At 38.5% G+C, this 288,358-nt stretch overlaps 3 protein-coding genes and 1 non-coding gene across 9 annotated transcripts; 2 read left to right on the top strand and 2 right to left on the bottom strand.

Moving 5' to 3' along the window:
* The first annotated feature begins 62,521 nt into the window (after nt 1-62,521).
* Nucleotides 62,522-109,753, top strand: SCCPDH (saccharopine dehydrogenase (putative)). The gene is made up of 12 exons (XM_057728979.1): nt 62,522-62,823; nt 64,491-64,603; nt 69,919-69,999; nt 72,100-72,229; nt 74,731-74,780; nt 87,335-87,465; nt 88,116-88,233; nt 89,044-89,163; nt 89,254-89,310; nt 106,598-106,709; nt 107,982-108,063; nt 109,118-109,753. The coding sequence occupies exons 1-12, from the start codon at nt 62,634-62,636 to the stop codon at nt 109,221-109,223; spliced, it is 1,290 nt and encodes a 429-aa protein (XP_057584962.1). The 5' UTR covers nt 62,522-62,633; the 3' UTR covers nt 109,224-109,753.
* A 2,517-nt stretch (nt 109,754-112,270) lies between these two features.
* On the bottom strand, nt 112,271-191,734 carry LOC130849799 (kinesin-like protein KIF28P). The gene is given in 23 exon segments (XM_057728978.1): nt 112,271-112,423; nt 126,979-127,166; nt 127,444-127,591; nt 127,893-127,999; nt 128,253-128,419; nt 129,152-129,286; nt 131,178-131,452; nt 140,017-140,124; nt 140,761-140,879; nt 146,118-146,262; nt 147,792-147,915; nt 150,599-150,640; nt 150,850-150,938; nt 152,112-152,121; nt 153,144-153,224; nt 157,414-157,481; nt 159,164-159,275; nt 163,191-163,345; nt 165,261-165,485; nt 168,853-168,888; nt 174,271-174,474; nt 184,134-184,328; nt 191,528-191,734. Coding segments are annotated over 23 exon segments (3,093 nt in total).
* On the top strand, nt 138,185-138,291 carry LOC130850555 (U6 spliceosomal RNA). Its single transcript, XR_009052927.1, has one exon. It is a non-coding gene; the product is annotated as a U6 spliceosomal RNA (small nuclear RNA).
* Nucleotides 191,152-268,895, bottom strand: AHCTF1 (AT-hook containing transcription factor 1). Of its 6 annotated transcripts, none has more exons than XM_057728973.1 (36): nt 268,879-268,895; nt 256,079-256,206; nt 254,011-254,264; nt 250,516-250,696; nt 246,682-246,889; nt 244,924-245,040; nt 243,508-243,592; nt 242,007-242,157; nt 240,493-240,625; nt 240,206-240,387; nt 239,753-239,814; nt 238,809-238,937; nt 231,123-231,213; nt 229,965-230,054; nt 227,990-228,130; nt 227,226-227,330; nt 226,245-226,338; nt 224,719-224,842; nt 224,507-224,563; nt 223,600-223,746; nt 222,848-223,035; nt 219,537-219,681; nt 219,325-219,456; nt 218,479-218,629; nt 217,886-218,036; nt 217,342-217,449; nt 213,811-214,003; nt 211,773-211,976; nt 210,679-211,093; nt 208,634-208,757; nt 206,239-206,336; nt 203,919-204,127; nt 200,532-202,359; nt 195,903-196,036; nt 194,726-194,808; nt 191,152-193,007 (listed from the first exon to the last, which is right to left on the bottom strand). In XM_057728973.1, the coding sequence occupies exons 2-36, from the start codon at nt 256,197-256,199 to the stop codon at nt 192,821-192,823; spliced, it is 6,822 nt and encodes a 2,273-aa protein (XP_057584956.1). In that variant the 5' UTR covers nt 256,200-256,206; nt 268,879-268,895; the 3' UTR covers nt 191,152-192,820. The 6 variants fall into 6 exon arrangements, with proteins under 6 accessions (XP_057584956.1, XP_057584959.1, XP_057584955.1 ...); XM_057728976.1 differs by lacking the exon at nt 268,879-268,895 and adding an exon at nt 268,436-268,831 and having other exon boundaries at nt 213,895-214,003; XM_057728972.1 differs by lacking the exon at nt 268,879-268,895 and adding an exon at nt 268,436-268,830.
* Nucleotides 268,896-288,358: the final 19,463 nt, after the last annotated feature.

Raw genomic sequence — 288,358 nt, 5'->3', positions numbered from 1 at the left:
TTTCCTCATTCTCGTAATTTTATTTATTATTTATTTATTTATTTATTTATTTTACTATGAAAATAGAAGCTGTCAGAAGAGAATTTATACCACCAGATCTTCCTGCCTGCCTACCTGCATTGTCCCCTGAGTGCGCCTTCCTTCTCACTACAAAGAAAAACTGCCCCTGCTTCTGTTGGGCACAGTGTTTGAAGATTTTATGTTTACATGTTTATCGTTACACAGTTTCTTGTTTATCATCAGGTTTTTCCCCTTTCCCCTTGACTGGATTATTTCATTCAACACACAAATATGGGATTATATCTCCCATCTTGAGAAAAACTTCCCTTCATTCTACATATTCCTCCAACTTCTCCCAGTTTTCTGTTCCCCTTTGTAGCAAAAGTCCTTGAAAGAGTTCTCTTTCCTTACTATCCCCACTTCCTCAGCACCTGTATCTAGTCTTGTTAGGCTTTCATCCTTACTCATTAAATGACACAAATCTGCCAATATCCCCGTCCTGTCAAATCCAGTTGTCAGTTCTCAGTCCTCATGTTAATAAGACCTCTCAACATTTGTTCCAATGGATGACTTCTTCCTTTCCTCACTTGGCTTCTGATTTCTTGCCCTCTCTTAGTTTTCTTTTTTATCCCCCAGCTTTGTCTCAGTCTCCGCTGTTGGATCTTCTTATCTTCCTCTGAATGATGGAGGCTCGGAGCTTAAGCCTTAGAAACTCTTCTCTGTTTATACTCCCTGGACCATTTTTTAATATTATTCTTGTGGTAAAATACAGATACGATAAAGCTTACCATTTTAACCATTTTTAAGTATACACTTCAGTTACATTAAGTACATTCACAATGTTGAGTAACTAACACCACCTTGTTTCCAGAATATTGTCATCATCCCAAACAGAAACCATATGTGAAGCAGTATTTTTTAAACAGTGTGAAATCAATTTAGTAGGTTGAGACTCAGCATTCAAAAGAAAAAAATCAGATACAGTGAAATAGAAAATAGGGTGAATTATGTAAAACAGAGGTAAGTACTGTTCATGAAGCTTTTGTGTCCGATATATTTGGGCATGGAACTGCTAGGTGGAATGAATTTCTTGGGGTGGGTTGTGGTCAGAAAGGCTTGCAATATGGCTTTCGGTATTATCTGTGTGGCAATGATGCCTACACTGATTACTTCCAGTGAGGGCTTCCCCTTCAACTCCAGACCAGTGCATCCAACTACCTTCTGGAGGTTTCCGTTTGGATTGCTCATGGGCATCTCTAGATTTTTTCCCTGAAAACCTGCTCCTCCCTAAGCTCTACTTGGATGGGCATTTTCCCTTTGTGATATGGATTATACTCCCGGGGTAGATACGTTAACTTTGCCAGTTTGGGGTCATAACTTCTTTCTTTGGAGATATTTTTTCTTTTTTACGCATTCATGTATTTTGTGATGGTTTGTTTGCTGAGAACCAAGTGATATTGGTAAAATTAGTGAAGCATATGTAAACAAGCATTGTGTCGAAATGTATGGCAAATGATGGAATAACTGCTTTAAGGATGATTCTTTACTGTCTCCTGTGCTAGGAAGTGGAGGAGGAGAAACTTGTTTTTAGAGGAAGATGATGAATTCAGTTTTGGACATGTTGAAACTGAGGTGTCTGCTGGATATTTTAAAATAAGACAGGAAATACATACAATAATGTGGAATTATTTTATACTTAAGTGAGGAAATAAGGGTGAAGAGGAAATAGAGGAGGGGAATAGAGGAGGGAAAGTGAAGCCAATGTGAAATTGCTCTGTGTCCTCTTGCTCTTCGGGTCCTGAATTTTATGACAAAAGCCACAGATCAGGCAACCTCATCCGTGAGCAGCTCTGGAGATAGGAGTTGCGAGTCATCAGCATACGTGTTGTAACTGAAATAAAGAAAGTAGGTGAGATTTTCCTGGGAGAATATCTAGGGAGGTGATTCCCCATCTGTAAGGTACGTAAGACTTCCCTGTGAGGCTTATTCATAATGCAGGTTACAGGGGTCTACCCCAGGAAATTGATCACTGGAGGGAGTTGGGGTGGGACTGAGAAATCAACAAGTTTAAGGAGTGACTCCAGTGATTCTGAGACAAGTGGACTACTGGGCAAATAAAATAACCCTGGGCGGGGGGGCAGGGGGCAGTGATAAAATAACCAAGAGAAAGGCCAAGGGAATCTCTAAGGATCTGTATAAAGATTGCCCAAGAGAATCCATTGTGTACAGAAAGAAAATAGAACTTTGACTTCAGTTTATTTTAGTCTCAACTTTAATTTCATCTCATATATGTTTAAAATGTTTATTGGTTCATGTGGGTGATTTGTAAATAAATTCATATAGCTAGTAGGTGATGGATTTAGTGTGTGAACTTGGGTGTTAGTGCCTTGAAAGCCCTTGTTTGCTCCACTGTACTAGATTGCCTCAGAAGTGAAGTGCTTCAGTAATTTTACATGATTGGTTAATGACAGAGGATGATTTGTAGATTTTCTGATGATACCCAGTCTAAGCGGTGTGAGGTGATACCTCACTGTAGTTTTGATTTGTCATTTCTCTAATAATTAGTGATATTGAACAGGTTTTCATGTGCCTTTTGGCCATCTGTATGTCTTCTTTGGAGAAATGTCTATTTAGGTCTTCTGCCCATTTTTTGACTGGGTTGTTTGTTTCTCTGATATTGAGCTGCATGAACTGTTTATATATTTTGGAGAATAATCCTTTGTTGATTCGTTTGCAAATATTTTCTCCCATTCTGAGGATTGTCTTGTTGTCTTGTTGCATGCCAGTTTCCTTTGGCATGCTTTTGTTTCGTTAGATCTCATTTATTTTTGTTTTTATTTCCATTACTCTAGGAGGTGGGTCAAAAAAGATCTTGCTGTGATTTATGCCAAAGAGTGTTCTTCCTATGTTTTCCTCTAAGAATTGTAGTGTCTGTCCTTACATTTAGGTCTTTAATCCATTTTGAGTTTGTGTGTGTGTGTGTGTGTGTGTGTGTGTGTGTGTATGGTGTTAGGGAGTGTTCTAATTTCATTCTTTTAAGTGTAGCTGTCAAGTTTTCCCAGCACCATTTATTGAAGAGGCTGTCTTTTCTCCATTGTATATCCTTACCTCCTTTGTCACAGATTAGTTGACCATAGTTTATATCTAGGTTTTCTATCCTGTTCCATTGATCTATATTTCTGTTTTTGTGCCAATACCATATTGTCTTGATTACTGTAGCTTTGTAGTATAGTCTGAATGCAGGGAGTCTGATTCCTCCAGCTCCATTTTTTCCCCTCAAGATTGCTTTGGCTATTTGGGGTCTTTTGTGTCTCCATACAAATTTTAGGATTTCTTGTTCTAGTTCTGTAAAAACTGCCATTGGTAATTTGATAGGGATTGCATTGAATCTGTAGATTGCTTTGGGTAGTGTAGTCATTTTCACAATATTCTTCCAATCCAGGAACATGGTATATCTCTCCATCTGTTTGTGTTGTCTTTGATTTCTTTCATCAGTGTCTTAAAGTTTTCTGAGTGCAAATATTTTACCTCCTTAGTTAGGTTTATTCCCAGGTATTTTATTCTTTTTGTTGCAGTGCTGAATGGGATTGTTTCCTTAATTTCTCTAATCTTGCATTGTTAGTGTATAGAAATGCAAGAGATTTCTGTGTGTTATTTTTTATCCTGCAACTTTACTGAATTCATTCATCAGCTCAAGTAGTTTTCTGGTGTCATCTTTAGGATTTTCTATGTATAATATCATGTCATCGGCAAACAGTGACAGTTTTACGTCTTCTTTTCCAATTTGGATTCCTTTTATTTCTTTTTCCTCTCTGATTGCTGTGGCAAGGACTTCCAAAACGATGTTGAATAGTAGTGGTGAGAGTGGACATCTTTGTCTTGTTCTGGATCTTAGAGGGAATGCTTTCAGTTTTTCACCATTGAGAATGAAGTTTGCTGTGAGTTTGTCGTGAATGGCCTTTATTATGTTGAGGTAGGTTCCCTCTGTGCCCACGTTCTGGAGAGTTTTTATCATAAATGGGTGTTGAATTTTGTCAAAAGCTTTTTCTGCATCTATTGAGATGATCATGTGGTTTGTATCCTTCAGTTTGTTAATATGGTATATCACATTGATTGATTTGCGTATATTGAAGAATTCTTGCATTTGAGGGATAAACCCCACTTGATCATGGTGTATGATCCTTTTAATGTGTTGTTGGATTATGTTGGCTAGTATTTTGTTGAGGATTTTTGCATCTAAATTAATCAGTGATATTGGTCTTGAATTTTCTTTTTTTGTAGTATCTTTGTCTGGTTTTGGTTTTGGGGTGCTGGTGGCCTTGTAGAATGAATTTCGGAGTGTTTCTTCCTCTGAAATTCTTTGAAAGAGTTTGGGAAGGATGGGTATTAGCTCTTCTCTAAGTGTTTGAGCGAATTCACCTGTGAAGCCATCTGGTCCTGGACTTTTGTTTGTTGGGAGCTTTTTAATCACAGTTTCAATTTCATTACTTGTGATTGATCTGCTCATATTTTCTATTTCTTGCTGATTCAGTCTTGGAAGGTTATACCTTTCTAAGAACTTGTCCATTTCTTCCAGGTTGTCCATTTTATTGGCATATAGTTGCTTGTAGTAGTCTCTTAGGATTCTTTTTATTTCTGTGGTGTCCATTGTAATGTCTCCTGTTTCATTTCTAATTTTATTGATTTGAGTCCTCTCCCTCTTGATGAGTCTTGCCAAAGGTTTATCAATTTTGTTTATCTTCTCAAAGAATCAGCTTTTAGTTTTATCGATTTTTGCTTTTGTTTTCTTCATTTCTATTTTGTTTATTTCTGCGCTCTTTATGATTTCTCTTTTGCTACTAACTTTGGATTTTGTTTGTTCTTCTTCCTCTAGTTTCTTTAGGTATGCTTAATCTTTTAGGTATATTTCACCCTTAGTATGCCTTCCCCTTCCTTAGTTTTTTCCTTCAGTTCTTACCTGCCGTGAGTTTGTTTTCCTTTAGCACAGGCAGAGTGATATATCTGTGCTATAAATCTTCCACCACTGTCCTGTTTCAAATCCTCCAGGAGAGCGCAGTGATGTAGAAAAGGTAAAGCTCAGTCTTGATAGCATGACACTCAGAGTTGTTCCTGATCTTGCTCAAGTGTTTCTTTCCAGACTCATGTCTTACCACTCCCTTCTCAACTATTTTGTGCCTCAGATATCCTAACCAGCCCCCTTTTTTATACTTTACATATGCTTCTTTCTTTATTTGGATTTTTCCTTTTTCTGGCAAATCCTTACTCTTCTATATAGTTCCACTCGCATGAATCATTTCTCCTACAAAACTTCCCATTTTTCTTCAGTTAAGCACACATTCAGTTTAATTCCATTATGCCTCTGTTTTCACTGTGTCAGTCAGTATTTTGCAGTTACATTATTTTCTCATTTTCTATTTAGGCTACTTTATTAATATCTGATTTCCTGATGACCAAGACTGTACTTCCAAAACTCAGTGGTATTCCTCCATTTAAGCTCGCTAAGTAAGAATAAACTGTTTGTTTTCTTTATTCTCCCAGTACTGATTTTCTGGAGAACCTGTAGTAAAAGCATGTGTTGAAAATGGAACTAGGTGTGTTGACATCTGTGGAGAACCTCAGGTATGTAAAATGGAAAAGAAAGAACAAAATTAACAATACAACTTTATGTCAAAGTGAAAAATATTTAGTGTAATTTTGCAGACATATTTTAGAAGGCGATGACTCGTCCGTAGCATTTAGAGGTGATATTTCATTGAACGCTTGCAGGAGGGCATGATGGTAAGGTTTAGGTTCAGTTTTCTTGAAATTTTGTATATAGGATGTGTTGATTTATGTAGCTACTTCATGCTCTAAATGTAATTAATTAAAACTTTCTGAGAGTCATGCAACTAGTAAGTAGAAAACCTAGGACTTGAATTGAGGTTTGCCTGACTGCAGGGAGTGGAGTGTTATAAGAACTAATCTACACGAGCTCTTTCATCACTGTAACCTCATATGTCCCTACAGTCTCTGCTGAGTTCCATCATGAGTGTGGCAATAGAGTACGTACTTAGAGCTTATCAGCTGGTGGTGAATATTGGAACGTGCTAGGAAAGTGTAAATTATCAAGATGCAATCAAGAAGAGGTAGGAAACATGAATGAAAGAAAAACTGATTCCTATCTTATTTAGAATATTTCAGAGCAAAGAAAATGGTGAGGTGCTTCTAAGTTATAAACTACCATAAGAGTGATATCAAAATCTAAAAGAGATCCAGAATATATGGAAATGAATAATACAAATTCATATAACCCAATTAAAAACTGGATGAAGTGATGAAAAGAGACAAATCTTCTGTGCACATAATTCATGTGGTTACTGTGTCTTCAAGGCGGGAGAGCTTAACCCCTTGCTCCTGTGTGGGCTGCACATTGTTACTTCCTTCTAGTGAGTATAGTATGGAAAGAGGGAGAAAGAAAAACTTTATAGTGGGGAAACCAGACAAACACTAGCTCAGCCAGGTATTCAGGGTCAACATCAACAGTGTAAGTCATGTTGATAGTATGTACTCTTGATATGACTTCATGAAATGGAGCTTTACCCCTGTGCTCTTCTTTCCATAAACCTCTAACCCTAGTTTAGTCATGAGAAAACCAACAGAGGGCCTTCTACAAAATACCTGACCTGTGCTGTCAAGGTCATCAAACCCCAGGAAAGTCTGAGAAACTGACACAGCCAAGAAGAGCGTAAGAGGAGACATGACAACTACATGTAGTGTGGTATCCTGCATGGGGTCCTGGAACAGAAAAAGGACATTAGGTTAAAGCTAAGGAAACCTGAACAAAGTATGGCCTTTAGTTAATGATAATGTATCGGTATTGATTCATTAATTGGGACAAATGTTAAGGTAAAAGAGGTAGTGATGGAGTAAAGTGGGTGCAAGCTACCTGAGAACTCTGTATACTAACTCAATTTTTCTGTAAATCTAATAGTGCTCTTAAAAAATAATTTTTAAAAACAGGCAACGGATTTGATCAGACATTATTCCCCTCTTACACCCCCTCCTTTCCTGCCACTCTGTCTTTCTATTTATGTATATGCAGAGATACATGTCTATAATGATGTTCATCTGGAAGATGTGATTTGAAGTAGCATTTTTTGTTTTCTTTCTATTTTTCTCTATTAGTTTTTCATAATAGGTATTACTTTTGCATTTAAAAGTCATTCTAAGTAATGAATTAAGTCATAAGTCAGATCAGCATATCTCCCACACCACCTGGTGTGAGGGAAGTGTTTTAATTTCATTGATTTACAGGTAGCTGTTGAGCTTTCCCAATCTCACTTACTGAAGAGACTGTCTTTTCTCCATTGTATATTCCTGCCTCCTTTGTTGTGGATTGATTGATCGGAGGTGTGTGTGTTTACTTCTGGGCTCTCTATTCTTTTACATAGATTTCCATGTCTGTTTGTATGCCATGTGTAATTTTGTTTTAATTACTATAGCGTTGTAGTATTGTCTGAAGTCTGGGAGGGTTATGCCTCCAGCTTTACCTCAGGGTTGCTTTGGCAACTCTGGGTCTTCTGTGATTGCATCTGAATTTTAGTATGATTTGTTCTAGTTCTTGGAAAATATCATGGCTATTCTGATAGGGATTACGTTAAATGTGTAGGTTGCTTTGGGTTGTATGGCTATTTTAACAATACTAATTCTTGCAGTCCATGGGGATGTGCTATCTTTCCATTTCTTTGAATCATCCTCAGTTTCCTCCATCAATGTTTTATAGTTTCCAGCATATAGGTTTCGCCTCCTTGGTTAAATTTATTCCTGGGTTTTTTTCTTTTTTTGAGGCAATTTTACACAGGAATTCTTTTAACTTTCTGATATTTGCTTCATAGTGTATAGATATGCAACCAATTTCTGTATACGAGTGTTGTATCCAGCTGAATTCATTTATTCGAATAGATTTTGTGTGGATTCTGTAGGATTCTTTATATAGAGTATCATGTCATCTACAAATAGTGACAGTTTTACCACTTTCCTTCCAAATTGGATACCTTTTATTTCTTTTTCTTTTTTCCTATTTCTTTTTCTGATTGCTAGGGCTGGATCTTCCAATACTATGTTGAATAGAAGTGGTGAGTGTGGACATCCTTGTCTTGTTCCTGAATTTTAGCAGAAGGCTTTCAGCTTTTCACCATTGAGTGTTATGTTGAGTATGGGTTTGTCATTAATGGCTTTTATTACATTGAGATATGTTCCTTCTGTACCCACTTTGCTGAGAACTTTTTATCATGAATGGATGTTGAATTTTTATCAGATGCTTTTCCTGCGTGCATGAGATGATCATATGGTTTTTGTCTTTTCTTTTGTTAATGTGGTGTATCACATTGATTGATTTGTGTTTCTTGAACCATCGTTGTGTCCCCGCATTGGATCCAACTTAATCATGCTTTGTCATCCTTTTTATGTATTGTTGGTGTTGGTATGCTATGTTTTGTTGAGATTTTTTGTGTCTATTTTCATCAAAGATATTGGCCTGTAATTTTCTTTTTTAGCAGTGTCTTTGTCTGGTTTTGGAATCAGGGTGATGGTGACATCATAGAATGACTTTGGGCCTGCTCCTTCCTCTTTAAACCTTTAGAATAGTTTTAGAAGGATTGAGATAATTTCTTCATTGTATGTTTGGTAGAATTCCCCAGTGAAGCCATCTGGTCCTGGACATTGGTTTGCAGGGAGGTCTGTTTTTTGTTTATTTAACAGATTCTGTTTCATTCTAGTGATCAGTCTGTTCAAATTATCTGTTTCTTCATGAATCAATTATTGTATGTTTCTAGAAACTTGTCCATTTCTCCTAGGTTGTCTAATTCTCTTATGTTTTTATGTATTTCTGCAGTGTCAGTTGTCATTTCTCCTCTTTCCTTTCTTATTTTGTTTATTTGGCACCCCTGTCTTTTATTCTTGCTCAGCCTGGCTAAAAGTTTGTCAATTTTGTTTTAAAAGAATCAGCTCTTGGTTTTTTTTATCTTTCCTACTTTTTTTTTTTAATCTCAATTTTTCTTGGTTTCTCTCTGATCTTTATAATTTTTTTAGTTCTGCTGACTTTGGGTTTTGTTTGTTCTTCTTTTTCTAGTTCTTACAGGAGATAGGTGAGGTTGTTTATTTGAGATTTCTCTTGTTTCTTGAGGTAGGCATGTATTGCTATGAACTTCCCATTTAGATCTGCTTTTGCAGATTTCTTGGCTGTAATGGGTCTTCATTGCTGCACACGGGCTTTCTCTGGTTTTGGCGAGTGGGGGCTACTCTTCCTTGCAGTGCACAGGCTTCTTGTTGTGGTGGCTTCTCTTGTTGTGGAGCACAGGCTCTAGGCACATAGGCTTCAGAAGTTGTGGCACATGGGCTCAATAGTTGTGGCTCACGGGCTGTAGAGCACAAGCTCAGTAGTTGTGGCTCACGGGCTTAGTTGCTCCGTGGCATGTGGGATCTTCCTGGAACAGGGATCAAACCCATGTCCCCTGCATTGGCAGGCGGATTCTTAACCGCTGCGCCACCAGGGAAGTCCCTGTAAGGTTGTGTATTTGTTGTTGTTTGTCTGGAGGAATTTTCTGATTTCCTTTTGATTTTGCTGTTGAGCCATTATTTTTTAGTTGCCTGTAGTTTAATCTCCATGTGATTTTTCCCCCCATTTTGCTTTCTGTGGTTGATATCTAGTTTCATGCCATTGTGGTCAGATGAGATTCTTGAAATGATTTCTATCTTCCTAAAATTTGTTGAGGCTTGTTTTCGGTCCTAGTATGTGGTCAATTCTAGGAAGTATTCCATCTCACTAGAAAAGAATGTGTGTTCTTTTTTTTTTCTCAATGTAGTGACCTGTAGATATCAATGGAGAGCAACTGTTTTATTGTGTCATTTAGGATCACTGTTGCCTGATTGATTTTCTGTTGGGAAGATCTGTCCGTTGAATCAGAGGGTATTGAAGTCTCTTGTCAATTACATCCCTTAGTGTCTGTTTGTATTTGTTTTATATATTTAGGTGCTCCTATATTGGGTGCATATATGTTAATGAATGTAATATCCTCTTCTTGAATGGATCACTTGATCATTATATATTGTCCTTCATATTCTTTTGTTATGCCCTTTGTTTTATAGTCTATTTTGTCTGATATGAGTATTGCTTTTGCTGCTTGCTTGTCATTTTCTTTTGCATGGAGTATTTTTTCCATCCATTCACTTTCAATCTTTGTGTTTCCTTCAGCCTAAAATCTCTCTGTCTCTCTAGGCAGCATATTGTAGGTCCTTGTTTTTTTTATCCAATCTGCCACTCTGTGTCTTTTGATTGAAGCATTTAGTTCATTGACGTTTAAAGTAATTAATGATAAGTATGTATTTATTGCCATTTTAAATATTTCTTCTTTTTGTTTTTCATTTTGTTTGGATGGTTCTCTTTTGTATTATATCTGAGTTCTTTCTTTTATGTTTTTGTGAATTTATTATATATTTTGATTTGTGAGCACCTGGTTTTCAAGTATGTTAAGTGATAACTATATCTACTTGCTTTGGAATGATAGACATATAACATGTATACAGTGTTATATTTAAAATACATAAGCAACAGTGACCTAAAATAGAGCACAGAGAACTGTGCTCAATACTCTGTAGTAACATAAATGGGAAAAGAATTTGAAAAAGAATAGATACAGGTATATGTAGAACTGAATCACTTTGCTGTACACCTAAACTAACACAACATTGTTAACCAACTGTACTCTAATATAACATAAAAATTTTAAAAAATAAAGTTCAGTTCCTCAAGTAGCTATATTTTAACATACTCAATAGCCTCATATTTATTAACTCAAAAATCTTAACAAAGTGTGTATTTAAATAATATTTCATAATGGTTTTTCCCAAAAAGGCAGTATCTTTCTGGAAAATAGTTGTGTTCCATATTAAAATTGTAAAAACATCAAGCTGTGTATCAAAGGCAAGGTTTTAGCTGTCAAATAGAATGTTGTGTACTATTTCCTAATGAAGTCATAGCAAGAGACTTGATTTATTTTCGGTAGTATCTTGCTTATTATTGCATTATTAATACTTAACAAAGTACCCGATGAAAACTGCACAATAAAGTTTTAGTGAATGCTAAATGGAAAAAGAAAATTCTACATTTTTTTAAGTACAATCCCTCACATTTTGTGGTTTTGATATCCTATTTTACATCTTCATGTTTATCTTCTTGTTATTAATTATAGTTAAAATCACTTTTACAAAATTTTTAAATTGTTTTTAATGTATGTACTGCCTTAAGTGCTCTTCCACCCTTTTATATATTTGCCTTTCCTATTGTGATTTTCCCTTTCCTATAGGTTCTTGCTTCTTTCCTATTTAGAGAAGACCTTTCAATATTTCTTTTTGGATAGGCTTAGTATTGCAGCATTCTTTGAGTTTTTACTTGTCTGGGCAATTCCTCATCTCTCCTTCTATTCTAAATGAAAACCTTGCTGGGTAGAGTATCCTAGGTTGCAGGTTTTTCCCTTTCAGGATTTTAAATGTATGATGCCACTGCTTTCGAGCCTATGAAGTTTCTACAGAGAAATCAGATAGCCTTATGAGGGAGTTGCCTTGTAACTGACTCTGTTTTTCTCCTGGTGCCTTTAGAAATCTCTCTTTATCTTTTATTTTTGCCATTTTAATGACATGTCTTGGTTTGGATCTGTTTGGGATCATTTTGTTGGGGCCCTCTATGCATTGTGTACCTGGATATCACTTCATTTTTCAGGTTTGGGAGGATTTCAGCCATAATTTCTTTAAATACATTTTCAAATCCATTCCCTTTTTTCTCCTTCTGTTGTAACTCCTATTATTGGTGCATTGGCACACTTCCTATTACTCCATAGATCTTGTATGTTGCTTTCATTTTCTTATATTTGTCTTTTTGTCTGCTGTTTTGATTGGATGACTTCCATTATTCTGTCTTCCATGTCACTTATTCACCTTTGCTGCATTATTTAGTCTGTTATTCATTGCTTTTAGATCAGTTTTTATCTAAGCTATTGGGTTGTTTAATCTTAACTGGTTCCTCTATATAGTTTCTAGATCTTTGTTACACTGATCTGCATTTCTAGCGATAGTCTTTAATTCCTTTAGCATTTTTGTCACCTCCTTTTTGAACTTGTGATCTAGCAGACTGGAGAGGTCTGTTTCGTTGTATGTTCTTTCAGGGGATCTCTCTTGTTCTTTTAACTGAGAGTAGTTCCTCTGCTTTTTCATTTTTCCTATATGTCTCTGTCTCTATGAATTTAGGAGAAACAGTTATCTACTGTGGTCTCAAAGGGGTGTTTTTATGTAGGAGAATCCCTGTGTAGACTGTGTGAGTCCAGTATTTTTGGTGCAAAGGCTGTTTTTGGAATGGTTGCCTGCTACATCATTCCTCAGAGTGCTGGCCATTATCTGTATGATAGAGGATGTATTTGGTTTTGTGGTGTGAGGAGCCTGTATTGGGTGTTGGGCTGTGCCTCCTTTTTGCTCGTAGCTGTCACAACCTGTCAGAGTACAGAGTCTGCTCCCCATCTGTTGGAATAGAAGCCTGAAAGTCAAGTTTGATCAGACTCCATTGGCCTAAAGTGTGTGCTCTGTCCCCAAGGAGGTGAATGCTGAAGCAAGTGAGGCAGACAATGACAGACCAGGAAGCAAACTCCTCTCCCCAGGTTTTAAAGGAAATGTCTCAATACTGTTGATTCCAGCCAGAAGGCCATGTCCTCTCTCATCCCCATGCAAGAAGGAGCCAAAATGGTATCCTCCTTGGGGGCCCAGCTGGGCTCTACGGGTGCACCCCTATTCCTGATCTTGAAACCAAACCACCACCTGATCACTAGAGGGCATAAGTGGCCTTCCTTTGTCTTCCTTCTGCTTCTCTAAAGTGTTTCGTCTTCAAGTCCAGCCCAAGGCTCCAGATGCTGTTCTCACACCTGAGTTTCCTGTGCAGTGTCTCTGAGTTCTTATTTACAGTATCCAAGATATGGAAGTAACCCAAGTGTGCAGCAGTAGATGAATGGATAAATAAAATGTGGTGTATGTGTGTATACACACACACACACACACACACACACACACACACACACTGGAATATTACTTAACCATGAAAAAGAATGAAGTTTTCCATTTGCAGCAATATGAGTGGATGTAGAGAGCGTTAGGCTTAGCGAAATAAGACAGAGAAATACCACTTGTAGTGGGATCTAAAAAATAAAACAGATGAACAAATAGAGCAAAACAGTAACAAACTCACAGATACAGAGAACAAACAATTGGCTGCCCGAGGGAAGTGTGTTGGGGTCAGGTGATGAGAGAATAGGTGAGAGAGATTACCAAACACATGGATCAAGGAGAGGAAGTATACAACATGGTGAATATAGTCAATGATATTGTGGAAATTTTGGGTGGTGACAGACATAACTTATTGTGGTGATCGTTGTGTATACTATAGCAATATCAAATCGTTATGTTGTGCAACTGCAATTATCAGTACATAGGTTAATTATACTTCATTTTGAAATAAAGGAGTTGGAATAAGCAAGCCCTACACAATTGCTTAGCAATCCTCCTTGGGTATGACCATTCTCTTTTCATGCGTGATGCTGTATTTAATAATAAAGACTGAAAGCACATCGTAGATCTGAATTAAGAAAACTCTGGGGCTTCCCTGATGGTGCGGTGGTTAAGAATCCACCTGCCAACGCAGCAGCACGGATTTGAGCCCTGGTCCAGGAAGGTCCCACATGCCAAGGAGCAACTGAGCCAGTGTGCAACAACTACTAAGCCAGCACTCTAGAGCCTGTGAGCCACAACTACTGGGCCCATGTGTTGCAGCTGCTAAAGCCCACATGCCTAGAGCCTGTGCTTCGCAACAAGAGAAGCCACCACAATGAGAAACCTGCACACCACAACCAAGAGTAGCCTCCACTCTCCAGAACTAGAGAAAGCCAGCACAGCAGCAATGAAGACCCAACACAGCCAATTAATTAATTAATTAATTAATTAATTTTAAAAAGAGAAAGAAAACTGAAATGAAGGCATGGAACTGAAAAAAGAATAAGAAAGTGTTGAAAAAGCACATTGTAAATGAAATTTAAACTAAGAAACATGGTGTCAAATAATGCCTTATAAGAAATGGTACAGTAAGGAGAGAATGTTAAAAACTGTTAAAAACACTCCTGGAAAAGAAATTAAGCAAGAAATTGTAAAATATTTGATGAATGTGTCAAAAGAGGAAGATAATCATAAGAGATCTGATATCTGAAAGACTGAGGGGCCTAAAAGAGAAATTTTAAAGCAATGATATAAAGCAAATAATAAACATTACTGTGCAGTTTTTTCCCTGAATGTGAAAAAATGTTTGAAATTGTTTATTAAAGAGACAATGAGCATTCACTTTCAAAGACTAAGAGCAAATGTTATTCTAATGAAATTCCTGGGCTTTCAAGAGAAGCAAAAATCCCTTGGGCATCTATAATAAAAGAAAAGTGACATATAAGGGAATGAAAATTCGAATATGATCAATCTGTAAGAAGAGAATACTCCGTGCCAGAAGAGAATAGAGCAACATATTTGAGCTACTCAAGGAGAGAAGTGATGAGTCATGAATTTTCTTTGATACCCAAGTGACTGGGTATCAAAGGCCTGACATCCAAGTGATCATGAAAGATCTAGGGTAATATTTTTCCCATGATCAATGGAGTCATCAGACTTCAGACAACAGAATCCTTAGAAAGACATTAACATACGGACAGATGTTAAGCACTAAATTGACAGTCACCTGATTGAATGAAGCCTGAATGAGGGTGATGTGAGAGAGAGGGTAGTCTTGGTGGTGGATACTAGAGTGACTGCCTGACAGCAATTTATTAAGTTCTACCTGTGTTCAGGGTGCTTTTCTGTATATGTGTTTTGTTTTATAGAAAAACATTTTAAAAGCAACTAGATACATAAATATTATTTAATAGAAACACTTTACATATTAAATATAGAACATATACCTGAAAGCAACATTAATCTGTGCAATAATAATAATAATAATAAAAACCTAACCTTGTACTAAATTAGGTTCCTTAGGAGATGAGCAGTGAAGCTGTGACTGTTCCTTGTCCGGATGGAAACCTCCTGATATTGTACCTGTTCCATCCCCTCTGAGGCCCAGGCTGAGGCATCCAGGTCACGGCCTTCATAGGAGTCAGACCAGAAGCTACAACACAAATACAGGTGATGGAATCACTGAGGAGGCAGAGACAGACGGAAGGAGGGCTCCATCCTCCTTGGTGTGCAGGTCCAGCAGAGGGAGATGGTGAACTACTCCAGTGGTGCTCTTCACAAAGAACACAATTTGAACAGCATCTTCTCAAGTCACTTACATAATGGCCCCCAGAGGCCCCAGCCCTCCCCTCCAACATAAGAGCTGCTGAAGGATGCATCCTAGCAACCTCAGGGGCTTCTATGGAAGGGAGCCGTTCCCTGCTCACAGTCTCCTCCCCTTGTTCCCCCAGGTTTTTACCATCCTTTTTTCTCCATGTTTGTGGTCACACTCGGTAGTAGCCGCCCCACTGTTTATGCTGGTTTTCCTGAAGTGCCATTAAGTAAGTTAGGGATTTGATGGAGAACACATGCAATTGTGTGGCTTACCTTTCATCCCCAGCCCTTCACATTTGCATCTCTTCCTCCTTGTCATCTTGTCCACTAACTGCAGACCCTAGAGCTTTTCTTTAGAAGGGTAGGAAAGACTATCTTGACATCTGGAGGGAAGAGAACAGGGGCACATGTCCAGAGCTACTTAGGGCAGGAAAATCCTCATGTGTTGGGTTCAGGGCAGAGCCAGATTTCACGGGATCTGTCCAAGAGGATGGGCCCAGCCCTTCTGACCCCCAGCCAGCCTCGTGTCTGGAGCACTGTGGGTGGCTCAAGCAGATTCAGTGGGGCAGAAAGAGGTCAGGAGCCAGGTTGATGGTAAGATATGGGAGGAGGAGGGCTGCAGATCCTTCAGGATGAGAACCATCAAAAGAGGGAAAGAGGAAATGGGGAAGAGCTTCTAAGAAGAGCTGATAAATTAGAAAATGAGAGAAAATGAAAAAGAGATGAAAGAAGTTACACTCAGATCATTGCTCTGCTGATATGAGTCCTCGTTATCTGCCAAGTAGTATTCTAGTGTCCAAGGGCAGAAGTGACATCTGCCTGGCCATGGGAAAGGAACGTGGAGTTAGTTGAGTTGAAAACTCGAGGCCTTAATGATCCTGGGGTTGTGCAGCGTAACCTCAGGAGCCATTCTGTCCTCATCTCCACAGTTTTCCCAGGGCCTGAGTTGTTTCACCCCTGCAAAGACTAAGTCCATCTCTGAGCTCAAATATACTTTTCCAACCCTCAGATTCCCCTCATGTGACCAGGAGTGAAGGCCTGTGTCATGCTGTTCCTCCTACAGGCAAGTGGTGTCTCTATGAATTTCTGTGCATGAAGTTGCCTCCCTCCCTCTCTGTCCTTTTTCACCAATCGTATAGTTCTCTAATATGGGCACATTGGAAAAAGGACCATGGGTATACTGCCACCCTCTTGAGTCAGTCAAGTGATTGATTAGTCAATCCATCCTACCCAGGGAGGACCAGGTACGGGCCTAATACTGTCTCACTTCCTGCAGTAGGAAAGGGCAACCAACTCCACATAAGAAGGGAGTTGTCCTGTGTTTCAGGTGACCTTTGGAATCTGGGAGCTCCTTAATCCTCACAGCACCATCATAAGTCCTCCAGTCCCTTAAGAGAGAATGAGAGTAAAATCAGAGGCAAATTAATTAGTCCAAATTCCCTTAGTCTGAAAATGGTGTAATGAAGTCCTATGTAAATTCTCTGTACCTGCCAGGGTTTGCCATGATACTTGGAAGGATGGGGAGGGAGGAGGCCTGGGCAGGCCAGAGGAAAGGTCACAGTGTGGACATGACTGGGTGTGGGGGATCAGAGGGAGGCATGTCTGGATAGAGCGGGAGGATCTAACAGGAGCACTGAGTTCCTGTCCTGGCTGTTTAGAGGCTCTGTCCTGGACCTGCTCAATTCCAGGCAAGCAGGTCAGCAGGGCTGTGAGAGAAAATGTGTGAAGCAAGCCCAGAAGCCCCATCACACAGTCCTCTTGAATTCCTGTTGGGCGGGAAGTATCTGTAGGACAAGCTGGATTTAGACCTCCCTCAATTGGAAGCACATTCAGGACATCAGCCTTGGGTGATAATGTGGAGGTTGAGATGAGATCAAGGATAGTGGAGCATATGCAGTAACCCCAGAGAATGTATTCTTTAACTCATCCAACTCTGGGAGTGCCCATTACGTGAAGAACGAACAGGACAATACATGGGTGATCTAGAAATCCTGAAAGTGCAGGGGGAGAGAGTTTACTTTTCATTACCACCTGATACTAGAAAAAACTTGGTATCCAGGTACAAGTGCCTATGAGAGTTTTGTATCCCAATACATTGTGTCCATCATATGTCAATAAAGACAACAAAACCAAAATCTCTTGTGTGTAATACCCTCGGGGTTCTAATCAGAAAGCAAGCTTTCAAATGGGGCAGTGGTACAATCAGGAAAGAGCAGGTCTTGTAGAAAAGCTGGTTTTTTGCATAGCAAAAATAGAAAGGATGGTTACAAACACAGCACAACCAAAGGACATGGACACAATGCCTTCTACTATTAAATATTTAAAATATGAAAAAAAAATCAGATATCTACTCACATTTCAATTTTCCCCCCTGATTTCATATCCACCTTCTTTAGTCTCCAAAGCAGCAGATGTAACCCGAGTACTCTCAGGGTCCTGAGTGTTTTTCCCTATGTATAGCATCTTCGTTCTCACTGCTATATATGTTCTCCACATCCTTTCTGTAGAAACACAAACATGAGGAATAAAGTAGTTAGAATGTGTGACCAACCCCTTTCTCCTACTTCACTTGAGGTTATCATAGGTCACAGAGCATACCCTGATTTTTCCTCTGGGTTCTCAGACCTTCCTTGTGCTCCATGGAATTAGACCCTTCAGCAAGTCACAAGACATGGTTACAAGCCTTCAAATGAGAGAAGGAGGCTGAAGGAATCACCTTTCAACTTCTCACTTCTACAGGCCCATTATGGCTATCATCTCCAATTTCACAAACCTGAAGCTCCATCTGTGTGGACACTCTTGAAGTGTGGCTGTTGGGACTGAGCAATTGGATGAGTTTTGTGTTTTATATTAGTAGATTGAGTTAATTATTGTTTGAATTAAATAAACTATCAATACAAACAGGTATAGCTGTCAAGTGGCTACCGTACTGTATGGCACAGATCTAGAGGTTCAAAGATGGGGAAGATGTTACCGCCCCTCCCTGGTTGTTGCATACTGCAGAATAGTGTGCTGCTCTGATCTGATCATTCATTTGTAAGTATCTCCTATGCTCATGAACACATGCCAGGAATTATGTAAGGCTTTGGGGACAAAGAGTAATGTCAACACCCCGGTCCTAGAGGAATTCTTAGCAGGAAGACCGCATGTAAGCATAGGTGCCAGCTATGACCCTGTGCACCTGTACTAGATATAATCTGAGAGCAGTTGCAAAGAGGAGTGGGGAACACTTCTCTATTTTCATGAGCCCATTCTTATCACTGTCAGTCTGGAAGAGATGGAAGGCATGGGCAAGGGCCCTAAGAAGGTGAACAACTTGTACACTGAAAACTGCACAATCTTGCTGAAAGAGTTAAGTCACAAATGATTAGAATGACACCGTGTTCATAGACTGAAAGATTGAATACTCTTGACATTTTCCTGTAAACAGATGTCTAGAACAGATGGTTTCACTAGGGAATTCCACCAAACTTACAAAGAAGAGCTTACACTAATCATTTTGAAACTCTCCCAAAAGATTGAAAAGGAGGGAACACTCCCAGATTTATACTACGATGCCACTGTCACCATGATACCAAAACCATAGAGACACTCAAAGAAAAAAAGAAAGAAAAAGAGAAAGAAAATGTTAGGCCAGTAACTTTGATGAACATAATGCAAAAATCTGCAACAAATATCAGCAAGCTGAGTCTAACAGTATGGGAAAATGTATACTACACTATAATCAATTTGGATTTATTCCAGGGACACAAGGATGGTTCAACATTTACAAATCAGTGTGATACACTGCATTAACAAAAGGAAAGATAACAACAAATGGTTATCTCAAGAGATGCAGAAAAAGCAGTTGACAAATTTCAACAACCATTTATGATAAAAATTCTCATTAATGTGGGTATCTAGGGAATACATCTCAACCTAATAAGTATCATGTATCACAAACCCACAGATAACACCATGCTTAATAGTGAAAGACTGAAAGACTTTCCTCAATTCAGGTATGAGAGAAGGATACCACTTGTATTTAATATAGAATTGGCAGTCCTAACCACAGCAATAAGACAAGAAAAAGAAACAAAAAGCATTCAAATTGGAAGGGAAGAAGTCAACCTGTCAGTATTGGTACCAATAGATGACATGAGCTTTATATAGAAAAGCCTAAAGTTTCCCTAAAACTATTAGAACTAATTGATGAATTCAGCAAAATTGCAGCATAAAACATTAATGTACAGAAATCCCTTGCTTTTCTCCATGTGAAAAATGAATTATCAGAAAGAGAAAAACCAATCCCATTAAAAATCATTTCAAAAATATAAAATACTTAGGAATAAACTTAAGCAAGAGGGTGAGATACCTGTAATCTGAAAACTATAAAACATTGATGAAGGAAATTAAAGATGATACAAAGATATGGAAAGATATCCCAATACTCTTGGATTGGAAGAATTAATATTGTTAAAATGGCCATAGTATCCAAAGCAACCTACAGAATTAATGCAATCCCTGTCAAAACAACCATGATATGTTTTCAAAGACCTGGAATAAATAATCCTAAAATTCATATGGAACCAAAAAGACCCCACATTGCCAAAGAAATCTTGAGGAAGAAGAACAAAGCTGGCAATATCACTTTCTCAGATTTCAGGATTACTGCAAAGCTACAGTAGTGAAAACAACATAGTACTGGCAGAAAATAGACATGGACATCAATGCAACAGAATAGAGAGCCCAGAAATAAACCCATGCACCTATGGTCAATCTATGAGGAGGTAGACTGGAATACACAAAGTTGAAAAGACTATCTTCAAGAAATGGAGCTGGGATTACTCGACAGCTAAATGTAAAACAGGATAAAACATTACCTCACACTACGTACAAAAATAAACTCAAAATGGCTTAAAGACCTAAATGTAAGACCTGAAGCCATAAAACTCCTGTACTGAAAGAGGACAGAGGTAGAACACATTGTGACATAAATCATAATGCTTTTGGGATCTGTATCCTAAGGCAAAAGAAATGAAAGCAAAAATAAATAAATGGAACCCAACTCAACTTAAATGCTTTTACACAGCAAAGAAAGCCATCAAGAAAATGAAAAGACATATTACGGAAAGGGGCAAAAATTTGCAAATGATATTGGTTAACATCCAAAATAAACAGCTCATACAACTCAGTATCAAAAACAAAACCAAAAAACAGACAACCCCATCAAAGAATGGGAAGCAGAGCCTATTAGACATTTGTCCAAAGACAAACAGATGGCTAATAGGCACATGAAAAGATGCTGAATATTGTTAATTATTACAGAAATAGAGATCAAAACAGTAATATCACCTAATACCTGTCAGAATGGCTGTCATAAATGTCTACAAATAACAAATGTTGGAGAGGGTGTGGAGAAAGACAACACATGTGTACTATTGTTGGGAATGTAAATACTGTGAAAGGGTAAAAGGATTATATGTATATATATGTGTATATATAAATATACATACACACACACGACTGGCCACATATAGGTGATATCTTCTTTATATTGTTCCTTTTATATATTTTTATGCCTATCACAATATTTAAGCATTCATTTTTGTATATAAATGAAAAATGAAAGTAAAGGTATATGAAATTTCGTGTTCTCATCTCATCAAGATGAGCTCTTTGCATAAATGCACCTTCGTTTTCTACAAGATCAAGGGGAAGACAACTCAATACACATAGAGCTCTTTGTAAAAAATTAAAATTGGTTGTCGTTTCTTGAGAGGCTTATGAAAGCCTCTTCAGAATATGTGCGTAGATTGTATAGCAGAGAAAGAAGGTTAAAATAGAAATTCTCTGGGTTAAGTAATTTTTACCAATGATCCAACCACTGTACTGAAAAAATTAAATGTAAATACATTAGAGAATTAAAATATGAATTATACTGTGTGTGTACAGTGGTAATTATCAAGTATGAATGCTGGATACAGGTATTCTTATAAAGTAAACATACTAGCATTACCTTTGACAAGTTGGCAATTGTTAAAAATGGATAAAACAAAAGAAAATTTAAAACAAAGATTCAGAAATACCTTAGAATGATTATATGTTCATAAATAATGAATTAGGTTTAAAATATCATGCCCTTAATATATGGTTAATTTAAATATATAGTTTAATTGAAATATATAGTTAATTTAATTCTAAAACAGGTATCAGTGAGTGCTATTTGGGTATATATTTTTATGTGCAAAATACGTTTGCCAGGCTGATATGTGTGTCTCTAATAAATAACCAAAGAAAAAGTAAGGATTGTTATTTATTTCCTGTAAAACAAGTAATATATTTGCTTACCATAGACATTTTCCCCAGCTTACAAAATTCTTCCCCAAATTGAATGCTTATAACAAAACTGTCTCTAGTTGTTCTTTCAAATATACATATGAATATTGGCATTTGGATTAACTAAGTGACTTGCCCAGTTGTTCACAACTAACCATTACTACAGAGCTGGTATTCAAATTTGTACCAATTCACCATAAAATGTACGATTTTCCATTTTGTTTTCAACCCCAGTTCCTATTAGAGAGGCTGGATCAAATTGGTGGTCCGTAAAGATGTTGGGTTGAAGTGGATTTCTCAGGTTGATTAAGTATTTAGAGAATAAATACTGACCAGGCTAATTACGAACTGAAAAAAAGCAGACAAAAAGAGTGTAAAATCTCATTCTTTGAATTTTATTCCTGTAGTTTTCATTTTTTAATTCCAACTTTATTAAAGCATAATTGACATAAAATTGTAGAATATTTAAATTCTATGTCATAGTGGTTTGATATACAATACATATAGTAAAAGGATTCTCTCCATCTAATTAATGAATACATACAGGACTTCAACTGTTATGTTTTTTTGTTCTTTTGTTTTGTTTTGGTGAGAACACATAATTTCTACTCTCTTAAAAATTTTCAACTATGCAGTATAAGTGTTACCAACTATAGTCACCATATTTTACATTAGATCCTCAAACCTTATATTTCTTATGCCTGAAACTTCTTATCCTTTTACCAACCTCTCATTTTACCACACTCCAGCCATTGGCAAATATTGCTTACTCTCTGTTTCTTTTTGTTGTTGTTTTTAATTTTTATTGGAGTATAGTTGATTTACAATGTTGTGTTAGTTTCTGCTGCACAGCAATCAGTTATAGATATATCCACTCTTTTTTAGATTCTTTTCCCATATAGGTCATTACAGAGAATTGAGTAGAGTTGCCTATGCTGCACTGTAGGTCCTTATTAGTTACCTATTTTGTATATAGTATTGTGTATATGTCAACTCCAATCTCCCAGTTTATTCGTCTCCCCCCTTACCCTCCGTAACCATAAGTTTGTTTTCTACATCTGTGACTGTACTTCTGTTTTGTAGTTCATTTGTACCCTTTTTTAGATTCCACATATAAGCGATATCATATGATATTTGTATTTCTCTGTCTGGCTTACTTCACTTATTATGACAATCTCTAGGTCTATCCATGTTGTTGCAGATGGCATTATTTTGTTCCTTTTTATGGCTAATATTCCATTGTATACACGTACCACATCTTCTTTATCCATTCCTCTATTGATGGACTTTCCATATCCTGGCTATTGTAAATAATGTTGCAGTGAACACTGGGGTACATGTATCATTTCGAATTATGGTTTACTCTCTGCATATGCCTAGGAGTGGGGTTGCTAGGCGATATGGTAGTTCTATATTTAGTTTTTTAAGGAGCCTCCATACTGTTATCCATAGGGGCTGTACCAATTTACATTCCCACCAACAGTGCAGGAGGGTTGCGTTTTCTGCACACCCTGTCCATCATTTATTGTTGGTACATTTTTTGATGATGGCCATTCTGACCAGTGTGATGTGATACCTCATTATAGTTTTGATTTGCATTTCTCTAAGAATTAGTGATGTTGAGCATCTTTTCATGCGTTTTTTGGCCATCTATGTGTCTTCTATGGAGAAATGTCTATTTAGACTTTCACCCATGTTTTGATTGGTTTGTTTTGATTGTTTATGATGTTGGGCTGCATAAGCTGTTTGTATACTTTAGATATTAATCCCTTGTTGGTTGCTTTGTTTGCCAATATTTTCTTCCATTCAGAAGGTTGTCTTTTTGTTTTGTTAGTGGTTTCCTTTGCAGTGCCAAAGCTTTTAAGTTTAATTAGATCCCATCTGTTCTGTCTTTGAATTTTCTTTTTTTTTTTTTCCTTTCTTTTTTTTAGACTGCACATATATGTGATACCATACAGCCTGGCTTTTTATTTTGCATAATGCCCTGAAATTCCATCCATGTTTTTTTGCAAAATGGGAAGATTTCCTTCTTTCTCATGACTGATGACTATTCCTTGAGTGTGTATGTGGCTTCTCTATCTATTCATCCTTTGATGATCATTTAGGTTGTTTCCATAGCTTGGCTATTGAGAATAATGCTGCGGTGAACATGAGAGTGCAGATCTCTTTGATGGCCTATTTTCATTTCCTTCTGGATGTATACCCAGAAATGGAATTGCTGGATCATTTAGTAGTCCTATTTTTTATTTTTTGAGGAGACTCCGCACTGTTTATCATAGTGGCTGTACAAACTTACAACCCCACCAATAGTGTCCAAGGGTTCCCTTATCTCCACATCCTCTCCAACACTTGTTGTGTCTTGTCTTTTTGATGACAGCCATTCTAAGATGCAAGGTGATAGCTCATTGTAGATTTGATTGTATTTCCCTGATTATTAGGGATGTTGAGCTCCTTTTCGTGTCCCTATTGGTCATTTGTATATTTTGGGAAAATATCTATTCAGTTCCTCTGCTCATTGATTAATCCCATTGTTTCTTTTTTTGAATTGAGTTCTATGAGTTCATGCAAATACTTTTGATATTAACACTAATCAGATGTACAGTTTGCAAATATTTTCTCTCATTTCACAGGTTTCCTTTTCATTTATTTATTGTTTGTTTGCTGTGCAGAAGCTTTTTAGTTTGAGGTAGTTCCACTTGTTTACTTTTGCTTTTGTTGTCTTTGCTTTTGGTATGAAATCCAAAGAATCACTGCCAAGATCAGTGTCAAAGAATTTACCCCTGAAATTTTCTCCTAGAAGTTTTATGGGTTCAATATTATGTTCACACCTTTCACCCATTTTGAGTTGATTTTTGTGTATGGTGTAATATAGGGGTCTGGTTTCCTTTTTCGCATAAGGCATTTTCCCCAACACCATTTACTGAAGAGACCATCTTTTCCCTATTATATTCTTGACTCCTTTGTCTTGAATTAATTGATGATTGATGTGTGGGTTTATTTTGGGTGTTATCTATTCTGTTCCATTGGTCTATGTGTCTGTTTTTATGTCAATACTATTTGCTTTGGTTACTATAGATACATAACAATTTTAAGTCCCACCACGTGATTCCTCCTACTTTGTTCATCTTTTCAAAATTGTTTTGGCTATTTGAGTCTTTTGGGGTTTCATACACATTTTAGGATTGTTTGTTCTGTTTCTGTGGAAAATACCACTGGAATTTTGTTAGGGATTGCATTGAATCTACAGATTACTTTGGGTAACATGAACATTTTAACAATATGAATTCTCCTATTCCATGAACACAGACTATCTTTTCATTTACTGTTGTCTTTCTCCGTTTTTTTCATCAATATCTTATAGTTTACATGAAAAGTTCTCTCACCTCCTTCGTGAAGGTGATTCCAGGTATTTCATTTTTAATGCAATTGCACTTTAAAGTTGAAAGCTCAAGCGACATTTTCTGTTCATCTTACCTATTTTTTGTTGGATAGGCCTTCTAGCTGTTAAACAGAGTATCATTTATGAAGGGGAGTTGCTCAGGTACTGATCATGAAGTCTCAAAATAGTCTCAGGCTATTTTGTTCCATATAAATGCTTTAGCAAATGACCTTTTAAATTAAGATATAGCTTTAAATTTCTATGTATTATATACATATACTAAATACATATTTATAGAGAGCAGACTTGTGGTTGCCAAGGGGGTGGGGGGTGGGGGATGGACGAATTTGGAGTTTGGGTTTAGCAGATGCACACTATTATATATAGGATGGAGAAACAACATGGTCCTACTGTACAGCACAGGGAACTATATTTAATGTCCTGTGATAAACCGTAACAGAAAAGATAAATATGACTGAGTCACTTTGGTGTACAGCCGAAATTTACACAACCTTGTAAATTAACTATACTTCAATACACTTTTTTAAAACATTAAAAATGTTAATAAACATATATTTAATAATTTACTTAGGTAATTTCAAGCACTATCCTTTCAGTGTATAATCCAAACACTTGGTTGGCTAGTCATTCTTACTCTACATTGAGTTTCTTCGTTCTGGTAAAGATAAATAAAATATTTTTATAAATTCCAATAAGTTATTTGGTGACTCTCTACTTAGAAACGTTCTGTTTCTACTTGGGAAAGTCCTCAATAAAGCTTTTTAATGCCCTGGGTTTTTCTTTGTGCGTTCTAATCCATTCTACCGTATTGCATACTTCTAAAATTACTCCAGTCCACCATACCCCCAAAAGAGAATAAAGTATTATCCAAGAGTGAATTATTTTATATAGATGATCAGCTTCCCATAAAAATTCTCTATCAGATAAGAATACATCTTATCAAAAGGGTAGAGAATAAATACACGGGCTGCCTGAGAAAGAGCATAGAGTTTGCTCGTCAAGAATGGAAGTAAAAGTTCTTATTCAATTACTCAAGATTAGCTATGGACTGTACAGATATCATTAAAACTTTGTAGACTGCAACCAAACACATTACATTTGAAGGTAACATTTGAAAGAAAACAATCAAAGAATTACCACAATATCAAGTGCAAGAGATATTGTTGAGGTATTGTTGAGTACTGTTACTGCCACTGTTGCTACCATTGTCACTGTTATTACAACAACAATTAGATAGCTGTGATTTACTGAGCCAGTAATATGCACTGGAACTGGAATTAAAGTATACAACATCTCGTAATACTCAGAACATTTATGAAAGTAGGTGACATGGTTAATTCAATTTCACATATAAAATACTCAGGCAAAGAAGCATGAAATATAGTAACTTATACAGTGTCACACAGTAACTAGTACATTTTAGATTTAAAACTGAGACCAAGACATTTTTGATGACACTCTAATAGCTAGCAAATTGTATGAAAAAGGAAGTTTTTTCATAGAAAAATAAGTGATGTAATCAGTAATGAATTTGGTTACCATCCTTATGTCCTATGGCTTACACCATTATATATATATACATATATATTTTTTTAAATTTATTTATTTTAGTTTTGGCTGCTGGGGTCTTCACTGATGCGTGCGGGCTTTCTCTAGTTGCTGTGAGTGGGGGCTGGTCTTTGCCGCGGTGCACAGGCTTCTCATCATGGTGGCTTCTCTTGTTCCAGAGGACGAGCTCTGGGCGTGTGGGCTTCAGTTGCTGTGGCACACAGGCTCAGTAGTTGTGGCTCGTGGGCACTGGAGTGCATGCTCAGTACTTGAGGCACATGGGCTTCGTTGCTCGATGGCATGTGGGATCTTCCTGGCTCAGGGATTGAACTCATGTCCCCTACACTGGCAGGCGATTCTTAACCGCTGCGCCACGATCAAATTCATTCATTAGCTCAAGTAGTTTTCTGGTGGCATCTTTAGGATTTTGTATGTATAGTATCATGTCATCGGCAAACAGTGACAGTTTTACTTCTTCTTTTCCAATTTGGATTCCTTTTATTTCTTTTTATTCTCTGATTGCTGTGGCAAGGATTTCCAAAACGATGTTGAATAGTAGTGGCGAGAGTGGACATTCTTGTCTTGTTTCTGATCTTAGAGGGAATGCTTCCAGTTTTTCACCATTGAGAATGAAGTTTGCTGTGAGTTTGTCATGAATGGCCTCTATTATGTTGAGGTAGGTTCCCTCTATGCCCACCTTCTGGAGAGTTTTTATCATAAATCGGTGTTGAATTTTGTCAAAAGCTTTTTCTGCATCTATTGAGATGATCATGTGGTTTTTATCCTTCAGTTTGTTAATATGGTGTATCACATTGATTGATTTGTGTATATTGAAGAATCCTTGCATTCGAGGGATAAACCCCACTTGATCATGGTGTATGATCCTTTTAATGTGTTGTTGGATTCTGTTGGCTAGTATTTTGTTGAGGATTTTTGCATCTAAATTCATCAGTGATATTGGTCTTGAATTTTCTTTTTTTGTAGTATCTTTGTCTGGTTTTGGTCTCAGGGTGATGGTGGCCTCATAAAATGAATTTTGGAGTGTTCCTTCCTCTGCAGTTTTTTGGAAGAGTTTGAGAAGGATGGGTGTTAGCTCTTCTCTAAATGTTTGAAAAAATTCACCTGTGAAGCGATCTGGTCCTGGACTTTTGTTTGTTGGGAGCTTTTTAATCACAGTTTCAATTTCATTACTTGTGATTGGTCTGTTCATATTTTCTATTTCTTGCTGATTCAGTCTTGGAAGGTTATACCTTTCTAAGAATCTGTCCATCTCTTCCAGTTTGTCCATTTTATTGGCATATAGTTGCTTGTAGTAGTCTCTTAGGATGCTTTTTATTTCTGTGGTGTCCGTTGTAACGTCTCCTGTTTCATTTCTAATTTTATTGATTTGAGTCCTCTCCTTCTTTTTCTTGATGAGTCTTGCCAGAGGTTTACCAATTTTATTTATCTTCTCAAAGGACCAGCTTTTAGTTTTATTGCTTTTTGCTATTGTTTTCTTTGTTTCTGTTTCATTTATTTCTGCTCTGATCTTATGATTTCTCTCTGTCTGCTAACTTTGGGTTTTGTTTGCTCTTCTTTCTCTAGTTTCTTTAGGTGTAAGTTTAGATTGTTTATTTGGGATTTTTCTTATTTCTTGAGGTAGGATTGTATTGCTATAAACTTCCCTCTTAGAACTGCCTTTGCTGCATGCCATAGGTTTTGGATTGTTGTGTTTTCATTGTCATTTGTCTCTAGGTATTTTTTGATTTCCTCTTTGATTTCTTCAGTGATCTCTTGGTTATTTAGTAGCATATTGTTTAGCCTCCATGTGTTTGTGTTTTACAGTTATTTTCCTTTAATTGATTTCTAATCTCATAGCATTGTGGTCAGAAAAGATGCTTGATATGATTTCAATTTTCTTGAATATACTGAGGCTTGATTTATGACCCAAAATGTGATCTATCCTGGAGAATGTTCCATGTGCACTTGAGAAGAGTGTAATCTGCTGTTTTTGGATGTAATGTCCTATAGATATCTATTTTTTTTTCAATTTTTAAGTATTTTTTTGGGTGGGTACACCAGGTTCAATCATCCGTTTTTATACACATATCCCCGTATTCCCTCCCTTCCTTGACTCCCCCCACCTTGAGTCCCCCCCACCCTCCCCGCCCCAGTCCTCTAAGGCATCTTCCATCCTCGAGTTGGACTCCCTTTGTTACACAACAACTTCCAACTGACTATTTTACAGTTGGTAGTATATATATGTCTGTGCTACTCTCTCGCTTTGTCTCAGTTTCCCCTTCACCTCCCCACCCCCTCCCAAACCTCGAGTTCTCCAGTCCATTCTCTGTATCTGCATCCAGACACTATAAAACTCCTAGAGGAAAACACAAGCAGAACACTCTATGACATCCATCAAAGCAAGATCCTTTTTGACCCACCTCCTAGAATCATGGAAATAAAATCAAGAATAAACAAATGGGACCTCATGAAACTTAAAAGCTTTTGCACAGTGAAAGAAACCATAAACAAGCCTAAAAGGCAACCCTCAGAGTGGGAAAAAATAATTGCCTATGAAACAACGGACAAAGGATTAACCTCCAAAATATACAAGCAGCTCATGAAGCTTAATACCAAAAAAGCAAATAACCCAATCCACAAATGGGCAGAAGACCTAAATAGACATTTCTCCAAAGAAGACATACAGATGGCCAACACACACATGAAAAGATGCTCAACATCACTCATCAATAGAGAAATGCAAGTCAAAGCCACAATGAGGTATCACCTCACACCCATCAGAATGGCCATCATCACAAAATCTGGAAACAACAAATGTTGGAGAGGGTGTGGAGAAAAGGGAACTCTCCTGCACTGCTGGTGGGACTGTAAGTTGGTACAGCCACTATGGAAAACAATTTGGAGGTTCCTTAAAAAACTAGAAATAGAACTACCATATGATCCAGTAATCCCACTACTGGGCATATACCCAAAGAAAGCCATAATCCCAAAAGAAACTTGTACCATAATGTTTATTGCAGCACTATTTACAATAGCCAGGACATGGAAGCAACCGAAATGCCCATCAACAAATGAATGGGTACAGAAGATGTGGCATATATATACAATGGAATATTACTCAGCTATAAAAAGGGATGAGATGGAGCTATATGTAATGAGGTGGATAGAACTACAATCTGTCATACAGAGTGAAGTAAGTCAGAAAGAGAAAGACAAATACTGTATGCTAACTCACATATACGGAACCTATAGATATCTATTAAATCCAGCTGATTTATTGTATTGTTTAAAGTTTGTGTTTCCTTATTAATTTTCTGTCTGGATGATCTGTCCATTGGTGTAAGTGGGGTGTTAAAGTCCCCCACTATGATTGTGTTACTGTCAATTTCCTCTTTCATAGTTGTTAGCATTTGCCTTATGTATTGATGTGCTCCTATATTGGGTGCATATATATTTATAATTGTTGTCTCCTCTTCTTGGGTGGATCCCTTTATCATTATGTAGTGTCCTTTCTTGTCTCTTGTAACATTTTTTATTATAAAGTCTATTTTATCTGAGAGGAGTATCACTACTCCAGCTTTCTTTTGATTTCCATTTGCATGGAATATCTTTTTGCATCCCCTCACTTTCAGTCTGTGTGTGTCCCTAGGGCTGAAGTGGGTCTCTTGGAGACAGCATATATATGGGTCTTCTTTTTGTATCCATTTAGCCAGTCTGTGTCTTTTGGTTGGTGCATTTAGTTCATTTACATTCAAGGTCATTATCGATATGTATGTTCCTATTACCATGTTCTTAATTGTTTTGTTTGTTTTTGTAGGTCCTTTTCTTCTCTCATGCTTTTTCACTTAGAGAAGTTCCTTTATCATTTGTTGTAGGGCTGGTTTGGTGGTGCTGAATTATCTTAGCTGTTGTTTGTCTGTAAAGCTTTTGATTTCTCCATCGAATCTAAAGGGAATCCTTGCTGGGTAGAGTATTCTTGGTTGTAGTTTCTTCCCTTTCATCACTTTAAATATATCACACCACTCCCTTCTGGCTTGCAGAGTTTCTGCTGAGAAATCAGCTGTTAACTTTATGGGAGTTCCCTTGTATGCTATTTGTCATTTTTCCCTTGTTGCTTTTAATAACTTTCCTCTGTCTTTAACTTTTGTCATTTTGACTGCTATATGTCTTGGCTTGTTTCTCCTTGGGTTTATCCTGCCTGGGACTCTCTGTGCTTCCTGGGCTTGGGTGGCTATTTCCTTTCCCATGTTAGGGAAGTTTTCAGCTATAACCTCTTCCAATATTTTCTCGGGTCCTTTCTCTCCCTCTTCTCCTTCTGGGACCCCTATAATGTGAATGTTGGTGCGTTTAACATTGTCCCAGAGGTCTCTTAGGCTGTCTTCAGTTCTTTTCATTCTTTTTTCTTTATTCTTTTCTGCATCAGTGATTATCACCATTCAGTCTTCCAGGTCACTTATTCACCCTTCTGCCTCAGTTAATCTGCTATTGGTTCCTTCTAGTGTATTTTTCATTTCAGTTATTGTGTTGCATATCTCTGTTTGTTTTTTCTGTAATTCTTCTAGGTCTTTGGTATACTTTTCTTGCAACTTTTTGATCTTTGCCCCCAGCCTTTTTTCAAAGTCCTGGATCATCTTCAACATCATTATTCTGGATTCTTTTTCTGGAAGGGTGCCTATCTCCTTTTCATTTAGTTGTTCTTCTGGCATTCTATCTTGTCCTTTCATCTGGTACAAAGTCTTTTGCCTTTTCATTTTCTCTGTCTTTCTGTGGCTGTGGTTTTCAGTTCCACAAGATGAAATACTGCTGTTACTGCTTGATTCTGCTGTCTGCCCTCTTGTGGAGGAAGCTATCTAGGAGGCTGGTGGGTGCTTCCTGATGGGAGTGACAGATGGTGGGTTGGGCTGGGTGGGCAGAGCTCAGTAAAACTTTAATTTGACTTGGTGGATGGAGCTCAGTGACACTTTAATCTGCTTGTCTGCCAATGGGTGGGTCTGTGTTCCCACCTTGTTTGATGTTTGGCCTGAGGCTACCCTGCACTGGAGCTTACAGGTTCTTTGGTGGGGCTAATGGTGGACTCTGGGAGGTGATCACTTCCCAGAACCCCTGCCACCAGTGCCCCCATCTCCTCAGTGAGCCACAGCTTCCCCGTGCCTCTGCAGGCAGCCGTCCAACACCAGCAGGTAGGTCTGGTTCAGTCTCCTGTGGGGTCACTGCTCCTTCCCCCTGGGTCCTGGTGAGCACTTTTTTGTGTGCCCTCCAAGAGTGGAGTCTCCATTTCCCCCAGTCCTGTGGAGGTCCTGCAATCAAATCCCAGTGGCTTTCAAAGTCTGATTTTCTGGGGATTCCTCCTCCCGTTGTTGGACCCCCAGGTTGGGAAGCCTGACGTGTGGCTCAGAACCCTCACTTTAGTGGGTGGACTTCTGCAGTATAACTGTTCTCCAGCTTGTGAGTCACCCACCCAGCATTTATGGGATTTGATTTTAATGCGGTTGCACCCCTCCTACTGTCTCATTGAGGCTTCTCCTTTGTCTCTGGATGTGGGGATTTTTTTGTTTTTGTTTTTGTTTTTGTTTTTTGGTGAGTTCCAGTGTCTCTGTCAATGATTTTTCAGCAGTTAGTTGTAATTCCGGTGCTCTTGCAAGAGGGAGTGAGCGCATGTCCTCCTACTCTGCCATCTTGATTCCTCTCCCCAAGCTCTGGACCTTCTAAAGGGAGAAGCCAAAATGTGAACCAAGGCAACGGTCCCAAGGTAGATGCACTGGGCCACTGACCTGTACTTATCACTCAGCCACAAAAGCATCCATCCTGGGTCATGGAGATCCCTGCTCTGTGTACATGCCTGGAAGCACTAGAGTCTCCAGAGGTCTCAGACATCACCCATAACTGTGAGGTGGTTCAGTGGTCATAGAACCCAGGGCAGCTCTAGGTGCTTTTAAGAGCCAACTTGGGCAGAGTCATGAGTGTGAAACACACCCAGGAAGCCAGCATTGCGGTCAGCTGACAGAGTCTGGGAGGTCTGAGGACAGTGCAGGTCAACACTTGTCAGTGCTGGGGTCATTGCTTAACATATGGCCAAACACAGAATCAGGAAGATATTTTATTGTATTGGATAATATTACTATAAGCCTTAGAAATGCTAGAATCCTGTAAGCACACACTGAAGGCACAGTGGCAAATAAGAATTCTAAATGAAGCTTGGTTGTTAGCCTGGTGCCTATCATCCCTGTTGCAAACCTCCTGCACAGCTGGTTAGAGACATCAGCGCTCACTCCAGTCTTCCTTTCCATAATAAACTATCCCTCTGCTTGCATGGCTCAAGGGAGGGTAGACAGCCGCTGACTCAGTGGAAGTGTGCATGTTGTATGCAAGAGAAAGTCTGGGAGGAAAATAGCACATGATTGATAGTGGCTAGTTTTAAGTGGTAAGATCTTAGTATTTTCAAATCTTGTGTATTTGATTTACTTTATGACCTATGATTAGTGAATATATAACATTCCTTGTTTAAGATTAATTTCAGTCACTCCATAAAGTGCATTTTTCACAGTACAAAATCTTCTAGAAGGGGTGATAAACGCAGTTAGCAGCAACTGTGAACCCAGGGGGAGGAAGTGATCTTGGAAGACGTCTAGAAGGCAGGAGCAATTAAACCCAACTTCAAATCAGGCGGAGGAGTCATGGGACTCTGTCTGCGAAGCAGAGCATGCATTTTAATGTTTACTCCTTTACAGACTTTCACAATGATTAGGTTCCCCAAAGATGGAAAGCCAACAGTCTATTTTCATGTCCCTACTCTTTTGTTTTCAACATCCACCAAAGAAATTCCCCAAAGGCTGCCTAATGCATACTTACACACCCACGTCCGTACACTCGCAGCCCACGTCCCCATCAAGCCAGACTACTTGAGTAGCTCCTGATGAGCTCAACCAACATGCTGACAATTACTCTGTGTCCTCCTAGCTCCCCCCGAGGACCTGTTGAAGGACCTTCCCAGTGACAGGGCAGAGGAAGAGGCCCCATCTACCTCCAAGGTAAGCTCGCCTTTCTTTCTCAGAGGTAGAAAGGTTGCTTTCTATCTCTTTCCATAGAATTAAGACATAAAAACTCAGCATGTGCATTCCCAGATGTGTACATAGAATTTCCTTGGTTGGGAGAATGTTGAGTGAGAGCCTGTTACTCACTAATGGTACCAGATTCACAAGGGTATTAAAAAATCAACAACATCAGTTACACACTGTACAAGAGGAAGTTCTTTTTCGTGCAGCAATTTTTCCTCTTAGGAAGAGAATTCTGTCTTTGCCAAGAAAAATGGACTTGGGAGATACGTCCTCCAGGAAGAGTTCATGCCTTTTGGCCTGAGTAGGTTTGCTCGGTTCTTGCTGGATTCTTTTGGCTTTAACAGTCTTTGCCATCTGGTTTTCCACTGTCCCCAAGTGAACAAAACCCTGTGCAAAGGGCCACAGCGTGATCTGATGCTCATAGTGTTTTCTGTAATTACAGGTGTTCTCAGTAGAAAGTGAAAATCGTATGTGTCCTCAAATCACTCACTGGGAGAGAAAAATAGAATAGATGTGAAAGATGGGACTTTCTTGCTGATTGTAGTGTGGAGAGCCACCTGATTCCTGCTGGGAAAGAGAATAGAGGAGCTGGGGAGAAAAAGTGATTTTCCATGTAAGAAACAGATGCCATATACAGAGTCCCAAAAGGCAGCTGTAATACCTTTAGATGGTATCAGTTTGTGTTCGTGGGAGTGGGACTGTCTAGATATGACTTTGTGTACTGTGAATCTGAGTGTGTGTGGTTGTTTGAGTTTTTTGTGTTGTGTGTCTCTTGACTTATTTTATCCCAAAAGATCACAGTTACTGGTGTCAAGTTGCTTGTTAGAACTTCCCTTCACCATTGTATTGTGAATGGATATGTAGGTAAAAATTAATCAAGTTGTACAATTTGAATATGAGGTTTCTTTGTATGCCAAGTGTACCTCATTTAAGCTGGAAAACAAATCCCATCAGCACCCAGGAAAATGGGTTCCAAATGCACAAAACTGTGTTTCATCATCGCTGTTACTGGGTGAATAACAACTTCATTTACTAATAAATCTCACCTCTTAGAAGGTCTCATATTTTGAATGGTCATGATACGTCACTCTTGCCACTTGCCTCATTCACAACTCTGTCCGATTAAAGCTGCACAATGAGTCCTCCCCCATTATCTGAAGCACTGGGTGCTGGAGCCAGGCCCCTTCCTTTTTCGGGGAGTCCTTGATGCAGCCACAAACCATACCGAGTCCTGGAGGAATCTGAGCAAGGAGGAGCCTCCAGGATTAGGTTGGGGAAACTCACTCCAACTTGCTCCTTTGAGGCTAATGTTCATCTTCAGATCCTGTGCTAAGAGTACAAAGTGTCCTTCTGCTGTGGAAAGTCGGTCTCCCATCACTTACGCCAGCCCTGTCTTCTGTGTGCTGGACCAGAAACAGTGTATACAACGAAGACAGAACCAAGAGATCTTCACCAGGGACTGAGCTCAGGGCGGGCCCTGGCTCCCTTTCTAGAAGGATAGTGCGGAGGTTGTGCAGTGCAAGGTGGGGACAGAGGCTGGAAAAGTATGTTGGAGATCAGAGAACCACTCCATTGCAGGGGTGAAGCAGTTGATGGGAGGACCACAGAGATGAGGACCTAAGGGGTCATGAGTTCGGACTACATTATCCCAGGAAGATGAGGGCCCTGAGTTCTCAACTTGACTCTAATTCTCCACTTTCCTTTCCCATGGCCACCTCGACATCGTTGCTGCCCTTGGACACTAGAAAGCTACTTCGCAGATAATGAGGATTCAGATCAGCCGAGCAACGTTCTGAAAGTAATTTATTTCTTTCATCTCTTTTCCATTTTCTCTTTTTCTAATTCATAAGCTCCTGTATGTAGCTCTTCCCCATTTCCTCTTTTGATGATCCTCATCCTGAGGGATGTGGTCTCATGTAGGTGCTTGTGTCCTGGGATCTTTTATAAAATCTCTCTGCAGCCCTCCTCCCCCACTCTCTTAGCATCACCCTGGCTCCTGACCCCAGTTCTGCACCACTGAATCTGGTTGAGCCACACTGAATGCTCCAGGCAGGAAGCTGCTTGGGAGTCATAAGGGTTGGGCCCATCCTGCCTGAGGGACTCCCGTGAAGTCTGGCTCTGCCCTGGTGCGCCCACATGGGAGTTTTGCTGCCTTGGGCAGCTCTGCACATGTGCAACTGTTCTCTTCCCTCCAGATGTCAAGATATTCTCTCCTTCTCTTCTTACGAGAAGCTCTAAGGTCCACAGTTAGTGGCAAAGATGACAAGGAGGAAGAGATGTAAATGTGGAGGGCTGGGGATGAAAGGTAAGGCACACAAGTGCTCATGTTCTCCACCAAGTCCCTGACTTACTTGATGGCACTTCAGGAAAACCAGCATAAACACTAGGGCGGCTGCTATTGAGTGTGACCATGAATGTGGAGAAAAAAGGATGGTAATAGTCTGTGGAGACAAGGGGAGGAGGCTGTGAGGACATCTCCCCAGGGAACAGGCACCCTTCCATAGAAGCCCTTAGGTTGCGAGGTTGCATCCTTCAGCAGCTCTTACATTGGAGAGGAGGGCTGGAGGCTTCTGTGGGGCCATCATGTGTGTGACTCCAGGAGATGCTGATCAAACTGTGTTCTTTGTGAAGAGCACCACTGGAGTGGTTGATCACCTCCCTCTGCAGGACCCAGCCCTGCTCCCCCCACCCCCACCCCCGGGTCAGCCCAAGCATCCCCGCTTAATCACTAGGTGTGATGAAACTTTGGGGATGGTCTTGGAGGTCAAGGAGGAGGCCTGAGGAGGTGCCGAGACCAGCTCGGAAACTCGGGGCGCATGACGGGTGCCGCAAGCTTAAAGAAACACAGACACAGATTTAAGAGAAAGATGGGACCGGGGGACTCAAGACCTCTAGGATCAAGAGCCCCGCTGATTCATCGCATGTTGCTTTGATTGAGCTCTCGGCATTCAGGAAGCAAGATAGCATAAGGTTCTCACACTCCCAGTTCCGTCCCACAATCAAGGTTTTCTTTGAAGTAACCAAATTTCTTTTTTGTATATCTTTTTGCACAAAGGGCCTCACATGATTGGGGGCAGTGGTCTTTTGCAAGAACAGCAGAAGAACTATTAGTGAGTGCGCATGCGGTTTTCTGACGTGCGCTGACCCGGCTTTCCTAAGTCTGCACCCTTAGCTCCTCTGCTGCTCAAGCAGGACATCCTGCACCCGGTTGCTTGGCCCACATACTTTAATTACTTTTAGCCATATTTTCTGTAACATTTTCAAGGCTTCAGAAAGACTTCTGTATGTTTTCCCACAGGGAGGCTCAATTTCAGGGCTCCAGAAAGATGTGTGAAGAAGACACAGGCGCCCCAGTGCTCATGGAAGCAGCGCAGCTCACCTGCCCAGCCCTGCATCCCTGTGGATGCTTATGGCCCTGGCATCAATTGCAGGATCCCAACCTGAGTGGGAGATGTCCAAGCCTCTGGGGGGCCCTGTGGAGGCCTTCAGTCCCCTCAGGGCACCGTTTCTCAAACTAAGATTTGACGTTCTGTAAATTTGTTTGTATATGTCAAATTCTAGCCAAACAAACACCTGAGGGCAATTCAATTCAATGTTCACTTTGGATGAATTAAAGGGAAGGATTCAAGTTACTTATGTTCCTTTTATTTACTTTTATTTAGTCAATAAATAGCGTGACTACAACCTGTTTTATTACACCTTAAAAAGCATTGTCCTTTGTAAACGTTTCACGTTCCATTATATGAGTCCTAAGGAGATAAATTCATATTTTATTACCACAGCTTAATGATTTCTTAAATTAAAAGCACAGGCCAGTTTGGCTGGGGGGGTTAAAAAGAAATATCAGGATAAAGAAGCTCTCCAGGTCTCTGTCCATTTCCCCCGTGCAGGTCTCTTGGTTGGTGGTACTGAGTGTGGGCTGGAGGGGCAGGGTCACCCCTCTCACCTGTGTCATTAGACCTCCTGCTCCTCACAGGGCCCAGGTGGGAGGCACTTAGACTTTTGTCCTGGGGCCCCCAGACCTGCCCCTTTCCTCTGCACCAGTTTCACTGTCCAGGGACTTGAGGGCTGCCCAGCCAAATGCCCAGGTTCAACTGCTCCTGTAGGACAGTTATATTCCCTTTCTGCTAACAGACAACACCCTCAGCAAAGAGCAGCAAAGAGAGCCCTGCGCCCTGGGGAACCAACCTCTGGGGATAGGATGTCAGGGCCCAAGGCTGCTTCCAGGGCCTGAGGAGGCTTCTGGGTCCCACACCCACCCTGGGGAGCCTTCTTCCATCTGTCTCTGTGTCTCCTCAGTATTTCCATCACTTGTGTCTATGTTGCAGTTTCTGGTCTGACAGCTGTGAAGGCCCTGACCTGGATGCCTCAGCCTGGGCCTCAGAGGGGATGAAATGGGTACAGAATCAGGAGGTTTCCATCAGGACAAGGAACAGGGTCGGCCTCACTACTCAACTCCTAAGGAACCTCATTTAGTACAAGCTTAGTTTTTTTATCGTATAGGCTTAGTATTACTTTCAGATATATCTTCTATGTTTATTATGGAAGTTTTTATATTAAATAGTATTTATCTATCTAGTTGCTTTTAAGATATTTTTCTATAAAGTAAAGCACATACGTAGAAAAGCACCCTAAACAGAGGTAGAATTTAATGTGTTTTTGTCAGGCAGTCACCCTCGTGTGCACCACCAAGGTTACCCCCTCTGTCACATCATCCATCCTCATTCAGTCTTCATTAAATCAGGTGAGTGTGAATTTAGTACTTTCCATCTGTCCTTGTGTCAGTGTCTGTCTAAGGATTCTGTTGTCTAAAGTCTGATGACTCCATTGATCAATGGAACAATATTACCTGAGATCTTTCATGATGACTTCAATGTCAGGCCTTTGATACCCAGTCACTTGACTGCTAGAAAATTCATGACTCATCACGTCTCTCCTTGAGTAGCTCAAATATGTGACTCTATTTTCTTCTGGCACAGAGTATTTCTCTCCAGAAAGTTTGATCAAATTCTAGTTTTTGTTCCCTTATATGTCCCTTGCTGTTTATTTTAAATGCCCCAAAGCTTTTTGTTTTTCCTTAAAGCCCAGTAATTCTACTAGAAAATCATATGCTCTTAGTCATTGCAAGTGAATTCTCCTTGTTCTCTTTAATAAACAATTTAAATGTTTCTTTAATTATCAGAAAAATTGCATAAGAATATTATTTGCTTTGTAGCTTTGCTTTGCTTTTTCCCTTTCAGGTCCCTGAATCCTTCAAATATCAGATCTCTTAGGATTATCTTCTCCTTTTGACACACTCACTAAATATTTTACAATTCATTGCTTAATTTCTTTTCTAGGAGTGTTTTTAACTAGCATTAAGCTTTCCCTCAGTGTTCCATTTCTTACAAAGCATTATTTGACACCGTGTTTCCCTTACTTTAAATTTCATTTCCGTGTGCTTTTTCAATATTTTCGTATTCTTTTTGCTGTTCCATGCCTACATTTCTGAGTTTTCTTACTTCTGGTCTATGCTGCACGTTCAGTATTTATTATTAATTCACAGCATCATGCAAGAAAACAGAATCGTCACATCCATAGGGAATTGCTAAGCATTTGTGTAGGGCTTGCTTATTCCAAGTCCTTTTTTTGTTTGTTAACTGAAGTTTAGTTGACCTACATACTGATAGCTCCAGGTGCACGACACAGTGCCTCCACATTGCTGTCCAGCATGAAATGGTCACCACAGTAAGACTAGTTACCACGTGTCACGATACCAGTATCACTGACTATGTTCCCCACGTTGTATATTTTATCCCCCGACTCATTTCTTTGGTAACTGGAAGTTTGTAACTCTTAATCTCCCTCACCTATTTCATCACCACTGAACCCCACTCCCCTGTGGCAACCAATTGTTTGTTCTCTGTATCTGTGAGTCTGTTACTGTTTTGTTGTGTTTGTTCGTTCGTTTTGTTTTTTAGGTTCCACATATAAGTGACATCACATGGAATTTGTCTTTACCCATCTGACATTTCACTTTGCATAATACTTTCTAGGTCCATCCATGTTGTAGCAAATGGCAAGATTTCGTCCTCTTTTATGGCTGAATAGCATTCCGTTGCTTGAATATACCACATCCTCTTTATCCATTTGTCTTTCAATGGACACAGGTTGCTTCCCTGTCTTGGCCAGTAAAATAACGCTGCAATGAACACCGAGCTTCATATGTCTTTCCAAACTAGTGTTGTTGTTTTCTTCAGAATATCAGGAATGGAATTGGTGGATTGGATTGTAGTTCTCTTTTTAATTTTTTTGAGGAAAGTTTATACTTGATATATTACTTAAGCTATTGCCTAAAATACATCTTACTAAATTTCACTTTATGCTGTAGCTATTAATGAATATTCCTTGTTTTTTTCTTTACTAATAGATGCTTTCAAAGTAGTAAAATTGGCTCTAGTCGGCGGGAGGGATGCGTCCAATGCATTTGCGAGATCCAGCTGCTGGTCCCTGGAATCTGCTCGCGTGAGGCAGCGGCGGCACCTACGCCCAAGGTTCCCAGTCAGTGGGTTGCAGAGCATCATGCGGGGAATGGAGGGAGAGTGAGTGAGTGCTCCTGCTGCCCAAGACAGCAACCAGTTTCATCTTCTATAAAAATGGGGAGAGATAAAAAGATGGCAGAGAAGTAGAAGGATGTGGAATGTATCCCTCTCCACAAATGCATCAGGAATACATCAGAAGGTGCAATAATTCCCACAGAAAATCGGCTGAACACCAGCAGAGGACCTTGGACACCAGGAAGGACTGCAAAGGTCCCACCATAACTGGGTAGGACAGAGGGAAGAAAAAAGGAGAAGAAGAAAGGAAATGGATGGGTCCTACACCCTGGGTTGGGGGGAGCTGAAACAGAGGAGAGATTGCCAAATTTGAGGAAACCTCCCTTATCTGACGGGGAAACCCCCTCTCCAACAGGGAATTAGATTGGGTCAGAAGGGAGGCATGTGGGACTGTCCAAAGAGGGTGAAGCGGCCGGTCTGTGGCAGATGGGAAAGAGTGAGAAACACACAGAGGGTCCGCACCACAGCTCTGCATGTCCCAGACTGAGACGTGGGTTCAGAGCTGTACAGGGGGTCTGGGAGCTGGAACGTGGGAACCGAAGAACTGGTTCAGGGTGAGAAACGTTGGCTCTGGGGAGCTGGACTGAGGGGACAGGAGGGAGAAATCCACAGTGGATAATGCCTACTGAGGAAAGCTTGATGGCCATGGTGGTGGGGCGTTACTGCTGACTCACAGTGGGGGGAGGAGCCACGGGTGTGGCCTCTCTCTAGGTGCCTGCAATGAACAAAGGGACGCCCGCTCTGGGCCTGGCTATTGTAGTCGACAGGGGATAGAAAAAGTCCCCTGACCAGGCTGGCCTGGTGTGCCTGCGGCCAAGAGCCAGAAGAAGTCCACACAGTGGCCCAGCTCTGGAGACATTCTGCTTACACCCGAGCCCGCTGGCTTCCCTCTGAAATAGGCACCGCCACCGCTGCCAGGGCTCCTGTGAGCCAAGCAGGGCGCTACTGCAGAGTCACACACAGCAGGGAGGAGCCTGTTGTAGCCTCTCTTTTGGTGCCTGCAATCAACAAAGGAGGCCCCCTCTGGGCCTGGCTGTTGTAGTCAACAAGGGATAGAAAGAGCCTCCTGGCAGGGCTGGCCTAGCGTGCCTGTGGCCAAGAGCCAGAAGAAGTCTGCAGAGCAGCCCAGCTCTGGAGACATCCTGCTTACACCTGAGCCCTCCAGCATCCCTCTGCAATAGGCACTGCCACTGCTGCCAGGGCTCCCGCGATCCAGGCAGGGCGCTACTGCTCACTCACACCCAGGGGAAGGAGCCACTATTGTACCCTCTCTCTCCCCACACACCGGTGCCTACAGATGAACAATAAAGGAAGCTCTACTGGTTGCAGAGTAATACAAAAAGCCACTGAGGGCTGCCCATCAGGTGCCTTGCACCAGGCACCAGTAAAGAACCACACTAAAGCCCGAGTTCCTATACCCATGCCTCCAGCATCCCTGTGCATTTGGTGTCACCCCCGGGGCTCTTGCAATCCAAGCAGGATGCTACTGTTGGGTCACACACAGGGAGAGGAGCCACTATCAAAGCCTCTCTCTCCCCACACACCTCCGTCTGTAGGTGAACAATAAAGGAAACCCTCACTGAGGCAGACCCAAAGAGCTCCAGGGCAGCCTCAGGACCAGTCTCTGGCAGTTAGATCACACGCAGAAGCAGGGACAAAACCAAAGCTGAACACCAGGGACAAGGGGATTAAGGAAGAGGTTCTAAAATCTTTCCATCAGATATACATGCTGCAGACTAAATCCCCATGATCAGCTAGGTAGACCCTATGTCTTTGGGATATTTGAGTAAACAATGAATGTTCCCACAAATGAAAAAGGTCTGGCAGCTGTGGACTGTGGGAGCAAGCACACACAGGAATTGGGCCAGATCAGAGCCTTAATGGACCCCACAGAACCCACAGCAGGTCCAGAGTCCAACCCAGAGGCAGAAAAGAGCCTCCTGGGGAAGTGAAGGTGGCCTGAGGCCTGAGGCGGGTACAAGGACACTTATAGCTGAGACCCCAAGGAAACAGAATTATTATTATTAATTCTATTGATCAGATCCATTCTGTGGTCACTTCTAGCTTTTTTTTTTTTGGTTGTTGTTATGATCTTCATCCTAAGGGATCTTCATGTTTTATAACATATTTTATTCTATGTTTTACTTCTATTTTTATCTTTAGCCTTTTTATATATTTCTAGCTAGCTTTTTTGTAGTGCTGAGTTTATCTCCCCTATCTTCTTTTCTTCTTTATATTTTATACATTTCTATTTTTTTCTTTTTCTTTTCATATTTCCAGTCATACTATGCTCTTCTATTGTGCTGTGTTCTATCCCTTTTTAGTTTATTTGATCTTATGTTACTTTTAATCAATATTATTGGTCTGCTCTGTTTCCTTGCTTTATTCTTAAGATGAAACACTGCTTTGATTTTTGTTATTAGGTTTTGTCTTTACCTTAGTTCAAATTATAACTGTTTGATTTTGGTTTGGGGATCTTTGGTCTGTCTGGTTGTTCTCTTGCTCTTTATTATATTTGATCCTCGTTTTCACAATTTCCCTGGTTTTGTGCTCCTGTGGGTTTTTTTTGTTTGTTTGTTTGTTTTGTTTTTGTTTTGAATTTTTGTTGGTTTTCTCTATGATTGTCTGATTGCATTCTGGGGTTCTTCTGTCAGGTTGTTCTAGTGCTTTATATTCTACTGGGTTCAGTTTTTGTGTTTCTTGTGTGTGTATGTTTACTTGATTTAGTATTTGTTTGACTTAACCTTTTGCCATTAGTCTGGGGCTTGGATAGTCTTTTTTAATTCCCTTTATTGCTGGGAAAAGTGACCTCTGGAGTATGGATTCCTCGACCAGAAGTCAAGTTGGAGGCTCTGGGGAGGCAGCACTGAGTTCAGGACACTAGACTACTAGGGAGTCCTCAGGCACAGGGAAGATTAACTGCAGAGAATTCTTATGGAGGCCTCTATCACAGTCTAAGACCCAGCTTTGTCTGTCTGCAAATGCCACTCCTGGATAGCTCACACCAAACTACAAACAAGACAGGAACACAAACCCACCCATCAGCACACAGACTACCTAAAGCCATATTAAGCTCACAGATACCCTAAAACACACCATCTGACATGGCCCTGCTCATCAGAGGGAAAAGACTCAGATCCACACACCAGAAAGCAGGCACCAGATCCTCCTACCAGGAAGCCTTCTCAAGACACTGGACCAACCCCACCACAGGGGGCAGAGAGCAGAAAGAAGAGGAATTACTACTAGGCAGCATAGGGAAAGGAGACAGCAAATACTACAAATTAGACAAAATAACAAAACAAAGAAACACCTGCAGGCAAAGGAGCAAGATAAAAACACTTAAGACCAAATAACTGAAGAGGAAATAGGAAAATTGCCTGAAAAAGAATTCAGAGTAGCAATAGTAAAGATGATCCAAAATCTCAAAAATAAAATAGAGAAAATAAAAGAAACATTTAATAAAGAACTAGAAGAACTAAAGAGCAAACAAACAGTAATGAACAACACAATAACTGAAATTAAAAATACTCTAGATGGTATAAACAGCAGAATAACTGAGGCAGAAGAATGAATAAGTGAGTTGGAAGATAGAATGGTGGAAATAACTGCCACAGAGCAGGAAAAGGGAAAAAGAATAAAAAGAATGGAAGACAGTCTCAGAGACCTTGGTGACAACATTAAGCGCACCAACATTCAAATTGTAGGTGTCCCAGAAGAACAAGAAAAAAAGAAAGCGTCTGAGAAAATATTTGAGGAGGTTATAGAGGAAAACTTCCCAACATGGGAAAGGAAATAATCAAGTCCAAGAAGTGCAGAGAGTCTCATACAGAATAAACCCAAGGAGAACCACACCAAGACACATGTTAATCAAACTAACAAAAGTTAAACACAAAGAAAAAATATTAAAAGCAGCAAGAGAAAAGCAGTAAATAACATACAAGGGAACCCCCATAAGGTTAGCAGCTGATCTTTCTGCAGAAACTCTACAGGCCAGAAGGGAGTGGCAGGATATATTTAAAGTCTTGACAGAGAAAAATCTACAGCCAAGAATGCTCTACCCAGCAAGAATTTCATTCAGATTTGTTGGAGAAATCAAAAGCTTTACAAATAAGCAAAATTTAAGAGAATTCAGCACCACCAAACCACCTTTACAACAATTGCTAAAGGCAGTTCTCTAGGCAGGAAACAGAAGAGAAGGAAAAGATCTACAAAAACAAACCCAATCAATTAAGAAAATGGTAATAGGAACATACATGTCAATAATTACCTTAAATGTAAATGGATTAAATGCTCCAACCAAAAGACACAGACTGGCTGAATGGATACAAAAACAAGACCCATATATATGCTGTCTACAAGAGACTCACTTCAGACTAGGGATACACACAGAGTGAAAGTGAGGGGATGGAAAAAGATATTCTATGCAAATGGAAGTCAAAGAAAGCTGGAGTAGCAATACTCATATCAGACAAATTAGACTTTAAAATAAAGACTATAACAAGAGACAAGGAAGGACACTCTATAATGATCAAGGGATCAATCCAAGAAGAAGATCTAACAATTGTAAATATTTATGACACCCAACATAGGGCACCTCAATACATAAGGCAGGGGGTGGAGTCAAGATGGTGGTGTGGGAAGATCCAGAGTTCGCATCTCCCCATAACTAGATCAGTTGCCAGAGGCTGGTGGACCTGAGGCTCAAGGAGACCAGAGGAACCCCTGAGCAACTGGGTAGGACATGGGGGAAGTGAGGGTGGTGGAGAAGTGGAAGCCGGACAGGACCAGCACCCCTGGGGGGTAGCTGGGTGAGAGGGGAGTTTCCTGCTTGGAGAGACCCTTGGGTCTAGGAGGATCAGGGGACTGCATCTAGGTTTCTTCTGCCCAGTTGGCCAGGAAGCCTGCTGGTCTTCCAGGCCTGGGAAACTGCTGGGCTCCCCAGCGGGGTCCTCCACCCTCCAAGGCCCTCTCTGGGCCACCCGGGTCCTAAGGGTGTAGGAGGGAGGAAGAAGGGGTGAAGAGGTGGAGAGGCAGACTGGTGGGGGGGCCTTTGAGATCACAGAACTGGGGAGGCGAGTGGGCATTTCCCCTGTTCACTCAGCCCAGAAAGACAGCTGGGCTCCCAGGCCTGGTCCTTCACTCTCCAGGGCCCCTTCCAGCTGCTTGGGACCTAGGTGAGTAGGGGGTGGGGAGGGAAGAGGAAGAGAGGCAAACAGTAGGGGCAGGAAGGGGCTTCTCAAGACTGGAAGAACAGGGGAGGCGCCTCTGGGTATTCTTCCTGGGCAGGTCCTCCACCTTCCAAGCACCCCTCTGGGCCTGTTGGTAGTAGGGGTATAGAAGGGAAGCAGTGGGGGGAGAAGAAGAGAGGCAGAAGGGGGGAGGGACCCTCTGGGATCAGAGGACTGGGGGGAGGAGCAGAAGGCATTTCAGCTGCCCACTGGCCAGGACTCCTGGGCCTGTTCTCCAACTCTCAAGGGCCTCATCTGAGATGTGTTGGTCCTGGGGGCATAGGAGGGTGGCAGGAGAAGAGGAGGAGAGGCAGACCAGTGGTGGTATGTTCTGGGATCGGAGGACCAGGAGAGGTGCAGAGGGGCTTTCCCCTGCTCACTTGGGTCCAGGGGGCCTGCTGGGCTCCTGAGTGTGGTCCCTCATTCTCTGGAGCTCTCTGTGGCTGCATGGGTCCTACAGGCATGGGAGGGAGAGAGGAGAGGGGAAGAGGAAGAGAGGCAAACAGTGGTGGGGGGGACCTTACAGGACTGGAGGATCAGGGGAGACACTGCAGGAAATCTCCCTACCCACTTGGCACTGGGAAGCCTGTTGGGCTCCCAGGCCTGGGCTTCAGTCCTCCAAGGGCCCCTCTAGGCCACACTGGTCCTAGGGGTGTAGGAGGAAAGCAGGGGAGAAGAGGAGAGGTGAGGGGGGAGGGGGCCCTCTGGGATTGGAGGATTGAGGAAGGCAGGGAAGGTATTTCCCCTGCCCACTAGCCCTGGGAAGCCTGCTGGGCTCACAGACATGGCCCTTCACACTCCAGGGCCCCCTTCAGCTGCTTGGGACCTAGGTGAGTAGTGGGGGGTAAGAGGAAGAGAGGCAGACAGGGACCCTCTGAGACTGGGAGATCTGGGGAAGTGCCGCAGGCATTTCCCTAGCCCAGTTGGCCCTGTGAATTCTGTTGGGCATCAAAGGCTGGTCTCCTGACTTCCAATGCCCCCTCCAGCCATGAGGGTTCTAGGGGAATAGGAGGGAGGGAGTGGGGAAGAAGAGAGGCCAAACACCCAACGAGACAGGAACACCATCCCCCCCATACAAAGGAGGGGGAAAAATGAGACGACAAAAAAATATGTCACAGATGAAGGAAAAAGGTAAAAACATACAACAGCAGATAAATGAAGGGGAAGTAGGCAACCTAGCTGAAAAAGAATTCAGTCATAATAGTAAAGGTGATCCAGAATCTAGGAAATAGAATCTAGAAAATACAAGAAATGTTTAACAAAGATCTAGAAGAACTAAACAATAAACAGAAATAAACAATATAATAACTGAAATGAAAAATACACTGGAAAGTATCAATAACAGAATAACTGAAGCAGAAGAATGAATAAGTGAGATGGAGGATAGAATGGTGAAAATAAATGCCAAGGAAGAAAATAAAGAAAAAAGAATGAAAAGAATTGAGGACAGTCTTAGAGACCTCTGGAACAACACTAAATACACTAATATTCGAATTATAGGGGTCCCAGAAGAAGAAGAGAAAAAGAAAGGGTCTGAGAAAATATTCGAAGAGATTATAGTAGAGAACTTCCCTAACATGGGAAAAGAAATAGTCTCCCAAGTCCAGGAAGCACAGAGAGTCCAATACAGGATTAACCCTAGAAGAAACACACCAAGACACATATTAGTCAAATTAACAAAAATTAAATTCAAAGAAAAAATATTAAAAGCAGCAAGGGAAAAGCAAAAAATAACATACAAAGGAAACTGTATAAGGTTATCAGCTGATTTTTCTGCAGAAACTCTACAGGCCAGAAGGGAGTGGCAGGATATATTTAAAGTGATGAAAGAGAAAAACCTACAACCAAGATTACTCTACCCAGCAAGGATCTCATTCAGAATCAACAGAGAAATCAAAAGCTTTACAAACAAGCAAAAGTTAAGAGAATTCAGCACCACCAAACCACCTTTACAACAATTGCTAAACGAAATTCTCTAGGAGGGAAACACAAGAAAAGAAAAAGACCTACAAAAACAAACCCAACACAATTAAGAAAATGGTAATAGGAGCATACATATCAATAATTACCTTAAATGTAAATGGATTAAATGCTCCAACCAAAAGACACAGACTGGCTGAATGGATACAAAAACAAGACCCATATATATGCTGTCTACAAGAGACTCACTTCAGACTAGGGATACACACAGAGTGAAAGTGAGGGGATGGAAAAAGATATTCTATGCAAATGGAAGTCAAAGAAAGCTGGAGTAGCAATACTCATATCAGACAAATTAGACTTTAAAATAAAGACAATTACAAGAGACAAGGAAGGACACTCTATAATGATCAAGGGATCAATCCAAGAAGAAGATCTAACAATTGTAAATATTTATGACACCCAACATAGGAGCACCTCAATACATAAGGCAAATGCTAACAGCCATAAGAGCAGAAATCGACAGTAACACAATAATAGTAGGAGAAGTTAACACCTCACTTACACCAAAGGACAGATCATCCAAACAGAAAATAAACAAGGAAACACAAGCTTTAAATGACAAAATAGACTAGATAGACTTAATTCATATTTATATGACATTCTACCCAAAAGGGGCAGAATACACTTTCTTCTCAAGTGCACATGGAACATTCTCCAGGATAGATCACATCTTGGGTCACAAATCAAGTCTCAGAAAATTTAAGAGAATTGAAATCATAGCAAGCATCTTTTCTGACCAAAATGCTATGAGATTAGAAATCAACTACAGGAAAAAAAAACTGTAAAAACCACAAATACATGGAGGCTAAACAATGCACTACTAAATAGCCAAGCGATCACTGAAGAAATCAAAGAGGAAATTTTAAAATACATAGAAATAAATGACAATGAAAACATGATGACCTAAAACCTATGGAATGCAGCAAAAGCAGTTCTAAGAGGGAAGTTTATAGCAATTTAATCTCACCTCAAGAAACAAAAATCTCACATAAACAATCTAGCCATACACCTGAAACAACTAGAGAAAGAAGAACAAAGAAAACCCAAAATCACTGGAAGGAAAGAAATCATAAAGATCAGAGCAGAAATACATGAAATAGAAATGAAGAAGACAATAGCAAAGATGAATAAAACTAAAAGTTGGTTCTTCGAGAAGATAAACAAAATTGATAAACCTTTAGCCACACTCATCAAGAAATAAAAATAAACAAATGGGACCTAATGAAACTTAAAAGCTTTTGCACAGCAAAAGAAACCATAAACAAGAAGACAAGCCTCAGGATGGGAGAAAATACTTGTCAATGAAGCAACTGACAAGGGATTAATCTCCACAATATGCAAGAAGCTTATGCAGCTCAATATCAAAAAAGCAAGCAACCCAATCCACAAATGTGCGGAAGACCTAAATAGACATTTCTCCAAAGAAGACATACAGATGACCAACAAACACATGAAAAGATGCTCAACATCACTAATCATTAGAGAAATGCAAGTCAAAGCCACAATGAGGTATCACCTTACACCAGTCAGAATGGCCATCATCATAAAATCTAGAAATAATAAATGGTGCAGAGGGTGTGGTGAAAAGGGAACTCTCATGCACTGTTGGTGGGAATGTAAATTGATACAGCCATTATGGAAAACAGTATGGAGGTTTCTTAAAAAACTAAAAATAGAACTACCATATGACCCTGCAAACCCACTCCTGGGCATATACCCAGAGAAAACCATCATGCAAAAAGAAACATGTACCACAATGTTCATTGCAGCACTATTTACATTAGCCAGGACATGGAAGCACCTAAATGTTCATCGACAGATGAATGAATAAAGAAGATGTGGCACATATGTACAATAGAATATTACTCAGCCATAAAAAGGAACAAAACTGAGTTATTTGTAGTGAGGTGGATAGACCTGGAGTCTGTCATACAGAGTGAAGTAAGCCAGAAAGAGAAAAACAAATACTGTATGCTAATGCATATACATGGAATCTAAAAAAATGGTGCTGATGAACCCAGTGGCAGGGCAAGAATAAAGATGCAGTTGTAGAGAATGGACTTGAGGACACGGGAGTGGGGAGGGGAAGCTGGGGCAAAGTGAGAGAGTAGCATTAACATTTTACACTACCAAATGTAAATTAGCTAGCTGGTGGGAAGCTGCTGCATAGCATAGGAAGATCAACTTGATGATTGGTAATGACCTAGAGGGGTAGGATAGGGACGGTGGGACGGAGTCATGGGAGGCAGAAGATATGGGGATATATGTATAAATATAACTGATTCACTTTGTTGTACAGCAGAAAGTGGCATAACAGTATAAAGCAATTATACTTCAATAAAGATCTGGAAAAAAAATATGTAGAGTGTAGAGTACCTCTTCTGCTCAAAAGTGACTCCCGTCTCAGAGTAAAAGTCAGAACCTTACTTTGCCTTGAAAGCCCCTATGTGATGTGCCCTCTTATTGTCTCTCTGACCTCAGATCCTCCTCCTGTCCTCTCCTGAAGTTGCTCAAGCTACCCAGTCTTCTCACTGTTCCTCTAATGCACCAGGCAGGTTCCCACCTTACAGCCTTGTTGCATTCCTTTGTCTGGAATGTTCTCCCAGATACTGCATAGCCAGCTCCCTCTTTTCCCTCAAAGTATCCTTTTGAGCAAGGCCTTCCCTGATCACTCCATCTAAAACTTCACAAACACCACCACCCTCACTATTCACATCTCTCTTTCCTGCTTTATTTTCCTCCTTGGTATTCATCACCAACTAATTAACTTTCTGTATATTTTATTTATTATCTTATTATATGTCTTCCTTAGTATAATATGAGTTTCATAAGGGCAGAGAATTTCATCTGGTTTGTTTTTTCATACTGCTATATCCCTTGTGCCTAGAGCAGTGTCTGACACATAGTAGGCTCTCAGTGAATAAATGTAAAATAAATGAAGGCAGGCAGACAGGAAGAAGAACATCTGAGGTAGGGTCAAACTGGTAGTGCTTGGTGACATCAGATGAGTTTTGGATGCTGCATCAGTAACAATGCTGTGGTAAACCATATTGGAGTCTGAAGCCAAAGCAAAAGTCAGAAACACTGGTCCTGTCTTTATTTTAAATTTTCATATTTTGTTCATCATGGATATTTTTGCATTAATTTTTATTTTAAAAAATAGAAATAAAAAATTGGAATAAAGGCCTAAATGTAAGAGCTGATACTCTAAAACTCCTAGGGAAAACATAGGCAGAACATTATTTGACATAAATTGCAGCAACATTTTTTTGGATCTGTTTTCTAGAGTAATGAAAAGAAGAGCAAAAATAAACAAATGGGACCTAATTAAACTTAAAAGGTTTTGCACAACAAAGGAAACCATCAACAAAACAAAAAGACAACCTACAGGATGGGAGAAAATATTTGAAATGATCCAACTGACAAGGGATTAATTTCCAAAATATGCAAACAGCTCATACAACTCAACAACAAAAAAACAAACAATCCTATCCAAAAAATGGGCAGAAGACCTAAACAGACATTTCTCCAAAGAAGACATACAGATGACCAATAGGCACATGGAAAAGATACTCAACATCACTAATTATTAGAGAAATGCAAATTAAAACTACAAAGAGGTATCATTGTCCCTCCTTTCTTGTTTGTAGAAAGAAGGCTATAGTCTCCTAGGCCTTCCCTGAGTTCCAGAGAGCAGTTATTATTTAGGGAAGTGAGGGAGCAGAGAAAAAAAGGAAAAGCAGTCCAGTAAGAAAAGTAATGATAGCTTAAACAATTCTTCAGGGATAAAACAAGAGTCCTAGTTCTTCCTCAAGGATGCATATATAACAATCTGATGCATATTTTGAGTTAGTCTGCAGAAATTAATGCCCTCACCCAGGTGGAGGATGGTGACTACATGCTGACCAAAAGTATGCGGATGCCAGACTAGTTGGAACCAGAAAGCTAATGATTAGGATTGCCAAAACATCACCCTGTTACCTCAACACCAACCAATCAGAATAAAGTCCATGACTTGCAACTCTCACCCCAAATGTTGCCTTTCAAAACTCTGCCCTGAAAGCCATCAGGGAGTTTGGGTCTTCTGAGCATTAGCTACCCATTCTTGCTTGGCAATAAACACTGTACTTTCCTTCACTAGTAATACCATGTCAGTAGATTGACTTTGCTGCACATGGGCGAACAGACCCAAGTTCAGTTTGGTAATAATATGAGAGTTAAATGTGTGACTTTGCAGAGCAGTAAATATTTGTAAAGTGTCTGGCATATAATTGGTGCATAATAGGCTGCTATTATTACTATGAGTCCACTGGAAATGCAGAATCAATATTTTGTCTAACTGCCCATCCTACCAGGAAACTGGCAGTGTGGTGTGTAGGGTTTCCTAATAGGCCAGTGTTTCAAATTCTGATCTTTGTACTACAAGGCTCAAAGGTTGCTTGGAGAGCTTGTGTTCACAACAGCTTAATAAAGTACGTCTCTACCTCCTGGCAGCAATAGCAGTGTCTAAAATGGACTTGCATGGTTCCTAACATGTAGTGGGCAGTTTCACACAAGGTTAATCTTGGGAAGTGTGTTTTTTTAAAGTATCACATGCAGTAAATATTACAGATAGCAGTACAAAAATATCAATACAGTACTCTTTATAGATGGTGTGCTGGTCTCCCGTAGGCCTCAGCAGGAATGTCACATTGTTTGCTGAAATGAGAAGAGTCTGTGAGACTTCTCTGCTGGTATCTGATCTCTCTGAAGGCTCAGTGTTTTCAGTGTTGAAGGGTGGAGAACTGTTTGAATTTTGTCAATTGGCAGGTAGATGTGAATAAAATGTTTCTGAAGGATTGTTAAGTTTTCATGCAGAGCCGGGCATTAAGATGTGTATTGCTTCATGGGATGTTGTCTTTACAATCTTTGGTTTTTAATTTAGAAAGACTATCCATGATTCCTCCGGTCATTATTTGAGGATGGCATTGCCTAACCAAATTATACCACTTATAAGATGATGTACATTCATTTCATGAGTGAAAATTATCACTGCTTAAATACATATGTGCTTTGTTACATTTTTATTAAATAAGGGCTTGTCATCAGGGCCTATTATCTTTTTAGCTGAAAGGAAACCCAGAAACCAGGGGGTAAATAATTTGCCTATAACAAAGTGAATCACTGACAGAGTCATGAAAATTAGGTTCCTCTCTCTATTAAACAGATTTTTAATTTTATCAAAGAGCTTTTTCCAGATTTCTCTTGCTTTCTACAATATTCTTGGTTCTTTCTCTTTTTTTACAATGCCTCTAGTGGTATGCTGGTAAGTATTACAATCTCTAGGGGAAAAGTACTAATTTCTAGTGTTTCCCAATTTCCATGATGTGAATATTCCCACCATGGCTGATTTCAAATTACCAATATAACTTCAATGGGCCCACAAAATTTCTGAAAATTTAACTGGCCTCATTGCACCACTGGCTACTTCGTTTGTTAAAAATAATAAAGCACAGACTTCTGAGGATTTGCGCAAAGAACTTTTCATTAACAAACATATTTTTAGATTAAATGTAGAAAAAGATGAGGAAATTATACATAAAAGTAAGGGGAAAAAAAAGAGAAACAGCCACTTTGGCAAAAAAAAAAAAAAGGTTTTTTTTGGTTTCCTATAAGATCAATCCAAACTAATTCCTTTCCAGAATCATTCCAGCAGGATGGGCAGAGGTTGGTAGAAAGACTGGGTATCAGAAGATGGGCCTGTGTTATAGCATTTTGGAGCTTTCAATATGCTTAGACCACAATGTGTTCTAAATGTGGTAGCCCGTGAGGGAATTTCTGACTTGTATTAAATGCTTTCCTTGCCTTCTGCTTATGTTTAGAGACATGATGTTATCCACTAGAGATCAGCAAGTAATTCTGGCAATCAAAAAAGTTCGAAGCGACCTCCCCATCCTTCTCCCCCTTCACATTTAGCCATAACTGCCACACCATGTCCTCAGGTGGGTCATGCCCACATCTGCTCTCTGCCTGCTGGGCCCCACCCAGAGTGCTGCAGCCCGACCTGCACAATGCAAGTTGGTTTTCCTCTTTTTTCAGCTGCAAATGGACCCTTAGAACTACCTAAATGTTCCTTATTTGTCTCTTTCTGGTTTACTACATCAAAGAGGAACAAAGCCAGATATGAGTTAATATTTACGGACAGATTTCAATCAGTAATATATTGCTGCAATAGGGAAAAGAGTCCAGTGTGAACTGAACTCAACAGAGGTGTCTGGACATTTTAAAGGGAGCAGGAGGGAATGGTGGGGAGGTGAGCAGGGGCTCAATAGAGTCAGGGAAGTGAAAAATTACAAAAAGTGGTAAGCTGGTCCATGTGTAACCGACCTGCCTTGCTAATTCATGCTTTCTAAGGTTAGGCTCCTATCCTCCCACAGAGGCTGGGACACAGAGGCCCTATCTTCAGGTGTTGGCTGGAACAAACGGTAAATTATTTTGGCAGCCTTGAGTTTTCTCTGGCAGGCACGTTAAGGGAATGTAGCATAATCCACAGTAGGTCCCTTTTCTAAGCAAGCAACTGTCAGTGAGTTAGAGGGGCGTTGAGCCAACGGTTGGCAGAGTGGTGGTTGTCAGGTGGAGACAGAAGGAAGAGGCAGATCCTGGCCTTCTCCTCCAGGGCCCTCCAGCTCACCCGGCCTCAGCCTTGGGCTGGCTGGGGAGCTGGGGAGCCCAGGGAACAGGCTGGGGGTATGTCCTGCAGGGCTCCAGAGCCCTTGCCTAGACCACCCGCTGGCCAGGCCCAGGCCCTGAGGTGGTGGTGCACCACATCCCCCATCCCTACCTCTGTGACCTAATGGCAGTGGCAGTTTGCACCAGACACAGTCTGGGGGACCTGGCCCTCACTATTTGGGTGGCCTGAGGGCCAGTTGGATCCTGGGTGTCTGACTCCCTCACCAATGACAGCTGGGCAGTGTCTGGGGACCTGGCCCTAACGGAGCCACCAACTGAGACCTGCCTCTTCATCCAGGCCTGGGCACTGGCGAGAGGATCCACACTGCATGCTGGATGAATGGTCTGGGGCAGAGTAACTGCTCCCGCTCCCTGTAGGGACCCCTTTCTCTTAGCCAGGTCTGGACCTCAGAGGGTGAGAGTTGTGCCTTGGGACCTTGCCCTTTCTTGTCAGAACAGAGAGTAACATTTGTTCGGTGGAGATTTATAGGAACATCATTACCTGACCATGACCTGACCTCAAGAACAAAGGATTTGACGCTGAGAAGTTTGCAACAACTAACCATGTCCCTCCCTCACCTTTCCTATAAGAGGGCGTTGCTGAAAGCTTTCGGGTTTGGGGGGTTTTCAGGCATAAGCCACCCATCTCCTTGCATGGCCCTGTAATAAACCTTTCTCTGTTCCAGACTCCAACGTTTTGGTATTGTTTCGCCTCACTGTGCGTGGGGCACACGGGACTTGTGTTTCAGTAACAATATCACTTAGGCATGGGGTGTAAAATATGACACAAATGAACTTACATATGAACAGACTTGTGGTTGCCGGGGAAGGAGGGGTAAGGAAGGGATGGACTGGGAGTTTCGGATTAGTAGATGCAAACTATTATATATAGAATGGATAAACAACAAGCATAATATAGCACAGGGAACTATATTCGATATCCTGTAATAAGCCATAATGGAAAAGAATACTTATATACATATAACTTGCTTATACATATTACCTTACTGTACAGCAGAAAATAACACAACATTGTAAATCAACTATAGTCCAATAAGTTAATTAAAAAAAAAAAAGATCCTGACATTCTGGGACTGCTCAACACGAGAGCAAATCCTTCCAAGGCTCCTGTCCCCATAGATTGGTTTTTCCTGGTTTTGAAATTTAAATAAATGGAATCGTACAGATGTACTCTTTCCTTGCCTGACTGTCTTTGCTCAAATGAGTGTTTGTGATACTCATTCACATTATTGTGTGTTACAGCGGACCACAAAACCTGCCCTGGTGGCAACAGGAACCTGGCCTCCGTGGCAGGACTGCAAATGATCGGGGTGATTCCCACAGCTGCTCCTCAGCCCCTTCTGCAAAGCCAGCTCCTGCTCCTTTTTAAAAATTATGATTGTAAAAGTAATATATACTTGCTGTTAAAAAATGAAAGTTTATACAGTATAAAAAGGTTAAAAGGTGAGAAGTACAAGTCCTTTTCCTCTTCTGTAATTCATACAAACCCACTTCTCAGTAATTATCACTATTAACAATAGCTAACATTTATTGACTATTTAATATGTGTAAGGTATGTTTTAAGCATTTTACAGCTCTTTTTTAAAATTAAGATTTGTCATGTACTATTCCAACATTTTGCACGCATAAAAATTGTCACTCAACATCTGGTTCTATAAGAAGGAAGTCACTAGCCGCTGTAGGCTCTGGCCTTCAACACGCTCTGAATTTCAGGGCAGAGATCAGGAATGAGACACTCTGTGCTCTGGGAAAACCTGGCAGAACAGGCCTTCAGACAGATATTTTGAGGAGAAGATTTTATGAGCCCACTTTCTTGTGTCTTATCCTACCTAGAAAAGAACTAAAATCATTAATAGAGACATCTGTTCCTTGTGACTAACAGCAACCTTCTGCCAAAACGTGTGCTTGACGAATCCCCCCTTCACTAAAATCACATATATACAGGCCTCTCTCCTTTCTCTTGGGAACAGTTCCTCAGAGCCATCTGAGAAGCTGTGTCCCAGACTATAATCCTTATTAGGCCCCAAATAAAACTTAACTCACAACTCTCAAGTTGTGCATTTTTTTTCCAGGTCAACAATACATACATATCCTTTTCATCTTTAGCAAAGGATTTATGCTCTCAGACTGTTAGGAAACTTGTTCTTTTCACTTACAATATATCTTGAACAATTTTCCATATCACTATACATGGCATTCATTCTATATGCATAGTTTCTATTAAGTTCACAAGATATATTTAACACACCCTCTAATGAAGAACACTGCAATTGTTTCAGTTTCTTCTTATTACAAACAATGCTGCAATGAGCATTCCTGGACAAATATTTTTGCAAACGTGCATATGTGTAAGATTATTTTTTATTGATAGTCTACTGCACTAAAATGTAAATTTCATGAGGGCAGGGCCTTTGGTTTGTTTACTGCAATATCCTCAGTATTTTATTCCTAGTGTCTAGCATGTAACAGGTGCTCAATAAATTCTTTAACCCGTACCATTTTATAACCACCAGAGGGACAAAAGTTCAAAGTCTGACAATTCCAAGTTTTGGCATAGATGAAACAACAGAGAATTCTCATATCCTACTGAGTGTAAATTATGATATTTGCTTTGGAGAGCGATTTGATAGCATCTCAAATGTGCATATTCTAGGACTACTTGTTTTCATTCCTAGAGATATATTAAGATAGTCTCTTGCACATGTTCTCCAGGAGACATGTACAAAAATGATAAAACCAAATTGAGGCAAGAATCCACCTAGGGGATAGGGAAGGAAATGTGTTCAGGGATGGGTACCCAGAAGCCTCACTCTATGGAATATTTTCCTTAAGCTGTGTGGTGGGTACATATTTGTTACTGGCTTTACCATTTTGTATGACTAATATATTTCATAATTTAAAAAAGCATCCAGCTATTCATGTTTTAATGAGAGTTATTAATATCACTTTACTTCAAAATCTGGCCCTGGTTTCTGGATCCAGTAAAAATGACACACACACAATGTTTATTGGATGAATAAACAAACACCTGCCCCTCTCTCAATCCTTCTATACCTAAGCCCTAATAATTGAAATAAAAGTCAAGTTCCCTTGGGAGACCCCCTCCTCAGTGAACTGTACCCATGACTGCACATGCAGGGTCCATGGCATAGTTGGGCATCACCAAGAGCCTGTAACCTAGCACACGCTTCTCTTGTTTCTTCTGCCCTAGAGATAGTTCCTCTCCTTATTTGCCTGCAATTAAACTATTTATCCCCCAATTAGGGAATCATTGCATTTCCAGATTTATTTCAGGGTTTGACGCATGTAAGCACTCTGGAAATGCTTGATGAATAGCATTAAATGAGATGACATATTTACATGCATCTGATACAAATGCACATTATTCTTTTTAAATTACATGTTAAATTTTACAATCAGTTTAGTTTTACAGAAATGTTAAAGTTAGTAAAGAGCATTCTCTATACCCCTCACCAATCTTCCCTACTGTTACCATTTAACTCTAATTAAATGTTGGTACCTTTGTCACAAGTAAGAAACCAATATTGGTGCCCTGTGATTAACTAAACACACTTTAATTTGGATTCCACTAGCTTTTCTTTGATGTCCTTTTTCTGTTCCAGGGTCCCATCCAGGATACCACATTGCATTTAGTCATCATGTCCCTTTAGGCTCCTTTAGTTTCTGACAGTTTCTCCTACCACCCTTGTTTTTCATGACTTTGACACATTGGGGAGTATTGGGCAGGTATTTTCTAGAATATTCAACATGGTTAGAATGAGGTTTTGGGTTTGGGGGAGGAACCCCAAAGAGATGAAGTATCTATCATTCTTATCACATCATACTGAGGATGTGTACTATCAACATGATGCATTGATGATGTTAACCTTGATCATTTGGCCAAGGTAGGTTTTACCTGGTTTCTCTTTCCCACCCCTCCTCCCCCTCTCCACATTCTTCTCTTTAAAAGTATGTCACTAAGCAAAGCCCATATTCAAAGGGGACGTAGTTAAACTCTTTTCCTGGAGGAGGTCATGATGACAAAAATTATTTGGAATGCCTCTGTACTGGGAGATGTATCTCTTCTCCCCCATCTATTTCTATGTATTTACTTATTCAATCATTTATTTATATTAAAACATTTTTGACTATATGAATAACGGTTGCTCAAGAAACTTTTCATTTCTTCTGCATTTCAAGGACGTCCTGACCACCATTCACCTTACCTCACAGCTCAAGGGCAGGACAGCTCTGGGAGTTTCTTCCTGGAGAAGCTTCACCATTAACTAGGTGCCCGCAGGTAACAGGCACCCAGGCTATAGCGGCAGGGCCTGCGACGAGGATGCTGCAGAGTGAGGCCCTTGGGAGGGCAGACCCCAGACTCCATGTCCACCCTCCCTCCACCCGGCTCCACAGACAACCCTTGGACAACGTGCTTCAAAAACTTTTAAAAAGGGGTTTCACTCCCAACAAACAAAATCCCAGGACCAGATGGCTTCACAGGCAAATTGTATCAAACATTTAGAGAAGAGCTAACACCTATTCTTCTCAAACTCTTCCAAAACATAGCAGAAGGAGGAACACACCCAAACTTATCCTACGAGGCCACCATCACCCTGATACCAAAACCAGGCAAAGATGTCTCAAAAAAAGAAAATTACAGGCCAATATCACTGATGAATATAGATGCAAAAATTCTCAACAAAATACTAGTTAACAGAATTCAACAGGAGGTCAAAAAGATCAAACACCATGATCAAGTGGGGTTTATCTCTGGAATGCAAGGATTCTTCAATATACACAAATCAATCAATGTGATGCATCATATTAACAAATTGAAGGATAAAAATCATATGATCATCTCAATAGATGCAGAAAAAGCTTTTGACAAAATTCAACATCCATTTATGATAAAAGCTCTCCAGAAAGTGGGCATAGAAGGAAGTTACCTCAACATAATGAAAGCCATATATGACAAACCAACAGCCAACATCATTCTCAATGGTGAAAAATTGAAAGAATTCCCTCTAAGGACAGGAACAAGACAAGGGTGTCCACTCTCAGCATTATTATTCAACATAGTTTTGGAAGTTTTAGCCACAGCAATCAGAGAAGAAAATGAAATAAAAGGAATCCAAATTGGAAAAGAAGTAAAGTTGTCACTCTTTGCAAATGACATGATATTATACACAGAAAACCTTAAAGATTCTACCAGAAAACTGCTAGCACTAATTGATGAATTTAGTAGAGTAACAGGATACAAAATTAATGCACAGAAATCTCTTGCATTCCTATACACTAACAACGAAAAAGCAGAAAGAGAATTAAGGAAACTCGCATTTACCACTGCAACAAAAAGAATAAAATACCTAGGAATAAACCTGCCTAAGGAGGCAAAAGACCTGTATGCAGAAAACTATAAGACACTGATGAAAGAAATCAAAGATGATACAAACAGATGGAGGGACATACCATGTTCTTGGATTGGAAGAATCAATATTGTGAAAATGACTATCCTACCCAAAGCAATTTACAGATTCAATGCAATCCCTATCAAATTACCAACAGCATTTTTCACAGAACTAGAACTGTTGCAGAAAACCGATCCCACGAGAAACCAAGCATCACACTCAGAGAGTTGGAGAACTCAGGTTTATTACGCCGGCGGACCCAGACGAGCTAACGCTCCAAAATTCTGGGCCCCGTTTCAGGGGAGTCTTCTCCTTATATAGGGTAAAACATACAACTGTAGTTGGTACAAACTGATTGGCTACAAATTACTATAGGTCATGGGCAGTTACAGAGTGCAGGAGTTGCCATGGGTTACATACATGGTAGGGGGGTCCTAACAGGAACTTGTAGGAGCAGGACATTCCATTCTTATCAGGACTAAGGTCACAATTGGCATTCTCATATTGGTTGCAGGTTGAAGTTAATGATCACATAACAAGTCTATGTGCAAAGGGTCTCAAACAAAGGCTTAGGGTGGGTGCCTGAGAGCAAGACATTCTTCCCTTATCTGGTCACTCTAGTAACTCATTTTACTGTTTAACTGGGAGTGGCGAGCAGGCTTTTGCAAGATAAAGGAGAGTAAGCAATCACAAGTATTGAAGTTCCAATTTTCCACAACAGTTACAGTTGATAACTAGGTCATCTTGTTCTTATCGCGGCACAGCAAGCAGTTTTTACAGAAACAGAGCTAGCATAAAGTTATAAACTTCAAATTTTCCCCCATCAGAACAAGAAATCTTACAATTTGTATGGAAATGCAAAAGACCCTGAATAGCCAAAGCAATCTTGAAAGGAAAAATGGAGTTGGTGGAATTAGCCTTCCTGACTTCAAACTATACTACAAGGCTACAGTATGGTACTGGCACAAAAATGGAAAGAAAGATCAATGGAACAGAATAGGGAACCCAGAGGTAAACCCAAGCACATGTGGGCACCTTATCTTTAACAAAGGAGGCAAGAATATACAATGGAAAAAAGACAGCCTCTTCAATAAGTGATGCTGGGAAAATTGCAGAGCTACATGTAAAAATGAAATGAGAACACTCCCTAACACCATACACAAAAATCAACTCAAAATGGATTAAAGACCTACATGTAAGGCCAGACACTATAAAACTCCTAGAGGAAAACATAGGCAGAACACTCTATGACATACATCAAAGCAAGATCCTTTTGGACCCACCTCCTAGAATCATGGAAATAAAATCAAGAATAAACAAATGGGACCTCATGAAACTTAAAAGCTTTTGCACAGCGAAAGAAACCATAAAGACAAGAAGACAACCCTCAGAATGGGAGAAAATACTTGCCAACGACGCAACAGACAAAGGTTTAATCTCCAAAATATATAAGCAGCTCATGCAGCTTAATACCATAAAAGCAAATAACCCAATCCACAAATGGGCAGAAGACCTAAATAGACATTTCTCCAAAGAAGACATACAGATGGCCAACACACACATGAAAAGATGCTCAACATCACTAATCATCAGAGAAATGCAAGTCAAAGCCACAATGAGGTATCACCTGAACATGAGTCAGAATGGCCATCATCAAAAAATCTAGAAACAGTAAATGTTGGAGAGGGTGTGGAGAAAAGGGTACTCCCCTGCACTGTTGGTGGGAATGTAAGTTGGTACAGCCACTATGGAAAACAGTTTGGAGGTTCCTTAAAAAACTAAAAGTGGAACCGCCACATGACCCAGTAATCCCACTACTGGGCATATACCCAGAGAAAACCATAATCCAAAAAGAAACATGTACCATAATGTTATTGCAGCACTATTTACAATAGCCAGGAAATGGAAGCAACCTAAATGTCCATTGACAGATGAATGGATAAAGAAGATGTGGCCCATGTATACAATGGAATATTACTCAGCCATAAAAAGGAATGAAATTGAGCTATATGTAATGATGTGGATAGACTTTGAGACTGTCATACAGAGTGAAGTAAGCCAGAAAGAGAAAAACAAATACCATATGCTAACTCATATATAGGGAATCTAAAAAAATGGTACTGATGAACCCAGTGACAGGGCAAGAGTGGAGATGCAGATGTAGAAAATGGACTTAAGGACACGGGGTTGGGGGGGTGCGAATGGGAAGCTGGGATGAAGTGAGAGAGTAGCGTAGACATATATACACTACCAACTGTAAAATAGATAGCTAGTGAGAAGTTGCTGCATAACAAAGGGAGAGCAACTTGATGATGGGTGATGCCTTAGAGGGCCAGGAGGTAGAGGGTGGGAGGTAGTCGCGGGAGGGAGGGGATATGGGGATATGCGTATAAATACAGCTGATTCACTTTGGTGTACCTCAAAAGCTGGTACAAGAGTGTAAAGCAATTATATTCCAATAAAGAGCTAAAAAAAAAAAGTTAAAGAATTTAAAAAGGGGTTTCAGCGTGGAATATGCTCTCAGCCATCAGAAGGTTTTCGGGAACCCTCTTTGTGCAGCCCCCTCTTGTAACAGGAATAACTGGCTGCAGCTGCCGCCCCCTACAACCCTCGGGAGAGCGAAAAGATGCAATCAGAGCTGTGCAGGACCAACGACAGGGCAGAGGATGGACAGCCGCCTGCTGCCGCCAGCCCCGCTAACACACAGGCCTCGCGAGCCAGTGCCCCGGGCAGTAGCACGACAAACACTCCGGAGCAGCAGGTTTGGCGGCGCCGCGGTTACAAGGCGGCGTGGGCGAGGCCGTGGGCGGGGGCCCTGGCTCCGCGGCGGCGCGCGCGGTATTTCGGGAGCGCGCCGCGCGGGCGGCGGCGACCGCAGCGGCCACGGCGGAGGCGGTTGCTGCGCCCGGTAGTGGGGTGGCTGTCTGAGGCGCAGGCGCCGTGGACTTGGCCCGCCCTGGGCCTTGCGTCGCTGTGGGCTCGTCATGGCGACCCAGCAGAGGCCTTTCCACCTGGTGGTGTTCGGCGCCTCTGGCTTTACCGGCCAGTTCGTGACCGAGGAGGTGGCCCGGGAGCAGGTGTCCCCGGAGCGGAGCTCCCGCCTGCCGTGGGCTGTGGCGGGCCGTTCCCGGGAGAAGCTGCAGCGAGTCCTGGAGAGGGCTGCCATGAAGCTGGGTAAAGGGGGTGACTGGGACGGGGCCTCGGGAGCCCGGTCTCGGCCCCGCCGCCGCGGCTCTCACCCCCGATCCCCCTTCTCCCGGCTGAAGGGTTCCAGCCGCCTGAAATGAGCGGTTCTCTCCCTGGGTGCCCCGCGAGCTCCCCAGCCCTACTAGAGGCCAGGAGGAGGAGAGTGGGGCTTCAGATAGTGTCAAAGCTTCGTTCCATTCCCTAAGCTGGGGGGGTGGGGGGGAGAGAAATCCCCCCTTGAATTTCACCCTTCGTTAGGGACTCCCCGCTGGCGAAATAGTCAGGAACTTTAGTTTCTCCATTCTCTGCTCCGTCCCCTTCTACAGCAAGGGTACCCGGTGGAGCTGGAAGTCTCTTGATATTTGACGGGGTACAAAAGTAGACCACTGGTTTCAGGATTGTCTGTGTTCTCCCTTTGCCTTGTGTTTTGAAGATGGGAGAGAAAGCTTAGGAGTTTTACTGGTAACGTTGCTGTGGCTTAAATTTTTAGTTTAGTTTTTGTTTGTAAGAATTCTCCACTCTATATCCAAAAAAAATTTTTTTGTGTGTTTTTGTTTTGGGCATTTACTTACTCTTTTGGTATTCATTCAGCATGCTTTTGTTGAGTAGTCTTTTTAACGTCAGGTCCTATTCTAAATGCTGGGGATACAGATGTGGGGGAGAGAGACACACACAGAGACCCTAACCTGATGGTTGTGGGGAACACCTACGTCAGGAGTCAGTTGCCTTTAACTTTGGCTGTTAATTTCCCATCCTGCTGTCCTGTCATAGAGACAAACAGCACCTACTAGAGCTCTGGGTATACTTCATTCTTCTGTTTAACCTACATCTCACTTCCTTATAATTCCACACAGAGCCCTATTTATTTGGAAATTTGGAACCTATTTTGTTTGTGATTTGTACAGAAGATACCGTGTAGCTGAACTCTCCTGCTGCCACTATCAAGTACATAATCTTGAGCAAAGAGTTTTTTTGCTCCTTCTTTGTTTTTCCAAGAGAAATACTTTCACTATTAAAATATATTCTTCCATTTCTTTTTTTCTGTTCAAGAAGACTGTACAAGTACAGCCTAGTTTCCTACCATTTGTAGTGCCCAGGTCAAGTTATTGCAAGGAATACACCTTAAACCATGAAACCTGCATTACGCTATCAATTCAGTTTATACCAATTATTTCCTTATTATGAACATGAGTGTTCTTCCCTAGACTTTTTTTCACCTCAGTCTTTTGTTTCTTTATATTGTTAACTCCCGTCCTCATAATTTTATCATAAGTAGTTGTTTAATAGTTGATGAGAAACTACTTTTATAATATAATTCTTCCTGAAGAGGAAGTCAGGAAAATCATCTCAGTATCTGAAAACTTGTAAAATTGGCATTTTGCATAGAGTTGTCATTTACACATTTCTTATGTTAGATTTTCTTTTAAAGGTTAGTAATGTATTTTATTAACCTCTAGTTTTAACTCCATTTTCCTCATAGTCTTTTCCCTTTTTTTAATTACCTGGTCAAAAACAGTTTTATCTTTTGTTTGAGAGGGAGAATTAGCTTTTAGTATGTTTAGTAAATTTGCCATCACTGGTTATTATGAAAAGAAGATCTGGGAGATCTAATACTGTATCAGGATTTTCTTAAAACAATTTATTTCTTATTTTAGGAAGACCAACATTGCCATCTGAAGTTGGAATAATAATTTGTGATATCACTAATCCAGCCTCACTTGATGAAATGGCTAAACAGGCAGCAGTTGTCCTCAATTGTGTAGGACCAGTAAGTAATCTGCCCTTCTTTGTATCAGAACAAACAATCTATTCATTTCTAGCAGAATCTGGTATTTTATATTCCAGAAAAACATAAGGGCAGGGGACGGAAGAATTGATTCAGGGCCTTAACCCCATATGGGGAGTTTTTACTTCTCATGAGAAGCAAATGGATAAGACCAAAGTCTCTTGAGAGAGAGAGAGAGACAGTAGACTCCAGGAATGTATGCTTGTTTATTTAGTGGTTACAGCTATAAATGCCAAACTTTTTTTTGTGCTGCATGCCCTTTAACTAAAAAAGTTTAAGCATGTACCCATAATTTACTTTTTATTTATTTTTAAATTACATTACATATTACTATACCAGTATATATATTAGTGCATGTACAAAGAAAGATATTAAAAAAGGATTCATTCATTTATTCAACAAATATTTATTGAATGTTTATTATATGTACACTGCACTAGGCTAGGGACATAATGGTGAATAAAACAGAAAACCCCTTATGGAGCTTACAGTCCAGTGGGGAGACAGAAAAAATAATATTATAATAGTAGGTAAGTGACAAGTGCTTTGAAGAAAAATAAAACAGGGAAGGGAGATAAAAAGATTGACACAGCAGTCTCTCTTAGATGGATGGTCAGAAAAGGTCTCTGTGAGGAACTGAAATTTGCATAGGGACCTGAATGCAGTAAGGGAGTAAACCCTATGAGTATTTGAGGAGAAGGGGGTTCCAGGGAAGAGCAGATACAAAGGTCCTGAGATGAGCATGTGCTTGACAAGACCGAGGAATATGAGAGAGGCCAGCATGGTTGGGCGTGAGCAGGGCAGAAAGGTGGGAAGTTAGATTGGAGAGGTACCTAGGAGCTAGGTGGTTAGGTCTGCAAGGTCAAGATTAGGGTTTGGATTTTCTTCTAAATATGAAAGAGTCATTGAATGGTTAAAAGCAAGGGCATGATTTGATTTACAGATTTGAAGTTCTTTGGCTTCTGAAAGGAAAAATAGATGATAGGGAACCAACACTGGAATGGTCCAGGCAAGCCAAGCACAGGGTAGGAGTGTTAGAGGTGGTAAGAAGTGGCTGAGATTGGATATTATGAGAGGAGAACCTCTAGCTGCAGCTATTGGCCTGGACGTGAAAGAGATACTTGTGGTCTGTGTTACAGGGTGAATGTTGGTGACATTTATGGATCTGAGGAAGCTATTTCAATTGTCAAAACATTTGAAAACTAAGCATCTACAGAACTGTTCATAATTTCATTAAATGAAACCAGAAAGATTTTTGATTGTCAAGTAAAATGAATTTCTATTGTTTATTTCAGTTTATTTCATTAACTAGTTTAGAACGTGGTCTGTGGTTCATTGCTTGAATCACTGTCTTATTTTACATACATCCTCAGCCAACTTGTCCCTCCCCCACAAGTACTCTCAAAAAACCCCAGCCCTGGTCACTCCAGCTCGCTGCTTACTCTACCTGAACATGTGTAACCGTCTGGCTGGAGAACAATGCATCCTGGTGCTTACTTGTCCCACTTTAAATATGTGGTTACAGACCTCACGTGCAGCCTCAGTACCTCCAGCAATTCCAATCTATAACTATAAATCTATAATGTATAACTTTTTTCTCATACTTTTAGTATCCCACTCCTTTTTTTGCTTTTTCCTCACTCTTACCTGGTGATTTTCTTTTCTTTTTTCTCTTCTCTTCTCTTCTTTTCTCATCCCTTTTTTCTTTTTTCTATGAACATAGAAGTTATCAGAAGAGAATTTATACCACCAGATCTTCCTACCTGCCTATTTGCATTGTACCCTGACTCCGCCTTACCTCCTTTTAGAAAGAAAAACTACCCCTGCTTCTAATGGGCATGGTATTCAAAGACTTTGTATTTACAGGTTTACAAGTACACATTTTTTTGCTATCATCAAATTTTCCCTCATGATTGGATTATTTCTCTCAACATACAAATATGGGATTATTTCTCCCATTTTAAGAATAACTTCCCTTAATTCTACATACTCCCATTCTTCTGTGCCCCCTTTTAGCACAACTCCTTGAAAGAGTTCACCTTACTTACTGTCTCCACTCCCTCACCTCCGCTTCTATCTAGTCTTTTCAGGCTTTTATCCACACTCCTTAAATGAAACTACTCTGCCAACATCCCCGTCCTGTCAAATCCAGTCATCAGTTCTCAGTCCTCATCTTAATCAAACCTCTCAGCATTTGTTCCAATTGATCACTTTTTTCTTTCTTTATTTGGCTTCTGATTTCTTGCACTCTCCTACTTTTTGTTTTTTTATCCCCCAGCTTTGTCTCGGTCTCTCCTATGTTAGATCTTTGTATCCTGTGAATGCCAGAGGCCTCAGAGCTTAAGCCTTAGAAACTCTATTCTGTTTATATTTCCTGGACCACTTTTTAATATTATTGTGGTAAAATATACATAACATAAAATTTAGCATTTTAACTATTTTTAAGTATACACTTCAGTGACATTAAGTACATTCACAGTCTTATATGACTATCACCACTTTATTTCCAGAACTTTTTCACCATCCCAGAGACTGTAACTAGGCCAGTTATTCTGTAAACCTTGTGAAATCAACTCAGTAGGTTAAGACTAGGCATTAAGAAGAGAAAATCAGATAGACTGAAATAGAAAATAGGGTGAATTACACATAATACAGCTAAGTACTAGTTCATGAAGGTTTTGTGTCAGATATATTTGTGCATGGAGCTGCTATGTGAAATGAATTTCTTTGGATGGGTTGTGGTCTGAAAGACTTGAAAGCCATGGCTTTCAATACCATCTGTATGCTGACAATGCCTACATTAATTTATTTCCACTGAGGACCTACCCCTTAAGCTCCAGACTGGTGGATCTAATTACCTTCTAGATGTTTCCAGCTGGATGGTTTATAGGCATCTCTAGCTTTTTGCCCCCAAAACACATTCCTCCCTAAACTCTACTTGGAAGGTCTTTTTCACTTTGTAACATGGGTTATACTCCAAGGGGTAGACACCAGTTTGCCAATTTTGGTGTCATAATTTGTTTCTTTGAAGGTTTTTTTTTTTTTTTTTTTGTTACCCATTTCTCTTATTTTGTGAGGATCTCTTTAGTGAGAACTAAATGATACCTGTAAAACTAGTCAGGCATATGTAAACAAGCATTATGTCAAAATATACAGAAAATGACTGAATGAGTACTTTTAAGTATTATTCTTTATTATCTCCTGTGCTAGGAAGTGGAGGGGGAAAAACTGCTTTTGAGAGAAAGGTGATGAATCCGATTTTGGAAGTGTTGAAACTGAGGTGTATGCTAGATATTTTTGAATTAAGACAGGAAATGCATGCACTATAGTGGAATTATATTTTTAAGTAAGTGAGGAAGTTAGGGTGAAGAGGGAATAGAGGAAGGAAAATGAAGCCAAAGTGAAATTAATTTTGCCCCATGTCCTGTGCTTTTGTGGGTCCTGAAGTTTATGACAGAAACCACAGATCAGGCAGCCTCATCAGTGAGCAGCTCTGGAGATAGGAGCTGGACGTCATCAGCATACATATTGTAATTGAAATCCAGAAAGAAGGTGAGATTTTCCTGGGAGAATGTCTAAGGAGGTGATTCTCTACCTCTAATGTACATAAGAGTCACCTGTGAGGCTCATTTAAAATGCAGGTTACTGGAGTCTACCCCAGGAAGCTTATTACTGGAGGGAGTGGGGTGGGACTGAGCAACCAGCATGTTTAATGAACGACCCAGGTGTTTCTGACACAGGTGGACTACTGGGCAACTTGAGATGTTTGGGGGTAAAACAACGAGAAGGTGAAGGAAGTCGCTAGATGAGCTTCAATTGGATATGTGTAAATATTACCCAAGACGATCTATTGGGTACAGAAAGAAAATAGAGCTTTGACTTGTATTTATTTTAATTTCAACTTTATGTCCATTTTATATATGTTCAAAATGTATATTACATTAGTATAGTAGTCCATGTACATGATTGGTAAATGAATTCATACAATTTAGTAGATGATGGATTTAGAATGTGAACTTGGGTGTTGGTGCCTTGAAAGCCTTGTTTGTTCCACTGTACTGTGTTGCCTCAGAAGTTCAGTGCTTCAGTTATTTTACATGGTTGGTTAATGGCAGAGGATCAGCTAGAACTTAAACACACTTTCCTGGTCCTGTAATTTCAGTGTCATTTGCTGGTGTTAAGAAGGGGGAGGAGGCTGTGGAGATGAGGCTGTGAAGTCAGATAGAGAGGAGCCTATGTGACCTACGTGAAAAGATCAATCCCTGCAATGCCCTGACTTTTCAAGTGTCCTTTTACCTGTTTCTTGAAGGCTAGAAGAAGCAGACCATCTCCTTTCTCCATCTTTTGCTGCGAGGAATGAGGGGAGCAGAGGAGTTTGTGCTTCCCCTTACCCTTCCCTCACAAAGGGAAAATTCATCATACTTCCTTTAAAATGGGACTGACTCTGATGTATTAACTATTATATAAGATTTTTAAAATTTTGATTCCTTGAGTTTGAGCATCAGATAGTTTGGGAGATCCAAAATCATACAGGCTCAGAATAGCTACTTTGTATAATATTAAATGTATCCCCTCCAAACCTTTTCGTCCTGTCTGTCTTTATTTTGGCTAATACAGCCATTAGTTGTTGGTCCCCACATCCAGCTAATCAGGAGGTCCACTCATTTCTGTCTTTTAAGTATATCTTACCTTTAGTATATCCTTCCCCTTGCGTAGTTTTTGTCCTTCATTTCTTACTTGTCATGAGTTTTGTTTTCCAATACCACAGGCAGAGTGGTATGTCTGTGTTATAAATCTTCCACCACTGTCCTATTTAAAATCCTCTAGGAGGGCTCAGTAATGCAGACAAGATAAAATTCAATCTTGATAGCATGGCACTTAGGGTTGTTCCTGATCTGGCCCAAGTATTTTTCTCTAGACTCATCTCTTACCACTGCCGTCTCCACTACTCTGTGCTTCAGATATGCTGAGCATCACCCTTTTTCACACTTTTACATATAATTTTTCCTTTATTTGGATTTTCTTTTTCCTGGCAAATCCTTACTGTTCTTCAGAATTCAACTCAAATGAGTCACTACTTTTATAAAACTTCCGATTTTGTCTTCAGTTAGAAGTAATTCCATCATGCTTTTATTTACACTGTGAGAGTAGGTAAATTGCAGTTACATTATTTTCTCATTAGGCTGCTTTATTAATATATGATTTCTTAATATTCAAGACTATACTTCCAATACTCAATGGTATTCCTTCATTTAAGCTAAGTAAGAGTAAACTGTTTGTTTTCTTTATTCTCCCAGTATCGATTTTATGGAGAACCTGTGGTAAAAGCATGTGTTGAAAATGGAACTAGCTGTGTTGACATCTCTGGAGAACCTCAGGTATGTAAAGTGGAAGAGAAAGAACAAAATTAACAATACAACTTTCTGTTAAAGTGAAAAATATTTAGTGTAATTTTGCAGACATATTTTAGAAGGTGATGACTCCAAGGAGTTTAGAGGCGGTATTTCATTGAACACTTGAAGGAGAACATGATGGTAAGGTCTTAGCTTCAGTTTTCTTGAATTTTTCTTCCCTACAACCTGATTTCTTTCAGAGCCTTTGTGTATAAGATATGTTGATTTTTACCGCTACTGAATGCTGTAAACAGAATTAATTAAAATAAAACTTGCTCAGAGTCATGCAACCATTAAGTAGAAAAACTAGTAGTTGCATTGAGGTTTGCCTGAATTAGCACTGCAGGAAGTGAAGTGTTAATAAGCACTGAGCTTCTTTATAACTGTGACCTCATATGTCCCTATAGTCTCTGCTGGGTACCAGCTTATCAGTTGGTGATGTATATTGGAAAGTGCTAAGAAAGTATAAGTTACCAAGACTGATATGAGAAGAGGTGGGAAACATGAATGTAAGAAAAACTGATTCCTATCTTATTTAAAATGTTCTAGAGCAAAGAAAATGGTGAAAAGCTTCTAAGTTATAAAGTACTATGAACATGGCATCACAACCTAATAATGATCTAGAATATGTATAAATCAAAAATACAAATTTAAATAACCCAACTTAAAAATGGACAAAGGGGAGAAAAGAGGCAAATCTCCTGTGCAAAGTTGCACGTAACTCACGTAGATACTGTGCCCTTGAGGAGGGTGAGCATGACTCCTTACTCCTTATGTATGGGCTGCACATAGTCACTTCCTTCCAGCGAATACAGTAGAGAAAGGGGAGGGCGGAGAAAAACTTTACAGTGGAGACATGAAACACTAGCTCAGGGTCAACATCACCAGTGATAAATTATGTTGATATTATGTCCTCTTTTTTTTAAACTGAAGTATAGGTGATTTATAATATTGTGTTAGATTCAGAAATACAGCAAAGTGCTTCAGCTATATATATTTTTCAGATCCTTTTCTATTATAGGGTATTACAAGGTATTGAATATAGTTTCCTGTGCTATACAGTAAGCCCTTGTTGTTTATCTATTTTAAATATAGTAGTGGTGTGTATCTTTTAATCCCATACTCCTAATTTATCCCTCCCTCCCACTTTGGTAACCATAAGTTTGCTTTCTATATCTGTGAGATGGTATATACTCTTGTGAAATATGATATCATGAAATGGCACTTTACCCCTGTGGTCTTCCTTCCCAAAACCTATAACTCTAGTATAGTCATGAGAAAATCATGAGATAAATTCCAATAGAGGAGCATTCTACAAAGTAGTTGACCAGTACTGTAAAGGTCATCAAAAACTAGGAAATTCTGAGAAACCGTCACAGCCAGAGGAGCCTAAGGGGACATGACAACTAAATGTAGTATGGTATTCTGCATGGGGTCCTGAACAGAAGAAGGACATTAGGTAAAAGATGAGGAAACCTGAACAAAATAGGGACTTTAGTTAGTAATAATGTATCAGTATTGGTTCATTATAATAAATGTTAATATAAAAGATGTAATGATAGAGTTAACTGAGTACAGAGTACCTAGGAATTCTCTACTACTCAGTTTTTTTTTTCCGTAAATCTGAAACTGTTTTTCATAACAAACAGGCAAAGAGTTTGAACAGACATTATTCCCTTCTTGCATCCCCTCTTTTCCTACCACTCTATCTGTCTATTTATATGTATGTGCACAGATACATGTCTGTAATGATGTTCACCTGGAAGATGTGATTTGAGGTAACTTGTTTTTTTGCTTTCTTTGTATTTTTCTATGTTAATTTTTATAGGGTATTACTTTTGCTTTTAAAAGTCATTCTAAAAAATGAAATAAGTCAGATCAGTGTATCTCTCACGCCACCTGGAACATAGTAGGTACATTTGCTAAGCAAGTGCCAACTATTTTGACAGTTAATATTTTGCTGCAGAACCATCTTGGTTAGCCTTTTCACAGTTTAATTGCTTTGTTTTTAAAGGTAAATCATTTAATATTGGTCTAGATGTTTCTGTGTAGCTCTGATTCAGATCTTTTGTCTTGAATCTTTAGTTTCTGGAACTAATGTATTGGAAGTATCATGAGAAAGCTGCAGAAAAAGGGGTTTATATCATTGGAAGCAGTGGCTTTGACTCCATTCCAGCAGATCTGGGAGTGATATACACCAGAAATAAAATGCATGGTAATTACTGATCAATAAGCAATAATGGAATTTAAAATAGAGGTGTTTGATGTTTGTAATTGTGGTGAACTAAAATCTGCTTGGGAAAAGAAACAGAACTATTAATGGGTAGTATTAAAACACGTACTTTGTTTTTAATATAGCTGTACTTGTTAGAAAGTGCTATTGACACTATTATTTTTTGAGGTATGGCTAGTACTATAAGTGTTCTAAAGGAAGGAATTCTCCATTGTTTGAATTTAGTTGTGGTTATAGCTGTAGAAATTCTGGAAAAAAATTTTGGGCAGGCATTATAAATTTAAACTTGCTTTGTATAGGAATTAATACATCTTAAAGTATAATTTTTACTCATGCTATAATTGGAAAGTTTTAATTTTTTTAACGAACACAGCTAGAAAGTATTGAACAAGATTTTTGATATATTTTTTAGCTCGTTTTTAAATGGAGACAATAATTTAGGAATGGAAAAAAATCACTATTATAGTAAAACAATGGAATGTCATACATATATAAAAAGTGTCCCTTTAGAAAATGACCTGAAGCAAGTAAGTCCAGTTCTGTATAAACCATCCTATAGCTTAAAAAGATGGAAAGTGTTCCAGTTTATATTAGATAGGTAACTCTGAAACCAAAGCTAAACAAAGGTAGTGCACATGCAAGCCATTTATTGATTTTAGATTTTTAGAAATTGAGGAATAGAATAGTTTCTTAACACAATAAATGTCAGAAAGCAGTAGCCAACATCAGACTTAATGATGAAACACTGAAACGATTCCCAATAAAGACAAGGCCATGAACTGAACATCTTTAAAATGTTTATTTAGTCTTCCAACCCATGGATCTAGTATATGTCTATTTATTAAAAAACTTATTATAAATCTCCATTTACTAAAAACATTTAGACTATTTTTCATGATGGTCCTGTATGTTTCTTATTGAGGTTATTCTTAAATGTTTAGTAGTTGTTATTTTGAATAGGTCCTTTTTTATTTTTAAGGGAGAAATGTTACTTTAAGATTTGTTTTGGGCTTCCCTGGTGGCACAGTGGTTAAGAATGCGCCTGCCAGTGCAGGGGACATGGGTTCAATCCCTTGGCCTGGAAGATCCCACATGCTGCGGAGCAACTAAGCCCATGCACCACAACTACTGAGCCTGTGCTCTAGAGCCCTTGAGCCACAACTGCTGAGCCCACGCACCACAACTACTGAAGCCTGCGTGCCTAGAGCCAGTGCTATACAACAAGAGAAGCCACCACAATGAGAAACCCACACACCACAACAGAGAATTGCCCCCGCTTGCCACAACTAGAGAAAGCCTGTGTGTAGCAACAAAGACCCAATGCAGCCAAAAATTAAATAAATAAATAATAAAATCAATCTTTAAAAAAATCAGATTTATTTTAAAACTTTTTTTTTAGACACTAAAACCTAGGAGTCAGCATTTTAACAAATACCCCCGCTAATTGTTGATTCAGGTGGCTCACATTCTTTTATATACTGCCTTAGGTGGTGCATGTGCTTTCTCTGCACAGGGCTGGATCACAGAGCCATATATCCAGGTCACATTCTCTTAACTCTCAGAATGCTCTCCAGTGAGTTAGATTCTAATGATCTATTCTTGGTTTTTGTCAGTGTCAAAGAATTGATATTTATGTGGCTTTAGTTCTTTTCTGCTGTCACATCATTGTGGATGGCGTGGTTATTCATTACCTTGCTCAGTGTCAACTTTCTAGGCCCCATGCTTTAATTTTCTCTGGAAATTAAAACTAGGAATACTGTCTCTTAAGAAATTGGTGTATTTTATCAGATTTTGAAAATCAGCCAGCCCATTATGTTTTTCTTTTGTCTTACTGTTCTCGATAAGCTCAAAGATTAATTAAATACTTAACCACTATACATATGTATTAGTCCTCATGGTTAATATAATTGATTTCTCCCCTTTTTTTTGGACCTTGGTTTCTTACTCATTATATTTTTATTTCATTTAAACAGCCTTATTTTAAGTATTTAATAAGCCACCCCAAAGGCCCATTTTGGTAGGGTTTCTATACATTCATTGTAAGTCACTACTAATGAGTCTTCTTGAAAGCTCTCAATACTGGAAAATAGAATAATTTCCATAGATGTAGTTTTGAGAACTGATGGCCTTCCAGAATGATTGAGCTAAATTGTTACCTTATTGGAAGAGATTTTTTGCAGTGCCAGTTTGAATACTAGAAAAGATTTTGTGAGTTTTATGCATTTTAGTTTATGCTAAACTACTTTTAGCATTTTAGTTTATGCTAAACTACTTTTTTTCTGATAATTTATCTGGCTTTAGCTGCTCCTTAAATCTGTTTACAATAACCTAATAATACAGTTATAGCACAGACTTTCCTGATTATATCAGCTGTGGGCTTAATAAAAATATTCCCTAAATGAATAAGAGTAGCTTATTATTGTTTGTCCTGGATTAATGGGTTTTTATTTGATTTTACTTCTACCATTTTCCTCCTCTTTTAGGTACATTGACTGCTGTGGAAAGTTTCCTGACTATACATTCAGGACCTGAGGTTAGTTTTTGCTTGTCACGTGTTTTCCATGTTAATATTAAAAGCATTTTGGAAATGATACTTGTCTGTTACAAAGTTTTAGATTTACTAAATTGTGTATACAGTTGTAATTTTTAGTGTATGAAAGTCACTGTTTAATTTTAAAAAGTAGATTGCTGAGAATTATTTTGACTTAAAATAGAATTTGTTTAAAACAATTGCACAGTTCATTATTAGAATGAGTTACCATCATCCTAACACTAAAGATCTATCGTTGTTATGTGATGAATGTTGTCAGCCTAGAAAATTACCACCTTAATGCAAATCAGTGCTTTTTTATTATGTGCCTAACTTGGAGTTAGGTGCTCTTGTGGCCTTATAAGAAATGTATGATGCAAATGTAATCTTATTGAATTTATGACCTAAATCTATTTGGGAACATAAGCTAGTTGCATTTCTGGGACAGGATCATGTCCTGTGGTAGTACTTTTACTGCCAGTAGTGTCTAACCCAATTCTGTGTCTATACTTGAGGCTTCATAAGTATTCTCTTTAAAAAATACTCAGTATTTCAAATACTGTGTAATGTAAGTATTTATAGTAGTGCAAAATAGTGTGACACATAAATGAACAACATACAAACCCTTAAAAAGGTAATAATTTAGACTCAGGAGACAAAAATTGTTATTAAAGAGGTCAGATGAAGTACTGTAGGATTCTGAGAATGGGGAGTTACATCTAGCTGGGAGGCCAGAGATCAAGGACTTTTCAGAGAAGCTGGGATATGGACTGAGTTTTAAAGAGTGGTGCTGAGGAAATGTGGATAAGGGAGAGGAAATAGTTTAATAAAGATGTAACTGTGGGATGGAGTGGAGCATGTTTAAGTAATGGTTCTGTTTGCCTGGACTGAAGGTTCAGATGAATAAACGTGAGGAACTAGATAAAACTTGCTAAAATTTGTGATTACAGACGTGATCCACTAGAGTATCAGAATAAAGGGAAGTGATGGTGGGCCTGAGTAATCTGGGAATGCCTCATAGAGGCCTTATTAAGTTGAACCTTGAAAAGTGAATAGCATTTGGAAGATCAGAGGTAGCAACCTAAACTGAGGCTCAGAAATGAGAATGAAGGACATGCTTGGAACTCTGGGGAATGTGAGTTAGAAAGCCAACTCAACCTGATTTAAACCAACAGAACAGAATGGAATTTATTGATTCATGTAAGCAAACATCTACAAGTAAACAGTATGGCTGGATCTGGGTGTTCAAATGGTATTATCAGAACTCATTTTTTTTCTTTTCCTCTTTTTGTCTCTTTGTTACTTCTGCATTCTTCAGTGTAGGCCCTCACAATGGTGGGGAAGGTGCTGGCCGTCCCAGATATACATTGTCCTTAAGGTTCTTGATTTCCCAGGAGCAGCTAGCAGAGTTTGAATATTCAAAGACAGGGAAGATTAGTCAAGTATTGGATCATTTCATCATTCTTGAGCCAGACAGTGTGACCTGGGGTAATGGAGTAAACAGATTGCCCAGGCCTGGGTCATGGGCCTATGGAGGAGGGATCATAGGGCCAAGCCCTTCTGAACCATGGAACAAATTCCAAATAGGAAAGAGAGTTTTATAAGCAGAAGTTGGGGTAGGGGTTGCAGGGAATTAGTGCAGGACTGACAAAAAACAGATGTCCACTACAGGTAGATAGTGAGAAAATAGGTAGAGCTAGAAGAGAAGCTTCTTTTGAAAGAGCAGCAGGAGACAATCTGTAACACGAGATGAGAATATTTTCTCTTTCATATGGTTGCAATGAGGATTTAGTCAATGAATATAAATCAGAACAGAGGTTAGCACTTAGTAATCACTCAATAAATGTTATTAAGTCCTATTATTATAAGGACTCAAAGTTGGGGCTTAATCAGGACCAGAGATTTTAAAACATCGAAATCAATGCAGCTCCTCATTCCCCTTAAAGCAAAATAGAGAGCCTTAACTTCACAAGGATGGACAGAGATAACTGCCTTGATTCTGTGCATCCCTTGGCACAGGATTGTTCTCCTCCTACATCTATCCAACTTTTTCCCTTAAGTTTTGTTATTTTACATTAAAAAAAAAATGAGTCATAGACTATGTGTTAGGCCATAAAGCAAGACCCAGAGAATTTCAGAGAATTGGAATCATATACTCAAGAACAGTGCAGTCCAGTACATCTTGCCACAATGATGGTGTTCCATGTATGCTATGTAATGGCTTCCATACTGGGTAGTGCAGCTCCAGAGGAGGGTCAGCCCATGGCCTGCTTTTATATGGCTGCAAGCTTAGAGTAATTTTAATATATTTAAAGAGCTATAATAAAAAACAAAAAATATGCAGCAGAGACCACATGTGGCCTGCACAGCCTAAAATACTTAGTTTGACTTTTTACAGAAATAGTTTGCCAGCCCCTGTTCTAGAGTATGTTTTAGACTATAATGCAATTATAGTAGAAATCAGTGAAGAGATAACAAAAATTCAATCTCTTCATTTCCTATAGGTTATTAGATTTTCTATATACTCTTTTTTTTAAAAAAACAGCTCTTTATTGGAATATAATTGCTTTACTCTGTTGTGCCAGTTTTTGAGGTACACCAAAGTGAATCAGCTGTATTTATACATATATCCCCATATCCCTTCCCTCCTGAGACTCCCTCCCACCCTCCTTGTCCTGGCCCTCTAAGTCATCACCCATCATCAAGTTGATCTCCCTATGTTATGCAGCAACTTCCCACTAGCTATCTGTTTTACATTTGGTAGTGTATATATGTCAACACTACTCTCTCACTTTGTCCCAGCTTCCCCTTTGCCCCTCCCACCCCATGTCCTCAGGTCCATTCTCTACATCTGCATCTTTATTCTTGCCCTGTCGCTGGGTTCATCAGTACCATTTTTTTTAGATTCCATATATATGAGTTAGCATACGGTATTTGTTTTTCTCTTTCTGCCTTACTTTGCTCTGTATGACAGACTCTAGGTCCATCCACCTCACTACACATAACTCAATTTCATTCTTTTTTATGGCTGAGTAATATTCCATTGTGTATATGTGCCACATCTTCTTTATCCATTCATCTGTTGATGGACATTTAGGTTGCTTCCATGTCCTGGCTATTGTAAATAGTGCTGCAATAACATTATGGTACATGTTTCTTTTTGGATTATGGTTTTCTCTGGGTATATGCCCAGTAGTTCCATTTTTAGTTTTTTAAGGAACCTCCAAATAGTGGCTGTACCAACTTACATTCCCACCAACAGTGCAGGAGGGTTCCCTTATCTCCACACCCTCTCCAACATATATTGTTTCTAGATGTTTTGATGATGGCCATTCTGACCGGTGTGAGGTGATAACCTCATTGTGGCTTTGACTTGCATTTCTCTAATGATTAGTGATGTTGAGCATCTTTTCATGTGTTTGCTGGCCATCTGTATGTCTTCTTTGGAGAAATGTCTGTTTAGGTCTTCTGCCCATTTGTGGATTGGGTTATTTGCTTTTTGATATTAAGCTGCATGAGCTGCTTATATATTTTGGAGATTAATCCTTTGTCCATTGCTTCATTGGCAAATATTTTCTCCCATTCTAAGGGTTGTCTTCATGTCTTTATGGTTTCTTTTGCTGTACAAAAGCTTTTAAGTTTCATGAGGTCCCATTTGTTTATTCTTGGTTTGATTTCCATGATTCTAGGAGGTGGGTCCAAAAGGATCTTGCTTTGATGTATGTCATAGAGTGTTCTGCCTATGTTTTCCTCTAGGAGTTTTATAGTGTCTGGCCTTCCATTTAGGTCTTTAATCCATTTTGAGTTCATTTTTGTGTATGGTGTTAGGAAGTGTTCTAATCTCATTTTTACATGTAGCTCTGTAATTTTCCCAGCACCACTTATTGAAGAGGCTGTCTTTTTTCCATTGTATATTCTTGATTCCTTTGTCAAAGATAAGGTGCCCATATGTGCTTGGGTTTACCTCTGGGTTCTCTATTCTGTTCCATTGACCTTCCTTTCCATTTTTGTGCCAGTACCATACTGTCTTGATCACTGTGGCCTTGTAGTATAGTTTGAAGTCAGGAAGCTTAATTCCACCAACTCCGTTTTTCCTTCTCAAGATTGCTTTGGCTATTCAGAGTCTTTTGCGTTTCCATACAAATTGTAAGATTTCTTGTTCTAGTTCTGTGAAAAATGCCATTGGTAATTTGATAGGGATTGAGTTGAATCTGTACATTACTTTAGGTAGTACAGTCATTTTTATAATGTTGATTCTTCCAATCCAAGAACATGGTATGTCCCTCCATCTATTTGTATCGTCTTTGATTTCTTTCATCAGTGTCTTATAGTTTTCTGCATACAGGTGTTTTGCCTCCTTAGGCAGGTTATTCCTAGGTATTTTATTCTTTTTTGTTGCAGTGGTAAATGGGAGAGTTTCCTTAATTTCTCTTTCTGCCGTTTCGTTGTTAGTGTATAGGAATGCAAGAGATTTCTTTGCATTAATTTTATATCCTGCTACTTTACTAAATTCATCGATTAGTGCTAGCAGTTTTCTGGTAGAATCTTTAGAGTTTTCTATGTATAATATGTCATCTGCAAAGAGTGACAATTTTACTTCTTCTTTTCCAATTTGGATTCCTTTTATTTCATTTTCTTCTCTGATTGCTGTGGCTAAAACTTCCAAAACTATGTTGAATAATAGTGGTGAGAGTGAGCACCCTTGTCTTGTTCCTGTCCTTAGAGGGAATACTTTCAGTTTTTCACCATTGAGAATGATGTTGGCTGTTGGTTTGTCATATATGGCTTTCATTATGTTGAGGTAACTTCCTTCTATGCCCACTTTCTGGAGAGTTTTTATCATAAATGGATGTTGAATTTTGTCAAAAGCTTTTTCTGCATCTATTGAGATGATCATATGATTTTTATCCTTCAATTTGTTAATATGATGTATCACATTGATTGATTTGTGTATATTGAAGAATCCTTGCATTCCAGAGATAAACCCCACTTGAACATGGTGTTTGATCTTTTTAATGTGCTGTTGGGTTCTGTTAACTAGTATTTTGTTGAGGATTTTTGCATCTATATTCATCAGTGATATTGGCCTGTAATTTTCTTTTTTTGAGACATCTTTGCCTGGTTTTGGTATCAGGGTGATGGTGGCCTCATAGAATGAGTTTGGGAGTGTTCCTCCTTCTGCTATATTTTGGAAGAGTTTGAGAAGAATAGGTGTTAGCTCTTCTTTAAATGTTTGATAGAATTCACCTGTGAAGCCATCTGGCCCAGGGCTTTTGTTTGTTGGGAGATTTTTAATCACACTCTCAATTTCTGTACTTGTGATTGGTCTGTTCATATTTTCTATTTCTTCCTGGTTCAGTCTTGGAAGATTGTACTTTTCTAAGAATTTATCCATTTCTTTCAGATAATCCAATTTTTTGGCTTGTAGTAGTCTCTCATGATCTTTTGTATTTTTGTGGTGTCAGTTGTTACTTCTCTTTTTTTCATTTCTAATTCTGTTGATTTGTGTCTTCTCCCTTTTTTCCCTGATGACTCTGGCTAATCAGACTCAATTTTATTTATCTTCTGAAAGAACCAGCTTTTAGTTTTATTGATCTTTGCTATTGTTTCTTTCATTTCTTTTTCATTTATTTCTAATCTGATCTTTATGATTTCTTTCCTTCTGCTCACTTTGGGATTTTTTTGTTCTTCTTTCTCTAATTGTTTTAGGTGTAAGATTAGGTTGTTTATTTGAAATTTTTCTTGTTTCTTGAGGTAGCATTGTATTGCTATAAACTTCCCTCTTAGAACTGCTTTTGCTGCATCCCATAGGTTTTGGGTTGTCGTGTTTTCATTGTCATTTGTTTCTTGGTATTTTTTGATTTCCTCTTTGATTTCAGCAGTGACTTCTTGGTTGTTTGATAGCATATTGTTTAGCTTCCACGTGTTTATATTTTTTACATTTTTTTCCAGGTAATTGATACCTAGTCTCATGGCGTTGTGGTCAGAGAAGTTGCTTGATACGATTTCAATTTTCTTGAATTTACTGAGGCTAGATTTATGCCTCAAGATGTGATCTATCCTGGAGAATGTTCCATGTGCACTTGAGAAGAAAGTGTATTCTGCCACTTTTGGATGGAATGTCCTATAAATATATCAGTTAAGTCAAGATGATCTAATGTCTCATTTAAAGCTTGTGTTTCCTTATTTATTTTCTGTTTGGATGATCTGTCCATTGAAATAAGTGGGGTGTTAAAGTCTCAGACTATTATTGTGTTACTGTTGATGTCCCCTTTCATGGCTGTTAGCATTTGCCTTATGTATTGAGGTGCTCCTGTGTTGGGTGCATAGATACTTACAATTGTTATATCTTCTTCTTGGATGGATCCCTTGATCATTATGTATTGTCTTTCCTTGTCTCTTGTAATAGTTTTTACTTTAAGGTCTAATTTGTCTGATATGAGTATTGCTACTCCAGGTTTCTTTTGACTTCCATTTGCATGGAATATGCTTTTCCATCCCCTTACTTTCAGTCTGTATATGTCCCTAGGTCGGAAGTGGGTTTCTTGTAGACAGCATATATAAGGGTCTTGTTTTTGTATCCATTCAGCCAGTCTGTGTCTTTTGGTGGGAGCATTTAATCCATTTACATTTAAGGTAATTATTGACATGTATGTTCCTGTTACCATATTCTTAATTGTTGTGGCTGTGTTTTTGTAGGTCTTTTCCTTCTCTTGTGTTTACTGCCTAGAGGAATTCCTTTAGTAGTTGTTGTAAGACTGGTTTGGTGGTGCTGAATTCTCTTAACTTTTGCTTGTCTGTAAAGCTTTTGATTTCTCTGTTGATTCTGAATGAGATTCTTGCTGCGTAGAGTATTCTTGGGTGTAGGTTTTTCTCTTTCAAGACCTTAATTATCTCCTGCCACTCCCTTCTGGCCTGTAAAGTTTCTGTAGAGAGATCAGCTGTTATCTTTGTGGGTTTTCCCTTACATGCTATTTGTTGCTTTTCTCTTGCTGCTTTTAATATTTTTTCTTTGTGTTTAATTTTTGTTAGTTTGATAATATGTGCCTCAGTGTGTTTCTCCTTGGGTTTATTCTGTATGGGATTCTCTGCACTTCTTGGACTTGGTTTACTGTTTCCTTTCCCATGTTGGGGAAGTTTTCCCCCATAATCTCCTCAAATATTTTCTCAGACCCTTTCTTTTTTTCTTCTTATTCTTGGACACCTATGATTCAAATGTCGGTACGCTTAATGTTATCCCCGAGGTCTCTGAGACTGTCTTCCATTCTTTTTATTCTCTTTTCCTTGGCTTGCTCTGTGGCAGTTATTTCCCCCATTCTATCTTCCGACTCACTTACTCATTCTTCTGCCTCCATTTTTCTGTTGTTTATATCATCTAGAGTATTTTTAATTTCAGTTATTGTGTTGTTCGTTACTGTTTGTTTGCTCTTTAGTTCTTCTAGGTCCTTATTAACTGTTTCTTGTATTTTCTGTATTTTGTTATCAAGATTTTGAATCATCTTTACTATCATTACTCTGAATTCTTTTTCAGGCAATTTGCTAATTTATTCTTCATTTATTTGGTCTTTTGGGTTTTTATCTTGCTCCTTTACATGCAAGGTGTTTCTTTTTTTCTCATTTTGTCTGATTTATAGTATTTGCTGTCTCCTTTCTCTATGCTGCCTAGTAATAATTCCTCTTATCTCTGTTCTTTTTGGCTTGAGGTCTCAAGCACTGGAGCTTGCTGGCCTTTGGTTGGATTTGGAGCTTGGTGTTGAGAATGAGAACTCTGGGGGAGCACTTGGTGATTAATATTCCATAGGTCAGGAGTTCTCTGGTGGTCCAATGTCCTGGACTCCACTCTGCCGTCTCAGAGTTCCAGGTTTGACCCCTGGTTGGGGCACCAAGACCCTGGAAGCTGCATGGCACAGAGAAAAAGGGGGTAGAAGGAGAGCAAAGAAAAAAAGGAAGAAAAAGGGGAAGAAGGGGAAAGGACAGACAGATCCCCAAGACTAGTGGTAAAAGCAACTCTAATCAGTCAAAATCACCCAAGGAGATGTGCACACTTGCACTTGCAAAAAGAGAAGAGGAAAAGAAACCAAAGAGAAGAGAAAGAGAGAGAGCAAAGAAAATAAGGAAGAGAGTACTCATACCAATTACAAGCAAATCCACATACAGATATATACAGTAAAGATTTAATTAACAAATACCTAAAATCAGAAACAAGCCAAACATACCAAGAAGTCCTCCTATACTTCTAGGTAGGGCTTTGCACCTGCTGTGGAGAGGACTGTGGTGAGTTAGACTGTGATCTGGTATTAGTCCTGTGTGTATTTGTCCCCATAGTTCCTAGTTGCCCCCGATCTCTACAGTCTCTATTATAGAAACACTTGTCTATTCAGGTGATCCACTGATGCAGGGTCTATCAAGCCTATTGTGGGCATTAAATCTGCTCCTCCTGTGGCTGTTTCTCTTTCTCTTCTTTGGTCCTGCAGTCCTCGGGGATCAGTTTTGGTTTTGGTCCCTTCTTTGCATGTGGGTTGCTCTCAGGAGTTGGTTCCCCTCCCAGGCAGGAGGGGGTGAAAGAGGGTGATTGGGGCTCACATGCAACTTCAGGTCATGGGGTAGGGAGGGATATGGCAGTCTAACTGAAATCTGCAGGAGTGCTTGTAGCAGCAGAGGTCAGCGTGAGCCTGAGGTGTGCTGTGCATTCTCCCAGGGAAGTTGGTCCTGATCGCGGGACCCTTGGTGCTGGTGGGCTTCACCTACTGCCGGGAGGGTGTGGCCAGTGTCTTGACTTACACACAGGGCCCTTGGTGGCTGTGGGTGGGTGGGCCACAGGGCCTGGTGGTGGGGTGGGGGAGCAGGGCGGAGGGCAGGTGGGTGGGCGTTTGGTGGGACCCAGCAGCATGCGGGGAGGGCAGGGGTGTGGGGTGGCAGATGGGCTTTTTGATCCAGCAGCCGCGGCATGGTGGTGTGGGGTGGCAGGCAGGCTTTTCGGTCCAGCAGCTGCGGGTTGCACCGCTTCGCAGCCTGTGAGTTCTCGGAGAGGGAAGCTCCTCCCAAGCACTCTGAAACAAAGATCCTCTGCCTCTCCATCTGGCCCAGGATTTTCCCCAAACTCCCTCCTAGCTTGCTGGCGCACCTGTCCCCCAGGCTGTTATCATGCAGCCAACCCCAGCTCTCTCCCTGGTGTCCCTTCTCTGAAGCCCAAGCCTTGGCGCCCAGACCCCACTGCCACAGCAGGTGAGCAGATTAGCTTCTCTGTCTGGGGATTGCTGCCTAAATCCTCCAAGGGGGGATTTCTCCACTCTGCCCTGCACACACCTGCTGTTGCTCTCTGTTCTGGGGCCTCCAAGGCTCCCCCTGTCCTTCCCCACCAGTGAGGGGGTTCCCCAGTGTGTGGGAGCCTTCCCCCGCCTCACAGCTCCCTTCCAGAGGGGCTGGTCTCCTCTGGATTCCTTTGTCTCTTTTTTTCCCTTCTTTCCTTTGCACTACCCAATTACATGGAAGTTCTTCTACCTTTTTGGAGGTCTGAGGTCTCCTGCCAGCGTTCTGAAGGTGTTCTGCAGGAGCCACTCCACAAGTAGATGTATTTTTGATGTATTTGTGGGGAGGAAGGTGATCTTCAAGTCCTACTCCTCCACCATCTTTTTTTTCTCTATATACTCTTAAGTCAGTTTTGGTAGTTTGTATCTGCATTAGTTTCCTAGGACTCCCATAATAAAGTACCACAAACTAGGTTGCTTAAACATGGGAAACGTTCTCACAGTTCTGGAGGCTAAGAAGTCCATGATTAAGTTGTTGGCAGGGTTGGTTTCTTCTGAGGGCCTTGAGGGAGAATCTGTTCCATGTTTCTCTCCTAGCTTCTGGTGGTTTGCTGGCAATCTTTGCTGTTCCTTTGTTGTAGTTGCATCACTCAGACCTCTCTTTCATCTTCACATGATGTGTGTGTGTGTGTAATTTCTCCTTTTTATAAGGACACCAGTGGTTTGGGGTTGGGGGCCCACCTCCCCCAATATGAATGACTTCAACTTAACTAGTTACATCTACAACAACCCTATTTCCAAATAAGGTTACATTCTGAGGCACTGGGGGTGGTACAAAATTTAATCCATAACAGTGTCTTTCTAGGAATTTGTCCATTTCATCTAGGTTATCTAATTTGTTGGCATACAGTTGTTCATAATATTCCCTCATACTCCTTTTTATTTCTGTAAGGTTGGTAATGCCCCTTCTTTCATTCCTTACTGTAGTAATTTGAGTTCTCTCTCTCTCTCTCTCTCTCTCTCTCTCTCTCTCTCTGTCGGTCTAGCTAAAGGTTTTTCAATTTGGTTGATTTCTTTAAAGAACCAGTTTTTGGTTTCATTGACTTTCTCTATTGTTTTTCTATTCTCTGTTTTGTTTATTTCCACTCTAGTCTTTATTGTTGCTGGATACAACAGTAATATAAAAATCGTTGCATTTCTGTATACCAGCCACAGTTAGCAAATGAATTTTTTAAGAGACCATTTATAGTAGCATTAAAAAATCAAGTACTTAAGAATAAGTGATATACAATGTACAAGATTTCTATGAAGAAAACTATAAAATGTTATTAAGTTACCTTAAAGAATACAAATAAATGAAAGAATCCACCATATTCATGGTTTGGAAGACTCGATTTTGTTAAAATGTCGGTTTTCCTTAAATTCACTTATAACCCCATATAATTCCCATCAAAATCACAAACAGGTGTTTTTTGTTTTTTGGGGTTTTTTTTGCTTGCTTATTTTGTTTTAGTGCGCAACTTGACAAATTAATTCTAAGATGTATATGGAAATGCTGAGGGCCAAGAATAGCCAATACTTTCTTAAAGGAGAATAAAGTAGAAAGATGCTCTTGAATATCAAGACATTATTAAGTCAGAGTGTTACACTGGCAGGGAGATATTGATAGGCCAGTAGATCAGGATGAAGAACTCAGAGTAGTTTGTGCATTTATGGTAAAGGGTCTTCTCAAGAGATGATGGGTATGGAGAAACAATGAAATTGGACTCATACTTTGCACTATGTACAAAAATCAAGTTTAGGTGGGTTATAGACCTAAATGCATAAGGCAAAACAGTAAGCTTTTAGAAGAGGACATATTTCATGACCTCAAGGTCAGGAATGGTTTCCCTTTTTTCCAGAAATATGTATTTTTTTTGAGGTATAATTGACATATAACATTATACTATTCAGGTGTACAACAATTCAATAATTTTTTCCCCTCCAAATGATCACAACTAGTTACCATCCATTACCATACTTAGTTATATCTTTTTTTCTTGTGATACGAACTTTTAAAATCATCTCTCTTAGCAGATTTCTAATATGCTATATAGTATTAACTATAGTCACCATGTTCTACTGGGAATGACAGGTTAAAGAAGACATAAGATATTAAATATAAAGGAAAAGTGATACATTCGTATACATTTAAAACTTTAAATTGAGTATGTCTTTTTATCAAAAGACACCATTAAGAAAATGGAAAGATCAACAGCAGAGTAGGAGGTATTTCTAACACATGATGAGTCCTAACATCACAATTTTGAGCAAAAGAAGCCAAACTCAAGGAATATATACTGTATGGTTCCATTTCTGTAAAATTTAAAAACAGGCAAAAGTCACTGCACTGTTTAGAAATGATTTCTTAGATGGCAAAACTCTTGAAAAAGCAAGGATTTTTCTTGATTACCACAAAAGCAGGACAGACGGAGGGCCTTCTGGGTTTACATAGATGTTAGCTTCATAATTACATTAAATTATACTTTTATGTCTTGTGAACTTTTCTTCCTATTTTTTAATGAAATAAAATAAAAAGTTTTTAAAATGGAATGTAATTTTTGTCTTTTTGATGGTTTATTTGTGTAAGAAGATACTCTTTAAGTTTTTAAAAAAACTGTTTTCTCCTGATTTTTGGAAATCTTTGCAAATAGGTCAAATTGGCTAGGTAAAGATTGATTTGTGAGATTCACAAATCAAACTCTTAAGACTTTTAGCCCTGTTTTAGTTTTAACAAAACAGAAGAAATTAATCTGTACCAAAATGGAAATTAGGTTGGTGTCTCTCTACCTTTCAGTTTCATCAAAGCTATTACATGAAAACCTGAATCTTCTGATGGTTTTATTATTTCTTTTTTTCTGCTTAAAGCAATCAGTGATAATTAGTTGAGTGGAAATGATGAACTGAAACTCACTGGCTTATTAAAAAGTATAAATAATGCTAGGAGGAAAGAAGAAAGGGCATATGTTGTAAATACGTAATATGTAAATAGGGTGTAAATAGTGAATATGATCAAACTAAGGAGTGTTACTGCTGCCTAGCCAGTCATAAAAATTCATCTCAAGATTATTAAATAAGGGATTATGTCTTGCTCAAATAGAGGTGAAATGTTCTTTGTATCAATTATAAATTACTTGGTTTTACATCTTAGTAATTACCTCTTAAGACATGTTTCTTTTTTTAATGTTTTAATTTTGTTGGAGCATAGTTGATTTACAGTGTTATGTCAATTTAAGACACATTGTTTTAACTCTTAAATTATTTTGTTAGGGGTTGTGCATTCATGATGGTACCTGGAAGTCAGCAGTTTATGGTTTTGGAGATCACAGTAATTTGAAAAAACTGCGAAATGAGTCAAATCTGAAGCCTGTCCCAATTGTTGGTCCAAAATTGAAGAGAAGGTATATTATCTCAAAATCTGCTCTTCAGTTTATCTAACCATATTGTTGTTTATCTGACTGTTAATAACATATGCTACTAAGAAAAGCCTGGACTTTTATAGTGAGTTCAGGATTGTTTTCAAAGATAAACAAAATATAATTAATATGTTACCCTAAGCATAAGTACTTTATATATAATAATACTTAAGGATTCTGGGAAAAATTAGTTTTGTGACCCTTCACTATCAATATTAAAATTAAACATCAATTAAATTTTACGTAGTAAAAATGTGATGATATTATGTATATTAATCAATCTATTAATAGTATTTATATGTGAGAATGCTAAGCTCAGAGTTTGGTGGTTGAAATGAGTGTTCTTTTTATCATTATCTAGGGAAATTGATGGGGTATAAAACATGGTTAAAGTAGATGTGTTAAGTGCCTATGGTGTGAAGAAATACTACATTGTTCCAACTTGTCACTTGTTTGGGTGTAGGTATAGAGAACAAGGGACAAATATTGAAGTAAATTTTAATTAAGAGCAGATCTGCCATCTTTATTGTTATTATTAATTGCCTCAAGAAGAGTTAGGTTTTTATTCAGAAATTTACCAGGTAAAGTTGTGGTCACTGTAAATGGAGAAGATGCAACATGGGTCTGTCTTGCAGGTGGCCAGTTTCTTACTGCAGAGAACTCAACAGTTATTCCATTCCTTTCTTGGGAGCAGATGTGTCTGTTGTGAAGCGGACTCAGCGTTACTTGCATGAAAATTTAGAGCAGTCACCTGTAAGTGTATATGATTTATTTTTTAATAAAGAGTAGTCTATGTTTTTTTTCAGTTCCCCTATCAGTTTAATGTAAGATTTTTATCTTTATAAAGCAAAAAAAGAGCTAAATAGTGCATGTTTCAGTTTCTGGAAGCATAAAGAATTAGTAGTTAGGGCATTTTGCATTTTATGGGGGTGGTAACAGCCTTCTCCCATAATTCAGATCTGACTTTCTGAATACCTTTTTAATGTAACACAACAGCAGCAAGTTCAATACAGGAAATCCTGGTGTTATAAACATCCAACAGTCCTGTTGAGAGTTTCAGCTGCTAGAATACTCTCTGTTGCTTATGGAGATGTCTAGATTCTTCTCTCTCCTTGCTGCCTCTGGAGAACCATCCTACTCCATTTGGTGAGGGAAGTAATTATTCCCACTGCTGAGACTTGAAGAGGAAACTATCTCAAGTTAAAAAAAAAAAAGAGAGAGAGAGAGTATTTTCTTATAGAAGAGGTTGTAAGTGGAGTCTACATTCTACAATACATAATTGTTGAACTCAGGTATGTTATTATGGACTTTCTATGTACAGATTATGTGGACTTTTGTTTTCAAGTAGGGGAGCTAGTTTCATTTGCAGCAATTTCTCTTTAAAAATTTCCTCCCAATGTCTGGTTTCTGAACAAGGTTTTAGAACATAATACATTCATAAAGTGGAAACTACTTTTGCTTGATATTTATGACTATAGAGTAAGTTATTAGTATCTACCATTCTTGTATCACTTGGTCTAAGAAAGTAGGGAGTAGCATCCTGACTTTATATTCTTCATCTAGGTTCAATATGCTGCTTATGTAACTGTAGGAGGCATCACCTCTATTATTAAGCTGATGTTTGCTGGACTTTTCTTCTTATTCTTTGTGAGGTTTGGCATTGGAAGGCAACTTCTTATAAAAGTAAGTAATGTTTTTATGAAATGAGACCTTTAGAAGTATTTTCCATGAATTTTTTAAAATATCACTAAAGGTTTTTTTTTTTCCCTTTAGTTCCCATGGCTCTTCTCCTTTGGCTATTTCTCAAAACAAGGTCCAACACAAAAACAGGTAACCCTTTCCTCTGTATCCAGGTCTCTAAAATAATATTTTTCTTTATTTTGTTTTTACTTTTCCTCAGTGCTGTGAAAATAATAGCTAAGACCTCATGAAGCACTTACTGTGTTTCAGAGACTCTTTTATGTTCTTTACATAAATTAGATTACTCAGTCTTTTCTCCTTGAAGTAGGTGTTATCTCCATTTTACAAATGAGGAAAATGAGTCACAGAGAGGCTAAGAAATCTGCCAAAGTCCTATAGTGAATAAATGGCCAAGTTAGGATGACAACCCAGCTGTCTGGCTCCAGAAATCGTGTACTCTTTACTTCATTGAGATTTCAAATATTTTACTCTTCCATTCTTCTCCATCATTATCTCCTCCTTTTTTACCTCCTCTCTTCCCCTCTCCCAAGCTTCTCTTCCCTTTACTCTTTCACACACCCTGGATCCCCATGGTAGATAAATTGAATTACTGTCTGTCTGGTATCCGCAATATGACTGCTTCAGACACTTCAGATTTAACGTGTAAAATCTGAACTTTCCACCAAACCCTCTTCTTCCTTCTTTATTTCTGACCATAGTTGGTGGCACTATCATCTTTTCAGTCATGAACTTAGGCTTAGATTTTTCTCCAAATCCATCAGAACTACCTTAGTTCAGGCTTTTATCCCTCTCCTCTCTCTCTCTCTGTCTCTCTTTCGCTTCTAATTGTGGTAAAGTATACATGACATAACATTTTCCATCTTAACCATTTTTAAGTGTTCAGTGCTATCCAATACATTCATATTATTATACAACCATCACCACCATCCATTTCCAGAATTCTTTTCATCTTGCAAAACTGAAACTCTATACCCATTAAAAAAATAACTGACAAACACCATTCTACTTTGTATTTATGAGTTTGACCACAATAGGAAGCTCATAAGTGGAATCATGCAGAATTTGTCCTTCTGTTATCAGCTTATCTTACATAGCATAATGACCTCAAAGTTCATCCATGTTGTAGCATGTGTCAGAATTTCCTTTCTTTTGAGGCCAAATAATATTCCATTGTGTATAGGGTTGTCTCTCAGTATCTTCAGGGTATTCGTTCCAGGATGCCTCACAGATACCAAAATCCATGATGCTCAAGTCCCTTATATAAAATAGCATAGTATTTGCATATAATCTATACATATTGTCCTATATACTTTAAATCATCTCTATATTACTTTATAATACCTATCTAAATACTATGTAAATAATTGTAAATGCTGTGTAAATAGTTGGTGGCATGAGGCAAATTTAAGTTTTGCTCTTTGGAAATTTCTGAAAGTTTTTTCCAAATAATTTTGATTTGCAATTGAATGAGTCTGTGGATGCAGATATCATGGATACAGAGGGCTGATTGTATGTACCATATTTTGCTTATCCATTCATCTGTCCATAGACACTTGGGTTACTTCCATCTTTTGTCTATTTTGAATAATACCTTTATGAAATTGGGTGTGTAGATATCTCTTTGAGACCCTTCTTTCAATTCTTTTGGGTATATTCCCAGAAATGCAATAGCTGGATCCTGTGGTAAATCTATTTTAAAATTTTTGAAGAGCCAACAAACTATTTTCCACTGTAGCTGCACCATTTTACATTCCCACCTACTGTGCACAAAGGTTCTAGTTTTTCCACATCCTTACCAACACTTGTTTACTTTTTTTTTTATAGTAGCCTTCCTAATAGGTGTGAGGTGATATCTCATTATGGTTTTGATCTTTTTTCTTCAAAATTAATTTATTAATATGAAATGCATTACAAATTACAAACAATATTTTGTGTCAGAATTTTATAAATACATAATAAAAATTACACTTTATCATGCAGTATGTTTATTGATTATAAGATTTGAGGGGGTCACTTTTCTCCATATTTATTTGCATCAAAAATAATACTTTTAGAAAGCTTATTTGCTATCAATGCAATTACTTACTTGCGATAGTGCTAAGTTGCCATTAATTTTTTTTAAGAACTTTTATTGAGATACAGTTAACAGACAATAAACTGAATATATTTAGAGTGTACAGTTTGGTATTTTTTTTTCTCATTAGTAATGTATATATGGCAATCCCAATCTCCCAATTCATCCCACCCCTCTTCTCCAACCCCTCTCCCCCGCTTTCCCCACTTGGTGTCCATATGTTTCTTATCTACATCTGTGTCTCTATTTCTGCCTTGCAAACAGGTTGGTCTGTACCATTTTTCTATATTCTGCATATATGCTCTAGTATACAATATTTGTTTTTCTTTCTGACTTACTTCACTCTGTATGACAGTCTCTAGGTTCATCCATGTCTCTACAAATGTCCCAATTTCATTCCTTTTTATGGCTGAGTAATATTCCATTGTATATATGTACCACATCTTCTTTATCCATTCATCTGTTGATGGACATTTAGGTTGCTTCCATGACCTGGCTATTGTAAATAGTGCTACAGTGAACATTGGGGTGCATGTGTTTTTTGAATTATGGTTTTCTCTGGGTATACGCCCAGTAGTGGGATTGCTGGGTCACATGGTAATTCTATTTTTAGTTTTTCAAGGAACCTCCATACTGTTCTCCATAGTGGCTGTATCAGTTTACATTCCCACCAACAGTACAAGAGGGTTCCCTTTTCTCCACACCCTCTCCAGCATTTACTGTTTGTAGATTTTCTGATGATGCCCATTCTAACTGGTGTGAAGTGATATCTCATTGTAGTTTTAATTTGCATTTCTCTAATAATTAGTGATGCTGATCATCTTTTCATGTGCCTTTTGGCCATCTGTATGTCTTCTTTGGAGAAATGCCTATGTAGGTCTTCTGCCCATTTTTTTATTGGGTTGCTTGTTTTCTGATATTGAGCTGCATGAACTGTTTATATATTTTGGAGATTAATCCTTTGTCTGTTGATTCGTTTGCAAATGTTTTCTCCCATTCTGAGGGTTGTCTTTTCATCTTGCTTATACTTTCCTTTGCTGTGCAAAAGCTTTTAAGTTTTGTTAGGTCCCACTTATTTGTTTTTGTTTTTCTTTCCATTACTCTAGGAAGTAGGTCACAGAAAATCTTGCTGTGATTTATGTCAAAGAGTGTTCTTCCTATGTTTTCCTCTAAGAGTTTTATAGTGTCTATCCTTACATTTAGGTCTTTAATCCATTTTGAGTTTATTTTTTTGTATGGTGTTAGGAAGTCTTCTAATTTCATTCTTTTACATGTAGGTGTCCAGTTTTCCCAGCACTGTTGTTCAAGAGGCTGTCTTTTCTCCATTGTATATCCTTGCCTCCTTTGTCATAGATTAGTTGACCAAAGTTTATCTCTGTGCTTTCTATCCTGTTCCATTGACCTATATTTCTGTTTTTGTGCCAGTACCATATTGACTTGATTACTGTGGCTTTGTAGTATAGCTGAAGTCAGGGAGTCTGATTCCTCTAGCTCCATTTTTTTCCCTCAGGATTGCTTTGGCTATTTGGGGTCTTTTGTGTTTTCTTACAAATTTTAGGATTTTTTGTTCTAGTTCTGTGAAAAATGCCATTGGTAATTTGATAGGGATTGCATTGAATCTGTAGATTGCTTTGGGTAGTGTAGTCATTTTCACAGTGTTGATTCTTCCAATCCAAGAACATGGTAAAGCTCTCCATCTGTTTGTGTTGTCTTTGATTTCTTTCGTTAGTGTCTTATAGTTTTCTGAGTACAGGTCCTTTACCACCTTAGGCAGGTTTATTCCTAGGTATTTTATTTTTTTTGTTGCAGTGGTAAATGGGAGTGTTTTCCTTAATTTCTCTTTCTGATTTTTCACTATTAGTGTATAGGAATGCAAGAGATTTCTGTGTGTTAATTTTGTATCCTGCTACTTTACTAAATTCATCAATTAGCACTAGTAGTTTTCTGGTAGCATCTTTAGAGTTTTCTATGTATAATATCATGTCATCTGCAAAGAATGACAATTTTACTTCTTCTTTTCCAATTTGGATTCCTTTTATTTCTTTTTCCTCTCTGATTGCTGTGGCAAGGACTTCCAAAACTATCTTGAATAGTAGTGGTGAGAGTGGACATCCTTGTCTTGTTCTGGATCTTAGAGGGAATGCTTTCAGATTTTCACCATTGAGAATGAAGCTTGCTGTGGGTTTGTCATATATGGCCTTTATTATGTTGAGGTAGGTTCCCTCTGTGCCCAACTTCTGGAGAGTTTTTAATCATAAATGAGTGTTGAATTTTGTCAAAAGCTTTTTATGCATCTATTAAGATGATCATATGGTTTTTATCCTTCAGTTTGTTAATATGGTGTATCACATCGATTGATTTGTGTATATTGAAGAATCCTTGCATTCGAGGGATAAACCCCACTTGATCATGGTGTATGATCCTTTTAATGTGTTGTTGGATTCTGTTGGCTAGTATTTTGTTAAGGAGTTTTGCATCTAAGTTCATCAGTGATATTGGTCTGGAATTTTCTTTTTTCTGTAGTATCTTTATCTGGTTTTGGTATCAGGGTGATGTTGGACTTGTAGAATGAGTTTGAGAGTGTCCCTTCCTCTAATTGTTTGGAAGAGTTTGAGAAGGATGGGTATTAGCACTTCTCTAAATGTTTGATATAATTCACCCATGAAGCCATCTGGTCCTGGAGTTTTGCTTGTTGGAAGGTTTTTAATCACAGTTTCAATTTCATTACTTGTGATCGGTCTGTTCATATTTTCTATTTCTTCCTGATTCAGTCTTGGAAGGTTATACCTTTCTAAGAATCTGTCCATTTCTTCCAGGTTGTCCATTTTATTGGCATACAGTTGCTTGTAGTAGTCTCTTATGATGCTTTTTATTTCTGTGGTGTCTGTTGTAACTTCTCCTGTTTCATTTCTAATTTTATTGATTTGAGTCCTTTCCCTCTTTTTCTTGATGAGTCTTGCTAAAAGTTTATCAATTTTATCTTCTCAAAGAACCAGCTTTTAGTTTTATTGATTTTTGCGCTTGTTTTCTTTGTTTCTATTTATTTCTGCTCTGATCTTTATGATTTCCTTGCTTCTGCTAACTTTGGGTTTTGTTTGCTCTTCTTTCTCCAGTTTCTTTAGGTGTAAGTTTAGATTATTTGGGATTTTTCTTGTTTCTTGAGGTAGGATTGTATCGCTATAAACTTCCCTTTTAGAACTGCTTTTTCTGCATCCCATAGGTTTTGGATTGTTGTGTTTTCATTGTCATTTGTCTCTAGGTATTCTTTTACTTCCTCTTTGATTTCTTCAGTGATCTCTTGGTTATTTAGTAGCATATTGTTTAGCCTCCATGTGTTTGTGTTTTTTACAGTTATTTTCCTGTAATTGATTTCTAATTTCATAGCACTGTGGTCGGAAAAGATGCTTGATATGATTTCAATTTTCTTAAATTTACCAAGGCTTGATTTGTGACCCAAAATGTGATCTATCCTGGAGTATGTTCCATGTGCACTTGAGAAGAGTGTAATCTGCTGTTTTTGGATGGAATGTCCTATAAATATCAATGAAGTCCGTCTGATGTAGTGTGTTATTTAAAGCTTGTATTTCCTTACCTACTTTCTGTTTGAATGATCTGTCCATTGGTGTAACTGGGGTGTTAAAGTCCCCCACTTAAAAAAAAAAGTCCCCCACTATTATTGTGTTACTGTTGATTGCTTCTTTTATAGTTGTTAGCATTTGCCTTACATATTGAGGTGTTCCTATATTGGGTGCATGTATATTTATAGTTGTTATATCCTCTTCTTGGCTTGATCCCTTTATCATTAGGTGGTGTCCCTTCTTGTCTCTTGCAACATTTTTTATTTTAAAGTCTACTTTATCTGATATAAGTATTGCTATTCCAGCTTTTCTTTGATTTCCATTTGCATGGAATATCTTTTTGCATCCCCTCACTTTCTGTCTGTATGTGTCCCTAGGTCTGAAGTGGGTCTCTTGTAGATAGCGTATATATGGGTCTTGTTTTTGTATCCATTCAGCCGGTCTGTGTCTTTTGGTTGGAGCATTTAGTCCATTTACATTCAAGGTAATTATCTATATGTATGTTCCTGTTACCATTTTCTTAATTGCTTTGGGTTTGTTTTTGTAGGTGTTTTCCTTCTCTTGTGTTTCCCGCTTAGAGAAGTTCCTTTATCATTTGTTGTAGGGCTGGTTTGGTGGTGCTGAATTCTCTTAGCTTTTGCTTGTCTGTGAATCTTTTGATTTCTCTATCAAATCTGAATGAGATCCTTGCTGGGTAGAGTATTCTTGGCTGTAGGTTCTTCCCATTCATCACTTGAAATATATCATGCCACTCCCTTCTGGCTTGCAGAGTTTCTGCTGAGAAATCAGCTGTTAATCTTATGGGAGTTCCCTTGTATGTTGTCATTTTTCCCTTGTTGCTTTTAATAATTTTTCTTTGTCTTTAATTTTTGTCACTTTAACTACTATGTGTCTTAGCATGTTTCTCCTTGGGTTTATCCTGCCTGGGACTCTCTGCTTTTCCTGGACTTGGGTGGCTATTTCCTTTCCCATGTTAGGGAAGTTTTCGACTATAATCTCTTCCAGTATTTTCTCGGGTCCTTTCTCTCTCTCTTCTCCTTCTGGGACCCCTATAATGTGAATGTTGGTGCATTTAACGTTGTCCCAAAGGTCTCTTAGGCTGTCTTAATTCCTTTTCACTCTTTTCTGTTTATTCTTTTCCGCATCAGTGATTTTCACCATTCTGTCTTCCAGGTCACTTATTCATTCTTCTGCATCAGTTATTCTGCTATTGGTTGCTTCTAGTGTATTTTTCATTTCAGTTATTGTATTGCTTATCTCTGTGTGTTTGTTCTTTAACTCTTCTAGGTCTTTGTTAAACTTTTCTTGCATCTTTTTGATCTTTGCATCCAGTTTTTTTTTCAAAGTCCTGGATCATCTTCACTATCATTATTCTGAACTCGTTATCTGGAAGGTTGCCTATCTCCACTTCATTTCATTGTTTTTCTGGGGTTTTATCTTGTTCCTTCATCTGGTGCAAAGTCCTCTGCCTTTTCGTATTCTCTATCTTTCTGTGGCTGTAGTTTTCAATTCCACAGATGAAATACTGCTGATACTGCTTGATACTGCTGTCTGCCTTTTTGTGGAGGAGGCTATCTAAGAGGCTGTGCATGCTTCCTGTTGGGAGGGACTGGTGGTAGGTAGGGCTAGGTGTTGCTTTGGTGGGCGGAGCTCAGTAAAACTTTAATCTGCTTGTCTGCCAATGGGTGGGGCTGTATTCCCACCCTGTTGGTTGTTTGGTCTGAAGTGACCCAGCACTGGTGCTTACAGGCTCTTTGGCAGGGCTAATGGAGAACTCTAGGAGGGATCACACCAGTGAGCACTTCCCAGAACCCCTGCTGCCAGTGTCCCCATCCCCACAGTGAGCCACAGCCGCCCCTACCTCTACAGGTGACCCTCCAAGACCAGCAGGTAGGTCTGGTTCAGTCTTCTGTGAGGTCACTGCTCCTTCTCCCTGGGTCCTGGTGAGCACAACTACTTTTTGTGTGCCCTCTGAGAATGGAGTCTGTTTCCCCAGTCCTGTGGAAGTCCTGAAGTCAAATCCCATTGGCCTTCAAAGTCTGATTCTCTGGGGGTTTCTCCTCCCGTTGTTGGACCCCCAGGTTGGGAAGCCTGATGTGGGGCTCAGAACCCTGATTCCAGTGGGTGGACTTCTGTGGTGTAACTGTTCTCCAGTTTATGAGTCGCCCACCCAGCAGTTATGGGATTTGATTTTATCGCATTTACGCCCCTCCTACCATCTCACTGTGGCTTCTCCTTTGTCTGTGGATGTGGGGTATCTTTTTTGGTGAGTTCCAGTGTCTTCTTGTTGATGATTGTTCAGCAGTTAGTTGTGATTCCTGTGCTCTTGCAAGAGGAAGTGAGCACACGTCCTTCTACTCCACCATCTTGAACCGTCTCTAGCATATTTCAAAATGTATACATGGATCAGTACACACTGCATTTTCTTTATCCATCAGTGGACATTTAGGTTGTTTCCATGTCTCGGCTATTGTAAATAATGCTGCATTGAACATGCAGGTGCATATATTTTTTTCAAAGTAGTGTTTTTTGTTTTCTTCAAATAAATATCTAGAAGTGGACTTGCTGGGTCATACACTAGTTCTGTTTTTAATTTTTTGAGGAACCTCCATACTGTCTTCCAGAGTGATTGTATCAATTTATATACCCACCAGCAATTCACAAGAGTTCCTTTTTCTCCATGTCATCAACAGCACATATTTGGGGGTTTTTTTGTTTGTTTTTTTGTTTTTGTTTTGATAATAGCTATTCTGACAGGTGTGATGTGATATCTCATTTTAGTTTTTATTTGCATTTCCCTGTTGATTAGTGATATTGAGCATATTTTCATGTGTTTGTTGGCCATCTGTATGTATTTTTTGGAAAAATGTCTATTCTGGTCCACTGCCCATTTTTAATTAGGTTGTTTGGGGTTTTGTTGATGTTGGGTTGTATGCATTCTTTGTATATTTAATCATTAACCCCTTCTTAGAGACATTGTTTGCAAATATCTTCTTCCATTCACTAGGCAGTCTTTTTGTTTTGTTGATAGTTTCCTTTACTATGCAAAATTCAGTTTAATGTAGTCCCACTTGTTTATTTTTGCTTTTGTTTCCCTTGACTGAGGATACATATCCAATAAAATATTGCTAAGACCAATATCAAACCTATGTTTTCTTCTAGGGAGTTTTGTGGTTTCAAGTCTTACATTTAATTTTTTAATTTACTTTATCTTTCTATATGGTGTGAAACAGTAGTCCAGTTTGATTTCTTGCAGGTAGCTGTCCAGTTTTCCCAACACAGTTTATTAAAGGGGCTGTCTTTCCTATTGTATATTCTTGCCTCCTTTGTTGTAGATTAATTGAACATGTAAGTGTGGGATTATCTCTAAGCTCTCTGTTCTGTTCCAATAATCTATGTGTCTTTTTGTGCCAGTACCATACTACTTTTTTTTTTTTCAGCCATGTCTTGTGGCATGCAGGATCTTACTGACCAGGGATTGAATCTGTGCCCCTGCAGTGGAAGCATGGGGTCCTAACCACTGGACCACCAGGGAATTCCCAGTATCATACTGTTTTGATTACTGTACCTTTGTAGTGTAGTTTGAAATTAGGGAGGATGATCCTTCTAGCTTTATTGTTCTTTCTCAGGATTCTTTTGACTGTTTGAGGTCTTTTGACTTCAAATTTAAGAATTATTTGGTCTCATTCTGTGAAAAATGCCTTTGGTACTTTGATAGATATTGTATTGACTCTGTAGATCTCCTTGGGTTGTATTGTCATTTTAACAATATTAATTCTTACAATCCAAGAGCATGGTAAATCTTTCTATGTGTCATTTTTCAATTTCTTTCATCAGCATCTTATAATTTTTCAAGTACAAATATTTTACCTTGTTGGTTAGATTTATTCCTAGATATTATTCCTTTTGATATGATTGTAAATGAGATTTTCTTAATCTCTCTTTCTGATTGTTGGTAGTGTATAGAAATACAACAGATTTCTGTATATTAACTTTGTGTTGTATCCTGCAACTTTACTGAATTCATTTATTAGTTTTAATAGTTTTTTGGTGGCATCCTTAGGATCTTCTGTATGTAGTATTGTGACCTATGCAAACAATTTTACTTCTTTCTTTCCAATTTAGATTCCTTGTATTTCTTTTTCTTGCCTGATTGTTGTGGCTAGGACTTCCAATACTATGTTGAATAAAAGTGGCAAGAGTAGGCATTCTTCTCTTGTTCCTGATCTTAGAGGAAATTGAGCTTTTCACCATTGAGGATGATGTTAACCATCGGTTTGTCATATATGGCCTTTATTATGCTGAAGTATGTTCCCTGTGTACCCAGTTTGTTGAGAGTGTCATAAATGGATGTTGAGTTTTGTCAAAAGCTCTTTCTGCATCCATTGAGCTAATTATACAGTATGATTTTTAAACTTCAGTTTGTTAGTGTGGTGTATCACAATGATTGATTTGCAATTATTGAATTATCCTTACATCCCTGGACAAATCCCAAATGATCATGGTATATGATTCTTTTAATGTATTGTTGAATTCAGTTTGCTAACATTTTGTTGAGGATTTTTACATCTGTGTTTATAAATGGTATTAATCTGTAATTTTCTTTTTTTTATGCTATCTTTTTCTGATTTTGGTATCAGGGTGATGCAAGTTCATAGAATGACTTTGGAAGCATTTCTTCCTCTGCAACTTTTTGGGGTAGTTTGAGAAGGCTAGGCATTAACTCTTTAAATGTTTGGTAGAATTCACCTGTGAAGCCTTCTGGTACTGGACTTTTGTTTATTGGGAGTTGAGGGTTTTTTAAATTACTGATTCATTTTCATTTCTGGTAACCAGTGTGTTTATATTTTCTATTTTTTCTTGATTCCATCTTGGGAGATTGTACATTTCTAGGAATTCATCCATTTCTTCTGTATTGTCCATTTTATTCACTTACAGTTGTTTGTAGTAATCTTTCATGATCCCTTATATTTCTGTGATGTCAATTGTAACATTCTTTTTCAGTTCTGATTTTATTTGAGCTTTCTTTCTTTCTTGATAAGTCAGGCTAAAAGTTTATCAATGTTGTTTATCTATCCAAAGAACCAGCTGCTAGTTTCATTGATCTTTTCTGTTGTTGTTGTAGTCTCTATTTTGTTTATTTCTGCTGTGATGTTTATGATTTCTTTCCTTCTACTGAGTTTTGTTTGTTCTTATTTTTCTAGTTCCTTTAGGTGTAAAGTTATGTTGTTTATTTAAATTTTTTGTTTGATTCCTGAAGTTGGCTTGTATCACTGTAAGCTTCCCCTTTAGAACTGCTTTTCCTGTGTCCTGTAGATTTTGAATTGTTGTGTTTCCATTTTCATGTGTCTCCAGGTATTTTTTTGATATCATCTTTCTTGATTGACCCATTTGTTGTTTAGTAGCATGTTGTTTATCCGCCACATGTTTGATTTTTGCACTTTTTCCCTTATAGTTGCTTTCTGGTTTCATAGTGTTGTGGTTGGAAGAGATGCTTGATGATTTCAATTTTCTTAAATTTACCAAGGCTTGTTTTGTGGCCTAGTATGTGATCTATACTGGAGAATGTCCATATGCACTTGAAAAGAATGTGTATTCTGCTGCTTTTGGATGGATTGCTTTGTGTATATCTATTCAGCTCATTTAGTGTAATATGTCATTTAAGGCTAGCATTTCCTTATTGGTTTTCTTTTTTTCTTTTTTCATTTTTCCTGCTTTGGGTCTTCATTGCTGTGTGCAGGCTTCTTTAGTTGTGGCGAGCAGGGGCTACTCTTCATTGCAGTGCGTGGGCTTCTCATTGCAGTGGCTTCTCTTGTTGCAGAGCACAGGCTCTAGGCATGTGGGCCTCAGTAATTGCAACACATGGGCTCAGTAGTTGCAGCATGAGGGCCCTAGAATGTGTGGGCTCAGTAGTTGTGGCATGTGGGCTCTAGAGTGCAGGCTCAGTAGATGTAGTGCACAGGCTTAGTTGCTAGTCTGTGGTATGTGGGATCTTCCCAGACCAGAAATCGAACCCGTATCCCCTGCGTTGGCAGGCAGATTCTCAACCATGGTGCCACCAGGGAAGTCCCCCGTGTTGATTTTCCGTTTGTGTGATCTGTTCATTGATGTAAGTGAGGTGTTATAGTCCCCTACTATCATTGTGTTACTGTCAGTTTCTCCTTGTATGTTTGTTAAGATTTGCTTTATGTATTTAGGTACTCCTATGTTGGGTTGTTGTTATATCTTCCTATTGGATTGGTCTCTTTCTAATTAGTAATATTGATCTTTATCTCTCGTTATAGTCTTGGTTTTAGTCTATTTTCTCTGATATAAGTGTTGCTGCTCTGTCTTTCTTTTCATTTCCTTTCACATGGAGTACAGTTTTCCATTCCCTCACTTTCAGTCTGTGTGTGTCTTTATATCTGAAGTGAGTCTCTAGTAGGCAGCATATATATGGGTCTTGTTTATGTATCCATTCAGTCACTCTGCAGCTTTTAACTAGAGAATTTAGTCCATTTACATTTAAAGTAATTATTGATAGGTATGTACTCCCTACCATTTTGTTAATTGTGTTCTGGTTGATTTTGTAGTTTTTTGTTTGTTTCGTCTTTTTCTCTCTTCCAGTGTGATTTGATGACGATCTTTAGTGTTATGTTTGGATCTCTTTCTCTTTTTTGTGTATGTGTGTATTATAGATTTTTGGTTTGGGGTTACCATGAGGTTTATATATAGCAACCTGTATATATTTGTGATTATTATAAGTTACTGATCTCTTTAAGTTTGAATACATTCTGACAACCCTGCATTTTTACTCCTCCCTAGCCTACGTTAATGTTTTTGAAATCATATTGTAGATCTTTTTATTTTGTGTATCCCTTAATTACTTTGGAAATAGGTGATTTTACTCCTTTTGTCCTTTAACTTTTCTACTAGCTTTTACAAGTAGTTCATCTACTACCTTTAGTATATATTTGCGTTTACCAATGAGACTTTTCCTTTCATAATTTTTATATTTCTAGTTGTAGTCTTTTCTTTTCCACTTAGAAATGTCCGTTTAATATTTCTTCTAAAGTCTGTTTAGTGGTGATGAACTCTTAGCTTTTGCTTGTCTGTAAAACTCCTCTTCAAATCTGAATGATAAGCTTGCTGTGTAGAATATTCTTGGTTGTAGGTTTTTTCCTTTCATTACTTTAAAATATGTCATGCCACTCCCTTCTTTTTGGCAAAGTTTCTACTGAAAAGTCAGCTGATAGCCTTATGGGAGTTCCCTTATATGTAACTAGTTGCTTTTCTTTTTCTGCTTTTGAGTCTCTCTTCATCTTTCATTTTTACCATTTTAATCACAGTATGTCTTGGTGTATGTCTTTGAGTTCATCTTGTTTGGAACTCTCTGTGTTTTCTGGGCATGGATGTCTCTTTCTTTTCCTAGGTTAGGGAGGTTTCCAGCTATTTTTCCTTCAAATAAGTTCTTCCCCTTTCTCTTTCTTCTCCTTCTGTTACCCCTGTAATGCTCATATTAGTACATTAGTACCTAGAGGTCTCTTTAATTGTCCTCATTTTTAAACATTGTCTTTTCTGTTCAGCTTGGATGATTCCCACTACCCTCTCTTTCAGTTTACTGATCCGTTCTATATCTTTAATCTACTGTTGATTTCTTCTCATGTATTTTTTTTATTTCAGTTATTATATTCTTCAGTTCTGTTTGGTTCTTCTTTATATTTTCTAACTCTTTGTTAGACTTTTACTGTGTTCATCTATTCTTCTCCCAAGCATCTTTGAGTACCTTTCTGATCATTATCTTGAACTCTTTAGCAGGTAGATTGCTTATCTCCACTTATCTTAGTTCTTCTGGTATTTTGTCTTGTTCTTTTTTGGAACACATTCCTCTGTTGCCTCCTTTTGCCTAAGTCTCTGTTTTTATTTCTATGTATGATATTAGGTAAGTTAGTTATATTTTGCAATCCTGGAGAATGGCCTCCAGTAGGAGACTTTCAGTGGGGCCTAGCAGCACACTCCCCCCTGGTCACTGAAGCTATATGCTCTAGGGGTGCCCTTTATGTAGGCTGCATGGGCCCATCTGTAGTGGTGGGGCTGACTACTTTGGGCACACTAGTAGGCAGAGCTGGCCCCCAGTTGCCTGCCAGGCCCTGCCTCATGCCAAGGCTACTGCCCCTCTGGTAGGCATGGCCTTATCCTGGAGAGGCTGGCTGCAGGTCCCTGGGGGTCCTGAACTGGTGCCAGCCTGCTAGTGGGTGGGGTCAAGTCATGGCACGCTCTGCCAAGGATCCAGGGGGTGCAGGCTGGTGCCACCCCTCTGGGGTGAGCAGTGCCAGTTCCCAACATAGCTGGCTGCAGGACCAAGGGAGTCTCAGGGCTGGTACTGGTCTGCTACTGGGCAGAGAAGCATCTGGTGCTAATGAGATAGAGGGAAGACCCCAAAATGGTGCTTGCCAGCACCAGTGTTCTCATGGCAGAGCAAGTGCCCCCAAATGGCTCCTATCAGTGTCTCTGTCCCCAGAGGGAGTCCCAGTTCCCTTCTGCCTCTCCGGAAGGCTCTGCAAGATCAGCAAGTGAGTTGACCTGGGCTCCTTTCATATTACTACCTCTGCACTGGATTTCAGAGCATGTGAGATTTTGTGTGAGTCATTTAAGAGTGTAGTCTGTTTCCTATGGCCCTCCAGCTCTCTGTATGCAAGCCCTACTAGCCTTCAAAGCCAGATGTTCTGGGGGCTTGTCTTCCTGGTACAGGACCCCCAGGCTGGGGAGCCCAGTGTGAAGCTCAGACCCCTCATTTCCTGGGGAGAATGCCTGTAATTGTGATTATCCTCCCATTTGTGGGTTTCCTACCTGGGAATTTGGATCGTAACTGTACTGCATCTCTGCTTCTCCTAGCCATCTTGTTGTGGTTTCTTCTTTATATCTTTAATTGTTGAAAATCTTTTCTACTAGTCTTCAGATTGTTCTCATTGATAGTTGCTCTGTACATAGTTGTAATTTTGGTATGCCCAGAGTCTTCCTAAACTCCACCATCTTGGTCATTCCTCTATTTCTAGTGTTTTTGATGATAGCCATTCTGACAGGTGTGAGGTGATATCCCATTGTGGTTTGACTTATGATTAATGACATAGAGCATCTTTTCATGCACCTGTCGGCCATCTATATATCTTCTTTGGAAAAAATGTCTTCAGGTCTTCTGCCCATTTTTCAGTTCCAGTGTTTGGTTTTTGCTAGTGAGTTCTTTATATTTTGGGGGTAATAGCCACTTATCAGATATGTAATATTTTCTCCCATTTAGTAGATTGCCTTTTCATTTTGTTCATGGTTGCTTTTGCTGCACAGAAGCATTTTACTTCAATGTACTCTTCTTTATTTTTGCTTTTGTTTCTGTTTCTGGTGTCAGGTTCAGAAAAATCATCTTTAAGACCTATGTCAAAGACCTTACTACCTATGTTTTCTCCTAAGGAGTTTATGGTTTGGGTCTTACATTCAAGTCTCTAATCCATTTTAAGTTAATTTTTGTGTATGGTGTAAGAAGCAGTCCAGTTTCATTCTTTTACATGTGGCTCCAATTTTTTTCATCACTATTTATTGAAGAGACTGTCCTTTCCCCATTGGATATTCTTGGCTCCATTGTCATAAGTTAATTGACCGTATATGTGTGGATTTATGTCTGGGCTCTCTGTGCTGTTCTGTTGATCTGTGTGTTTGTTTTTATGCCAATACCATACTGTTTTAACTACTATAGCATTGTAATATTGTTTGAAATGATGGAGCATGGTACCTCCAGCTTTGTTCTTCTTTCAAAGATTTCTTTGGCTATTTGGAGTCTTTTCTGGTTTTATATAAATTTTAGGATTTATTGTCTAGTTCTGTGAAATATGCTGTTGGTATTTTGATAAGTATTGCATTGAATCAGTAGATTGTGTTGGGTAGCATGCACATTTTAATGATATTCTTCCAATCCGTGAGCATGGACTGTCTTTCCATTTACTTGTGTCTTCTTCAATTTCTTTTGTTAATGTCTTGTAGTTTGTAGCATCTAGGTCTTTCACCTCCTTGGTTATAGTTATTCCTAGATGTTTTATTCTTTTTGATGTAAATGGGATTGCTTTCTTAATATTTCTTTCTGGTAGTTCATTAGTGTATAGAAATGAAACAAATTTTTCTGTGTTGATTTTGTATCCCATGACTTTACTGAATTCATTTTAGTTCCAGTTTTTTGATGGAGTCTTTTGGGTTTTCTATACATAACATCATGTCATCTGCAAATAGTGACGATTTTACTTCTTCCTTTCCAATTTGGATATCTTTTGTTTCATTTTTTTGCCTAACTGTTCTGGATTGAAATTCCAATACTATGTTGAATACTATTCACAAGAGTGGGCACTCTTGTTTTGCTCCTGATCATAGCAGAAAAGCTTTAAGCTTTTCACCATTGAGTATGATGTTAGCTATGGGTTTGTCATATATGGTCTTTATTATGTTGAAGTATGTCCCCCTCTATATACCCACTTTGGTGCAATTTTTTATCATAAATGGCTGTTGAATTTTGTCAAGTGTTTTTTCTGCATTTGAGATGATCATATGATTTTTATCCTTTATTTTGTTTATATAGTGTATCACATTGACTAATTTGTGGATGTTGAACCATCCTTGCATCCCTAAACTAAATTCCACTTGATCCTTTTAGTTCAGCTTGCTAATATTTTGTTGCGGATTTCTGCACTTATGTTTATCAGGGATATTGGCTGTGATTTTCTTTTCTTGTGGCATCCTTGTCTGGTTTTGCCTTTAAATATTGGTTTCTCCTTTCTGGCACCCACCTTACTTTTCTAGGTAATAAACTTCTCTGTTAGAATGTGTGTGTGTGTATGTGTGTGTGCGTGTGCACACGCACATGCATGTGTGAGCGCACGCACATGCATGTGTGAGCGAATACACACAATTCAAAACCCCGGACTCCTCAATAAATTTAATAATGCTCTCCTCTAAACTAGTCCTGTACTTCTAATTCATGTTTCACATTGTTATTAGATCTCTTATATGTATATGTATATGTGTGTGTATGTGTGTATACATATATATATATACATATACATATATATAGATCTCCCCCCACACACACCCTAAACTGTAAGCTCCAGAAATGCCTTTTTATTTTATTTTTATTTTTATTTTATTTTATTAATACTTTATTTATGTCTCAGGGCCTAGCATAGTGTCTGACCCTTGGTTAATACTTAATAAAAATTTCTTCACCATGGCTTTTTTATTTTATTTCTAAATTTAGTGATTGTGACAGATGCTTGGATAAATCTTCTGTAATTTAATTTTTGAATCAAATTTTTACACTGCTAATTGGAGCAATTATATCTATACCCTAGGCCCATATTGCCATTACTTGTTGACTATTTTTGTCTTGTCACCTCAAACATATTTAAAGCCAGAGTACCATATTCTATCCTAAAATAAAAACTACCTCCAACTTTTCCTCTGAAACTGCCTATTGGTGCTAAGACTCATCTTTATATCAGCTTTATTGCTCACCACCTCCCTCCCCCCAACATCACTCCAGTCAGCAAAACTTGTAGTTCTTCAAAGAATTATTTTTTCTCCATGCTTAAACAAAGGATGACAAGATATTCTGACAGATAGAATATTGATTTTTTTATCTATTGAAAATATCTTATATGAAGTATAATAGTAGGTTTTATTGTGTTCAAGGAGAAAATGATTTAAGGAGAATATTTATTTAATAAACCCTTTGCTTTCTTTTCCTCAGATTGATGCCTCATCATTTACGTTGACATTTTTCGGTCAAGGATACAGCCAAGGCTTTGTTCCTGATAAGAATAAACCAAATATAAGAATTTGTACTCAGGTGAAAGGACCAGGTATTTCACATGTGACTTGAGAATGCTTGGGAGTTTTACATTGTCTTAAGCTATAAAGTGGTGTGCTATTACAGTCATTTCTTTTTAAAGTTTACTTTTTAGAATTAAATTTACACAAATTATTTAAGTAATAATGATAAATAATTCTGTCAAAAGAAGGATTGGAATTATTGGTATCATTCAATTTTATTGTTGTATCCCTCTCTCTGGTTTTTTTTTCTTTCAGTATGATTCAATAATTCTGAATCGAATTTTTAATATTAAGAAAAGGGGCTGATTGATATTTATCTGTTCTATTCTCATATTCAAGGGTAACTTTAAAGCAGTGTAGTTATAGCATAATCAAAGCTGTGATCCAAGCTTTCTTTGGGGTCTGTGATCACCCTGACATTGTTTGTGAAGTATGGGCACATGTGCATTTTTCTGGGGAAGGTAAAAGTTTTGATAGGCTGTTAAAAAGAACTGTCACTCCAAAACATTCAATAACTTACACTGTAAATTTTAGAGAACTATACCGAGACAGTCCCACTTGTGAATTACAGTATAATTATAGGTTTAGTTACCATCATTCCTAGTAGATCACAGGGAGTCTATTGTGCAGTTTTAATCAAGTGCAATAGCAAAGATATCTTTGTATCTTGCCTTTTTTTCAAATTTCCACCTGGGTTTTTAAGATAAGCTATGTTCTTATTTAACATGAATATAAACACTAATGTTCTCTTTGTTTATAGATTTCTTTTAAGGTTACATATTAAAGTTAGACTCCTTTGAGAGTCACTCAGTTGTTCTTCTTTAAGAAACTGAGTCTTTTTTAAAAAGTGAAATTTGGTGTATTTGTTTGATAGAGAGGAGTTTAGTGTATGAATAGAGAAACAAGAAACCCGGGCTCATTGGTAAGAGTGGAGACTTGTGCTAGCTGCTGGCATGTGATCCTGGTTCAACCACTACCTAACTCTGTGAATTTGGATGAGTTGCTTAACCTGTCTATGCCTCAGTTTCCTCATCTGTAAAATGGGTATAAAATAGTACTAACCTACTATAATTGTTAGGAGAATTAAATGAGTTTAATAGATTTAAAGCACTTAATACAGTGCCTAACAATAAGTACTATATAAATGTTAATTGTTATTTTTGTTATTATATGAACAGTGTTTATTGAGGAAATTCTGTACATCTATACTTAGATATAAAATCTACCATTTGATCTTTGGGTGTTATTGAATGCATATTTTATGAATACTTTCTTTTTCTTTGATCAACTGTTTTCTGCAGAAGCTGGTTATGTGGCTACCCCCATAGCCATGGTCCAGGCAGCCATGACGCTTCTAAATGATGCCTCTGATCTTCCTAAGGCGTAAGTCTGGTTTTCTTCAAATTTGAAGATATCTTTTTCATTTATGTTATATTTTAGCTTATCTTGGTTGAGTTTTCAAGCATTGGGTTTTTACATAAGCATTTACAGTACCTTTGATCCAAAGACAGAGGTAAACTTAATATTCTGAGAAGGACAGTTCCTTATTGGCCTCTAGGAACAGTGCAGAAGTAAATGAGAGGAGACAGAAAAGTTTGAGAGCCATATAAGTTGGCTTCAGTTCCTCCTAAAAATAACTCAGCTACTCAGAAGAAGGCCCTGTAGTTAAATGTTATTGGCAGGAGCCCCTAATCCATGCTGAATGATACCCAGCTGGCAATGGGAGCCTTGACCCCAAGCATGAATTGATTCATGGCATCCTGGCTAGATAATTATCAGGTATACTATCTTACTGGAGCATTTAGCTGTTACCCTAAAAGTAGGCCAACTTTACAAATGAGCATAGGCCTGCAGGCTTAGAAACAAATAAATTTAGGTATGACCTGAAACAATAGTAAGTGATAAACATAAAAATTATATAAAGTGAAACCTAATTAAATTTTCTTCAAATGTTTATATACCCTTTGAAAATATTTAGCATTTTCTAAATGTTAGCCATTACATTTAAAGAAACTTGTTTTTCATCCAATTTGTCTTGTTTATGCTTTATTAATAATTGATTACCTAAATTTATTTTGCCCGTGCGCATATTTAATCCTCCTGAGTCTGAGGGCTGACTTTATAAACAGCAGCTGTTACTTGGGTTGATAACCCCAGTGTACCCCTTTCCAACACACACATCACTATCACGGAAACAGTCTCATTAGTCACTGAACCAATCTAGATGGCTTTGCTGGGTACTAGTTTACTCTTGAGTAACAGCTACTTGCTCATTTGGCTGATGTTAGGAATGGAACCAAAACCCGTCCATGATGGAATCAAGAATCAGGTTTTCATAAGCTCTGCATTGATTTGATTCCTCCAGCAAATTACGCTAGCAGAGGAAAGGGCTGGAGCTGGGCTTTGTGCACTGTTTCATCTTGTTATTGTCTTACAGGGGCGGGGTCTTCACTCCTGGAGCAGCTTTCTCCAGAACAAAGTTGATTGACAGACTCAACCAACGTGGCATTGAATTTAGTGTCATTAGCAGCTCTGAAGTCTAAACATTTGAATAATTAACTGGTCATAAAATGCATGAATTAACAGCTTTTTATTTGATATTTGAAATTCTTCTATAAGCCTGTCTGACTATATGTGGAAAAGATTGTCAAATCGAAAATATGTATACATTAAAAGCAGGACATCGTACTAGCTTACCCTAAATTTCAAATTTTAGCTGATTTTTGTGATTTTATTGCTTGTGAGAAAAAACTAATACCTGACTGACTTTTCCATTGGAGAATTCATGGTCAGTTTTTATAAGTGAGCTGAAAGAACAGAGGGTGGAATGGGTGGCTCTATCTGTGTTGCTGACACGCCCAGGCTGGTGGTCATGTAAGACAGTAACTGCTGTTTTCCTTGCCATGACATTGAATGGGATCTTACTTTCCCATGAGTATCTCTGCATAGTGTAGGCCTTTGCCAAATGAAACTGCAGTTTTTGCTGTTTTATCTTACTTATTCACCCATCTACACTGACTGATTTTGGACTCTTACCTAAGTTTAACAATAAAGGATTGTCAATTGAACAGTGGTTTTGTGTTTCGATGTGCCTGTGTATTTGAGTAGTAGTAGAAATGTGCTAAATGTGCTTCCTAAGTGGTCTGTGTACTGCTAATAATTGGGCTTATCATTCATTTTCCCTGGTTCTGTACCTGTGTATGATAGTTTTAAGGATATAGCTGAGAAGTTTGTATTGATTTTCACTGCCTAAGCAAAATTTTTCTCTAATCTACTTTTTATATTTTAACCAGGTTTTCCGCTGAAACCCAAAAATAAGGCAAAGGACTTTTCCTTTTGTAATAAGCATATAATAAACACATATAAGTGTTCTGTTACATTCATTATAAAGAGGAGAGCCATTGCCTTTATGGAATTTCTACTCTACAGTGAGAGATGTGACGTTGGTAGGAATCTTATACATGTTGGGAGGCCCTCTGTACTGCCTGTACAGAAGAAAGAGGGTCTGTTTAACTTGAAGAGGGAGATCCTTGGTGGTAGTACTGTTCATCCTAACTTTGCTTCGTCTGCCCAGGGTTGGTCAGAATCTGGTCTTAGCTGTGCACTAATTGGTGGGACCTCAGAAGAGCTTTTATCATCTCTAAAATTAGGAAGATGGACAAGAGCACCAGATCTCATGACTAAGATGCATATCAGAACCACAAACAATATAGGTTCCCCAGCGGACCCCAGCAGTTTGCATTCAGGAGACGTGGAGGTTGGGCCCTAGGAATCTGTGGTTTGGATCTGCATTTGGGAGCTACTGGGTGAGACTCCATGTGCATCTTTCCACTTTTGCAACGTGTGCTGTGTTGTGCTCTGGTGTTAATACTGATACATGACCACCTGTGTGACCCTGTCCTCCAGCTTGAGATACAAGTGTGTCTCATCCTGATTTTCTTTTTAACCCTCCAAGGCTCCACCTGCTAATTTGCACAAAGTGTATTTACTTGCCTCAGCAATACACTTTCTGCAAATTGTCCAAGAACTTTGTCTCAGTCCAAGAGATTGAAGTCGTTCCTGCTTCTTGTGGCCTCACTGCTATCCTGCCTCATCGACAAAGGCTTTCTTGGGTTCCGTGATGTTTTGCTGACCCTTGTTGCTGCCACCACCAATATGGAGCTCCACACTTGGGCTCCAAGGTTACAGGTTATTTTTTAGTTCGCCTGCATACACTCAGTCAAGACCTGAGCTATAGGCAAAACCCAAGCCCTTCCCGTAAGCCCCTGGGCCCTGGTAGTAAGCTGAAGTCACCAGCCCATGTTCCTCTGCCTTCCCATGGAGACTCCTTTTGGAGCACTTGATAGCCTCTCGTGCCAGTAAATTTTCAGTGTCATCGCATTTGATTTCCCTAACTTTATATTTTAGGGAGCAAGTATTGGGGTTGTCACCTCTATTTCCTCCTTCCTGGTTTCTTATGCAAACCAGTCAAACTGCTCCTTGGGACAGTTCTGCATTTTAAGGCCCAGGCCTTTGGTTAGGAATGCAGTTCCAGAGTGAGCCCAGTGCTTGCAGTGGCCTGGACAAACCTCTTTTATTTAACCTTTAAAGCCTCAAAATGGGGAATGTAATAGGGCCAAATTCATAGAAATATGGTGAAAATTAAATGAACTAACAAATATTTAGCACTTATATTAGTGCCTGGCACACAGTAAGCACTGGATAAGTCTCTGTTATTGCTGCTATTGTTGTTATTAGTCTCTCTAAAGCCACAAAAGTTTTCTTTACAAACCTTTTCCCAGAGCACTCAGTGCCTGTGGGTCCTTAACTAAGACTCATCAGTCAGTCCTTTGTGGAATCCAGATCACTTCGAGACTAATTCCCAGGAGATCTTATTGTAAATCTTAATCTGCCACCCCAGGCCCTTACACTGAACCGGTCCCACAGTCCAGGCGCTAACGATGCTAAATGAATTGAACCTATTTCAAATAAACATATGAAGACAGAAAATAAGTGAAGGAAGAATGTCAGATTTGTTTAGAACAAGGATACAAAATGGGGGGCATGAAATACCCATTCTCTAGGTCTGACAGCAAGAAATTTATCAAAAGCTTTTATCTGAAGTTTCAAACTGTTGGTCTTGAAAATATTAACAGTAAATGCTTAGCAATTGCTTCTGTGCGCCAGGCACATTTTAAGAGCTTTATATTCTTTTATATTCGTTACAATCTGCAGTAATTAATGTTACCATTCCCCTCTAACAGACAAGAAAAGAGAGAGGGGAAGTCCTTTGCCCCAAACCACACAATTGATTAGTGATGGATTCAATCCCAGGCAGTCAATCGCAGAGCTCAGAGTGCTAACAATTCACCTGTCACATTTCCCACCTCACCTTCATCTAGGATATAGATTCACCTTTACATGATTTTTCAATCAAATTGAAGAAGAGGAGTTTTGCTTAAAAGTGGTATAATAGGTTGAGTGAGTGGGAAATGGGTGGACTAAGTTGAGTCCACAATTCAGCTCTGGTAGCCAAGTTAATTAAGCTCATTAGCTGCACAAATAAACTTCACAATTCAAAGTGCAAATGTTTTCAGTTGGTGTATCCTCACTATTCCATATGCAATAAACATTCTCTCTTCTTTTTCACTATAAGAGCAACATCATTTTTCAGTTTCCACAAGCTGGATTCAAGTAGGTCCCCAAAGTCCTTTAACATTTGTGACTGTTGGTGTACAAATGGTTGAAGCATTTGCTCATCTTCCTAAAAATAAATGAAAGAAAAAAATGTACTGTTGTCAAACCCAAGTTCACGTGCCCAACATGCAGTGAGGCCAAAAAAACCTAAACGACAGAGTTTGAGGCAGAGAAGCTTGTGTTAGTCAAGGAGGCGCCAACCCCAGAGATGGGAGAACTAGACTCATCACAAATCCATCTTGCAGGCTGGCCAGGGGGCAAGGTTTTTAAAAGCAAAAGTAAAGGGGGGCGTGGGAAGATGTGGAGATCGCGTCGCCCCACTAGATCAGTTGCCGGAGGCTGATGGGGGAACTGAGGCCCAAGGAGACCAGAGGAACCCCAGAGCAACCAGGCAGGACCTGGGGGAAGACGGGTGGAGGAGTGGAAACCAGACAAGACCAGCGCCCCTGGGGTGTGGCTGGGTAAGGGGGAGGTTCCCGCCTGGAGAGACCCTTAGGATCTATGGGCATCGGGAGACCACATCTGGGCTTCTCCCGTCCAAGTGGCTAGGAGGCCTGCTGAGCTCCCAGGCCTGCTGAGCTCCTGGTCCTCCACCTTCCAAGGCCCCCTCCTGGCTGCCTGGGTCCTAGGAGGGAGGGAAGAGGCACGAAAAGGTGGAGAGATGGACTGGTGGGGGCAGGGGGTAGCTTTGCGATCAGGGGATGGGGAGGTGAGAGGGTGATTCACGTGCCCTCTTGGCCATGGAAGCCAACTGGGCTCCTGGGACTGGTCCTTCACTCTCCGGGTCCCCCTCCAGTGCGTGGGTCCTAGGGGCGTGGGGGGAGGGGGATGGGGAAAGAGGAAGAGAGGCAAACAGTGGGGCTGGGAAGGGATTTCTCAAGATCGGAAGAATAGGGGAGGCACTGCTGGGTATTTCTTCCAGGCGGATCCTCCACCTTCCAAAGGCCCCTCCGGGCCATTGGTCCTAGCGGTATAGGAGGGAAGTGGTGGGGGGAGAAGAAGAGAGGCAGGAGGGGGGAGGGACCCTCTGGGATCAGAGGATTGGAGGAGGAGCAGAAGGCATTTCGGCTGCCCACTGGCCTGGGAAGGCTGCTGGGCTCCCAGGCCTGGTCTCCAACTCTCCAGGGTCCCATCCCAGATGTGTTGGTCCCGGGGACATAGGAGCATGGCAGGGGAAGAGGAAGAGAGGCAGACCGGTGGTGGGACATTCCAGGAGCAGAGGACCAGGGGAGGTGCAGAGGGCCTTTCCCCTGCCCACTTGGGCCTGGCGGGCCTACTGGGCTCCTGAGTCTGGTCCCTCTGTCTCTGGGGCCCTCTCTGGCTGCATGGGTCCTACAGGCATGGGAGGGAGGGAGGAGAGGGGAAGAGGAAAAGAGGCAGACAGTGGGGACGGTGGGGGGGAACCTTGCAGGACCAGAGGATGAGGGGAGATGCTACAGGTAATCTCCCTACCCACTTGGCACTGGGAGGCCTGTTGTGCCCCCAGGCCTGGTCTTCGGTCCTCCAGGGGCCCCTCTAGGTCTCACTGGTCCTAGGGGTGTAGGAGGAAAGCAGGGGAGAAGAAGAGAGGTGGGCAGGGGAGGGGGCCTTCTGGGATTGGAGGATCAAGGGAGGTGGGGAAGGTATTTCCCCTGCCCACTAGCCTTGGGAAGCCTGCTAGGCTCATGGACCTGGTCTTTCACACTCCAAGGCTCCCTCCAGCCGCTTGGGACATAGGAAAGTGGGGGGTGGGGGGAGGGAAGAGAGGTGGACAGGGACCCTATGAGACTGGGAGATCTGGGGAAGTGCTGCAGGCATTTCCCTAGCCCAGTTGGCCGTGGAAAGCCTGTTGGGCGTCAGAGACTGGTCTCCTGCCTTCCAGTGCCCCCTCCAGCTGTGAGGGTCCTAGGGGAATAGGAGGGAGGCAGTGGGGAAAATGAGAACCCAAGGGGGGAGGACCCTCTGAGATTAGAGGACTGGGGGGAGGTGCCTAGCATTTATCCCACCAGCTGGGGCCCAGGGAGTCTGCTGGGTACCTGGACCTGGTCCTTTGCCCTCAGGACCAGAGGCAGTCCTGGGCCCCTCTGCCTCATTGGGCCTAAGCCCTATTCCCCACCACCCCCAGGGCCTTTTCTGACCATAGGCCATGCCCACTGCCTAAGCCCCCCCCCACCCCCCCGCCCTTGTATAAGCCCTGCCCCCACAGCCAAGGCCTTTGCTGGCTTTTTTTTTTCCTTTTTTCCTTTTTTCTTTTTTCCCACCACCTCACTTTAGCTACTGCAGTTGTTTTACATTCCAGTTGTTACTCCAACTATGTTCTTAAAATTTTTTCTAACATATCTGTTAGTTTCCTATTCTTATCGTATTTTTTATCTTCCTATTGTTCTGCTGTTCACCTACTTTTTCTTTCTTTCCTGCTCCACACAGCTTGTGGGATCTTGATTCACAAGTCTGGGGTCAGGCCTGAGCTCCTGAGGTGGGAGCTCTGAGTCCAAAACATTGGACTAACAGGGAACGCCAGTCCCCAGGCAATATTCATCAGATTAAGGTCTCTCGGAGGTTCTCACCTCAACACCAAGGCCCAGCTATACTCAACAGCCTACAAACTCCGGTGCTTTAAACCTCAGGCCAAACACCCAGTGGGACAGGAACACAATCCCACCCATCCAAGGAGGGGGTGTGGAATGAGATGACAAAAAAATATGTCACAGATGAAGGAACATGGTAAAAACACACAAGACCAATTAAATGAAGCGGAAATAGGCAACCTAGCTGAAAAAGAATTCAGAGTAATGATAGTAAAGATGATTCAAATTCTTGATAACAAAATACAGAAAATACAAGAAACAGTTAATAAGCACTTAGAAGAACTAAAGAGCAAACAGACAGTAATGAACAACAAAATAACAAATTAAAAATACTCCAGATGGTATAAACAGCAGAATAACTGAGGCAGAAGGATGAATAAGTGAGTTGGAAGATAGAATGGGGGAAAATAACTGCCACAGAGCAGGAAAAGAAAAGAGAATAAAAAGAATGGAAGACGGTCTCAGAGACCTTTGTGATAACATTAAGCGTACCAACATTCGAATCATAGGCATCCCAGAAGAAGAAGAAAAAAGAAAGGGTCTGAGAAAATATTTGAAGAGGTTATAGTGGAAAACATCCCCAACATGGGAAAGCAAATAATCAAGTCCAAGAAGCGCAGAGAATCCCATACAGAATAAACCCAAGGAGAAATACACCAAGGCACATATTAATCAAACTAATGAAAATTAAACACAAAGAAAAAATATTAAAAGCAGCAAGGGAAAAGCAACAAATAACATATAAGGGAAAACCCATAAGGTTAGCAGCTGATCTTTCTGCAGAAACTTTGCAGGCCAAAAGGGAGTGGCAGGATATACTGAAAGAGAAAAACCTACAGCTAAGAATACGCTACCCAGCAAGAATCTCATCCAGATTCAATGGAGAAATCAAAAGCTTTACAGACAAGCAAAAGTTAAGAGAATTCAGCACCACCCAACCAGTCTTACAACAATTGCTAAAGGAACTTTTCTAAGTAAGAAACACAAGAGAAAGAAAAGACCTACGAAAACAAACCCAAGACAATTAAGAAAATGGTAATAGGAACATACATGTCAATAATTACCTTAAATGTAAATGGATTAAATGCTCCAACCAAAAGACACAGACTGACTGAATGGATACAAAAACAAGACCCTTACATATGCTGTCTACAAGAAACCCACTTCAGACCAAGGGACACATATGGACTGAAAGTAAGGGGATGGAAACAGATATTCCATGCAAATGGAAGTCAAAAGAAAGCTGGAGTAGCAATATTCATATCAGACAAATTAGACTTTAAAATAAAGACTATTACCAGAGACAAGGAAGGACACTCCATAATGATCAAGGGATCAATCCAAGAAGAGGATATAACAATTGTAAATATCTATGCACCCAACATAGGAGCACCTCAATACATAAGGCAAATGCTAACAGCCATAAAAGGGGACATCAACAGTAACACAATAAGAGTAGGAGACTTTAACACCCCACTTACTTCAATGGACAGATCATCCAAACAGAAAATAAATAAGGAAACACAGTTTTAAATGACACATTAGATCATCTTGACTTAATTGATATTTATAGGACATTTCATCCAAAAACTACAGAATACACTTTCTTCTAAAGTGCACACAGAACATTCTCCAGGATAGATCACATCTTGGGTCACAAATCAAGCCTCAGTAAATTCAAGAAAATTGAAATTATATCAAGCGTCTTCTCTGACCACAACACCATGAGACTAGATATCAATTACAGGAAAAAAACTGTAAAAAATACAAACATGTGGAGGCTAAACAATACACTATTAAACAACCAAGAAATCACTGAAGAAATCAAAGAGGAAATAAAAAAATATCTAGAAACAAATGACAATGAAAACACAACAACCCAAAACCTATGGGATGTAGCAAAAGCAGTTCTAACAGGGAAGTTTACAGCAATACAATTCTACCTCAAGAAACAAGAAAAATTTCAAATACACAACCTAATCTTACACCTAAAACAATTAGAGAAAGAAGAACAACAACAACAAAAAAAACCTAAAGTGAACAGAAGGAAAGAAATTGTAAAGATCAGATCAGAAATGAATGAAAAAGAAATGAAAGAAACAATAGCAAAGATCAATAAAACTACTAGCTGGTTCTTTCAGAAGATAAATAAAATTGAGTCTGATTAGCCAGACTCATCAGGAGAAAAAGGGAGGAGATGCAAATCAACAGTATTAGAAATGAAAAAGAAGTAACAACGGACACTGCAGAAATACAAAAGATCATGAGAGACTACTACAAACAACTATATGCCAATAAATTGGATAACCTGGAAGAAATGGATAAATTCTTAGAAAAGTACAATCTTCCAAGACTGAACCAGGAAGAAATAGAAAATATGAACAGACCAATCACAAGTACAGAAATTGAGAGTGTGATTAAAAATCTCCCAACAAACAAAAGCCCAGGACCAGATGGCTTCACAGGAGAATTCTATCAAACATTTAGAGAAGAGCTAACACCTATCCTTCTCAAACTCTTCCAAAACATAGCAGAAGGAGGAACACTCCCAAACTCATTCTATGAGGCTACCATCATCCTGATACCAAAACCAGACAATGATGTCACAAAAAAAGAAAATTACAGGCCAATATCGCTGATGAATATAGATGCAAAAATCCTCAACAAAATACTAGCTAACAGAATCCAACGGCACATTAAAAAGATCATACACCATGATCAACTGGGGTTTATCCCTGGAATGCAAGGATTCTTCAATATATGCAAATCAATCAATGTGACACATCATATTAACAAATTGAAGGATAAAAATCATATGATCATCTCAATAGATGCAGAAAAAGCTTTTGACAACATCCATTTATGATAAAAACTCTCCAGAAAATGGGCATAGAAGGAAATTACCTCAACATAATAAAAGCCATATATGACAAACCAACAGCCAACATCGTCCTAAATGGGGAAAAACTGAAAGCATTCCTTTTAAGGACAGGAACAAGACAGGGGTGTCCACTCTCACCATTATTATTCAACACAGTTTTGGAAGTGTTAGCCACAGCAATCAGAGAAGAAAATGAAATAAAAGGAATCCAAATTGGAAAAGAAGAAGTAAAATGTCACTCTTTGCAGATGACATGATATTATACATAGAAAACCCTAAAGACTCTACCAGAAAACTGCTAGCACTAATCGATGAATTTAGTAAAGTAGCAGGATAAAAATTAATGTGCAGAAATCTCTTGCATTCTTATACACTAACAAAGAAACAGCAGAAAGAGAAATTAAGGAAACTCTTCCATTTACCATTGCAACAAAAAGAATAAAATACCTGGGAATAAATCTGCCTAAGGAGGCAAAAGACCTGTATGCAGAAACCTATAAGACACTGATGAAAGAAATCAAAGATGATACAAACAGATGGAGAGACATACCATGTTCTTGGATTGGAAGAATCAATATTGTGAAAATGAATATCTTACCCAAAGCAATTTACAGATTCAATGCAATCCCGATCAAATTACCAATGGCATTTTTCACAGAACTAGAGCAAGAAATCTTACGATTTGTATGGAAACGCAAAAGACCCCGAATAGCCAAAGCAATCCTGAGAAGGAAAGACAGAGTTGGTGGAATTAGGCTTCCTGACTCAAACTATACTACAAGGCCACAGTGATCAAGACAGTCTGGTACTGGCACAAAAATAGAAAGGATGATCAATGGAATAGAATAGAGAACTCAGAAGTAAGCGCAAACACATATGGGCACCTTATCTTTGACAAAGGAGGCAAGAGTATACAATGGAAAAAAGACAGCCTCTTCAATAAGTGGTGCTGGGAAAACTGGACAGCAACATGTCAAAGAATGAAATTAGAACACTTCCTAACACCATAGACAAAAATAAACTCCAAATGGATTAAAGACCTAAATGGAAGGCCAGACACTATAAAACTCCTAGAGGAAAACATAGGCAGAACACTCTAGGACATTCATCAAAGCAACATCCTTTTGGACCCACCTCCTAGAATCATGGAAATCAAATCAAGAATAAATGAATGGGACCTCATGAAACTTAAAAGCTTTTGCACAGCAAAAGAAACCATAAACAAGACTAAAAGGCAACCCTCAGAATGGGAAAAAATAATTGCCTATGAAACAACGGACAAAGGATTAACCTCCAAAATATACAAGCAGCTAATGAAGCTTAATACCAAAAAAGCAAATAACCCAATCCACAAATGGGCAGAAGACCTAAATAGACATTTCTCCAAAGAAGACATACAGATGGCCAACACACACATGAAAAGATGCTCAACATCACTAATCATCAGAGAAATGCAAGTCAAAGCCACAATGAGGTATCACCTCACACCAATCAGAATGGCCATCATCACAAAGTCTGGAAACCACAAATGTTGGAGAGGGTGTGGAGAAAAGGGAACTCTCCTGCACTGTTGGTGGGACTGTAAGTTGGTATAGCCACTATGGAAAACAATTTGGAGGTTCCTTAAAAAACTACAAATAGAACTACCATATGATCCAGTAATCCCACTCCTGGGCATATACCCAAAGAAAACCATAATCCCAAAAGAAACTTGTACCATAATGTTTATTGCAGCACTATTTACAATAGCCAGGACATGGAAGCAACCGAAATGCCCATCAACAAATGAATGGATACAGAAGATGTGGCATATATATACAATGGAATACTACTCAGCTATAAAAGGGGATGAGATGGAGCTATATGTCATGAGGTGGATAGAACTACAATCTGTCATACAGAGTGAAGTAAGTCAGAAAGAGAAGGACAAATATTGTATGCTAACTCACATATACGGAATCTAAAAATGGTACTGATGAACTCAGTGACAAGAACAAGGATGCAGATACAGAGAATGGACTGGAGAACTCGAGGTATGGGAGGGGGCGGGGGGTGAAGGGGAAACTGAGACGAAGCGAGAGAGTAGCACAGACATATATATACTACCAAGTGTAAAATAGTCAGTGGGAAGTTGTTGTATAACAAAGGGAGTCCAACTCGAGGATGGAAGATGCCTTAGAGGACTGGGGCAGGGAGGGTGGGGGGGACTTGAGGGGGGGGAGTCAAGGAAGGGAGGGAATATGGGGATATGTGTATAAAAACAGATGATTGAACCTGGTGTACCCCCAAAAAAATAAAAACTAAAAAAAATAAAAAATAAAGACCCTCTTTCCAAATATAGTCACACTTTGGGGTACTTGGAATTAGGGCTTCAACATATGAGTTTCGTGGGGACACATAACAAACAGTGCAGCCCATAGCAGGTGGGATTCAACGGATAACTAGGATTGCCACGTGGGGAGGAGGTGGAGGAAGAGGGTCCCTTTCTCAGAGTAAATGAAATCTTAAAAGGCCCTACGGCCTCTGGCTAGCTCCACTCTGATCTGAATTATTTTTTAACTCCTGTAATCTTGATGACAATCCTGAGGTGGGGACCATTATTGCCCTTGTCTTACTGATGAGAGAAGTGAGGAGGTTGGGTAACTTGCTCAAGATCATGCAACTATCTGTTGGGAAGTTTGGCCTCAGAGTTCACATTTCTAACCATCACACTGGAATACATGTCTCCAAGCCAGAGCTCCAGTTCAGCAGGATATGAGAGAGAAGGTGTGTGCTGGAAGATGAAGCTGGCGAGGGAAACAGATGCAAACAACTCGGTGCCTTGGAAGCTTCCAGAAGGAAACAGGACTCCCTCCTGAGATGGGTGGGGAGACTCTCAGGGATCTAAGAGTAGGAGTGACAGGATTAGAAGATTCTTCATGCTGCCATTTGGGAAGTGAATTAGTTGAGGATGATAATACAAAGAGGGAAACCAAGGACGAGACTTTCCCAGTTGCCTAGTAAGAGAGGACATTGGCTTGGACATGTATGACAATAGAGGTGGGGAGTTCCATAAATAAAATGTGTTTTTATTTATGGGAATTTTGGTGGTAGAAGAAATAGAATTTGGTAATTGAGTAGACATTGGGAGGTGAGCCTTTAAAAATTATGATTGTATGTAAATCAAACCATCATGATGTATACCATAAACTTTTACAGTGATGTATGTCAATTATTTCTCAATAAAACCGAAAAAATAGCAAAAACAAAAACAAAAACAAAAGACAGTATGGTACTGGCACAAAAATAGAAAGGTAGGTCGATGGAACAGAATAGAGAACTCAGAGATAAACCCAAACACATATGGGCAGCTTATCTTTAACAAAGGAGGTAAGAAAATACACTGGAAAAAAGACAGCCTCTTCAATAAGTGATGCTGGGAAAATTGGACAGCTACATGTAAAAGAATAAAATTAGAACACTTCCTAATACCATACACAAAAATCAACTCAAAATGGATTAAAGACCTAAATGGAAGGCCAGACACTATCAAACTCCTAGAGGAAAACATAGGCAGAACACTCTATGACATACATCAAAGCAAGATCCTTTTGGACCCACCTCCTAGAATAATGGGAATAAAATCAAGAATAAACAAATGGGACCTCATGAAACTTAAAAGCTTTTGCATGGCGAAAGAATCCATAAACAAGACAAGAAGACAACCCTCAGAATGGGAGAAAATACTTGCCAACGAAGAAACGGACAAAGGATTAATCTCCAAAATATACAAGCAGCTCATGCAGCTTAATACCATAAAAGCAAATAACCCAATCCACAAATGGGCAGAAAACACAAATAGACATTTCTCCAAAGAAGACATGCAGATGGCCAACAAACACATGAAAAGATGCTCAACATCACTAATCATCAGAGAAATGCAAGTCAAAGCCACAATGAGGTATCACTTCACACTGGTCAGAATGGCCATCATCAAAAAATCTAGAAACAATAAATGTTGGAGAGGGTGTGGAGAAAAGGGTACTCTCCTGCACTGTTGCTGGGAATGTAAGTTGGTACAGCCACTATGGGAAACAATTTGGAGGTTCCTTAAAAAACTAAAAATAGAACTACCATATGACCCAGTAATCCCACTCCTGGGCATATACCCAGAGAAAACCATAATCCAAAAAGAAACATGTAGCATAATGTTCATTGCAGCACTATTTACAATAGCCAGGACATGGAAACAACATAAATGCTCATCAACAGATGAATGGATAAGGAAGATGCGGCACATATATACAATGGAATATTACTCAGCCATAAAAAGGAATGAAATTGAACTATATGTCATGAAGTGGATAGACCTAGAGTCTGTCATACAGAGTGAAGTAAGCCAGAAAGAGAAAAACAAATACTGTATGCTAACACATACATATGGAATCTGAAGAAATGGTACTGATGAACCCAGTGACAGGCAAGAGTGGAGATGCAGAAGTAGAGAATGGACTTGAGGACATGGGGCTGGGGTGAGGGGCGAAGGGGAAGCTGGGAGGAAGTGAGAGAGTAGCATAGACATATTTACACTACCAACTGTAAAACAGATAGCTAGTGGGAAGTTGCTGTATAACAAAAGGAGATCAACTTGATGATGGGAGATGCCTTAGAAGGTCAGGACAGGGAGGGGGGAGGGAGTCACAGGAGGGAGGGGATATGGGGATATATGTATAAATACAGCTGATTCACTTTGGTGTACCTCAGAAACTGGTACAAGAGTGTAAAGCAAATATATTCCAATAAAGAGTTTAAAAGAAAAAAAAAAAGAAAAAAAGAAAAGAATGGCCATCATCAAAAAATCTACAAACAATAAATGTTGGAGAGGGTGCAGAGATAAGGGAACCCTCTCGCACTGTTGGTGGGAATGTAAATTGATACAGCCACTATGGAGAACAGTATGGAGGTTCCTTAAAAAACTAAAAATAGAACTACCATGTGACCCAGCAATCCCACTACTGGGCATATACCCTAAGAAAACCATAATTCTGAAATATACATGTACCACAATGTTCATTGCAGCACTATTTACAATAGCCAGGACATGGAAGCAACCTAAATGTCTATCAAGAGATGAATGGATAAAGAAGATGTGGTACATATATACAATGGAATATTACTCAGCCATAAAAAGGGACGAAATTGCGTCATTTGTAGAGACACGGATGGACCTAGCATCTGCCATACAGAGCAAAGTAAGTCAGAAAGAGAAAAACAAATACCATATATTAATGCATATGCATGGAATCTAGAAAAATGGTACTGATGAACCTCGTGGCAGGGCAAGAATAGAGACAGATTTAGAGGATGAACTTGTGGACATGGCTGAGGGGGTAGGGGGCAGTGGATCCTGGGACGAATTGAGAGAGTAGCATTGGCAGATATACACTACCATGTGTAAAATAGCTAGTGGGAAGCTGCTATATAGCACAGGGAGATCAGTTCAGTGCTTTGTGATGACCTAAAGGGGTGGGATGCAGGGGGGGGGGACTAAAGAGGGAGGGGATGTATGTATACATATAGATGATTTACTTTGTTGTACAGCAGAAATTGACACAACATTGTACAGCAATTATAATCCACTAAAAATGTTTAAAAACAAAATACAGCCAGTGCATGTAAGCATGGGTTTCTACAGAATTTTTCAGCTGCTCCATCATCTTAACCACAGAACAGAAAATGACTTGAGTAACTATTTTCCCAGTCCTCTCTCAAGAATGGTGTATAACTAGTACTATTCAAGATAGGTAGGAGAGAAATTAATTAATTACATACATGGGATGTCTACAAACTTGAATTTAAGGCAGAATCATCCGAAGGGCTTGTTAAAGCACAGATTACTGGGCCTCACACCCAGAGATTCCGATTCAGCAGGTCTTGGAGGGGACCCTGGAATTTGCATTTCTAACAAGATCCCAGATGATGCTGAAGCTGCTGGTGGGGGGACCACACTTTGAGTACCTCTGCCTCAGGGCATCAGGGTGCAGTTCTCTGCAGAGCCACTTTACTCCGTGGAGAAGAGGAGTTGAATTGCAGGCTTATAGGGTAGATGCATCTTTGCCTTTTATCAGATAAATGGCAAACAATTTTTTAAGTGGTTGTACTGATTTATACTCCTTCCAGCATGGCATGAAAGTTTCTGTTGCTTCATACTGAGAAATGGAATGTTTCCTGCCATATCAATAAACAAAATATGTCACAGTCATCTAAGATTGTAGCCCTCCAACTCAGGGCTGAAAAGAACGCCTGCCATCTAGCAGCCATCAGACTGCAAGCCGCTCCCTGCGGTGAGCCCTGAGGAAACTCAGAATGTGTCAGGATGCTGGCCCAGATAGCTGAGGTGCATGTCAAAGGAACGATTTCAGTGAGGCCAGACTTTTACATCTTCCCATACATAGAAAAGCACTAAATTCCTTAACTTGAGATATCTGCTTTCCCTTAATTAACAATAATCTCTTAAAGTTCCCCGATTACCTGTCCTTTGTTGCAAAACTCCTATACATCCTGGCTCCTCCCCTCGCCTCCTCAGAGCAGTTTCTCAGAGCTAATTGAAATGCTGTCTTCCTGGCTGCAGTCCTCATTTTGCCCCAAATAAAACTTAACTCTCAACTCTCAGGTTGTGCATATATTTTTTTTAAGTCAACACAATTTTAATGTAGGTGAGTCTACCAATCTTCTTCTTTAAATCTAGGTATTTTTCATGTCATGTTTAAATCCTTTTCCACTGTGAGGTCATGAATGTGGACCCCTATACCAAAGTCACAATCCGAGTTAATCTGACCCCCCACACTTGACCCCCATAGCAACCTTAGATTCATGACTTAGGCTAGCTGATAACATGACCCTATATTAGGGAAGATACTCAGAAGATACCCTATAGGACCCTAGCCTAACACCTAAAGACCCCTTTCGCCTTATGGGACACTGACCAATCAATTAATGCCATTCTCTTAGCAGGAATTTTGTCTTGAGGTTATAAAAACTGGCTGCGAGCCCATGAAATTATTGGCTCTTCCTGGCTACCAGGAAGTCATCCCACTGGCTTTACAGCATCCCTTCTCTCTAATAAACTCTATCTTCCTTACATTCTGCCTTGTGTCTGGAAATTCTTTTCCAGCCCGTGCTCAGACCATGACCATGAAGACGTCGCCTAAAATATCTTCTATAAGCATTAGGGGTTTACCTTTCACATACAGGTCTTTAATTCTCACTACAATTGACTTCTGGGTATAGTTTTAGATAAGACTCCAATTTCATTTATCTGCATATGTATTCTTAGTTCTCCTAGCACTCGCTGTTGATTGAAAAATTCATCCTTGCCACACTCATCGTTGGTCCCACCTCGGTCACATATCACATCTCTAGCTCTGAGTGATTCTGTTTTGGGGCCTTCTGTTCTTTTCCTTTAGTCATCTTACCTACATTTGGGCCAATACCTTATTGTCTATTACAATAGCATTAAAATAAGCCTTGGACTTCCTAGGTGGCGCAGTGGTAAAGAATCTGCCTGCCAATGCAGGGCACAAGGGTTTGAGCCCTGCCCTGGGAAGATTCCATATGCCACGGAGCAACTAAGCCCATGCGCCACAACTATAGAGCCTGTGCTCTAGAGCCTGTGAGCCACAACTACTGAGCCCATGTGCCGCAACTATTGAAGCCCACGCGCCTAGGGCCCGTGCTCCACAACAAAAGAAGCCACTACAATGAGGAGACTGCGCACCACAATGAAGAGTAGCCCCCGCTCGCAGCAACTAGAGAAAGCCCGTGTGCAGCAACGAAGACCCAACACAGCCAATAAATAAATAAAATAAATAAATTTTTTAAAAAATTAGCCTTAATATCAGGTAGGGCAAGTCCTCTATCTTGTTTTGGGGCCTTGGATTGTCTCAGCTAATCTTTGCTTTTGCAATTCCATATAAACTATAGGATCATCTTGTCAGATTCCATTACATTTTATTGCGATTATACTGAATCTTGGGAGACTTGACAGGTTTACAGTAGCAAATCTTCCAAACCATGGAGCCATGGCGTGTCTCTACATTTATTTAGATCACGTTTAACATCTCTCAAACAAGTTTTAAAGTTTTCTCCATAGAAGTCTATAAGTTTTAGGTTACCTATAGGCCTAAGCACTTTTATCTGATGCAATTATAAATGCTATCTTTTATTTAAAATTTTTTCTGTCTTGTTACTGTTATATTCAAATACAATTAATTTTTATAATATTGATTTTTGTATCCAGCAACCTTGTAATTTATTTACAAATTCTTTTGGATTTTCTATTTACATAAACATGTCATCTACAAATAATATTAGAGGCATCAAGGTGTAGTGGGAAAAAGTATTGACTGCCGAGCAGCCCTGGGTTTGGAGCTTGGCTCTAACACTTACTAGCTGTGTGTCCTTATGTACGTTACTTAACTTCTCTTATGCCTTAGATCCATCAACTGTAAAATAAGGCTAGAAATGATACCTGCCCACCGAATTGTGAGAGTTGAGTCAGTAAATGTAAAAGCACTTAGTAAGTATTATATAAATGTATGCTATTATTACTATTACTTTCTTTTCCTTTCCAATCTTTATTTCTGGCCTTGCTGCACTGGCTAGGACCTAAAGTACGATGTCAACAGAAGTGAAAAATAGCTGGCATCAGTGATTTACCATTAAGATTATGCTTGCTGTGTGTTCTCTTAAGATTGCCTTTATCAGATTAAGGAATGCCCATTTTATTCCTAGTTTGCTAAGAGTTTTTATCGTGGTAGGAAGCTGAAGTTTATCACATTTTTTTGGTATCTATTAAAGTAATCATGATTTTTCTCCTATATCTTCATGTGATGAATTATGTTTATTTGGTTTTATAACAATAAAGCAAACTTGCATTTCTGGGATATTCTGTACATCATAAAGTGAAGGAATATGGCCACCGCTGCCTTAAACCAACCAGATGTACACTAATGTGAAAAATGGGAGCAAAGATGGCGGGACGCCCGAAAGCAACAGACTCACAGCATTCCAGGCCTTGGGCTGCTCTTCTGCTCAAACACAGGCACATCCCCATGCTCCGAAAATGCAGTTACATCAAATAGCTGTATTTAATGGAAAGAAATTCCTTTTGCTCCCAGAATTCGGGTTACTTACAGGAGGCTTATAATGTCTCAGTTTGAGAAACTGTCCTCTTGCCACATTCATGCTTTGGTAGAACACCTTAAGAGCTTTGGCAAATTCTCTGTCGTAGCTGGCTTGCTGCATGCACATCTGATTATCTCTGGCTGCTGGCAACTGTGCTGTCACTGCAGTTATCTTCAGGGTATTGAAAGGCTTATGTGCTGAGGTTGAAAGATAAGGTAACATTTATTTATTCGTCTATTTATTACCTAGGTATTTATGTATTTAATTATCTTGGTGGCATTTTACTACATCCGCATTTATCAGGCATGAATTTGGACCCATCCAAAGAAATCTTACAAGGAAAAAGGAAAAATAGTTCTGCTTTTTTTTATTTTAACTGAAACAAGATACAGATCAACTTATTTAAAAGTTCATTTCTTAGAAATGTAGGAGTTTAGAGCAAAGCTAAACACCGAGACTTGAGCAGCCTCTCACCTTGTTGATGAGAACCAATTTTTTCAATAGATTCTTTAAGAAACACATTTTCCTCTCTGAGGACTCTGTTAATGTTTCTTAGCAATTCTGTCTCCTGTTCTAACTTGAGCAGCTTCAGGTAAAGCTCTGGTATCTGGTTTGATGTCGTCTACAAAAAACAGGTCAGTTTAGCTTTTGGCTGGATTATTTGCATATTCTTTGAGACTAGCCATTGTTCCCACCACGTGAAAACTAGGTTGGGTTGGGTGGGGGGCAGGTGTTGTGACCAGGGGTTTAAGTCCCTCAGGGTACACAGGAGTAAATAGAGAAAAAGGTTTTTTATTGGGAAGGAACATTGGTGATCCCCAAGCAACTGTCATCTGAGATTTTTTTAGTCATCTGTGACACCTATTTTTTTTTCTTTTTCTTTTTTGTGACACCTATTTTTAATGTCACTTAAATATACACACCTGGCCTGTATCCGTCACAGTGGAAATTTTCTTGGTGTCCACCATGACATGGCCTTCACTTGTGACCATGAGGTCCAGTTGAGAGCAGCTCAGTTCAGCACAGCCTTCTGTAGTGTGGGGGAGACACCATCAAGGAAAGAAGTGTCTCAGTTCTCCAGCCCCAGTGTTGTGTGAGTAGATTTAAGCCATGTAATCACCTGTGGACTAAAACCCAGAGGCCCAGGGGAAGATAACTCTTGGTCACTGCTGTCAAGACCCTGACCACCTCCCTCCATCACCTCCTCTGCAGCCCTAGATATACAGACATGATACCTGACTGAATACACCATGCAAAAGAGAAAGTAAACATGGTATCAATACCTTGAAGACCCCATAAATCAACAATGAGAGCATCTGTCTGTAGATAATTCAGAAACTCCTGAGATGCATTTAAGGCTGTGAATTGGACAGTCTCTTCAATGTGGGGATTCACAATTTTCCATACAGCCTTGGTATATAAAGCGTTTGGAAGATCATAAATCCTGTACCTGAGAAAAGAACAGAAAACATAACTTAAAACCATAAGGGATACATTTGTAAAGAAAAGTATCAGATGCGCTAAAGGATTATAGCCTGCTTCAGTTAGCTGATAAAAGATGACCTATAATTAATTCCTGTGACTGCCACCTCCAATGTCTCAGCTATTCAACGTGGGTAACATTACATGGGTAATATTAAATGTCTAACAACAAAAAAAGAGGATTTTGATAAATACTTTCTACTTAGATCATCTAAAATTGTTAATTTTCTACATGTAGTAGTAGTTCGCTTTTGTCCTTCAAAGTCTCCCCCTTTTTATTGCTTTATCTTTTACTATCCTTTTAGCTTAATTAATTTAAGCATATCTGGTGCCTCTGCCATATTGTAATATAGTCCTTTTGTTTCCAACTAAAAAATAAAATAAAATAAACCCAATCATCCTACTTAGATAACACAGTTTTACTGGATATTCTTCTGATAATTAAAATTTCTGACCCTTTGCTTTAATTACTTAGAAGGATCAGTATACGTTGATCACAGTCCAATGACCTGGAGGGGCATGTGGCTTATCTCTCTGCTAAATAGATGGAGGAAATAGTCATTTTGGGGTTGAACAAGCAGAAAGACCTAAGAAAATATCATGATCAACTCATTCTTAAAACTTGAGGACAGACTCCCTCCCACCAAGGTCCACAAGGTGGGCAGTTCATGCTCAGTAGCTCTGCGGGGCAGGCTGGTACCCCATCTGAATGCCCCGCTCTGCATCTTCCTTTAGCCACTTGGTGCCAAGGCACTGCACAATGTGAATTTGGAAATCCATCCTCTTGCCCAGCAGCTCCAAAGGATCGATAACCACATCTTCCTCACCATGTGCTCTGCAAACAGAAGAGGTAAATATTGATCATAGGTTACCCCAGGTCCTGTTAGGACTGTGATTGTTACCAAGTCCAAGCTCACTCTACTCACCACATGACAGGTCAATGAATCAGAGACAAAGTGTTAAGGCAAAGAGTATGACTTTATTAGGAAAGCCAGCAGACCAAGAAGATGGCAGACTAGTGTTTCCAAAAAACCATCTTATCAGGGTCTGGATGCCAGATTCTTTTATAGAATCAGAGAGGGGGAGGTGGGGAAATAACATAAAAAGGATTATCAGTCTTGCAAAACATCTTCTGGAATGACTAGCCTCAGGGAAGGAATGTGTTAATTTCACAGGTGGGTAGGGTTCCCTGAGGCAGGCCATTGTGTATGATTAAAGCAATGAAAAGCAAAGGTTAAAGTCAAAGAAACAGATCCAACATGGAGTCCAATTTAGTTCTTCCCTGTTACATGATGTCAATGGGAATTATATAGACTACTTAAGAGATGGCCAAATTCACTGAAGGAAGAATGGGTAATATTACCAGCTATAGAATTTATTCATTCAAGAGACATATAACAAGAGCCCACTCTATGCTCTTGTATGGACTTTCTTAAGGAGGAGACAGGAATATAGCAGCTTCTTGCAGTAAATGCACCCAGATGTGGGTATCAAATTAGCATTGAAGATTTAGGTAGGTTCCCAGTGGGATAGAGGTGCTGCTACCCAGAGAAAACCAGCTGGCTGCCCAGATGCAGCCTCTCCAGGTGTCCTTTTCTTGATGAACTCTTCATAGTCCAGAGTCAACCCCAGGCCCACAGGCTCAGTGATCAGTTTGGACAGCTTTCCAACAGGGGACCTCTCTTACATCAACTGAACTCACAAAGATTGAAACCTGTAAGCTAGAATGTCACTTTATTAATTCAGAGTGGGAAATATAACCATCAGGAAGCCTTTAGAAGCCCAAGGTAGCAAAATGACCAGGAAGTTGCTTAGAGTCCCAGTAAAGAGAGTGAGTCAGTGATTATCTTGGTCTTTTAGTCACAGGACTTTGCAGTTTTCTTGCTCCCTTCTTGAGCCTGTTTCTTTTGCAGAAAGACAAAAAGATCACATTGGGTACCCATGAGAACCCTGGCACCCAGGCGAGACCTCCTGCCAGCCTCTTTGCTTAGAATTGCTAAGAGATTTTAGCTTCTGTAAAAACTCCCTAAACTGCCTTTGGCCCAAAGAGAGAAAACATGTGAGACAACCTGAGAGGATAGTAAAGGTAATGAAATGGAATTAGAACAAAGGTCAGATAACAGCTCAGAAAGAGGCCACATAAGGAAACAAAGACACCACAGTTCTTTCCTTGAGAAAAGGAACAAAGAAATGACCAGAGCCTATACAGAGAGATAGGGTGAGCTGCAAAATCAGCTTTCTGCTTCTGGCTCTTGGGTTTCAACAGCGGGGATAAGGCCCAGCACTGGAAAGAGCAAGTGTGTGTGTGGTTGGTGCCAGACCTCACAGGCGCCAGGGGAGGGCTGTGGGCCAAAGGTCCTATAGCACCCTTGGCTTGTCTATCAACCCAGGTCTTTTGGTTCGTGTCCAAGTTTCCTCCTACTACAATCCTGCCTCTTCGCAGGATGTCTTTCTCATTCCTTTGGTCCTCTAGGGCAGCGCTGAGCTGCTTGCAGGCCACTGGACATGGGATTTTAAATATTCCAGGTTAGCTGATTTGGCTGCCATGACAAAATCAGATTTGATAAGGCCAAATTATGAATGAATGAATGAGCTCATTCATTCGTCCCACAAGTGACCTCTTCAGGGTACCAAGCTGACCACCCACTCCAGGAGAACTCAGGCTTGCTATGAGTTTTCTGTGTGACAGACCCAGAACTAGACAAGGGGGTGGAGGAGATACTCACTGTCCTGTCGGGGAGCAGGGGGCTATGTGGATATGCAACACTGCCTCTTCTAGCCCGTCACAGTCTAGAAACTCCACTTGCTCCTCAAACTTCATGCAGTAGGCAAGTGACTGGAGCCAGATGTGAGCTGAGCCCAAGTGGACGACCTCGACAGGATCCCAGAAAGGGTCATCTTCCTGAGCTACGTGGCTGTCTTCTCCATCTAGAAAACGCTGGTAAAGTTCCTCCATTAGGAATTTCCTATTGATAAACTTGGCTTTTGACCAAATCCACACCTGGAAACAGTATGTCATCAATATTTGATTCCATCTGCTTCTCTAACAATTCATTTCTTTGATTGTTTCCAGCATGCTCTCCCTGATGGGCTGGGTTTGGGGTACCCAAGACCAAAAACCTTCTCACCAAACTTAACTTTGGTGAGGTTCTTCAAGAGCATTACATTGATTCCTGACCTATTTACTTCAGCATTGCTGGATCCCAGGAAATGACAGAGGAAATGATGGAGTTAGAAAACAGACTCTCCCAGGGAAAATGAAGGTTTGGGCTTGTGGTACACAGAAGAATGACCCTCAAAGGTGTCCATGTCCCAGTTTCTGGAACATGTGAATATGTTACCTTACATGGCAAAGAAGAATTAAGTTTGCTTACAGCTGACCTTAAAATAGGGAGATTATCTTGTGTTATCCAGATGGGCCCAATGTAATCACATGGGCCTTAAATGTGGAAGAGGGATGCAGAAGAGGGGGTCAGAGAAAGAAGATGGTAATGGAAGAAGGATCACAGGGAAGCTAAGCGGATGACTTTGAAGATGGCCTTGAGCAAAGGAATGCTGGTGGCTCTAAAAGCTTGAAAAAGCAAGGAAACATATTCTCCCCTCAAGCTTCCAGAAAGCAAAACGTCCCTCCTGACACCTTGCTTTTAGTCCAGCAAGATCTGTGTTGGACTTTTAACCTACTGAACTATAAGATAATAAATCTGTGTGCTCACACCCAGAAAGCAGAAAATCCAGGAAAAGAGCCTGGCACTGTCTATCCCTTCAGTAGGTGAGGGACAGGGCCTCTGTATCAACACTGATTACTAAGAAAGTAGACAAAAGCATAAGCCAGAATATGAGGGATTACAGTTAGATAGAAAATTTCTTGATAAATGTCATATCAGAAGTGGTTACCAGGAGGAGTGGCCAACATGGAGGAGTAGGAAGTTCCTGAGCTCACCTCCTCCCATAAGCATACCAAAATTAGAACTATTATATTTACAGAGTAGCTATTGATGAGGAAGACCTGAGGACAAGCATAAAAGATCTTCTACAACTAAAGATATAAAGAGGGAACCACAACAAGATGGATAGGAGCGGTGGAGACCAGTATGATCAAGACCCATACCCCCAGGTGAGCAATTCACAAAGAGGAAGATAACTACAATTGCAGAGGTTCTTGCTAACAGGCAAGGGGTCTGCAATGGGAAGACAAACCCCTAGAACTTTCAGCTTTGAAGGCCAGCTGGGCTTACTTTCAGGAGAGCTAGAGGGCTGTGGGAAATGTAGACTTCACTCTTGATGCATACAAAATCTTACACATTTTGAGACCCAGGGCAGAAACACTAACCTGAAAGAAGCCTGGATCAGACTCAGCTGCTGAGCTTGGAAAACCTCCTGGAGAAGCAAGAGGCAACTGGAGCTCAGCTGGGGGACATACATGCTGGTGGCAGCCATTGGGGGGGGGGGGGGGGGGGCTTTTTCTATCAAGAAGACACTAGTGCTAACAAGCATATTTTGGAGTCCTCCCTCTTGTTTATCAGCACTGGGACCTGGCCCTGCCCACCAGCCAGTCGGCACCAGTCCTCAGGCCAGACAGTTAGTGGCAGGGGTACAGCCCCAACCACAGCAGGCTGCTTCCTAAGGAGCTGCTGGGGAACCCAGCCCTACCCACTAGTGGGTTGACAGCAACTTCAGAAACCACTAGGCCCCCAGCCTGCCTACCAGTGGGCCAAAACCAGCTCCAGGACTCCCAGAATCATGCAATCATAGACCACAGGACATGGCCTCACCCACCTGCAGGTCAGCAGCAATGCTGGGACCTGTAGAACTCTGCAGCCAGAGACCCCAGGACCTGGCCTCACCAGCAGGCCAGCACTAGCCCTGGGACCCCACAAGCCCCAATCCTGCCCACCAGCAAGCCAATAGCAGCTCTGAGAAACTTGGGCATCTCAGGAGCTGCCTCAGAATCCAGCCCCACACACCAGTGGGCCGACACCAGAGTTGGGACACCCTGGGTAACACAAACAGCCATTTCAGGAACTGGCCCCACCCACTAGCAGGCAACAGTAGATCTGAGACCCCTGGCCTTGCAAACAGCCACCCCAGGACCCAGCTCCAGACAGTGGGCCAGAACTAGATTCAGGACCCCTGGGGCTCCACAGCTAGCTGCCTCATAACCCAGCCCCAACCACAAGTGGCTGGCAACCTCTGCAAAAGGCATGACCTGGCAACCAACTAAACCAGGGGCCAGCCACACCTATCAGGCCACCCACAGTAGTCATCCCATTACAAGAGAAGGGTCCACACAGCCCACATAGAAGGCACTCCTATAGCATATAACTATGGAGACCAGAGAGGAGGGCAGTGCTGGGACACACAGGATGTCTCCTAGAAAAAGCCACTTCTCCAAGATTGGGAGATGTAACCAACCTACCAGATTAGTCAAGAAAAGGCAAAAAAGAAATATGTTCCAAATGAGGGAAGATAAAAAACAAGAACAAAGTGAAATGGAGATAAGCAACCTATCCAATAAAGCATTCTACGTAATGATCATAAAGATACTCAGAGAACTCAGGAGAAGAATGGAGGAACACAAATGAGAAGTTTAACAAATATTTAGGAAATATAAAAAAGAACCAAACAAAGCTGAAGAATGCAACAACTGAAATGAAAAAATACACTAGAAGGAATCAACAGTTGATTAGATGATATAGAGGAACAGATCAGCAAACTGGAAGAGAGAGTAGTGGAAATCACCGAAGCTGCACATAAAAAAAAAAGAATTTTTTAAAGAAGGACAGGTTAAGACACCTCTGGGACAACATCAACCATATTAACATTTGCAATATAGGGGTCCCAGGAGGAGGAAAAGAGAGAGAGAAAAGGGCAGAAAACTTATTTGAAGAAATAACAGCTCAAAAATTCTCTAACTTGGGAAAGGAGACAGACATTCAAGTACAGGAAGCACAGAGAGTCCCAAATAAGATGATCTCAAAAACATCTACACCAGGACACATAATGAAAATGACAAAAATTAAAGATAAAGAGAGACTCTTAAAAGCAGAAAAAGAGGGATTTCCCTGGTGGTCTAGTGGTTGAGAATCCATCTTGCAATGCAGGGGACACTAGTTCGATCCCTGGTCAGGGAACTAAGATCCCACATGCCACAGGTCAACTAAGCCTGTGCACCACAACAACTGAGCCTGTGTGCTTCAGAGCCCACATTCCACAACTACAGCCTGTGCACTCTGGAGCCCATGCACCACACCTAGAGAGAAGTCTGCATACCACATTGAAGAGCCCATGCACTGCAACAAAAGATCCTGTGTGCTGCAACTAAGACCACATGCATCCAAAAAATAAATATTTTTTTAAATGCAGAAAGAGAAGAGCAACAAGTTACATACAAGAGAACTCCCATTAGGCTATTAGCTAACTTTTCAGCAGAAACTTTGCTGGCCAGAAGGGATTGGCATGATATATTTTAAATGATGAAAGGAAAAAACCCTACAACCAAGAATACTGTACCCAGCAAGGCTATAATTCAGATTTAAAGGAGACATAAAGTTTTACAGACAAGCAAAATGTAAAAGAGTTCAGCACCACTAAACAAGCTTTACATTCATGATAAAAACTCATCAAAGTGAGTATAGAGGGAACATATCTCAACATAATAAATGCCATTTATGACAAAGCTGCAGCTAACACCATACTCAATGGTGAAAAGCTGAAAGACTTTCCTCTGAAATCAGGAACAAGACAAAGCTGCCCAGTTACCACCTCTAATTAACATAGTATTAGAAGTCCTAGACACAGCAATCAGACAAGAAAAAGAATAAAAGGCACCCAAATTGAAAGGGAAGATGTAAAACTGTCACTATTTGCAGATGACATAATTTGATATATAGAAAACCATAAACTCAACACCAAAAGACTATTAGAGCTATTAAATGAATTCAATAAAGTTGCAGGATACAAGATTAAAATACAGAAATCTGTTGTCTTTCTATACACTAATTATGAGCTATCAGGAAGAGAATTCAAGAAAACACTCCCATCTACAATTGCAAAAAAAAAGAATAAAATACCTAGGAAGAAACTTAACTAAGCAGGTGAAAGATCTGTACTCTGAAAACTGTAAAACATTGATGAAGGAAGTTGAAGATGATTCAAAGAAATGGAAAGATATCCCATGTTCATGGACTGGAAAACTTAATACTGTTAAAAAGTCCATACCTACCCAAAGCAATCTACAGATTTAATGCAAGCCCTATCAAAATTCCCATGACATTTTTCAGAACTAGAAAAACAATTCTAAAATTTATATGAAACCACAAAAGACTCCAAATTGCCAAAGCTATCTTGAGAAGAAAGAACAAAGAGGGAAGTATCATGCTCCCTGAGTTCAGACTAAACTACAAAGTTACAATAATCAAAATAACATGATACAGCACAAAACAGACATATAGATCAAGGAAACAGCATACAGAGCCCAGAAATAAACATGCACCTATGTTCAATTAATCTGTGACAAAGGAGGCAAGAATATACAATGGAGAAAAGACAGTTTCTTCAATAAGTGGTGCTAGGAAAACTGGATAGCTACATATAAAATAATGGAATTAGAACATTTTCTCACACCATATACAAAAGTAAACTCAAAACGGGTTAAACACCTAAATGTAAGGCCAGACACTATAAAATTCTTAGAGGAAGACATAGGCAGAACACTCTTTGACATAAATCATAGCAAGATTTTTTTACCCACCTCCTAGAGTAATGAAAATAAAAACAAAAATAAACAAATGGAACCTAATGAAACTTCAAACCTTTTGCACAGCAAAGGAAATCATAAACAAGACAAAAAGACAACCCTCAGAATGGGAGAAAATATTTGCAAATGAAGCAACAAAGGATTAATCTCCAAAATATACAAGCAACTCATGCAGTTCAATATCAAAAAAACAACCCAATCAAAAAATGGGTGAAAGACCTAAATAGACACTTCTCCAAAGAAGACATACAGATGGCCAAGAGGCATATAAAAGGATACTCAACATCACTAATTATTAGAGAAATGCAAATCAAAACTACAATGAGATATCACCTCACACCAGTCACAATGGCCACCATGAAAAAAATCTACACACAATAAATGCTGGAGAGGGTATGAAGGAAAGGGAATCCTTCTGCACTCTTGGTGGAAATGTAAACTGATACAGCCACTATGGAGAACAGTATGGAGGTTCCTTAAAAAAACAAAAATACAACTACCATGTGAACCAGCAATCCCACTACTGGGCATATACCCAGAGAAAAACATAATTCAAAAAGACACATGCACCCCAATGTTCATTGCAGCACTATTTACAATAGCCAGGACATGGAAGCAACTTAAATGTCCATCAGTGGAGGAATGGATAAAGATGTGGTGCATATATGCAATGGAAAATTACTCATCCATAAAAGGAATGAAATTGGGTCATTTGTAGAGATGTGGATAGCCTTAGAGACTGTCATACAGAGTGAGTTACATCAGAAAGAGAAAAACAAATATCGTATATTAATGCATATATGTGGAATCTAGAAAAACAGTATACATGATCTTATTTGCAAAGCAGAAATAGAGACACAGACATAGAGATCAAATGTATAGATACCAAGGAGGAAAGGGGGGTGGGAGGAATTGGGAGATTGCGATTGACCTATATACACTATTGATACTATGTACAAAATACATAACTAATGAGAACCTACTGTATAGCACAGGGAACACTCAATGCTCTGTGGTGGCCTAAATGGAAAGGATATCCAAAAAAGAGGGGATACATGTATATGTATAGCTGACTCACTTTGCTCTACAGTAACACAACCTTGTAAAGCAACTATACCCCAAGAAAAACTGATTTTTTAAAAAAAGCAAACAAACAAGAACATAAAATGTACAAATTAATGCAAATCAATGAGACTGGTCTAAGTTAAGCATTAAAAATCACTTTCATCACAATGTAAAATGATAGTTTATGGGAAAAAGAAAGAAAAAAATAATTCATTTTGAGAGGAATTGCTCCTCTCCTTAGAGAAATCATTGACTCTACGGGGAAATGCAATCTCACACTTGACTTTGTCTAGACAGTGGAACAAAGTTCTATACATCCGAGTTGAGTATCCCAAGGACTTTGTAAACTTGAGGTTGGTTTTTAAACTGTTTTCCTCAAACCTCCCCCTGCACCAATCAATGAGCTTGCTTTGTATTTGTTTTATGTATTATAGTCACCCATAAGACTTTATTTGGGAACAAAATAAAGGTTCTACTTCGTTAGAACAACAACAAAAACAAACAAAACCACACAAAAAATAATAATAAAAAACATTGTCAGAATTTAAATAAATAAATAAATAAAGTAAACCAATGGGGCACTGCCCTGATGGTGCAGTGGTTAAGACTTTGCGCTTCCACTGCAGGGGTCACAGGTTTGATCCCTGGTCAGGGAACTAAGATCCTGCATGCCAAGTGGCATGGCCAGAAACAAACAAACAAACAAAAGAAAACAATGGGACCTAATTCAACTTAGAAGCTTTTGCACAGCAAAGGAAACCATCAACAAAATGAAAACACAACATACTGAATGGGAGAAAATATTTGCAAATGATATGACTGATAAGGGGTTAATATCCAAAATGTATTAACAGCTCATACAACTCAATAAAAAAAAAAAAAAAAAAACCTCATTAAAAAATGGACTGAAGAGTGCTCACTTTGGCAGCATGTATCCTAAAACTGGAATGATACAGAGAAGATTAGCATGGTCTCTGCACAAGGATGACATGCAAATTCATGATGCGTTTCATATTTTAGAGTAAAAAAAAAATGGGCAGAAGACCTGAATAGATATTTTTTCAGAGAAGATATACAGATGGCCAAGAGGAACGTGAAAAGATGCTCAACGTCACTAATCATCAGAGAACTGCAAATCAAAACCACAATGAGAGATCATCTCCCACCTGTCAGAATGGCCATCATTAAAAAATCTACAAATAACAAATGTTGGCCAGGATGTGGAGGACAGGGAGCCCTAGCCCACTGTTGGTGGGAATGTTAATTCACCCAGCCACTATGGAAAACAGTATGGAGATTTAAAAAACTAAAAATAGAGCTACCATATGATCCAGCAATCCCACTCCTGGGCATATATCTGGAAAAGAAAACTCTAATTCAAAAAGATACATGCACCCCAATGTTCATAGCAGCACTATTTACAAGACATGGAAACAACCCAAGTGCCCGTGCACAGATGATTGGTTTAAGAAGATGTGTGTGTGTGTGTGTGTGTGTGTGTGTGTGTACACACAATGGAATATTACTCAGCCATAAAAAAGAATGAAATTCTGCCATTTCAAACCCAGGGAAGCACCAGTTAGTTGTTCGGTAGAGTAGATCATCCAGTGATGGAAAAGTCCCCAGCCACATCCAGCCCCTCCTCCAGCAGCATGTTTGCTACAAGACTTACTGCTAAGGAGGCATGTGTGCACCAAGGATTGGGAGGGAGCAGCTCACCCAAAGGTCACCTGAGAATTAGGGGCACATCCTCTGAAGATGCACTAAGGAGTAGTGAACATTTTGCTGGAGGGCTGCTCTGAAGGCATGAAGGACACCAGCTACAGGCCCACTCTTTTTTGTTAGGCAGAGGGCGAGGAAAGGGGTCTTGAGTGCCTAAGAAGGGCCTTCCTGACAGTGAGCAATGTCACACACGGGAATAAACCAGCCAGTGGAGTTTATGAAACAGCCTCTTCTGGAGTTTTTTTGTTTTTTTTTTAATAAATTTATTTATTTGGGTCTTCGTTGCTGCACACGAGTTTTCTCAAGTTACAATGAGCAGGGGCTACTCTTCATTGTGGTGCACAGGCTCCTCATTGTGGAGAACAGCCTCCAGGCGCACAGGCTTCAGCAGTTGCGGCCCATGGGCTCAATAGTTGTGGCTCATGGGCTCTAGAGCACAGGCTCAATAGTTGTGGCTCATGGGCTCTAGAGCACAGGCTCAATAGTTGTGGCCCATGGGCTTAGCTGCTCTGAGGCATGTGGTATCTTCCTGGAGCAGGGATCAAACCCATGTCCTCTGCAATGGCAGGCGGATTCCCAATCACTGCGCCACCTGGAAGTCCTGGAGTCTTAACGAAAGTGTGGATTTTCTCATTGCTCAGGATGGCAGCACGCTCTTTCTCTCTCTCTCTCTCTGCCGCTCACACAGACACCATTATCAGTTGGATACACTTTCAGGCTCCCTTCTGGTACTAAAGATTTGGAGTCTTGATAAAAATAAACAGAAAGCGCTCACTGTCCATTGGTTGGAAAGATCCCAGGTCTTGGTGCTGTGGGGGAGAGAGGCCCAGGAGGGGACAAGCGGAGGAGGGTCCCCCTCTCCCCAGAGTCTGTCCCCCAGAATCCCACTCACACTTGGAATCTATCTTGTCCCTCTGCTTGGTCTCCACAGGCTCTAGTAGGTAAAACTAACCTGTGTCCCTAGGAAAGCTCCTCAGAAACACTTTGTGGAGTCTCACACCTGCCCCCAGAGGCAGCCTCACCTGATGAGTCCTTTGGTCGGTGACCTTGACCATGACCTCTTTCCGTAGCTCACCGCCCCTGGAGTCTGACGATGCTAAATTCTTCACTTTAAGCTCCATTTTAAGTCCCTGATAAGAAAAACACTTCTTACTAAAGAATCCTACATTTACCAGCCTATACCATCTTTGCCATTTATTTTTCATTCTCTCCACACTCAGGCTTTCCGAAAAAAGATGGTCCACCCTGGATTTCCCACAAGAGAAATGACAAAGCACCCGAATTTCTCAACGGCATCCTGGAACTAACACACCTGCAGACCTCACCAAAGTGACTGATTCTCATACAAGTATCCTGATGACTGGGATCCTGTGTCACCAGGGAGCAAACCCCAATCCAGGCCTTCTCTGTAGCAGAGAAGCCACCAGGGTGCCTGCACCCAGAGATGGCCTCGAGGGGACAATCTGGGAGGTGGGGTGGCCATGGCAAGCAAGCGTTGGTCTGGGGTCCTGGTGGTGCCGCAGCCGTGGGGGCCAGAGGTGGAAAGAATGGACTCGAGGCTGGGACTGAAGAGGCCTGGGTGTTGGCTGAGGCCCTGTCGCTAGCTCCCTGTGGGGTCTTGGGCAAAACGCCTACCCTTTCCAGGCTCACGTGTCTGGCATATCTATACCATGAAGCCAGTTCAGGGCAGTGAGAGTGACGGGCGCATTGAATCCATTCTCTGAGATCCTTTCTGGAGCTGAGATTTTACTATTATCTAGCCTTACCTTCTTCAGCTCTTCACTCATCTGATTTGCTTCTGCAACCAGTGGCATCAGTTTGATGTACTCCTGGAACACAGCCAGGACACTGGGGTCTGCCTTCCCATCTCCACTGTTCACAGCACCTAGGAAAGATAAGAGAGAAAGGGAGTCGCTCATTGGTTCTGGGATACTTTTCAGCCAGGAATAAATTTACATGCTTGTTGGTTCCTTCACTTGTTCATTCAATTGTTCATCAAATATTTACATTTTAAAATCATAAGCATGTAATTAAAAAACAAAAAGCAAACAAAGAAAGGAGAAAGAAAACTAAGTGAGGAGGAAAAGACACTGCCTGGCTTTACTTAAGCAGTTGCTCAACTTAACCCATGAATCTCAGCAGCACCGTGGCAGGAGTCTCTCTGGTTCCCTGGTTCTCTTGGTCTGGGTTCCTTGACCCACGATGCCTCCAGACTGTCCAGGGAGGAGGCTGGGGCAGGAAGAATACAGTTGGCCAAAGGAAGGTCTGGGGATTTCTCCTGAAGCCACAGCTGGCACAGAAGCAACCTGTTCTTACTTCTATTTGGAGTGGCCTAGAGGAGGGAATCACCGCGATGATGGGTGAGCCAATGCCCCTGCCAGACCCCAGCTGGTGCTGCCTTGTGCCAGGAACTCTCAACTATTTAGGCATTCCCTGACCTGACGTCTGACTCCCTAGAACTGCCCACCGGCCGCTCTGAGGACCCACAGACCTTGCTGGTATTGAGCGCCTTTAACCCAGCACCTGAGGCTTGTTCAACCTCGTTGTGCCGCCAGCCCTGGGCTGCGAAGGCAGGTGTGCCGTCAACCCTGTGAATAAATAAATGAAGAGATGGGGTTTCCAGCCTTGCTATGAGAGAGTCTTGTTTGCTTGCTTTTGGTTAGGAACTTGCAGAAAATGAACAAGGAGGTGAATATCAAATCAATTTATTTTGCTAAAATTTTGAAGAAAAATCTTTGGTGTAGGAAGAAGGGAGGAACTATTTTGCACGTAGATAGGCGCACCCCACAGCTCTCCGCGCATGGGTTTATAAGGCAAGTTCAGGCAGGGTGCGTGGGCCGGAGAGAAGCGCAGGAACTGGCGTGCGTGAGATGCTCCTTCTTTGGGAAGCCCGGCACAGTCAGAGACCTCAGTGGAGCCCAAGCTCATCTGGCTTCCAGGGGCCCTGGTACACGGCCTCCCCTGAGGGGAGTGAGCCGGCGCTTGGGGAGAGGAGGGGAAGCAAGGTGATCAAGAGCCTCCACCTGAGGGAAGGGAAGAGACGGACAAAGGGAGATGTCAGAATGCGTCGTCCTGAATGCTCCTGCCCACGGGAAATCCCAGGCTTTTGCTAGAGAATGGAGGCTGGGCTGAGAAGATAAGGGGAACTTTTGACCCAGAAACCTAAGGCTGTAATTTATTCTAGGCCAGGATCTGGATTTTGTTCATCACTGTCTCTCCAGGCTCCCAGTCAGCATCTTTAGCTGTTGGGCCACAGCTTCTATAGGCCCAGAAGGCCCCTGGGTGAGGCTGGGAGGGGAGCGGGCAGCACAGCCCGGCTTGCCCAGCCCTGGGAGGAACACGGTATCCAGGACATGGGGCTCCTGGGGCAGGGTGCTCTCAGACAGAACAGAGCAGGATGTGCCCACGTTTGGGCCCTCGGCCTCGCAGATGTGCGTGACTAAGCTTCTGTGCGAGGGCTGATCTGGTTAATCTCACTCATCATTCATTCAGGAAACAGGTACTGAAGGCCCATTGCTAGGGGATTGGAAGTGAATGCGCTCTCTTCAGCTCTGTAAGGACAGGACACTGCGAACTGCTGGACCCCCAGGGCTTAGAACCACATCTGGCACAAGTAGGAGCTCAGTAAATACTTGTTGGGTGAAGAAATATATAAATGAATGGATAAAAAAAAAAATCCTAGCAAGAGTTTATATTCTCAGGTGGGCAAATGAATAATAATCAAATAAACTAATACATAAAATAATTTTTAAATGTGATAAATGCTGGGAAAGAAATAGAGTTATATAAGAAAGACTAAACAAATGAAGTCAAGAAAGGGGAAGATCTGTCTGAGGAGGTAATATTTGAGCTAAGAGATGAAAGACGAGAATGAGCCAAAGATGCAAAGAGAAAGAAGCAGTAAGTGCAAAGGCCCTGAGGCAGAAAGGGCTTGATGTGTTTGAGGGGCAGAAAGGAGACCATAAGGTTCAAAGTGGGGTGAGGAGAGAGTGGTATGAGATGAGGTTGAAAAGAAAGCATGTGGTAGATCATACAGGGCCTTCAAGAACATGGTAAGGATTTTGGTCTTTATGCTAAGAACACTGAGAGTTTGGTGAATATTTTGCTTCCCAAGCATATCATGAACTGATAAGTTCAGAAATGACCACACTGTTCAGACAAGAGAAGACAATGCACTAAAATGGTAGCACAGGAGGATGGAGAAAAGGCGGAATGAATGAAGAAGTGAGGGAAGGGGGGAAGCCTAGATTTTTGGCTTGAGCAGTTTGCCAAGATGGTAACTTCTGGGAATGAGAACAGGCTTGGAGTGAGTGGGGAATCCAGGCTCTGTTTTGGACACTTTCATGTTGAGATGCCTGTGAGTCTTGCAAGCAGAGATATCAAGAAGGCGGCTGGGTCAGGATTTCAAGAGATATCAAGTGGACAGCAAGAAGACAGAGGAGCTGAAGATTGTTAGCATAGATGGATGGCACAGAGCCACTGAGAATGATGAGGGCAAAGTGGGGAAAGCATCCATCTGGAAAAGAGCCCCAAGGTCCAAGCTCTGGGGCACTCGGAATTTCAAGATGGGTTAGATGGAGGAGGAGCCAGGAAAGGGAATATGGAAGAAGTGGCCTAGAAAAAAACCAGGAGGACATATGGTGCCAAGAGTAGAATATTTCAGAAAGGAGGGAGGGCTCAACCATGTACGATGTTGCCAAGTAAGATGTGTGCAGACAAGTACCTGCTCGATCTGGAATGCGGAGGGATCAGGGTCAAGGCACGGGTGGGAGGGAAGCCAGACTGGAGATGAGAAAATGGAAACAGCTTACTGGTTTTCTATAAAAGGGAACAGAAAGAAATACGGCAGTAGCTCGAGGGAGATGTGGGTCTAGGTAGAGCTTTGTTTGCTTTTACGGCGGAAGATAGTGCAGCGTGTCTGCATGTGATAGAATGACCCATGGAGGGCATTTAGTGATGCAGGAGGGCAGGGGCAGGGGGCTCTTCAGAGACAAATGCTTGAGAAGATGAGAGGGGATGGAATCCAGAGGACACGTGGAGAAAATGGACAAACATATGTTTGCCCACCAAGGGAAAGATAAACCCTGCAGTAGTGAACTGGAATTGGAGGTATTAGTATGAACTTATGGTTTTACAGAATAGGTGAAGCTATAATATGTGTGTGGGAACCATGCATCTGTATAGCAGTTTGCACACATAGCCCCAGGTCTTGGTTTATAAATGTCATTCTCCCCCAAAAGGAATCAGGATCCTTGGAGAAATGACTGACACCAGAGCTGGGACTGAGAGCCCACAAGACGAACCTGGAACATTTTTTGATGGCAGAAAGTAGGCTAGTGTTTAAAGAATGAGGAGAAATGTCAGGAAGACACCGAATCCAGTTTGAAGGAGCTCCCGCTGGCCAAATCCAGGACAGTTTGCACATCAAAACAAATTATGAAAGCAACAGATTGTAAGTTACTGAGTAAAACAGGACTCTGAGTTCACACTGACATAAACAAATGAATAAACAAATAGGAGAGAAATGGTGGAGCTAGAAATTCACCATTTGACAAAAATCATTCTATAATCATCCAGTGATCAAAGAATGATAAAATTAGTGGATGAAAGCGTGATGAGGTATAGGATATCAAAGTCTCTGCCCAGAAAATATTTATCAGTTAAAAAGATGGGTTTAGTCATTTTACAGTGGAGAAAGCTGGCAGACACCGCCTTAACCGAGTGATCACAAAAAATGGACAACCTGACACAAAAAAATGGACAACCTGATACCACGTGACTTCTGATGTGAGGCACAGAGGCTACAGCATCACTTTGCTGGCATTTCTGCCAAAAACATATCACCTCAATCCAATCACAAGGAAACATCATACAAACCCAAATAAAGGAACATTGTACAAAATGACTGGTCTTTACTCTTCAAAACTATCAAGGTCATGAAAGACAAAAACATCTGGTGACTTGTTCCAGATTTAAAAGACCAAAGAGACATGACAACTAAATGTGGTCCTGGATTGGACCCTGGAACCAAAATGTTTTTTATAAAGGAAATTACTGAAACAGTTAAATATGAGCAAAATTCATAGATTAAATAATAGTACTGTATCACTGTTAATTTTCTGATATTGATAATTATGCTGTAGTTTTGTAAGAGGGCGTTCTTTTCCTTATGAAGTACACAATGAAGTATTTAAGGGTAAAGGAGCATCATGTCTGCAACTACTTTCAAATGGTTCAGGAAAAAACTGTATATATATGTGTGTGTGCATATATACACACACACATACATATATAATGAAGCAAATGTAGTAAAATATTTAGACGTGAAATCTGAGCAGACTGTGTTTCAGAGTTCAGTGCAGTGCTCTTGAAACTTTTCTGTACCTTTCAAGAAACGTCACAGTTAAGAATAACCTACAAAATGCTTTTCCGCAGTGGCAAGGGGCTCCAGGGAACCCGGGCAAAAGGTGACTGAGCTCAGAGGACAGGCTAGCTGACAACTACTGATCTCCTGGCCCAGATGCTTTGGCAAGTGTGCCCATGGGAGAGCCACATGGTGACCACAGAAGAAGAGGTTTCAGGGGTGAAAGGAGAGCTGTCAAGAAGTCATCCAAAGCATGGAAATAGGGCCTGAGGATCTGTCCTTTCACGTCCTAGCAGAGTCTGTGTAAGCAGCCTCTCGTCCCCTATGCAGATGTACACTCACTACTGACTACTGATTAGGGCCGGACTCTGAGCCATTAGATGTTAATTTACAGAAGACTGGCACATTGAAATGAATTTTTGTCCAGGAGAAGATTATTGCCCTGAAAGCTTGAATTAGTTCTGCTGGACCCAGCAATCCCATTTCAGCATCCTCCTCTCCCAGTGCTATATCCACCACCCTCTTCTTTACTCCTTTGAATGTCTTTACCCTCATTCACCAGGGAAACAGCTTTATGAATTAAACAAATCTTCGACGTGTGTTCACTCTGTATGAAAATCATACCTTAACTTTCTAAGCATTGTATTTTGACAGAATAAAAGATTATTTTCTGAAGGAAAGCAGGAGAGCACACAGTGGAAACATCTGCTTTCACACCCACCCATGGAAAATGCCAGAAGTTGGGCCCAGGCTGCTCACCAAGCTTGTCCACACTCACTCCCTCCGCGGCTGCTCTCTCCAGCTGGAAAAAGTCATAATCAAATCTGCTCAGGTCCTCACTGCCTCGCTCTGAAGGAAACCCGATGTAGAGGTAGGCGCTGTTGGATCCCAAAATAATTCAGTCCTAGGGAGGAGACAGTGGGCTCAGAGGGAAGAGGCCAGAGGGGGTGAGGTCAGCCTGCTCCTCTGTGTAAATCATGAGACCTTGTGAGTCCCCCAAACAGGGAAGAGACCCAAAAACGAGGAGGGAAGTTGGGGCCTCTTGCTTTTCTGTGCTTTTGTTGACTTCTTCCTTTATTCCACACTCTCCGTCAGGCAGTGGGAGTCCATGGGGACCAGACAGACCCATCCCTCCCTTCCAGGACTTGAAAAACTAACGATGGAATCACAGCCTGTGAGGGACACTGGGAGGAAAATGGCAGGGCTTCTGCAGAGTGTAGGGGGCCTAATTTACACTGGGGATTAGAACTTCTTGGAAGGTGCACTATTTTTCTTTAAACTCTTTATTGGAGTATAATTGCTTTACACTGTTGTGCTAGTTTCTGCTGTACAACAAAGTGAATCAGCTGTATTTATACATATATTCCCATATCTCCTCCCTCCCCATCCCAGCCCTCTAAGTCATCACCCATCATCAAGTTGATCTCCCTGTGTTGTGCAGCAGCTTCCCACTGGTCATCTATTTTACATTTGGTGGTGTATATATGTCAATGCTCCTCTGTCACTTCGTCCCAGCTTCCCCTTCGCCCCCCCCAGCCCCGTGTCCTCCAGTCCATTCTCTGTATCTGCATCTTTATTCTTGCCCTCGTACTGGGTTCATCAGTACCATTTTTTTAGATTCCATATATATGCGTTAGCATATGGTATTTGTTTTTCTCTTTCTGGCTTACTTCACTCTGTATGACAGACTCTAGGATAAAGAAGATGTGGCACATATATACAATGAAATATTACTCAGCCATAAAAAGGAATGAAATTGAGTTATTTGTAGTGAGGTGGACAGACCTGAAGGTGCACTGTTTAAGGAGACACTTCTAGTGTGCTAAGTTTCCGTGAGGCAGAGAAGGCTGCTGCCAACCAGAGCCTGGGACATTCATTGTGAGCATCCAAAGGGTCGTGTGAGCGAAGGAAGCTCAGGCAGAGCCGTGAGGCCAGAGAGGCAGGAGATGGGCTGGTTCGCTCGGGTGTCCTAAAGGGGAGGTCGCCGGAGGAAAGGGATGGTCTGCTCCAGTGTGCTGGTCTAAAAGGCCCTCTGTGGCTACAGGGTGGAGAAGGAGCTGGAGAGGCGTCTGGAGCCCCTGTGCTGCAGGGTGGTGGCAGGAGATGGGGAGAGCCCAGTGTTGGCACGGTGCTGGCCGTCCCTCTCCATGACAGGTTTTAAAAATCTAAAATGTCACATGGTTAGAGATGGCAGGTCTTGGTGATCACCTGGTTCCCCCCTCTCTGCTTTACAGGCAAGGTCCAGGGAGGTGAGATGACGTCCCCAGCACACACGGCGAGTTAATCTCAGGTCTCCCGGCTGCACAGCTGCGACCTTGTCGTCACTGTGATACGGCAGCTGGGGGGCACGAGGGTTAGCACCCAGCCGTGCCCGCCCCCTCCAGCTCTCTCGGTCGGACTTAGGAAACCCCGCGGCTCCGCAGGAGAGGTTACCAGATGCCGCCGCTGCGTCCCGGTCGTGATGGGTACCCCGTTGACAACGATCTTGCGTTTGCCTTGTGGCGTCACTGTCACCTGACCGTCTGAACTCATGAAGGAAGCGTGTTTATCTGAAAGTCTAAAAGGATAAGAATGCCTAAGTGACCACATACATTACGATTTTAGTGAATAGGTTGTTCTTTCTCATTTGCACAATTAGGTGAGGCCTTCAGCTGCCAAGGAAGACCTGAGGGGCTCCTGTTGGCTGGGCTCAGTGGGTGGAGAGGGAGAGGCAGGTGTGAGGGACCCTGCCCTCCAGCGCGGAGACAACAAAGCAGTCGTCCCTTAGTAGAACCACCACCTCACCCTCCACCCCAAAACCCCGGCGCCAGAGCTCGGAGAGCTGTGAGGAGCCAGGAGACCTCGAGTCAAGCTAGAGCCCTCACAGAGGGTCTCAGTCCCACTCACGCAGCCCAGTGGGGTTGAGTGGAGGGGAAATGGAACGAAAGGTGTTTCAGAAGAGACACTTAGGAAGGTGACTTAATAATGAGCCCACACATTGCCGAGACGTTTAGGTCTGATTCTCGGTCTTCATCTATAGAAACAGATAACGTTTTAAGTCTTTATCTATAGACTTGAGATGTTACAGGATCTGGGGCCATTATCAGAGGTGTCAGGTTGGCTGCCCAACAGACGTCATCTGTGTGCCCTGAATGACCGGTTTCATAACTGTTCTAGAATGTTCCTGGATTCCTTGGCTGTGTGCCATGTTCGGGATGTTGACACACACATGAACCACCCACAGCCCTTGTTTGCCTGGTGCTCAGGGGTCCTGTGGGAAGGTTTGAACCTCAGCTCATCTGGAGCCCAGCTGTTTCCAGACCTGTGTGTTAGACAAGGGTCCCCGAAGGAAGGGGTTGGACGGAGAAATGAGAGGGTCCCCAGGAGGCATCAGGGGAAAGGGCCTGGAGGCCAGCGATCAGGTTGAGTTAGGGCCCACCAGTCCTCCCCAACACACACACACACACAGGCCCCGGGCGGACTCAGGAGGGCTGAGGTGTGTGGGGGGGGATGGTCAGTAAGGCCCCTCTTTGTAGGGGCTGATCGAGTCTGTTGGCTGGAAGTCTGTGAACAGTCAGGACACAGGGGTCCTGGAAGACGGGAAGAAACCCTGGAGCAGCAGCCTCCCCAGGAGAGAGGCCATGGGGCGGGGGGGGGGGGGGGGCCTGCTCTGAGTTTACGAACCCGCCTTGTGGTTCCACAGGGGCTCCTGCAGTGGGTCCTCAGGGGCCCTCAGGGAGGGGTCAGCTCAAAGTCTGGGCTTTGCATTAGTCTGGTTGGGGAGGGCTCCCAGCACAGTGACCCGAGGCTGCTTTTGCTCTTGGTGTTGGGACCACGAAAGGCATGGGCCGCCTGCAGTGGGCCTGTCCTCCTACCTCTCTTCATTTCCTGCCCCATCTACTCATGTCCATTTGTGGAGAATGATCCCCTTTCTCCCAAGATCAGAGCCAAGGAAACAACGTGAGCACAGCACGAGGGGTTTCGGTGAGAAAAGAAAGCCCTCTGAAGGCGATCTTCATAGGCATGAGAGTGGGTCCCAAGGAAAGGCTGGTCATTTCTTGTCCTTGGTTGTCTGGCAGGGTTTGTGGCCTGACCTGATGACAGCTAGATGAATTCTGAGAGTCTCCTTTGGATGCAGTGGTCACAGTTGTCTAATGCTGGACAGAGGTGTTGGGTCACGTCAACTTACCCCAAACCTTGAAGAGTGATGGCATTTGAAGCTGCCCGACCAGCATCACACAAACCTGAAAAGAATTAAGATAAGTTATTCTCAAAATTTTTCAGGGTTTGACCTTAGTAAGTTAACATATCTGATGTCTGGGCAGTGCCATTTCCTCTCCAATCGGATCATGTAAAGGGATTTTCTCACTGCGATTTTCAGTCATGAGGGTACATGGACATCACCTCGCCTTGGGGATAATTGTTTCACTTTCTGCCTTTTTAGTGATATTCCTTTGTTTGTTTGTTTGTTTAGGAAAATACTTTTTATTTAAGAATGTGTCATTTATGTTAACGCTTAAAGATTTATTTTTGTTACTTTAAATGAATTTTTAATTAATTTTATTGGAGTATAGTTGATTTACCATGTTGTGTTAGTTTCAGGTTCAGCTATACATATGCATGTATCCATTCTTTTTTAAATTCTTTTCCCATATAGGTCATTACAGAGTATTGAGTAGGGTTCCCTGTAGGTTCTTATTAGTACAGTAATGTATTTTATATATAGTAGTCAATCCCAATCTCCCAATTTGCTAACTTTTCTTTAAAGTTCCACCTTCTCCTTGGGAATTCTGAGGAAAAAACTGTTGAGCCTGGGCCTTCGGAGACACACTGAAGCCTAGCCACAGGGAAGGACCTGGTCCGTGAAGCTCTGTTTCTGTCCAGTGACTGAGCCCAAGGACAGTGCTGGGAGCATCACCCCAGCCTCCCGGGGCTGCCCCCTCCTCCAGCCCCCACTGCCTCTCCTGTCCTGAGTGTGCACAGGGCTAGGGTGGGAAAGCAGATGTGACTAAACACTGGTGCCATTTTCCAGTGGATGAACGGATCAACAGAATGTGGTACACACGTGCAATAGAATATCGTTCAGCCTTAAAATGGGAGGAAATCCTGACCCACGCTTCAAGAGGGATGAGCCGGAAGACATCATGCTGAGTGAAGTAAGCCAGACACAAAAGGACAAACACTGTCTGACCGCACGTATGCAGAGTATCTGGAATCGTCACATTCATGGGGACAGGAAGTAGGGTCGTGGTTGCAGGGGCTGGGGGAGGGGCTGATGGGGAGTTATTGCCTAACGGGGACAGAGTTTCAGTTTGGGAAAACAGAAATGATCTGGAGATGGGTGGGGTGATGTTTGCACAACAATGCGGAGGCACTTGATGCTGCTGAACTATAGACTTAAAGATGACTCACATGGTGAATTTTCTGTTACATATATTTTACCAAAGGAAAGATCAAAAAGGAAAAGAAACATGCCCTGGGGGCAAGAGGCATGAGCAGGGTCAGGGCGAGTCTAGAGGGGTGAGTACCAGCCTGAATGAAGTACTTGAGAACCCCCGTGAGCTGCGGGTCTTCGTTGACATTGAGAAGGTACGGAAAGGTCTTCATCATCTGCTGCTCCTGGAGGAGAAACAGAGAGGTTTTCCTCACCAGACAGGGCAGCACAGCACAGACGGCAATGTTCCTTCTTATCCAGTGTTCCTCGGAGCCATTTGTCTGTGCATCCTGTCAACTCAGCCGGCAAAGCAAACCCAGAGGAGGAAAGTGTGATCAGTGGCTTCACTGAGGGAGTGCAGTCCCGGCAGGACACCGGTCAGGGGCCTACGTTCATCCCATCAGGACTGTTGCAAAGCACAGCCAGTTTCCGACTCTGTTCATCCTTCCCAGCTGCTCTCGCATGGTCCCCTCCACTTTAGTTTCTACCCCTGCCATTTCTTCAGGCCCCCAGCATCCCTACCTGTAGGGATGCCCCATTCTGGTGCCTTACCTGGGTAATCCTTCCCCGGCTCCACTAAACCAGCTGCCCTACATCTCATTCCCCCAAGTCCTCTGGCAAGCTCATCACCCATCAGATGTTGATGGCAAAATGGGGCCTTGTTGCATTGCCCTCTCTTGGTTACTGAAATGCATTCATTCTTTAATACGGTTAAATGCATTCATTCTTTAATTGCAGTTACAAAGAACTGATAGTCAAACAACTGGAATAAACTATGCAGACACAAGGAAAGCTTTGAAATCCTGGAGTTCTGATAAAGAGTAAAGAGGATGAACATTCTTCTGATTCTAACTGTCCATGCAGAGCAGAGTCCTGTGTTCTTCACTCTGGATCCTACTTGACACTTGCAGCCAAGTCACAAACCCAGGTACCCCTTACACAGGATGTTACTTTCCTGGCACTTGGCTGCTGGGTTGCAGCCACCTCTAGAGACCTTGGACCCTAACTTAACCTGACCGCTGCTGCCACAGACCTCCACCCGACTCCACTCCCACTGCCTGAGGCTCACTTCTATTCTGGCTTCATGAGCCTTTCAGAATCTGGACTGGACCCCTCCCACCACTCCTAAAGTCCTCCAGGTCTGGCCCATGGCTTTGGAGTTGGTCCAGAGCCTCATGGCTTTGGGGAGTAAGGTCATGGGAGGCTCGGTGTTCACAGGAGGCAGAGAGGGCATCTCCTTGGCCCAGGTACGAAGTTCACATCCCAGCCCATTTATGATCTGGAATTGGTGGTGAGTGCCAGGTACGTGGTTCAGGATGACAACACAGACCCCAGAAGACAATCATATTCCTCAGATTCTCCCCAGATTCTAATTATCACAGCCTTGAATTCTATCCTCAGCCTCCTTCATCAGATGCACCATGGCCTGTCTGCTTTCTTCCCTTTCATGCCCTGTCATTCTCTTCCCAACTCGGCCAATAATTTAATTTTGTCATACGTCACATAACACGTCACATTCACATATTATACATGATACGCCTCTCCCCGATTATCTACCTGGCAGCAGCCCAGGCATGGGTACGTGTCTGGGTAAAGTGCAAGGCCACCCCTTCCCCCTCCCCATCCCCCCAGGTTGTCCGCCTTGGCAGGTGGAGGCGGTGAGCTCACCGGGGCAATGGCCACGTAGTGCTCCTGTCATTCCCTCCGGGCCTGCTCCAGCTGGTGCACCCATCTCCTCTGATCAGTGGAAGGCCTGAGCAGACAGGCTGACACCTCTGGAAGGAGAGAGATACTTAAGCAACGTAAGACCAATTTAAGGGACTCTCAGCAGCAGTGGGAAATGGAACTGCTGCCCCCGGGATGGATTAATTGGTCCAGGTGGCACCCAGTCACCAGGCGACTCTAACGTGCAGCCAGGGCTGAGCGGTCTTAGAGAAGGTGCTGGGGCTAACCCTTCTTGAGCTCCAAATATCACTTAGCCACCTGAGGCCATCAGCCGAACAAACGCCATATGGCCACCGTCCAACTCTGGTAAGGAAAAAGTAGTCCCAATGAAAAGAATAGCCTTAAAGTAAAAATGGCAATTAAAAAATGAGACTAAAATAACCATTTCAAAAGGCCAGGGCCATTATTTCTTACAACCGCATGTAAATCACATTCAGGCCAAAATGTCCTGGACGAAGGCCCAGGGGTGCCCAGCCTGCCCTAGGGCTCCCCTAAGACTACACGGAAGGGTTGGCCCCCAGGCCTGGGCCTGGCCACACTGCCTCCCCCACTCCCTCTCTCCTGCTCCCAGCCTCCTGGTGCTGGCTTGGACCCCCGCTGACTCCTGTCTCGGTTTACCTGACATTCTGGAGTTTCCACATCCAAGCAGCAGTTTGTTGTTCTCTGCCCTGGACTCTCTCATCAGGGTCGAGGTGTTGACCACAGCTTTGTTCCGGATCTTCCTAGCCCTGTGCACAGGTGGACACACAGTGAGGTCCTAGCCCTTTTGCAGTTGGAGCAGTACCTCCAGAGCACTGGTTGGAAACTGGGCTCTGTTCTCAAAAGTTCAAAGTGGGAGCCTTTCACGCCCAAGTGATTCGAGATTCCACCGTGTAAGTTTCCAGTAAACCATTAAGACCAGAAGGGACTCAGAGACACCCACAGTTCAAATAAACATGAGCAGCTCAGAGGAGGCCTGGAGCCCTCCCCTCACGTATTCTAGGCCCTGAACACACTCTCTAAGTTGGGCTGACTTGATTAAAGGAAAAAATCTGTTCAATCACTGCTACTGCAAGAACATAAACCCTGGAGGCTGCCAGTGACCGTTCTGCCATGTGCTCCAGGCCAGGAGTGGGCTTAGAGGTTATTTAGTTCACTCCCAGCTAGTGCCACATGGGATACACTTATGCTAAAACATGACTTGTTCTTTACCTGAAATTCAAGTTTAACTGGGCATCCTGTATTTTTTTTTTTATTTTATTTATTTATTTATTATTTTTTGGGGGGTACACCAAGTTCAATCAGCTGTTTTTATACACATATCCCCGTATTCCCTCCCTTCCTTGACTCCCCCTGCATCCTCCCTCGAGTCCCCCCCACCCTGCCCATCCCAGTCCTCTAAGGCATCTTCCATCCTCGAGTTGAACTCCCTTTGTTATACAACAACTTCCCACTGGCTATCTATTTTACAGCTGGTACTATATATATGTCTGTGCTACTCTCTCCCTTCGTCTCAGCTTCCCCTTCACCCCCCGCCCCCCCCAAACCTCGAGTTCTCCAGTCCATTCTCTGCATCTACGTCCTTGTTCTTGTCACTGAGTTCATCAGTACCATTTTTAGATTCCGTATATGTGAGTTAGCATACAATATTTGTCTTTCTCTTTCTGACTTACTTCACTCTGTATGACAGACTCTAGGTCTAGCCACCTCATTACATATAGCTCCATCTCATCCCTTTTTAGAGCTGAGTAATATTCCATTGTATATATATGCCACATCTTCTTTATCTATTCATTTGTTGATGGGCATTTCGGTTGCTTCCATGTCCTGGCTATTGTAAATAGTGCTGCAATAAACATTATGGTACAAGTTTCTTTTGGGATTATGGTTTTCTTTGGGTATATGCCCAGGAGTGGGATTACTGGGTCATTACATGGTCTATTTGTAGTTTTTTAAGGAACCTCCAAATTGTTTTCCATAGTGGCTATACCAACTTACATTCCCACCAACAGTGCAGGAGAGTTCCCTTTTCTCCACATCCTCTCCAACATTTGTTGTTTCCAGATTTTGTGATGATGGCCATTCTGATCGGTGTGAGGTGATACCTCATTGTGGCTTTGACTTGCATTTCTCTGATGATTAGTGATGTTGAGCATCTTTTCACGTGTTTGTTGGCCATCTGTACGTCTTCTTTGGAGAAATGTCTATTTAGGTCTTCCGCCCATTTGTGGATTGGGTTATTTGCTTTTATGGTATTAAGCTGCATGAGCTGCTTGTATATTTTGGAGTTAATCCTTTGTCCATTGTTTCATAGGCAACTATTTTTTCCCATTCTGAGGGTTGTCTTCTAGTCTTGTTTATGGTTTCTTTTGCTGTGCAAAAGCTTTTAAGTTTCATGAGGTCCCATTTGTTTATTCTTGATTTTATTTCCATGATTCTAGGAGGTGGGTCAAAAAGGATGTTGCTTTGATGTATGTCATAGAGTGTTCTGCCTATGTTTTCCTCTAGGAGTTTTATAGTGTCTGGCCTTACATGTAGGTCTTTAATCCATTTGGAGTTGATTTTTGTGTATGGTGTTAGGAAGTGTTCTAATTTCATTCTTTTACATGTTGCTGTCCAATTGTCCCAGCACCACTTATTGAAGAGGCTGTCTTTTTTCCATTGTATACTCGTGCCTCCTTTGTCAAAGATAAGGTGCCCATGTGTGTTTGGGCTTACTTCTGAGTTCTCTATTCTATTCCATTGATCTTCCTTTCTATTTTTGTGGCAGTACCATACTGTCTTGATCACTATGGCCTTGTAGTATAGTTTGAAGTCAGGAAGTCTGATTCCACCAACTCCATTTTTCCTTCTCAAGATTGCTTTGGCTATTCGGGGTCTTTTGCATTTCCATACAAATCGTAAGATTTCTTGTTCTAGTTCTGTGAAAAATGCCATTGGTAATTTGATCGGGATTGCATTGAATCTGTAAATTGCTTTGGGTAGTACGATCATTTTCACTATGTAGATTCTTCCAATCCAGGAACATGGTATGTCCCTCCATCTGTTTGTGTCATCTTTGATTTCTTTCATCAATGTCTTAAAGTTTTCTGCATACAGATCTTTTGCCTCCTTAGGCAGGTTTATTCCTAGGTATTTTATTCTTTTGGTTGCAATGGTGAATGGGAGAGTTTCCTTAATTTCTCTTTCTGCTCTTCTGTTGTTAGTGTATAGGAATGCAAGAGATTTCTGTGCATTAATTTTGTATCCTGCTACTTTACTAAACTCATCAATGAGTGCTAGCAGTTTTCTGGTAGAGTCTTTAGGGTTTTCTATATATAATATCATGTCATCTGCAAAGAGTGACAATTTTACTTCTTCTTTTCTAATTTGTATTCCTTTTATTTCTTTTTCTTCTCTGATTGCTTTGGCTAAAACTTCCAAAACTATGTTGAATAATAATGGTGAGAGTGGACACCTTGTCTTGTTCCTGGGGGCATCCTGTATTTTTATTTGCTAAATCTGGCAACCTTACTCCTTTCACTGAGGAATAAGGTTTCCAAGGCTTTCCCACAGTCACACAGTCCACGGCAGATAGGGGCCTGGAGCCTAGGGCCCCTGGGGACCATTTTCTCCTTCTTCTGCATCACACAGTCTCTCACTGAAAAGCTGCTAGCAACAGATTTAGATCTGATAAGCAGAGAGAAAACGAACATTCTAAATATTACTAAAACCAAAATTCAACCTTAAGATCTGAGTGGTACAAATGCTGGAAGAAAATGTTTAATGGAGTAATGATATTGAGGCCACACAGTGAAGGATGAGAATGCAGGTGTTTGTGACTAAAATGCAAGGGCCCCTCCCTGAGAAGAGGCCAAGGAAAGACGGGAAGGACAGGTGATGACTTGGGGACATTATAACAACTACCACTGCTGAGCTTCAGCCTCATGAACTTAGCCAGGAACAGTTCATGAATGATCTCAGGTGGTCTTCACCCCAGCTGAGGTATCACCTCCTTCCCCATGTGTGGTCACCGAGGGCCAGGGAGGTTCAGGTCCCATAGCATGTAGGGCCAGATTCTGACACACAGGCCCATACCTGACAAGTGACATATTGGAATAGGAACCAAATTCATTTCACGTGCCAGCTCCAGCTGCCTGGAACACCGGCCGAGAATTCCAAGCTCCTGCGTGGAGCCAATGGGAACGCTGCAGAGGTGGATTCTCAGTATCTGCCATGTGAACAGGATGGAGGGGTGGTGGTGGCACGTGGTTTCTACCCCTAGTTAGAGGCTCCCTTTCCCCAGACCCTCACCTTCCTAAAAGGGTCAGGGGGAGCATGCTCCTGCTTGCCTTGAAAAGCAGGAACTCAGCTTGGCTACAGCCTCCTACAGGGGCCAATCGAGTGGGCTTGTTTCCCGAGCCAGTCGGAAGGGAAGCAACCTGCAGTGATAGCCCCTCCCTGGAAGGAGATGCCTATGACCTGTTTGTCTGGGGCCTGGAGAAATGAGAACCAACTCAGGGAAAGCAGCAGAGCCCAGGGCTGGTTCCCAGCTTTGGGAGTGCCTCTGACATGCTCATCTTTATCATTAGCACAAAAATTCCCTGTGTCCCATATGACAAAAAGGGCATCTGTGAACGGCCATGCTGTTTGGCAGGAAAACGTAGGGAGACAGATAACTAACCACATCAGGATTGGGGTGGACGCTTCCTCCCATGGGTTTGAGCCCGTGGCTCCTCCCCCACCCAGGGCTGGAGTGAGGAATGACAGGCTCAGGAGGGCCCTGAGCCCCCAATTCTACCTTCTCTTATTTGTTTTATCTTCTCTCACAAATCATTTTGTTCTTCCTTCTTCTGGACCCTTCCCAAGACGCCAACCCGTCAAGTACAAGGGTACTAGAAGAATTTGCCAGATTTAGAACCTAGAACCACCATGGATAATAAGTGTTCTTAAGCATACCTTTCAGCATATCTTAATGTTGATAAAGTTTCCTCATAGCAGATGTCAGCTGGACTTATGGCTGCTATCTGTAAAAAGTATCCTTTTCAGATTGTGTTTTTCATATAAGGTTTTAGAGCTCTTGTTGTTGATATTACACAGCTATCATTCATGGAACATCTTGTAATTTGTGGTATTATTTAAATTTTACATCTTGGACAGAAAACTCAAGCTTAGAGAAGAATAATGTGCCAAGGTCACCCAGATAATAACTGGTAGAGCTGGGACCTGAACCAGCCCTGACTTGAACACCTGTGCTACTAACCTCTGTACTACTCAGCCCTCAGCACTGAGTCCCCAGCAGATTTCCTTGGGGATTTAAATGACTGTTGAACATTGGCATCGCGGAGCCCAATACATAAATCATTACTGGGTAGCCACTTGTATGGTTTCAAGTCTGGCTATTGCCTTTGGCTTAATTGTTCTAGAATTCAAATGAGAAAACAAACTCTTTGATGAGCTGGAGGTGGGCAAGGTCACTGAGGGTGAACAGGAGGGAATGTGACTGCTCACACAGCAGCTCCTAATCTGTGGACCTAGAGGCCACGATGCAGAGCATAAAGGCCTGGTGAATAACCCTTTATCTTTGTCCAGTTTTGCAGCTTTTTTAAAGCTTGTTCATTATGTCATCTCATTTAATCACTACAGCAATATTTTCAAGGCAATACTGTTGTCTTCACTTTAGGAAGGAAAAAAAGGAGGTTTCACAGTAAGTATGCTGAAACTGGGGTTGGAGCCATGGAAACTCTAGAGTTTGTATGTTGGCTTTGCAGATCCTCTTTTCCATTCACCTCCTGAGATGACTGGTGAGCACTCCCCCAACCTCCCACCCACCACATACTTTTTGTTAAAGTGTCTTAACACCTCAGCCAGCAGACCCGGAAGTCATCCTCTCTCTCGGGAGACCTTGCCCACATCTGCTCAGGCCTGTTAGATGTGATTTTGTAGTTTAACCTTCAGAGGCATCTTATGGGCCTTCTTTTAGTCTGAGCTCTTGGGGGATGCCCCACTGAGGCCCACAGGTACTGACAACCAGAAAAACTTTAAAATAAAATGTTTGAAAATAGTTAGGCAAGAATAAATGATAAAGATGGGTCTAGCAGCAAGCATTTCTCTCCTAACCAGGACAACAGACTGGAGGCCAGTACAAGACAGGAGGCAGAGCTCGCCCAGTTCTGTTCCTTCCTGAACCTGAAGCTTGAGAGCGGAGTGCCCTGACTTAACACACTGCACACTGTACCTACTTGGCAAACTTTCAATAATAGAGTCTGGAGTCTTGGCTGCAATGACACGATTCAGCTCCTCTCCAGGTTAAAGCCCTGCCCTGTGTCTAAAACAGTCAAAAACTGATTTCCAGTCTTGCCATGGAATGACTGCAGGTTTAGAATAATATGACACTGTTAGTGTTAGTTTTAAAATTGTATTAGTTTCTTCCTGATAATGAAAGTAATATATGTTCCTTGTAGAGAACTTGAAAACTACAGAAAAGAGTAAATTAAAAAATCAAAATTAGCAGTATAGAAACTTGATTTGAACATTGCCATAGAAAGAGCTCCAGGAGTCATGAGATAATAGGTAAGAACATGCTATATCAATGCAGAGTGCTGTGTTCAGTAGTCTACGGAGAATAACTTTAATAATAATAACAACAGCAATAATAACAGCTACATGAGTCTACACAGTCTAAAATGTGGTAAGAAAGTCACTTTACCAAAGTTGTTCTGCTGTTTCCATCCAGAGCTGACTGGAGCAGTTTGGTCAGAACAGAGTCTCTGTAGGGAACGTGCAAGACTTTCTTCCCCATGGCTGCATCAGCCAGAGCACTGAATGAAAAGAAAATATAAAATGACAAAAAATTTTAAATGTAACAAGAAGAAATCTGCCTCCATCTGGATAAGTCAGAAACACCCCTCAGATCCCCTTGTTGACCTCATATACCACAGACATGACTCTAAGGTATATCCAATAGTTGAAGCACCTTCTGTACAAAGATGCTGAAGCGAGATAGCAGTACAGGCTGCTGGCTCCCCCTCCAAGGTCAACACTGGGGAAACCATAACAGAGAGGGAAGCCCAGATCTGACACTAACACACTAAAGCTTGGGAGGAAAACCCAGAGCCTGCACGCAATTGTAAGTTTATGTATAGGAAAGGGTTGTGATCTGAGGAAGAGGGTGGCAGGCTAGCAGTGTGAAGATAGGTATGGGGAGTGGGTTTAAGTCGTTTTCTTGTCTTTCTCTCATACTTCCTTAGGAAGATCCCATAGAATTAGGACCCCCTAGGACTATAGCATCAGAGTAACAGTGAATGAGAGAAGTAACAGCTCAGTCCCTGCCCCACTCAGGGCACTACTGAGAAAGCAGTGTTGTCATTGAAGAGAGCGGGGAAGAGGAGAGAGGAAATCCCATCTCTGTGAAATTATAATCACAGAGAAAAGAAATCTAAGAAATTAATCTATCAATTTAGAAAATAAACAAAATGATCATCTAGAAAGGAATAGATACAATAATTGAAATTTAAAACTCTATGGAGAGGGCTTCCCTGGTGGCCCAGTGGTTAAGAATCTGCCTGCCAATGCAGGGGACATGGGTTCGAGCCCTGGTCCGGGAAGATCCCACATGCTGCAGAGCTACTAAACCCATGCGCCACAACTACTGAGCCTGCACTCTAGAGCCTGCGAGCCAAAACTATTGAGTCCACGTGCCACAACTACTGAAGCCTGCACACCTAGAGACCATGCTCTGCGACAAGAGAAGCCACTGCATTGAGAAGCCCACACACCACAACAAAGAGTAGCCCCCGCTCTCCACAGCTACAGAAAGCCCGCACACAGCAATGAAGACCCAACACAGCCAATAAATAAATAAATAAATTTATTAAAAAAAAGATCTGAAAAAAAAACCTCTATGGATAGGTTCAACAGAAAAGTAGACACTGCTATAATGGGTATTAGTGAACTAGATAGTTCAGAAGAAATCTAGACTGCAGCCTGGAAGCATAGAGATGAGAAACAAGAAAGAAAGGTTAGGAGACATGGAGCACGGGTAAGAAGATTCAAATAGTTTAATTGAAGTTTCAGGAGACAAAAGAGGGGAAAAAATGGGCAGAAGCAATATGTGACAGATAATGGCTGAGAATTTTCTAGTATTGATGAAAATCACCATCACAGAGCTGTGGAGGCTAAGGAACTCCAAGAAGTGTAAATAAAGACAAATTGACACTCAAGTGCAACATAATAAAATTGGAGAGCACCAAAAAAGAAGTGCTTAAAAGCAGCTAAGGAAAAGATTATCTTCAAGGGAATAGCAATTAGACCAAGAATAGGAAATGGGAGATGGTATCCTTAAAGAGCTGATAGAAAATACTGCCCATCTAGAATTATATACTCAGCAAAATTATCTTTCAAAAATAAGGTAAAACAAAGAAGTTTCAACCAAACAAAAATTGAGTTTGCCATCAGCAGAGGATCACTAACTAAAAGAAATTCTAAAGAATATATTTCAACCAGAAGGAAACTGATCTTACAGAGCAGCTCTGAGGTTTAAGGAGGAATGAATAAAAATAATAAAAAAGGAATAAATGTGAATGAACACTAACTGTATAACATAGTAATGATAATGTCTGTGGGGGTTAAAGAAGAGTAGAATTAAAATATATATCAACAATTGCATATGTAGGATGGAGATCCTCATATTATCCAGGAATAGGATAAAGTGTTTATTATATTTAGATGTTGACCAACTGAACAGATTAAAGAGCCAAGGAGCAGTAAGCATATATTGAATTTTGACATATAACAGAAGTAGCATAGACGATCACTGGGGAAAGGAGAGACTATTTAACAAATAACCTGAAAAAATTGGTAATCTATAAGGAAAAAAAGGGTGCCCATTTTATACTACTATACGTCGACTTCAGATGGATAGGAACTTAAGTATAAATTCTCTTAAGGCACAGAAAATGCAAAAATGCAAAACATAAACCATAACTTCTGCTCATCAATAGATAGCTTTAAAAAAGTGAAAAGACTTATTGTATGTTAACTGTATCTCAATAAAAGTTCTTAAAAAATACTGAAAAGACAAGCTACTAACTGGGAGAAGATATTTACAATATATATACCTAAGAAAAGAGTAATAAAAATATGTTAAAATTGTGTACAGATCAATGAAAAAGACAATAGAATAATGAGAAAAACATAAGACCAGGTATTTTGAGAGGAAACATATTGCTAATAAACAAATCAAATGATACTCAAGCTTGTTAGTAACCAAGACTATCAAGACCATAGTAAAGTATATTTATACGCATTCAGTTGGTAAATATCAAGAAATCCGACAATACCAAGCCTTAGAAAAGATGTAGATTGATAGGATATGTTATATATTGCTGATGGAAACATAAATTGGTCCAACCATTTTGGAGAACAATTTGTCACCATCTGGAAAAATTAGGTATTCACACACCTTATATATAAAACCCAATAATTTCAATTCTTTGTCTATACCAAAAAAACTTCGATACCCAGTGTACAAGAATGTTCATAGTAACACTGTTTGTAATAGCAACAAACAAACAAAAACCTGGAAACAACCAAAATGCCAATTAACAGGAGAATGAAGGAATAAATTGTGGCATATCCCCACAGTGGAATACTACACAACAATGAAAAAGAAGTAACAACTGCTGCTGTAACAACATGGATGAATCTCATAGACACAATGTTTAGTAAAAGAACAGAAAATAACTAGAGCCACACATAACATGGATGGATATTGTTAATAATGCTGAATTTAAAAGCAAACTCTACTCCTGGGTATATACTTAAGAGGAATGAGTGATTATTTTCCCCAAAGCACATGTGCAAGAATGTTGATAGCAACTTTATTCATGACAGTCAAAACCTGGAAGCAAACTAAATGCCCATCAATGGGAGAATGGAAAAATAGTGGTTTATTCCTACAGTGGAATCCTGCATAGCAATGAAGAAGCACTAATAATTGCTCCATGAAAGAACATGGCTTAGTCTCACATACACACTCCTTAGCGAATGAAGCCAGATGCAAAAGACAGTGACCTCATAGAAATGATCGCATTCATGTGAAAATCAGTACAGCGGGGCAAAACAATCTTTGGTAACAAATGTCAGTTTCTTTTGGTGGGATTACAAACCAGGAGGGGGTGTAAGGGGATCTTCTGGACTTTGGAAATGTTCCATATCTCAATATAGGTGGTAATTACATAGATATATACATACATTAAAAATTCATTGAGCTGAACATTTAAGACTTGTGCACGTTAGTTTATGTGCTATACATCTTAACAACTTAAAAAATGCAAGATGCAGAAAATAATGTAATATTTTACCCTTTTTATGAAATTCAAAAATCAGAGCCACCAAATAATAATATTCACTTGTGGTAAAACAAAAAAAGTTTGAAAGAAAGAAGGAAGGAAGGAAGGCAGGAAGGGAAGGAGATAAACATAAAATTCAAAATTGTGGCTACCTCCAAGGGGAGCATAGGAGAGGAATACCAACTGTTTCTTGGGTTGGGTGGTGGTTTTATTAGTGTTTGTTACTTCATTTAAAAGCAATTAATTAGTTTAAAATAGAATCTATAGGAGCTCCTGGAATGAACCAATGATGACAGTGGGCCATGAACCAAGGGTCATGATTAAATTTTGATATTTGAGGTCATTTTTATGGCACAAATAAGTACCTATCCACTGATTATTTACCTGATAACATTTCCTAAATTAGTTAAACTTAAGTTAACTCGTGATCCTTCCCTCAGTCTGTCTCCTTCGGATCCTGAAGATTTCTGCCCTTCACTTCCAGCTAAATCCACCAAATTAATACTGGATTGTTTGGTGAGGTCTCTGTCTAGGAAAACCTGTAGGAAAGCACCACAAGTTATGCTATTAGAGTGGTAGCAGGCTACATAAGAAGTCAATCTATTTTACATCCTAAAATATTTTTTCCAATTGTATTTCACACTCAAAAAAGATATAATAAAATTTATAAGTTAAAATGCCATCTTCTTTACAATGACATTTTACAACATTACTAGACCCAAATGACTCAGTTGCCACTTCCCAATTCTGCAAAGCTATTTCCAATGAGATATTAGATACCAATTATTGCTCTAGTATTTCTGTGATCAATAAGGTTTTTTTGTTGGTTGGTTGGTTGTTTTGTTTGCTTTTGTTTTTGTTTTTTGGGGTGTTTTGGGGGGTGTTTTTTGTTTTGGGGTTTTTTTTTGGGGGGGTACATCAGGTTCATGTTTTGGGGTTTTTTTTGTTTTTGTTTTTGGCTGCACCACACAGCTTGGGAGACCTTAGTTCCCCAACCAGGGATAAACCTGTGCCCCCTGCAGTGGAATCATGGAGTCCTAACCACTGGACTGCCAGGGAATTCCCGATCAATAAGTATTTTAAATATACTGTGAAATCTGCAAAATAAGTAACTGTTCAGGAGGGTATAGTCATGTAGTGGAAAGAACATGTCTTTTAGAATGCTACAGATTCCCTGCTGTCATGTAACTATGAGCAAACGGTTTAACTTTTCAGAGTTTCAACTTTCTCAGTTGTAAAATAGGGATGATAGCATATTATTGGGATGTTACAAGGGTAAAAGATAATAGATGTAGGCAGTTCTAACCATGCCTGGCATACACTAATAGGTGTTAATATTGTTACTGACCCCAGTTAACAGAGTATGCTTATTTTTTTCCAGTTAATTTTGTCTCTTGCCTCCAAAATATCAAGTTAAAAACATAGCAGGGCAAACCATATGTAAGATTTATGAATTTCACTAACATTGTAAAATCACGTGAACAATTCTTAAAAGTTTACAAAGTTCTTTAAAATGCAGTATATTATTTAAACTTCTCAATATTCCTATGAGGATAACTATTCGTCTCCTTTTACAGAACGAGAAACTGCAACTCAGGAAAGGTAAGTTATTTCCCAAAGTTTCAGAGCTGGTAAACAGAGTCATACGTGGTCTAGTGTTCTTCCACTATTCCTCGTTAGAGCAGGACAATCTTTATTTATTACTATTTTATCTATTACTAGTGCTGTGGCTTAGGGGATAGAGGTGGTAGAATTGTAGCTAACTATAATGTTTAACCAGACTTTGTGAATAACCATTTCTGAATCAAATTGTCCACAACTGTAGAGGTCACTCGGTGATATCTACCAAAGAGAGGGGAGGAGAAAAGTGTGTTCTAGTTTATCAAAGATTCTGGTTAGTGGAGCGTTACATGGATTACCTGGTTTCAAAGACTTTATCTTGGACTTCCAAATACCGGACAGACACTTCAGGATCTGGTGGTCCCCTAGGCGCATAGATCTGAGAGCTGGCCATCATTGTATTGGTGATGCAGAGAAGGCCTACTCTTGGAATCCTCCGTGACAAACCACACACTCATCCTCATATCGCCACAATTTGATCAACTTGGGGGTCAAAACCTGTTCCTCAGAGCATGGAATTTACTTAAGGGAAATCAGTCTTTAGTCCCAGGGGCATTTCTGGGATCTGGTAGATCTTACTGCCACCCTTCCATTAGTAAGAGGCTCGCTTAGGCCAGGGTGGGGCATGGATGTGGGGGGAGGGAGGGAAGAAGACAAGTGCCTCACTTTCTCCTGCTTCTGACCCTATAGTCTGTGTTTGGAAATAGCTACCTTAATCTATAGGTCAAATCTAAAAAGATTCCATAATACTCACCAGCCCATAATGCTACTAGGAAAACTTCCCTGGACCCCCTTGGTGGGAGGTGGGGCCAATGGCATCCGCTTGAATCTCACCTGCTTGAACTGAATGGTGAGGACCATGTGAGACCGGCTGCTGCTGGCATTCATGTTGGTCGAAGCTGTGGTCCTTATTTTTGTTCCCTGTTCCATCAGTCTTTCAATCTGGGCATAGTTCTCACAAGGCACTGACTTCAGACCATCCACATAAAAGCCCAGCTGTTGGTCTTCCCTTACTTTTAGCCCTCCAGGTTTCTTGGTTTTGGACAGCAAATCCCTTACCTGTGGAAAAAAGAATAAATAATGTAAAATTCAGGAAGGCAAGGATTTTTGTTCATTTCACTGTTATAGCTCCTCCTAGAATATATTAGGTGCTCAGTAAATATGTATTGGATGAATGAATAAATATTAAAGTTCTGTAGATACCAGACCACCTCATAATTTGGATAAGTAAGGAATAGAGAAATGACAAGTAACAAAATATGGAAACCTGTTGTAATTAGTGGAAATCAGAAGCAAATTATTTTTTAGAAATTCAGTTTCATTATTTTCAAGAACCTAGAGCACTTCAACCAGACTGCAAGGTCCCTAAAGGTGGGGCCATTTCTCTTTACTAGTACAGTAAGTCCCCTACATAAGAACAAGTTCCGTTCTGAGAGCACATTCATAAGTCCAATTTGTTCATAAGTCCAACAAAGTTAGCCTAGGTACCCAACTAACACAATCGGCTATATAGTGCTGTACTGTAATAGGTTTATAATACTTTTCATACAAATAATACATAAAAAAAACACAAAAAATAAAGAAAACATTTTTAATCTTACAGTACAGTATCTTGAAAAGTACAGTAGTACAGTACAATAGCTCACATACAGGGGCTGGCATCGAGTGAACAGGCAAGAAGAGTTACTGAGTGGGGGAGGGAGAGGAGGTGGGAGGTGGTGGAGCTGAAGGATGGTCAGCAACAGGAGACGGAGGGCGAGCTGCAATCTCACTCGTGCCTGACGCTGATGGCACAGAATCTGGTTCCTTGCTGGATTCAATTCTATCTACCCTTTTGAAAAAATGATCCAGTGATGTCTGGGTAGTAGCTCTTTTTTTCTCATCATAGATGACATGGTGGCACTGGATTGCATTCTGAACGGCTGCTGCAACTTTCGTGTACCATTCTATGCTCGGGTCCTGTGCCTCAAAAACTAACAGTGCCTCCTCAAATAAAGAAAATCCCCTTGCCATTTCTCGCATCTAAGGTTGAAGATGTGTCTGAATAAGGTTAACTAGAAAAATGTGAAGTAGGTTTATCTAAATGGAATGCACGTGCCCAGAGACAAAGGCAGATCCTGGTACTGGATCCTCCAGGTTGTACCTGGAGATTGAATCAATGGTTATCACAAGACCTTCTTCACTCACCTTGGCTCTTGTGAGACTCTCCTAACTCTGTCTCTATCTGGCACGCCTTCAAATACAACCCCACTCCTTCACTTTGCTGCTAGGGAAATCTTCCAAAACACCAGTCTGATTCTCTTATTTCCCTGTTTAGAATCCTTTACTGATTTTCCATCACCTCCCAGACAAAGAGGCTTTGCCTTTTGGCAACCAATGTTTAGCTGCATCTCCTGCTGCTTCCCTGTTCTCACCTCCCCACATGCTTCCAGCTCTGGCTACACAAGGCCCCCACTGTTCTCTTAAATGCCACATGTTTTCACGTATCCCTGCACTTGTTAACACTAATCCTGTTGCCTAAAGTGCCTCCCAGCCCTCCTACTGCTTCACCAAACTCATGAAAGATCAAGGTCCAGTCTAACTCTTCTGTTGACAAACAACACCAACAATCCCAGGCAGTATTAGTTCTCTCTCTTCTATGTCTTTCTTTTCACCATTCATGTGGTATACATAATATATTTTACTACCATCTGCAGTGGATATTTTATCTTCTACCAAACTTCTCCACGGCAGAAATCATGTCTTAGGTTTTACTCATTCTCAGAGTCTTGTATGATGTCTGAAACATGAAAAGTATCTAATAAACTTCACTTTGACTATTGAAGTACTACTGAAAAAATACCAGAGACTCATAGAAGGTGAGACATGAAGGGGTTTTTAGGAATTCCAATGTCCTTATTTTAGAGATGAGAAAAGAGAATTCCAGAGAGAGTATCCTCATTAATAGGTATCAGTAGGGGACCTACAGTGTGATGCCATTCCCCCCGTTTCTTCCACAAGAACTTCGTAATAAAGGAAGTAAAGTTGTCCTCTTGAAGTTATCAGTATGAAATAAAAGAGCCATACAGTCTCCCAAGCCCATTAACTTGAGAGAAATAGAAATTTAATCAGTGATGTTAACATAATAACCCATTTGAATTTACTGTCAACCTTCAGCAGTAATAAATGCTCGTGGAAGCATATGAGAAACAAAATGGTTATCTTCTCTTCATAATATAAAGAGAAGAACACTGACAGATTTATTTCTTCAATAATATTTATTTAGTAATAATTAAGTGCAAGGCTTTGAATAGTGCTTGGGGTTATACAAGAAATCCTGGGATATGACTATCCTTAAGAAACTTACAGTTATAGATACCTTTGTCAATTTATCCATTCGGCAAACCTTAGGGGCATCTATTCTAAACCAAATATTATACTAAGTATTGCCAATAGAAAGGTGCACTTTTCTGTTCTGGAGATACAAATATGTAAATAAAATTTTACAGTATAATCTAAGCACAAATGGGAAGAGTAGAATGAAAAAGCACTTGCTGAATATCTAGTATTTGCTAAGCACTACGTTAGAAATTTAAGATTCAGTGTATCTCAATGTGTAGTGCCTTATTTTAAATTCTCTACTTTATAAACAAGCAAACTGAGCTCTGAGATAAAGTGATTTTCCAAAGTCACAAAGCTAGTAAATGAGAGAGCCGAGATTTGAAACCACATTCTAACCATGATCAGGGAAACTATAGCCTCTGTGCCAAATTCAACCCTTCACTTGTTTTTCTATGATCGCTGAGGTAAGAATGTTTTTCACATTTTTAAATGGCTGGAAAAATCAAAAGAAAAATATTTTGTGACGTGAAAATTATGTGAAATTCAAGCTTCAGTGTCTATAAGCAAAGTTTTATTGGTACACAGCCACGTCCACTCACTTACGTATCCTCTGCGGCTGCCTCTATGCTCTGAGGACAGAGTACAGTAGTTGTGACAGACACTTTATGTCCCTCAAAGCCTAAAATATTTTCTGTCTGGACTTTGAAGATAAAGTTTGCCAGCCCCTGTACTGAAGCCAGGCTGACTGAAGCCTTAGGATGTATAAAGGAGCTGACATTTGAGATGGATTTGAGGTTTAGTGGTTTAAGGCCAGAGAAAGCAGGAAGTATATTCCAGGCAGGGGAAAGATAGATGTAGGAAAGAATGACATATTCTAGAAAGGAAGAAACAGTTCTGTATGGCCGAAGCATAGAGTGTGCAGAGATAAAAGGACATAAAATGAAGTGGAACCTGCCTAAAATGAGGTAGGTTATGGCTGAACAGTCAATGCCAGGCTAAAGAGTTTTTACTTTATCTGTAGGATAGGTGGGGGGGAGCCTCTGATGTTTATTAAGCTGCAGAGAGTCACTCATATTTGTGTGTCAGAAAATACAATCATTGTTACCTGTTCATTGTAAATTTCCAGCATGCTGAATGTAACCTGTATAGAAAAGAGCATAAAGTAAGTTAAGATTCTCTTGAAGCAGTCATCTGTGAAAAAAAAGTAAAAAAATGGAAACAAGATAAATGGACAACAAAGGAAAAAGCTACATGTTAAATAAATAAGTAGTAAACCTCTTTTTCACAAGCAATGTGAGATTCTCAAATAATTTTAATGATATGGAGGAAGTTCTTTTTTTTAAATAAATTTATTTATTGGCTGCATTGGGCTTTCGTTGCTGCACACGGGCTTTCTCTAGTTGTGGTGAGTGGGGGGCTACTCTTCATTGTGGTGCGCGGGCTCCTCATTGCGGTGGCTTCTCTTGTTGCGGAGCACGGGCTCTGGGCGTGTGGGCTTCTGTAGTTGTGGCCCATGGGCTCAATAGTTGTGGCTCACAGGCTCCAGAGCACAGACTCAATAGTTGTGGTGCACAGGCTTAGTTGCTCTCGTGGCATGTGGGATCTTCCTGGAGCAGGGATCAAACCCGTGTCCCCTGCATTGGCAGGTGGATATTTAACCATTGCGCCATCCAGGAAGTCCCGGAAGTTTTTAATATAAATTTAAAACAGATACAAAACATTGTGTGTGTGTGTGTGTGTGTGTGTTTCAGTCTCAATTGTGAACAGAAAAAGGTTGTTCTGTGTTGCTCACTTCCCAATCTGAACATATGCAGAGAAGAAGACTGGTCTCTACCCCACCAGGCTTTTGGAATCATGCTAGCCAAGCTTATACCGCTTACACAGGAAACTGGAGGAATCTGAACGACTCTAGTCTAGAGAAGAGGCTCTAAGAGTGACATTTTGCCACCGCCATCCCCTGACTCATGACAAGCTGGCTTGTCTGTCAGAGGCCCTGTGGTGAGTCTTGCCAGTCGAGCCTCACCTCCCCAGAGCGTGCAGCTAGCTTCAGAGAAGGAACACACGGGAGGGGAGCTCAAGATGGCAGAGGAGGAGGACACAGAGTCACCTCCCCGCCTTAACGTACCAGCAACACAGCTATACCGCGGAGCAACTCTGACTGAAAACTAATTGGAGACCTGCAGAAAGTCTCACACAACCGAGACTGTGAGAAAGACCCACACAGAATCGCGCAGGAAGGGAAGAGAAGCAGTCGGGTCGGGCCTGCTCCCCTGGGAGCGACACAGAGGAGAGTATCACCCAGGCCTGCAGACGCGGCAGGGAGAGGTTGGAGTGGGCGGCTCAGCCCTGAAGTCTGACACCCAGGGGTGGCGCGGGATGAAGCCCCGAGCTGGTCTGAAAAGCAGCGAGGCTGTAAGAAACCTGGACTCCACACATGAAGGATGTGCACACATTTGCTCACTCCAGAAACAGGGATTTTTAAAAAAAAAATCAGACTAAAACTGCGTGAGGCTCTGGCCAGTTTCCTGCAACTGCCCCGGCATGCACCAGCCAGAGTCGAGCACCCGCTCCAGCCCCTATGGCCCCAGCGCTGCTGCTGCCGTCTGGGGTGAGGGTGCTGGAGCGGGGAGGGCACACACTTAGAAGGAAGGGAGCCAGCGGACCCAACCCAAAGGGCTTCTGCTCCAGCAACTTGAGGCTCGACCCTGCCCCCTACAGGGCAGTGACAGCCACTGAGAAGCTCCAGCTCACACCTGGCTTGGGCCCTCGCCGCTCCATCTCCAGAACTTCCCAAACAAGCAAAAACTAAAAGAGCTTATCAATATTAAATCGACCTTAAAAGTAATGTTAAAGGGCCTTCTCTAAGTGGAAAAGAAAAGGCTACAACAAGTAAAAATCTACAGGAAAGGAAAAATCTCACTAGTAAAGGCAAATAAATATATAGTAAAGGCTGGGGATCAACCACTTAAATAAACTAGCATGAAGATTAAAGGACAAAAACATTGTAAAATAAACTATAATTACAATAACAGTGAAGGTATAAGCATGAAGATGTAAAATATGACATCACAAACACAAAACATGCGGGAGGGGAGCAAAAAATGTAGATTTTAGAATCTGTTTGAAGTTAAATGACCACCAGTTTAAAACAAGTAGGTTAAGATATATGAACCCCATGATAAAGTCAAAACCTACAAATAGACACACAAAAACTAGAGAGAAGGGAACAAAAGCATACCACTAAAGAAAATCATCAAACCACAAAGGAAGAAACTAAATGAAGAAGAACTAACAGAGAAGAACTAAAATAAACAAATAGTCAAGGATTAGTAGACAAGGATAGCATACATATGAGAGAGATCAAAATAAACGATAGAAAATAGAAACTCAGAGAAAACAGACAACGCAGAGATTAGAAGAGAACTTTTTTTATTATATAAATTTCAGGTATACAGAATTATAATTCAACATCTGTGTACACTATAAAGTAATCATTACCACAAATCTTCCACCTGCCACCACGCAGTGGACTCACTTCACGAGTTTTGACCACCCCCCAACCACCTTCCCCTCTGATAACTACTGATCGGATCTCTTTATGGATGAGATTTTCATTTTATTTTGTTTTTTTAGATTCCACATATGAGTAGAATCATATAGTATTTGTCTTTCTCCATCTGTAATGCCTTCAAGGTCCATCCATGTCACAAGTGGCAGGATTTCATTCTTTTTTATGGGTGGATATATATATATATATCTTCACATCTTCTTTATCTGTTAATCCTTGATGGACATTTAGCTTGCTTCCATATCTTGGCTATTGTAAAAAATGCTTCTATGCACTTTGGGGTGCATGTATCTTTATGAATTGTTGTTTTCATTGTTTCTGGATAAATGCCCAGGAGTGGAATTGCTGGATCATATGGTAGTTCTATTTTTAGTTTTTTGAGGAATCTCCATTCTGTTTTCCATAGTGACTGCACCAATTTAAAGTTCCACCAACAGCCACAAGGGTTCCCTTTTCTCCACATCCTCACCAACACTATCCCATGTCATTTTTTCTTTTTTTTTTTTTTTTTGGTCACGCCACACAGCTTGCAGGATTTTCGTTCCCTGACCAGGGATCGAATGGGTCCATGGCACTGAAAGCCCATGACTTAACCACTGGAAAACCAGGGAATTCTCTATCTCTTGTCATTTTTGATGATAGCCATCCTAACAGGTGTGAGGGGATAGTGAAATGGAGCAGGACCCTATGGTCCTTGTCCCCTGTGTCTTCAGCCTGCCTTTTGTCTGTGGAAAAAGTTTAGTCAAAGAATAAGTTTAATTAGAGAAGTGAGATAATGCAGATACAAAGGAAAACAGTCCAAGAAGACTAAATAATAATTGTTTAGTCATTAAGCATAGTCAAGGACCTTTGGTTCCACTTCAAGGACTATAGATAATATTCTGAGCCATATCCTTTATAGATATTAAAAACCCCACTAGGTGGAAGAAGTTAACTACATGATGACCAGACGGTAGCCATGACATAAGCTGCCACAATTCTGAGAACTGGTCTCAAAGACATGGGAACAAACCGACACTGGAACTGAAGAATAACCGTACTTAAAACAATCAAGATGACGCTGATCACACCACCACATGACCAATTTCAGGGTGACTGTTCGAGCTGACTCTACTGTTTTTGTAGCCCTCTCTCCTCCACCTATAATAGCTTTTGCCCACTGACTGTTGGGGGGCAGAGTCAGCCTTTGGACAGGAGTCTGCCCTCCCCCTCCAGGTTTCCAGCATCTGAAACATAAAGCAAACTTTCCTTTCCACCAGCATTGTCTCTTTCTTGGCTTTTGAGTGGTGAGCAGCCAGACCCCCACTTTGGTTAACAATATCTCATTGTGGTTTTGAGTTTCATTTCTCTCATAATTAGTGATGTTGAACATCCTCTCATGTCCCTGTTGGTCATCTGTATATCCTCTTTGGAAAAGTGCCTTTTCAGGTCCTCTGCCTTTTTTTTTTTTTTTTTTTTTTTTTACGTATTTATTTAGGCTGCACTGGGTCTTAGTTGTGGGATCTTTTAGTTGTGGCATGCAGACTTTTAGTTGCAGCATGCATGTGGGATTTAGTTCCCCGACCAGGGATGGAATCCAGGCCGCCTGCATTAGAAGAGTGGAGTCTTACCCACTGGACCACCAGGGAAGACCCCTTCTGCCCATTTTTAAATAGGGTTTTGGGGAGTTTTTGCTGTTGAGTTGTATAAATTCTTTATATATTTTGAATATTAACCTCATTGGATATATGACTTACAAATATCTTCTCCCATTTAATAGGTTGCCTTTTCATTTTAATGATGGTTTCCTTCTCTGTGTAGGAGGTTTTTCATTTTATTAGTCCAATTTGTTTATTTTTGCTTTCCTTTCCCTTGCTTTTGGAATCAGAGCCATAAAAACATCGCTAAGACTGATTTCACTGAGGTTACTGCTTATGTTTTCTTCTAGAGCTTTTATGGTTTCAAGACACATTAAGTGTTTAATCCACTTTGAATATATTTTTGTGTATGGTGTAATATAGTGGTCTAACTTCATTCTTTTGCATGTAGCTGTCTAGCTTTCCCAACACCATTTATTGAAGAGACTTTCCTTCTTCATTGCATGTTCTTTGCTCCTTTGTCATAAATTAATCATCAATATATGTGTGAGTTTATTTCTGGGCTCTCCGTTCTGTTCTATTGATCTCTGTGCCTGTTTTTGTGCCAGTACAGTACTTTTTTGATTACTATAGCTTTGTAGTATAGTTTGAAATCAGGGTTGTGATGCTGCCAGGTTTGGTCTTCTTTCTCATGATTGTTTTGGCTATTTGATATCTTTTCTGGTTATATACAAATTTTAGAATTATTCTACTTCTGTGAAATATGCCATTGGAATTTTGACAGAGATTGTATTGAATCAGTCGATTGCTTTGGGTAATATGGACATCTTAACAGTATTCATGAACATGAGATGTACATTCATTTATTTGTGTTTTTGTCAATTTCTTTCATCAGTGTACAGGTTTTCAGTGTACAGGTTTATAGTTTTCAGTGTACAGGTCTTTCAACTTCTTGGGTCTTTTATGCTAGGGCAAGTAAGAAACTATGCTGGGGGAAACAAAATAACATTCTTTATTTAGAAATATAAATAAATAAATAAAGATGATAACACACCTGCAACCTTGGTAGGAGAGGGGAGCAAAGGGAACCAGAGACTTGAGTTAGCTAAGGTTTTGTGTCAGCATTTAAGATGCCTGCTTCTATGATACTCAAAATGCCTTTTAAAAATATCTTCTTGGGTTTGCCTCCTTAGAATCAGAAAAAATCAACATTTTATTTAGCTGAAACTTGGTTTTGTAATCATGTAAAGTTTTAGGATAATTAACGTTATCCTAAAATAGAGATGCTAATAACTTTCACTGGGGGCAGAGAATTTCCAAAATGGAAAAAAAAAAAAAAAAAAAAACCTTAAAGAAGGGATTGTAGAATAATACATACGTGGTATTCTTGATTTTTCTCCTGGTTCTCAATTGCTTGAAATAGCTCTTCACACACATTTGGAATGATACCCTTATTTGCACCAAATCCAATCATGGAATAGCTTTTTCCAGAGCCAGTTTGTCCATAAGCCAGGAGAGTAGTATTATAGCCTTGCCAGGCACTGTCCAGAATTCCTCTGCCAAGATCATGGAAAACATCTCTCTGGAAAGAAGACCGCAAGCATCAAGTTCAGCACAGACGTTTCACAGTACTCAAAATCTAATATTCTGGTTTTGATGAATTCCACCTTAACTAGTATCATATGACTTACTTGAAATATAACTCAGATGCTGTCTTAAAATCAGTGAAATAAAGCTGGAAACCAAAAAGGGGGTTTTCAGTTTGGGAAACACTGATCACCACCAATCACCATGGATCTTCAATGAGCTAATATTCATTAGCAATAGGTTTGAGTATTTTAAAGCCTTGATAAAACATGGGCTAGGTCTTTAAAATTCAGCAATTAGACAAAAATATCAAGGCACCAAGGGACACAGGCCAAAGTGTTTTCTACTTTCTCTGTATTCTTTAATCCAAACAACAATGTTACAAAATTCCTACACTAATTTTAGCACGCTGCTGCTGAAATTTGTTTTTTTTACGAGACCTAGTGATTCTGAAGCCAACACATGTGTATACATGTGCACTTTTTTTTAGTGGCAGACACAGATGCTTGTGCCTACAATTGCTTGAAAGAGAAGATGTGGGCTGGCTTTTATTATCTATTATCGGATTATCTACTATTATCTACTACATTATCTATAATATGAGATATTATCTCTTATTTCCATAGCCAGCAATAATTCTCTTATTTGAGGCTGTTTCAAAATGTATATTGTTCTCTCTTTAATATCAATAAGAGTAAGCATTACATATTCCATTTCTTGCAATATATACATTTATGTAATTTATATAATTTTTATTTCTGGGAAGGATGCACATACCAACATAGTATGATTTATACAAGGACAACAGACAATAACCAATTTTCTCACACTATTCATTTCTCATGAGAAAGTATTATACTACAAGTGTTAGGAGATCTCTAGGCTTAAAATGTGGAATCTGGCCAGTGGTTTCCCAGAACACTGAGACCATACTTTCATCAAAACAATGTAGATATCCACTCTACCTTAGGAGTTATTAGCTGAACCTAAGGAGCGCTCACTAAGCTTAGTAAAGTAATTGGTTTTGCTATCTTTTTTCCCTCTGTGCTATTTGGAGATTTGGGGGAAATGCTTTTATTGTCAATTTTTATGAATTGAAAACTTCAAACAAGCAACATAGAATTTTATTAAATAAATAAAATCTTAGAGAATAGAATCATTCTGTATAGGTTTCCACTGAAATCTCTTTTGGGTGTCAGTGATTTGCATATTAGGTAAGCCAAGAAGTCACAGAACTGCATTTCTAGTGTCTTCCTTTTCATCATCTATAATCATCTACATGAAAATGTTTCTTACACTACAGTATGTAAAACAATAATTTTGCAGTATCTTAATAGGTGGTCCACAAAATATAGGTGGTCAGCCTCATTGAAGATGAGAGGGAACGCTGTTGACAAAGCTAATCATGTCTCTTTACAGCACAATTCTTGCAGTCTTTTAAAACTATCTTTTAAGAAACTGAGATAAAATTGACATATATACTAGTTTCAAGTGCACAGCATAATGATTTGATATATGCATATATTGAGAAATGATTACCAGAATAAATTTAGTTCACATCCATCACTTCACAGGGTTATAAACTTTTTTCTTGTTTGTTTGTTTTGTTTTGTTTTGGGGTTTTTTTTTTGGGCCGTGAGGCATGACTTGTGGGATATTATTTCCCCGACCAGGGATTGAACCTGGGCCCTCAGCAGTGAGAGTGCAGAGTCCTAACCACTGGACCGCCAGGGATTTCCCCCAATTTTTTTTCTTGTGATGAAAACTTTTAAGATCTACTCTCTTAGCAACTTTCAAATATACACTACTGTATTTTTAACTACAGGCGTACTTCAGAGATACTGTGGGTTCAGTTCCAAACCATCACAGTAAAGCAAATAATGCAATAAAGAGAGTCACACAAATTTTTTGGTTTCCCATTGCATATAAAAGTTATGTTTACACTAAACTGTAGTTTATTAAGTGTGCAATAGTATGATGTCTAAAAAGATAATGTATATATGTATGTGTATATATATATATATATATATATACACACATCATAATTTAAAAATACTTTACTAAAAAAATACTTTACTGCTCAAAAATGCTAACCATCATCTGAGCCTTCAGGGAATCATAATCTTTTTGCAATAGTAACATCAAAGATCACTGATCACAGATCACCATGAGAAATAGAAAAAGTTTGAAATACTGGGAGAGTTACCAAAATTTGACACAGACACAAAGTGAGCAATGTTGGAAAAATGGCACCAATAGACTTGCTCAATACAGGATTGCCACAAATCTTCAATTTGTTAAAAGAAAAAAGAAAAGAAAAAAGGAAAAAAAAAAAAAAAGAAAGAAAAGAAAAAGAAAAAAACACTGTATCTGTGAAGTGCAGTAAAGCCAAGCACAATAAAATGAGGTCTGCCTGTATAATCACCATGCTGTACATTATATCCCCAGGACTTATTTACCTTACTGGAAGTTTGTAGCTTTTGATGACCTTCACCCATTTCACCCATGTCCCACCCCCCACACCCCTCAAACCTGATACCTGACACTAACCCCTGCCTCTGGCAACCACCAATCTGTTCTCTGTATCTATAAGTTCATTTTTTTAAATAAATTTATTTATTTATTTTATTTATTTGTTGGCTGCGTTGGGTCTTCGTTGCTGCACACGGGCTTTCTCTAGTTGCTGCGAGCGGGGGCTACTCTTCATTGTGGTGTGCAGGCTCCTCATTGTAGTGGCTTCTCTTGTTTTGGAGCACAGGCTCTAGGCACACGGGCTTCAATAGTTGCGGCACATGGGCTCAATAGTTGTGGCTCACGGGCTCTAGAGCACAGGCTCAATAGTTGTGGTGCTCAGGCTTAGTTGCTCCGTGGCATGTGGAATCTTCCCAGGGCAGGACTCGAACCCTTGTCCCCTGCATTGGCAGGCAGATTCTTTACCACTGCGCCACCTAGGAAGTCCAATAAGTTCATTCTTTAAGAAGATTCCACACATAAGTGAGATTGTATAGTATTTGTCTTTTTCTGTCCAAACTATTTCACTTAGCATAATGCCCCCAAGGTCCACCCATGTTGTTGCAAATGGCAGGATTTCCCTCTTTTTATGGCTGAATAATATTCCATTGTATATGTATGTATATATGTATATATACATTTTCTTTATCCATTCATCTGTCAATGAACACTTAGGTTATTTCCATGTCTTGACTGTTGTAAATAATGCTGCAATGAATGTGGGAGTGCAGCTATCTTTTCAAAATAGTAATTTCATTTTCTTTAGATAAGTACCCAGAAGTGGGATGGCTGTATGACATGGTAGTTCCATTTTTAATTTTGAGGGGAATCTCCATACCCCCTTTGATAGTGGCTGTACCAATTTACATTCCCACCAACAATGCACAAGGGTTGCCTTTTCCCCACATCCCCACCAAAGTGTATCTCTTATCATTTTTCATGATGGCCATTCTAACAGGTGTGAGGTGATATTACACTGTGGTTTTGATTTGCATTTCCCTGATGATTAGTGACGTTGAGCACCTTTTCATGTATCTGTTGGCTATTTGTATGCTTTCTTTGAGGAAAATGTCCATTTAATCCCTCTGTCCATTTTAAAATCAGATTATTTTTTGGTATTGAGTTATATGAATTCTTCATTTATTTTAGATATTAACCTTTTATTAATATATGATCTGTAAACATTTTCTTTGATAAGTTGCCTTTTCATTTTGTTGATGGTTTTCTTTATGTATAGAAGCTTTTTGGCTTGAGGTACTCCCATTTTTTATTTTTGCTTTTGGTGTAAAATCCAAAATATCATTGCCAAGATATGTCTAGGAGCTTACTCCCTGTGTTCTCTTCTGGGAGTTTTATGGTCCCATGTCTTACATTCAAGTCTTAAATCTATTTTTTTAAGTAATGTAAGGTAGGGGACCAGTTTTATTCTTTTGCATGTAGCTGTCCAGTTTCCTGAAAAGACTATCCTTTCCCCATTGTATGTTTCTGTTCCTCTGTTGTAAATTAATTTACCATATATGCATGGGTTTATTTTCAGGCTCTCTACTCTGTTGATCTATGTGTCCATTTTCATGCCAGTACCATACTGTTTTGATTACTATAGCTTTGCAATATAGCTTGAAATCAAGAAGTGTGATGTCTCCAGTTTTGTTCTTCTTGCTCAAGATTGCTTTGGCTATTCAAGGGTCTTTTATGGTTCCATACAAATTTAAGCATTGTTCATTCTATTTCTTTGAAAAATGCCATTGGAATTTTGATAGAAATTGCACTGAATCTGTAGATGGCTTTGGGTAGTACGGACATTTTAACTATATTAATTCTCCCAAGACATGAGCACAGAATATCTTTTCCATTTATTTGTGTCTTCTTCAATTTCTTTCCTCAATGTCATAGTTTTCAGTGTACAGGTCATTCCCCTCCTTGGTTACATTTATTTCTTTGTATTTTATTCTTTTTGGAAAAAACTCTTTATTGACAAAATTAATATTCATTAAATCATTAGTTTAAAGTATACAGTTTCATAAGTTTTGACATATGTATTTGGCCATGTGACAACCACCACAATCAAGGTTTTTAAAAGGTTCTCTTGTGCCACTTTGCACTTAGGCCCCTCTTCCCACTTTCAGTCCCTGATGAAAGTTACTTTCAGTTACTTCCTGTAACTATAGTTTTGTTTCTTCTAAAATCGTCATTTAAGTGGAATTGTATAGTGTACAGTCTTTTGACTTCTTTTGCAGTATATGACTTCTTTTACTTACTACAATTCTTTGAGATTCATCAATGTTGTTGCATATATAATCATTAGTTCCTTTTATTGCTGAATTGCATTCTATTTTATAAATATATTTCTATTATCCATTCACAAGTTGATGGACATTTGAGTTTCCAGTTTGGGACTATTACATATAAAGTTGCTATGGATATTTGTATACAGGTGTTTGAGAGAACATATATTTTTATTTCTCTTGGAATTTCTGCATTGTATGTTAAATGTATGCTTAAATTGTAAAGAGACTGCCCGTTTTCCAAAATAACTGAACATGGCCATAAGCACTGTATTAGAGTTCCGGTTTTTCCATTCGTGCATGTTAATACTTGATACTGTCAGTTTTTAATTTTGTCATTTCTCATGAGTAGTATTTATCTCATTGTGGTATTAATTTGCATTTCCCTAATGACTAATAAATAGAGCTGGACACTTTTTCATTGGTTTTATGATTTATTGGTAAGTTATATATCTTCTTTGGTGAGGTCTCTGATAGAATTTTTTGCCTTTTTTTTTTCTTTTTATTGGCCACACTGCACGGCTTGTGGGATCTTAGTCCCAGACCAGGGATTGAATCTGGGTCCTCAGCAGTGAAAGTGCTGAGTCCTAACCACTGGACAGCCAGGGAATTCCCTACCATTAAAAAAAATGGACTTTTCTTCCTTTTTTCCCCTTAACTTGTAAGAATTTGTTATGTATTTTGGGTACTTTATCAGATATATGTTTTGCAAATATTTCCTTTCCTCACGGCTTGCTTTTTCATGTTCTTATTGGTATCTCTCAAAGAGCAAAATGTTTGGGTCTCATTTGTCAAATATTTTCTTTCATAATTCGTGTCCTATCTAAGACATTTTTGCCAAATCGAGATCATGACAATTTTCTCCTATGCTTTCTTTTAGAGGTTTTTAAATTTTAGCTTTAAGAGGTCTATGATCTATTTTGAGTTCATTCTGTATGTGGTGCAAGGAAAGGATCAAAGTTCATATTTTTCTGCATGAATATCCAATATTTCCAGCAACATTTGTTGAAAGACTTTAATTTTGAAGAACCTTGTCACCTGTGTTAGTTTGCTAGGGCTACCATAACAAATTACCACAAACTGGGTGACTAAAAACAACAGAAACTTATTGTCTCACAGTTCTGGAGGCTACAAGTCTAAGATCAAGGTATTGGCAATACCATGCTCTCTCTGAAGGCTCTGAGGAAGAATCCTTCCTTGCCTCTTCCTGGTTTCTTGTCGCTCGCAGTAGTTTTTGGCATTCCTTGCCTTATAGCTGCATCATTGCAGTCTCCGCCTCCATTGTCACATGGAATTCTCCCTGTGTATTTGTATGTCAAAATTTCCCTCTTCTTAACAGAATTGGACTTGGGGCTTACTTTAATCCAGGATAGCCTCATCTTAACTAATTACTTCTACAAACATCTTATTTCCAAATAAGGTCACATTTTGAGGCTTTGGCTGGACATAAATTTGGGGAGACTATTCAACCTATTACAGCTCTTTTGTAAAACAAAACAAAACAAAAAAAACGATGATATATGAGGATATATCTCTGGACACTGCATTCTGTTCCATTGATATATTATCTGTCTTTTAGCCAATACTACGTCTTGATTACTATAGGTCTATCTACAGTGGGTTTAAGTTCTTTAACTTTATTCTCTCTCAAAATAACTTTGGCTATTATCAGCCCTTTACAATTCCACGTAAATTATTGAAATAGTGTGTCAATTTCTACAAAAAAAATTACTGCTGGCATTTTGATTGAGATTTCTTTGAATCTGTTAATCAATTTGACTTCTTAATAATGTTGAGCCTTCTAATTCATTTAAGTCTTCCTTCCAGTAATGTTTTTATAGTGCACAGATTTTGCATGTATTTGGAGCTTTTGATGTTATTGTAAGTATTTTAAAATCTTAATTTCCAATGGTTCACTGCTAGCATAGAGAGATACTATCGATTTTTGTATATTGACCTTGCTAAACACACATTCACTATAGTAGCTTTTTCCTCCCTTTTTTGGGTAGATTCCTTAGGGTGTTTTGCATAGATAATTTTATTAGCTGCAAATATAGTTTTACTTCTTCATTTTCAATTTGCTTATCATTCATTTCCTATTAATTGCCTTACTGCCCTGGCTAGGGCCTGCAGTAGATGCTGTATAGAAATGATGAGATTGGACCTCCTTGCCTTGTCCCCATCCTTAGGGGCAACACATTCAGTGTTTCACCATCAAATGTGATGTTACCTATGTGTTGATGGAAGTTCTATTTCTAGGAGGCTCCCTCCTATTTTAAGTTTGCTGAGAGTTTTTATCATGATTGGGGGTTGAATTTTGTTAATTGCTTTTTCTGCATTTGATTACATTCCCAGGAAATGTCCCACTTGACAATGATGTATTTTTTAAAATATACTGTTGGATTCTATTTGCTAAAATTTTGCTAATTATGTTTGTGTCTATGTTCACAAAGGGTATTGATCTGCAGTATTTGGCTGGATTTGATGCAATATTGGCCTCAGAAAATGAATGGTCCTTCTATCATCTACAAGATTTTTTTCTTTTTTCAGAATTCTCATTATTTCTTCCTTTAGTAGAATTCACAGAAAAGTCATCTGGGCTTAGTTTTGTAGGGGAGAAAGTTAACTAAATTTGATTTCTTTAATAGATATAGGGCTACTTGAATTATCTATTTCTTTTTTTGTGTGAACTTCAGTGGATTGTGCTCATTTCATCTATGTTAAATTTATCAGCATTAAGTTGTTCATAATATTCTCATTTTTTTAATGTCTGTAAGATCTGCAGTAACATCTCTCTTTCATTTCTCATCTTGGTATTTTGTATCTTTTTTTCCTTGATGATCAGTTTGGCTATAGGTTTATCAATTTTATTGTTATTTTGAAAGAACCAGCTTTTCTTTTCATTGATTTTTCTCTATTATTTTACTGTCTTACATTAATCTTTCTTATTTCTTCCTCTTCTGGCTTTGTCTATACTCTTCTTTTTCAAAATTCTTAGGTGGAAGCCTAGACTGTTGATTTGAGATTGTTCTTCTCTAATATAATCATTTAATGCTATAAAATTTCCTCTAAGCCCTGCTTTAGCTGCATCCCATAAATATTGACATTTTGATTTTCATTCAGTTTAAAATATTTACTAATTTCTTTTATGATTTATTCCCTGACCTATGGGTTATTTAGAAATCTGCTATTTTCTAAATATTTGTGGAGTTTCCTAATATCTTTCTGTCATTTCTTGCCAGTTTAATTCCACTATGGTCAGAGAATGTAATTTGTATGATTTCAGTTACCTTACATTTATTGAGACTAGTTTTATGATCCAGAATATGACCTATCAAAAACTTCCATGTTCACTCAAAAAAAGTGTGTAGTGCTGTGGTTGAAAGGGGGGAGGGGGCGGGTAGCAGAATTGTTCTATACTTGTCAGTTAGGTTGATGATATTGTTCTGGTCTTTTACAATATTATTGATTTTGGGTTATTTGTTCTGTTACTCAGAGAGGAGTGATGAAGTCACCAATCACCATTGTAGATTTGTCTATTTCTCCTTTGATTTCTATCAATTTCTGCTTCATGTACTTTGAAGTTCTTTATTAGGTACACACCCATTTAGGATGGTATGTCTTCTTAGTGAATTGATTACTTTATCATTATGAAATATTCTTTGTTCTGAAGTCTACTTTGTGTGATGTAATTATAGCTGTAGTTTTTTCTTAGTGTTTACATGAATACCTATTTATTTATATTTAAATTGGGTTTATGTGAACAGATGTAGTTGGATCCAGCTTTTCCTATCAGATCTGATCATCTGTGCCATTTAATTGGCATGTTTATTTACATTTGACAACTAATCAATGGTTGGCATTAAATCTATGATCTTGTTATTTGCATTCTATTTATCTCCTCTCCTGTTTGTTTTTTCTCTCCCTCTTTTCCTGCCACACTTTGAGTTTGTTTCATAATTCCATTTCCCCACACTTGACTTATTAGTTATACTTTTGTTGATTGATTTTTTTTTTATTGATTGTTCTAGGGCAGTGGTTCTCAAAGTGCATTCCCAGAATATCCATGAAATCCTTTCAGTGAGTTTGTGAAGTCAGAACTATTTGACAGAGTATTTTTAGGGGTGGTTTAACAAAGGCTATAATATCTGGGCTGAGTTTTTGAAGATGAGTAGGCAGATAAGAAGAACAGAAAGAAAAAGTTTGGAGGAAGTGAACAGAGCCTCAGTGACCTGTGGGATAATCTCAACCATACATGTAACTAGAGTTACAGGAGGAATAAGGAGAGACCAAAATTACTTGGAGAAATTATGGTTGAATTTTTTTCAAAATTTGATGGAAATTACAAACCCACAGATTCAAGAAGCTTAATGAACTCTGTCCAGATTAAATGACCACTCTTCCTTTGTACCACATTGTATTCCATATATATTGTTATCACAGAAAGTGTAACATTTGAATGCACTTTTTTGCCTGTCTCCCTACAGCAAATTGTGAGCAACTTTAAGGCAGAATAGTGCATTGCATGTGATAAATAAGTGTCACATAAGTTTTGCTGATTTTGCTCATCTCAGAAAGGAAAATATAATTGACTTGACTGACATTCCGTTTTCAAAATATGTCAATACATTGGAAAATAACTGACTTGAGTGTCTAAAAATTTATTTAGGCAATAGCTGCACTTTTGGACCTCATGTTTAGCATGAAAAGGAATAAACTTAAAACCAAACTCGCATATGGAAGCATATATTATAATATGCTTGCATAAAAAATTATTGTACTGGTATATTGTTAATACTTTATTTAAAAACAAAACAAAACAAAAAACTTCCATTGAAGTTGTTTTAAAGCAATTTACCTGGCCTGCAAATTTACTGCTAGGATCAGCTGAAATAAACACACCATCTTTATCCACTTGAAATCCATTGTGAGACCAATATGCCAGGTCAAAAATAAATGTCTTCATATGTTCTGGATTCTTAGGGTCTTGTATAATGGTGGTGGTCCTGGAATGCATGGAAATCACACATTTGCTCCCAGAATTCTTCTCTCTCTGTAGTCAAATTACAAATTCAGAATCAATCATTTCAGTCAGTTATTACAGAAATTAAGCCAATAATTTACCATTCATTCATTTTGTTCTCTATGTTATTTTTAGCAACTATTATGACAACTGTTACTCTTACACTTCCTCAGAATTTTTGAAAGGCTTGTCTCTAGCCATATTAACTTTCTGAGAATAGTATATCTAACACTCAGCTATACTAATAGCATAAACTATAACATCATAAATCCATTTCCAACATGACAATGTAAGAAGCTCCACTGTCCCACCCTCAGCAAAACTGGTACAAATTATTAATAAAAAAATGAAAATGAAAAAAAAAATTTAAAGCCTCTGTTCTAAGAGCAAACAGCCAATGAAGAAAGATCTATTCAAGAAAATCTATCAAAATTTGTAAGAAAGGAGAATCTGTGTTGTTTAATCGAGACTATTCCTTTCCTCTCCATTGCCAGCTCAGCAAAGCAGAGATGACATCAGATTGCTGGAGCTAAGCACAGCCCTTTCTCCCCAGATCCCAGTAGGAGGGATTTCTTCCTGGGAGGAGAATTTCTCACCCTGCCCCGCCTCTAACCTATGGCTGAGGCTAAGTATGAGAAAGTATGGGTGAGAGGTGGGAGTTCCTTCTTCTGCCCAGTTTCCATTCATGGAATGGGGGGTCTACTTTGGTTGCAGCATGCTGAGAATACTGGGGTGCTGATCACTCTTGCCCTGGCTCCTGAGGTCATGGCTGTATACCAGAAGAGACATCCTGAGAGGGTCGGAGGCTGCTGGCCCACATTCACCAAGTGCTGGGCTTCTAGAGCAGGGGTGTCATACAGAGTAGCTTACTGCTGCCCCCATCCACGAATCCAGAGCCCTGGTTTAGAGACCTCACCTGGGCAGATAGCACCTAATCTTTTTCCAAAGGAACTGACTTCATTTGCCTCCTTAGAGAAGTTCGACACTAAGGGCACTCTTAAGAGCAGAGGCAGCTGTGATGAAAAGCAATTGGGAGATTCAAGAAACAGGTTAAAGCACAGGTCCTCTATTTTGCAGGGAAGGAACCCACCTGGACTCAGAAAAGATATCAAACACTGATCTCAGAAGCTAATGCTTTCAAAGGAAACAGAATTTGATTGAATTATTTTGTAGAGCAATTTATGCCCCAGGTCACTGTTGAAAACAACAGACCAATCAGTCAGCGATCAGTGGAGTCTGCAGCTTGGTGTGGTCAAGAGAGAAAGGGAGCCCTACAAAAACTGTTACCATCCCAGGGTGACCAGGGCATACCCAAAGCTGTGTCTTCTTGAGGAACAACAACAAAAGTAGGGGTGGGGATGGCACGTTTGGTATTTTCACCATTAAGCTTCTTTGCCATAAACATCTTTGCTGCATACATTTTCACCACAAACATTTTTGCTGCATAACTAACTGGCCATAAAGCAATTTTGCCATGAAAGATAAAATTAACTGGTTGACAATTTGCTTTCAACTGGTTGAAGTGCATTAGCATTTCTTCCCATTAACCACCTTATTGATGGCTTTAATGGGCTGACCAGCGACAATGATTTACTTGCTCCAAGAGTTGTTCTCCTATTTTGAAACACACTACATCAGAGAAGAAAGAAGCTGAGGGCCTCAAAGGCACAGAGTTGAAACCATATTTCCCAGAGAACTTTGGAACACCCATCAATGGACATGTGACAATATGCCAAGAACAAACAACAGTGTAGAGGCTTTCACAACACAACAAGGCTCAGTTACAAATACGCATCCTAATGTTTGGGAATTGATACCTCTAATGAAGGAAGAAATTTTAGTGAAAAAGTGCAATGCCAAATGAAGAGACTAATAAGCCAAAAAAAAGTGCATAATACTATAAATGAAAGACTTCAAAAATAAGTGCTTAGGTACAAGCCACAGAATAAAATCAGTTATTTGTGCAGTATTGCTAAGAATCTACACATATTTTAAATGCAATCAAATATTTTGTATTTTGAAATAAAGTGTTTTAATGTCCTCCTTTTAGTTTTCATTATTTTATTTTTTTATCGCAAAATTACCCTATGGCCAATTAGTTATGTGGTGAAAATGTTTGTGGCAAAGAAGTTGACAGCAAAAGTACCTAGAACCTGGTGGGAGATAAGACTTCACTAAAATAATCCAGCCAATCATGAAACAAATACACAAGAAAATAACAATAACAAGCAACAGAGGGGTTGGAGGATCAATACCAGACGTCTAAAACGTCCAGTTTCCAATAAAAAACTGAGGCATGCAAAGAAATAGGAAAGTATGACCCCCACACTGGAGAGAAAGCAGGCAACAGAAACTGAGAGTGACCAGATGCTGCAGTTATCAAAAAAAGACTTTAAGGTAACCATTAGAAATATATTCACAGAACTAATGGAAACCAAATTAAAGTAAAGGAAGGATTATAAAGGAATAATATAAACAATTGATGACATTAGATAATTGAGTTGAAATGGACAAATTGTTAGACACAAACTACTGAAACACTCAAGAAGAAATAGAAAATCTGAATAGACCTATAGTAAATGAAGAGATTGTAGTAAAAACAAAACAAACAAAATTACACATGAAATGGCTTGACTACTTAATTCTATTGAACATTTACAGAATACCAATTCTTCATAAACTCTTCTAAAACATAGAAGAGGGAATACTCCCCAACTTATTTTTATGAAGCCAGTATTACCCTGATACCAAACCCAGACAAAGGCATCACAAGAAAATAAAACTACAGACCAGTATCTCTTATAAATATGAATGCAAGAATCCTTGACAAATTATTACCAACGCGAATCCAGCAACATATAAAAAGAATTATACACTATAACAAAATGAGATTTATTCTAGGGATGCAGGTTGGTTTAACATCTGAAAATGATTCTATTGATCAAGTTCTTTATTTTCTGTATTTACGAACTTTGACATCCTTGGGGTCTGAAGAGATTGTCCCTCCCAGGGCTAATGAATTCATAGAGATAGCAAATGACTTACCTTTCATGCAAACCAACCAATCCAAAGTCCATATCCCAAACACCTCCTTTATCTAACTTACACACCAAGCCAATATTTCCCTCGCCTTACATCACCCCAGGGCCAGGTACCTGAAAACTAGGCTGCACCTGACCAACTAAAGCCCAGGGCCCATGGAAACTACTCAAACTATCCAATCCTATGATTGCTCAAACTTGCCTACCATGCCTAGCCCATTCCTTCCTGTGGAAACCACAATAAGGCTGTGGGCCATGCATCCTTTTCTCCAGCGTTATGACCAACTTAGATACTTCCCCACGTGGCTGTGTGGAATGCTCCTTTCTCTTGAGAATTATAAGGCAGTTGTCATAGAATCTGTCATCATACTGTATCTGATTAAAACAAATCTTGAGTACACTTTAAAATAATGATTAATATAATACATATCAATAGAATAAAACAAACAAAAATCACGTATCTCAAGATGCAGAAAATGCATTTGACAAAATCCGACACCCTTTCTAGCCAGGGCAATTAGGCAGGAAAAAGAAACAAAAGGCATCCAGATAGGAAAGGAAGAAGTAAAATGATTGCTATTTGCAGATGACATGATCTTAGAAAATCGGAATCCACTAAAAACCATTAGAACTAATAAATGAGTTCAGTGAGTTTGCATGATGTAAAATCAATATGTAATAATCAACTGTATTTCTATATAAATGAACAATCTGAAAATGAAATTAAGAAAAATTCATTTCTAATACTACCAAAAAGAATAAAATGTTTAAGAATAAGGCTAACAGAAGAAGTACAAAACATATACTCTGAATACTACAAAACATTGTTGGAAGAAAGTAAAGATCTAAAAATTAGAAAAACACCCCATTTCATAGATCAAAAGATTTGGCATTATTAAGATAATACTGCCCAAATTGATGTACATTCAATGCAATTTCTATCAGAATGCCACCTGACTTTTGTAGAAATTGATAAGTTGATGGTAAAATTCATATGGAACTGCCAGGCATCCAGAATAGCCAAAAAAACTTTAAAAAGGTGAAAAAAGTAGGATTCACACCAATTTCACAATTTAGTACGACCAAGAGTGATCAAGAGTGTGTGGTACTGGCACAATGACAAGACATACTGATTAATGTAACAAAGTGGGGAGGCCAGATATAAACCCAAACATCTATGATCAGCTGATTTTCAACAAGGCTGCCAAAATGGAGAAAGAATAGCCTTTACAAGGAACGGTGCTGGGAAAACTCGATGGCCACACACAAAAGAATGAGCTTGGATCCTTACCTCCGATCATATATAAAAACCAACTCGAAGTGGACCAAAGACCTAAATGTAAGAGCTAAAACTAAAAAAGAAAACAAAAGAGTAAATCTTCATGACATTGGATTGGGCAAAGAGATATAACATCAAAAGCACAATTTTTTTTTAAATGGACTTAAAATTAAAAACTTTCGTGCTTCAAAGGATGAAAAGATGACCCTTTGAATGGAAGAAAATTTGCAAGTCATGTATCTAATAAGAAATTGTATGTAGAATATATAAAGAACAGCTTAATAAAAAAGATAATCCATTTTAAAAATGAGCAAAGGATCTCAATGGATATTTGCCCAAGGAAGATATACTAATGGGCAGTAGTACATGAAAAGATGCAGGACATCATTATTCATCAGGAAAATGCAAATCAAAACCATGAGATACCACTTCACACCAACCAGAATGGTTATAACGAAGTAAGATACCAAGTGTTGGCCTGGATTAGAGAAACTGGAACTCTCATACACTGCTAGTAGTCATATAAAATGGTGCAGCTGCTTTGGGAAAGTCTGGCAATTTCTCAAATGGTAACACAGGACTCAGCAATCCCATGCCTAGGTGTATAACCAAAAGAAATGAAAACATGTGTCCACACAAAAACTTACAAATAAATGTTTATAGCTGCATGATTCATAAGAGCAAACAGGTGGAAACAACCCTGAACCCAATAACTGAGCAATGAACAAAATGAGGTATATCCATACAATGGATTATCCAGCCATAAAGAAATGAATTTTTGATATATGCTACAACATGGATAAACCTTGAAAACATTACGCTGAAAGAAGCCAGTCACAAAAGACTATGTAATTTCCATTTATACAAGTTGTACAGAAGAGGGAAATATACAGAGATTAGTTTAATGGTTGCTTAGGACTGGGGGGATAAGGATGATAGCTAAAGGGTACAGAGATTCTTTTCTGAAGTGATAAAAACGTTCTATCAATAAGTCTGACCATGGTGATGGTTGCATATATCTGTGAATATATTAAAAATCATGAATTATACCCTGGAAATGAGTTATATGTATAATATGTAAATTAAAATCAATAAAACCATTTAAAAGATAGACATTTTGGTGAAAACTATAGCAGCTAATATTAAAAGTGTTTGTCAAGCATAGTGCTCACTTACAGATTATTTCATCCAGTTTTTGTAAGAGCAACCCTGTGAGGTATCAGTATCACCATTTTACACTTAAGGAAATCAAGGCTCAGAGCTTAAAACCTTGCTCAAGGCTACACAGAGAACAAGTGATAAAGTCGGGTTTTGAACCCAAGTTCATCTGACTTCAAAGGCTCCTGACAGCCTTTGTCTCACAATAAAGGAAGTCTCATAAAGTTGGTTCTCTGATCTCACAGTGAAGATAAAGACTGGATATGAAGTTAGAAAATTAGGCAGGATCTAGGTCACCAAGGCATTGTTAACAGTTGCCCAGGTGTGACCCATAACTATTAATCTCCAAACCATCTCTTGAATTCACTCCTCCTTGCTACTATTCTAGTCTAAGATAATCAATTATGGTGGTAGATTTGAATCAAACACAGTCATTTTTAGGGGACCTAAAGGTTGTATAATTATGTTACTGCCCATTTCTACATCCTTGTTAACTGTTTCAAACTTGCAGTTAGTTTAGTGATATTAAAGTCCAGTGAAAAATACCCCTGGAATTAACTTTCAATGTGTTGATGGGTTAGGTTATAAAATGGTTTTATTTCCTTTTGGCCAAAACATTTATTGATCACAAGTTAATTCTCTGACATTTTCTGTATCAGTTCCCTGAGAAACTATGCCACTTAAGCAGCTTTAAATGGCTGCTACACTTCAAGTTGTCTAGTTATATATATACATAAAGTTATCTAATCATGTATCCACCTGACTGCTAAAATATTTCCTGCAATACAGAGGGACAGCACAGGACAGAACTGATGCCAACCGAAAATGTGCAAAGCAATATTTTGTTTTAATGGAAAAGTGAGAAAAAGCAGCAAATTGTGCAAGTGGGAAAGAAGATGTAATGTGAGGTCATCATTACACTATATCACATTCAGAATTAATTACTGTCAAATAAGTCTTTGCATGTTGTGCCAGCATACTCTTATCCAAATCTTACTTATCCTTTACGGTCATTTCAAATGTTTCTAGCTCCAAGAAGTCTTCAGGTTCTGTGCAAGCAGAATGAACTATACCTCATCTTTCTCTAGGTGCCACGATGATTTACCTTACCATGGTACATACTGCTATAAATTACTAACGTATATAAGACTGTATGCTGTATCCTCAGTTTCTAGTTCAGCGTTTGATCCATAACAAACAATCAAGTCTGCCAAATGGGTCAACTGTTCACAATTATCTTAAAATTCAACTATTCCAGTGATAATCAAAGATAGGCAATTGCTAAACGTCCCAGAATGAGTAAAATCAATTTTTATCCTAAAATGTTGCAGCAACTATTTAATGTTTTTGTAAAGTTATATAAATACAATTATACATAAAAGCATGTAAAATACATGAGTTCATTCAGAAATGCCAATTTGCTTATGATCTATTGTTTTTGAGGGGGAAAAAGTACATTATTAAAAATATATATTACATGTTTATATTCACCAAACTGCATTGATTTAAAAAATTAACTTGACAATACAATTTTCTTGTCAATTTTTTTATTGTGCTACTTGCGCAAAGGAATGAAATTGTTTTCTTAATTATGTTTAGATCTTTACCCATTTAACAAGTTCATTTAAATAAATTTAATATTCGGTAAATGACAAGCAGCTTAAATACAAGTTTCATAATTATTATTTTAAAAAATTAATAAAATGAAAGTCATAGTCAAACTTTCAACAAGGCAATGTAACATTTATCACCAACCTAAAAGGCCGCACTCGTACTGCTACTTTCACACTGTCAATACTTGGCATAGGCATTTTCATCATTTTCCCATTATTTGTATTGTTATTTGGTAGAAAGATAACGTAGAAAGTACACTGCTTATGCTTCACACTGAAACACTGAAAGCTTAGCCAACAAAAGCAGTCTGTTTCTAGACAATCAATTATTAACGGTCCATTCATTACACACTATCAATTACCTGTTATAATTTTACAATACTTATTGATGAATTTTATAGCCCACATCAAGTATCATCACTTAATTATACACAGTCACAATGCAGAGAAGAGTGGTTTTTCTTTTCCTTTTTCCACATCTACTCACACTCTTTACCCATCCTCAATACTCTGTGCCTGAGGTCCCATGAGAATTTGTCATTTTAAAACCTGAATATTAAGGGATTTCTGTGATTCAGGAGCAAGCTCCTTCACAGCAAGAATATCTATAAAATTTGTTCAGACTTATTCTATCAATATTAGGCACATACAAGGTGCACTGAATAGCCACGAAACAGTTGTATTTTACATTTCCTTTCTTACTACTCAAACCCTTTTAAGAAGTTGCTAGTGAGCAGTGAACGGTCAGTTAACCTGGATAATTAGTCTCTGAATTATTAAGAGACTTTAAAGATAATAGCCTTTAAGCTTGCTGAACAAGAAATGCCAACATTATATTTAACCAAAGCATTACTTGGAAAACTACTAGCTTGAGGTAGAATGCACAAAATATGTTAAACTACAAAAAAGTGGCAAAATTACATGCCTATAATTTAATTTCAACATAGTTTAACATTCTCCCCCAATTTATAATTAGAAATCTTAATCACAGAAGCAAAGTGCATAAATTATAAAATAGCAACTTAAAATTCAATCATCTTCATTTTGAAATTGGTCTAATACTTTTAACTATACAGAAAATGGAACCAACACCTACTAGCATATAAAATCATGATTAAAACAGAAATCCCCTCTCAAAAATCTAACAGACACACAGACTACTGTGAAGTATACACTTTATTTAACATTCCAATAATAAGCCATATTTACACATTATATAAATGTATGAAGTCTTAATATAAAATAGAAAAAACTGCCTGGACTAAAAGAATCACACTCCATATGGAGTTACTTTACTTATTGAAGACATTCTGTTTACAAAAATTTACAATAATTTATATAAATTATTTTCTTCCAAATTAGATGATTTTTAATAATCCACACAATTCTGATGACTTTACAAACAGGTGTACATTAAAAACTTGAACAAAATTACAGCATTTTTCTGCGTAGAACTTGCTTTGGAAAAGAAGACAATTTCTTCCTGCTCCTTCCACGAGTTTTTCCTGTTACTTCAGTTTTTCTTGGTTTGCTCTTTACTCCCTCAATTGGGCTTGCCAAGGGAGAAATCAGCTTAATTTCTACTGGAGGAGGTGACCAACTTTCTTTTTCTGTGTTTCTGAAATAAAGATAAAACTCAAGTAAGAGTAAACATGTTATAATATAAAATGTAATTGGCTTCCCAATATATTGAAAGAAATCTTTCCTAGTGCTTTCATTTTATAAAGGAGAAGTAAAATAAAACTTTAGTCAAATAAACTAATCAGAGGCAGAGTTAAGGTTTCACACGTTAGAAATTTTCCTTTATGATTGGGATACGCAAAACAATTACTACTGAGTTTTCGTTTAAATGTTTCATATGTATTAATAAATACTGCTGGGTCACAAGGAGGGCCAAGTAGCAGCAGCCAGTCGATGGAATGAGAGCCCCGCATGCCCACAATAAAATGTATGAGAAATGGTAATTCTCAAACACCAGCAATTAGCAACTATGCATATATTTTCATAATATGAAGTAGTTTTCCACATATACACAAAGCCAATTTATACGTAGTGTTATTATAGTCAAAAGCTCTCAAATCAATTTTTAAATGAAGATAAAATGTATTACTCTGTACTTTTATGAAATTCAACCCAAGCAAAATATATCTGAAATGGAGTAATTTCCTCATGGATGAAGTTTTAATTGCTAATAGTGAGATAATCACAGAATTTTTAAGTTTTTAATGGTTTTTACTGATAGTTATCTACCTTTACTAAGGAAAAAGTGAAACATCCCACTCCCCTCCCCCAACTCACTATAAAAACAGAATTCATTGGGTATTCAATTACCCCCACCCCACTACCCTTTTTTTTTTAATTAATTTTTATTGGAGTATAATTGCTTTACAATGTTGTGTTAGCTTCTACTGCACAGCAAAATGAATCAGCCATACATATACATATATCCCCTCCATTTAGGACACTACAGTGCATTAACTAGAGTTTCCTGTGCTGTACAGTATGTTCCCATTAGTTGTCTATTTTACACATAGTATCCATAGTGCATATGTGTCAATCCCAATCTCCCAATTCCTCCCACTCCCCCTCTCCCCTTGGAATCCATACATTTGTTCCCTACCTCTGTGTCTCTATTTCTGCTTGGCCATTAAGGTCATCTGTACCATTTTTCTAGATTCCACATATATGCGTTAATATACTTGTTCTTCTCTTTCTGACTTCACTCTGTATGATACTCTCTAGGTCCATCCACGTCTCTACAAATGACCCAATTTCATTCCTTTTTATGGTTGCGTAATATTCCATTGTATATATGTACCACATTTTCTTTATCTATTCCTCTGTCGATGGACATTTAGGTTGCTTCCATGTCCTGGCTATTGTAAATAGTGCTGCAATGAACACTGTGGTGCATGTGTCTTTTTGAACTATGGTTTTCTCTGGGTATATGCCCAGTAGTGGGACTGCTGGGTCATATGGTAGTTCTATTTTTAGTTTTTTAAGGAACTTCCATACTGTTTTCCACAGTGGCTGTATCAATTTACATTTCCACCAACAGTGTAAGAGGGTTCCCTTTTCTCCACACCCTCTCCAGCATTTATTGTTTGTAGATTTTTTGATGATGGCCATTCTGACTGGTGTGAGGTGATACCCTTCTTTAAAAAGGATGGACGAATGGGCTTTCATGCTATATTAGAAAGCCACCTTCCGCAGTGAAATCTAACAATTACAGAGCCAGTGCCTATAAATGCCCTAAAATTCACCCTTTCCTGATGTGCTTAATTTCTCTTTTAAGAAACAAAACAGAAAAAAATTACAGCATAGAAGACGTCTTACTTGCTTGCTTGTTTTGTTTTTGCAGTCCTGATTCTTTTCACTTGTTGCTTTCCCACCGTTTCCACTGACTCAGCATCATCTTCCTATGGGTTAAAATTTTTAAAAAATCAACCTTAAGTAACTAAACATTTGAAATCTAAACTGAAAAAGTTGTATCCTAAGTCAAGAAATATAGCCAAACAGTACTAAATGAATTTAAACTCAACAAACATCAATGGACTCCTTGTACTTTTTGGTAGAAACCTTGGTCATCTAGGATAGCTCATTATCCCTCCTGCCCACACATTCAACTGACTGCCAAGTCTTATCAATTTTATTCTGGAATGTTTCCACTGTCCACTGCCCTTTTGGTCCACTGCCTCTGTCCAAATCCAGGCTCTCGCTGCATAAAAATTAGACCACCAGTGACTATTTTTTCCTCCCTAGAATTCAATTTTCATCAGAACCACTTAAAACATGCACATGGCTATTTGCTAGTTTGTGAACAGCCCCACCCCTCTTCCTCAAGCACTGCCAGGCTTCTGTGCCTTTGCATCTGCTGTCTTCTCTTTCAGCAATGCCTTTCTCCTTTACCTTCTACCTATAGGGTTATCTGGGTATAAAAGATTCTTATCATGCTATGAAATAATTAGCTGCATTTTTGCCTCTTCAATTAAACTGAACTCCTGAAAAACAAGGAATTTGCCTGAATTATTTTTCTGTCTTTGTCCTTGTATAGTAACTGGCTCATAGCAGATAATTCACAAAATTCTTATGAATTAAGAGTGGTAAATTTAAGGGTCTCATGCTCACACTCAATCCCTGAACAATTTTTATTTTAGAGTTACATGCAACTAGTCAACTCTGAAACACTCTCTCTCCAAGTGTGGTCTGTGGATGACACTCCAGGGGGTCAGGGACCTACATTTTACATAAATACATCCAAATAATTCTGGTGGGACACTACAATTTAAAAACCTTTCCCCCAAGAGGTAATTTAAACTGTAGCTGCCAAATAAACCATGAGTAACATACGAATCTGTCTTAAAGGAAGGATCTCCAAAAGTGTAGAAAAGACAATTTCGGACTTATAGTATAAATGTCTGCTCTTTTTAAAGAAGTTTACTTAGGAAGCACTGCTTAAAAAAATAAAAAGCATGCTTAAGTACACATATAAATAAAATCATGCATTTCTTACCACTTCATCTACAAGTCGGGATGTATTAGATATGTTTTTCCGCCTGGTCCTTAAAGCAGGAGGTGAGAAGACAAATTGAGAAGATAAATCCGAAACTAATTCTTGTAGCTGTGCAGGAGCCTCTATTTTTTTAGCTAAAGAAAGGTAGAAAGAAAGAACAAAAAACACTGTGTATCTATTTATGTGTACCTATTTTTTATATATACATATAAATTCAACTTGCAACAAAAAGCAACACCTGTGAAGTGCGGTTAAGGGCAATAAAGCGAAGCACAATAAAAAAGAGGTAAGGCACATGTGAAGGTTTTAAATATGGTATGGCAAAATGAAGGTTTGTGGCAAGTCTATCAGTGCCATTTTTCCAACAGCATGTGCTCACATTTTGGTAATTCTCGCAATATTTCAAACATTTTCATTATTATTATGTTTGTTATGGTAATCAGTGATATTTGATGTTACTATTGCAAAAAAAACAGACTTGCTTAAAGTGTAGATGTTAGCAGTTTTTAGCAATAAAGTATTTTATAATTAAAGTATGAACATTTAAAAAATATTATTGCATACTTAAAAGACTACAGTGTAAACATAACTTTTATGTGCACTGGGAAACCAAAATATTTGCGTGGCATGCTTTATTGTGATATTTGCTTTATTCTGATAGGAACCTAATCTGCAAATATCTCCAAGGTATGCCTGCCCTGTGTAACCTGAGCTACTCTGCCTCATAATTCCTACTTTTCCAGAGGCAAGGTTTTTATTTTAAAAAACAATTTTATTTACAAAGAAGAGACTCAAACCCTTTTCCTTCCAACTCATCCTGAGCCAGGGAAAGTTCCGGGCAAGGGGAACAACAGAAAAGTCCACAGCACAAAAGGAAAAAAGCAAGCAGAGAAAGTAATATACAAAAAACAGGCGGACAGGAAGATATTCCATAGACAAATGGTTTAATTAAGAATTAGTTGAAAATATGTAATTAAAAATATTTATCACAGATTTGATCTCCGATTTTTTCCTGTTTTTACTATAGGGTCTCCATATTAATGGCAATTAGCAATGTAATTATGGAAGTGGCATGGTGCAGCTGAACCAGTCTGACAGAAATTAAACCCTAGCTTCTGGATTTATTAGCCATGGGGTCAAAAGCAAGTGACCTAAACCTCTCTGTGCCTCAGTTTCTATAAAATGAGATTCATAATAGCACCTTTAAAGCTATTGTGGAGATTAAAGATTAGAATAACATTAGTATATGGTAAATGCTTTATAAATGTTTGCATGTTATAATGTTATTATTTCAAGAATATAATTTACAAACCTTTGAAATAAAATTCCCAAATTATAGTTCAATGTTATTTCACCTACTGGGACAATCAAGAGTTCTATAAGATGTCAAATTCTGCTTTTAAAGCATGTGATTTTTTTTTTTTTTTTTTGGATGCGGACCATTTTTAAAGTCTTTATTGAATTTGTTACAATATTGTTTTATGTTTTGTTTTTTTTGACTGGAGGCATGTGGGATCTTAGCTCCCTGCCCAGGGATTGAACTTGCATGCCCTGCATTTGAAGGCAAAGTCTTCACTGGACCACCAGGGACGTCCCTAAAGCATGTGATTCTTAACAAAAGAAAAAAAAGGGGTGAGGTCAGAAATAAAAGTCATCTCCGCTCCCAGCTGATAAGTGGTAACTCCCCTCTTATACTCTTTCTGTGAAAATGACACTTTCTATTTTGCTCTTTCCAGGCTACCTGGAGCAACAGCTTCTTTGGCTTTTCAAACACTAGCTCATATTCTCCACCTACAGTTTCCCCCTGCTCCCAAAGGAATAAGGAAGGAAATACAAAAATATATTATCATGTGCCCCACCATTCCTTCCATATGCTTCTATTAGCCAGACAAGGCTTTATTATACTTCTTTGTATGTCAATTCCTTGCCCACTTCTGTAAGCTTCCAGAGGATAAGTTTTGATAGCCAGTGCTACTTAAAGGCCTACGAAGTTCAAAAGTCCTACAGATTTAAATCCAGTAATACACTGGTAAACAGCTTTCTGGGAAGGAAAAAACAACAAAAAAACCACAGCTCTGATTTATAGCATTTGCCTATTTCTGTGCTATAAATGTTCCATGGCTGGCTCACAAAATTCCTGAATATTTAACAACTGGCTCTCACTGGCCAGCAGGCATCGGCTCCAAGATATCACTATTTACTTATTACCTGGGTGATGTGGGTGCACAGTTTCACTGAATTTCAATTTCCTCATTGTGGAAAGAAGGAATAATAGTACCTATACTACACTGGGTTATACTGAGAACCAAATGAACTGATGAACGTACACCTTAGAGTAGCCTCAGGCATAGAGCAAAACCTTCTTAAATATCTACTGCTAAGTAACGGAATTTGAGAAAATCTACTGACATGTCAAGCTTAACGTTCTTTTTAGCTAGTGATTCTAAGATATCTGTTTCTTTGACATGCTTTAATTAAAGAGGATGGCCTTCAGCTTTCTAATCATATAATCTTTCTGAATCGATTCATCTCTGTACCTCCCACCCCTCCCTGAAGTTTTTTTTTTTTTTAATGCAAGTTAAATGGGCACAAAGGACAGAAGGTATTGTAAGAGTATAGAAACTATAAATCTGAGGGCAAAATGATGGTGGTAACTGCTTTGTTAAAGTAGTGAATACTCACAAGAACCCTACAGGGTAGGCATTATTACCTGCCTTGTAAAGATGAGAAAACAAGATTCAGAAAGGTTAAATGATTTTCTGCCCAGCTAATAAGTGGCAGAAATGAGAGATTTCAGTCCCAAATTTCTTATCACCTCTAACCTCATACTAGGAGGTGCTTATTGTTAATACTAGAAAATCTGAAAATAATTCAAATACCAAGCAGAAGAATGCTTGAGCAATCTGTGCACATAAGTGAGATGAAATGCCACACGCAGACTCTTATCAATGTGTAAAAAACAAAAACAAAAAAACAAAACTACAAACAGCATTTTGAGGAATATTTTCTATTATCTGAAAAATGCTCATGAAATAATTTGGAGGTGGGGGAAGCAGTATATATACATATACACAAACCATAGTTTGTTGGGCTTTATAAAAAACTATATATTCAACTAGAAGGATATACTAGAAAATGTGAACAGTGGTTACTGGTCCACTAGATGGCTAGATTCAACACTTTTAATTTCTAATTTTCTGTGGCAGGCATGTATTATTGTTATTACAGAAAAAAGTTATAGTTAACATGCATACAGAGGACGACTATGTAAAGATGACAAAGATCAGAATTATTGAGATGTCTGGCTATGCTATACCACAATAACCCACAAATTTTGTGTTTACTACACTCTAAGTCATGAGAAAAGTACAAAAGAATTGTTAATGACATTCTTCTACCACTCACTGTTCTTTTTCATTTTAACTTTTATCTAAAATAGAAGCTGAGTAAAGTTAGCTAGAATCTCACACATCCATTTTCCTTCATGCAAAGTATAGACATAACCCCACACTTCCCTAACAGCATGAAGAAACTGAATTATACAGTATTACCAAAATCAAAGATTTACTCAAAAATGGAGGGTGGGGTGGGGAGAAGGAACTCCTATAACTACAGATCATTTTTTGAACAAATGATCAGTTCTATGGCAAAGGGCCCTTTCCTGGGCCCGTGCTATTGTAAATATAACAACTTGACTGTGTGAATACTTTTAAAGAGGTTTTTGCACAGTGAATGTTGAAGATAGAAAATTTCAATTTGCAGATTTTTAAATGACTTATCTTTCTCTTGGCCTTCCTCAAGTCAGGAGGCAACTATACAGGATGTTCACTAATGCATTTAAAAACACATGCAACAATTTAAAAAAGTTTAGTAGAATAACAAAGTCACCTACGCTACTTTTAAGTCCCTAATCTTTCTTTATCGGCACCTTTTTAGACCTTTATTCTTAATTGTCTCCCTCATGGAACTCCCCCCCCAAGAAATCTAAATAGCACAGATATACTGTAAATCTGTTTATGTACTTTATGTATATTTCTGCTTTATACATAAAAAGAGTAAAATATTTTCACTCTCTTGGGAGAAACATCACTCCTGTTAAGAAGGTATGAACTATACCCACTAAACAATACAATCATTAGCTCATTTATCGTCAGTGAGGGAGGTTGGGCTTGTAGCCTTATCTTTTCATGGACAGCAGGGAATATGAATTTAAATAATTTCTGTACCATAATCAATAGAATTCTGCTGCTGTTTCCCTTCAAAACAATTTGAAGTTGTGGACATCACCTGGGATATGAGCCAAAATAATGGTTCTATCTGGGGAAAAGCCAAAATTAGCTCACTTATAATATAAAGGCAGAATGAAGAGAAATGATACTACTGTAAAAAATTAAACCAGTGTCCAGTGAATTATAGGATTTAAAAAGTCATGGTGAAAAAATTTTTGGATCTAAAAATTAACTTTAAAATATAAAATATTTAAATTTTACTATGAAAAGATCAAAATTGGTTTTTATTTTTGAAGGGGAGGAATTGTGCCTTAAACAAAATCTAATCTGAACAAACAGAATTTTAAGATGAAGACTTTGAATGAGAGGAAAACTGTGTTTTGAATAGAAATAAAAGTACCTTTATCTTTCCTTGGAACCTTTGACACAGGAGGAGAAAATAAAAAAGATTCATCTTTTGGTTCAGAAAGGTCCGGCAACAAGATGGCCTTGCTAGATCTAGTCCTTGTGCTACGGGAAGATTTAGTCAAAGCAACTGTGGCAAGCAGTTTTTCTTCTTGGTCATTTGGTTCTTTGTCTGTCATATCTTCATCTATGCATTTTTCTGATGTTGAGTGTAATGAACGTTTTTGGCTTTGGTTTTCAGTCCTTTTTGTAAGCTTCTTCTTAGAGCTCATCGCCGTAACAAGTTCCTCATTTGGCACTAAAACTGATTTTTCTAAAGCTGGTTCTCCAACATTAGTATTCTCACTTTTAGCTGGGGTATTTCTTGTAGCTCTTCTTTGGATGCTGAGACCCTCTCTCTTCTTGAGACTTCCCGCTTCCTTAACAGCCTTAGATTCTACATCTTCAGAAGGATTAATTTTTCTTGGTCTACCACGTTTCCTTGGTGTGGAGGGCATATCAAATTCTACTTGAAGAGTCAACTTGGATGAATTAAGTTTGGAATCTTCTGATGCACTAACTTCTTTTTTTTTAACCCTTTTACTATGTTGAATAGGCAGTTGCTCTTCAACGGATTCCCCATCTTGTTTATACCCTCTACTTTTAGAAGTTTTCAAAGTAGCATTTATCAATTTCCTGGTACTTCTGCTAGGACTTGCTACTTTACTAACTTTCAGCTCATTTATAACTTCAACACCTTCCTGATTTTCTACAGATTTTTTAGTTCTTTTAGGAGTCCTTTTTGTAACAGACGAAAGCTTAACTTCTTTTCTAAAAGAAGTTTCTTCACTTGCTGGTTCCAACAGCTGAGATGATTTTAACCTTCTTAATTCCCTACCTGGAGTAACTTGTGATTCTTGTTCCACAGATTTAGTATTTTCTAATGTGTCTTGATTAATTTCTTTTTTTCTCCTTCCTCTCCTAGGAGTAATAGAACTTTGAGGTATTTGCTGATTATGAGAGACTCCTTTATCATCAGAACAGGCACTTTCAAAAGCCCCCGAAATTTCTTTTGTTTTCCTAGTTTTCTTCATAACCGAAAGCCCCAGCACCTCAGGAGTAGCAACATCTGCTGACTCCTCCTGTTGTGCGGATTTGATATTCAGGTTTTGGACACGTCCTCTGTTGCGAGTTCTGGAGGAAATCATATCATTAACCTCGCTGACATTTATAGTCACTGTACTCGTTTCCTGAACAGTTTCAAATGTAGATTTGGCTAACTTGGTGGAACACATTACCTTTTGGCTTATTAAAGGTATGCTTTCTTGAATGGACTGTTCCATTGCATCTGAAGTAATTTCTTTACTTCTTGTGTCTTTAATTACATCTAATAAATTTTCTGCAATTGCTACTTTAATTGGTTCGGGCACATATGGTAATGTCTCTACCCTTTGGGACTCCTGATCACCAGTTATGACAGATGACAAATTTGCAACTTGTCCATGATTATCATTTTCCCCACTGCATACATGTTTTTCCTCAGTGGCTGCGTTAGCTGGTTTAGCTAACACATTAGATGCTGCAGAATCACCTGTCTCTACTTCTCCTTCTTCACCTTCCAAAATCAAGGTAAAGTTGTTCTGTGTCACAAAAAGTTCCCCATCTACTTCAGCAATGTCACACTCAGCAGAGTCTTTATTATCAGGTAAGTCACAAAACTGCTGCTCAATGGTATCAAAATTGTATTGAAGCTTAAGAGTTCCTGAGGGATACAACTCATTAAATGAAAGATTCCTAGCCTCTTGTCCTGAATCTTGAACTTCAAGCTTTTCATGTTCAATTACCTACAATGAATTAAAGATAAGAGACTGTTAATGTACACATTTACTTTAACCTAAAGCATAAATTTTTTAAATGACCATCTCACCCTTGGTGTATGAACTGTTAAACATAAACTACATTTGATATGGCATATATTTATGGGTTTACTTTATAAAATATCCATTTAAGCAATTAGACTTTCTCACTCAGTCAAAATAACTAGATAGAAAAAGATTGAGATTCTGAATGGAATTAAAGTAGAATTCTACATTTCCCTAGCTAAAAAAGACAGTCTTAACCTTAAAAAGTATTATGATGCTAACCATTGTGATAATTAAGGACTATTCTATGCTCACCCAAGGAAAGAAAAATTAACCGAAGAAAAAGAAACAACCCCCAAACTGTGTTTTAATAATAATCCCCAAATTACCTAACTAACCACACTTTTTCTAAACAGCATGATCCCCGTAAGGTTGAAGAAGAATTCACCTACATAAGCTCCCTTGGGCTAGACTCAATCCTCTTCCCTTTGCTGGGGCTGCATAAACCATGAAATTCCTAAGGCTTTCAAGTTCAGTACCTCTCTTGCAAGGGTTTGGTGGAAGAAGGAATGGTCCTTGCATTTACCTTTTGGTAAGGGAAGGGGAGAAAAAGGAGGAGGCAGAAAGTAACAGAGAGATCTCCTGACCAAGAAGGTAGAACATTACCACCCACCTAAACAATGACATTTTCCCACTCCCCAAACATTCAGTGAAATGAAAGACTGGAAATACCCAGAAATGAGGATTCCCATTTACACCATGCCCACAAATTTTGTCAGCTTCCCAGCTAAAGGAATTCGGACTTTATCCATCTAACTCACAGTGAGAATACTCATGAAATTGAATATGGATAATCATGACATTTTTATGAGTTAAACTTCACAAATATTATATAATCACATCTCTATAAACAATTAGAAGAGGTGATTTTTTTTCATCTTAAATTCATGTATCATATAAAAGTTGCCTGTTGATAATAAAAGAGATTTGGTGGAATTTTAGGAAACCTAAGTCACATTAAATACAAAAAAAGAAAAAGAAAAAAAAAAAAAAAACCAAAACCCACCTTTCTGGAGTGTATAAGAAGTTAAATCCCAGCTAGCAGAATACCATTTTCCCACAAGTAAGAATGGGGGGTGGGGGACGAGGGGAGTAGAGAATCCTATATAACTGTACTCAGTTATTTTCAAATACATGCTCTGCATAGTTCTGATGTCATACATGTCTCTAGAATAGCCAATTATCTGTTTTCTCATGGCTAAAAGAACTTTCATTTGAACCTGATACTGAGCAAAAATTAAATTATTTAAATTGTGACCAGTTTAACACATCCTTCTGGTTTTCATGAAAAAAAACTTCTTACTTAAAAGATGTGCTCTATAATTCCACAATATATTTATACACTTTTTTTTAACACAGATTTTTATAAAGAGGTTTTTGCACAGCAGTCAAATGAATACATTAGATTTGAACTATGGTTTGAAACCTAACTAAACCAAAACTGAAAGACTAACAAAGAAATAAAAAATTATTTTTTTTACATGAATTTCTTGAGTATCGGGAGGATCATCAGAAATTGGAGGCTTTTCTTCTGGTAAGTCAACACTTGCTTTTAGTACATCAACTTCTATTTCATGATCTTCTTTTAAGTTCATTGGTATTTCCTGGTCAATCCTACATTCAGACATAATAGGGCTTTCAGAGATAACAAGCCCAGAGCTTCCACTATCACCAAGGACATCGGCCACAGCTGAAAGAAAAATGAGAGTTAATCTTCCATATTTTAAGCTAAAAACAATAAAAGATATATACACAACTGGGGAAGCAAACAGAGGGAAAAGGCTACATTGCACCTAATGTTTCCTTGAAAAACTGTCACAGTGCCAAAAAGTTTCTAACATCTTAAAAGAGGAAAAGCCTATGAGGATTTACATATTATTCCTATTTCATCTGAGTGACTGGATACTGTTTAAACAACACATATTTGCTTTCCACAAAGACAAGACACAAAAGATAAATTTTACATTTAAAAATGACAACTGTGGTTTTTCTTGCCCTTACTGTGAAACTTCAATATGATGACAACTGCCCTGAGGGGCTCAAATGTTTGTTCCTTATTAATCTGAACATTACGTTCACCAGGTGACTACTAGGCAACCAGGTGTCCTTGTTGAGCCATTACAGAATTACATAAGGGACATGCAATCTGGGCTCTGATCTAGCTGTGAAAAGGACTAGATATCTCCCTTTCGGCAGATAGCACCCAAATGGCCACATATTCTACCACTTAAGTAAACTGGTGGGTAGGGGGAGGATCATAAAGAAAAAGTCCTCCTTATCTTTCACCTTCCTCTTTGAACAACGTTTACTGGCGAATACAATAAAATATTAAAAATCTGTGCACATTCCTTGACAGAGTAAGGCCATGTTTAGGAATCTGCTCAAAAGAAATACTGACACAGAATGTTCAAAGATGTATACACAATAACATTCACTGCAGAAATGAGATAGCAAAACCAACAAAAATGGTGATCAGCTCAAACTGTTTACCAATTAGCAATTAGTTAAGCATACCACAGAACATCCATACTATGAAATACTATTATAGCCACTAAAAAGGACACGATTAATCTGTATTAATAACAGGAAAATATCTTAAATATACTGTTAAGTGAAAATGAAAGTTGTTGATAATAATAAAACTGGTAATAATTTATAATACCTAACATTTATTGAGCTTTTATTAACAGTTAAAACTATTAAATTTTACAGACAAAGAAACAGAGGTATAGCTCACAGTCTTATACTTAGTCTTATACTCATAGTCTTATACATAGTAACTGCAGAACTGAGTTATGAACCCAAGCAGTCTGTTTAAACCCTTGGTACTCTATCCACTGCACTTACCTCTTCTTTCAACATACTGGGAAAAATATGCACAGGAAAAAAATTTAGGGAAATGACACTTTCTTAATAATAGATTCTTAAATTGGTAACTGGGTTATGGGGATTTTTACTTTACATGTTAGATTATGATTTCCTGATTGTTTTACAATAAACCTATATTACATTCTTAATTGGGGGGGTGGTGACAGGTCCATTCAAGCTTGTCCTATGTCCATGTGACAGGCAGAAGGATATAACGGTTAAGAGAATGAGTCCTAGAGTCAGACAGTATCAACACCATAACACAGCATTGTTATCCTCATGTGAAATGCTTAGACAGGTTCTGGGCATAGGCATTCAAGGTGTCTGCTTTCCCTAAACCCAACTGTGAGTTCAATGAGGAAAATGTATCTTCCTCATCTCTGTATAGCCAGGGTCTAACTGAGAGGGGGCACTCTAAAAAAGCAAGAAGAAGAAATGAAAAAAAATTCACTGATTCACTGGATTAAAAAAAAGAAAAAAAAAATCAAATGAATTCCATATATCTATTAATTTTCCCTGGAGCAAATTCAGTCATTTGCGATTATTTTCTAATAATAATAAGCGAATCTTGGCTGTAAGTTGTCATAAGCACAGAATAAATATGGAAGTTGACCTGTGTAGATAGCTGAATCCCAAAAGATCAAAAAGCAGGTATGCAGTCTGGCTGGGGACTGGTAATTTACTTTGCTCTTTTTTAAATATGTCCACAAAAACCATTCTAAGACTTGCACTATTACAACCATAGAGTGAAGCAATCCACTGTTTTGATAGCTGACACACCTCCTCAGAATCCTACTTTTAGTTGGGGAGGCAACTGGAGATGAGTAGCTAAGAAAGTATGGATTATTATCCAGATTCTTTTGTCCTAAGAATGGAATACTTTTTAGACAAAACACTAAAATGAAATGACTCTAAAGTTAAAATAATACATATATTTATTGTTACCTGCTCTAACTGTAGAGGTACAGGTTTCAACAGATACTAGTTCTTCATCTAAAACAGGTATCTTGGACTTCAGGGTGAGGATTTTCCTTTAGAAACAGAAATATATAGTTTAGTGTGTAAGACTGTCCCATCTGCTCTAACCTGCTTTAACCCTACTCCAACTCCTACTTTTCACTTTGTTGATAAAAACTGAGGTTCAGGGAAAACACCATGCAACTTCATTCTGAAGAACACTATATAATTTACAAGTGAATTTATAAACAAGTAATGCCATATTTGTTTTCCCTATCTTCTAATATTTTATTTTGTTGAAAACAATGGCATGACCTTAAACTACGAACTGTCAGTATAAATTACACTTATGCCAATTTCTAATTATCTGTGGCCACATTCTTCAAATAAATCTATCAAATATTATGGACATTTTCCCTATATACTCAGTAGAATCAGATTTGGTATTTTAATGCTAACTGGAAAGAGTATGATAAACGACTCAGAATGGAGACCAATGTGACCTGCATTAATTCACTTGATAAAAGTTCTGGAAAGACGTTGACAGTGGTCCCTTTCTATTGTCAGCTGGCCTTTCCCTAAAGCCAACTAAAGCATGCCGATTTTTTTAATTTATTTAAAATTTATTATTATAAATTTTATTATTATAAAGTAAATTCAAGAAAAAGTATGTGTTTGGAATATATACACATTTATTTACAGGTATATTTGTAAGGCTTACCTCAATCACCATGTTTATAGTAAGGATAACTAAGAATCCACAACCAAATAAGCTTACATTTAAAAAGGAACTAGCTTGCCAAGATGGTGAGTATTCACCTAGACTGTCACCGATGACCAGTTTCTGGTCAAGTAATTGCTCTTTGATTTGTTGTTGCTGTAATTATCCATCAAACCCATTACAATAAATACTAGTTTTCATTAAAATTTTAAAGACCTTAGAATTAAACAACAAAACAATCTTGATAATCCTTTAATACTGTTTTCTCCCTCTTTTTCCATGAAGGCCTGGCAAAGACTGCAGTTACTCAGGATTTCTCTTCTGAGAAGTGAAGCATATGATTGAGTTCAGTGTATGAGAGGTGACTATTATGACACTGATTTTCATGGGTGGTTTTGTGAAGTCACTCTCAGGACTTATAATGAACCGTTTACAATGTCTTAAATTATCACGTTTTATGTGGGTTAATCTTAGTAAATTACCCTTACTACTTCTTGATAACTGAATTTGTAACTTTTTTTGTATTCTCTACAACAGTGTTACTCAAAGTGCTGATACACAATGTGTCCAGTCTTGCAGTGAGATAAGGAGTTTATGCTGCAAGGTCAATCGATTACTTCACTGATTAGTTCAGCTGACTTTCAAAAAAGGCTACTGATACATATTCTAATAGAAGCTGCTATCTTGTTGAAGATAATAAACTGTTTGGGAAATGGCATCAATCTTATTAGATCACACTTTAGCACTGCCACACAACATCTAGTACACTGGCTAAATGTATAAGTGCTAAATGAAACTGAATAACTGGGAGCATAACAGTTCAAAGCGGTCACTGAAAAACAAAAACTGCTAGAGTCTTATATCAATCAAATGGCAGGGAACAATACTGCCTCTGAACCATCTCCTTTATGCTCTGCCTTGGTGTTATAGGATACATATGCAATCATCCTGAAACCACTGAAAATGAGAGAGCATGGAGGGACACCTGGCTGTGAGTGAAACTTTTGGTCTTCAACAAAAACAGATCACCAAAGAACATTAAAGAGCTCTGCCTCAATTTATCATGTCTTTTTTTAAATTTATTTATTTATTTATTTATTTTATTGGCTGTGTTAGATCTTCGTTGCTGCACATGGGCTTTCTCTAGCTGCAGCGAGTGGGGGCTACTTTTCCTTGTGGTGTGCGGGCTTCTCATTGTGGTGGCCTGTCTTGTTGCAGAGCACAGGCTCCACGCACATGGACTTCAGTAGTTGCGGCACATGGGCTCAACAGTTGTGGCTCACGGGCTCTAGAGCACAGGCTCAATAGTTGTGGCGCACGGGCTTAGTTGCTCTGCGGCATGTGGTATCTTCCTGAGGCAGGGATCGAACCCGTGTTCCCTGTGTTGGCAGGTGGATTCTTACCCACTGCGCCACCTAGGAAGTCCTATCATGTCTTTTTATATTTAGGAAACATCTAGTATCATTCTAAGATTTCATAATAACTACTAAATAACACAGTTGTACAAATGAACTTCTTTCATAACTGAAAACATTACCAAAATGGAAATGTCAAATGAAATAAGAGCTAACCTATGCATAGAACAAATATTATATTTACTACTGCTTCATTCAACTTTATTAATATTTGAAATTTTCTCTATAAACTTACCCTTCACGGACTGATGGTACACAAACAGAAGCTTCAACTCCTTGAATGGGGCTTAAGTGATTTAATTCTGAAAGTGCCTCCTCCACAACTAAGAGATCCTTTGTTTCTGCATCTTCTAAAGTGCCTACAAATCACACAGTTAAGAATATTTATAATTATTTATGCTAAATGTTTAGCAATTATTCACACTATTGGCCTATTACTTTTTAATAAGTTGTTGGGTATGCTTTTTTGTACTTTTAGGTTTACTGCCTTGGCATCAGACTGCAAGTTCCTTCTAATTCTCTCAGCCTAGGCCAAGAGCCACCTCCCCCCCCTTTCATCTACTACTCACACTTAACAGGCACTGTTGCAAGTGTTTTACATTTAACAACTCTCTTTTATGGATTGACTGATTGACTGATTGGCTGAGTTGGGTCTTCATTGCTGTGCATGGGCTTTCACTACTTGTGGTGAGCGGAGGCTACTCTTCGTTGTGGTGCATGGGCTTTCATTGCCGTGGCTTCTCTTGTTGTGGAGCATGGGCTCTAGGCACATGGGCTTCAGCAGTTGCAGCACGTGGGCTCAATAGTTGTGGCTCACAGGCTCTAGAGTGCAGGCTCAGTAGTTGTGCACGGGCTTAGCTGATCCATGGCATGTGGGATCTTCCTGGACCAGGGCTTGAACCCGTGTCCCCTGCACTGGCAGGCAGATTCTTAACCACTGCACCACCAGGGAAGTCCCCATTTAACAACTCTCTTAATCTTCAACATCCAAAGAGGTAGTATTATTACCCCCATTTTACAGATGAGAAAACAGAAGCATATGGTTACATTGCTTATCCCAGATTACAAACCTAGTAACTAGCTGAGCTAATAAAATTCAAATCTAGTTTATTCCACTCTAAAGTCTGTGCTATAATCCTCCACAAAAAGAAAAATTTTTATTTGAGACTGTCTAATCATTTTACGACTTATCAATGAAAGTACTGCCATAAACATTCTCGTAGAACATTTATCATTCAAGTATTTTAGTAGAATACAGCACATCAAAAGAGTAAAATAAACTTCTAAACACAGGCTATTTATAAAGACAGTCCTAAATTCTTAGAGCAATTAATAATGTGCATGTTTATTAAATAAAGACATCACAGCCCAAACTTTTCTGCATTCACATTTCAAGAAACCTTAATTCAGCTTAGGCAGAAAATATTTCCCCAAAGAAACCACTATGACACAGATTTTTATTTAAGTATTGGGTTTCACAGATTTAAAGTTAGGAATTACCGAGGGGTAAGAAACATAAAAATAGACTAAGTTTTCTGATCCACTAATTCTAAGCCAAGTCTCTCCCCTTCCTGGTCCCTTCTATGTCCCCCTGCGTAGCGTTTATCAAAGTGCACCATATACACTTGTTAGATATAATCCACTAGGCTTGAAATTCACGTGGGCCTGTGCCATGTCTACTTATTCCTTTATCCTTAACACCTAGCACACACAAAGCATGAGCCCACCTGTTGCATACAGATTAGTGGCTCAAAAATTTTTTGATAAATGAATATAAACACAATAAATTCATGGATCTTTGGACATTTATTTTCACTTTCCAGTGATTATTTTGGAGGTAGGGATTGAGCGTAAAATGAACTTCCTGTTTTCTGAGTAGCTTTCTAGAAAGTTGAAGCAGCTGAATGGATAATTAGTCTGTAAAGGTAGTATTATTATTTCTCATAGCTATTGGAAGACCTTAAATCTCACTGACACCTGACATTTCTTCCTTAACCATCATTCCTTTCCAAATTTCATTTCCAAATGAAAACAGAAAACATTAAGTTCTCCTCTCCTCAAATCTCATACCTGCTTATAATGAACAGAACAACGTAAGTCAGTCATATTTGTAAGTGGAAAAGAATAAGATGTGTATTATCTCTAGAACTCACTGCACCACTGTGCTGTGATCATATAGTTATTTAATCTTGATGCCTTTCTTACCATAGAAAAACTTCTATTACAAATTTTACTGAAGAATATCAACGGCCATTTTGATTATTTGGGATGAGTTCTTACCCATTTGTTTCTCCACGTCTGGAGGAGTTACTTCTGATTCAAATGTATCTTTATCACTGTTCTTCTCAGTCTGTTCAGTTAAATTAGTATTTAGTTCAGTGGAAGAACCTGCTGGCTTAGAGGCCATGAAGATATCCTCAAAGTCTCCTGGTGATGGAGCATCCTGATACTCCAAGGTAGTCTGGTCTGATCTAGTTGAAGTATTGCTATTTTCTATGCTCACATCCAATTTCTCCAAACTTTGTGAAGTTGTATCCTGTGACCTCACATCCATATCTTGATGGTCCTTTTCAGGGCTATTCAGGGGAAAAGATGCTGTCTTATCTTTGTTCTTCAGCCATTCAATTTCTGCTGGAACTCCACATTTATGGAAAGGTGCAGTAATAAATGCTTTTGTTTTGCTGTCATCTGCAGTCTGTTAAGTAAAAGGTTTGGAGAAAAAAATTTTACTAGTAAAAATCAGTCACATCTTAGCTATCCACCCCAATCATACCCACCCTTTCGATGTTTGTTTTTCTACAAATTCTCTTCGCCACCAAAATTCACTTACTTTAAATCCGTTCTCTTCAGATTGATGATTAAAAGTCAATGACTATTAATGATTCTCTAACTGGTAATAGATCAGTATTCCCAAAAGACTAAAACACAGAATAGGCAAGATGTCTAATAAGCACCAATGGGTTCCTATTAACCTACAGTAAAGCTCTGAGGACACACCCTTCTAAATTGACAACAAACCAGGAACTTAATAAGAGAAGCAGTACAACACAGGTTAACAAATAAAGAAATTAAAAACAAAACAAAAAACATGGATCTTATTCCAGTCCTATTTCTACCACAAAATACCTATTTGGTTATAGACAATCTGACTTGGTGCTTCTAGCTCTATTTTCTTCACCTGTAAATGACGGGTTTAGCTTAGCCAAGGCCCTAAAGTTTCTTTCTGAACTAATGTTTTCTGATTTTATGACTATCTTCGAGACTGTATATAAAAACCTATAGTGATATTATTTAAATCGATTTACTAACTTTTTACTTATAGGAGTTAATATATTCTTATTAAATCCGTTTGTTCCAACTATTATCAAACTTACTCCAGCAGTCCATTTTGTGGTTATGCCTTCTTCCATGAATGAAATTCTAGTTTCTTTGAGTCGTAAAGGAGGAGTAAGAGACCTTCCAGGTGACAGAGAGGGAGACGCTAAAGGTGTTGTTCGAAGACCAGATCTTAGGATGGATTGAGGAGTGAACTCGGCAAATCCAGAGGAAGTAACTGACATGGCCAAAGTCTTAGCTTTCTATGGCAAAGAGTGAATGAAATTCACCATTAGCGTTTGTAAAAGGCACTTATATAAGGACAAACAAGGCCAAGTAAGTCACAATGATGGCTATATTCTCATCTCCAATAAAAATATCAATAAAAAGTTTTATTACAATTACTGGAAAGAAAATACAAAATTCTACTCAGAGCTTTCTATATATAAGGCTACAAAACATAAAATTGCATCCATAATCATTCTAAAGACCTTGGTTATTCCCAGATTTAAGTTCAACTAAAAAAAAGTACTGAGATAAATAAGATAAATTATTTAACCACTGCTTAAAATACTTAAGTTAAAGAGATAGTGTGTGATTAACAGAACCTAGGTTAATTATAGCAAGCTAATCTAAATTAATAAGACTGACTTTAAGAATGTTTTAGAAAAAGTATAATTTCATCACATGAATCCAACAGTAACTGAATTACTTATAGGAATTCTGACGTGGACTTCCCTGGTGGTCCAGTGGTTAAGAATCCGTCTTGCAGTGCAGGGGACGGGCACAGGTTCGATCCCTGATCGGGGAACTAAGATCCCACATGCCTTGGGGCAACTAAGCCTGCGTGCTGTGCCCTAGCTACAGAGCCCACATGCCACAACTAGAGAGAAGTCAGTACACCACAACAAAAGATCCCACATGCCACAACTAAGACCCAATGGAGCAAATAAATAAATTTATAAAAAAGAATTCTGACCATTTACTATACTGAATACAAATAATTAGCTTGGGAATTAGTTAGTAGAAATATTGACAATTCTTTCACTTAACCTTTCCTCTAAAGGACCAGTAAACAGATTATTGGATCCTATTAGATTATTAAATTCCATTAGATATAAGAATATAGATTCTTTTTTTCCTAGATTCTTTTTGGTAGCAAGTACAAAATTATTCCCTCATTTAATTTCACTTGAATTTAGCCGTAGAGAATATAAAATGCAAATGTTTTTCTACAGAACAAAAAAAGTTAGAAATACTACACTGCATATTAAATGTCAGGAACTTAATGATCTTAGAAACCTTCTTTTCAACTTTCCTCTAGTAACTATTTTAGGACTAGCATTTATTAAAGTATCTTTTATCCAACTTGAAAAATAAGAATTCCCTGGCTTCACTTTAAATGCTGGATATCCAGAAACAATTAAGGGGAAAAAAAAAGAAAGAAAGAAAGCTTCTGGGACTCAATCCAGAACACTGAACAACGAGTATGGGGATAACATACGTGAAACATTTTGACAGTGGGAGAGTACAAGTCCACTGTTACCAGTCATCACAAGTTTCGTTTCGTGGTTTCTCAGCTAATAATTTATCAGAGAGGGCAAGGTAAAAGCAATTCCCTACTGATACTAGGAAAGAGTAATAACAGTTTATAATTTTAATGAAGGAGCCAGAATTTTAAATTAAATTTTTAAAAAAATATTAAGAACTAAAAAGCATTTGATAAAGGAAAGAAATAACAGCACAATGATATCAGAAATTGAATTAAAAAAAAAAAAAAAAACCCAAGAACATGAAAGCATTTTTTAAAGGAAAAAGACCAATTTGTAACCACAGAGCCTTGCATTACTTTCAGAGCATAACTGTTAACCTTGAGTATATTGCCAGTTATGCACGAAGGGTAAATTTAGTAAAGCCTATTTATGAAAATATAAAAAGCATTTTGGAAATGTATCCACAGAAAAGGAAAAAGGAAAATAAAAGCTTAAAGCCCCCATTACCCAGAGATATCAATTATAAATAAGCTTATTTCTCTCCGCTACTCGAAAAGTAAGAACTTCCTAGCTTCCCTATGAATGCTAGATATGTAATACTTACCTTAACTACAAGAGGAGTTTCAAGTAGAAGTAATTCTGAAGCCCTGGAAGTATTCTGATGTGATCCTTTTAATTGTGAACTTACTGGTAATGAAGTCGATGCCAGGGACAAAGAAGATCTTGTAGGGCTTTGCTGAATAAATCCCAAACACTGAGAAGGCTGGGGAACAGGATGAACCACCAAATCCAACAGTCTGTAATCAGAGCATACATATAAATAGGAAAATCCTGGTAACATACTTGAGTTATACTGAAGAAACAAAAGAATCAGTATCCCATTTAATCACGCAGACTTCTATATTCACTGGTAAATATAACCATATGAAAATATAAATTCTGACAACTATATTACTGTAATGCCAGCCTTAGTTCCAAAAATCAAAACTAATTCAGCAGCAAAAAAGAGAATTATGAATTCTAGATAACAATTTGATCATCCCCCACAACCCTCAAAAGGAATTCTAGCCCTCCTCCCTCCCTTTACCAATATTTACTGAGCCCCTACTATGTGCCCGGCATTTATTTCCAAATGAAGATGAACTCCTAATGATTTAAACACTCAAGAAAACAGAGCACTGCTTCCCTAGCAATCCATTTGCTACAATTCACTTTCATCAACATAAAAATTCCTTTCAACTACATGCGATGTACATAATGAATACTGGTTTATCTACCTTTATGGTTCTGATCACAATGAAGACTAAACTTACCAACCAAAAAAAACATTAATTTTCTCAAATTAATGAGGTTAGTGGCAAAAGAGGATCCCAGGATTCTACTAAATGGTTTTATATAGTGTCCTGGACATTTTTAGCATATCAAATGGTAAAAATGATCTCATTGATGACATATTAAGCAAGCACAGTCCAAACAGCTTAAAAACCTAATTTACACATAAATAATATAAACTTTAAATGAAATTTTCAGGTCACAATTTCTTATGGACCATTTACACACATAAGGTCACTCCTTCTTTCCCAATTTCCTAATAGTCTGTTTTATGGCTACATTTTCTAGCAGTAAAAACACTACCTTTTTACTTCCTGAAGATGCCTATGTGACTCAACTGAGAATAACCAGAAAAGTACATGGGTGCCCAGAAATAAAAATTTCTGGTTGCTATGCCTTGTCATTCTACCCTTTTAAGTTCAGGCAAGACTTCTGCAACGAGAGATGGCAGACCAACAGAAATCACGGGTCCTTCAAGATTCAACCTATTCTATGGTAGGGAAACATTTACAGGAAACATTTTCTTCCTGTAATTACAGGGTCTGCGTATCTGTTATTCTGTACCAAGCTCAGCTTTAAGATTTCTACCAAACCAAGAATATTCAAATCAGGTTCAATCAGAAGAAATAGACATTTCTTTATCTATTGTCTTCTGACTCTTCTTTCCCTCTCTACTTCATCTGCATTCAAATTCTGTAAACTGTTTGCTCACTTTTATAACTGAACTATCCCAAACAGATGTATTGTTAAATGCCTTGCACTGTGCTAACATTTATGTTTAAGGCGCCTATTTATGAATGATTGCTTCTCAAAAGCAAGGTCTGTGCAACAAATGGTATATCTACTGAGTAAAAGCAATTCTTACACTAACAAGACAATATATTTAAGTTATACTTAAAAAGATATCAAGAAAAAATTTTTGATTCTATTTTTCTGAAGAAAGTGTTAAATATCACATTAGGTTTTATATTTCCTCAACAACTTTTTGACCATGATCCAAATAAATAATGCATTTTAGATTATACACATACACAAAACGTGAATTACATAAAACAGCACTTAGCTTTACTATATTCACTGCCCATTGATATATCTATTTCTATTCTATTTCATTGAAAGTTATGTTAGTCACGATCCATTCAATTTTATTTACTACCCACTAATGCAAACCCAATTTAAAAAACACAGAATTAGGAAAGGGAATGATTTTTATAAAAGGTAAGTATTCACCCCTCAATCAGCTCTATTCCATATGAGTTAATACTGGCTTTAAAGGATTCTCATAATGGTCCTTAGGGCATTAGTAGAGAGAGCCTTAACACTTTTACTATCGCTCCTTTCTTGAACCCCAGATCTATTAAAGTACAAAGGAAAAGGAACCGAGAAAAAGTGACTTGTGAGAAAAATATCAAAACTATTGGTAGGAAAACAATGTCAGTGATAATGACTTATATTTAAAGCAATCTTCTTGCCATTTCCTGAGGGTAATTAAAGGAAAAGAACCTCAATCTAATAAAATCTAATCCAAAAAAAGGGAAAATCCTCTCACGATTTGAATACATGTCCATTATAATATACACTACAAACAGCTTTGGCCCTAATTGTTTTTAAGTTATTAACTTACTCTAAGTACTTTATTCTTAGTTTCACAAATTCAGATAACTTTATTCCCATAAAATTGTCATTCTGTCATTGATAAAATGTAAACAATCAAAAATTTCCAACATTATGGTCATATTATTAAAGAGAGAATCAATACATTAAGAGACACTTGTTTGTTCTCTGCTGTTGATGATTATGAACACCTCTCAACTCCCCAATATTCTTAAAATAAACACAATCACAATTTCCTCTTGGGTGCAAAATTTCAATTTAACTGTCACTTTTCTGATACCATAGGTTAAGAAATAAAAGTATTATTGCATCTAAAGCCACTTAAGACATTTTATTAGGCTCCGTTACACGGGAACAAGCTTTAAGAAGCCAACCAAGCTTAGTTCGGATTTATAAAAATAATCTTCATTCATGGGTCAATCAACAATGAGATTAAAGAAAGCAAGTTAACAGTTTATTTTGCTAATGATTTTAATAAAACGAAGTTTGCTTCTTTTCTCTATGCAGTCTGAAATCATTAAGCAAAAATTCTAAGCAGACTATCAGCTGATGTAAAATTTCTTAAAATTACTATAATACTGCCCAAATTATTTTTTTAAAGCAAGTATTAAAAACTCATTTAAGAATTTAAAACAAAATTTTGAAAATTTTAAAGGTAATTTAAAAATCACAGTGTAATTATTAAGCGTTTCACCCCACACTGGTCAGAATGGCCACCATCAAAAAGTCTACAAATAATAAATGCTGGACAGGGTGGGGAGAAAAAGGAACCCTCCTTCCTACACTGTTTGGTAGGAATGTAAACTGGTGCAGCCACTGTGGAAAACAGTATGGAGTTCCTTAAAAAACTAAAAATAGAACTACTATATGATCCAGCAATCCCATTCCTGGGCATATATCCAGAAAAGAAGAAAATTTGAAAAGATACATGCACCCCAAATGTTCATAACAGCACTATTTACAACAGCCAAGACATGGAAACAACCCAAGTGCCCATCAATTGGTTTAAGAAGACATGGTATACATATACAATGGAATTAGTCATAAAAACAGAACTATTGCCATTTGCAGCAACATGGATGGACCTAGAGAATACCATACTAAGTGAAGTAAGTTAAAGACAAATATTATATCACAGTGTAATTCTTGTCTAACACTGTCTTTTAAAATTGATTTAATAAATTCTTACCTAGAAATTTTTTGTGATGCTTTTGAAATCGGTGTTCCAACAAATGCTTCAGGCAGCTCTGGATCTGGGAGAGAATATACTACAGGAGATGGTTCCTCTATTTTAGGACTACAAAGAAAATAAAAATTTAATTTTTGATTATGTATCACAAGGAGGATTAAATTACAAATGCTATAAGAAGGTGAGATTAGATGGGAGAAGGGGGCTTTCTTTTTTTTACTTTGTACATTTCTGCTTATTTACAAATAACAATGAACATAATTGGTTTTATATTTAAAAACAAAGAACATTCTTCTTGCAAGAAAAGTAGACAACATGAAAAGAGTTTTTCCTCTTTACATACACTAATAAGCTCTAAGGCTGGATTGTTTACGAATGCAGCTGATATCCAGGAAAGGGTAACAAGTAGCATGACTATAAAAGGTGTAAGGAATAATAAGAAAAAAAAAATCAAATTGTACACTTTAAATATACGCAGTTTACTGTATGTCAATTGTATCTCAATAAAATTTCTTTTAAAAAAAAAGGTGTAAGGAAAACATACCTATTGTAGACAGAGATGCTACTTTTAGGTTCATTACTTGCCCAGACCTCTCCAATTTTAGATAACACATTATTGATGAATGTAGATCTTGTTAACACAGTCCCTGTAACAGCTTGCTTTGGAACTGCTGATAATGGTTTTGGTCTAGAAACTGTAAAATTAAAAAAGGTAGGATTTAATTTCATCTCTAACACCAGAATTTTAATAGTAGATTAATATGAAAGAGCGATTGGAGAAAACAAAACACAACATAAGAGTAGTTAAAATTATATTTGGTTTAGCAACATTTATGCAGAAATTTAACAATGTGTGCTTTTAGAAGATGGTAAAATAATTATTCTACATGTTTTCTAAAATTTAGCCAGGAGTCTTCAAATGAAATAAAGAGAGTTCTGTTACTTTGTATTAAACAAACTGTAAAAAGTTCCAAGAAAGCTTTTGATTTCTTAGGGTAGATAAGTCAGTAAAAAGAAAAGTACCACTGTGATGAATCAAAGCAAAGCCATTGAAGATAACAATGGTTTCAGAAGATAACCAATCATTCAATATCTTTTCTAGCCTAGTACTTTTGACATTTTTCAATGAAACCTTACCTTCTCGAAGAACGGACGATGCTGACAGATGGTAAGGCTTAGCTCGTTCAATGGCTAATTTTCGCTGGACTCTAGGTAGAATTTTCCCATACTGGTCTAATATAGAATTTCGAGCCACTGATCTCTCTCGCAAACGAGGATCACGATCATTCTATTGAACATATCATTATTGGTAACAATTTAATCTTCGAAAATGTTATGCTATGTTTATATATTTACCATTTAAATATAATTATAAATACGCAAGAATATCTTCTTCCTTCCTACATATGCATTCTTCCAAACCAAGGACCTCATGTACACACCTAACTGATTTATCAATCTTTACGCATCAATAAATTCCAAGTCTCTGCTTCCCAGCCTTGATTATTCACAACTAATAAAAGCCATGGTTATCATTTACTAAGCAACATGTTACTTCACACACACCTCTGTGCATCCTCACAAAGAGATACTGTCACTTTGCAAGTAAGGAAACCAAGGTTCAGAGAGTGTGTTCCAAAGAGACAAAGTAAATGAATAATTACTCCAACCTCTAAAGTCCATGCTTTTTGCACTATTTACTTCCTACTGCTGTCCACTACCAATTCCTCTTGTTTTCCCTGAGTGAGGCAGTTAGTCTGGCAAGACTGTGGGCAGATATCTTAACAGAAATGGCATATATAAAAGAATTAGATAAATAACAATACCCTGTTTCTCAATTCCGCTACAGAAGGTAAGAAGAGGATTTTCTAAATTTAAGATTATACAAAGCTCAGTAGTTACCAAACTAAAAGCTCTTACATAATAAAGTCACCTGTTTTCCCTACTCTCTTGTCCCCCATAATAAAACAAGTTTAACTGTACCATAAGATTGATCTTCAGAATTTGGTTCAGCTTCAAGGCAGGAATGTAATTGGCACGCTGCAAATGGTGAACTAAAAGGAATTCATGATTCCGAACACTGGTACTGGACTGTAAAAATCTCACCAAACATTCCTAGAAAGAACAAAATAGATTTGTAAGCTACTAACTTATCCTGAGTTTCTGAATGTAAGTTTTTACTGATAAGTCATTACCTGTTCAGTGTCTGTGAATGGTAGTTTCAGTAAATCCTCCATTAAGCCCATTTCCTGACAGACTTCATATGTGTGCTTGAGCAACTCCTCTATATTTAACCTATTAGAATGCTGTCGAAGTAAACTCCAGGCCTCAACCATGCACCTGGAATCAATATTTATCAGTTTAGTTTTATAAAAGCTATTTAAAATGTTCAAAACAAGTAATCCACCTGAAGAACCCCAAAGATACTTTGTACATGTAATTTAAAAGTACTTTAAAATTTTATTAAATACTAATCACTGCATAATGAAGTTGTCGACAAGAAGATAAGGCATCTTTAAAGACTTCATTTATAGTAAAATGTTGAATATTTGATGTACTTTATTGAATACTGCACTGAAAGTAAAAACAAAACAAAACAAACAAAAAAACAAAACAGAACTGTTGTATGGGTAGAGAATGGTTTTAAGGGTATACACTGTTCACCCTCGTGATCACGTAGCTGACTGGGAGCTGCAGCTTGCTGTCGCTGCCCAGCATCATTACAGAGAATCATACTGCATATCATTAGCTCAGGAAAAGATCAAAATTCAAAATTCAAAGTACAGTTTCTACTTCGTACATACATATTGCTTTGCACCATTTTAAAGTTGAAAAATTGCAAGTCGAACCATTGTTAAGTCAGGGACCATCCATACCCAAGAGTTTGAGAAGACAAAAAACTAACGTGGTCTGGACAGAACTGAAAGATTAAAGCAAAGTTATTAAGGAAATGACACTCAGCATGAGAAAAGTGGAAAAGAAAGTGAGTAAAGACCTATAGACAGAAACAGCATATTGTATTTATGGAAAATAAAGGACTTAGTAACAGACGATTGTGGCTGATCTACAGCAAGGTCTAACTGGAGAACTTGGGTCAAATTAGACAGTTTTAGATACCACGTGGGGCTGCTGAAACATTTTTCTGTGGACAAAAAGGTCATTAAATGGAGATTGTTTCTCATGATATATTAAGTAGAAATAAGCTTAAAACAGCATGAATAATAATTATAATTTCTAAAAATTAACCAATAAACAAAGCCTACAAATGTTTATGTATTTTAGATAACAAAATGTCTTGAAAGATATACACTAAATTTGATTTTAATAGGCACCTTAATTAAAAAGCTTTATGGTTTTTACTGAAATAAAAACTGAAATAAGGACTTGTAAATAAATAACTGACATGCATAAGAAATACAGAACATGTGAACAAAGTTACAGCAATAAGTATTCGTAATGAAAATGCATATGAGGAAATTTTGGCAGCACTGTCCCAGACTTCTTGTAGATACAAAGTTTCTCAGGGAAGCAAATCCCACTGTTGGCAGTTCAGGGCCTATTAATTTTATTGTTTGGGGACTAGAATATTTTAACATGTTCCACAGAACTTACAAAACTAACTACCCAAGTATATAAAACATTTAGGGGTAGTCCCTAAAACTCTGCATCTGGAACTGCCTTTCACTTTTTTTTCTACCAGGACAGGCATGACAGCGTGGTTGTTATAACCTGAATATCTAAGAGGAGTAATTTTTTTACTAAATCAAAAATCTGGGAATGTTAAAATGAGCATACCAATTTTGCAGAAAGAAAAATAATGAGGATGAATGAACATCTCACCATTAACTTTAATATAAAGAAATAAATGAAGTGGGTATAATAAAACCTTGAATCTGTTCAATTTTATTTAAGATGGGTGTATGGACTCTTCATTGTACTATTCTACTTTTTGTGTATTCTAGAATCTTCTTATAAAATGCTTATACCAAAATAAATTTCAGATGCATCAAAGATTTAAATGATAAAACTAAAAACATAAAATGGTAATAGAAACAGTGAGAGGATTAAATAATAATACTGAAGAGGAAGAGACACAAAAGTCATAAAAATATTGGTCATTCTGACTTCATAAAATAGCTCTTTATGAAAACATGCATTCGATTATTATGGTGAGAACAATCATATTAATATTACCATTTTCACCTATCAGATGGATGAATGCCCAACTAAATGGTGTAGCATAAGGTGATGGGGGTTAAACTGGCACAGCATTCATGGAAGGCAACATGCCATCATCAAAATTACAACTGAAAATATCCTTTTAACCCAGTAATTCCACTTTCAGGATTTTACCTTACAAAATAAATTTGCACTTGTGGAAAATAGGTGGTTACTCATACACAGCAATGTTTAAAATGGCAAAACATTAAAACCACCTAAATGTTCACTAAGGGAAACCAGTTAAATAAACTATCACGCAATGATTAAAATAAGGAAGCTCTTTATGTACTATTATGACATAAATTTCAAACTAAATCAGCTTTAAAAGTATACTGCAGAAGGATGTACAGTATGCTGTTTGTATTTTTTTAAAACCGGGGAGAGGGGTGGTGATGACATATATGCGCATTTGCTTAGTGTCAGGATCTTAGGAAGACTACACTAGAAATTATTAACATTGGTTAGTGGGAGAAAGCTTAGGAGGCTGGGAATTCACTGTGTATCCTTTTGTATCTTTAGAAAAAAGCATGTAAATATCTTACTATTCAAAATCAAAAAGTCATATTCTTGCCCCTCTTCCCCAGCCCATGGATATATGTTTTAAGTTTTCCACTTTAAAGTATGATATCCACTCCCAGTTAAGCAGACATACTAATAAGAGTAAGATTAATTTATTTATGACTTATCAAATATTAATCTAATAACAGTGAGCATGTCTGAAAGCAAAACACAAATGTTTTTTCTCAGTTTCTCCCATAGCAGGAGACGACATAGTTATCTCCAACTTCAAGAAACTGATGCTCCATTTTGGGCCAACACTTAACAAAAATTTTAAAATAAGCAAGTCTCAAATTCTCACTACTTTCCTGCTTCCTATGGCAGAAAGGCCTGATGCCAGGAAAAGCAGTAAGAAAATCATTTCAATTAATGAAAGGCTAAACTAGCATGTTGACAGTAAAAGTTATTGCACATCATTAAAGACACACAAGGATTAAAACCACACAATGAACAAACGATCTTTTCCAGCATAATCAAACCTCAATTGTGCACACTAGACAACTGTCAAGTAGAAACATAATTTTTCAAACCTCAGTTTGATTTCCCCTTTTACTCATTTTAGTCTAGATGAAAGGTGCTTTACATATTTCTTAATGATGAAAGATGAAGAACATGAGAATACTGTGTAATGCAACCAAATCAAAATATATATTGCTACTATTTCATCAATTCTACTTTATTTACACATGACCAAGAGTTTGACTGTACTTTCAAAATAGGTACTTACCTATTAAAAAGCAAAACGGTGAGGTGAAGGATAACATCACTACCACTGGACACTGTTGGCTTCATTGTTTGAATATATCTGAGGGCTTGTCTGTGCTCACCCTGACTTATGAAGGCTTCAATAATCTTCGAATGTTGCCATGACACAGGTTTTGCAGTAGCTGGGTGAAACAGAAGATCCAAACCACTCTGCAAAAATGACATGAAAATTGGTAAATACAAATATAATGCTTTGTATTTAGGGGGGGAAAAAAAGACAGACAATATACTAAAGCTACAAAAATCAAGATAAAACCAATTTAAATATATCTGAAAATATCTACTTTAATCTACAGTACTGATACATTTTATTTTAAATAAAAATCTTATCAAAAGCCTCATACTTTTGAGACCCTGTTAAGCTAGTATATAAAATCTTTCCATCACCAATTTCATACACCAATGCCAAATTCTGCCTTCTCTGGTTCACCCAACACAACAAACATATCTTTAACATAACAATCACTATATTTGCACTATTAGTAGTTATTTGTTTGTTTCATTTCTTCTTTAGACAGTAAGGAAGCTGGTGTTCTGAACTATTTTATCTTTGTATATTCTTACCACCTAAGATGGTGCCTGGGGAAGGTACTGATTAAACTAAATCCTTAAATTACCTCTAGAAGTAGACTGTGTCATATCTTTAATATCAAATTTAAATCAAGTTATGTATTTTTTCTAAAATTCTAAATCATAAGTGAACTACAGACTTACCGCATAGTCATTATGATCTATCAGCCAAAACCCTTGAATAAGTTTAACCTGGCCCCAAGAAATGGCAAAGGCAGTTGGAAATGATTCAATGGAAGTATCCGTTTTGTTTGGAAAGGAATACATAATATCAAGTAGTAAATAAATAGTCTTTAAAAAAGAGAATTAAGGACAATAAACAAAAACTACATATATATTTGCAATAGACAGCAATAGAATATATCAGAAAAAAGGCTTAAGACACTTCAAGTGTTTAGAAAGCCACTATGGATGTCCAGCTATGGAAGTACAGTTTTATTAAATGTGGGTACAACCAACTTCATTCATTCTCAATAATAAGTACCATCACAAAGGAGATGAACTAATGCATACTTTCTTCATCAAGTTAGCTTAGCAAATTTAAGAAAGCTACAGACAAAATTCCAGTTATCCAGCAAAACCTGGCAGCTTAAGCAAACACATTATTTATTTTATAAATTATGAATAAAACTATGCATTTTGACTAAGGAACTGAAATAAGTACAAAAATCTTACTTAAGAGACCTCAGGCTCAAACAATGGCTAGGTGATTTATGCATTCATAATTCAGCACATAAATTAACCTCAGAGAATGACCACTTGCTAGCAATGTTTTAGAGCAGCTGTCCTTAACTTTGGGAGTATCTTGAACATATTTGAGAGTCTGATGAAAGCCATGATCCTATCCCTAGAAAAATAAACTTAAAACAAAATTTTGCATAGATTCAAGGTTAACCATAGCCCACCTGAACCCCACCAACAGGTCCTGGATTAAGAATCCTTCCTTTAAAACAAATTCAAATGTGAGACTGGATTAGATGCATAAGGTTCCTACTACTCTGACATTGTATGATTTAATATATGAATTATTTAATGCAATTTTAAAGGATACAACAGAATGCTTGCTTGCTTCGGTGACACTGTCTAGTAGGTATATGTCAAGTAATGCCTATTAAAAAAAAATTCAGTGCATTTTACATATTCGTTCATTTATGCTCCTTGTTATTCCCAAGCTTGTGCCAGGTATGAAAAATCCAGCTAAGCATGCCTCCTCTCCCACCCCAACTTTGGAGACTAAATGATATCATGTTATTGCAAACCTACATGTAGACTAGGAGGAGGATATTTTCCTGTGCCTCCTTCATCCCGTTTCCACAACTTCTCTACTCGATCTCCTAACTGAGAAACCATTCCATCAATCATCAAGCAATCAGAGTTCCACTTCCCTCTGCAATAAGGGCAACATCAAGGATATTTAGATTTAATGTTAATTATTATTATCAAAACAATAAGCACCAAACTCTTAAAAGTAATGATCTCAACTATCAGAGGCAGAAAAGATTTGAGGACAAGGATCCCATCATGAGAAATATAGATATCAAAGGACAGTCAGATAAACACTGAAGAAGCTTCAAGTTTGGTCATCAGCAAGTCAGTCAGTGAAGGTCAGGTTTCAGAGAACAATGTAGTCTAGCCAGCAAAATGCCTGAGGCTGTTTACTTTTTATCATCTTAAGCAAATTACCAAAGAGCATGGAAGCTAAATACAGAGAAAACAATATTGTAATTCAAAATCAGAGTTATATTTTCAGTTTCATCTTTTGAACTAGCCTTTTAACCTCATTAATTCCCTTATAATATATATTATCGTGCACCCACAGGTGATAAGCAGATACTGACCTATTCTGTTTCCTCATCTAATATTAATAACAGTAGGAGCAGTTACTACTTACTGAATGAAATTTCCTTATGAGTTAAGGCACTGTAAGAAGTGCCTTGCATATAATATTTTATTTCATCTTTATATTGACTTTATAACTTATGTGACAAATAGAATTAGAAAGCGTAGCCAACCTGCTCAAAGACATATACTTAGGAAATAGATCTAGAAATGTTCAATATGTCTAATAAATCTCCAAAGTCCATGCTCACTATTCTAGATTAGTTATTCTAAAGCACTGGATCCCCCAACTTGCCATGCACAGCCTTATACAGATTTCCAAGTGATTCTGAAACAAAACCTGGAATCAAGGTTTCTGAATCATTGCTTTAAAGCTGCTCTACAATTCTGACATTCCAACTCAAAGAACACTATTTATAATTCCAAGGTTCTAAACACTACTCTTTTTTTTCTTCTATTACTTCTATATCTATTTCAAAGGAACCAAGTACATATACATTTAAAGGGGAGGGGGGAGTATGTATTTAAAGAAAAGAGAGATAAAGGAAATAAAAAAGTGGTTGAAGTGATGAAATGCAAATGTTACTGTAAAGAATGTAAAATAACTAACGTGATATATTTTATGCTTTAATGAACAGCTGCTTCTAGTCTTTATCTGTATAAGAATTCACAGGAAAAATACATGCTTAAATTACAGAATCTCCTCCAATAAATCAATCATGTGGTAAATAGTTTTATTTAGGAAATAAGTTCTAAAATAAAAGTGTAACCATTAGGTCAAGGCAAACATTACAACTAAAATAGTAATGCTGGTGACAAATTCATATACTTCTGAGAATTCCACCCACTTAATAGTTTTATAAGATAATGAATTCTGTTCTGAGAAAGTTTTGACTTCTTACACAAAGTAACTTCTAAAATGGTTTTTGAAGGTTCTGGACGTACTATACCTTGAAGAACGCTCACACTTCTGTCGACGACTGGTGTAGTAGTTCTGAATTACAGGGTAGTTGTAGCATAACCTTGATAACTGCACAGCATCATCTAGATGTTTTTTAAAAGTTGGAAGAAAAGCTAGTAATATTTCCAAAATATCCCCAAAATACTTAAGTATTTTGATATTTTACTATACACTGATATTTTACTATAATTCTATAATGTTCAATTTGCAGGCTTCTTAAAGTAACAAAAGAACACTGCACACCCCTTTATTAATACACAAATGAGAAAACTAAGTCTCTCATGAAAGTCTTTTAACAACAGGATGCTGGCTTAAAATCTTGGAAAAGCTATTTGAAAAAATGATTTTATTCCCTTAGGCACAAATGATAATTTTAAAGCAAGCAAGCTCACTATTTGTTCAAGTAAAACTCTAAGAGAATTATGAAAGAATAAGATCAACAGTAATTATGCACAGTGGCAGAAGTACTTCTAAGTCTGTGTATCCTGGAAATGCAAGAAGTTGGAGGCTTTTGTTCTAAACAAATATAGTAAGTCAAATTCTCTAATTCTTGGTGTTAGCATGAATCAATAGATAAAAGGGGATATTTAACTGGGGGCAAATAATATTGGTTAATAACCATATTAAAAGAACCCTTAAGAGAAAAAGATGGGCAAATTAGATTATAAAATTCACAGTTCTATGGATCTAAATTATAGCCAGTGATATCACTGAATCTATCATCAGAAGCCATGTTTTGTCAAATATTCTTTCCTTTTAACTCAATAAACATGTATGGAACACCTGTGTATCAGGCATGGGGTGAGGCACTAAAGGTATAAAGTAGGCAAGAATGTAAGAAAAAAGGTAAGAATAGAAGAAAACATAAGTGAGGTGGTAGAAGAAAGAAAACCTACAATAACAGAACAACTAAATTATAAAGATGTAAGAATGTTCCAATTAATATTTATAGACTAAGTAAATATTTTACCTAAGCCCTCTGGTAAAAGCCCAGAATGAGAAAACCAAAGAACCACTTGTGCATATTGACAGATGAGCTGGGTAACCATATACTTATTGCTTAAATCCATAACACCTGTAAAGAGTTAAAATCAGTTGTTAGCTTTCAAATTATCAATCACAAATGAAAAATCAAGGCACTCAATAGTTTTCAAAAAAAAGTAATTAACTACTTAGTGATTTTAAACAATATGTATGTATTTTAGACAAACTCAGCTTGAACAAATAATCTCCAAAATGCTAAACTAACTCATTGACTAAAATAGACATTTTAGGTAAATATGCTTCCATATTAGTTATACTTCCATTTATCTAATTTCAGTAGTCACATTTACACATTAAAACAAACTAGTACAATATCATTAACACAGGCTGTTCAAACCAGGCCATTAGATGAAATCGGCTATTTTGTTTAAGTGGCAAAACAGAGGAGAAAAATTATAATGACCAAGTCTATGGATAAAAACTTACATATAATTTAAAAATCTGAAATTCTATCATTAGCACACTACCTTAACAATCCTTAAATCCCCACATTTCCGAATCTTATTTAATCATGGGTTCATGGCACATCTAGTAACATTATGTAGCTTTTCATTTAAATAAAAAAAAAAAATTTCAGCATTTGAGAAGTGATGGCCTCTGCCCAGTAATCCACATAGGAAATGCATTCTTTCCCAAAGTCAAGAAGTAAAAGGCAATGAAACATTCATTTATGTAAGAAAAAGAGCACACCTCTCTCAGTGATTTCTTGGGCCTCAGTTGTAAAACAGCTTAAGACTGTATTAAGGTTGCTAAGAAGTAAATGACACTGCTGGAGAGACTGTATAGTTTGTGGATCGATGAAACGACACGAACCATCAAATAATGGCGCACCTTTCAAGGATAAAATATAAGATTAGTTTTGACACAGTAAATCTGAATTAATTAAAAATCACAAATGCAAAATAGCTCAAATTCCTATTAACTATAGAATTATTCTATACATTATGGGATTTACAAAGACAAGCTTCAAATGACAATTACCCTCAAGGAATCTAGAAGGGACAGATACAAATTATTATTTTTTAAAAATACAGAATGAGGTAAGCAATGGGTGAGCACAGAAGAAAGTGATACAGATTCAACTTCAGATTCACTAGAAATCAGTTATATTCATATTAAATGCTTCTCCAAATAAATCTTTTATATCAGATCTTTTATGTAGTATACTGTTTTGTGATTATTATTTTATAAGAACTCTTTCTTTCACCTCCAGTCTTCAAAAGTGAGACACTGAAATTAAGACCTAAGTAGAGACTTATTACAATATAATTGCATGCTTGCTATGATGTTGCAGCCTCGGCTGTCCTCTCATTTCAAACTCAAGGTTGAGTTTACAAATGCATTTTTGGGAGACGCTATTTTAACAGCTATTGGTTACATCTTTTTAGATAAGATTCAATTACATTAATATTTATGTGTGATTGGACCAGAAAACAAATACCTTAATTTTGAATACTTCCTCAAATCATTTGCTTTACTTCCAGTACATTTAAAATACTATTATGCTTTGTATTTTAATTATTCTTAGTTTAAAAAAAAAAACTTCCATTAACCAGTAATAAAGCTCAAAGTAGCAACAATGGCTGAGCTACCAAGTTCAACCCTGAAACACCACATTATGCTCAAAGTCTAATAAAGGCAAACAATTTATAAACTGAGTTAAATTTTTTTTTGGCCATGCCACGCAGCTTGCAGGATCTTAATTCCCTGACCAGGGATTGAACCCAGGCCCCCACAGTGAAAGCAATGAGTCCTAACCACTGGACTGCAAAGGAATCGCCAAGTTGAATTTTTTTACATAACTTACATAATCAGCTCTGAAAACATTTTGCTCTCAAAAAAAATATTTTTTCACCCTGATTCTGAATTATCAGGTGTTCCACACTTCAAATGTACAATGATGGATTACTAAAATATTTAAAATTACTTATTTCATGTTCACATTTTCATTTAAGTATGCCCTAAAAATATTATCTAAAACCCCATGTACTCCTGTCAAATTTTGTTTAAAAATCCTATATTAAGAATAACTTTTTAAAAAGTCCAATTTGTTCATTCATCATAACATAAAAATAGTAATAACAAATACATACATACTTCCGAATAAACTTAAATTTTACTCTCATGTACAGGGCAATCATAAACATTTTAACATTATTATTATAATAATAATGATTTAACATTATTGTTTTTACGCTAGTTGGGAATAATGGGTTTTTAATATTCACAGGTTACAAAAAAAACTCAAAGTGTACAATATGATAATAAACAAGACTTGATATGACTAATGACATCTGTCAGTAGAAGACAGAGGTGATTGAGTTTTTGCCCTGCTATTTAGCTTCGTAAATATTTTAAATAGAAAATGAATAAAGCTCGGAGGTTAAATGGCATATTCTCTTTACTCCATCATTAGGATATTTTATAAATTAAATGGCCAAGATCAAAAGATAATTAAGGTATAATTCTGAAACTTGCTATTGTGGATATACCTAACATGTTGCCAATTTAAACGATCTGTTGAAAAACCTTGCCACTCTAATGTAAAAAGAAATAGTTTTCCTTCTGGAACTTCTTTAAAGAGTCTGCAACTTCAAAATGATTAAAAAGTAATGTTATATACTCAAAACATAATCCAAGATCAGGTTTTTAATATAATACTTACATAGTCTGTCAAATTCTTCTTTTGTGAGAACCACTTTGTTCCATGTCCATTCAAGAACAAAGCGCAAATTAGCAGCAGAATTTGGTTGTTCTTATTTGTAAATATGAAAGGGAAAAATAAAGAATGATGATTAATTACAAACAAAAAAATTAGAAACTTTTCAGTGGAGAAACCTAACAGAAACCACCCTAACCAAGTGAGCAACCTTAACATCAACATTAATGGAGACAAACTGGTAATGTGTATCCTCAGAGTATCACTTCAGGGAGCAAACAGATTTATGTAATTCTGCTGTGACAAATGTAAAATCTGAATCTGATCATGAGGAAGGATCAACAAGCACAAACTGACAGACAAGACTACAAAATAATACTGCCATATTCTTTTAAAATGTCAATATCTTCAAAGACAAAGGCTTAAGAATTACATAAGATTAAGAGAGAATAAAAAGACATGAAAACTAAAGTATATTCTGGATTAGATTCTGAATTCCCCCTCTCTAAAAATATTACAAAAGACATTATTAGGGCAATTAGTGAGATTCCAATAAGTTCTACAGATTAGATAATAGTATGCATCAATATTAGCTTTCTTGATTTTTATAACTGCTAAGTGTTTTTTTAGTGACTATCCTTGTTCTTAGAAAGAAATACACTGAAGTATTTGAGTAAAGAAGCATGATGCCTTCAACTTATCCACAAATGGTCAGAACAAAAACAATGTGTGTGTGTGTGTGAAGTGTGTGTTTATAAAGAGTAATACACACAACTTGAATGAATTCCCAGAGAATTTTTCTGAGTGAAAAAGAGCCTAAAAGGTTACGTACTGTAGGACACCATTTATGAACATTTTTGAAATGAAAGAATTACAGAAATACACCAAAAATGAGTGGGTGCCAGGCATTAAGAATGGGGTGAGGGCTGGGGGTAGTAGGGCATGGCTACAGAAAGGCAACAAGAGAGGTCCTAGATGTGATATAATATTAGAGACCTGCCAGATATTATCATTCATGGGGGGTAAGGGTATGCTGTAAATGTCTTAACAATTGCATGTGAACCTACAATTATCTCAAAATTTAACTCAACCCTCTCAAAACAGTGAATTCATAATTTTAAAAATAAGAAAGTATGTTTTAATTTTTAAAAATCATAATCTTACCTTCTGTTATCCACCTTTTGATACAGCCAGTCAAAAGTCCCAGAGAACTTGTCTGGATTGCTGCTGACAATATAGCTTCTAACTGTTCTTCCTAAACCACGTGTTTTTAAAAAAAAAAAAGAAAGAAAGAAAGAAAGAAAAGAAAGGATATGTGATCAAAGACAGAGGTAGCAAGTTCTAGTTCAGAACACAAATTTTAAAAGGATTAAAAATCATGATTCACTAGGAATGGCTATAAACAAGACAGGCATTGGTGATGGTGTAGAATTCTCATACACTGCTGGTGGGAATGTAAAATGGGATAGCCACTTTGGAAAATGGTCTGGTAGTTCCTCAAAATCTTAAATATAGAGTTAGCATATGACCCAGCAATTCCACACCTAGGTACACACCCAAGAGAAATGAAAACACATGTCCACACAAAAACTGTTTATGAAGCAGCATTATTCATAACAGCCAAAAATGAAAAGAAGCAAAATGCCCTTCAACTGAAGAATGGATAAATAAAACGTGGTATATTGTACAGTGGAATATTACATAGCCCATAAAATGGGATGAAGTACTGCTACATGCTCCAACATGGGTGAACCTTGAAAACATTGTGCTAAGTCAAAACAGTCAGTCACAATAGGCCATATATTATTTGATTCCGTCTATATGAAATGTCTAGTACAAGTAAATCTATAAAGACAGAGAGTAGAGAGAAGGGAGGAAAAAGAATTGGCTGCTAATGGGTATGGGGTTGGGGGAGGTGATAAAAATGCTCTAAAACTGAATGTTGCGATAGCTGCACAACTCCATAAATATATTAAAAACCACTGACCTGAATGGCATATAAATTAAATCTCAACACTTTTTAAAAACAGCATTACACACCTTGTGTAAGAATCTATGAATTTCATTCATTACAGTAGCAAAGATTGTTTTTAAAAAGAATCACATAAACAAATAGATGAGTTAAACAGGAATATGACTTCATACCTTGAAAATCTAAGAGATTCTAATATAGTTAGGTAGATATCAAATGAATATATAAAAAAATCAACTCCATCTAGAAATGAGTATGGGGAAAACGGTCTACTCAAAAAAATACTATAAAATGCTTAAAGGATAAAAATAGAAAGAAAGAAACTAGAAAATAACCATAAACTCTTATTGACAGATATAAAACAAACCCTAATTAGAAAAATATACCATTTATACTTAGATGATTATAAAAATGTCAATTCTCCCCCCCAAATTAACATGTGAACATAACAAAATTCCCAAAAGAATTCCAACAGGAGTATGGGATAAAACCATCTTATAATTAATAATAAAGAATAAATGCCTATAAACTTCCCAAAATTAGAGGTTACAAAAAGAGACTGCATTACCAAATATCAAAGCAGTATATTAAAATGGTATAAACAGATAACTAGATTTATGAAGCAAGATAAAAACCCAGAAATAGAACCTAGTAGATATGGACATATAATATCAGATAAAGGGGGTATTTCAGTAGCATGAGAAAAGGATATTATGGATCCTATTTCACAAATGATATAGCACAGCTGGACTAGTCATCTGGGGAAAAGAAAACTGAACCTTTACCTTATTTGATACACAAAAATGAATTATAGCCTTAAATGTTAAAAACATCTAGATGTTAGGAAAAAAATTTTAAGCCAGAGCTATGAAATGCATTTGACTATAAAAATATTCTTTTGAATGTGGCAGAGATACTATAAATCAGTGAAGAGCAAACAATGGGAGAAACATTGTAAGATTTATGACAGGATAAATATCTACATATTTTATAAAGAATTTCTATAAATAGAAAGACAACCCAATAAGAGAAAAGAAAACCTATAAATACATAATTAATAGAACAAACCCTGATGACAATACATGAAATTGCATATATGGTATCATCCTTTTCATGTATATGGAGGGATAAAGAGATACAGCAAAGTATACATATCAGAAAGTCCACATACCATACACAAAACTAACAAATAATTACCAAGTGGACACTGATGAAACTATGGCCCAAGTCTAGATTGAGAATACTTCCCAGAAGCCCTGTCTCCTACCTGAACAAAAGCAAATCCCACTCACTCCTCCTATCCCCCATGGTAACCACTCTCCAGCCTTTTGTAGGAATCACTTTCTTGCCTTTCTTTTTGTTTTACCTCTATCTATGCATCACTAAACAGCTCAATTTGGTCTATTCTGGGAATAAAATTTTTTAAAAGATACATGAAAAAAGTCAACAAAATGCCAATATTTGCATGCTTCCGATAACTCAAAATTACTGAATTTCAGATTCAATAATCTGAATTCTCTGAATTCAAATTACTCATGTATTACCTGTATAAGTAGAAAAAAACAAGAGTTGGGTTACAAGATTCAAAATAATCACAGAAAACATTAAATGCTGTTTCATTAACATGGCTGAATTACAGGTAATTTTTTTCTCATTTTACTTTTCAAAACTTAGATATCACTGCTTTAAACTTGATAATGTGTAATGGGAATCAGTATTAATTCCCTAAAGCAAAAAAATTAAACAAAGCACTTAAAATGTCCAACTCTTTATGGATGATGAACAGTTTCCACCCAACACTATTTGGAGGTTTTGGCAGGGAAAGATAGTTTCATTTCCTGACCTAATTCACAGCTGCATAAAGCCATTTTGAATCTTGTGTTTTTCGATTTTGTTGTTTTCTTGGAGGGGAGGGCAATGGAAGCCTACCAGCTTAAATGCAAACACACAGTCCATAGATTATTCTATTTTATCAAACATAACTATATTATTCAAGGACCATTAAACGGAAAGAACAGATTTCTTCTGCACATGTTAACAATTCTTCTAGAACATTCACCAAGTAGATGAGCTAAAATTCAGACCACACTGCTCGCAATGAATAAAAGATGATGATGAACACAACTATTCCAAAACCTTGAGCATCTAGAAAAAGTGGACCTGCTACAGCGCCTGTTCAGGCTCCACTACCAAAATGAGCAAAATCTGTCGGACCAGGTGGATATCATTTAAAAAACACTTCAGGCTGATACAGGAGTAACTATTAGTCAGGTGGATGAAGAAATATTTTCTACATTTGTACCAACACCCAGTGCTATGCATGAAGCAAGAGACTTCACTACCGAAATCTGCAAAGACGATCGAGAGCAACAATTAGAATTCAGAACAATGTACGCCACCACAATAACCAAAATCAGAGACACTGGAGTAATGCTCAAACTACACCCAAATATGACTGCAGTACTACTTCATAGCACACAACATGATCAATGGATGATTAAATATCCCAGTGCTTTAAGATTAGAATTTGGCCAAGAAACTCAAGTGAAATATCTTGGACATGATCTGGTTGATGGAAGAACGAGGCCTTCTCATAAAATGCTCCAGTCTCCAAATAGGCTTCTCTCAAAAAATAATTCTTGTTACTTGTGAATAAAAATGGAACATCACATCACAGCCTGTATCACCCACCCCTGCATCATTACTGGGCCTCACTAAATGATGGTAAAGAGTCAAAAAAGGTATAAATCAGGACTTCCCTGTTGGTCCAGTGGTAAAGAATCGCCTCGCGTGCAGGGAATTCGAGTTTGATCCCTGGTCGGGGAACTAAGATCCCACATGCCATGGTGCAACTAAGCCCTTGCGCCACAACCACTGGGCTCGCGTGCCTCAACAAGAGAGCCTGCATGCCACAAACTATAGAGCCAACATGCTCTGGAACCCACACACCACAACTACAGAGCCCATGTGCCCTGGAGCCTGCACGCCACAACTAGAGAAGAGAAAACCTGAATGCCACAACTAGAGAAAAGCCCGCGCTCTGCAACAAAAGATCCTGCGTGCTACAATTAAGACCCAATGCAGCCAAAAATAAACAAATAAAATAAAAATTAAAAAAATATAGTAAAACATTTTTTAAATGTATAAATCAACAAGGATAAAGAAAAGAGATGAGAAGGCATCATGGGATAGGACAGCTCAACAAAATTTCTGAAAAGCAGAACTAAGTAGAGGAAAGGTGACTGATTTAGCAGTGTGAAGGAAACCATGCCCAAAACTCCTCATAGAGGGGAACTACAGATGAGAATAGAGTCAATTTGGCTCTCAGAATCCTATTAGGTTAAGTTCTTGGAGAATCCAGGTACCGAGGAAAGTGGGTAAAGAGTGATCAAACATGGGAATGAAAACAAGCAACGGGTATACAGTTATATAGAACAGACAGTCCCCATCCTTCTGTTACCCTGCAGCAAAGAACTGTTGGAGGTCAGACTGAGAGATCTCTGGAGACAACAAATGGCCCCGAAGAAAAACCTGTGTTTATCAACTAAAATGGCACACATTCAATCTATCAACCTAAAGTAAAAGATACCTCAGGATGAACTCTATCCACACAAAAGACAGTTTATAATCTGTTACTGACTCACTTAACATATGAAAAGATAACTAATAACCACCAAACATTTAAGGATAGCCACCAGATGAAAAAGACTAAAATAACTCCAGAGAAAAAAGAGATAATACATGGAACTAAATAAAACCTGAAACATACATAGCTAGGAGAAGATATATCATCCATAAAAAAGAACAGAAATACTACAAAAAAAGGATCATGGAATAAAAGCTCATAGACATTTTAAACTGGGGCTAAAATTTTAAAACCTAAAGGAAAGAAAGGAAGACGAAGAAATCTCCCAGAAAGTAAAATCAGAGGCAAATAAGACAAACAGTTGGAAAGCAAAGATAAGATCAACTCAGGATAGTCAACATTTGTCTAATGGGGCTCTACAAAGAGTAAAAACAAACTGAAAAGAAAAAATTAAGGTTGTGTGAATGACAGGCTAGTCTGGGGTTTTTTTAAATGCCATCTGGAAACGCTAGGAAAAACAAAAGTTATACAGGAAGAAAATGTTAATGTAGCTATCCAGTCAGATCCACGACTCAACCAACTGCAGACAGAAAACATTCAGGGGAAAAAAATTCCAGAAAGTTCCAAAAAACAAAACTTGAACTTGTCATGTGCCAGCAACTATTTACCTAGCATGTACGTTGTATTAAGTATTTTAAGTAATCTAGAGATGATTTAAAGTACATGGGAGGGTATGCATACGTTACATGCAAATACTATGCCATTTTGTATAAGGTACTTGAGCATCCTTGAACTTTGGTATCTGTGGAGGTCCAGGAACCAATCCCTCATGGATACCAAGTGATAACTATACATGACTACAGAGTTAATATTTGCTCAGTATAGTAATATAAAAGGAGAAGGGGGGGAGAAAGGAAAAAAAATCTCCTGATGATAATAGTACTGAATACGAAAGTGAGCCAAAAATTATCTGTACTCTGGCTGTAGAATTTATTTCAATTAACTTTTAGAAAAGGCAAATACATCATTTTTCGACATAATCGCCTTGCTTTCCAATACAATTTGTCCATCTGGCAACAAGCTTTCATATTCCCTCATTAAAAAATGTTTTAGGCTGAGCTGCGAGTCACAAATGCACTGCTGTCTTCACTTCATCACATGTAAATCTTTGTCCTCGTAGGGCTGCTTTCAGGGAACCAAACAGGTGAAAGTCTGATGGAGCAAGATCAGGACTATAGGGAGGATGCTTTAACACCTCAAAATGTAGTTTCTGCAGAGTGTCGACAGTGTGGGCAGAAGTGTGTGGATGTGCATTGTTACACAAGATCACAACACCCTTGGATAGCAGTCCTTTGCATTTAATTCAAAGTTTAGGCTTCAGCTCTTCAATAAGCATCTCACTGTAACAAGCATTGTTCACTGCTGAACCATTTTCCTGATAATGTTCCAATACTGGCCCTTGAGAATCCCAGAAAACTGTAAGCATCAATTTTCCTGCTGATGGTTGACTTTTGAACTTTATCTTGGCTGGCAATTGAGGATGTTTCCATTCCATACTCTGCCATTTACTCTCAGGCACATAGTGATGAATCCAAGTCTTGTCACCACCAATGATTCTCTTTAAGAAACTTTCACCTTCCTTAGAGTACCGGTCCAAATTTTGTTTGTAGATATCCAAATGCTTCTGTTTATGCTCTTCCGTGAGTTGATTCAGTAACCATCTCACACAAACCTTTCGAAACCTAAGTCTGTCATGGATTACTTCATTTTGAGGTGTCAAAGCATCCTCCCTCTAGTCCTGATCTTGATCCATTGGACTTTCACCTGTTTGGTCCCCTGAATGCAGCCCTACAAGGACGAAGATTCACTTCTGATGAAGAGGTGAAGACAGAGGTGCACTCGTGGCTCGCAGCTCAGCCTAAAACATATTTTAATGAGGGAATTTGAAAGCTTGTTGCCAGATGGACAAAGTGTATTGAAAAGCAAAGAGATTATGTCAAAAAATGATGTATTTGTCTTTTCTAAAAGTAAATTAAAATAAATTCTACAGCCAGAGTGCAGGTAATTTTTGACTTACCCTCGTATTTCTCTTATTTCCATGAAATTAGGTATTAACTTCCAACTGCAGGAGTTAAATCGCCCAGCAGCTATGTTTACATTTCATCTGGTATTTAAAAGGCTCTTTCCCCAACAATTCATTATGTTAAACATACCTGTAATTATTTAAATAACTTAAACACTACTTGAGAGAAGAGAGTTAATAAAACATTTTCTCTTTCTCCATAGGAAAATGACCTGCGATTGGTTTACTTTCTTTTAGCACATTTTACTAGCAAACATCAAGTTAAAATAAATGTGAATTATATGTTGTCACCAGGCAACACTGTTTAAGAATGTCCCCTGACTGGTAAAATGTTTTGGGACTATAGAAACTGTGAGTGGATTTTACAATATTTTTATTTTTATATCCACTGGAAATTAAGATTTTGGCTTCCATGACTAGGTCTGACTCCCATAACTGTCGTGTGTTTTGCAAACTTGGAATCTTCACTAAGAGTCCTTCACAAGACACTGGTTTCTATAGAGCAGTGGTTCTCAAACCATCAGAAATCACATCAAAGGCTTACTAAAACACAGATTGCTGGGCTCTACTCCTGGAGTTTCTGATTCAGTAGTTCTAGGGTAGGAACCAAGAACTTGCATTCCCTGCAGTTCCCAGGGAAGCTGATGTTGGGAACCACAATTTGTGGCTATAGACTGTGAGATTCACCTAAGCCAAGATGGTTTCCACTCATGTCGTCTCATTCTCTTGCACCTGCGCTATTCTCTCTGGGCGGTAGAAAATGGCCCCTCAACTGTTATGACGACTTCTACTCATGACATGCCTGCTGCAGCCAAGATGTGTTTCCTAGCCTAGAGACCTGGTGCCAAATTAGGCCTACTGGTCCTGCAGGTATGAATTTTAGGCCAAACCCAAGAACCATAGCTACTGACATGCAGAGCTGGCATTACACTATTTAACCTACTTTTTAGAAATTATCTAATAGATTTTTTTTTTTAGAAATTATCTAATTATAATAGAAAGCTAATAAGATGTGATCCAAAAGAAACAACAGAGTTAAAAATTTCTCACCTGGGCTTCCTAGGTGGCGCAGTGGTTAAGAATCCGCCTGCCAATGCAGAGGTCACGGGTTTGATCCCAGCTCCAGGAAGATCCCACATGCTGCGGAGCAGCTAAGCCCGTGTGCCAAAAGAAGAAAAAAAAAAAAAAAAAAAAAAAAAAATTTCTCACCTGACTTAAACTGGAAGGTTGAATATCAATAAGTCTTGGTGAGAGAAGGCCAGCCACAAGACATCGATTATAACCATCAGGAATGACTTCATTGAGAGATGGTCCTGATTTCTTTAAAAAAGTCAAAGTCTATAACAGATTGATTATGAAGATATCAGTCAATACTCAAATTTAAGAATAACTAATGAACTCATCACCCTACTTCACACTTAACATGCTGAGTAAAACTAAAAGGGACTGAATGAAAATTGTGGAAGACAACATTTCTGAACTTCTTGCAAGGAAAAGAGCTTACAGGTTTTTGAGATAACCAATGCTCGCTAGTTACAAATAATACTACTGATAAGGGTATTTTAAGTTGTCTATAAAGCTGATAAACTTGGTAACAGATCTTATTAACAAACTTAATACACACACAAAAAAATCTTGCTGTTTATTCCTCTTGGTCTAATGTGAAAGAGATCTGATAAGAAGTATAAATAAGGCATTCATCCACATCTAGCTGATTATCACTTAAAGGGTCTGCCACTTTGTGTTTTCCTGTAAAAATATTTTCAACATACAGTCATAACCCACTCTGTGCCAGTCATTGTGCCACTATGCTAGGTACCTTCTTTGCATTACTTCATTTACCCATAAGCTGTCTGAGAAGGAAGAGAATTAAGAGCATGGATAAAAAGGGATACACTAAGGCACTGATTTACTTTTGCTTGGGGTTCAAGAGCTAACATCTATATAAAGCTGGTAAAACCATCCCAATACCTCTTCTAGAAGGTTGCCATCAGTAACTGACATTATTAGCTGCTTATCTCATAAACCTAGCAGAAGCTACCTTTTAAGATGAAACAACAGTTTATATAAATAACACTAAACAAAGCTTAAATCCATGATCTAATTTCAGTTCAAGAAGAAACACTCTGTTCAAATTGTTATTTGTTACCTACCTCCTTCTGAAAGCCAGTACAAGTTATATGAACAACTCCTGAGTTTAACAAACAAGTGGCATCTAAAAAAAAAATTTTTAAAAATCCACTTACATATTATATTTGAGATGTTATTAATACAACAAAATTTATCCTAATAACAGGTTGCTAGGCAAAGGTACAGAATTATTATATACAATAAATTTTTAAATAATTTGTCCACATATTTCTATCCTAACAAGATACCAAACCTTATCACAAGTGCACTTAATATAAAATAATATTGTTTCTAGCAAATTCAAAATAGTGATAATTTCTCTATAAAACATATAAACACTAAATTTCTTGTGTACATATATCAAGTTAATTTCCTAACTTATCTATATATTAACTAATAACAATGAGAAATGAATAATACACTACATACTCCTGCATGTTATTTTTCTCAAAAGGTAATGTTAAAGAAATACATACCAAAGTTGTAAGTACTTGGGTTAAAAAACTGCTCAGGAGGTGGATATGAAGGAGGAATTCCTCGACTTAAACTTCTCTCATGCACTAATACATCCAAGATGCAATGTGGAGAAGTCCTACTTACAACAGAATCCAGTGACCACAATGCAAAATAAGAGCAATTATGTAGATATTCTCCTGATCTAAAAGAAAATTTTACACAATTTTTAAGTCAATGAACTGCTATACATAAATATTCCTATATATATAAATACATACACACATATATATATTGAGAGAAATCATACCTTAACGAATCTGGCATTTGTGCATGATACCAACGATTTATGTCAAAAAGTCCCAAATATATAGAAGGCTTTCCCTGTCCATATACATTCACCTGCCAGGTAAAGACTGAAACACTGGTGTCAGGAGACAGAGCTAAAAAAAAAAAAGACAATTTTAAAAAATAGAATAAATAATCTCAAAATAAATCCCCCAAATAAACTTAGAGCAAGATTTTCTCATAAATTAAGAGGTTTAATTTATATTTGATTTGATTTGTCAAAACATTTCTATTATTTATTCTATAAGTCATCACTTGTATCTTGACTTTTTCTATTTCAAGAAAACCTCATTAAAAAGTACTCATAAGAAAAGCAATATCTCTGGCTTGTCTTCAGTTAACACTTTGGCAACTTTGAGGTATTGTAGGTAGAAAGCAGAAAATGATCTGAATGAAAATTCTCCCATGAATACATCATTGCTAGTACCAAAGAATATCAATATTTAAAATGGATGCCTTTAGACTTTAGGGCTTAATTCTTTAGAAGAATTCTAGTTGAGAAAGATTAATCCAGCTATATGGTAAGGAGGGTTGGGGGAGAGACAGGTACCTGGATGGTGGCTGGAATAGAAAGATAGGAACAAAGTTAAGAGATCAATAGAAGGAAAGAGGAAAGTAAAACTCTGAGATACAACTAATAGAAAATATAAAAAAGATGTGAGTAGGGAATAAGAGGCAGAGTTGTAAGTTCTGTTTTGACATGTTTAGCTGGATGTGAAAAATGGATCACAAATACAGATGTGGGGACTAGGACAGAGGAAATCTCTGGGATGAATGATCTAACCATGAGAATGAATCCCAATAAGAACAAACAAAACCAGGACCCCACTGAGCATTCCCAGAAGTGAATAAACCTATTCCATTATCACATTCAATCCTCACAACCACCCTTTGCAGAGGGTATAAATGTATTATTCCACTCACAGATAAGGAAACAGATGCTCAGTCACAAATGCTAAATATTTCTGAAAGATTAAAACTAATGACAGAGCTGAGATTTGAATCCATGTTGGTTGGATTCTAAAATCTATGTAATTTTCACTATACTATGGATGTTTACCAGGAAGAAGGAATGACACTAAAGGAGACAAAAAATTCAAGGCAACCAAAGCATGTTTGCCATATATGTCTCAAAAATTAGAGAAGTAAACATTACTCATAGACTATTCAGAAACCATTACACTAGTCACAACCAGAGACCTTTTTCTGTATGTCTGTTCTGAGAGCTGGATCAAACTACAGGGGTTCCTCATTATCTTAATCTATTCGATTCTTGAGTTCCACGCATGTCAATCTGGAGAGCAAGAAATACCTCGTATCTCATACAGACTTGAATAAATTCCGAAATTAGTATTCCAACTTTTTAACTGCCAGGAGTATGAACTCTAGAAAACAATAGCTGTCATATACCTTAAATCAAGATAAATCTTAAATCAAGCATTCACGTGATATATAATAAGAGTATTTTTAACCAACCTTCATTCATGCCTTCCTCCCTGTCACCATGAGATCGATATTTCTCTATACTCTGGCATCCCAAAAGTTTGGTATTACCAGTCTGTCCCCTCAAAGGAAACATGCCACCTGTGAGGTCCAGTGTATATCTTTCTTCACAGTACTCTAACCCCTGAAACACAGAATATACACCAATCTATATCTTAATAGGATTCTAGGAAAAAGTCATTCTAAAATTAAATGTTCTCCAAAAGAGTTTTCTTACAATACAAAGAAAAAAAAGTTAAAAGACTGAAGAGAACAAATTATTGAAAAGGGCTCTAAAATTTTATATAGCATAAAAATCAAATAAAATGGCTAAATTTAGTCTCTCAAAAATAATTAACAAGAAATCTTCTAAAGCTGTTATCAAACACAGAACCTTCAAGTACTACTGGTTGGGGTGTAAACTGGACCTAAACATTAAAATTACACATACATATACTCCAGATCAGCAAACCTACTTCGATGTTTTCACTGAAGTTCTTGCTCTAAAACAGTAGTTCTTAAATTTTTGTTCATTGATCCCTGTAAGAATCTGACAGAAGCTATGAAATTTTTACCAGGAAGATGCATACAGTTGTCCCTTTTTGTCCGTGGGGGATTGGTTCCAGGACCCTCTTCAGACACCAAAATCTGTGGATACTCAAGTCCCTTATATAAAACGGTATGATATCTGCATATAACCTACACACATCCTCCCATATGCTTTAAATTACATCTAGATTACTTATAATACCTAATACAATGTGAATGCTATGTAAATAGTTGCCGTGGTACAGCAAATTCAAGTTTTGCTTTTTGGAACCTTCTGGAATCCTCCCCCCACCCCCCACCCCCCACCCCCCACCGTCCCACACCGTATTTTTGATCCGAGATTGACTGAATCCATAAATGTGGAACTAGAGGATTGGGGGGAGGGACGACACAGACTGTGATCATAAGAATACCACATACAATTCACGGGCTTCACGAATTCCCTGAAACCCAACCACATGCCCTCAAATACTAGGTTAAGAAAGTCTGTTCTAGAGAAAGTAACGTAATGACTAACCAAATATGGCTATTAGCAGCACCCTATGATTCCCTCAAGAATTCAGCCAGAAAAACAGTCATCGAAAATGCTAGATGCATTTATCCTTGTGACAAGTCTATAAAGTCACCCAATGGCTTACTTCTTGTTATGCTAGAGCAACAAAGTGGGGTTATTCTTCCTGGCTACCAATCAGGCCACAAGGTTGAGTCTTGTCTAATCCCCTTATTTTAGAGGAAAATGATACCCGGAGATTTTAAAATTGCTACCTTGGTAAAATACTCATCTCCTGATCCCTAATCTAATACTTTTTACATTATATTATAAATACAGTATTAACTTGAATAGAAGAATAACATTTCAGTATCTCAGTACCTTAAAACAAAGACTTAAAACAGGCAAACAATGAACAAAATGGTACTATGAACCCATATTACCATTACCATTTACCTCATATAAGATTTGTCCTGATACCAAACACTTTCTGTCACCAAAGGCCAGCTGAAGCAGATGCAAACTCAAAACATCCCCTTCACTGAAAGAAACAGAAATTAAGGAGAAATACTAAATATCATATTAATGCATTAAGCACCTCATTGTCCAAATAAATCTAATTTGCATATAATATTGAGTGCATGTGACAAAACTGAGGTCACTAAAGAATTTAGTTTTACTTGGTTGTTCTCACAAATGCAGTCCTTTGAAATAATAACTAATTTAATTCTTTATTGATTCTAATTAACTTAAGCTGAGGTTGTTTGTCTATTTTAGGTGACATCTTATGTGGCTGAGACTATAACTATTTACCCAACATTCTTTATTCCTTTCTTCAATAGGTGTATTTTAGTTAGGAAATATTGGAAGAAAAAATAAACAAAAATTGTTCACATAAATGTCCCTTATTCACTGCATGGAGCCTTTATAAGGCACGTTACTCAAGCTGCTGCCAGCCCACTTTGCACTCGGATGGAAATTTGATTTAGGAATATCCCAATGGCTGTCTCTATATTTTTATTTCGATTTTCCTCCAGGACTGACAAAGTGACAAATCAATTCTTCCTTCACTGACTTACTAAAGTTTAAGACAAAACCTCAAAGTGAGGACATCTAACACAAAAGCCCAAGGAGATCACAATTCAGGTATCTAGAATTTAAGGTAGAAGAGACTTGGGAAGAGAAAGTACTGGGAGCAGTAAGTTATCAAGATCATGGCATTTATACCACAGACTTAACTATTTCATTGATCATCAAAGAAAGTACTAAACGCCAATGAAAAATAAGAGAAAATCAATACTTACACTGTCCTACCACTGGAAATGAATAATTTTAACCAGTTCAAAATTAAATTGAAAGGAAAGATTTCTCACAAGCTATAGCTGGGATAAAATCAAAGCTTACAAAAGACAGGCGAAAATTAACCAAATTAACCCTAGGTATACACTACAAAAGGCGAGTAGAAGGACTAGAGAACACAGTAGGGATACATAAAAATAAGAGAGGCATACACAACAAAGAGAAAAAAGGAATGAGATTATAAAAGAAAAAAATGTTCTTATGACAGAACACAGAAGGCCATAAAAACTGCCTAAGGAATAAAAGGTTGCCTACTCGTGTGTATCAGCTTACTCTCTGAAATAACATTCAAACAAGTCATGTAAGCACAATTTCTTCTTACTGGTATCTCAGAATTAGTCAAACATGTAGAAACAATCATTTACCTTTTAAAGTTATTTCAACTACCGCTTACTAATTCACTGAATAATGTTGCTTTCACTAAAAAGAGACAACACAGTACAAAGCTCTGCAAAAGAAATTAACTGCTACTCCATTCCTGACAATATTTAAAACCACAGGTATCACACTTACCTATCTTGCGTAGACTGAACAGCCCACAAGTAACAGCAATTACGAGGATCATTCTCAGGTTCTTGAAAAGTGACAGCATATACAGGAACTCTTCCACCTTCCAACTGTGTATAATATCTATAACAGGCACAAAAATCAGTACACTTCATACTTTTAAGTAATAATTTCATAAAAAGGAAGAACATGCCTCATGTAAGAATCTGGGTTAGAGCAACTGCCGTTCATACAATCATCTTCTCTTCAAAAATACACAGGGTATAAGACATCAAAACAATGAGCATGGATGGCACCCATCTCCCAGGTAGAACTGGGAAGGTTAAAATTACTAAAGCACATGTATATACACACGCGTGAACTAGTCCTTCCAGTCATATAAACATATGCCACTATGTAATGCTCCTCAATAACAGGTAGTCTAGAAAGAGAGGAAATACTGCCACAACACTCCATTTCAGCTGCTTGGGTTTAGAGTCAGTTTCCCCATTAATGCAACAGAATGAGTAAGAATCTGAAGAGTTCTCACAAACCCCTTGAAAAAGCATAATTAGTGAAAAGATGACAGTGCTAAAGAAAACACTGTAAAAACCAGGTTCTCTCGGCACTCCTTTGGGAGCAATTCAAAGACAAGAGCTGATAAAACGATATCAACAAAGAGAGTTGAGATGGACTTCCCATAGGGAGCTACTAGGCAACAGCACTGCCACTTCATCACTGGCACTTTGCAGAAAAATTTGACTTTGAGGAAATACAAGGACAGTCAATGTTAACTTAAGGGGCTAGTAACACTCTAATATCATCAAAGAACCGAAGTAAAAAATGGGCCTGGTATAGATGAGAATCTTGTTATTTTCTACCTATTTCTTTTCCCTTCACTTCTAACTTGGCAAACATTTAGAATCAAACACAGCCAAGTAGGTACCAACTTGTCGGTGAGACGAATTGAGCAGAAAGTTTAGAAAGGGTGACTATTCTGTTGACTCATTTGCAAGACAAATTATTCCAATATTCCAATATTACTTGGAAGAAAAAAGAAGAAATAAATATTAAATTGACAACTTAAGAGACAAATAGGTATTCACTTAACTCTTAAGAGATTAGATTTAAAACCTATAGTGCCTTATCTCCCTCAATAGTCAATTCCTCAGCAATTTTAACATAAAGATTAATAAAAAAGTATCAATATAATTATATTTGGAGGAAGTTTTTGACAGCATAAAAAACTTTAAACATAGTATTTTGTAACTTTTTAAAAAAGCCTGTTTTTATGTCAACTGAGAACTGCTATTAAACTACCTTATACATATGGTTATGCAGAAAAGCACTTCTGAAAGAATCCATACTATACAATATGTAGTTTACCTTAATACAGTCATAGTTTACTAACAAAACGAACACCACAATGACTGAAATGCCTTTTTTTTTCTGGCCGAGCCACACGGCTTGCAGGATCTTAGTTCCCCGAACAGGGATCGAATCCCGGCCACGGCAGTGAAAGTGCAGAGTCCTAACCAACCGGACTGCCAGGGAATTCCCTGAAATGCCCTTTAAATACACTGAATCAACCTAAATTCACGTGCTAGGTCACTCCTTTATTATACCAAGTTATAATTTAATGCAATGGAAAATTGCAGTCATTCAATCATTGATCTATACTATCTTTTCCTGTTTACACTAATTTTTAAATATTAGTAATTGAAATCAAGTTATAGTCAGAGATTACCAATAATCAAATAATTACAGAGAAAAACTTGTACTTACTCTCTTTTCATGCTTTTCATATTCCAAAGTGCTAGATACCCATCAGAAAAACCGACAGCAAGCTGATTTGTCCTGTTTATGTAACTAAGAGTTGAAATGGCTGTTCCTGATGGGCTTACTAATTGAAAACACAGATGGCGTCCTTCTTGCATGACATTTTCTCTGATGTGTGGTACTTCAGCTGGGATGCCAGTTATAACTTCAAGGTCTAAAAAATAAATAAATACAAGTAAGATTAACAAACTATAAACAGCATAAAAGCAAGTGTGTCACCAATTATTCAAGCAGCAATTGAAAACTACTGGGGTCAATTAAGATTAGTGATAACAAAGCATACCGAACTACAAAACAGCCACCTTTATTTTAAATGCTGTAATTTTCAAAATATATTTAATTGTGTAATTTCTTACAAATCTCATGTGTACATCAAATATTATCTAAAGTAGACTCTTTATTTTAAAAGAATTAAATTGAAATTTAGAACTAACAACCTAAATATTAAATATTCTCCCTGGAGAATGGCTGGTTCAAAGTGACAGACAGAAAATATATAAGATGAGCCTGGCATATCTAAGGTGATGTGTCAGACTACTTCAAGGTGACTTCATTAGCAAAAACAGAGTATTTGTGAGCATGAAAAAACAATAATGAAAATAAATGAATAAAACACATTAAGTACAATATATAAAACCTCATGAGTTCCTGCCCTCCTTACCTATAAGAGACATTACTGAACCACTGAAAGTAGATGAGCACCAGCTTCTTACTCTGAAAATTAGTACTCAGAGATAGCAATATAAGCATTTATTCTGCCCTTTCTGTACAAACTGTATTTCAAGGTAAACAAATAGCCCTAGTTAATGACAACTTTAAAATCATCATTTTTGCAGTCCTAATGAAATATGAGACCTAAGTAACAATCTCAATGGATGAAACAAAGTATCATTTTTCAACCTTGGCTTTAATGACATTTTGGGTCAGATAATTCTTTGTTGTGGGGGCTGTCTTGTGCTTTACAGGATGTTAACAGCATCCTTGGCCTCTATCTACTAGAGGCCAGTAGCACCATCTACCTCCAGTATTAACAGCCAAAAACGTCTCCAGATATGACCAAAAACCTAGAGGGCAAAAAAATCACCCCCCAGTTGAGAACCACTGGTACAAAGGTTGATGGATCATGCTGTCGTTATTTGAACCCACTGATCACTAAATAGGAAACAAGACACCCTGCGCCTCCTGCTGTGATACATTATGAAATACCCAGCACTTCTGAAGTACACGTGCCAAATGTTAAATCTGAATCTAATCAGAGCTAACCTACACTTGCAGAAAATACAAAATGTAAAAGATACCACATGAAGACACACAGATAATTCCAAAATGTGGGGCATTCTACCAGATAACTAACATCTTTAGCAAGTCAGTGGCACTAAAAATAAATAAATGAATAAGGAGAGGATAGAGGGAGGACTGCTCTACATTCATATAGACATGAGATGCAAACTGTCAAATGTAACGTGTGGACATTGTTTGGATCCTGATTCAAACAATCTGAATGCAAAAAGATGCTTTAGAGACAATCACAGCAATTTAACTATGGACTAGTAATTAACACCATACCAAGTCATTATTAATGTTGTTAACAGTGGTAAATGGCAACATGATTACGTAGTAAAATAACCATTATCTGCTTTAAATTAATACAGTAAAAAAGAGAGAAGGGAGACTTCCCTGGTGGTCCAGTTGTTAAGACTCCGTGCTCCCAAAGCAGGGGCATGGGTTCGATCTCTCGTTTGGGAACTAAGATCCCACATGCCACATACTGCAGCCAAAAATAAAAAGTAAAAAAAAAAGGGGGGGGGGAAGAGAACAGATGCACATGTGGTAAATTTAAAAACTAATTTGAATGTAGGAAGAAGAGGTTGTGGGAATTCTTATATTATTCTATCTACCTGAAGATGTCTGAAATGATTAAATAAAAAAAAAATTCAGGCCTATTTATTGACATAACTGTTGTGCAAGGGCAGATTCCCTCAATGCTGTTATGAAGGGGGAAAAAATCCTATCACACTGTACTCCAACGATTACCCTCCTAATCCATTCTGCTTCTAATCTCCCCCCCCCAAAATGGCAAGTGATTAAGTGATTAAATTCTGCCAAAATAACTAGTTCATACAATGGAATACTGCAGACTTACTCAAGAGAATAAAGTAGACTGTATATGCACTGATGTGGAAAGATGTATAAAAAATACTATTAAAATTTGGAAAAGCTGCAAAACTATAATATGATAAACGTTAGGAACTTCATTTTCTATGTTGTGTGTTTCAGTGAAGTCTAAATAGTTGTAATCATAAATTACTTCTGTAAACAAAAAAATAAATTTTGCAGTAAATCCCCAAAATGCAACTCTTCGTATGCTATAAAATTCAATGGCTTCCTAATTCTCGTAATTGAGAAACAAATTCTGACCTTTGATTACAATCCAGAGTTTTACTATAAAATTATTCTTGTGTTGAATTTAACTACTGACTACTGACTCCTGAAATAAAGCATGTTTCAAATCTACTATTTTGATTTGAAGTTTTAATTATGAATGCAGGTATTTTAATTAGCCTTATACCTATAATGATATCTACAAAACACTCGAACAAAACTCCACAAAGACTATTTAATTCCTTCATCAGTTTTCTACAAAGAGCAGCTAAATCATTTCTAATAGTCTATAAATTCATTTTTACTTACTGTTATTTTTGCTGATCAATTCTTTTCATTTAAACTTTACCCAGGATTTTACTAAGATCAATTAGATCTTAATACATATCAAATTTCAAGGTATAGGTTCTATCACTATGAGAATTTTTTTTTCCTTAAGTGCATGTGTGGCCATTATTTCTACCAAATCAAACTTTTTCACATCATATTTTGCAGATTTAAATTTTGATCAGATAATGTGGTTCTTCAGTCAATTTCTGGTCAAACATAATTTTCACCACTTGCAGTTTTAATCAGTTTTATTACATACCAACAGTTCTTATTAGTTATACTCATTATAAATTGGGAGAAAATACTGATTTCTGTGTCTATTTCTTAGCTGCTACAGAAATGAATAGATCGGCACTAACCCTAAATATTAAGAAGGTCCTCAAGGTTAAATAGTCCTTTCCTGAAACTTTACTGGTAATACACACATTTTTAAGTTTTTAGGTTAGCTCTCCTCTCTATATAAACCAATCAAGTGAGAGTCTCAAAAAACAACAAAAAACAAACAAAAAACACCTGAAGAGTAGACTTATAAACATAAGCATTAGTATTAAAGGGAAAAAATTATCTCTCTTCACTTTTTAAGTAGCTTTAGTTCTATTTTAGGATGTTATTTTGTGAGGGAAGACTTAAATTACTGTTATTTATTACTTTATTTCTATCTTGGCTTACCATAGGAACATAAACAGTATGCCAAAAACACTATGTTAGATCCTACATAGTTGGATAATTTTGTACTGTCTGATAAGGATCAAGATTTTATACCTTTCAGCCCTCTTCTGGCATTTACTTAATAACTTGAATAATATTATTCAAGTGTATATCTGGAAACACATCCCTATCTCTTTCAAGACCTACTTTAGTCTGTAAACACTTCATCAATAAAATAGAATCGCATGCAAAAAATAGCCACAGTGCCCAAAACAGCAGGAGCAAACAATTTTTTAAAAAGATACATAAAGAAGTTTCTAGTAACATTTTTTGACTATTAAAAAAAAAAATCAATCCCCTGCATCAGAATATTCAGGTGCTCAATTTTTGGTTTCAAGCAAAGAATGACTAATTAATTACCTGATGCTTCTACTTCATTCTGACTGCATGACAAGTCATCCAAACACAGGTCAATAAGAAGGATCTGTCCAACATCAGTTACCACAGCTGCCACACCAAAAAGCCATCGCAGACTTGGGTGTAAATGCTGAGTATTTGTGCTGGCTCCTCCATGATTAATTATAGGTTCGACAGCTGTTACCTAGAAAGCATAATATATCATTTGCTTTTCTTATATAAAGTGAGAAAACACAATGAAAAATACAACAAACAAATTTTGAGGTTAAAGTAGGTTATTAGTTATACAGATGTTAACATTTTCCAATACAGAATCACAAATCTGCATCTGATACTTGTGAATCTGAATAACATAATGAAATCTTCAGATATAATTACACCACGCAGCTGGAATAGCAATTGATATTTATCAAGAGTTTACTATATTTCAGGCATTATGCTAATCAATTCATGATAACCCTTTGATACTGGACTATATATAATTGTACCTGTTTAAAGATGAAACACCCCTGAGGCTTAGAAAGTTTAGCTGAGTTATTCAAGTCCCACAGCCATTAAGTGTAAACCTCAAATTGAGATTTTTTTCACTTTAAAACTCTTAACCAGCTACTATATAGGTATATAGCCTCTTCTCTAAGGAAGACTAAGAATAAATCACTCCAGAAAAATTTACCATTTACATTTTTTTAAAAAATGTCCTTTTTATGCTGTAAAGCTTGAAGACGTCTAACCTTCTTTAAAAGGGCTACATTATAATGGACTTCACACAAAGCTTTGGCAGTAACTGGATCACTGACATTTAACAAGGACTGAAATTACTTAAAGAAAATGATACTGTAGTTACATTATGGAGTTATACTTTACCTCTTCATCTCGAGTCAAATTTTAAATGTCTGTACCTAACAGTTTGTATTTTAGTTTACACTTAAATTTTCTTCTGTTTCCTATTAATTCACAAAAAATAATTAGGTATATTTGATAATTAAGTATTTGGTGATTTCTACTATAATACTAATGAATATCCTAGAAAGAAAAGAGGAAATCTGCTGTTGGTGGTTTATATGTTAATGTAAGGTTAAAGTTTGTTTCAGAATGTAATTATTACAGACAAAATCCTGGCTTTCTCAATATTTCATTAGTACACAAAACATTCCTTAGTGTTTCTAACTCTGAGAGCTGTAATTTCATGGATGGTCTTCCTTTTCTAAATTATGTAATAATGTCTATACATACTAAAGTATGTTCTCTTTCATTCCTTCAGTGAAGGGTAAGGAATCTGTTTTCATTCCTCATATAAAACACTATATATGAAGTTAACAATAATGCTACCTTAACTAATTTTAAAGTGAGGCAATTAAAAGCAAATTTAAGAGGGGATACTGTGCCCTAGTCAAAAAAGAGCTAGTTGACTGAAAGCACCTTTTGAAGGTATCTATCACTCCTCTCCCAATCTTTTCCTTCCCCTATATTCCATGTGATATCAACCATTCATCCAATTAAGCAACCAATAATTTAACTCTTGCTCCTTCTCAAATTACTCTTATTCAAATGATCAACAAGTCCTGTCCATGCTGCCTCTGGAATATACTTTGAGTCTGTCCTATCTTCTCCATTTCTTGTCATTTCCTTGGTTCGGTTCTCAACCTTATTTACCTGAACTACCCTAATCAAAGAGCTTTTTACACTATAATTCCTCTCTAAATCTAAAATGATTTCACCATAGACTTTAGGAGGAGGCCCCTAACTGCAAATAAGGTCATTCACAATCTCAATCCTCACCATTTCCGGCCCCCACTTCCTTAGTCCCTTCTCCCCCACCTTTCTAAATAAGCCTAGTTTCCCAAATGTTCCATATACTGTGACTTTTTACATGTTGGTCTCTTTGCCTGAAATGTCCAACCTTTTTGAGTAGAAATCATCCATGTGTTCTCCACGTTCCAAGTGCTAAAATTTATCAAAACACTTAATATGTTTATGCTATAATCTGTCTTCTCCCACTAAACTACAAGCCTTTTTGCACAGCATGGACTAAGTTCAACTCATCTACTTATCCCCCAAATCTAGCACATAGCTTTTATAAATTACTTCAGACTTCACATTAGCCCATTGGGTTGGTTATCTCACCATAAAAACATTATTATTTTGCCATTAAGCTCCCTTTTAACTTTAAAAATTCTATTCTATGACTATATACATTACATATACATATGCATACAAACCTGCATATACTTTTATGTGTATCTAAGTGCATACTTCTTTCACACAGGTAGAGAAAGAATGGTACTCTTCCATGATTTTTTTCTGTGTATGTATTTGTAAATATATACATTTTCTCACCACATAAAAAGAGCAGTAATATATCTGCTGAAGAAACAACCCAAATTCAAAGAACTTCTGTAATTACTACTGGATAAGATGTCTGGCATATGGAAGGCATACATATGTTAGAACTAATAAACGGTGAATATAAATGAACCCACTATAAAGACATAATAAAAACATATTTTCCATACTGCTCCGAGGCTATAGTCTCAAATTGAAAGAGGAAAAAAAACAAACAAAAAAAACCACCAGAGGCAAGGAAAAAAATGCCACAGTAATGAATATAATATTTTTATAAACTTTCAGTGTCCTCATAAAAGTCAACTGGAGGTAAGAACAAGACTCAGATGATACTTTTCATATAAAAGATTAGAGCACTACATGTCACCACTATTTTTACTTAGCAATTTTCTAATCAAGAATAAGAAAGTTATATTTTAACTTTTTAAAAATTTTATTGTAGTTGATTTACAATGTTGTATTAATTTCTTCTGTACAGCCAAGTGACTCAGTTATACATATACCTATATATTCTTTATATATATATCTTCTCTATTATACTTTATTATAGAATATTGAATATAGTTTCCCTATACAGCAGAACCTTGTTGTTTATCCATCCTATATATAATAGCTTGCCTCTGCTAATCCTAAACTCCCATTCCCCCCCATCCCTCCTTTGAAGATCACAAGTCTGTTCTCTATATCTGTGAGTCTGTTTTTTTTCATAGATATGCTGCTTTGTATCATATTTTAGATTCCACATATAAGTGATATACGGTATCTGTCTTTCTCTTTCTGTCTTACTTTGCCTAGTATGATCATCTCTAGGTCCATCCATGTTGCTGCAAATGGCATTATTTCATTCTTTTCGATGACTGAGTAATATTCCATCGGGGTGTGTGTGTGTGTGTGTGTGTGTGTGTGTGTGTGTGTGTACACCACATCTTCTTTATCCAAGTAAAGTTTTATTTTAAATGTTATGTTGCTTTGATAATATATTTTTAACCTCTCTATTTTAAACTTTTTAATTAAAAATAACAAACTTCCATAAAAGTAATCTAATTACAAATGTATATAGCTCAATGAATTTTCACAAAGTGAACACAACCCACGAAACCAGTAGAGGTTCGGTTTTGAAAACAGAATGTCCACGTTATCTTAAGCAGTACTTACCCTTCCAGGAAGAACAACTGCTTTTACCACTCTTGATAAACCAAGGTCATAAAGACAGAGAACACTGCCTTCTGCTTCTTCCAATCCGATTAATAATCCAGTTCTCTTCTGCCAAGAGAATTCTTTCACAGCTAGGACTATAGGAGGCTGTTCATTCACTCCACTGAATCTATATGCAGACAACCGCTCTCCTGTTAGAGAGTTTACTACCTCAAGTTGTGGACCACAAGCCAAGCAAGCAAGTCCATTTTTCCCTAGAAGAAAAAAGAAATTAAAAATGTCGCTTATTTTAATATTGTATGTCTACAACAAAACTAAACAGCAGTTAGCTCTTTTACATATATAACTCATTATCTCCAAATTGAAATCTAAGCATTTATAGAACCCAGTGGTCCTCAAATTAGTAAAATAAATTGAACTACTAATGCAATAAATGTCCAGTCAGTAAAAGCACCATGCTATATGTTTAAATACATTATCTCATCTACTCCTCATTATACCTCAATACAGAAATAAGGCAAGTAAACTTTCATACAACTGTATGAATGAATAACTTGCCCAAAACATACATGGCTACGAACACCAGAGCCAGAAGTGGATCCCAAGTCTGTTTAATTCCCAATCTCATATTTTTACTACATTATATACCTTAAGAGTTAAACTAGGTGCTATGGGAGTTGTAAAAACTTAACACCATTCTATCACTGAAGAGTTCAAAATCTGAGAAGACAAGACATAACCAGTATAATAAGAGGAAATATCAGAAGCCCTTCTTGGCCCCTGACTAGTCATGTCTTGATTTTATTCTGTATGCAATCTAAAGTAACTGGAGGGTTTTAAGCAGGACAGTGACAATCTATGTTTTTAAATGTTAGTCCAGCTGCTAAGCAGAGAATGGACAAAAAGGTGGGGCCAGAGCCAAAGTAGGGAGATGGTACCCTATGCTTGGTTGGTGGCCATGAAAAGAGGAAAGTGGATTGACTAGAGATTCATCTCAGAAGCAGAAATAAAAGGAATTACTTGCTGATGAATAATAAATAGGGAGGGAAGTAATACAGAAGAATCAAGAACTAAACCCTGAATTTTCCCTTGAACAACTAGATGAATGATGTTGATTTTTACTACTAAATTTGTGATTTCTACCATACATCCAAATAGATAGCTGTATATACTAGATTATAGCTGAGAGAGGATAAAGAGTTTAAAAAAAAATAGCATGGCATGGGGGGACCCAGAATGCATGGGTTCAAAGCTCATTTTTGCCACTTGCTTTCTATGTAACTTGCTTTCTATGTTACTTAATCTATTTCTATGATTCTCAGTTACACAGAACAGTGCCTAAGTAGAAAAACCTAGTACTTATTGCACCTCAATGAAAAGTTGTTACAGTGCCTAGTATGTAACAGCAGTACTGTAATTACCTTTAATATTCAACAGAATAGCACTATAAATAGCTAAATCACTGACCTATATGTTTTGTTGTCTTCCTGCTAGGAAGGGTGGCTATAAAATTCATTTTCAGAAAACTCTTCTGCAATATATTTCAATATATTGAAATCCATAATTTAATGGCTTCTTTGGTATAATTCTCTGCTGTATTATATAATCTAAAACATCATTATTATTAAGATCTTATTCAGATTAATGGAATTAAGAAATAAGACTTTCTGGATATATTGTATCACCTAGGGTACTACAATCAGGTTTTTCTACTCATAAGACTGTTCAGGTAGTAATCTAATCACCAATAAAACTAACTAATTATAAAGGAAAACCACCCATATATTATTTCTACTTTCCAAATGCATATACTCAATACCAAAAGATGTAAAATACATGGTATCGCAATAAGGAAAAATGAACTAAGATACCCCAGGAGATTTGATGAAAATGTGCTCAGGTAGGTAGAAATTATTACATACATAGTTGTAGATGTAGTATACTTACATAAGACCACTCTAAGCAGGTTTTGCTTTCTTCCCTTCCATGTTAAAGGAACTGCAATATATGCTTATTATTATTTATCCAAATCAATCAAATTAGTAAATCTTCAGCAAGTTTATTTTACCTGCAGCAAACTTTCCACGAAGCACAGATTCTAATGTTATTTCGTCTTCTCCAAGGGCTTGGATAGTCACTTCTGGGAACTGCAGAAGACCACTAGTCACTTGTGCTGTTAGGTCTCGCATACTTCCACTGCAAATATTTTTAAAGTAAGATTATTGTGATGTATCTGTACTATAAGACACCTGATTATCTCTAGTTAGAGGAAGGGGAAAAAAGAAAAACAAAAAGTTACCATACAGCAAAAGCAAATAAACTGACACTAAAATCTGATTATGAAATACATATTATGTGCTTTGGGTCTAAGATATTCTCTCCTAAGAAAGTATTTCCCAAAACAGCCTTAGAAGAGTAAAGATTCATTACACCAGATGTCCTAAGGACATACATGAGTGCCTAGATTCTTCAAAGACTGGGTTCAATGCAATTAATCTTACTGTTTCATTTACTTTCAAAGAATGCTTCACACACAAAACAGGAAAAATTGCTATTATTTTAGAAAAGTTGCCACTACAGTAAAAGGAAAAAGTCCATGAAAAATGTGCAAACCCACAGTAACCTCAGGAATTGAGTTTGGCACATGTCTAACTGGATAGAAAAAAAATCTAAAATTATTTTTCATTTCCAGTGTACACAAGACTAGATTTCTTAAATGACTCTCCCACTGTATACAATGAAAAATGATGGCTGAAATATAAAAGTATCTTTTTGAATGATTACACAGTTGGCAAAGTTAAAAGTGGAAACAGTAGGAATTTTGATATATAAGCTGGCCCTGGGTGTTGAGGAGTAACTACTAAATCCAGTTCTGCTGACCCTGATCTTGTTTTGAGCATCTTGAGGTCCACAGAGGCTGAGGAAAAGGCTTACGGCTAACCTCCTGTCACTCCCATTAAAATCCAAAAGGCTATATCATCAGCATAAAAGTCAGTGAGAGAAACACCCTCTGTGCAGGACAGGGAGCAAAAAAGCTGTTCTTTTTGACCATGGATGAAAGGTTCTGCACAGAAAATTTCCCTTCTTTCAAATTAGTGGCCAGAATTCAAGCTATGTTACCAGAAAAAACCCAGGTGAAGAATATTATAAAGTAGTGTCAGATTGGTAATGCTCCAAGAAACCACCAAATATTTTCTGGAATCTCAAAGAGTTCTCAAAGATCAAGTGCCAAGAAAATGAGCTTATAACCAAAATAACAAAACATTAACGAGGATATCATGATCAACAGCCAGCACAATCAGCCTATCAAAGACTTCATTCAGATACTGAAATGATCAGAGAACAGAAAATGAGTATGTATAATAGGTTTAAAGAAATCAAAAACCTAGTTTGCTAATGAGGAATAAACTTTAAAAATTATAATGAAAACTGGTCAAGTAGATTTGAGAGGAAAAAAAGAACTTCTGGAATGAAAAATAAGTAAAATTTAGAACTCAATGGGGGAAAAAACCTCAATGGAGCAATGAGAATGTAGCAGCTACAACACAACAATATGGACAAACATCAGAGTATATTATCAAACAAAAGTAGAGAAAATACATGCAGAATTACATTTACATAAAGTTTAAAACACTGCAAAACTAAACAAAATATTGCCTACGAATACAAACACACACAGCAAAAGTATGAACAAAACAATGGAAACCATAAAGTCCACAACAGGTTACCTATGAGAGGAGCGAAAGGGGAATGAAATGGAGAACACATAAGGGACTCCAACTAATGGTAATTTTCTTTTTCTAAGACTTGGTAGCAAGTTCATAGGTATTCTTTGCATCATGCTTCTTCATAACTTACAAATATTCTTTTGTACCCACTTAACAAATAATCCTTTTGTACCTACTTAATAGTCAATAAAAACAAACTCAAAAGATAAGAAAGGCAGTAGAGAGAGAAAATGTAGCACAGAGAGACAAAGAGATGAGTAGTTAAAAATTACAGACAATACAGGGAGAAAATCTAACATATGTTTATGCAGAATCCCCTGAAATATAACTCTAATAGCAAGGAGGAGGCAATATTCTAAAAGATGTTTCCCAAATTTGTAGAGACAAACTAATTCTCTGAAATCAGGAAGACCAGTGAATCCTAGCTCAAATAAACAAAAAGAAATGATTTTTCAACAACAGTGGAACTCAGAAGTCTGGAATATCTTTAAAATTCTAAGCAAAAATAGTTGTCAACCTATAATTTATATATCACTGAAATTATCCCCCATAACAAATATGAAAACACATTTTTGGACAAAAACTGAGTTTAACACAAACAGATCCTCCCTTAAAGGGAATTCCAGAGGGAGGCTTCAGATAGAATAATGATCAGACACAACTTCTGATATACAAAAAGAATGGTGTATCAAAGTACTGGTGTATCAAATAAATGGGAAAATCTAAAGTCTGGACAACATAACAACAATCAATAATAATGGTTAAAGTACTGGATTTAAATAAAGCATCTGTAATCCTCTTGTCCTAAGAGAACGAAGAGACATTTGATTTTAGACTTTGTTACATATCCATGTAGTGGTAGTTTCCATAACAGCAAAATACTAAAAATAACCAAACAGAATAAAAAGGAATCTGCTTTATCAGATACCAAAAACATACTATTATTCCATACATTATAATAATTAAAACTGTAATAATTATAATACGCTAGTAATGGACAAATAGATCAATGAAACGATAATTCAGACAGAATCACAAAAATTTAGTAGATGATGTAAGCATATTCGGATATTTCAAATCAGAGCGGAAGTATGGACTAATCAATTAATGGTATTGGTACAATTTGCTACTCATTTCCAGCAAAGTTACACATTGGTAGAGCAAAGTTACACACCTTACCCACACACATACTACTACACACTCCTCCCCTAACATCTAGAAAATGAATAAAAGTATGTGTGCGTGCATGTCATGAAACAATAGAGAAGAAGGTGAGTTCAAAAAATCGACAGAATTCTAATATCTTTCAGTTTGGAAAGAAGTAAACTAAAAGGGTGAATAGATAAACCTAGGAAAACTCCAGGAAAATTTCAGGTCTAGAAGCTTCTCATTATATACTACATATCATATGACCTCATGAGAGGGCCATCTTTTAGGGCACTGTGCTCCTTTCTTGGGAGAAAGGCATTAACGTCCAAAAGTGTCTCCCTGGCAGGAGACTGACACCAGGTACAAGTCATTTTACCAGGTACATGGTTCCCCAGCAGGGACTACATGCAATTGTAACAGCCACTTTCAGAAAATAAAATCAATACTATCAAATTGAAACCTATGGCAAAACAATAGTTAACAGCCACTCTTAATAGATCTTTCTTTAAAAAAAGGGGGGGGGGGGGGGGAGAACAAAAGGAAAAAAAAAACAAAAACCCAGCACTTTTATAAAGAAATGACTGCTGTGGTAAAAGAATTATTATAAGCTTAACAATTCCTGTCTAATTTTAGTTTTTTCTTATAAAATTAATTTTCTAACAAATAAGATTTATAGTCTACTTCATTTCATAAAACTAGTCTCTGTATGAAATCTTCTATCTGTATAACTGACTACAGAGATGTCTGAAATACAAAACATTACTACTATTTACTTCTGTGTGACCCAAATCTGGGGTGATTTGCTCCTTTCTCTATACTTTTTGGTATGGCTTGGGTTTTTTTTTTAATGTTTTTCACTTTTATAAAATCAATAATTAAGGAATTTTTTGAAAACAAAATAAAAAAACTTTGAAAATACAGAAGATATGTATATAATCTAAGATGGGAAGAAGGTGCAAATCAACCTAATATTCACTAACCAAGAAAATGCCATGTTAAATCATGATACCATTTTTGCCAACCACTGTCAAAGGTACAGGGAAACACACATGTTTATACACTCTTGTGGGAACATAAACCCCAAAAGCCTTTTTGGAAGATAATTTGCCAGGCCCCAATTTTACACAGACAAATCTTTTGACTTGGCAATTCTAGAATTTTTGTTTCCTACAGGTAAAAGATTTATATTCTTTACCTTATCATCAGATCATCATATCAGATCATCAGGAGAAAGAAATCACTGCTACGCCATGGCTTCAAATATTGTATGACAGCAACACCACATTCCTTCCCAAGTGACAGACACTTCTAACCATTTATATGGATGCTTCCATTGCACCTCAAATACAACATTTCCAAAATGAAACAATCTTTCTCCCTCCTCTCTACAGATTTGTTCCTTTTCTTCTTTTTCTTCCCTTGGTTAATGATTCCATCACCTGCCCAGAAACTTTGAGGACTTAGTTAAAACAACGATTTCTTCGAAAAAAGCTTTCCTTGTCCGGGTTAAGTTACAATTCTATTTGTTCCTGATGAACCTGGTACTTCCTCTATCATGGATGTTACTTACCGCACTCCATAACTGCCTCTTTGTATCCCCAACTAGAAAGTTCTTAGGAGACAGGTCGGATCTTGCTTATTTTAATCCCAGTAGTTTCCACACTGGAGGGAGTAAAGAATATTGCTTGACTACATGAATAAATGGTTTCCAATACAAGTGGTCACCAAAAACTGCCTATTAATAAAAAAAAAATCTGCAATCGAGTCCATTATTTCTATTCCTAGTGACTCAGCCTTTGTCAAAAACTAGACAAATGGTTTTTATCTCCAGTCTCCCATTTTTTCTGGTCATTCTATAATAGGCAAGTACTTACTCTCACTACCAATTCACGTGAAAAGAAAAAATAGATTTGAAAAGGTTACTCAAAAAGTTAACAAAACATGAGTTATAATTTTCTGTTCTGGCATGCTATTTTCTAAGCAAAAATCTGATCCACTACCTCAAAAAAATATATGTCACCATTAACTCAAAAAACTCAAAAAAAGCTACGTTTCAGGGGTTTACTAGGTGGCGCAGTGGTTAAGAACCCGCCTGCCAATGCAGGGGACACGGGTTCGATCCCTGGGCTGGGAAAATCCCACATGCCACAGAGCAACTAAGCCAGTGTGCTGCAGCTACTGAAGCCCATGTGCCTAGAGCCCATGCTCCGCAAGACGCCATGGCAAAGAGGAGCTCACGCACCACAACAAAGAGCAGCCCTGCTTGCCGCAACTAGAGAAAGCCCACGTGTAGTAACAAAGACCCAACACAGCCAATAAATTAAAAAAAAAAAAAAAAAAAAAAAGCTACGTTTCAGATTTCCTAGTCATTTAAAGTGGAAGTTTTTTTAAATCCAAAACAGATCCAAAAGTACAATCAAATATAAAGTGATTAGGCTATCATTACTATAACATATAGTCAGTGGAAAGCAATGACCATTAGCCTCTCAGAGCTATATTAAACATCTTACATTTACATGATGGTCCTAGGCTCAAGCTTAGATGCTGAAAGCATTACATTTTCACAAATTGATTGTATCCCTCTCCTCCTAAGTATTTTAGTACCAAAGAAAATCTTATACAAATTTAGGTAGGAAAGGCCACAATCACATTGTTACTATGTTGGTTTCACCTGTGATGGCCTACTATAGCCTTGATTTAAAAAACCAGTGTAATGGTAAATTGAAGTTAATACATTTTTCCTATTAAACTTAAAACCAAAATCATTTCCCTAGAGCCAAAACCTTCCAAATTCCATACACTTTGGGTAGCTTTTCCCAAAGTTCAGTCAGTGGAGTGTTCATGGACATCAAACAAAAACGTTCCATGAACACTGCAATTCAGTCAAGACTACCTGAACAGAATTATTAGAAGGCTTTCACAAAGCGATTCTAAAATCCATCTGAAAGGTGCACAATAATCAATTTTTTGAAAATAAAATATAATAAATGTTCCATTTCTCAGGCTGGATGTGTTTTCTGTTATGCTCTTTTTAACATAAAACAAAGATTATGACATGGAAGTACTGGCTCAAACAGTCTCAATATTTAAAAAGAGAATTGTAATGTCTATTCCCAATATATTCTCACACCTAAAAAAAGAAATAAAATATATGAAAACAAGTTGTTCAGACACTGGACAATAGGTAGCACAGGACAGTGGCTCCTAAGAGAAGAAAACAAACAAGATGACCTCTAGGACTGTCCCAGGTTACTATATATAGAGTGTATCCAGAACACAGCAGAGAGAGGGAACCCGAATAGAACTCAAGGGTCTCCTTGAGCTGAGGAGATGGAGTTGAGAATTCGAAAGGTAGCTAGAATTCACAGGGCAGAGTACTGCAGTACAAAGGGTCATACAAAGAGCTCCAGAGATCTGCAGTGGGTTCCCCTGAATCTTCATATGATTAGCATAAGCAATGTAAGGAAACCACCAGAGGCAAAGGAATAAATCATTGGAAAAGTAGAGGAGAAATAATCCCCAAAGTGCACACAGGCCCAGGTATAGCTCCAGAGTGAAAAAACAAAACAAACAAAAAACAAAAACAAAAACAAACTATAACACATGGGCACTGAGTAGAGTACTGAGTAGAGTACTCAGAAAGGTACTGACTGCTTCAGTAGTAGGGAGAAAAATGAGCCCTTGTCTAAAGGCTGCTCTGGTCTAAAAAAGCTCAAAAAGCAAGCCTCAAAAGAATCAAACTGGTTCCAAGAAACTTAGCTGCATCCCAAAACAAAGCTCAAGAATATATAAATGATTGCAAAAATATTCAGTACTTAAGAAAATAAAATCTATAATGTTAACAAATGGAAACGGACCTAGAAATCACACAGAGGTTAGAATTACTAGACGAGAACACTAAATCAGTTATTCTAGCTACAGTCCCTCAGTCCAACAAAATAGAGGAATGCATGAACATGTTAAGGAAAGATCTGGAAGATATAAAAAAGTCTAAATCAAATTTCTGGAGATGAGAAATACATTGGATGGGATTAACAGGTTAGACATAGAAAGTATTAGTTAACTTAACCACTCACAGTAGAAATAATCTAAATAAAATAAAGCACAGAAAGAAAAAAGGCTGGGGTGAGAAGGGAAAGAAGAGTGCATTGGAGAGCTATGAAACAACCTCAAGTGATCTAATACGTGTAACAGGAATCTCCAAAAGGAGAGGACAGAAATATTTGGAAAACTAATGGCCAAATTCTTCCTAAATTTGATGAAAACTACAAACCCACAAATCAATAAGGTCAGTAAACTTCAAGTATGAGAAACATAAACTCCAAAATATTAATACATCCTAATCAAGGGACAAAGAGAAAATCTTAAAGTAGCACACTGCAGAGGAACAAAGATAAGAATTACAGAGACATCTCACTGAAAACAATGCAAGCCAGAAACAGTAGAACAATGTATTTTAGACATAGAAAGTATGAGTTAACTTAACCACCCACAGTAGAAATTATCTAAAAGTTCTGAAAGAAAGATGTCAACCTAGAATTCTATATCCAGTGAAAATATCTTTTAAAAATGAAGGCAAAATAAAGAACTTTCAGACATGGAGAACTGAAAAGATAGTCACCAGCAGATCTGCACTACAAGGAATGTTAAAAGAATTCCTTCAGGCAGAAGCAAAATGATACTAGGTGGAAATCAGGATCTACGTAAAAGAACACAGACCACCAAAAAAGGTCAAAACACTTTTTTTCTTATTTTCAATCTTTTTAAAAGACAACTGTCTATTTGAAGCTAAAGTGACAGCAATATATTGAGGACAAATGACACAATAGCACAAAGCCCTAGAGAGGAGAAATAGAAGCGTACTGCTACAAGGTTCTTACGCTATACACGAAATGCTATGTTGTTTGAAGACAGACTGTAATAATTTAAAGATGTACACTAGAAACCTTAAAATAACCATTAAACACAAACACACACACAAGAAGATATAGTTAATAAGCCAGTGAAAGATAAAATATCATCATGAAAAGTTAACCCAAAAGATGGTATAAAGAGAGAAAAAAGAACAAATGGCTAAATGGGAAAAGAATCTGAAAAAGAACAGATACATGAATGTGTATAACTGAATCACTTTGCTGTACACCTGAAACTAATATAACATTGTTAATCAGCTATACTCCAATATAAAATAGTTAAAAAAAAAGGACAAATGGGACAAATAAAAAAATAGGAAGATGGTAGATTGAAACCTAACCATATTACATCACTAATTACATTAAAATGACTTTAACATTCTAATTAAAAAACAAAGATTGGTTAGATTGCATAAAAAAGCAAGACCAAGTTTAAATAAAAAGTCTAGAAAGGTTAAAAGTAAAATAATGGAAAATATATCATGCTAACATTAATAAAAAAAAAAACAGTAACAACTTATTAATATCAAAGTAGAATTCAGAGCAAAGAATAATACCGGGGATAAAGAGGGTCATTTCATAACAATAAAGGGGTCAATTCTGACACAAAGGAGCTCAAAAAAATGTTAAGTGAATGAAAAATTTTTCCAAATTTAGATGTTAGCTTTTGAATCTACAGGGCAAAAACTGGCTTCTGGCTTCAAGACCTTTCAAATCCTGTATTTACAGTATTAATTTTAACATTTTAAGCACACTGGGGAGAACTTCTAAAAATTCTATTAGCAAGAAATCTTACATAAAAACATTTATATCTAGATACACGTCTTCACAAAAGCACATTAAGCAGCTATGTTCAGCACTGTACAAAATTAGAGTCCTAGCCTTTATGACATGCCAATATTGGCAACCTCTAAAAAGGAATGTACAAAGTTTCAACTCCTTCCAAGGTCTAGATAGGCATAGCAGGAACACTGTGCCTAATGTCAATGAAAATACTGTCCATTTTCTTGATAAAGCACAGATGGACGGTCACTCCCTTCTCAAAAACCTTCAATGACTCTCCCCTACTGCATATAAAAACTGACATCTTCAGCCACAGGTAACCAAGACCCTCCACAATCTGACAGTCTCAGACTATCTCTACAGGTTTGTCTCCCCAGGCCCCTTCCTTCAACAGTTTGCTACTGCCTAGCATAGTCATTCTTTTATTTATGTTGTTCCCTCCTCCATCTCCTGCCAAAGCCTCATTTAAGGACTAGATTCCCAGTGTGGTCTGGGTAGATCAATCCTTTCCTATTTAATTTCATCTCTGAGCTCACCCCCTTCCACATTTATGTTAGCAATCCTAAAAATAATTCTTGAAATCCATTATTTGTATTTGCCAGTCTTCCCCACAATACTATGAATTCCAAAGAAGGCAAAAATCATACCTTATTCCTGTAAATTCCAGAGGGTCACAATGCCTTGCAACTAACAGGTCCTAAACATGTCATAAATTAGAATAGCAAGATACTAGCAGGGACAGGAGTAGACATGTTGAACCAAATCAATTTTTAAAAACTCAACATTCTTAAAACCCAACAAGAAAACAAACAACCCAATTAAAAAATGGCCAAAGATCTTAACAGACACCTCACTAAAGAAGATATACACATGCCAAATAAGCACATGAAAAGATGCTCCACATTTTACGACATCAGGAAAATGCAAATTCAATGACATACCACTACACACTTTACTAGAATGGACAAAATCCAGACCTGACAACAACCAAATGCTTGTGAGAATGTGGAGCAACAGGAACGCTCATTCACTGATGCTGGAAATGCAAAATGGTACTGCCACTTCGGAAGACAGTTGGGCAGTTTCTTACAAAACTAAACATACCCTTACCATTTGATCTAGCAATCACACGTCTTGGTATTTACGCAAAGGAGTTGAAAACTTACACAAAACACAAAAAACTGCACATGGATATCTTTAACAGTTTCATGTATTAATAATCATCAAAACCTGGAAAAAACCAGGATGTCCTTCAGTAGGTGAATCGATAAACAGTAGTACATCCAAACAATGAAACATTATGCAGTGCTGAAAAGAAATGAGTTATCAAGCCAAGTTTTCTTGGAAGAAAATTAAATGCATATTATAAAGCAAAAGAAGCCCATCTGAAAAGGCTACTATAGTGCATGATTCCAACAATAGGACAATTCTGAAAAAAGTTAAAAGTATGGAGACAAAAAGATCAGTGGGTGCCAGAGGTTAGCAGAGGGAGGGACAGATATGGGGAACACAGAGGATTCCTAGGGTGGTGAACCCACACTGAATGATACTATAATGCTGGATACATGCCATCAGACATTTACCCAAATTCATAGAATGTACAACACCAAGAGTGAATAGTAATGTAAACTATGGCCTCTGGGTGATGATGTGTCAACGCAGGTTCATCAATGGTAACAAATCCAGTATAGTAGCGGATGTTGATAATGGGGGAAGTTATGCATGACTAGGAGCAGGGAAGGCATATACTGGAAATCTCTGCACCTTCCACTCAATTTTGCTGTGAATTTAAAACTACTCTAAAAAATAAAGTGTATTAAAAAGAAAAAAACTCAATATTGGATCCAACTTGTTTTTAAATTAAGTATACCTTGTTTCAATATTAAGAAGCAAAGCAGAATTTGCAAAAGTACTGGTAAAGATACTGACACAATGCCAAAAATCAGTTGTGTGAAATACACACATCCTAGAAGACTGCTAAAATATACTACAGAAAATAAAACTCTATAATCTAGTTGTTCAGTAATTATATTGCAACATATACTGAGCAAACATTTCTACAAAACATTTTGTATGCATTTTTACTTTTTTTGAAAGACTAAATAAGAGTTATGATATAAATGTAAACTATCCATGGACCCAGAAACTTCCAGCCTTTTAGCAGTTGTTCTTTCAAACTTAATTCAAACAGTTATTAATCACCAACTACTTTTAAAACACTGCGTTGGGGAGGGAATGCAAGGGCGGAAAGATGACCTACTTCATGACCTCACGGAGTTCACATTCTAGGAGATACATAATTAACCATGAAAATAAATGCTACAATAAAGGTATATATTCTGTGAGATCCCAGGAAAGAAGTGGGATAAACAAAAATGAAAGTGTACAGAAAAGATGCATTTAAGCTAAGGAGGATTTGAAAGCTGAAAACCTGAAAAAAGCAGAGATGACACTCCAGGCTGAAGGACATGAGCAAAGGAACATCAAAGTACATCTTCAAGAAAATGGGCCCAGGATTAGGGATGATTCTGGAATAGCTGAAGCATAAATTTGTGAACAGTTGAGGGTGGACAGTGGACAAGATTTACTGTAGAGACTGTTGACCTAACCTAGGCAAATGAGACTTCATTCTGCACAAAAAAATGCAAAATCTCAGAAATTTTTCATGGTTAGGAAAGAAACAATGTTTTGTTTCCTCCTAAATCAAGATGTGTCCATCCCAAAACGGCTGTATAACAATCTTTTTAAAAAAATTGTTTTAAATACTTATTGCTGTTTTCGCGAATCAGTGAGATTTTGGTACTAGGTTATTGAAAAATTAGAATAAAAAGTTACAGTACAGGGAGAATGCAGATTATCCACAGCGCTTAACACACTCAGAGCATCCCTCAAACGTTAACTTGAGCTAGGCTTGTCATCCCTAGTTAAATCCTTCAAAATAAGTAAACCTACCCTAATTACTTCTCTCCTCACAGACTCAATGAAAGCTCACGAAAGAAAAGTTCTTAAAAATCTACTGGCTCTTTAGGATATTTTAAGAATAAAATGAAGTTTAGAGTTTCCAAGAGACCTGTATTTTATCCTAAAGGACCCACGTTCTCATCAAATATTTTCTCAAACTGCCCATCCGAAAAAAGATAACGGCTAGTTTGAACCTCGTTGGTTTCAAGAACAAATTAACCTCTCCATGCCCCCAAAACACTAAACGAGTAACAAAATCGTCCTCAAGTTTCCAGGTGGCACTAGCAAGGCAAGTTAATACCCATTCCAAGATGTACAATTATTTTTAAATCTCCTTTATCGAACCAATTCACTGCACTTTTCAAATCTCGAGGCAAACTTCTCCGCCCGGGACTCCCCTCTGCCAGGCCCAGGAGCCTGCAGAGCACACACCATCGTAAAGATAGGCTCAAAGTATCAGCAAGTTGCAGGGAGGGAGGCCCGCCCAAGGTCTCAGCCGCACCAGAGAACAGTGGGGACGAGGCGTCGCGGTCCAGGCCCTCCCGGAGAGCGTGAGGACACGGCTGCCGACACTTTAGGCGCGGGGGTTGGACCCCGAGGAGCCTCTCCGCCGCCATGTGCGGCCGCTCCGCCGAGAAGGTTATATAACAAACTCCCGGAGCCCTGGAGCGTGCCGCACCCGCCAACGCCCGCATTCGCCCCCTCGGGCAGTCTCCGCGAGCCGGGCCGCCGCGGCTCGCTGAGCGGCCACAAGCACGGCCTAGGCCCAGAGCGGGGAGGGCCCGGCGGGCCAGGCGCGGCGGGAGAAGCCCGGCCGCCACTCCGGGCCCAGGCCGCGCCGACCCGCCCTCCGCCGCCCCGGGCCCAACCCCCTCCTTGCCTTCCCCCTACCCGAGAAAGGCGGGTGACCGAGCCGCCGCGGCCGCCGAGTCCAGTGGGGCGCGAGGCTAGACGCGAGCTCCTCCCGCGCGGGTTCGTCACAGCATCTCCCGGGAGACACGGCCGCCACCGGCAGGGCGCGCACACCTCCGCCCGCGGAAGCTGCTTCTCTCCTTGGGGGCCTCCGCCTGCGACCGCCCGGGCCACCGCAGATCCACACCCCCGAGAGCGGGCCGGCCGGCCGACCGTTCAGCGACTAAAACGCAGCCGCTGCCTGCGCCGCGGTTCCGGGTCCTTCCCCACGCGACTCTGCCTCCTCCGCTCGGGCAGCGCAGGCCCCGCTTTGCGCATTACCCGCGGCGGACACACCGAGTCCCATAAGCCCGGGAGGGGAGGGGAGGGGCGGGACAGGCGGAGAGAGGTGGGAGACTGAAAGGAGATCGCGGGTTGAGGACCTGAGTTCTCGCGAGTGTTCCGGCCTTGGACGCCTGCTCTGCGGGAATTTCAAACGCTCAGTGAAAGGAGGTGGGGGAGGGAAAGGGAGGAAAGGGAAGCAGGGTCGGGAAGGGCAGCGTATTTACATAAAATAGGATCACCCCGCCTCCAAAGAGATAAAGGGAAGAAAGACTACGAATCCCACAATGCTTTGCGCGTGAAACCGCCCTTGGGCCCAGCGCGGAGTCGCGAGTAGTAGTCTGTTCCCTAAGTAGCGCCCACCTACCGATACCTCCCCGTGTCTTCTGTGGCGGGAGAGTCGCCGCATTATCTTCTGGCTCAGCTTGCTGGCGGCCACGTGATAATCTTTGCTCTCGGTGTTCTTTCTCCCTGTTCCGACTCTCCGTGCCAAAAGTGGGCGCCTCACTTTTGGTGAAACGCTTCTTTCCCCATCCTCTGTATTTTTAAGTATCCGAGCATGCTTTCGTGGTCAGAGGTGTTCATGAGGTCTAGTTTAATCTTCTAAGCCAAAATTTTACCCCAAATCACTTGCATGTTTGGTCACCCTGGGATTTCATTGTGGAAATTCTTTATATTTGGTGTTAGTATCTTTGAAGTAAGTCCCAGCACCACACACTCTTCAAACAAACGTAGACTATATACACAATAGTAAGTTCCAAATAAAAGGATTATAACGGGTGGCAGAGGTAGGATTCTAGCAGGCTGCTTTTTTTTTTAATCAGGAGAGTTTATCCTTTTCTGTTACCTTTTCCCATATGTTTTTTGTCCAAAGCTGTCTTTTAGAAATGTAATATCCTTTTTTCCCATAATTTTTGTTCCTTTTTTGGCAGCAACCTCTAAAGGTAACATTTGTTTGTAAAGGTAGTGGGCTAAATTGTGGTGGAGACAGAGTTAAAGGAGGATTTTGGTTGTTTTTCTTAATTATTTTAAGTAGACTTCTTCAAACAGAAACTACTCTGCAGTCAGATGTACTAATTCACACCCTTGCTTTGCTCCCTTGGCATCATTTTATGCTCAATTCATGGCTGCTGTACTTCTTGGTAATCTGAAGACGTGAGTTCTCAACTCAGGTGTGCTGCTAATGAGCTGTGTGACATAAGGAAAATCAAATGACCTCTCTGGACTTATCAGATCTGTAGAGCAAGGATGGCTGGATTAGAGGTTCAATGGATTCATTAGACAAACACTTATTAACTTTGCTCTAAGAGCCCTGCCAGTTATAAAATTCAAAAATCTGTCTCATCATACTTATTATCCAGATTAATTCACTTTCTAAAATGATCTTTCAGATTTTAATCTTTCCATAATTACATCAGAATGCTGCTATGGTTTCTGTAAGATTATCTATAATCTGAACCAGCACTACCTGTCCTATTTTATTTCCCTATGTAGTTCCTGAGAATCTTCACTTTCCTCCAAACATGTTTCTACCTTTCAGTGTCTGCCACTGAAAATGGTCCAGCTCAAGTGTCTTTTCTCTCACAAGTCTTCTGAAATTCAGCACATACTAATCACTAAGAACTTCCACTGAAAATATGCTGTATTATTTTATGTCTGTTTCCCCTTTTGTTTCTGACTCCTTCCACCCACCCAGCACCCCCATCTCCCAGCTACACTGAGAGCAGACCTAACTCATACTTCTTTTAATGCTTCCCTCAAAACTGCTGGTTTTTTATTTCAATTGCTTTGTAAACTGAACGTCCACTTTAAAGCTCTCATTCATTCCTTTCCCCTCTTTTCAATCATTGAAGCATACGCCAAATTGTTTTAGTTTCAAGAGATGTTAAGTTTTAAAATTAAAAAAAAAAATCTGGGTTTGGTAGTCAGATGAATTTGGGGAAAAGCTGATTAAATAAAATTAAACATTTCTTTTATGTAATACTTGCCTGCCTTTAATAGGCTTGGCATTTCCTGAAGTTACTTGACCATGGCATGAATCCACTTATGCTTGTGAAACATTTTGCCTCATTAGTGTTCCACAGAATGGACTGGTAAACACGGCATCAAAGCCTTCCCTTACTGGAGGAAGCGCTGTGTAGTAGAAAGAACACGGTTATTTGGAACCAGACAAACTTGGGTTTTAATCCATTTCACTACTTTCTAGCAACATGATTTTAATGGAATTACCCCAGTCTCTCAGCCTGTTGTCTCATCTAAAATGAAAGGCCAATGTTACTTATTTTCCTTGCAGAGCTGTTGCAAAGATTAAAGGGAACTATGTGCCCAGCTTAGAACTTCATTCCCTTTCTCCCTGTATGATCAGTCGTTAGTTATTCTGGTAAAAGGCCTAGAAAATGGTAATGACTAGTATGGACCCTCATGCTCCCATTTGGAATGTCTCATTCAGGAGACGCTATTTCAATATCAATCCAGCATCCTGGGAGCAACAGACAGCCATCTAATTTTGGAGAATTTAGAACCTCATTGGGGACTTCCCCAATGCAGGGGGTGCCGGTTTGATCCCTGCTGGGAGACCTAGGATCCCATGTGGTGGACGGTGTGCCCAAACAAATAAATAAATAAATGGGAAAAAAAGAAAACAAAAAGAAATGAGTGGCTTGAAAATTAGATCTTGTTTGTTTTGCAGATTAATGGGGAAAATACCTTGCTATTTTAGCAATAACAACAAAACAGAGCTTTTGTTCCTCAAATAGAAGTGATGCCTCTGTCTTAACAGCTACATTTTCATCATTTTTGTGGAGATTATTTTTTATAGTCAGCAATACCCCAAACTTGATTTCTCCAATTGACAATAAACTTGGTGAGTGAAGAGTCATTTTTCCTGTTCCATACTACATTTCCGGTAATGGCATAGTGACCAGCATATAAAAAAGTGCTAAAATAATCATTTAGTGAATGAGTATATATTTATTGATTTCACCATTCAAAAAGCAAAATATACAATATTAGATTAAAAGGGACCTTGGAGATATTCTAGGTTAAACATCTTGTTCTATAGAGGGGGAAACAGATTGTCAAAAGATTTGCCACAGATATTTTGGAATGAATTTTACTTGTTTTGTTTAAAAAATAGACATTGAATCAAATCTATAATTTTTAAAGAAAAGCAATACAAATATTTTTCTGCCATTACAGTATAGTTTTTATGCCCTTGAAAAATTGTTTTTCATGAATGGTACCCCCAAAAAGCCACATATTTTATTTCTTTCTCTGAACACTGATATTTGTCATAAACATGGTACCACAATTTAATTTCTTCTTAAAAGTTGTTTCCAGGCTTCCTAGGTGGCGCAGTGGTTAAGAATCCGCCTGCCAATGCAGAGGACACCGGTTTGATCCCTGTTCCAGGAAGATCCCACATGCCGTGGAGCAACTAAAGCCCATGCGCCAAAAAAAAAAAAAGGTGTTTCCATTTCTACTTATCCCTTTCTTTCACATCTTCCTCTTTTAAAGTTACTTCAAAAATCTGTATGTTTTAACTAAAAATATCACGGTTATGGTTTCTCTGTTCCTTAGCCCCAAAGAACACTGTCAACGATGGATCTTGAAATTCTGCTAAGGGTAACTACAGGTTATGTATTCACACATCATTGCATTTTTCATTTTTCAGCCTTTAATTCCTCAAGACTCATGCTTGCCTTAGAGCATTGTTATGTCCAATTCCAGGGGGCACATAGTAGTTTTTATGCATCTTTTAGTCAGCGGTGTGGCAAGTCTTGCTCACAAGTTACAAATCTCTCACTTGCCTGAAGCTTCCTGCCTCTAAGGAAACCGGGGAGAAAGAAAAGTTGGCTCTGCAGCGTTGGAAAGTGTTGGAAATGAGAACAGTCAAATCTGATATTTCATTGAGGGAATAGGTCACCCATTTTAACAATGCTCTGTGCCTCATTTATTAGCTGGATCTTCAGCCTTATTTTTTCTTGTGAATTTATTTTAATCCCATTGAGCTTGCACGTCCTACGTTAACAGCGATGTTTGCATGGTGCTTGGTACGTTTTCAAGGCATTTTAATTTGTTAGTCAAAACAATATCTCTACATGGTTTACATTATAAACTATGGGGATGTTTTCCCTTTTGCCTTTTCTTTCTTTACTCCTTCTTGTGTCCTGTGTATGGCATTTTAATAAATTTCAGGTAGATGTGTTGGATTTGATTAAAGAAAAGCATAGGTGACATGGTGTCAGTTTTTCACCATGAAATGTGTGAAAATTGAAACAAGATGTCAACTAGGATGCCCTAAGTGGAGAGCCAGCAGTGGAATGCCCAGAATAAAGTTCAGCATACCCTAGAGCATTCTTCTTCTGAAAATAAGTTTGAATGTCAAAGACGTTTAGGGTTTAGAAGTGAATTATTTATCAGCAGACCACATAATTCTTGTTTAGGGAAGAAAACAATACAGAACTTTAATGAAACCAAAATTACATCCTTAAGATTCCCAATTATATTTCTCAGGTAGTATTTTTCAGAATAGTTTTATTTCATTTCAGTTCCCTGTCATTCATTCGCTTGTTCAGCCATCAAGTATTTATTCAATGCTTTTGATGGGCAAGTCATTACTTGAGGTACTGGGTTTACAAAGCTTGGCAAGACCAATTCTGTATCCCTCAACAGTGCAATCAGGACATCATCATTAAATGACAAATTACTTTTTGTTTGAAGCATTTTTGTAACAAGTTCTTTAAAATCAAGAGAGTTACAACTCTTTCTTAAGCATCTTGATGATTATGATGAGCACTCAGTTCAGTATACTAGTTTGTCATAGAAATATGCTAGTTTCACATTCTGGTTTAGGTCAAGCCATTTACTCAGTAGAATTGCTTGGCTCAAAGACTTATTTCCCACCAGTTGGACAGAAAGCACTTTTAAAGAAGGCCTGCCACTTTTATGTGTGGAGTGTTTTGGAGTGACAGCTCTATAAACTCTCAGATTTCTTTTGTTCTGATTCTGCATTCTCTTATTTTAAAGGGTCTAAATTTAAAGTTAGGTAACCACCCTTCATTACCTTTGTCACAGATTATAGACATGAAAGTTTAGTACAGCTGGCAAATTTCAGATATTAACTATAATACAGTGTTTTGATTAAAGGAGTGAATGACAAGGGCTTCCCTGGTGGTGCAGTCGTTAAGAATCCACCTGCCAATGCAGGGGACACGGGTTCGATCCCTGGGCTGGGAAAATCCCACATGCCTCGGAGCAACAAAGCCCGTGCACCACAACTACTGAGCCTATGCTCTAGAGCCTGCGAGCCACAACTATTGAGCCTGTGTGCCACAACTACTGAAGCCCATATACCTAGAGCCCATGCTCTGCAGCAAGAGAAGCCACGGCAATGAGAAGCCCACGCACCACAACAGAGTAGCCCCTGCTCACTGCAACTAGAGAAAGCCTGTGCACAGCAACGAAGACCCAACACAGCCAATAAATAAATACATAAATAAATACATAAATTTATTTTAAAAAAAAGTGAATGAGAAAATATACCCTTGTTACCCATGTTCCCCTGGCACTTATAGGTTTGTATCTTAAGAAGGTTCTTACATTCTTTGGGTGATTGACACAGCAATCAATTATGTAATCTTTGAATCCTATCTCAGACAAACATAGTTGCCTCATCAATGGAGCAGCTTTTGGAAAAATGGACACTTGGTAAATCTTTAATAAATAAGGCTGAGGAGCTATCTGCTCAGCAGGGTAGACAGTGGAAACCAGAAAGGGGGACAGAGGGAGGATGTAAGAATTATTGTCCTATTGAGTTACCATGTTCAGAGATTAGAAAAGATCGAGTCTTTCAATTTGAAGATCATAAAGATTTCAGAGAGTAAAATGCAGTCCTACTAATACTATAAGACTTAGATGGAGTCATGCTGCAGAAATATTAAAAGACAAAGTGATGTGTAAAAACCAATTTCGGCAGACTTGGGTATAATTCCAGCTGATTTGGAAGCCATGTGTTATGTAGACAAAATCTCAATAAGCCATTCCATGCCAGGTGGAGTCCTTAAAAACCAAGTGCCTTTTTAAATTCTAATTAAAATTGTTTCTTTCCTTTGCTACTTTTGCTAGCACGTTTCAAGCCTGCGTAATGTCAACCTCCTAGAGAAGAAGAGAACTGAGACAGTAGCTCCCAACTTCATGTCAACCCTCAACTCTCCCCAGACCATCAGGGGCTCACAGACCAGTATCAGCCTGAGTGAGCCACATCCCATTCTAGACCAGCCTCAACACAAATGCACTGGGATCAACCCCTCCAACATGTGGGTTTAAAGCAGCATTCTTCTGAGAATTTCTTTGAATATGTGAAGCACTTTGGGAAGCAATGTGTTGAAACATAAAAAGCACTGAATTCAGAGGGAGAAGATGTAAATGTGAATCCTGATCTCTGACGTGACCCTTTGCTATCTGCGCATCCATGGAAAAAGACCTTAAACTATCCAAGCCTCGGTTTTCTCATCTGTTGTGAGGATTATGTGGGGAAATGTGTAGTAAACTTTTAACTTATACCAAATATTTCGTATTGCCAACACTTTGTTGGACATCAGATGACTTATTTAAGCTGTGCAAATAAGAACAATATGTGACTGTATAGAATAGATTTCTCCATCGTTTTGGATGAGTTGTTCTACAAAAATGTCAGGCTATGTTCCATCATTGTATTAAGATTTTTTTAAGTTGCTGGTCCTTGATTTTTTAATGATAATCTGCCTTATATATAATTTCATATATTATCAAATAATAATTTCATAGATTGAGTCAGAGGACCCTTAGAAGTTACCAAATCCAGCTTGTTTAAATAAGATTTTTGCTGAAAGTTGTGTTAAGTTTTGGCAAGACCTAGATAGACAACCCCAGGGACCTAAGTCCCTGTCTCATTTTTTTTCAACTAGAAGAAAATAAATTATCCTTTATGACACAACTGCAAGCAATGTAAATAAAATCTATTCTCTTGCTCACTTTAAAACATCAACATGGGTGATTAGACAGGAAACAAAACACAGTTGAGATATGAAAGAGAAACAAAACATTTCCAGCTTAATGAACCAGAAAAAAAAAATCTTACACCAAATTGCTGCTATTATCTGATGTGTTGGCAGCAAGTTAATAGAAAGGGCACTCCAGACAAAGGAAGTTAAGGAATGATGCTGCTATTTGCACATAGTTGAGAAGCCTGCTGCCTAGAACAGGAAAGAGTTCAAGGATCCATTGCAGCACCTATTACCCTGTATTCTGATTACTTTTTTTTTTTTTTTTGGGCACACGGGCTTAGTTGCTCCGTGTCATGTGGGATCTTCCTGGAGCAGGGATCAAACCTGTGTCCCCTGCATTGGCAGGCGGATTCTTAACCACTGCGCCACCTAGGAAGCCCTGATTACTTTTTATAAGTTATCTTCCTAACTACACTGTGAGCTTTGTTAGGGCAGGGACAATGTCTTTGTCATCTTTTTTCCATAACACTCAGAATGATACCTAGCATCTAGTAGGTATTCACTTTTTTTTTTTTTTTTTGAGTGAATGACTGAGTGAATATACTTTTTCTTCTATTGATGGAGTTAGGAAAACAAGGCAAAAAAAAAGATAAAGAGGTATCTGTTAATAAAAACAAACATGGGAACATCCCTTTAATATCAGTTAGAAATAGATTCTGTGAGAGATGGGTTTTAATTTACAACTCATATTGATGCAGATGGTTTGGACCTGGAGGATATCCACCTCCTAATCAGCAATCCAGACATTGTATTCAAGCAGAGGCAGACCCTCTGCCGGACCCTCTTCAAAGCAGCTCACAGTTCTCCCTGAGGAACTCCTTGGGTATGGTTTGTGCTGAGGAGCTTGCCATTTCTGATTGAAGATGTCTGTCAATTAAAGAAGTTCTCCTATCTATTGCCATTTCAAATCTTTAGGCTTTCTCCAACTGTGGCAAGCGGGGGCTACTCTTCATTGTGGTGCACGGGCTCCTCATTGTGGTGGCTTCTCTTATTGCGGAGCACGGGCTTTAGGCACACACAGGCTTGTGGTTGTGGCACATGGGCTCTAGAGCACAAGCTCAGTAGTTGTGGCACATGGGCTTAGTTGCTCCAAGACGTGGGATCTTCCCAGCCCAGGGATTGAACCCGTGTCCCTTGCATTGGCAGGCAGATTCTTAACCACTGTGCCACCTAGGAAGTCTGCCCTGAGATGTTTTAGACAACAACAAAAAAAACCCCAGAAATCTAAAGCTTGCCCTACAAATATTGGTGTTTTAGTTGTTTTGTTTTGTTTCGTTTCGTTTTGTTTTGTTTTTTGCCAGCTGATTGTCTTTCCTAAAAGAGCGAGCAATGAAAATGCTAAACCCTTCCACCTGTGGACAGTTGGGCCATCATCCTCATGTCATTGCCTTTTGACTCTCCTGATCCCCACTCCCCAGCCTCAATTTTTTTCACATGGACCATGCTTACCACTTCCTGACTTTTTCTGGACCCACCTATCTTGACATGATAGAGTCCCCCATCTATGCTGTGAAATTTTCCTCTGGTCTCCTTACAACATGGTTTTATTAATACTTTCATTCTCTTCCAAAGCTTGTTCTTTCCTTTTGCCACTTTCCTGAATTATGTGGTTCTTTAGTTTGTTTGTTTTTAATGTAGTTCCTACCATTTTCTCAATTCTTATGCCATCTGATTCCTTTTTCACTTTTAGCCTTCTGAAAAGTTTTCTTACCCTCTTGGACATTTATGTATTTCCTGGCATTTATACAGCCAACCACTGTGCTTGTTTTTGAGGTTGAAAAGAAGGGTGATGAAAGAGATGGCACCTGGCTGGCAGCCCCTGCACACCCTCTCAGAGTGACAGCACCATGAGTCTGGCTCTAGTTTTGCCCTTGGAGGTCCAGAAATGTGGCCATGCCAGGACTCCTAGACCTCCTCTGTCTCACGGAGACTGACTTGTAGGAGTCACACTCATGAGAAGTTCATATGTAAACCCAAATTCTAATGTATTCATTTACAATACATTACAATACGACAGTGGATATTTTCTTTATTTAACTAAGGTTCCTGTAACTCATATCCAGAGCACCCTCTTTTCTGATAGTGAGGTACCTGGGAAACAGAATAATCAAAAGATTTCTTAGTGAATGCGAAATCAAAGTTTAGAAAGGGGCATTGTTTTGAGAGAGATCTCATCTGGGCCTGGGAAGCCTGATGACTCATAATTGCCTCACAACAGAGAAAAGTCCGTGTTGGATAAATGTGTCCAACTCCAGGTCCCCGACTTCCTTTCCCACACTAGGTTCACCAGTCTCAGTACAAGGTCAATCCAGACAAAGCCCAGGACAACAGATCAGGATTCTGCTGATGAAACAATTAGGCTGGCCTCCCTGAGATTGTTTCCAGGTCACTATGGGTAGTATTTTGGGTGTATCCACACCTCTCTACCAAACATTTAGTCACACAATCTCTTAATTCATTCCCACTGATGGTCAAGTCTAGCCATGATACATGTGGATTTCATCTGTTTGATTTTCAGAGGGTAATCTTATTTTCCGTATTTTATTTATTTTTTAATTTCCTTATTTTATTTATTTTTTAATTGAGGTGTAGTTGATTTACAATATTATATTAGTTTCAGGTGTACAGCATAGTGATTCAGTGTTTTTATAGATTATACTCTCTTTAAAGTTATTACAAAGTAATGGCTATATTTCCCTATGCTGTACAATATATTCTTGTTGCTTACCTATTTTATACATACATAGTGGTGTGTATCTCTTAATCCCACACCCCTATCTTGCTGTTCCACCCCATCCCTGTTCCCACTGGTATCCACTAGTTTGTTTTCTGTATCTGTGAGTCTGTTTTTGTTTTGTTATATACATCTGTTTGTTTTAATTTTTTATATTCCACATATAAGTGGTATGTATGTGATAACATACAGTATTAGTCTTTCTCTTTCTGACTTATTTCATAAGTATAATACTCTCTAGGTCCATCCATGTTTTTGCAAATGGCAGAATTTCATCCTTTTTATGGCTAAGTAGTATTCCATTGTGTATATGTAACACATCTTCTTTATCCGTTTATCTGTTGATGGACACCTGAGTTGTTTCCATATCTTGGCTATTGTAAATAATGCTGCTATGAACATTGGGGTGCATGTGTCTTTTCAAATTGATGTTTTCTTTGTTTTCTTTGGATATATACCCAGCAGTGGAATTGCTGGATCATATGGTAGTTCCATTTTTAGGGTTTTTAAAAAAATATATTTATTTAGCTGCGCCAGGTCTTAGTTGCAGCACTCAGGATCTTCATTGCTGCATGTGGGATCTTTTTTAGTTGCAGCAAACTGAATCTTTAGTTGCAGCATGTGAACTCTTAGTTGTAGCATGTGGGATCTAGTTCCTTCACCAGGGATCGAACCCAGGCCCCCTACATTGGGAGCATAGAGTCCTAGCCACTGGACCACCAGGAAAGTCCCTATCTTTAGTTTTTTGAGGAACCTCATACTGTTTTCCACAGTGGCTGCACCAATTTACATTCCTACCAACAGTGTACAAGGATTCCCTCTTCTCTACATCCTGCCCAGCATTTGTCACTTGCAGACTTTTTGATGTTATCTATTCTGGGAGATGTGAGGTAACATCTCGTGATTTTGATTTGCATTTATTTAATAATTAGTGATGCTGAGCATCTTTCCATGTGCCCATTAGCCATCTGTATGTCTTCTTTGGAAAAATGTTTACTCAGGTATTCTGCCCATTTTTTAATCAGGTTGTTTGTTTATTATTGCCGGAGCCTGCCGGCAAAATCGATCAGGTCCTTAGGCAAACACAACGCGGCTAGGAAATAAAGAAAGACAGACAAAAGATGGGGTTGAGAGGATCAGAAGCCTCTAGGGCAACTGACAAACTTCTTTATTATGCGGTGGCCTTTAATACACTCTCAGAACAAAGGGGGACATCAAACGAAATGACTCCTTCTTTGTTGTAACTTGTTCTATCTCTTCAAGGGCACCAGGAACTTGCGTAGTAGCTTGTACCCTACACGGTCTCAGGATGTTCTCATACGATAAGGAGTCTGTGGGAACACATACTGCAGCCCAAGGAATCACATGCTCTTTGTTTAAGCACATACTCAAGGTCAGGGTGGCGGGACAGAGAGCTATGTTTGTTTTACACAAATCCTTGAATTAAGGCAGCTCCCAGGGCCATGTCCTGGGAGCAGGACCCCTTTCTCAGGGCTGCTCCCCGCATATTATTTCCCTTATTTTAATTTATTGGGCAATACCTTTCTCTCACCTCCATGAATTACTATGTACCAATTTCACTCTTCTGTAATTCCAGCAGAACATTTACAATAGCCATTGTTTTCCTCATATAACATATATACTGTGAAATTATGGCAAGGAATGGGAGAGCGAAAGCACAATGAAGAGAGTACATTCTGCAGAGTTGTTTGCAGAGGCCAGTACCTCATTCCTTGAACACTGGGAAGACAGTGTGGTATTGGGAAAGAGCAGTCTGACCTGGGTTGGAATCCTGTCTCTACTACTCATTACCTATGAGACTGTGAGTGATTTACTTGATCTTTCTAAGCCAGTGCTACTCTGAGTATAATCTTCAGACTGTCTGGACAAGTCTTCAAGCAGATAGCTAGTGCCAGAATATAGAATTATCTATGTCACTAAGCACACCGACTTTTTCTTTCAAAGGAAAACTTTCTCAATGAAGGAAACTGTGCATTGATGTACATTCTGGCCCAGCCTCCTTAACAATAAAATCAGAAAATAATACCAACTTCATAGAGCTATTATTATAGGAATAAAATTAATGGTGATGCATGTAAAGTGCCTGGAATGCTAGGTGTACAATAAACAGTGGTTTGTTTTGTTATTTTGTTGTTGTTATTGTTGGACAATTTGGCACAAACAGCAAACTTTTCCAGCAAGTATAACCCAGCAACAGGCTCACAGAGGAAAGAGAGGCAAGAGGCTGAGGGTTTTATACCCTGCTATTCACCTCATTACTCTGAAGACTCCAAGCCTTACCTCTCTAAGCATCTATTTTCTCATCTGTAAATTGGGATAATAGTAGTGCCTACTTCATAGAGTTGTTATGAGAACTAAATTACATATGCTATGTAAACAGCAAGAACAGTGCCAAACACATAGTAGGTATTCAATAAATATTAGTTTTCTTCCTTCATTTTCACCAGCCTTAAGGATACTTTCAAGAATATTGGCATAATATTTAGGGAAACAGCAACCATATGCAAACGTTTTCTAAAAGTAACAGCAACTCCAGAACTCTAGAAAATAAAGATGGGAATAATGACATTGAGGGACCCTCCTGGTAAAAAATGAAAATAAGAATACCATATTATGGTATTTTCTTTAAATTAATTCCGAGAAAAGCAGGAAGATTTGAACTCTGGCTCAATCCAGTCATGTTGGAAGTAGTGAGACTAACGTCTCCTAAAGAGCTCTCTCTTGAACCATGGGCTTTCCTTCCTGACTGAGCTGAATGCTCTTATTTTTACATGTTCCCCAAAGTGATGGATCCTTCCCCGCTCCTCAAAGGTCTCTCACCTCCCCTATGCCTTCTTGCTATTAAATATGTGGTCAGTGGAACTTCTGATGTCTTTACCATATTCCAAACAAATGAAAAGTCACATTACTACTCTATTATATAACCATCAGTTATATACCAACAACTGTGGGTCTGTTAATATAAATGTATAAAAGGTACATTTAATAACAGTTAAACGTAGAGGGAATCTAAGCGGTTCAGCTTCAGAATTTAATGCTTCAGTAGTATTTATCTCACACCACAAGAAGAGGTGGCATTTGTGTTTTACTTTTCAAGTGGCTAGGTTTCAGTTATTGGAAGCCAAATGAGTGAACAAGCTGCTGACATAACTTGAAAGGCTCTTTGCATTAAGAGGAGAGCATGTCTCACCACTTGTATCCAGTCACCTCCTGCTTTTCCTTAATTTTTATTATTTGTGATCTTTTAGGAGAAAGACAAAATTGATGCTTGACTATATAACTGAGATGAACTTGAATTGTTTAATAATAATCACTGAAGAGATTCAGATTTGCTACCCTTTGTAATTATACGCAGTCCTTTTAAAATAATGCTTCCAATCCAGAAACAGATCCAAGTTACAGGGATTTGCAAAGGTTATCAACATTTCATTGCTCCTATGGCTCTGTCACTTTCCAGTTGAGTAGCTTTGGGCAAGTTGCTTAACCATGTCATGCCTTAGTTTCCTCACTTGCAAAATGCAAAAAGACAATAGTTTTAACCTCTATGGTTATTGCGAAAAGTAAATGATTTAACATGTATACAACACTTTAGGACAGCACTTGGCACCTAGCAAATAGTAATCCTCAAGAAGTATTAGTCATTCTTATGACTGCTGTAAATTTAAGAAGATTAAACAGATACTCCTAGTTTCTTCAAATTCACATTCCCCTGGTTTACTACCAATCAACATTTAGTTAGTAAAAAACCAAGAATTTGATCTAATCATCCTCCTGTTACAAAATGCGTGCAATTTGTATTGTACACAAAGTATTGTCATACAGTTGTCCTCATATAGAGGTACGAAGACATCCTCAACATTTGTGCCCATTCAGTCTTCATATCAGTCACCCCTGGCCCAATCATTTGTTTTGGGAACAATTGTCTGGACTCTTTTTTTTTTTTTTTTTTTTTTGGCTGCTTCTCACGACACATGGGATCTTAGTTCCCCAACCAGCGATCGAACCCAGGCCCTTGGCAGTGAGAGTATGGAGTCCTAACCACTGGACCACCAGGGAATTCCCAAATTGGATGGACTCTTGGTCTTTGTTATTTATTGAACTGTGTCCTCCCTAAAAGATATGCTGAAGTCCTAACCCCTGTATCTCAGAATATGACCTTATTTGGAAATAGGGTCATTACAGATATAATTATGTTATCCTGGAGTAGGGTGGGTCCTTAATCCAGTATGACTGGTGTCTATATAAGAAGAGAAGAAACACAGAGACAAGATGCCCATGTGAAGATGGAGATAGAGAATGGAGTGATGCTGCCATGAGCCAAGGAACACCTGAGGCTACCAGAAGCTGGAAAAGACAAGGAGGGATCTTCCACTAGAGGCTTTGGAAGAAGCAGGGCCTGCTGACACCTTGATTTGAAACTCCTATCCTCCAGAACTGTGATGACTACCTAGTTTGTGGTAGTTTGTTATAGTAGCCCTAGGAAATGAATATAGGCTCCTCGACCAGAAGCTGGCACTAAGAGGCAAGTCTCAGTCAACCACAGAGAAGCACTGCTCCTTGGCTACAAGGACCCAAGTTGTCTACAAAACTAGTTTCTATGTGGAGGATCCTCCATGTGGGGACTTTGGGGCCTGATAAACCTGGTGCTTGCAAAGTTGGATCAACTCTTTGGTACTAGAAGGGGACAGAGTGAGGTCCATTGGCCACATCAGAGGAGCTTTCCTGGACCACTCCACCTAAAGTCACCTTTTCCTCCCTCACTCTTTATCCTCTTATCCTGCCTTTCTTCATAGCACCGGCTAACATATTTCATCTTTATTTGTTTACTGTCTAGCTTCCTAAGTGTTACCTTCAGCACTAGAATGGAAGCTCCATGAGAACAAGGACCACAGGTGATGTTTTTCAAATTTTCTTTCATGTCCCCTGTATTTTACAAGTCATTTTTGCCTTTTTGATCAGACAAGGTGTATTATTAAAAACTACAAGCTTTCTCTAAAGTTTTGTTCACTGCTTGTCTCCAGCATATGCTAGATACTTGATGAATATTTGTTAAATGAATGATAGAGTAAGTGATGTTATGTTTCTTTTATATTCTATGTGTAATTCACCTCCCCACCCAGCCCCCATAGTATTCAGCAACTTCTTTCTGGAAATTATTGCCTTTCTCAGGCCATGATGAAGAAGACCTGGTAAAAGGATTTGACCACATCTGAGCCATACTTTTGAACAGGGACGTTCCCACCACCATTCTCCAAGGGTTCCCTGTAGCCAGCTTTTATCACATTGCTGGAATCTTGGTTAAATACTGGGTTTGCATTACTGTACTATATATTTCCTTATCATATGCTCAAACCTCAGGCCTCCTTTGGAGAGAGGCATAAGGGGATGTTGGCAAACTCCAGTATACATAAATGGGTTAATGGGGCATTGCAAGCTATTGTTTTATTCATTAAGTTCTGGAAGGTCATCAAAAATTGTAAATTTGGATCTAGATGCTGATTATTAATTGTAAGAAAACCTATGGAATATCCTCAGTAATAAAAAGAAAGAAACCTAAAACTCAGGGTAAGTGTAACACATGGGATACTGCTAAGTCCCTAAGGAGTCCCAAGAGGATGGCCATTCGGTTTTATCATAAATCCCAAAGTCTTCCATTTTTACCATCCATAGAACAACTGTTCCTGAATACAGGAGCACTGGCACATGAATGAACAAATGACTTCAATCTGTCCTCAGCTGGCCAGACTCCCTCACCAATCAAGCGAACACGAAAGTAACAAAAGGAGCTTGTCCTGAATTTCCCTGAGAGCCAACAGCACTAAGAACTGTTAAACCAGGAGAATAAAATCCCCAAGTACTGGCATCCAGTCTCCAACAACACTGCCCAGCAGCTTAGAGCCAAGGACAGGAACAGGCAATGCTTGTCAGCTGTTTCAGGGAAAGGCTCCAAAATGATCTCTTTCAGCTTTGCTTAAGTTCAGCCCATATTGCTGGAGAAAATCCATCACCCTTCTAGCAGCATAAGATAGATCTCCAGACTGGCAAGAACCTCTGCACTGTCACACCATGACTACTTCAGCTCTCACAGGACTGACAAGAAAATCCGGGTAACTGCAAGAGGAGGAACAAAGATTAGGATAATACAAGATTCTGAGTGTCTTATCTAATGTGCAGGATTTTGAAACTGGGCTTCTACAATGGAAACTATGTGTGTCTAGAGCCTTAAAATTCATGCAAATTCCTCTACAATGATCACTGATGAGATCATCTGTAAATGTGGAATCTGGGTTAGATGATCCCTAAAGCCCCTTCCAGCTCTGACCTCTGTGAGTTTCACCATCTCTGTGTTCTAACATGAGTTTTGTTTTTTTTTAATTTTGCTTATCAAGTATTTAGAAAAATAATAACAGTCAAAATTAGCAAATATTATGGGATGAAATGCATATACATAACTGTATTTAACTAGAAGCAGAAGAATCTCTTTACACTCTAAACTCCAAAGCTGTCATTCTGCTCAGTACTACTAATCTCTTCACTGAGCTTGCCAATCACCTATACAGAACGTGAATAATTTAATTTTAATCCAAATCCATTTTACTTTGTATAAAGGAGATTTCTTTTTTCAAGATTTGCAGCAGTCTTTAACAGGATAATTCTGTATATTTACAGAGCACTGTTAACTTTCAACCCTGTTCTTTCTATTATCTGTCTAGAGTGTAAGCTCTGTGAGAGCACTACTGTCCAGCACACAGTAGGTATCCAATAAGTATCAGTTGAGATGAATGAATGTGATACTCACAACTCTGTGGGTGGACAAGGCTCTCACCACTGAATGCATATCTGACAGAGGTGGGTACTGAGGCACAGGAGCCAGGTCAGGAAACTCGCCAAAGTCACCCAGAGGGCAAATGTTAACCTTGAGTGGATCCTGATTTTCTTTTTTCTTTTTTTTTTTTTTATTTTATTTTTATTTATTTATTTATTTTTGGGGGGGTACACCAGGTTCAATCATCCGTTTTTATACACATATCCCCATCTTCCCTCCCTTCCTTGACGCCCCCCCCAAGCCCCCCCCACCCTCCCCGCCCCAGTCCTCAAAGGCATCTTCCATCCTCGAGTCCTCGAGTTGGACTCCCTTTGTTATACAACAACTTCCCACTGACTATTTTACAGTTGGTAGTATATATATGTCTGTGTTACTCTCTCGCTTCGTCTCAGTTTCCCCTTCACCCCCCGCGCCCTCCCATACCTCGAGTTCTCCAGTCCATTCTCTGTATCTGCATCCTTGTTCTGGTCACTGAGTCCAACAGTACCATTTTTAGATTCCGTATATGTGAGTTAGCATACAATATTTGTCCTTCTCTTTCTGACTTACTTCACTCTGTATGACAGACTGTAGTTCTATCCACCTCATTACATATAGCTCCATCTCATCCCTTTTTATAGCTGAGTAATATTCCATTGTATATATATGCCACATCTTCTGTATCCATTCATTTGTTGATGGGCATTTAGGTTGCTTCCATGTCCTGGCTATTGTAAATAGTGCTGCAATAAACATTATGGTACATGTTACTTTTGGGATTATGGTTTTCTTTGGGTATATGCCCAGGAGTGGGATGACTGGATCATATGGTAGTTCTATTTGTAGTTTTTTAAGGAACCTCCAAATTGTTTTCCATAGTGGCTGTACCAATTTACAGTCCCACCAACAGTGCAGGAGAGTTCCCTTTTCTCCACACCCTCTCCAACATTTGTTGTTTCCAGACTTTGTGATGATGGCCATTCTGACTGGTGTGAGGTGATACCTCATTGTGGCTTTGACTTGCATTTCTCTGATGATTAGTGATGTTGAGCATCTTTTCATGTGTTTGTTGGCCATCTGTATGTCTTCTTTGGAGAAATGTCTATTTAGGTCTTCTGCCCATTTGTGGATTGGGTTATTTGCTTTTTTGGTATTAAGCTTCATGAGCTGCTTGTATATTTTGGAGGTTAATCCTTTGTCTGTTGTTTCATAGGCAATTATTTTTTCCCATTCTGAGGGTTGCCTTTTAGTCTTGTTTATGGTTTCTTTTGCTGTGCAAAAGCTTTTAAGTTTCATGAGGTCCCATTCATTTATTCTTGATTTTATTTCCATGATTCTAGGAGGTGGGTCAAAAAGGATGGCGCTTTGATGGATGTCATATAGTGTTCTGCCTATGTTTTCCTCTAGGAGTTTGATAGTGTCTGGCCTTACATGTAGGTCTTTAATCCATTTGGAGTTTATTTTTGTGTATGGTGTTAGGAAGTGTTCTAATTTCATTCTTTTGCATGTTGCTGCCCAGTTCTCCCAGCACCACTTATGGAAGAGGCTGTCTTTTTTCCATTGTATATTCTTGCCTCCTTTGTCAAAGATAAGGTGCCCATATGTGTTTGGGCTTACTTCTGAGTTCTCTATTCTATTCCATTGATCTTCCTTTCTATTTTTGTGCCAGTACCATACTGTCTTGATCATTATGGCCTTGTAGTATAGTTTGAAGTCAGGAAGCCTGATTCCACCAACTCCATTTTTCCTTCTCAAGATTGCTTTGGCTATTCGGGGTCTTTTGCGTTTCCATACAAATCGTAAGATTTCTTGCTCTAGTTCTGTGAAAAATGCCATTGGTAATTTGATCGGGATTGCATTGAATCTGTAAATTGCTTTGGGTAGTACAGTCATTTTCACGATGTTGATTCTTCCAATCCAGGAACATGGTATGTCCCTCCATCTGTTTGTGTCGTCTTTGATTTCTTTCATCAATGTCTTAAAGTTTTCTGCATACAGATCTTTTGCCTCCTTAGGCAGGTTTATTCCTAGGTATTTTATTCTTTTGGTTGCAATGGTGAATGGGAGAGTTTCCTTAATTTCTCTTTCTGCTCTTCCGTTGTTAGTGTATAGGAATGCAAGAGATTTCTGTGCATTAATTTTGTATCCTGCTACTTTACTAAACTCATCAATGAGTGCTAGCAGTTTTCTGGTAGAGTCTTTAGGGTTTTCTATATATAATATCATATCATCTGCAAAGAGTGACAATTTTACTTCTTCTTTTCCAATTTGGATTCCTTTTATTTCTTTTTCTTCTCTGATTGCTGTGGCTAACACTTCCAAAACTATGTTGAATAATAGTGGTGAGAGTGGACACCCTTGTCTTGTTCCTGTTCTTAGAGGGAATTCTTCCAGTTTTTCTCCATTGAGAACAATGTTGGCTTTTGGTTTTTCATATATGGCTTTTATGATGTTGAGGTAATTTCCTTCTATGCCCATTTTCTGGAGAGCTTTTATCATAAATGGATGTTGAACTTTGTCAAAAGCTTTTTCTGCATCTATTGAAATGATCATATGGTTTTTATCCTTCAATTTGTTGATATGATGTATCACATTGATTGATTTGCGTATATTGAAGAATCCTTGCATCCCAGGGATAAACCCCACTTGATCATGGTGTATGATTTTTTTTTTTTATTATTATTTTATTTTATTTTTTTGGGGGGTACACCAGGTTCAATCAACTGTTTTTATACACACATCCCCATACTCCCTCCCTTCCTCGACGCCCCCCCCGATTCCCCCCCACCCTCCCTGCCCCAGTCCTCCAAGGCATCCTCCATCCTCGAGTTGGACTCCCTTTGTTATACAACAACTTCCCACTGACTATTATACAGTTGGTAGTATACATATGTCTGTACTACTCTCCCGCTTCTTCTCAGTTTCCCCTTCACCCCCCGCCCCCTCCCATACTTCGAGTTCTCCAGTCCATTCCC

Source organism: Hippopotamus amphibius, chromosome 3 (genome assembly GCF_030028045.1).
Source record: "Hippopotamus amphibius kiboko isolate mHipAmp2 chromosome 3, mHipAmp2.hap2, whole genome shotgun sequence".
Classification (NCBI taxonomy): Eukaryota; Metazoa; Chordata; class Mammalia; order Artiodactyla; family Hippopotamidae; genus Hippopotamus; species Hippopotamus amphibius.
The sequence above is the reverse complement of the archived record's forward strand: the minus strand, read 5'-3'. Positions and strand labels throughout refer to the sequence as shown.

Bases quoted from the DNA above. Each gene is read 5' to 3' on its own strand.
- SCCPDH (XM_057728979.1), top strand. From the start codon at position 62,634: ATGGCGACCCAGCAGAGGCCTTTCCACCTGGTGGTGTTCGGCGCCTCT. The intron at 64,604-69,918 runs GTAAGTAATCTG...TTATTCTCCCAG, and splicing joins TCCTCAATTGTGTAGGACCA to TATCGATTTTATGGAGAACC. The intron at 87,466-88,115 runs GTATATTATCTC...TCTGTCTTGCAG, and splicing joins GGTCCAAAATTGAAGAGAAG to GTGGCCAGTTTCTTACTGCA.
- AHCTF1 (XM_057728973.1), bottom strand. From the start codon at position 256,199: ATGCGAGACCTAACAGCACAAGTGACTAGTGGTCTTCTGCAGTTCCCA. The intron at 246,890-250,515 runs GTAATTAATTAG...TTTATTTTTTAG, and splicing joins GAATGAAGTAGAAGCATCAG to ACCTTGAAGTTATAACTGGC. The intron at 211,094-211,772 runs GTAAGTTTGATA...TTTACTTAACAG, and splicing joins CCACAAAATGGACTGCTGGA to ACTGCAGATGACAGCAAAAC.